The 288358-nt window shown below is 42.4% G+C and overlaps 2 protein-coding genes across 12 annotated transcripts; both read left to right on the forward strand.

Annotated features, from left to right (window-relative positions):
• The first annotated feature begins 68352 nt into the window (after window positions 1-68352).
• On the forward strand, window positions 68353-235391 carry LOC132407657 (tenascin-like). Of its 11 annotated transcripts, none has more exons than XM_059994459.1 (25): window positions 68353-68757; window positions 106293-106865; window positions 107485-108894; window positions 119113-119376; window positions 122675-122790; window positions 125855-126008; window positions 141817-142080; window positions 148051-148236; window positions 150199-150288; window positions 154290-154553; window positions 159225-159491; window positions 161718-162086; window positions 175006-175269; window positions 194912-195184; window positions 197892-198014; window positions 198150-198293; window positions 199778-199897; window positions 202535-202678; window positions 204300-204430; window positions 219564-219699; window positions 220250-220401; window positions 222011-222107; window positions 232064-232225; window positions 232346-232509; window positions 234207-235391. In XM_059994459.1, the coding sequence occupies exons 2-25, from the start codon at window positions 106397-106399 to the stop codon at window positions 234324-234326; spliced, it is 5883 nt and encodes a 1960-aa protein (XP_059850442.1). In that variant the 5' UTR covers window positions 68353-68757; window positions 106293-106396; the 3' UTR covers window positions 234327-235391. The 11 variants fall into 11 exon arrangements, with proteins under 11 accessions (XP_059850442.1, XP_059850453.1, XP_059850441.1 ...); XM_059994458.1 differs by lacking the exon at window positions 68353-68757 and adding an exon at window positions 68840-69226; XM_059994460.1 differs by lacking the exon at window positions 68353-68757 and adding an exon at window positions 68840-69226 and having other exon boundaries at window positions 175102-175269.
• On the forward strand, window positions 175302-193361 carry LOC132407659 (tenascin-like). The gene is made up of 4 exons (XM_059994471.1): window positions 175302-179434; window positions 183825-184097; window positions 189068-189340; window positions 192851-193361. Exons 1-4 carry the CDS (start codon window positions 179191-179193, stop codon window positions 193222-193224), a joined length of 1164 nt encoding a protein of 387 aa, XP_059850454.1. The 5' UTR covers window positions 175302-179190; the 3' UTR covers window positions 193225-193361.
• Window positions 235392-288358: the final 52967 nt, after the last annotated feature.

Consider the following 288358-nt stretch of genomic DNA (forward strand, 5'->3'; position numbering starts at 1 on the left):
CTTGTAATATATGTAATGGTTATAACTTTAAATTATTGGTGCTTTTTTTAGCATGGTAAGATCATACCCTTTATCAGCAAATTGTAGAATATTGTGCCATGAGTCAAATGTCTACTGATTACTGCCCCTGTAAAGAATAATTATGTTATGTCATGATGTCTTAGTACAAAACAGTTATCAGGTTGCACATAAATGCAATTTTTTCTGAGAGAAAATATGAATGTAATCATAGTTAAAATGACCCAATTTGGCACAGTGATGTATCCATTCTAAATGTTTTTTTTCTTAAATTGCCATTTTGAAGTAGATTGCTCCATCTGATGTTAAATGTCACCAGATGCTGAACAGAATTGCCCTTTCTGGTTCTTCCTGACTTTGTATGCCTCGGGTCTGGGATGAGATAGCTGCATTAACAGAATGTAAATTATATTCCTAGCAACAGTCTCCATGTGACCGCATAATCTGCCTTTTTCCTATATACCAGCATTCAAATGTGATTTTATTTCTTCAGTGGATCCATTCATCATAGTTAATTGGAGTAGTCCAACTCAAAGGTGGTGATGAATCAGCATATAGAAGGGAATCTGAAAATCTGGCTGAGTGGTACCATAACAACCACTTCCTCAATTTCAACAAGAACAAGCAGCTGATTATTGACTTCAGGAGGAGGAAACTAGAGGTCCATGAGCCAGTCCTCATTGGAGGATCAGAAGTGGAGAGGGTCAGCACCTTTAAACTCCTCGGTGTTGTCATTTTGGAGGAGCTGTCCTGAACTCAGTGCAATTATGAAGAAAGCCTGGAAGTTCCTTAGGAGATTGTGAAGATTCAGCATGGCATCTAAAATTTTGTTGACAAAACTTCTATAGATGTTTGGTGGAGACTATACTGATTGGTTGCATCACAGCCTGGTATGGGAACACCAAATCCCTTGAACGTAAAATCCTACAAAATGTAGTGGATACAGCCCAGTGAATCACAAGTAAAGCTCTCCCCATCATGGAGCACATCTACATGGTGCGTTATCAAAGAAAAGCAGCATCCATCGGGGACCTCCACCACCCAGCCCTGCTCTCTTCTTACTGCTGCCATCAGTAGAGAGGTACAGGAGCCTCAAGTCTCACACCACCAGGTTCAGGAACAGTTATTGCCCCTCAACCAACAGGCTCTTGAACCAGACAGGATAGTTTCACTCAACTTCACTTGCCCTATCACTGAAATGTTCCCACAACCTATGGACTCAATTTCAATGACTCCATCTCATGTTCTCGATATTTATTGCTTATTTATTTATTATTATTGTTTCTTTCTTTTTGTATTTGCACAGTTTGTTATCTTTTGCACGCTGGTTGAATGCCCAAGTTGGTGCCATCTTTCATTGATTCGATTATGGTTATTATTAGGTGTGTTCAGGAAGGTTTCTTGACACAGTATGTAGATAAGCTCACAAGAGGAGAGACTGTGCTTGATTTGGTATTAGGAAATGAACCTGGTCAGGTGTCAGATCTCTCAATGGGAGAGCATTTTGGAGATAGTGATCATAATTCTATCTTCTTTACAATAGCATTGGAGAGAGATAGGAACAGACAAGTTAGAGAAGTGTTTAATTGCAGTAAGGGGATCTATGAGGCTCTCAGGCAGGAACTTGGAAACTTAAATTGGGAACAGAGGTTCTCAGGGAAACATACGGAAGAAATGTGGCAAATATTTAGGGGATATTTGTGTGGAGTTCTGTATAGGTACGTTCCAATGAGACAGGGAAGTTATGTAGAGTACAGGAACCATGGTGTACAAAGGCTGTATTAAATCTAATCAAGAAGTAAAAAAAAGCTTACAACAAGTTCAGAAAGCTAGGTAAAGTTAGAGATCTAGAAGATTATAGGGCTAATAGGAAGGAGCTAAAGAAGGAAATTAGCAGAGCCAGAAGGCGCCCTGAGAAGACCTTGGTGGGCAGGATTAAGGAAATCCCCAAGGCATTCTACAAGTATGTGAAGAGCAAGAGGATAAGACGTGAAAGAATAGGACCAATCAAGTGTGACAGTGGGAAAATGTGTATGGAACAGTAAGAAATAGCAGAGGTACTTGATGAATACTTCGCTTCAGTATTCACTACGGAAAAGGATCTTGGTGATTGTAGTGGTGATCTGCAGTGGACTGAAAAGCTGGAGCACATAGATATAAAGAACGAGGATGTGCTGGAGCTTTTGGAAAGCATCAAGTTAGATAAGTCGCCAGGACCGAAATAGATGTACCCCAGGCTACTGTGGGAGACAAGTGAGGAGATTACCGAGCCTCTGGCGATGATCTTTGCATCTTTAATGGGGACAGGAGAGGTTCCGGAAGATTGGAGGGTTGCGGATGTTGTTCTCTTATTCAAGAAAGGGAGTAGAGATAGCCCAGGAAATTATAGACCAGTGAGTCTTACCTCAGTGGTTGGTAAGTTGGTGGAGAAGATCCCAAGAGGCAGGATTTATGAACATTTGGAGGTATAATATGATTAGGAGTAGTCAGCATGGCTTTGTCAAGGGCATGTTGTGCCTTATGCGCCTGATTGAATTTTTTGAGGATGTGACTAAACAAATTGATGATGGAAGAGCAGTAGATGTAGTGTATATGGATTTCAGCAAGGCATTTGATAAGGTATCCCATGCAAGGTTTATTGAGAAAGTAAGGAGGCATGGGATCCACAGGGACATTGTTTTTGGATCTAGAATTGGCTTGCCCACAGAAGGCAAAGAGTGGTTGTAGACAAGTCATATTCTGCATGGAGGTCAGTGACCAGTGGAGTGCCTCAGGATCTGTTCTGGGACCCTTACTCTTCGTGATTTTTATAAATGACCTGGATGAGAATGTGAAGGGATGGGTTAGTAAACTTTCTGATAACACAAAGGTTGAAGGTGTTGTGGATAGTGTGGAGGGCTGTCAGAGGTCACAGCGGAACATTGATAGCATGCAAAACTGGGCTGAGAAGTGGCAGATGGTGTTCAACCCAGAAAAGTGTGAGGTTGTTCATTTTGGTAAGTCAAATATGATGGCAAAATATAGTATTAATGGTAAGACTCTTGGCAGTGCGGAGGATCAGGGAGATCTTGGGGTCCAAGTCCATAGGACACTCAAAGCAGCTGCGCAGGTTGACTCTGTGGTGAAGAAGGCGTACGGTGTTTTGGCCTTCATCAATCATGGAATTGAATTTAAGAGCCAAGAGGTAATGTTGCAGCTATATAGGACCCTGGTTAGACCCCACTTGGAGTACTGTGTTCATTTCTGATCGCCTCACTACAGGAAGGATGTGGAAACCATAAAAAGGGTGCAGAGGAGATTTACAAGGATGTTGCCTGGATTGGGGAGCATGCCTTATGAGAATAGGTTGAGTGAACTTGGCCTTTTCTCCTTGGCGTGAAGGAGGATGAGAGGTGACCTGACAGAGGTGTATAAAATGATGAGAGGCATTGATCATGTGGATAATCAAAGGCTTTTTCCCAGGTCTAAAATGGCTGCCAAAAGAGGACACAGGTTTAAGGTGCTTGGGAGCGGGTACAGAGGAGATATCAGGGGTAAGTTTTTATGCAGAGAGTGGTGAGTGCGTGGAATGGGCTGCCGGCAATGGTGGTGGAGGCGGATACGATAGGGTCTTTTAAGAGACTTTTAGATAGGTACATGGAGCTTAGAAAAATAGAGGGCTATAGGTAACCCTAGTAATTTCTAAGGTAGGGACATGTTCGGCACAACTTTGTAGGCCAAAGGGCCTGTATTGTGCTGTAGGCTTTCTATGTTTCCATGTTTTGTTTCTATTATCTTATTATGAATTTATTAAATATGCTTGCAAGAAAATGAACCTCAGGGTTATATATGCTGACATACATGTACTTTGATAATAGATTTACTTTGAACTTTGAGTAGAAGAAGAAACTCTGAATCAATATTAATTTCTTTTTTCCCGCGTTGTTTTAGCATGCTTCAAATTACCGTTCTGAACTTTGCCTGAAATATGCATGTAAGACCATAAAACCATAAGACGTAAGACCACTTCGCCCATCAACCCTGCTCCACCATTCTACCATAGCTGATTTATTATCCCTCTCAATCCCACCCCACTGTCTTCTCCCCATAACCCTTGACACCTTGAATGAGAATGAGACAAGTCCGGACACATCAGAATCAACTTGAACATAAAGGCAAGGATGCAGTGCTGAGGTTTTTTAAGGCATTGGTCAGACTGCATTTGGAAAGTGTGAGCAATCTCGCACCCTCTATCAAAGAGAAGAGGCATAAATGTCTTAATGTATGAGGAACTCAGTGAGTCAGGCAGCAACTATGGAAAGGAATAAACGGTCAATGTTTCAGGCCAAAATCCTTCATCAGGACTCATGAAGGATCCTGATGAATTGTTTTAGCCAAAACATCAGCTTTTTCTTTATTTCCGTAGATGCTGCCTGACTTGCTGAGTTCCTCCAGCATCTTGTGTGTGTTACTCTGGAATTCCAGCATCTGCAGAATATCTTGTGTTAAGGAGTATTTATTTTCTTTGGGCCTGTACTCAATGGAGTTCAGAAGCATGAGGAGAATCTCCTTGAAACCTAGGGGATACTGAAAAGCCTGAATAGAGTGAATGTAAAGAGGATGTTTCCATCAATAGGAAAGTCTAGCATCTGAGGGAATGACCTCCAAATAAAAAGACTCCCCTTTAGAGCAGAGATGTGGAGGGAGTTCTTCAGTCAGAGGGTGGTAAATCTGTGGAATTCGTTGCCAAAGAGGCCAAATCATTGGATGTATTAAAGGCGGAGGTAAACAGGTTCTTGATTGGGAAGTAGGTTAAGGGTTACAGGAAGAAGGTGGGAGAATGGTGTGGAAAATAAAATCAGCCATGATTGAATGGTGGATGGGGCAAATGGCCTAATTCTGCTGTGATATTTTATGGTCTTAAGGTCTAAGTGAACAGCACAATAAAGAATATCAAGTGGATAAATAATCACAAACACAATAAAACATGCAATATTGACCAACCAATAGATGTGAAAAGTAACTTTAAGCAATTTATCATTAAAAAAAATCAAATGAACGTTACCTCACAAGCAACACACAAGATGTTAGAGGAATTTAGAAGATTAATTAAAATCTGTTGAGGGAAGTGGACGTTTGACATTTTTGGTCAAGATCCTTCATTCATCTTCCAGTATAGTTGAAAGGTCCAGACCAGGGACGGCCAACCTATGACGTGTACGCCAAAAGTGGCGCATCGGATGATTAGAAGAGGCGCATTGCACCCCAGTGATAATAATAAAAATGTAAGCCTGCTCATGCAAAAAGTATTAACCAAAAACCAAATTGTAGAAAAAAGATCTATAACAGGAATTCAAGTAGCTTAGAGCTACAAATGGGTTTTACTGAGAATAAATCTAAAACTTATCAATTATTTTTAGCAATTTTATTCTTTCGTGCAAATATTTTGGTGAATATTATCTTCTTTTACGTTAATCTGTTCTCAATTAAAAAAATATTCAATGAGTCAAACTAGGAAAGAAGGACTTTTGTTCTGCAGTCGTTCCATAACTGTTCAATACACGTTTGATACTTGTTTGATCCTGAGGCATCAGGCGTCTGCACCAGCAGTGCATCACAGGTTTTTGCCAGTCAGTTTACAACTGACACTCATGCACCGAGTTGTGCTTTGTTCGTCCCTTGTGAACATTTGCAGTTTGGTACTTTTTCGAAAATTAAGCCTTGTTTTTACATTCAGTTACCCATCACAGTGCAAAAGAAAATGAGCAAAAGAAAAGCAGAAAGTAATAGTAAGCATGAATTCAGTGGGAAAATTAGTTCTTATTTATAGCGGGTCCATCTGGAAAACCGTTGTGTATTGTTTGTGAAAACACTTACTCACATAATAGAAGACATAATCTTAATAGACACTATAAAACACAACATCAGACTGAAATAGAAGGAAAACTGAAGCTAGTGCTTGGTTTTGAATTATGGAAAGAATATGTGATTAAGAAAAAAGAAGTCAAAAGAAAACAAAATATATTTGTTAAAAGAAGCTGTGAAAGTTTGGCAATGACAGAAGCGTCCTACGAAATTGCTTTAGCATTGGCCAAAAAACTGAAGTCTTTCTCTGATGGAGAAGAAGTTGTTAAGCCTTGTCTCCAAGTATTTGCAAGATGTCTTGGTGATAAAAATATCAAAAGAAAAGTAGACGAAAAGGAAACAGTCACAAGACACACCGAAGAACTCTGTCATGATGTAACTGAGCAACTGAAAGACCTTGTCCATGCTTGTACTTCCTTTTCTTTAGCTTTGGACGAATCTGCTGACATACGTGATGTAGCCGAGTTAAGCATTTTTGTAAGAGGAATTGATGATAATTTTAGCGTCTTTGAAGAACTTATCGGTTTTGAGTCGCTTCACGGAAAAACAAGAGGATCAGACATATTTGACAAAGTAAAATCATGCCTAGAAGATCTACAACTAGATTCTAGTAAACACATCGGAGTTTGTACTGACGGAGTGCCGTCAATGATAGGTAAAGCCGCTGGGACTACAACTTTGCTTGAAAACTTTTTAGGTTGTCCTCTATTAAAATATCACTGCATTATACACCAAGAGCCACTGTGTGGGAAAACTTAAAATTTGCAGCATGTTATGTTACTGGTTGTGAAATGCGTGAATAAAACTAGAGCAAGAGGATTAAACAGACAAGAATTCAGAGAACATTGTGAAATGTTAAATTTGGAATATGGCGATCTCATCCTTCATTGTGAGGTGTGCTGGCTTTCCAGAGGGTGGGTTCTGAGTAGATTTTGAAAACTCAGCATTACAGTTCATAATTTTCTAGAAGAGAAAAATGAGCTGCCTGAGGAAAGAGCCCCTTTAAGTAATAACAATTCGCTATTTCATTTGGCATTTTTAGTTGATGTTACCAACCATCTCAATGATCTAATTTTGAAACTCCAGGACAAGAACAAATTGTTTCCTAGATTAGTAAATGATATTTTTTGAGGGTGTAACAAGGATGTTAGACGAGGATAAGCCAGTAGATGTTGTGTACCTAAATTTTCAGAAGGCATTCGATAAGGTGCCACATAGGAGATTGGTGAGTAAAATCAGAGCTCATGGCATTGGGGGCAGGGTTTCAACATGGATAGAAAACTGGTTGGCAGATAGAAAGCAAAGGGTAGCAGTGAATGGGTGTTTCTCAGACTGGCTGGAGGTGACTAGTGGGGTTCCACAGGGCTCTGTATTGGGACCACAGCTCTTTACGATTTATGTCAATGATTTAGATGAGGGCATTGAAAACTATATCAGCAAGTTTGCTGACGATACTAAACTGGGTGGCAGTGTGACATGCGAAGAGGACGTTAGGAGAATACAGGGAGACTTGGATAGGCTGAGTGAGTGGGCAGATACTTGGCAGATGTCATTCAATGTGAATAAATGTGAAGTTATCCACTTTGGAAGCTGGAACAAGAGGGCAGAGTATTGTCTGAACGGTGTCGAGTTAGGTAAGGGAGAAATGCAAAGAGACCTAGGAGTCCTAGTTCACCAGTCAATGAAGGTGAATGAGCAAGTGCAACAGGCAGTGAAGAGGGCAAGTGGAATGTTGGCCTTTGTTACAAGGGGAATTGAATACAAGAGCAAGGATGTTCTTTTGCATTTGTACAGGGCCCTGGTGAGACCACACCTGGAATATTGTGTACAGTTTTGGTCTCCAGGTTTAAGGAAGGACATTCTGGCAATTGAGGAAGTGCAGCGTAGATTCACTAGGTTGATTCCTGGGATGGCAGGGCTGTCTTACGCAGAGAGATTGGAGAGATTGGGCTTGTACACGCTGGAATTGAGGAGATTGAGAGGGGATCTGATTGAAATGTTTAAGATAATTAAAGGATTTGATAGGATTGAGGCAGGAAATATGTTCCAGATGTTGGGAGAGTCCAGTACCAGAGGGCATGGATTGAGAATAAGAGGTCAGTTATTTAAAACAGAGTTGAGGAAGAGCTTCTGCTCCCAGAGAGTTGTGGAGGTGTGGAATGCACTGCCTCGGAAGACGGTGGAGGCCAATTCTCTGGATGCTTTCAAGAAGGAGCTGGATAGATATCTGATGGATAGGGGAATCAAGGGATATGGGGACAAGGCAGGGACTGGGTATTGATAGTGAATGATCAGCCATGATCTCAGAATGGCGGTGCAGACTCGAGGGGCCGAATGGTCTACTTCTGCACCTATTGTCTATTGTCTATTGTCTATTGATATCAATGTATTCAAGATGAAGTTAAAACTGTTCACCTCTCAGTTAGAAAGTGAGGATTTGAGCCAGTTTCCGCACTTAAAAGAGCAGAGTGAATGTGCTGAATAGCAGCTTTACAAAATATATTCAAAAAATCAAATTATTGCAAGAGTCATTTGAAAGGCATTTTCAAGATTTTGCTAGAGAAGACTGCATACTTGCATTTATAAACCCATTTTCACTTAGTGAACAAAAAGTCATGAAGATGCCTAGTAACATACAAATGGAACTTATTGACTTGAAAACAAATTCATTATTGAACATGAAATTTGATGAGCTTCCCTCAGTCCCAAATGCTTCTGACATGATTAATTTCTGGTGATCATTACCCTGTGAATATTTTCCAGAACTAAGAAAATTTGCCCGGAGTTATATCTGTCTTTTCAGAATGACGTACAGATGTGAACAAGCATTTTCAGCCATAAAATTTATTAAAAACAAAATGAGGTCGCGATTAACTGACTCAATTTTGAAGAATTCTCTGCTGCTCTCAGTAACTAATTTAACCCCAAACATTAAAAGCTTGGTGAAATCAAAACAGACTCATAAGTCTCATTAACGTAAGTAATAATTATCTTGCTTTTATATTAAATCAGTATATCATGTAAAAATGCTAAATATGTCTATATTAACATATTTTTACAAGAATTGAATGGGGGGGTGCAGGAGTTGTATGGCACATCTGAACTCGTGCGTGAAAAAATTGACGCATGGAATGTAAAAGGTTGGCCACCCCTGACTCTAGACCGAAAAGATTGACTGTCCATTTGCCCTCCACCGATGCTGCCTGACCTTCTGATCTCCAGCATCTTGCGTGTTGCCCTGATTCCAACATCTACAGTCCTTTACAGCTCTATAACCTCAAGATTTCCCCAGAAGTCCAGGTGCAGAGATTGATTTAAGAACTGCAAGCTTGTTTCTTAGTGGGCTATTCTTAGACCAGGTGAAGACCTTTGACAACAAAATGAGATTTTATGATCTAATTCTACTTCAATGATTTCACAGGCAGGGGAATCATTTTGAGGATTATTTTTGAGAGAAAGAATTGGGAACGTTTCAAGGATAAACTGACCTAATATGAGATCAGTTAACTTAGAATAATAAATGATGTACTTTAACCATTATCACATAAATATAAATTTAATCTGCTATACGGCAATTTGAAAAGGCTGCCAATAATCTCACAGTCACGAAAGGATGCAGAATTTGATATTTCAGCATTTTGGTTCATTGGCCACTATATACTCAAGTAGCTAAGTGAGTTGAAGACAAATGAAGTTCTCAGAAAATGCCTTCCATGGATATCAGCAGGTCATCCTCGTGATCATCATCATCAGATCCAATCTGCACTGCTGTGCCTGATCTCCCTCTCCATCAGTTTCGAATGACTCCTCAGTGTTGCAGACATGCTAATGTACTACAAATCTTAATCTCTTCTCCACCATGCATTACAGAGCTTCACTGAGAATGCCGCTTCGTTTCTTCAAGGGCGTACTTCGGTTACTTTGCTCTTCCCGGTGCCTTCACTGACCTTCCATCTCCTGCGCCTCCATTGCCGATGTCCTTTCTCACACTGAAGCTTTTGTTTCGGAAAGAAGCTTAAAAGCCCCACTCTCCTGAACTTACCCTGAGAGGCTGTTGTTGGAACTCTAACAATTGCCTGCAAGTTGGAAACAGATGTGCAAATGCCAAGTTTGCCAACAAAAATATGGGAAGCACTGAGAACATGATTATGATTAAAACTGTTGTATATTGTGACATCAGGGGAAATTATGTCCTATTTACTCACTAATTGAATTGGATTGTTGGTGCGCTCTGAGAGCTTATGTGTACTCAGTGGGCTAAATGGTCTCCGACATCATACAATATGGAGTATTTTCTAGATTTAGAGTATATTGTAGGTACTTTGTTGTTCCTTTTGTGCAACATTCTCTGCCACTACTTTATTTAGTTATTGAAGATTTACAAGGAAAAGGAGAGATCAATGTTCCAGAGTTCAAACCAGCAGTTAGGGCAGGTCACTGGGCTAAATTGTGTTGCTTCTGATAACCTCATACTCAAAAATCAACTTTCAATTCAGTTGATTTAGGTGAGTATAAATAAATGATGTCGGAAGGGAGCTTGGCAACATAAAACTGACTGCCCAGTTCCCTTTAATTTCCTCTTTGCTTTTCTTCCCTCTGGGAGTGGACAGCATGCCAAGGCTGACCTGTCGGGTTTCTCCCCTGCTCTGCATTTTGCAATTCCTCCAGTTCTCTGTCCATGTGCTCCCATTCACTCATTGACCAGGTAACTTTATTTACAGTTCCTGCACATGTCCAACCCAGTTTTAGCTTCTCAGAGACATCCACCCCCCACCCTTCTTGCCACTTCTTTTGTCTCCTTTCAATTTGTGATGAAGGGTCTACAATGCAAAATGTAACTCTGTTTCCCTCTCCACAGATGCTGCCTGCCCTGCTAAGAACTCCCAGCATTTTCAGTTTTTATTTTAGATTTTTGTCATCTATCACGTTTTTAAACATTTTAGTTGATTTCATTCCCATGGAATTTCTGATAAAACTAAAGCTGTTGCTTCTTTTAAAATTGGTGCCATGTTCCTCTTAATCTCCATATGTAGGGAGAAACAGATACGCAATCAAACGGTTAGAAATAGGGATAATCACTGGGTTACTCTCTGAGAATGTCCTGAGAGGGGTGACGGTGGACCACTGGAAAGATCTCCACACTGCAGCAAGCTTGACATGAAGAATGAATCTTGGAACATTCAAGTGGATTGTGAGAACATTCTTTCAAAATCATATTCTTTATCTGAATAAAATGGAACAGCATTTTTCCAAAATGATTAAATAGAGCAGTGGGAATCAGTCTAAGTTTAGAAAGGCACAGGATAATCAAAGTGGTAAGACTAGAACTTTGTTTCAGCAGATGCACATAATGGCCAAGTGTTGCAGAGAGAGGGTGTTGAAGCAGGGGTGAGAAACAAGTACTGAAGCAGAGGGCCATGGAAGAAGCGAGAGAGAGACCATAAAGATGGAGAATTAAGGACAGTAATCCTGTGTAGAAAATTTCACAGTAGTTCCTATGACTTTCAGGCTGCCAGAATCTCTGAGGATCTGATGTAAGCTTTTGGCTTCATCCAGTTATAAAATTCTCTAAGGATTTTGTTCTATTTCAGGATAAAAAGACCAGAGATTGAAAACAGAGTCGAGGTGGAAATATGGTGTCAGGAATTATGTGAGTGTAAGTGCATACTGAAATTCTGGAAAAATTAATAATTATTGAGACTACAGAATACAAAGAAAAAGTAACTGACTTGGATAGAATTTAATTTTTGTTAACTTCAGGAAACAGAACAATGTAAATATTAATCACAAGGAAAGTAGAGGAACAAGAGGTTAATATCAGAATAAGATCTATAGCCACTGACTTAGATGACAGGAATTGGATTGTTTTATAGCAGCAGTACAGTGAAAGGACATGAAATTACTACAAAATAAATAAACAGTGCAAACAAAAACGGATAATAAGGTAATAGGGTAATGAAATTAGCCGAGAGGAAGAAGATGTTGCTGAATTGTTGAATGCAGGTCTTTCGGCTGCTGTATCTCCTCCTAGATCGGGGGTCGGCAACCTGCGGCTCCCGAGCCATTTGTGGCTCTTTCACCTCTGTGCTGCGGCTCCCTGTGGCTTTGGGAAATAATTGGTCAGTATTTAATTAAAATGTATTTTATGTTAGTTTGTTAGCTTTTGAAATGTAATTCTAAATTTGAAGATTATGGTGATCTTGTACGATCTAAGTGTGGCGACACATTTCCTCACAATTAGCCAGCATTCCGGCTAAGGGAGATAGCCTACGGGGGTTTGTGAGTACGCGTCTTTTGCAGCATCTGCGTCCATGGGGGCTGGGTTGAGGGAGGCTTAAAAGCAAGGCTGTTTAGTTCGAATAAAGATACCTTTGACTGCAGTCTTTATTTTAGCGCTGCGTGTAGCGCTACACCGCTACAACGTGTTTTTTATCGCTATTAATATACATCACCACTGCCAATGCCTGACACCCGCCAGTGCGCGCTTTCTTTTAATTCTTCGATCCAAGGTAGGCTACCTATGTAGTAACCTTCAACCCAACGTCTTTTTTTCGGAGTTCAAAATGTTTTTGTTGCATGCAGAAATGTAATTTCGTTTTCTCTGCAGGAGTTCATCAATTTCAAAAATGCAACACATTATAGTTTGTTTATACATAGCATAAAGGCAAAAAAAACCCGTTGTATGCAGTGTTATTTCATTTTGTGGCTCCCAGTGTTTTCTTTTCTGTGGGAAATGGGTCCATATTGGCTCTTTTAGTGGTAAACGTTGCCGACCCCTGTCCTAGATGATAGAAATGAACACGTCTCGGATGGTGAGGTGATGGATGCTCCTACTTGGGGCATCACCTCTTGAAGATGTCCTCAAAGGCCGGGAGGCTTGTGCCCGTGACGGAGCTGGCTAAGCCTGTCCTTTGGAGATTCCACACTGGGCCATAATGTAACCGATCAGAATACTCTCTATTGTACATCTACAGAGTCCTCGGTGACATGCCTAATTTCCTAAAATTCCAAATGAGGTAGAGCTGCAGGCCTTCGTTGAGATGACATCATTGTGTTGAGCCCAGGATAGATTCTTTGAGATGTTGATGCCCCAGAACTTGAAGCTGCTGGCATTTCCACCACTAACCGTTGAATAAGTGTGTTCTCCTCTTCCTGAAGTCTACAGTCATACACTGTGAGGCTAGTACAACAACAGTCAACGAGCTGATCTATTTTGCTCCTGGATGTCACCATCTACTAACCACAGCAGTGACACTGGTGTTGGAGCAGTGCTTGGCCACACGGTGTTGAGAGCAGCAGGTGGGCTGCAGATTGTCGGTGAGGACCTGCACGAGCAGTGGTCTCCTACTAGGGAAGAAGAGGATCCAGTTGCAGAGGGAGGTACAGAGACCAAGGTTTTAAGTTTGCTGATTAGCCCTGAGAGGAGAATAGTGTTAAACGTTGAGCTGTAATTGATAAAGGGCGGACTGACAGGTGGTTTGCTGTTGTCTAGGTGCTCCAAAGCTGAGTGGAGAGTCAGTGAGAGTGTACCCGTCGTAGAGGTGTTGCAGTAGCTACAGCAGGTACAGGTCTTTAGTCAGGCAGGAGTTAATACTAGTCATGACCAACCTTTCAAAGCACTGATGTGAGAGCTACTGTGCAATTGTCATTGAGGCAACTCACCCAGCTCTTCTTGGGCACCGGTGTGACCAATGACCTTTTGGATCAGGTGGGAACTTTTCACTGCAGCATAGATAATTGACGATACACATGAGCACTCCAGCCAGTTGGTCAGCATAGGCATTCAGTATCCTGCCGGGCACACCAGTGGGGCCTGACACCTTACATGGGTTCACACTCTTGAAGGAGGTTTTGCCATCGGCCTCTGAGACAGGTGTCACCAGGTGCTGTGGGGATCTTCACAGGTGTCGTTTTACTCTCCCTCTCAAGGTGTGCATAAAGAGCGTTGAACTTGGCGGGGACTGAACCGTCACTGCTGGTTATGCCGTTGGGTTTCACTTTATAGGAAGTAGTGGCATGCAAACCCTGCCACAGCTGCGATGCATCCAATTGTGTCTCTAGCTTTACTCAAAACTGCCTTTTGCTCTCAGTATGGCCTTCTGTCGATCATACCTGGACTTTCTGTAGGGTTCCTTATTGCCTTTCTTGAACACCACAGGTCTAGTCCTCAGCAGACTGTGAATCATCTGGCCTAACCAGGGCTTTTGGTCTGGGAAAACTCAGTATGGTCTTGGAGGCGCATTCTCATCCACAAAGTTCTCGATGAAGTCAATGAGGGCCTTGGCAAATTCAGTCAGATCTGAAAATGGATCCCTGAAGTAGCTGTGTACCTCCGTCTTCCTTAACCTTACCTTCACAGTCCTCACCACTGCTTTGCGGTCCTCAGTCTCTACCATAATTCATCTGGAATATGTTGATGTAGAGGCTAGGCTGGAAATCTACTATTGGTTAAATATTGATCAGTAGTTATGGACAGCATAGATGTCCTTATGTTTATTTCAACCAGACTTCAAAGCTCAAAATTCATGTTCAAAGTTCAAAATAAACTTACTATCAGAATATGTATATGTCACTATATACTACCCTGAGATTCACATTCTTGCAGGCATTTATGGGCAAAAACAATAGAATTTTACATTAAATTATACAAATACAAAAAAATTATACACAAAGACTGACAGCCAATGTGCAAAAGAAGACAAACTGTGAAAATAAAAATAGTACTGAGAACATGAATTGTAAAGAATCCATTAAAGTGGGTTCAGTGTAGTGCTGAATGAGTTATTCATGCCGTTTCAGGAGCTTGATGGTTGTAGGACAATAATTGTTCCTGAACCTGCCGGTCTGGGTCCTGAGGCTTCTATATTTCCTGCCCCATTGCAGCAGCGAGAAGAGGGCATGGCATGGATAGTGAGAGTCCGTGATGATGTTTGCTGCTTTCATGTGGCAGCACTCCATGTTGATGTAGTCGTTGGTGGGGAGGGTCTTTCCTGTCATGAACCAGATTGTATCCACTACTTTCTGTAGACGTTTCCATCCCTGGCCGTTGGTGTTTTCATACCAGACTGTGATGCAACCAGTTAGGGTACTCTCCACTATGCATCCTTAGAAGTTTGGCGATGTTATAATAAGATACAAAAGCAAAATGGATCAGTCAGCCATTCAGCCCATCGAAGTTGCTCCACAGTTGGCTGATCTTTTGTATCAATTCCATTTTCTTGCCCTGTCAAGAAATCTACTGAGCTCCATTTCTAATGTAAACTACAACAGATCCTCTAAAATCCTACAAGAGAGGAGTTTCAAAGATTCACCTTTGTGTGAGTGAGAAATTTCTCCTGCTCCTCCTGGTTTTAAACTCCTCAGCTAGTGAAAACACTTTCCCTGTATCTACACATTCAAGCCTTCTGAGAATTCTGTGTACTTTAATCAAATCTCTTCTCGCCTTCCTAACTCTAAAGAACAGAGATCAAGCCTGCTTATTTTCTCCTGGAACAAGTCTGAGGTGAACCTCTGTTGCACTACCTCTGTCTACCTTTTAGCAGCTCTTCCCCTGGGAAATGTGGATGGCAATCCAATAACCAGCTTCTGTGGATTTTTGTCCCTGCCTCTGCGTTCATCATTCAGCAAGGCAAGTTCTTCCCATGTCAGCACATGCTCGGCAGTCACTTTTTCAGAATGTTCTGAATGAAACTCCCACATGGTCACATTGGTAAAATCTGATTCCCTCACCCACGCCTCGTGAACATAATGGACTACATCTTTAGAGTGCTGGGACACTCTCGGGAGGTCCTGGGGCTATTGACAGCTCTAAAACAAACCAGATAGCACATCAACTTTATTCTATTTATTTTTATGCTTTTGTATGAACTCTGTAATGGAATTGTCTCTATTTTATTAGCTCACAAAGACTTCTGTGTTTGTCTGTCTCCCTCCTAAGGGTCTATGACTCACATTTGTGCCTTATAGTGTTGCAAAGAGATTGAGCAATAGGCCCTTCAGTCTATTGACTCCATGTTAACCATCAACTACTGTTTCTACCCCTAACCCATTTTATTCTCACTAAATTCCATCAAACTCCAGCACCGACACCAGCATCACATCCTTTCACTCACCAATCCAGTCAGTGCAGTTGACAGCTGCCAATTAACCTGCATGTCCTTGAGATGTAGGAGGAAACCAGAGCACCCGGGGAAAAAAGCTAAGCGTACAGGCTCCTCACGGAAAGCATCCAAGGTCAGGATTGAACCTGGTTCGGTGGCGCTGTGCGGCACCAGCTCTGCTGGCTGCACCACCAAGCTATTTCGTAAGAACAGACAAAGAAATAATGAGAGTGTTTGAAACTATACCGCACTTTGCTCACTTGACAGTCACATTATATCTTTTTAGCTAACAGCTAACAGCTTAAACAACACACACAAAATGCTGGTGGAACACAGCAGGCCAGGCAGCATCTATAAGGAGAAGCACCGTCTCCCATCCCATGATCCTTTCCCATCTCCAGCTCTGTATCACTTTCGCCAATCACCTTTCCAGCTCTTAGCTTCATCCCACCCCCTCCGGTCTTCTCCTATCATTTTGCATTTCCCCCTCCCCCCACTACTTTCAAATCTCTTACTGTCTTCGCTTTCAGTTAGTCCTGACGAAGGGTCTCAGCCCGAAACGTCGACAGTGCTTCTCCTTATAGATGCTGCCTGGCCTGCTGTGTTCCACCAGCATGTTGTGTGTGTTGTTTGAATTTCCAGCATCTGCAGATTTCCTCGTGTTTGCTAGTTAACAGCTTAAATTTCTTTTGCAAATCCTACATTCCTTCATCCATGTTCTGTTCTCTATATTCTCAGTCTATTTGCTCCCATTCACCCATTGACCAGATTACCTTATTTGCAATTTATCGCCATGTCTTTTTGGATTTTCCCTGTCAGAGACATAACTCACAGCATCATCTCCAAAACTATCCCTATGAACCCAAAAATCAAAAAACTCTGAGCCGTGACCTTGACAGATTTTGCAGATCAGCTGTGATTCCCTGATTTTCCACCCACCACCCACCCCTGGAGCAATTGCACCTGCCTGTCGACACTTTTATAAAACGCTGGAGGGAACTGGGACGCCTCTGAATCTGCAGACGCAGGGAAAAAGAAATGTTCAAAAATAAGCTTGACTCATTAAAAATATATGCAAGTACAGAAAGTACAGTGCAGGGCTCCCCTGTCGGTGCAGTATCGTTCAGCGAGCAGGGCGACAGTGTTCAAATATTTTGTGTGCAGACCACGTTTGCCTCTCTCGTGGCCTCCTGGATGCTACAGACTTTGAGTGTTTGAGACACTTATCCCTCAGTGGTTCGTGGCTAAAGGACCCAAGACTGTGGTCCCTTTTGTTGGCCTTTACATGGAGCTTCAGTTCATCCCTCAGCATGTGCTCCCACAGGCTGGAATGTGCCGGTCAGTAGTATGATCCTCTCACTGTGCTGGAAAACCAGCGCGTTTCAGACAAGTCGGAGAGCGGATGATCTTCCAGCAGTATTTGACGTCCGTTTTGGTGTATGTCCCTGGAGTCAGAGAATCCTCCAATACACAGCTGCTTGGGGCTGATCATGACAATCCATCCTTCTCCAAACAACAGCAGGAGAATGTGCTGGAGAAATGGCTGAAGAAGGAGGAAGCTGATAGGAGAGGACAGTGAACCTAACAGATCTAACTAGTTTTCCTCTACAACCACTCTCCTCCATCTGACAGAACTGGCTCTCACCTTCAATATCTTCTCTTTCAGCTCATTCCAACTTTCTCCAGACCCAAGCAGTAGCCATGGGCAATGCATGGACCCAGTATGGCTGCCTTTTTGCTAGCTCGTGGAACAGTCCATGTTCCAAGCATACATTGGTAATGCTCCACAATTTCCTCTGCTTCATAAAGTGGATGGCAATCTGGAAGCTAATCTAGTGGGTCTCCCTGATTCCAAAACCAGGCCGTGATCCCGAGGCGGTTTCATCATATCGCCCCCTTTCGCTGCTGCCCATTGAAACCAGAATTCTTGGGAAAGTCCTGGCCAATAGGTTAAAAGAAAACATTTGTTCTATCATTCATCCAGACCAAACTGGCTTTATGCCAGGTAGACATACACTGTATGTACTTAAATCTGTGCCGTCTCTTCAATATTTTATATAAAAAGTATACAGAAGAGGCTGTAGTCATCTCATTAAGTGCGCAACGTGCGATTGACCAAGTGGAATGACCATATATGATGTTTGCACTTGAGAAATTTGGATTTGGACCATCCTTTATTAAATGGATTGAGATAATTTATTCACACCCATCTGCTTCAATTATCACTAATCAGAATATTTCCTCCCCTTTTGCAATTCAACATGGAACTCGTCAAGGCCGCCCCCTTTCTCTGTTTTTGTTTGCAGTTTTCAGTGAACCGTTGGCTGTAAGCATCAGACAGGAGCCTTTGATATCTCCCATTGATATGCATGGACATAAACATCACCTTTTGTTATATTCTGACGACGTCCTTTTATATATCTCCAGCCCACAAATATCAATACCCATCTTTCTGACTTTAATTAATAATTTTGGTAGTTTCTCAGGTTTCTCTATTAATTGGGATAAGAGTGAACTAATGCCGGTCACTGCCGTGGTTAATACAGCGTATGTACAGTCCATTCCCTTTAAAGTAACTTATGATAATTTTTCCCATCTTGGTGTGACTATTATAAAATACCCAGGTGATATTTTGCAAGTGAACTGGCAAAACAAAGTTGAGCAAGTTAAACACAATATTGACTTTTGGAAAACCCTTCCTATTTCTTCGGTGGGAAGGATTAACGCAATCAAGATGATTGTACTGCCACCATTTCTTCATCTTTTCCAGTCAATTCCATGTTTTATTCTGCAGTTATATTGTAAGCAATTGGATGCAATTGTTATACCCTTCATTTGGAATTATAAAGCCATTAGAATTGCTAAAGAACACCTGTCAAAGCCTAACGAAGCAGGTGGTCTTGCTCCACCAGACGTTAAAATGTATTACTGGGCTGCCCACCTATCCACTCTTGCATGGTGGAAAGAAGGCCCACCCTCTACCTCAGAGTCGTGCCCAGCATGGTTACTCATAGAGCGAGTGCTTTGTAAGAAGACGTCCTTGCCGGCTCTTCTTAATAGCCCCACGGCAGTTAATAAGTCACATTTTAGTAACAGCTTCGTGGTCGGCAGCAATATAAGAATTTGGAAGCAGATTCAACTACACATTAAGGCTCCAAATACTTATACTGACACTCCGATCTGTGGCAATCATTCCTTTGTGCCTGGCCTGAATGATACAGTTTTTTCCACCTGGAAACAAAGAGGCATCTGTGGTATAGGTGATCTATATATTAATGGAAACTTTGCCTCATCTGTGCAGTTACAAACAGTTTGCAATATCCCTGCATCTAGTTTTTTTAGATATTTACAAATTCAAGATTATGTTGGGAAATATATACTTAACTTCGAGGTTTTAGACAAACATGAGTCCCTGGAGGCAATAAATAAATTTGATCCAGTTACTCATAGTGCAATATCCTATTTTTATTAGATCCTACATAATGGAGCTCGGGTGAATACTGCAGGTCTTAAACAGGCATGGGTGGATGAATTGGGTATAGAACTGACAGAGGAGGTCTGGGATGAGTGTTTAAAGAGTATACATGATTGTTCTGTCAACGTTAGACACGGACTCATACAGTATAAAACATTACATAGACTCCATTATTCTAAAGAAAAGTTGCACAGCTTCTACCCTGATGTTTCACCAGTTTGTAACTGAGAACTGAGAACCTGAGAACAGTAACTTGTCACGTTCATTCTGGCCATCTTGTAAGCTTTATGCCTACTGGAAAAGTATTTTTCACTGTTTCTCTGAGGCTTATGGGAAGTGGTGGGAACCGGACCCACTCATTGCCATCCTTGGAGCAACAAGCTCCCTATCTTCAGCCAATATGTATGAAAAAGTGGCTGTATTGTTTGGAATGATGATTGCAAAGGTAAAGTTTTAGGTGACATGCTGAATCTATGCAAACTTCTGAGAAAGTGGAGGTGATGTGCTGTGTGATGTTACTTACGTGCTGGCCTCAGGGCAGACTCTTTGAAACGATACTGCCAAGGAACTTAAAGTTACTGACCCTCTCCACTTCCAACCACTAAAGAGGACTGGCTCATAGACCCCCAGTTTCCTCCTGTAGTCAATAACCAGCTCTTTGGCTTTGCAACATTCAACCAGATTTCCATCTCCCTCCTATATGACGAATCGTTGTCACCTTCGTCTTGGCCAACAACGCTTGTGTTGTCAGCAACCTTAAATATGGCATTGGAACTAACTGTACTGAACCACTCAGTCATAAGTGTAAAGGGAGTAGAGCGGGGGCGTAGCACCCCGCCCTGTGGTGCACCTGTGCTGATGGTGATTGTGGAGGGAGCAGTTGTCTTCTTTCCTGTCGTTCCAATCTGGCCTGAATTCTCCTGTGTCACCCTCACTTTCGCTTTCTGTTGGGGCATCTGCCACTTCCAGGTGGTGTGCCTGCATTCCTAAGAGTTGAGTTCACCGAGCGCTTCAGCCTCACCAGGAAATCGTGAGATCGTTAGTGCACTTTGATGATTCAAAAGTGTATTTAAAGTGACATTACGGGCAGCAATTACAGCAGCAACAGTTCAGAAGATAGATGTATATCTATCTATCTGTATAACATAACTGTGTGTCGTCAGCATCTTCTTCAAATAATGTTATTTCTCTTCCACTACCATCCATACCTACACCTACATATTCTTTATTTCCTGCATATCTGCTCTCACCCCATCTTCCTGCCACCAAAACAGGGTCAGAGTTCCCCTTGTTCTTATCTACAAGCCCAAAAGCTTCTATATCTGGTGCATTATTCATAATTTTTCCATCTTCACCAGAGTCCTACCTCTAAGCACATCTTTCTGTCACTCCCACATCCCCCCCACCACTTCCTGCTTTCCATAGGGATCACTCCCTACATGACTCCCTTGTCTCCACTGATTTCACTCCTGACAACTATCCTACAGGCAGGACAAAGGCCACACCTGCCCCTACCCCTCCCGTGCCATCACTTAGGGCTTCATTCAGTCCTTCCACGTGAGGTGACACTTAGCCTGTGAGTCTGTCAGGGTTATCTACTGTATCCAGTGCTCTTTGGTGATGCCAGCTGTAAATTGAGGGATCTGCTTTGTTGAGCACTTTCACTCTGTCCACCAAAAGAGGCTGGGTTACTCGGTGCCACCCATTTCAATTCTCGTTCCCAATCCCATTCCAGCATGTCCATCCATGGCCACCTCTTCTGTCTCGATTGAAGCCACTCTCGGGTTGGAGGAGCAACGCCTCATATTCTGTCTGGATGGCCTCCAGTCTGATCACAGAGACATTGATTTTTCTAACTTCGAGTAACTTCTGTCCTCTCCCACTTCTCTCTTTTTCCATTGCCCGCTCTGGCCTCTACTCCTCTCCTTACCTGCTTATCATCTCCTTCTGGTGCTCCTCCTCCTTCTTTTTCTCCCATGATCCACTGCTCTCTCTTCTCAGATTCCTTCTTCTTTACCCCTTCACCTCTTCCAACTGTCACCTCCCAGCTTCTTCCTCATCACCCACCCACCTCCCCTCTTACCCAGTTTCACCTATCATCTGCCATCTTGCACTCCTCCACCCACACCACCCCCCCAACCCTACCACCACCACCACTTTTTATTCTGGCTTCTTCCCTCTTTCTTTCAGGTGCTGATGGAGGGACTTGTCCCAAAACATCAACTATTTATTCTTCTCTGTCGATGCTGCCTGATCTGCTGAGCTCCTCCAGCATTTTGTGTTTATTGCATTCAATTCAGTTTGCCTTGTTATAGGAAGGATATGATGGCTATGGAGAGAGTGCAGAGGAGTTTAACGAAATGCTGCCAAGTCTATCGGGAGAGCTTTGATAAGCTGGCCCTGTTTTCCATAGAGTGATAGAGGCTGAAGGGATATCTGATAGAAATTTTTAAAATACTGCAAGCACGCAGAGGTAGACAGCCAGTATCTTTATCCCGGGATTGAAGGGTTTGTTGCACGGAGCGAACGAGGAGAACCCAAGTGCAGGACACTGGCACGAAGATTGAGTTGGGGATGCTGGTGCAGATGTGAACGTTGAACAGCAAACCAGAGGAATCTTGACACGGAGCTCTAATATGGAGCCTTGACACGAAGATGGAGTTTTCATGGAATATCTTGAGACTGGAGCTGAACTTGGAACCAACGGTTCTAAGCAGTCAAGAAACCAAGTTATCACATGGAAATAGACCAACAAGCTGGCAACCTGTGATAGTGACGCTATCATATTTATTCCACAGTCTCTGATGGAAACCAGGTGTACTGTAATTGAGTAAACTAGCAGCAATTGGAGATCTAATGACTGAAATTAGGGCATAAATTAGAGCGTTAAAGGGGAACAGTCAACCAGAACCATGACAGGGTTAGTACTCAAGGAGATGTATGTTAGGTGTAAAGGGGGAAAATAGAAAGGAGTACAAAATACAAAATCTTACAAAGGTAAGACTTTGTTCATAGAGTGTAGGGTGTGAGGGATGGTGTAAGCAGATAACATAGGAGTGTTTAGATATATGACTACGAAGAGAAGGAAGGGATTATGGTGAATGTGCAGGGAAAAGGGATTAAATTAATTCGGAGTCGGTGGTTTCATTAGTTTGCATCACATAGAGGGCTGAAGGGCCTGTCCTGTCCTATGCTCTGTGTTCTAAAGCAATAGATTTTAACAAGCATGCTAAAAGTGGAGATAATGATGGGAGAGGGAGCATGGATTCTGGTGAAGATCTCAGAATGTGTTGCCTTGATAGTTGAAGCTCAGGCTGCCAATATTGAAGTGATTAAAGAGTAGGAAGCCAGAGTTAGATGAGTGCAAAGACCCCGAGGGGTTGAGGACTGCACCCTTAATTAGAGCAGAAGAAGTGATGGGATTCACAAAGAGGTATAAGAACTGGCAATTTAAATATCACGCCTTTTATCATTCTCACATAGATAAACTCCAAGGGGATTTGGACTACCTTCCAGAGGGCAAAATTCCATCAAGTTGAGATCAGTTGCCACAAAGGTAAAACTGATTTAATTATTTTTCCAGTTGCTATTTTGTGCTTTGCTAATTGCTCACAACTTACCATCTGTCTTGTTTACATCTTGCCTCCAGCAGATTGGGCTTTTGTTCCATCTGATCAACCTGGATGTTACTGCTGGGGGTGGGGAGGAGTGTGACTATCTCAGGTCCGTCAACCTCTCCTCAGAACCAGAAGAGAAAATAATAAGAAAGCGAGAGGTTTGCTTTAAGTTGCAGAGAGGTGGCCGGGTAAACATAACAGAGCGAATGTCCGGGAGAGGGTGGAAGCCTAGGATGACCAGTTGACCCACACTCAGTGCCAACCATGGGAGGGAAGGGAATGCTTTGAGAGCACTAGATGTTAAGTGTCTAACATTATCTCTGGTTCAACAAACAGTCTGCTGGGGGAACTCAATGTGTCGACAGTATCTGTGGAGGGGAAAGAAACTATCGACGTTTCGAGTCCAAACCTTGTATCAGGGCTGGTGTTCCTTGACCCACTGTTCGTTGCTGCAGATTCAGTCTCTTGTGGTATCTCTGTTTCTATGCACAGTAGCTACCTGACCTGCTGAGTATCTCCATTACATCACAGCTTCTAGCTATTCACATGAATAGTTGCAGAAGTGATGTGGCGGGAGAGGGCGGTGGCCTGTGCGCCCTCATTCACGATATTCCACCCCGTTATCGGCGTGCAAGGGTTATTTTCTGCTGGAAGCTTGATTGCAGGGACACGAACCCTGTGGTGAAGGACGGAGAAGATAGCCTGGTGCGGCAACTGCTGGCTTCCGAATCGAAACCAAGGCAGAACTGGCCGCCCACAAACCTGCCTCAGCCCCTGCAAACTCTGCCTAGCAGAAGAGAATTCCAAGCCATGGCTGCAAGAGACGTGAAACAAAACGCTGTTGAGGTTTTCTGAAAGCTCGGTGCGTTGCCCGTTTTCACATTTCATTTTCTAATACCGGAGAGGTAATGGCGGGGTGGGATGGGGAAGTGAATAATGTGATGAAACCAATGAGAAACTGTACAGAGTAGGTAACTGCAGCACTCTGAGAGTGGTGAGTGTGTGGAGCAACTGCTCCATGTTGATGTTAGTACACGAGGGGAGGAAGGAGCAGAAAGATATCCTCGGATGAAAAGATCCTGTCCCATATGGATCACTTAGGCTAAATGGCCTACTTCTGTACTGAAATCTCTATTACCTAGAGATTCATCCTGGGCCAAGTGACTGTAGGCACTGACATTATATAGGAAAAACCTATATATAATATAATCTCTATAGGAAGCCCTCCCCATTATTGAGCACATCTACACAAAAGTGTTGCTGCAGGAAAGCAGCGTTCATCATCAGGGACCCCCTGCTACTTAGGTCAAACTCTCTTCTCACTGCTGCCATCAGGAAGGAGGTACTGAAGCCTCAGAACCCACAGCACCAGGTTCAGGAACAGTTATTACTCCTCAACCATCGTGGTTTTGAACCTTTAGAATGATTCTTCATCTCATGTTCCCAATATTTATTGCCTATTTATTTATTATTATTATTCCATCCTTGTTTTTGTATTTTCACAGTTTGTTATCTTTTACACAAGTTGGTGTGGTCTTTCATTGATTCTATTATGGTTATTATTCTTCTATGGATTTATTGAGTGCGCTCGCAAGAAAATGAATCTCAGGGTTGCAAATCATGACATAGATATACTTTGATAATAAATTTAGTTGGAACTTTATATTGGTATTGCTATTGGTTTATTATTGTCATATGTACCAAGGTTCAGTGGAAAGTTTGTCTTAACTTGTGAATGATAAAGTGTAACATCATAATGAGCTAGATTGTGAAGCCAGGAGTCAATGCTGTTGCATGAGTCAGGTAACAGAAGCTGCCCTTGAGCCTGGTGGTACGTGCTTTCAGACTTCTGTGTCATCTGCCCAACGGGAGAGGGGAGAAGAAAGAATGGCAGAGATGATGGGATCTTTGGTTATGCTGGCCGCTTTACTGAGGCAGCAGGAAGTGTAGACCGAGTCGCTAGAGGGGAGGCTGTTTTCCGTGAAGCGATATGCTGAGCTGTGCCCATCGCTCTCTGCGGTGTCTTGGGGCCACGTGCAGAGAGGTTGCCGTATCTAGCCAAGCCACAAGAGACCGCAGATGCTGGAACCTGCAGCATCAAATAAACTGTGGGAAGAGCTCAATGAGTTGAGCAGCATCTGTGGAAGCAAAATGATTGTTGACAATTTGGGTCATGCCCTTGCATTGGTCCTAATGCAGAGTCTCAGCCTGAGTTGCTGACCATCCTTTTGCCATCACAGAAGCTGACTGACCTGCTAAGTCCTTGTTGTTTGCTCTTCCCGCACAATCCTAGTGAACCTATTCTCAATGGTCCAATGTCATTGGGAAATAAGTTGTAAAGCCCCTCGTTGCTGTGTATATGGCAGGCAGAGGCAGTAAATGGTGGCAAAATATTCCTGCGTTCAAGTATAAACTCCTTCTCTGCGTATGTCCACAGCCAGAGAGACAAAGTCTTCATCTGAGTCTTAGCAATAGGTTACCCACCAACAGCACATCGAGAGAGTCCTCTTTTCATCTGCTGAATCACCTTCTTTGACCTTGTCTTCCACCTCCTTCTCCTCTGCATTCCATCTCTTTTTCAAAGCTAATCCATTTGGTCAGATTTATGGTTTCGTCAATAGTACCTGATTGAAGTTGGTGCCATAAGCTGTCCCTGTGAAACAGCTTGGGGCATGTAACTACTTCTCAAGTCCCTACAAGATATTACTTGCAGCTTGCTATTCCTGGGAGCAGAGCCAATAACATATTGCCTCATAGTCAAGCTCAACAATCACTCTGCACGTATTTATAATGAATACACATTTCCATCAAAAGAAATAGTCGATTCTGTCACTGAAATAGTGATTTTTTTTTTAAGCAGCACATTAATAGGTTGGGTAGGCTAAACTTTTATTGCTTGGATGGCCAGAGAATGAGGGGTGATCTTATAGAGGTGTATAAAATCATGGGGAAGATTTCATAGCAAGCTAAAGGGACAATTTTTTCACACAGAAGGTAGTGGGTGTACAGAGTGAGCTGCCAGAGGAACTGGTTAAGGTGAGTACAATAGCAACTTTTAAAAGATATTTGGGTAACAAAGGTTCAGAAAGACGTGGCCCAAAACCAGAAAATAGACTAGATTAGATGAACATCTTGATCAGACAAGAACACTTGGGCTGAAGGGCATCTATCTGTGCTATATGACCCTATGACCCTAGAAGATGGGTAGGTTGTCAAATCCCAACTTTTGGCTTGAACATTCAGAACGCATGCCCTCAGTGGGAGCCCAGGATTGTTGTCAGCTCTGGGTGATTTAGAAAGTAACTGGCAATCTCCCAGCGCCTGGTGGGAGTTGTGAGGCACCCTGACAAATTGAGAGCCGAAACATTCCCAAAACGCAGCACCCTGCCATCCAACCAACAGCTTTGTTGTAGACCGATCCTGAGATGAAGGCTGCCTCCGTTTAGAGGCAACAATTATGAGCCAGCTGGTACAGGTTCCCAGATCATACCTGCCCCATTTGCACTCGATGTTGTCCCCAGCGCTGGGATATGGCCCCTAATTCATATTTATCATGCATTACACCCACGGATTGAGTGATCTGAAGATCACATGAGGCAGACACAGACCTGTCCTTCCTTGCCATCGTCAGTTCCTGGACCTCTTGCAACATACGATGATTGGCAGCTGAAATCACCCCTACTGCATTGCATAAAAGCTGATTGGTTCTTTAGCTCTGGGCCAACTATAGCGTCTCCAGGGTAACAAGGGGATGTGCAAACATTTTGAAGTTAATTGTGGTTGATTCCCTTATTAAAATAAATCTAACAATGAACTCACTGTGTGATATCATTTGCTACGCATACATCATGACTTCTGAGAAACCACTGTGGTTTCAAATGTATACTATTAATGTGTCTGGTAACATGCCCAGTATTTGATTGTACAATGACCAAGACACTTCCTGCTCTGAAGAGACCTCTGTCTCTTTCAAACAGGATAGAATCTGAAAGGAAGAGTCATATAAAAGAGGAGGAAGGAACCCATGAAAGGCTGCGACTGTGAAATGTTAGGAAATGCCATTTCAATATAGATTGTTCAGCTGAAAGGTTGAGTATTTAGTAAGCCAATCTTTACCATTTAGCAAACTAGCCTTTTACTCCATCTCAGAATGGCATTGCCAAAGGTTTTGTGTTGTTACATTTAGTAGCCGAAATGGTAAACAGTTACTTGCTTTCCTCTCCTATATCAATTTGCCCATTAGAGTAGGAAATTATTATACTGGAAAGTGAATTAGTTGTTAAATTTGTATTCAATAACACCCCACCGATCTCCTTCATCAATACCTCTGCCAAGATCCATTTCATTTCTAAATCCAGAGAAGTATTTTCACTGTTTTGTACACTACACTTACTTGATCCATGACCGTGTCAATAACACATTTCAGATAGATCTACAAAATATTCAGAATATTTGCTTGTATCTATGTTCAACTTACACACATAATGCTTCCAATCAGCTGAGAAACTCTAATACTGAATTTTCCATTATTGGATAATATAGTTATCTACTGTAAAAATAATGCAAGCTTAAATTGAACTGAAGTTGTATCCAGACATTTTAGTCCAAACTTTGTAAACTTACTAAAGTGTGACCAAAAGCATCCACTGTCCTGATCACTATTATAGAAAACAATCATATTTCTACATACTTAAGAAATTCCTCATTTTATGCAAAATTATATCCCAAACTTTGGCAGGAAACCTGAGACCGTCAAACCTATTTCTCATCCTTTGCTGGGATGGGGACTCATCTAAGCCATAAAACTGGAAGAATGCTGGAGATATCATAAGACCATAAGATATAGTAGCAGAATTAAGTCATTTGGCCCATCGAATCTGCTCCGCCATTCAATCATGGCTGATCCTTTTGTCCCCTCCTCAGTCGCATGCCCTGGCCTTCTCCCTGTAACCTTCTTTTCCTTGGCCAATCAAGAACTTATCAATCTCCGCCTTAAATACCCAGCAACCAGGCCTCCACAGCTGGTTGTGGTAACAAATTCCACAATTCACCACCCTCTGGCTAAAGAATTTTCTCAGTATCTCTGTTTTAAATAGACAGCCCTCTGTCATGAGGTTGTGCCCTCTTGTCTTAGACTCCCCACTATAGGAAGCATACTTGCCATATCTACTCTGTCTAGGCCTTTCAACATTCGAAAGGTTTCAATGAGATTCCCCAACTCATCCTTCTAAATTCCAGTGAGCACAGGCCCAGAGCCATCAAACATTCCTCATATGATAACCTTTTCATTCCCGAAATCATCCTTCTGAACCTCCTTTGAACCAAAAGACCAAAAGACAAAGGAGTAGAAGTCGGCCATTTGGCCCATCGAGTCTGCTCCGCCATCTTATCATGAGCTGATCCATTCTCCCATTTAGTCCCACTCCCCCGGCTTCTCACCATAACCTTTGATGCCCTGGCTACTCAGATATCTATCAATCTCTGCCTTAAATACACCCAATAAATGACTTGGCCTTCACTGCCTCCCGTGGCAACAAATTCCACAGATTCACCATCTTCTGGCTAAAAAATTTTCTTCACATCTCTGTTCTGAATTGCTGCCCTTCAAACCTTAAGTCGTGCCCTCTCGTACTAGACTCCCCCACCACGGAAAACAACTTTGCCACATCCACTCTGTCCATGCCTTTCAACATTCAAAATATTTCTATGAGGTCCCCCCTCATTCTTCTAAACTCCAAGGAGTACAGTCCAAGAGCGGTCAAACGTTCCTCATATGTTAACCCTCTCATTCCTGGAATCATTCTAGTGAATCTTCTCTGAACCCTCTCCAATCCCAACACATCTTAAATAAAGAGCCCAAAACTGTTCACAATACTCAAGATGAGGCCTCACCAGTGCCTTAGAAAGCCTCGGCATCACATCCCTGCTCTTATATTCTAGAACCCTTGAAATGAATGCTAACATTGCATTTGCCTTCCTCGCCACTGACTCATCCTGCAACTTAACCTTTAGGGTGTTCTGCACAAGGACTCCCAAGTCCTTTTGCAACTCAGATTTTTGGATTTTCTCCCCATTTAGAAAATAGTCTGCAGATTTATTTCTACTACCAAAGTGCATGACCATGTATTTTCCAACATCGTATTTCATTTGCCACTTTCTTGATCATTCTCCTAATCTGTCTAAGTCCTTCTGCAACCTTCATGCTTCCTCAACACTACCTGCCCCATCCACCAATCTTTGTATCATCTACAACTGGCAACAAAGCCATCTATTCCAACATCTAAATCATTGATATACAGCATAAAAAGGAGTGGCTCCATCACCGACCCTTGTGGAACACCACTAGTCACTGGAAGTCAACCAGAAAAGGATCCTTTTATTCCCACTCACTGTCTCCTACCAATTGGCCAATTCTCTAACCATGCTAGTAAGTTTCCTGTAATACCATGGCTCTTAACTTGTTAAGCAGCCTCATGTGTGGAACCTTGTCAAGGGCCTTCTGAAAATCCAAATATACAATATACACTACATCTCCTTTATCTATCCCTACTTGTAATCTCCTCGAAGAATTCCAGCAGGTTCATCAGGCAAGATTTTCCCTTAAGGAAACCATACTGACTTTGTCCGATCTTGTCCTGTGTCACCAAGTACTTTATCCTTAACAATTGACTCCAACGTCTTCTCAACCACTGAGGTCAGGCTAACTGGTCTATAATTTCCTTTCTGCTGCTGCCCTCCTTTCTTAAGGTGTGAAGTGACATTGGCAATTTTCCAGTTCTTTGGAACCATGCCAGGGTCCAATGATTCTTGAAAGATCATTACTAATACCTCCAAGATCTCTACTGCTACCTCTTTCAGAACCCTAGGGTGCAGTTCATCTGGCCTAGATGACTTAAGCACCTTTAGGTCTTTCAGCTCTCCCTTCAATAGTAACTGCGCCCACTTCTCTTCCCTCATACCTCTCAACACCTGGCATCCTACTAGTATCTTCCACAGTGAAGACTGATACAAAATACTCATTTAGTTCATCTGCCATTTCCTTGTCTCCCATTATTATTTCCTCGGCTTCATTTTTTAGCAATCCTATATCCAGTCTCAACGCTTTTTTTATTTTTTAATACCCTTGAAAAACTTTTTCAATCCACCTTGACATTGTTTTCTAGCTTGCTTTCATATTTCATCTCTTCCCTCCTAATGATTCTTTTAGTTGCTTTCTGTAGGTTTTCAAAAGCTTCTGAATCCTTTATCTTCCTGCCAATTTTTGCTTTGTTATATGCCCTCTCTTTTGCTTTTAGATTAGCTTTGACTTCGCTTGTCAGGCACAGTTGTACTATTTTGCCATTCAAGTATTCCTTCGTTTTTGGAATACTTCTATCCTGCAACTTCCTCATTTTCCCCAGAAACTCATGCCAGTACTGCTCTGCTGTCATCTGTGCAGCACCTCCTTCCAATTTACTTTGGCCAGCTCCTTTCTCATACCACTGTAATTTCCTTTACTCCACTGAAATACTGCTATTTTACTTCCTACTTATCAAATTTCAGGTTAAAGTCAATCGTACTGTGATCACCGGCTCCCCAGGGTTCCTTTATCTTAAGCTCCCTAATCACCTCTGGTTCATTACGTAACTCCCAATCCAATACAGCTGATCCCCTAGAAGGGTCAATGACAAACTGCTCAAAAAAGCCATCTCATTGACATTCAACAAATTCACTCTCTTGAGATCCATTACCAACCCGATTTTCCCAATCTACCTGCTTGTTAAAATCTCCAATGACTATCATAACATTCCCCTTTTGACATGCCTTTTCAACTTCCTGCTGTAATCTGTAGTCCACATCCCAGCTACTGTTTACAGGCCAGTATATAACTGCCATCAGGGTCCTTTTACCTTTGCAGTTTAGGTCACATTAGGTCATGCAACATCTGTGGATAATGAAAGAGTGATGGAGAGAGAGAGAGAGAGAGCGAGACAGTTGGGTGAGAGCTAGAATAAATTTGACAGGCTAAATGGCCTTCCTCATTTAAGAAAATAGGGAACTTACAAAAAAAAATTCTGTCTGTTTCACATTCCTTTTGGAATTGGTAATTTGTTTTATTATTGTTATATGGTCCAAGATGCAGTGGACAAACTTAGATTAGCATGCCATCCGGACAGATCATTCCAATCATAAGTGTTTCGAGGACACACAATAGGGGAAAAAACACAAAATGCAGAATATATTGTGATATTTATAGAGAAAGTACAGTGCAGGTGGACAATAAGATGCAAGGCCATGGCAAGGTAAACTGAAAGATTGGGTTGATCTTTATCATTCAAGAGGTTTGTTCAAATGTCTTCTGAGAGAGAGAGAGAGAAAGAGAGAGAGAGAAGCTGTCCTTCAACCTGGTGGAGTGTGCTTTCACACTGTTATATTCTGTCCAGTGGAGGCGGTGGGGGGGGAATGCCCAGGGTGGAAAGAGACTTTTTATTGCAAGGAACGGGCGAACCCAAACGCAGGACACTGGCACAGAGATAGAGTTACGATGCAGACCAGGGCGTGAGCGTGGCTGGAGCTGAACGGCAAACGGGAGACAGGCAGCAGGCAACACTTATCCTGACACAGGGCGTTGCTGGAGCTAAACGACAAGCAGGAAAGGCAACCGGCAGGCGATATTTATCTTGGCACGGAGAGACAGAGTTACACAGGTAAACCTCGATACTGAAGTAAAATTTAGAATACACGATCCTAAGCGGCCGGGAACTTGAATTACCACACTGGCTAAATCAACAATCTGGCGATGACTGGATGCAAAGCCGGGATATTTAAGCTGCAGGTCTAGGTGAGAATCAGGTGTGCCGCAGTCAAAGGGAATTAGGGGAATATGGGGAATTAACGGTCAGGACCGTGACAATAACCCCCAGCTACGGGAGTCTCCAGGTGAACCACCAGGCTTACCCGGATTGTCGCAGTGGAAATCTCGGATGAGGGAAGGGTCTCAGATGAAGGAGTGGGGGGATCCAGGTGCACTCCTCAGGACCGTATCCCTCCCAATCAACCAGGTACTGCAGACCCCTACCTTGGTGGTGCACATGCAGCATTTGCCAGACGGTGTAAGCTGGGTAATCGTCGATGACCCAGGCGGGTGGAGGAGGTTCAGCAGGAGGGCACAAGGGGCTGACAGACACAGGTTTCATTAGGGAGTCATGGAACGTGGGATGGCTCTGGGTAGTTTGAGTTTGACCACCGAAGGGTTGACGATGCTCTCGATTTCGAATGGTCCGATGTAATGAGGGGTGAGTTTCTTGGACTCGGTTTTGAGGGGGATGTCTCTTGAAGAGAGCCAAACCAGGCTGATAGTTGGGAGCTGGAATCCCGTGGTGATCGGTGATACTCCGGTTGCGGTTGGCGGAGCGGAGCAGGGCCGAATGTGCATCCCTCCAGACCCTGTGGCACTGGCGGAGGTTGGGCCTGAACTGAAGGCACAGCAATGTCATCTTTGTGGGCAGAAAACGGAGGGGTTGATATCCCAGGGAGCTTTTGAAAGGCGACATTCCGGTGGTGGTGCTGACCCGGGAGTTGTGGGCACACTCAACCCAAGTGAGATGGGTGCTCCAGGATGACGGGTTACGGGCGGAAATGCAGCGCAGTGCTGCTTCCAAATCCTGATTGGCTCGCTCCGTCTGACCGTTACTCTGTGGATGGATACCGGAAGACAAGACTCACTGAAGCTCTGAGGGTTTGACAGAGGATTTCCAGACTTGGGAGATGAATTGGAGGCCCCGGTCAGAAACAATGTCAGAGGGAATTCCATGAAGGCCGAAGACGTGTTGGACAAGGAGGTTGGTTTTCTCACAGACTGTAGGGAGTTTGGGAAGGGCTATGAAGAGCACGGCTTTGGATAAACGGTCCACCACGGTGAGTACAGCTGTGTTCCCATGTGAAGGGGGTAGTCCAGTGACAAAATCCAGAGCAATGTGGGACCAAGGGCGGCCAGGCACAGGTAGGGGGATGAAGCACCCAGCAGGTGACTGATGGGAGGCTTTTCTAAGGACACACACAGTACAGGCAGAGACGAAGGAGCAAGAGTCAGCATCCATGGTGGGCCACCAGAAATGTTGCTTCAAAAGGGACAGAGTTCGACCGATTCCAGGATGGCAGGCGAACCCGGAAGTAGGCCTCAACTGGAGAACCTGAGAACGGACAGAGTCAGGCACAAAGGGGTGATTGGGGGGTTCCATCGCCTGGGTCAGACTGAGTCCATTGGGCCTCTTTAATTACGGACTCAATCTCCCAGGTGAGGGCAGCCATGACACAGGATGGCGGCAGGATGGTATCAGGATTGGAAAGGTCCTCCTTGGAGACGTATTGACGGCAGAGAGCATCTGGCTTCACGTTCTTGGAACCAGAATGGAAGGTGAGGGTGAAATTGAAGCGGCCAAAAAAACAGTGTCCAACGGGCTTGGCGGAGTTAAGGCGTTTAGCTGTCTGGATGTATGCCAGGTTCTTATGGTCTGTCCAGACGATGAATGGGTGTTTTGCTTCCTCCAGCCAGTGCCTCCACTCCTCCAAAGCGAGTTTGACAGCCAGCAACTCACAGTTCCCAACGTCGAAGTTCCATTCGGTGGGGGATAGACGGCGAGAGAAGGTGCAGGGATGGAGATTTTGGTCTGGGACGGAGCGTTGAGAGAGGACTGCCCCCACCCCAGAGTCAGAGGTGTCGACTTCCACAATGAACTGGCGTGATGGGTCAGGCTTGACCAGGATGGGAGCGGAGGTGAAACGCCTCTTCAGTTCCGAGAAGGCTGAGTCCGCCTCGAGGGTCCGGTGGAAGGGGGTCGCAAGAGAGGTGAGCTGGGTGAGGGGCTGGAGTCCCTGATGAAGCGACGGTAGAAATTGGCGAATCCCAGAAATCGCTGAAGCTGTTTAAGCGTCGTGGGTTTGGGCCACTCTGCCCGGATCGTTTCGGGATCCGTCCTCACTTGCCCACTCTCAGTGATGTACCCCAGGAAACTGACCGAGCGGGCATGGAACTCACACTTCTCTGCCTTAACAAACAGCTTGTTCTCCAAAAGCCTCTGAAGAACCTGGCGGACATGGTGGGTGTGCTGCTGGAGATTACGGGAGAAGATTAGGATGTCGTCCAGATAAACAAAAACAAAATGGCTAATAAAGTCGCTAAGGATATCATTGACCAGAGCCTGGAACACCGCAGGAGCATTGGTCAGGCCGAAAGGCATTACCAGGTATTCAAAATGACCGAGGGGTTTGTTAAAAGCTGTCTTCCATTCATCTCCCTTCTTTACCTTGACCAGGTGATAGTCATTCCGCAAGTCCAATTTAGAGAAAACTGTGGCTCCGTGAAGGGGCTTGAATGCTGAGTTGATCAGGGGCAGGGGATACTTATTCTTTATGGTAATGTTGTTCAGGCCACGATAGTCGATGCACGGACGTAGTGAGCCGTCTTTCTTCCTCACAAAAAAGAAACCAGCGCCTACAGGGCAAGGTGAGGGTTGGATAATGCCAGCCGCGAGGGAGTCATTTACCTACGTCTCCATAGCTTCTCTTTCTGGGTGGGACAGGTTGTACAGCCGTCTGGTGGGTAACGAGGCTCCGGGGAGTTCAATTGCACAATCGTAAGGGCAACGTGGAGGCAGAGAAAGGGCCCGTTGTTTGCTAAACACTTCTCCCAGATTGTGATATTCTACGGGAACCGTGGACAGGTCAGAGTGCTCAGAGGTGGACAAGGTCACAGTGACCTCCACTGGGGGAAGGGCTGACTGCAGGCAAGAGGAATGGCGGAACGAGCTCCAGATGACTATCCTCCTGGTGGGACAGTCGATGTGGGGGTCACGAAGGCTTAGCCAAGGGTGGCCGAGAACTAAAGGGGCTTAGGAGGGGAAATTAAATTGAATCGTACCTGTTCCCGATGGTTCCGTGCAGTGTGTGACTCGGGCCAGGAGTCTACCGTCCAGTGCCCGGGTGTCCAGGGGGTACACAAAGGCTCACGAGGAATTCCAGCTTGGAAGGCAGAGTTTTCATCCAGGAAGTTTCCCTCTGCACCAGAGTCCACTAGTGCTAACAGAGGCAAGGATTGTTGCTTGTGACACAGAGAGGCTTGGAGCTGCATCTGGGGTTGGAGGACGAAAGGGAAGGTTGTCTGGCTCTCCAGGATCCCCACAGCTACTGGTGAGCCCTCCCCTTTTTTGGCCAAAGGGTGCAGGTGACAAGGAAGTGGCTGGACTGGCTGCAATATAGACACTCACCCGCTCTCATTCTCCAGAGTCGTACAGCGGGAGAAAGGCGGTTCCGTCCCCGGGGCGGTGGAAGTGGGGCACGGAATGAGGAGAGGGGCTTGTTCTGGCAGGAGGCAGTAATGACTGCCAAGAAGTGGCCAAAGGTGGTGGACGACCAGTTCATTCTCGATGGCGTTCTCGGAGACGATTGTCCAACCTGGTGACTAGGGAGATCAGGGAACCCAGGCTGTTGGTGTCGTCTCTTGCCGCCAACTCCTCCTTCAACAGGTCGCTGAGTCCATTCCGAAACAGCCCCCCCCCCCCGGAGTGACTCATCGTTCCACCCTGAGTCGGCCGCTAATGTCTGGAACTCCACTGAATATTCAGCAACACTGCGGGAGTGATGCACCATCAATAACTTTCCGAGACGTGAGGCGAGATATCGGCTTTTATTGGCTGGAAGAAAGAACAAGCAGCAATTGACCACCATACTACATCCTGGAGACTGAGGGCAGGGCTCAGGCTCCAATCACCTTTATACCGGGGTCAGTGGGAGGAGCCACAGGAGCAGTCAGCGGGGGCGGGGGGGGGGGCGTGTCCAGACAGGTATATATAGTTCACCACATTCACCTCCCCTTTGTTTTAAAAGAGAATCCCCATGGGGCGAAGTTTCTTACAAGTATATTTACAGGTTAAGTCTATCAGGCGGTTGAATCTGTCGCTGCGATCTACGTAGCACCGGTTGTGATTGCACAGGTGCCGGTGGTGATTGCAGCGGAGACGGTGGTTGTGCAGGTTCTGGCCTAACTGGAGGTGTCAGCCCACTAGACGTCAGTGATCCCTCATGCGTGTGCGAGGCGCCTGGTTTATGCGCGTGCGAGACACCCAGTGTAGGAGTGTCGTGTGGAGTCTGTGTAGGGCTTGGTGTGCGCAGTGTCACCTCAGGTACAGGGTTCATAGTTACCGTGGAGTGTTCAGGTTAGTGGTCTGCCGCCCCTGCGGGCGCCAGGTCGCAGACGGAGACCGTGTCCTCCCGCCCATCAGGTAAGACCACGTAGGCATACTGGGGGTTCGCATGTAGAAGGTGGGAAAAGAGAATAGGCGCTCGTGAGGGGTGGCATTGGTGGACATACATAACAGAGAGCAGATAGAGTGGAGTGCCTCGGGGAGGACCTCCTGCCATCGAGAGACCGGCAACCCTTTTGACTTAAGGGCTAAAAGTGTGGCCTTCCACACTGTGGCATTCTCCCTCTCCACCTGTCCATTTCCCCGGGGATTATAACTCATGGTCTGACTAGTAGCAATGCCCCTAGCCAGCAGGTACCGGCGCAGCTCCTCACTCATAAAGGAGGACCCTCTATCACTGTGGATACAGCAGGGATATCTGAACAGAGTGAAGAGCTGGCGCAGGGCTTTTATGACAGACGTGGCAGTGGTGTCGGGGCAGGGGATGGCAAAGGGGAACAGCGAGTACTCGTCGATAATGTTAAGGAAATAGACATTGCGATCAGTGGAGGGAAGGGGGCCCTTAAAGTCAACACTCAGTCGCTCAAAAGACGGGTGGCCTTGATAAGTTGCGCTTTTTCAGGATGGTAGAAGTGCGGTTTGCACTCAGCGCAGACTTGGCAGTCCCTGGTCATCATCCTGATGTCCTCAAGGGAGTACGGCAGGTTCCGGGCTTTCACGAAATGGTAAAATCGGGTGACCTCCGGGTGGCAAAGTTGTACATGGAGGGCGTATAGCTGGTCGAGCTGTGCGCTGGCACACGCTCCCTGGGATAGGGCAACAGGGGGCTCATTGAGTCTGCCAGGCCGGTACAGGATATCATAGTTGTAGGTGGAGTGTTCTATTCACCACCGCAAAATTGTATCATTTTTGATTTTGCCCTGCTGTTGGTTGCTGAACATGAACGCAACTGAGTGCTGGTCGGTCAGCAAGGTGAACCTTTTGCCGGCGAGATAGTGCCTCCAGTGCCTAATAGCTTCCACTATGGCCTGGGCTTCTTTCTCCACCGCGGAGTGCCGAATTTCAGAGCCTTGAAGGGTACGAGAGAAGAATGCTACTGGCCTGCCTGCCTGATTGAGGGTAGCAGCCAGCGTGAAATCAGAGGCGTCACTCTCTACTTGGAAGGGAATGGTCTCGTCCACCGCATGCATCGTTGCTTTGGCAATGCCCCCTTTAATGCGGCTGAAGGCCGCGCGGGCCTCGGCTGAAAGGGGAAATGTGGTAGACTTGACCAGGGGGCGGGCCTTGTCTGTGTAATAGGGGACACATTGGGTGTAATAGGAAAAGAAGCCCAGGCACCGTCTGAGGGCTCTGAGGAAGGTGGGAAGAGGGAGTTCTAACGGGGGGGCACATACGGTCGGGATCAGGGCCAATGACCCCATTCTCCACAACATACCCAAGGATAGCGAGTCGGTTGGTTCTGAACACACACTTGTCCCTGTTATAAGTAAGGTTCAGGGCTTTGGCCACTTTGAAAAATCTTTGGAGGTTGGTGTTGTGATCCGGCCAGTCGTGACCACAGATGATGATATTATCCAGTTAGGGAAACATGGCCTTCAGTTGGCACTGGTCCACCATCCGGTCCATTTCCCTCTGGAAGACAGAGACACCATCTGTGACACCGAAGGGGACGCGCAGGAAGTGATAGAGCCTGCCGCCCGCCTCGAAGGCGGTGTAGGGGCGGTCCTCCAGGTGGATGGGGAGCTGGTGATAAGCGGATTTCAAATCTATTGTCGAGTACACCTTGTACTGAGCTATCTGGTTGACCATATCCGCGATGCAGGGTAGGGGGTGCGCGTCAAGCTGCGTGAACCTATTGATGGTCTGGCTGTAGTCCACGACCATCCTGTTTTTCTGCCCGGTCCGAACAACAACCACCTGGGCCCTCCAAGGGCTTGTGCTTGGCTCAATGATCCCCTCCTTGAGCAGCCGCTGCACCTCCGACTGAATGAAGGCCCTGTCCCCCGCACTGTACCTCCTGCTTTTAGTTGCCACAGGTTTACAGTTGGGGGTCAGGTTGGCGAACAGCGATGGGGGAGGGGTCTTGAGGGTGGAGAGGCTGCAAGTGGTGTCAGTAGCGCAGCTGTCGGCATGGTGCTGGGTGGGATGTGTGGGTCGGTGAGCGTGTGCCACAGGGAGCCCTGCTGGAGAATGAGTAGATGTTTGGCAGCATCTTTACCACAGATGGGGTGGTCAAAGATCTTTCTCGCGATAAAAGTGGCGAAAGAAGAGCAGATATCCGGTTGGTTGTCCCAAACTGCTGCGGCCCACACAAATGCATTTCCCTGCAGCAACCCCGCGATATAAGCAATCCTTGACTTATCTGTGGAACAAGTTAACGACTGCTGTTCAAACACCGGGGAGCGCTGAAGGAGGAAGACCTGGCACTTCCCCAGGTCTCCAGCGTAGTGCTCTGGCTGAGATACGTGAGACTCTCTGGGCAGGGGTGTTTGTTGCCGCTACAGGCTGTCTGGGCTGGCTAAGCTGGGTTCCAAGAATGGGTTGGATGATATAAGTGGAGACCCGGTCCTCCTGGTCACCGATCTGTGTGACGTGAGCAGACAGGGAACGGAGGTTCTCCATGACCTCCCGGAGGAGTTGGCCGTGCTGTCCCGGTAGGGTACCCTGGCTGGCGAGGGCTTGTTGAAGGGTGTTTTTGTCCGCTGGGTCCATGGTGGCCAGATCATTCTGTTGCAAGGAACGGGCGAACCCAAACGCAGGACACTGGCACGGAGGTAGAGTTACGATGCAGACGAGGGCGTGAGCGTGGCTGGAGCTGAACGGCAAACGGGAGACAGGCAGCAGGCAACACTTACCTTGACACGGCGCGTTGCTGGAGCTAAACGGCAAACGGAAAGGCAACCGGCAGGCGATACTTACCTTGACACGGAGAGTCAGAGTTACACAGGTAAACCTCGGTATTGACATTAAAATTTAGAATACACGATCCTAAGCGGCCGGGAACTTGAATTACCACACTGGCTAAATCAACAATCTGGCGATGACTGGATGCAAAGGTGGGGTATTTATGCTGCAGGTCTAGGTGAGAATCAGGTGTGCCGCAGTCAAAGGGAATTAGGGGAATATGGGGAATTAACGGTCAGGGCCGTGACACTTTCATTATGTTTGCAGCCTTCCCAAAGCAGCAGGAAGGGTAAAGAATCATCATCCAGTGATTGTCCTATCATTCCGTGCAATGGCAGAACCAACAACATTCACCGTGGGGGAGACAATCAGTGATTCAGGTCAACAGCCATGCTACCTGTCTGCTTCTCTCTCCCCTGGCTTGCTCGACATTGCTGTATTGTCTGCTTTTATTTCAGTTTTCCAGCATCTGCAGCACTTTGCCTTTATCCTTTGTTCTCATTTTGTTTAAGAGGTTTCTGTGACTCTGCAGTTTTCTGGGGGTCTCCTTGTCTGATGCCAGGCTTTGATCCCAGGTGCAGTCATCACTTGCTTTTGTCTTAATCCGACCATTTTACCTCACAACTGTCAGTGGATATTTCATGACAATTTTGAACTGGTTGATGTGTTAACCCTATCTGCTTTTAAGATTTTATCCCAAATTCAGTCAAGGTATCAGACAATCTGGAGGTTGTGATAATGCCTCCCTTCTGCAAGTAGAATCAATTAACACTTTGGTCACAGTTACTTAATCTGTGGCAGCAGTTTTTTTTTACAAAGATATTCAAAATCTTTCAAATCTCATCCCTCGGTAATTTCAAATTGGGTGATATTTCCCTGCTGATCCTAGCCGGCTGTTTCGGGAGATAGTGTTCCTTTCCCTGTCTCCTGACTACGGTTATTTCTTCCCCCCAGCTGTGGATCAGCCAGCGGTACTCACAGGCCTGTTTCAGAAGGAAGTAGTTTCAAGTCTGGTATCAGAGAACTGAGCACCTACCTTTTCTTGTCTCTCACTGACCCCAAGAATATGTTTTTGCAAAGAACTGTATGGTCTGGCCAATGATTTATGCTCGTTAAAATCAATCATTCACTCATGACCTATCGGCGTTTCCGGGGACTTTTCTAAAATTGGCTGTCCTGCCCCATTCTAGCTTTGTCTGCATTTCAGTGTGTTTGGGGGCATCCCGAGAACAAGGCAAAAGCTGGTGTCTTGCTCCCGCTAAGAATAGAAGCAATTGAAGAAAGACGGCGACCCTGGAGGAGCCAGTACTCTGATAACTTGTCCCATGACATCCATGTGTTGACATCCCTTTGTGCAGAATGCTCACTGTTGCCCAGGATTAGCTCTTTGGGTTTTACACACATCTCTTGGGCATTGATCTGGCTTGGCTCTCCAACTTCTGCCATCAGCAAGCTCCCGCATGAATTTCCTCAAACTTAAAAGCTTCAGCCAAATTCTTCAGGGAGATAAAAAGTTCTTCTTGTGTCTGAGCCAAGTTGGAAGTACAGCAGCATGAATAAGAACGCTCACTCAGTTTCTTTGTCCCGTTCTTTTATTGAATCTTCTATCTACCGTAAATGCTTAGAGTGAAATAGGACAATGTTAAAATGAACCAGTAAATGTGGGCTGCCAGTGTAAACAAGGAGGTGTTGGTGCTAAAATAATTGTGAAGCACTTACCACTTCATGCCAAGCATCCTGTGCCACAGCAGGGCTTCGCTTCCAGATGAGCTCAATTCCTTCTATTCCCCCTTCGGCCACCCGAACACCGACATCTCCCAATGATCCTATGCTTTCAATCTCTGAAGCCGGCGTGCGAGCAGCCTTCGGCGGGTGAACCTACAAAAAGCATCCAGCCTAGATGGGGTACCTGGCCACATACTAAAGACATGTGTTGATCAACTGGCTAGAATGTTTGCTGAGATCTTTAACCTCTCACTTCAGCAGTATGTGGTACCCACCTGCTTCAAGCAGGCTTTAATTATACCGGTGCTCAAGAAGAGAGTGCTAATCTGCCTGATTGAATATTGCCCAGTAGCACATACATCCACAGTGATGAAGTGTTTTGAGAGGTTGATGATGAAATATATCGAACTCCTGCCTAAGAAGCAGCTTGGATCTGCTCCAATTTGCCTACTGGAGCAACATGCCCACAGCAGATGCCATCTCATTGGCTCTACACTGAACCCTATAACACCTGAACAGCTAAGGTGCATGCATCACGATGTTCTTGATCAATATCATCTCAGCTTCAGCATTCAATACCATCATCCCTTCAAAACTAATCAATAAGCTCCAAGACCTTGGCCTCAATAGCTCCTTGTGCAATTGGCTCCTGGATTTCCTCACTTACAGACCCCAGTCAGTTCAGATTAGCAACAACATTTCCTCCACAAGCTCCGTCAGCACAGGTGCATCCACAAGGCTGTGTGCATAGCCCCCCCCCCCACTTGATTTACACCTATAAATGTGCTAAGCACAGATCCAATGCCATATTTAAGTTTGTTGATGATACCACTGTTGCAGGCCGAATCAAGAGTGATGATGAATCCACATATAGGAAGGAGATTGAAAATCTGAATGAGTGGTGTCATAACAACAACCTCTCACTCAATGTCGACAAGACCAAGGAGCTGATTATAGACTTCAGGGGAAGGAAATCAGAGGTCCATGAGTCCGTCTCCATCAGAGCATCAGAGGTACAGAGGGTCAGCAATTTTATATTCCTAGGTGTTATAACTTCAGAAGACTTGTCCTCTTCTGAAGAGGACACGTAGCACGTAGCACAATTATGAAAAACACACAACAGCGCCTCTACTTCCTGAGGAGTTTGTGGAGATTCACCATGACATCTCAAACTTCTATGGATGTGTAGTGAAAAGTATATTGAATGGATGCATCACAGCCTGGCGTAGAAATACCAATGTCCTTGGATGGAAAATCCTACAAGAAGTGTCGGATACAGCCCAGTAAAGGATTGGTAAAGCCCTCCCCATCATTGAGCACATCTACATGGAGTGTTGTCACAAGAAAGCAGCATCCATCATCAGGGACCCCCACCATCCATGTCATGCTTCCCTCTAGTTGCTGACCTCAAGAAGAAGGTACAGGAACCTTAGGACTCTCACCACCAAGTTCAGGAACAGATATTATGCCTCAACAATCAGGCTCCTGAACCAGAGGGGATAAGCACTCAACTTTGAGCTGCGCTCATTCGGAGAGATCAGAAGCCTGAAGAAGATGTAGTTCCTTCAGGTCCAATGATTGAGTAGAAAAGGCAATGACTCAAAGCAGTCTGGGTCTTTGATCAGCACACAATTGGGGTGATCAGAAGTCTGAAGAAGATGTAGTTCATTCAGGTTCAATGATTGAGTAGAAAAGGCAGCAACTCGAAGTAGATTGGAGTTTTTGAGCAGCAGCCAATCAGCATTCGGGATTGATGGCAAGAACAAATTAAAATAAGGTAGGGGCAAACAGAGTGGCTGTTCTTAGAGAGGACAGAGTTAGAGTGGGGTCTTTGAGGCTTTAGCTCTTCAAGACTTCAGCGAGGAGAGGCTTCAGTTAGAGAAGGCAAAATAGTTGTAGGTAAAGTTTATTGTTCTTCCTTCTTAAAATTTGCTCAGTTAGAACAGGAAAGCTGCCAGGCTGGATAGCAGAATGCTCCTCTTGTGGGATGTGGGAAGGCAGGGAGACCACCAGTATCCCTGACGACTACACCTTCAGGAAGTGCATCACCTGCAGCTTCCAACACTCTGTGTTAAGGAGTTGGAGCTGGAACTAGATGAATTATTATTCAAAAGGCTGCGAAGGTGATAGTTAGGACATGTAGAGAGGTATTTACACCCACAGTTCAGGACACAGGAAACTGGGTGACAGTCAAGAAGGAGAAAGGGGTTAAGCAACCAGTGCAGAGTACCCTTGTGGCCATCCCCCTCAACAACAGGTTTACCACTTTGGATACTACTGGGGGGTTGGGTGTGGGTGACTTAGCAGATGAAAGTCATAGTAGTTGAGTCTGTGGCACTGAGTCCACCTGAGTCAGTAACTCAGAAGGGAAGTGGGGAGATGAGGCAAGCTGTGGTGATAGGGGATTTGTTAGTTAGGGGAACAGAAAGGAGGTTCTGTGGATGAAAGCAAAATTTCTGGATTGTATGTTGCCTCCCAGGTGCCAGGTTCCTGGACATCTTGGATCGAGTCCTCAGCATTCTTAATTGGGAGAGTGAATACCCAAAGATTGATCCATGGTACAATCATTGGTACCTACATGGACCATAGTCTCTCAAAGAGTGACAAGGTTCTGCATAGGGAATTCAGGGAACTAGGTGCTAAATTAAAGGGCAAGACTTCTAGGGTTGTGATCTTGTGATTGCTGCTTGTGCCACATGCTAGTGAGGCTAGAACTAGGACAATTATACAGTTTAACATGTGTCTAAGGAGTTGGTGTAGGAAGGAGGGCATTAGTTTTCTGTATCATTAGGCTCTCTTCTAGGGAAGGTGGAACCCATACAGAAGGACGGTTTGCACCTGAACTGGAGGGACTAATATCCTAGCGGGCAGTTTTGTTAATGCTACCCTGTAGGGTTTAAACTGGAGTTGCAGGGAAATGGGAACCAGAGTGCCAGAATAGTTATTGGAAAGATTGTGGAGACAGATGTTGTCAAGACCTCTGACAAAGTCAGGAAACAAAAGGTTGAGCATGGGGCGATTAATTTCCTGAGCTGCATATATTTCAATGTTTGCAGTATCGTAAGAAAGGCAGATGAGCTCAGGGCATGGATCAAACTTGGAATTATGATAGTGTAGCCATGAGTGAGTCTTGGTTGCAGGAGGGTACTCAATATTCCAGGGCACTATTGTTTTAGACGTGACAGAGTAGGAGGGGTGGTGTTACTAGTCAGGGAAAATGTCATGGCAGTGCTCCGTCGGGACAGACTGGAGAACTCATCTAGTGAGATGTTATGGGTGGAAGTGAGAAATAAGAAAGATATGACCACGTTAATGGGGTTATATTATAGACCATCGAGCAGTCTGCAGGATTTAAGGAACAAATTTGCAGAGATTGCAGACTGTTGCAAGGAACATAAGGTTGTTATTGTAGGTGATTTTAACGTCCCACATTTTGTCTAGGACTTCTATACTGTAATATGAGTAGATGGGATAGAGTTTGTCAAATGTGTTCAGGAAAGTTTCCTTAATCAGTACATAGAAATCCCACAAGAGAGTGTGCAGTGCTTGATTTGCTATTAAGGAATGAGACAGAGCAGGTTTCAGAAGTTTGAGTAGGGAAACACTTTGCGTTCGATGATCACAAAGCCATTAGTTTCAAAGTAAATATGCAAAAATACAGGTCTGGCCTATAGGTTGAGATTCTAAATTGGAGAAAGGCCAATCTTGACGGTATCAGAAAGGATCTGGCAAGTGTGGCTTTTTTTCTGGCAAAAGTGTACTTGGTAAGTGGGAGGCCTTCAAAAGTGAAATTTTGATAATACAGAGCTTGTATGTGCCTGCGGGAATTAAAGGTAAAACTAACAGGCGTAGGATACCTTGGCTTTCAAGAGATATTGAGGCCCTGTTTAAGAAAAAAAAAGGGGGTGCATAGCAGGAATTGGGTAGGAACAAATGTGGTGCTTAAGGGGTATAAGAAATGCAAGAGAACACTTCAGAAAGAAGCCTGGAGGGCTAAAAGAAAGCATGAAGCTGTTCAAGTGGACAAGGTAATAGAGAATGCTAAGGGATTGTACAGATATTTTAAGAGCAAAAGATTACAAGGGAAAAAATTGGTCCTCTGAAGATCAGAATGGTAATCCATGAGCGGAGCCAATAGAGATGGGGAGATTTAAATACAATTTTTTTGCACCCGTATTTACTCAGTAGTTGGACGCAGAGTCTATAGAAGCGGCATCAACTTCATGGACACTATACAAATTACAGAGGAGGAGGTGTTTGCTGTCCTGAGGCAAATTAAGATGGATAAATCCCCAGGGCCAAAAAAGATGTTCCCTCAGACCTTGTGGGAGGCAAGTGCAGAAATTGCAGGGGCCCTAGACATTTAACTCATCCTTAGTGACAGGTGAGGTACCAGAGGATTGAAGGATAGCCAATGTTGTTCCACTGTTCAAGAAAGGCTTAAAAATAAACCGGGAAATTTATAGGCCAATGAGTCTGACATCAGCAATGGGAAAGATATTGGAAGGTATTCTGAGGGACTGTGTATGTGAGTATTTGGATAGACATGGACAGATTGAGGACTGTCAGCATGGCTTCATGCTCAATAAGTCATGTCTAACCAACTATATGGAGATTTTCAAGGAAGTTACCAGGAAAGTTGATGAAAGCAAATCAGTGGATGATGTCCACATGGATTTTGTAAGGTATTTGATAAAGGCCCACATGGGAGGTTGGTCAAGAAGTTTCAGTCGCTCAGCATTCAACATGAAGTAGTTAATTTTGTAGAAGGCAGAGAATGGTAGTAGATGATTGCCTCTCTGACTGGTGACTGGTGAAGTGCTGCAGGGATCAGTGCTGGGTCCATTGTTGTTTGTCATCTATATCAACGATCTTGATGATAATGTGGTTAACTGGATCAGCAGATTTGCAGATGGCACCAAGAATGGGATTTAGACCTGCTGGAAAAATGATCTGAAAAATGGCAGATATAACTTAGTGCTGACTTGTGTGAGGAGATGCACTTTGTTAGTACAAACTAGTGTAGGTCTCACACAGTGAACAGTAGGTAGGGCACTGAGGAGTATAGTAGAACAAAGGCACCTGGGAATACAAGTCCATAATCCATTGAAAGTGATGTCACAGGTAGATAGGGTTGTAAAGAGAACTTTTTGAACATTGGCCTTCATAAATTCAAGTAATGAGTACAAGAAATGGGATGTTATGTTGAAGTTGTATAAGACATTGGTGAGGCATAATTTGGAGTACTGTGTGCAGTTTTGGTCACCCACTTACAGAAAAGATGCAACTAAGGTTGAAAGAGCGCTGAGAAAATTTACAAGGATGTTGCCATGTCTGGAGGACCTGAGTTGAATATTTTAGGACATTATTCGTTGCAACGTAGCAGACTCAGAGGAGATTTGATAGAGGTATACAAAATTATGAGGGGTATAGATAGGGTAAATGCAAGCTAGTATTTTACACTGAGGTTGGGTGGGACTACAACTAGAAGTCATAAGTTAAGGTTGAAAGGTGAAAAGTTTTAAGGGGAATATGAGGGGAATTGTCTTCACTCAGAGGGTCATTACAGTGTGGAATGAGCTGCCAGCACAAATGACGCATGGGAGCTTAATTAAGAGAAGTTTGGATAGGTACATGAATAATAGAGATATGGAGGCCTATAGTCCCGGTGCAGGTCAATGTGAGTAGGTAAATTAAATGGTTTTGGCATGGGATAGATGGGCTGAATGACCTGTTTTTGTGCTGTATTTCTCCATAACTCTATGGTTATTGGATTTATTGAGTATACTGGGAAGAAAATGTATATTGTGACAACATGTACTTTAACATAAATTTACTTTGAACTTTGAAGCAGTTAATAAAAAAAATCCTAAATCTACTGTCCTGAAAACTAGAATCAGGAACACTAGAGGGAAATTAGAGTAATATCCATCAGGACTGCAACTAGGACACATCTCAAACGCAGATGTTGATAGGATGTGGACCTCTCTGAAAATGGTAATAATGGCTTCATCAGTGATGGGTTGTGAACCAGAGATTGAATGGTGCAGGCCAAAACTATAAAGGGTATGGGGCAAAGGGAGACAAAGGGCAGGTAGACAAAAGATCAGCCATTGAATGGTGGAACAAGTGACTGTTCTTAAATGACACTATTTGCGATTTTAAGAAAATAATGGAACTGTGATCAATATTCTACAAACAGAAATAAAGGAGGGTCACAATTACCCTAATCCCTTTCTCCTTCTTCCCAAGCCAGCAGCCAGTTCACCATCCAACTCTCCACTCACCACCCTTCCTAAACAGTCCAGCCCATCACAGCCAGGATTTAACTTCCCATTGTCTGTTAGGACAGAAACTTTAATTCTGTTCCAGCAGGAATCCAACCTTCAACAAATGGTTCTTTGGCCAACTAAGTTCTCATCCAGAAATGGCTCTTTGTTCCTCTACCTCTCAGGAGCACCTTCCAAAACTGCTGGTGTAAAATACAAAAAACATTACACTAGAAAGCTGTCAGTAAATGTCCAAAACTTCCTTCAGTTTCATTTACGTTGGCCTCATTTCCTTTCTCTTTTCCATGGAAGTCAATGCAATCCTGTCCTTTCTTTTAATCCGTCTGTTTTCATCATTAGGCTCTGTCTCTTGATGATCTCCTCAAAACCACATTTCTGGCCAATCACTGCATACTTTGCCATAGATGTTGAGTAACTTTTTCCAGTTCAATATGCAATGGCTGGGTTGGTCTGATGCTCCTGGGATCAATCAACAAAAAAGGTTACTGGCAGAAGACAATTAGACCAGTGCATTTTTATAAGTATACTTCACAGATGCTTGAGCCAGCCTCAGAAAAAAAGTGAATCCTTAGAATTATTTCATAACAATGCATAATTATAGCTCCAAATTTTCCATATGAAGATTTCACTAAAAGCTGTGATAAACATTTCTTTTCGCTGGATGCCAGTGATCACTGGCACAAGCATCTATACAACAAAGGTGTGACTCTTTTTGGCTACTTTCTGTACACCATTTCATAAGAGTGAATAATTGAGACTTACGTTTTCTGATAAGCGACTTAGTTTCAGTGGAATCACATTTATGTACAACAATTAAGATAGAAGGATCTTACTATGAGGTTGCGGATGGGAAAGATGGAAGTAAAACAACTGCCCTTGCAAGCAATTAAGAATCAGTGTTTTCTTTACATTTCTTTGCCAATGTGTCCACAGGTATTTATTATAAGGCATCATAAAGAGCTTGCAAAAGGGAAATGGTACAATTCAAAGAAACAATGTCTGCTGAACTTTGTGCAAAATATTAGGTCCAATATATAATAATAAATAATCACCTGATATAAATAGGATAACCAAAGGCAGATGAGTTGAACAACAATTACATTCTCAACACAAATAATTTGCAATTGCCAGAGGCTTATTTTTCCACTGACTACTCCAAAACCTCACTTGTTAAAAAAAGCTGGTACCCTGAAGACCCACTGCAATTCTTCCTTCTGGTGTCACTACTAAGGACATACGTCCCTGTTTCTGTGTAGGTCATGCCTGGTTAAGCACAGAAGTGTTGTGTTCAATAGAGTTGAAGTCACCTCAGCTGTAGATAGAAAGATTCAGCAATGTTTTTCAATGTCATCATTCAATGCAACATTAGCGTTATTCAGTGTTCAGTCTCAGTTAAGGTTTATCCCCAATACTGTAAATCCAAACAAAAACACGTATTTCTTGGGTTCACGTTGAGAGTTCAGGAGGCTGCTCGTCTTGGAATCTGTGTGGTTGTGATCAGAATCAGGATTATTATCTCTGACGTATATTGTTTTACGGAAGCAGCACAGTGCAATACATAAAAATGACTATAAATTACAATTATAATATACTGTATGTATTATACATAATATAGAATTATACTGCTTATATGCTATAGAAAAAATATATATAGGTTCATGGACCTTTGAAAAATCTGATAGTAGAGGTAAAGGAGCTGTTCCTAAAATGTTGAGTATGGGTTTTTAGGCTCCATTTACTCTTCACTGATGATAGTAATGAGAAGAGGGTATGTCCTAGTTGATGAGGGTGCTTATTGATGGATGTCACCTTTTTAAGACATCAGCTTTTGAAGATGTTCTTCATGGTGGGGAGGATAGTGCCCATGATGGAGCTGGCTGAGTTTGCAACCCTTTGCATCTTTTTGCACCTCCATACCAGACAGTGATGCAGCCAGTCAGACTGCTTTCCACTGTAGAAATTTATCAGTCTTGGTGAGACACTAAATCTTTCTAAGCTCCTAATGAAATATAGCTGCTGATGCGCTTTCTTCATAATTGCATCAATATGATGGGCCTTGATAGATCTTTAGAGATGTTGAGACCACTGCAGACCTCTCAATGATGACTGGTATGTGTTCCCTTGACTTCCCCTTCCTGAAGTCCACAATCAATTCATTGGCCTTGCTGACATTGAGTACAAGGTTGCTGTTGCGACATTGCTCAGCCGGTTGATCTATCTCACTCTTTTACACTTTCTCCACACCATTTGAGATTCTGCCAACAACAGTGTGTGGCATTTGAGCTGTGCCATGCAACACAGTCATGAGTGTCTTCTGAGTAGAGTGATGGACTAAACACGCATCCTTGAGGTCTATTCGTGTTGATTATCAGCTAGGAGAAGATATTATTTCCAGTCTACACTGATGGCGGTGTCCTGACGAAGAAGTCAAGGATCCAGTTGCAGAGGGAGATTCAGAGGCCTAGATTTTGAAGCCATTTGATTAGTACTGAATGGATGATGGAGTTGAAAGCAGTGTTGTGCAACAGCAGCCTAACGTAGGTATTGCTGTTGTCCAGTGGAGAGCCAATGAGATTGCATCTGTGGTAGACTTGTCATGGTATTAGGCAGATTGAGGTGGATCCAGATCAGGCTCAGGCTGCAGCTGCCCTTAAAACACTTCATCACAGTAGATACAGTCATAGAGTCACAGAACACTACAACACAGAAACAGGCCTTCCAGCCCATCTAGTCCATGCCAAGCAAAATTTGCCTAGTTCCATCAACCCGCACCTAGGCCCAGATGTGAGCACTGCCTAGCAATAGTCATTGAGGAAGCTCAGCGTGCTCTTCTTGGAAAATATATGATTGATGCCCTTTTGAAGCAGATAGAAACCTCCAGCTGTGGTAGTGGTCGATTAAAAATGTCATTGAACACTCCAGGCAGTAAGTTGGCACAGGTTTTCAGTGCCTGCCAGGAACACCATCATTGCCTGATGCCTGGTGAGGGTTCAGCCTCTTGAATGATGTTCCAACATAGACCTTTGATGCAGACACCCCAGGGTCACCAAATACTGCAGGTATTTACAGAGGTATAATTTTATTCTCCCTTTCAAAATGTATTGGTAACATGGGTTCTCCCATTTCTCTGGGCTGAGTGGCCAAATCTGTTTCCATTTCTTTTTGTATATCTTATAACATTGATCTTAAAGACATTGCCAAACTTCTATAGATGCGCAGTGGAGAATATCCTAGCTTGTTGTATGATGACCTGGTATGGAAACACCAATACACAAAATGCCGTCTACAGAAAGTGCCATTACAGCTCAGTCCATCACAAGAAAGACCATCCCAGTACATATATGGGTAATGCCACAAGAAAGCAGCATCCATCATCAAGGACCCAAGGCAATTTTGCTTCTCCTTTCTCCTCACTACTACGATGGGGAAGGAGGTACAGGAGTATTAAGCACTACACCACCAGGTTCAGAAAGTGTTACTAACTTCCAACCAACAGGCTCCTGAATTGGCATGAATAACTTCAGCCACCGCAACTCTGTGTTGATTCTACAACCTCCAGACTCACTTTCAAGGACTTGACAACTCGAGTTCTTTGTATTTCTTTTACCAGCACAGTGTTTTGTTTTGTAGATTGGTTGCTTGTCAGTCTTTTGTTTATGTATAGATTTTCATAAATTCTCTTGTATTTCTTTATTTTTCTGTAAAAGCCTGCGAGAAGAAAATGAATCTCAAAGTAGTAAAGGGTAACACATACGTATTTTGATGTAAGTTTTGCCTTGCCTTTGACCTTGAGGTGGCCTAACACTTCCTTCCCCCATGCCGTCTGTAGAGCTGACCTCTAGAAGCATTTCTATGAACATACAAGCAAAATAAATTCCAGAGAACTCAAAACCAAGAGGACCACAACTTTGTTGTGGTTTGGAGGCTTGCATGCTTCAATGACCCAGAGAGATATGTTGGCTGGAGTTAGGGCTTTATGTTTTGGCTCTTAGTGGAGTCAACCACGCCAAACAAGTCGAAGGGCAGAGATCAGACTAAGAGTGGTCCACTGGTCCTCCAGCTTCGGGGTTTCAACTCAGGCTAACAACCCTTACTGAGAAAATAAAAGTGTTACAGAAACAGCAGTGAAGAATCCTTCTACACGTGTGTGACAGTACTCCTGAGTCTCCACCCAGAACTTATATGACTAACAGTAGTGAAAACTGAGCTGCTGACACAATGAAGGAAGCCCTGACTGCAGCCAGAAGTGGAGGACCTTCATTGCTTTCCTAAATGCCAGCAGCATAACAGGCAGTAGAGATACTATCACTAAAGGCCAATTGCATTTTAAGTTCCTCCAATCATTTTGTTTTCTTTTGAGTGCAACTGTGCAGGCGAATTATTATCCAAATCACTTGCAGTACATTAGAACAGTAAAAGGTTTTTGACAATGACAGGCCATTTGGCCCAATGAAGCTTGCCAAATTCCTAATCACATAGCGTAATTCCTATCTAGGAACTCCTACAACTCCTATAAGCAACAAGCCACAAGGCCCGCTAGTCTCTAAAGTTATTTGATGAGCAACAGCCATCCCTGTCATGACAGAATAACTGCTTGCCTTCGCTACATGTTCTCACAATCTTGGGCTAAAATGAGGAGTGACAGGAGTTTAGATTTCACATTGGGAGCTTTGTAAGAGATCATTCCCTCCTATTTTGCTTTGAGACACCTTGGTGTTATTCTCTGTACACCTCCCTCACCCAAAAGTGCTCAAGTCTGTATATTATTTGCTTTGGCCCTACAACACAAATCACAGCAAAGTTCAGTCCCTTATGACACTGTCAAAGATATTACTGAACCAAATTTGCTCTTACCAGGCCCTTAGGGAAAGAAAAGTGTTTACTGCTTAGATTTATGGGGTTCAAATTAAACTTTGGAAAATAATTAAAACCTTTTTTCTTCTCTTTCTTTTGCTTTCCCATTCCACAATCTCACTTCAGGCTTTTCCCCAGACAAAACGCGAAGGAAAAATGAAGCACTCTCCCCAAACTTATCCACGGGTGCTGCTCTGGACCTAGGTACTATGAGGCTTCTGAGAATTAGCTCAAAGTTAGCGGGAGGTAGTCCAATATCAGTAAATAGCCAATGTATTTTCCAATCCTAAATGATCCGATCACAACCCAAACTTTTGATTTGAGTCTCAGCAATGTCAGTTTTGCAAGGGCCCTCATTCAAACTTTCCATGTAGTTTCTGACAGAGTGTATTATTCCAAAATATATTTATAATGTGATACCTTCACCCCAAGCAGCTACTCTTTGGTCAACAGCTGGTTTGTATTAATTGCCCATGCATGAGAAATGATAGGCAGGGGAGGTTTATTCTGACTGGTGGACTTGCCATTCATCTGACTTCTGGGCCAGATGACAAATTGGATAAACCCACCAGTGGGAGGTCAGTAGTCAGCAGAATCTGTAAATGTCCCCTCCAAATCCCAATTGAGTAAAGAGATATTTTTATTGCTCTGGTATTCTGGGAGTTAAATTTTCCCCACCATCTCTTAAATCCATAAAGCGACTGAATCAGTGGCTTTGTTCTTGGGTCACAGTCTCTAATCTGGCACAGTTATGAATTAGATTTGCAAGCCTATTATTTACAGCTATGAATATATTTGCTGCATTTTCTTTTTTTCCTCTCTGTTTTTTACAAAGTGTGCCAATCTATTTAACACATGGCCTGTGCTTTCCAAGCAGGTCCTGCAAGAGTAATGGATAAATGCTTCTATTGTTGAGGTAGGACAAGGACCGACTTTTTCATATGCTATCTGTTCAATCCTTTCAATCATTGTGTGTGGTCTGTCTCATCAATCACTGCGTAATGTAGCCATATAGTTAAAGTATTTAGTCTGTCTTCAGGGATCTTTGCGGCATTTTGTTGTCAATATAACATTGTGCTATTGATGCAAAAGCCTGTATTGATTTGTGGTTTTGCGCTGACCTCTTTTAATCCAGATTATTGATTTACTATTCATGTTTGGGAAAGCGCCAACCTGTAACTTTCTTAATGCCGATTAATAGTGTATTAGTAGAAACTGAGGCTGAGGAGAGAGTCAGAAACAGATTGTGGTCTATTCATTTCGGAATCACATATAGGAGGAAAGAGCACCATAGTTAATCTGATTTCTTGTTTCCCACTTATACCTATTCAATTGTAGTGAAAGCACTCAAAAGCTGCAATTTCCATTTCCACAGTCTCTGAGAGTTGGCAGAAGTGGCACCACAAATACAAGTCATTTCCGGCATCTCTTTTAAATCTGCCCAGGAAAACGAGCACAGTCTTTTTAAGTAGGACTTCTAAAATGTGTCTTTTTTTTTAGGGAGGGTGTCCACATCGAGGGTTTTCTTTTTAAAATTGAGAACAGAATGTATTTCACTTTTAGGCATCAGTAAAAAAGCTACTGTTTTTGTATTCATTCCAAAGAAATGCCAACACATCCCAGCTACCTCATGTTCTGTACATCAATGCTACTGCAGTTAAAAATGGCCCTGCAAGTTTGTTTTATTGTATGGCTACTCTTGCTCAGCACTGTATACTTACATCCACAACTGGTCAAAGTTTCTGTTTGAGGATTGTGGGTTTGTCCTTTGACCCTCAAGACCCTGCGGGAGGATTTCTGTGCAAAAATTAAACAACTAATTGAAGGCTTCTACAATGAATTCACTTGGGAAATGCTCCGTGGTGAAGTCATCACATGAATGCTGCCCCAGCCATGCAAAATACAGCTTTGAAAAGTATACATTACATGCGAACCTTATGAGTAAATTAAAAGCAGGAAAGGTCTGTAAACTCTGTGAAAATTTAGATTTGGCTCAGACGTCGCTCCCGATCTCTTGATCTCACAGTCTACCTTGCTGTGACTTTTGCACTTTCTGTCTTCATCCTGGCTTCCCTCCTCCTCCTCTTCCTCCCATGCCCCGTTCTCCTCCCCCCTCAGATTCCTTCTCCTCCAGCCCTTTGCCTTTTCCACCTATCACCTCTCAGCTTCTTACTATGTCCCCCCCGCTTCACCTTTCACCTTCTAGCTTGCAACACACACAAAATACTGGAGGAACCCAGCGGGTCAGGCAGCATCAATGGAAATGAATGAACAGTCAATGTTTTGGGCCGAGACCCTTCCTCAGGACCTTCTAGCTCATCCTCCTCATCCCTCCACCTTCTTATTTTGGCATCATTTCCCTTCTTTTCAAGTCCTGTTGAAGGGTCTCGGCCTGAAGCATTGGCTGTTTATCGTTTCCACAGACGCTGCCTGGCCTGCTGAGTTCCTCCAGCATTTTGTGTGTGTTGCTCTGGATTCTGCATTCTGTTTTCCTTTTTCTACCTCTGTGTAACTATGGGTGACATGATCTGTCTCGGTAGCTTGCAAACAAAATCATTTTGCTGTGTCTCTGTACATCAAAGTTCAAAGTAAATTCATTATCAAAGTACCTATATGTCACCGTGTACTCTCCCGAGATTCTTCTTCTTGTGGGCATTCACAGTAGATCAAAGGAATACAATAGAATCAATGAAACACTACACAAAGATAGATAAGCAACCTGTATGCAAAAGAAGGGAAACTGTGCAAATGCCAGAAAAAAAAGATAAATAGAAAGATAAATAGTCAGATAGGTAACTGAATAATTAACTAACAAAAAAAAGATGAGGACAGTCTCTGAAAGTGAGTCCAGAGGAGGAATGGCATGGTAGTGTAGTGGTTAGCACAATGCTTTACAGTACCTACGACCCAGGTTCAATTCCTGCCACTGCCTAGAAGCAGATTTTACGTGCTCCCTGTGACCCCGTGGGTTTCCTCCAGGTGCTCCAGTTTCCTCCTACTGTCCAAAAGTTGGTAGGTTAATTGATCATTGTAAATTGTCCTGTGATTAGGCTAAGGTTAAGTTGGGAGTTACTGGGCATTGGAACTCAAAGGGCAGAAGGGCCTATTCCACGTTTGGTGGTGAGGTGAGTGAAGTTATCCACTCTGGTTCAGGAGCCCGATGGTTGATGGGTAATAAACTGATCCTGAAGCAGGTGGTGTTGAACCTAAAGCTTCTGTACCTCCTACCCAATGACAGCAATGAGAAGACAACAAGGTAAGGGTTTTTGTTGATGGATGCTGTTATCTTGTGACAAAAAATGTCGCAAGTAATGTGTGTCAATAGTAAACCATCTACCAATTTCAGTTCATGGTGTACTGAAATGGAGGGCCAGTTAACAGGTTTAAACACATAAACTAGGTCAGGGGTATTGTATGTACTGGGGCAGCAATTAATACATCGTCACTTGTGTTAAACGCGTAATTTATTGAGAGCTATGGACATCTCTCTAGTTCTGAAGTTTAAGGTCGATTAATGCCATGTAACAGATCAGACAGCCAGCTTGCCCACAACAAGGTCCCACAAACAACACTGGAAAATACCACAGTGTGCCCTCGCAAGTCCTCTCCAAGTGCAGTCTAACCGATAACTTATAGAGTCCCCGAGGCTTTATAAGGCAGTGGTCAGACTACACTTGGAGTACTGTGAGCAGTTCTGGGTTCATTATCTAAGAAAAGATGTGCTGGCATTGAATGGGGTCCAGAAGAGGTTTACAAGAATGATCCCAGCAATGACAGGGTTAATACATGAGGAGCATTTGATGGTTCTGGGCTTGTACCCGGTGGGGTTTGAAGAATGAGGGGGATCTCATTGAAATCTGACGAATACTGAAAGGCCCAGATAGAGTGGATAAGGAGAGGATGTTTCCTATAGTGAGGGAGTCAGATACAAGGACTTCCCTTTAGAACAGAGATAAGAAGTTCATTTAGCCAGAGTATGGTGGTCAGTGAAATTTGTTGCCATAGGCTGTGGAGGCCAAGTCATTGGACATATTTAAAGGTGAAGTTGTTAGGCTATTGATTAGTTATGTCATCAAAGGTTATGGGGATAATAGGGATTGAGAGGGATAATAAATCAGCCATGAGGGAATGGCAGAGCAGACTCAATGAGCCAAATGGCCTAATTCTGCTCCTATGCCTTATGGAATTCTACTGGGAAGACAAGAGAAGCAGTAACAGTATCTTCTCCCAGTCCAACGTTCCCAGCATTGAAGCCTTGGATACACACAGTTAATTGCATTAGGCAGACCACATCAAGTAATAAGCTTGGCACTGGTCTCTCAAAACAGTTATCTATTACAGGCTGTGTCATGGGGAGAGAGGAAATAGTGAAGGATGTCTACAAAGTGTCCCTGAGGAAATGTGCGGCCCACACTAACTCTTGGAATGCTTTCACTCTGGAGAAGCACTGGGAAAAATGTCGGGAAGTTGCATCAGGAGCAGACAGAAGCCCTGGGTAGGCAGCCAAAGGAAACCACTGACAGTAGAACACCTGTCCCCCAGTCACCTTCCCTCACCCCATCAGATACTACCGGCCCTCATTAGGCACCACGTAACTTTACCAGGTACCATCTTTCCGTTCAGATACCTTCCAACCCATTACTCACTTCAACAGACACCATCTGCTCCATCAGATTCCGCCTGTCCCCTTCAGATCCCATCCATTCTAACAGATACCACCTGTTCCATCAGAAACCACTCATGCCATCTGATTACATCTGCCCCATCAGGTGCCACCTGCCCTCTCAGGTCAGTACCGCCTGTCCCATCAGAGACCATCCACCCCATCAGATAATACCTTTCACTGCCCTCCATCTACGGGAAAGTCTGCAGTTCCCATACTGGCCTCATTACCCACCACAAAACCTCAGAACCCACAAAAACCAGAGACAATATTGATCAGTTGGACTCTGGAGGTGTAATCTGAGATATTTATCAGGCAAGGAGAGTCCGGCTTCACATTTCATCTGAAAGTCAAGAAATTTGACAGTACAGATTTTCTTGGTTCTTTACTGGACGGTCAAGCTTATATCTCTGCAATCAAATCTTTGCAGTTAAAATATATATGTCAGTATCTGTTTTCCTTACAGTCTCCAGCATTACCTTCATTGCTTCATAGAAAACTCCAGTGATTACAGAATATAATGAGGACCCCTCAGACTCCACTTGTAAGAATTTGTCTGTGAGCCATTTGGTGCCTCTCCATAACAAGACGAAAGAGTCAGCTTTTATTCAATCACTACTCTATGTATTATAGCTTAGGATTTCATGTTATGTTCCCTGGAGCCTTAAGCAAGCTGAAAGAAATCTCAGAAGTCTCCAGGGGTCAAGGGGTTTCTCTCAGTACCTTATTAGATTTCTAAGCACTTCTGCATAATGCACAGACAAGGTAAAAATATAAAGGGAGCTCAAGCTCAAATAATAAAATGAAATGATGTTATATCTACCCTACAAGGCAGGAAAAAAAAATCAGTCGCCAAATCATTTTCCTATTTTACAGTACTGGGGTATTATTGTTTGTTGCAATACCTGTTTCAATTTTAGTTTATTCTGTTTGATTACCTGGTCATTAACAGACAGTTACTCAAGAGAACTTCTTTGTAGGAAGCAACTGTAGTATTTTCTTCCGTCACTTGATTTAAAAGTACATTCTGGGACATCATGAAAGCATGAAATGTGTAATATGAATGCAAGTCTGACATTTAATTTCATTCAGTAACAAATTCATTGTTTTCCCTCTCTGTAGTAGACTAATAAACTCACATGATTTATCTCTGATATGCCAAGACAAGTAGCTGAGATGAATGCGGACCCCTTCCACCCGTACAAACAAAGACCGAGCCTCACGTTTCAGAAACTTACTACTATACTAATTTGATGAATACAGAATTAGTCATTTGCAGCAAATCTGCTTTCCTCAGACACCTACAAATCAGCTGCGGGCAGCAACTCCTCACTCACTCTCAGAAGAATTGACATTTATTTGTTCAGATGGTTCAGCTTCAATCAATTACCTTCACAAAAAAAAAATACCAACAAGTTACATGATTTGACTGCCCAATATATTCATGACTGTGATAGCTTTATTACAGGAAGCCTATGTACGGTGCACCAGCAAAATTGAGAATAGGAGAGGAAAAAATATCAAAGATATATGCAAATTCTGAACACTAAAGACCATACAGTACAGAATTCTTCAGCAATACTGTGGAAGAATACATTTTGTTTTACAACACATTAGCATTTCACCTTTGTAGTCAGATGAAATTTTGTGTTAGGGAGGTTCTGCACCAGGATTTGAACACACGACTGCAGCTGATGCTCCAGTGCAGAACTGAAAGCTTGCTTCGTTATTCGCATACCATTTTTCAGATGCAATCTTAAACCAGGATTCTGTTCAGTTGGTAAGGCCGAATTTGGAGTATTATGTACAGTTCTGGTCACCAAATTATAGGAAAGATATCAACAAAATAGAGAGAGTACAGGGGAGATTTACTAGAATGTTACCTGGGTTTCAGCACCTAAGCTCCAGAGAAAGGTTGAACAAGTTAGGTCTTTATTCTTTGGAGCGTAGGAGGTTGAGGGGGGATTTGATAGAGGTATTTAAAATTATGAGGGGGATAGATAGAGCTGATGTGGATAGGCTTTTTCCATTGAGAGTAGGGGAGATTCAAATAAGAGGACATGAGTTGAGAGGGGGCAAAAGTTTAAGGGTAACATGAGAAGGAATTTCTTTACTCAGAGAGCGGTAGCTATGTGGAACGAGCTTCAAGTAGAAGTGGTAGAAGCAGGTTCGGTATTGTCACTTAAAGTAAAATTGGATAGGTATATGGACAGGAAAGGAATGGAGGGTTATGGGCTGAGTGCGGGCCAGTGAGTCTAGGTGAGAGTAAGGGTTTGGCACAGAATAGAAGGGCCAAGATGGCCTGTTTCCATGCTGTAATTGTTATATGGTTATATGGATTAATAGATATTAATAATCTGAGGTGTTGTTAGCAAAGAAGAGCTCAGTGCTCTACCTATGTCCTGTTCAGCAGTCAGCAGTGACAGAACATTGATATGTCTTGCTCTCCTTTTCTCCTGAAAACTGCAATATTTTAGACAACCACAGAATTTCTCTTTAGCTGCTTTATCATTCCTCCCAAAGTCCACCTTGCAGGGGGTGGGAGCATACACATGCCAGAGACCTTTCTGAGCTGAGGAGGTGCCTGGAAGATGTTCTCTAAAAAAACAATTAAAAATCTTGGTCTGGAGGGAATAGGTGTGGAAATCACTCTAGGCAATAGTGTTGTTGCCAGTGGGGAGACTTAGCTGTGCATCTTGCCTTGGGCATATCTGCAGTGACCTTGCCAAGCCTGTCAAGGAAAGAACAGTATTCTTTGTTCACTTGCATATATTTCTGTCATTGAGTCACAGAGCAATATGTTACAGATTAAGGCCTTTCAGCCCAACCAGTCCATGCCAGCCACAATACCCACCATCACCTGCATTACTCATCACAATAATTACCTCCACTGCTTCTACTACACTGCTCCCATCATTACTCTGTTCTTCATCCCACCTCCATCTCATTGTGCTAGTCATGGTCACAGAAAGACACACCTAAAAAGCCCTTTTGGCCCATCAACTCTGGGCTGACCATTGACCACCCATTTACACAAAGCCCAATTGTTCGTCCCACATTCTCATTATGTCCCCAGTACACTCTGCCATTCACCTAAACTCTAGCGGCAATTCACGGTGGTCAATTAACCTATCAATGTTAATGGAGACTGCTGCGCATGGGGGAAACAGTCACATTTAAAAGGCGAACTTGCAAATTCCACAGGGAGAGCACCCAAGCTCAGGTCTGAACCTAGGTTTCTGGACCAAACTGTTCAAGTTCAAGTTAATTGTCATTCAACCATGCATATGAATACAGCCAAGCGCAACACCATTACTCTGGAGCCAAGGTGCAAAACATAGCACCAACAATCATAAAGCACATATTAGATAGAAGGAAAAAAAAGACTGCAGTAAAATACAGTCACATAAAAAAATAGTCCAAGTCCCTGTGCCCATGAATATTGCAACATTCTGCAGTTGATCACAATACAGCTTGTCTTCTGCCGAGCGAACACTGGAGAGCAGCACCAACTCCAGCATGGATGCCACGCCACATCACCTCTGGAACTCTGGTGGAGCAATTCCAATGCCTCAGGTGGCTGAAAACAGGCAACACCTGCGGTTTGAGGCCTAGTCCTTGCTATAATCGAGGCCATGCAGTTCCCTGCCGTCACCTTCAGAAGCTATGGTACTATGCCACTAACAGATCTCACCACAACAACTGCTTTTCTCCTCATATCCTAGTTGCTGTTTGCAGACTTGTTGATCATGTTATACCTCTTCTCTAAATGACACAAAATTCGATGGTGTTATGAAAATGAGGAAGGTTATTTAAGTCTACAGCAAGAGATACGAATCAGATGGAAAACTGGGCAGAGCAAAGGCAGATAAACTGACATATTTTGGAATGTCAAATAGGGGTGGGACATATTCAGTAAATGGTCAGGCATTTAGAGGCTTGGGGTTGAAGCCCATAGTTTCTTGAATGTGGTACCCTAAGTCTAGAGTGATGAAGAAAGCTTTGTGCCTTTGCAAGTCAGAGCACAGAATATGAGTTGCGACGGTAAGTTATTAAGCCACACTTGAAGTTTTGTGAGCATCTCTGGTCAGCACAACATTTGAAGGGTGTGAGTGTATTGGGAGAGAGTCCAGAGGTGCTTCATTAGGATGCTGCCTGGATTGGAGGACTCTAGTCCTAGGAAGCAAAGAAGGATGAGGGGTCAACTGATCTTGTTACGATCTTTCACTACCTGCTCTGCACTTCTCCGATACTTTTTAACATTGTTGTTGTTTTAACTTAGTCCAGCTCAATGCATTTTGTCGTGTTTTGATCTATATGAATGAACGGTAGGCAAGACCACCTTTTCACTGTATCTTGGTACATGTAATAAACTAATCGCAATTCCAGTACCAATTGCTACACCAACATCAATACCATCTCTGACTCTATGCCCTCAGAAGTAGGTCACTGTCACTCTTCACTGCAGAAGATCAGCCACCATCTGCCATTGTGACCTTTGCACCTTCTCCATTCGAGAAGATTATGTCCTGGTTATTAGTGAGAGGGAAGGCTATTAAAAGTCAAGGCCATAATGATTGTTAAATGTAACAACGTTCATGATGGATAATTAGATACCTATTTTGCCCTTATAAAACAAACAAGGACCAAGAAATTTCCAAACCAGTGTTGCAAAAGCAATTCATTTTACATGGAGTGCTCTGAACTTTGAGAGTTTATATGAAACAACTAATTAAAAATACAAGTTCTACATGTAATTACAGGAAACAACTAACAAGATGAGGATGAATGTATTCAACTCCAAGTTTCGTTAACTTCCAATGCCTTGTTCAAAGCCTTTGCCAACTCAACCCACATGCTCTAATTAACCTAGTCAGAGCAATGCAAATTAGGGACTGGTAAAGGATGAATAGTTCCACTGATTTCAAAATATATTTATGGGAGAGTAATGTAGTAACAAAGATAAAATTCATGTTTATACCTGTTGCCTGCAGCGTCAATTATGTACCTTGCACCAACTTATGTGTTTCACCTGATGGGTTTTGCATCAAGAGAGAGCTTATTTGCCAAACTTTTATTTTGACCAAAACATATGCTTTGTTTTAAAGTAAGTTTTAAACAATTATTACTTCTTGATGCATGACTGAATCTCTGAATCACTTAGAATTCGTACATTTCCGAAACACTAAAATGCCGTTAACTGCAGTCGATAACTTCACTTCTTATTGGACATAAGGTATACTTCACAGATGTGAAATCATCGCCCCAGACTCCTACAGTTTGTCGTCTCCCCTCTGATTTCTGAGCAGCCCATGAATCCATGAATACTCTCTTTGACACTATTTATTTATTTATTTATTTATTTATTGGAACTTAGAGTTGTTATTTAATCTTGCACTGTACTGCAGTCACAAATTTCATGGCATAAGTGTATATCAGTGATCTTAAACCTGAATCTGATTTTGCTGTAGCAACCACAGCTACTCAGTCTGGATAAATGTGCCCACTTGAAGGTGCTCTGACCAGTCCATCAGAACCTCAAAATAGCAATAACTTCAGTGGAGAATTGATTAAGGACAGGTTTGCAGGCTCTGGAGAAAGGACAGGGATTTGAGGCTTGTCACTCAGAGAACTGGAGCAGGCTGGGTGAGTAGAACAGTCTTGTTCTGTGTGTTTCTACTGTGATAGTACTGAGGCTGGTTACCACGCAGTCTTGTTGAAACTCTTGACACGTGAAAGTGGAATATATGGTCTCATCGGCGAACAAACAGTTACAACTTCACTTTTACACTTGCCCACAGACTCTCTGCTTGTTGAACGCCATCTCAGCTAGGTACCCTACACACGGGATTTGGCACACCCATGTAAACAGGGCAAGGAACTGCTGAAAAATCTTCATTGAGGCACACACTGTCTGGAGCAGGATGTGTGAATTAATTCTCAGCTGAGACATATATATATAAGCCAGCAAGTAGAAAGCAAAAGAAAAATGATTGTTGATTTATTTGTTGAGATACAGAACGAAATAGGCCCCTCCAGTCCTCTGAGCCAAGCCACCCAGCGAGCATTGAATTTAACTTATGGGACAATTAACCTACTAACTGGTACATCTTTGGACTGTGGGGAGGGAACCCACGCAGTTATGGGGAGATCGTACAAACTCCTTACGGACAGTAGCGGGAATTGAACCTTAGTCCATAGTACTGTAAAGCTTTGTGCTAACCACCATGCGGCCATGTAGCCCCTAAAGAGATTGAAAGAGATGGTAAAGAATTAGAGAATTGATATTTATTTCATAATGATCTAGATCACACAGAATGCGTTTCATGGGGAGGGTTCTCTGTCCACTGTCCCCACCTTCCTGGATGTGGAGGGTTGATTGAACTGGTCCTTCAATGAGGAAGCCCTCTAGATAGAGCAGGCCTCTCCCTCAAGCAGGTCGCCCCAACTACAGGGAAGCTTGATAGTCCGCCACTGTCAAAGACCTTTAAAATTGCTCCGTTAACACGGAACAGGGACAGGCCATTCAGCCCACGCTGCCGGTACCGAACATGAGGCTAAATCAAACTAATTCTCTTCTGCTCATATATGATCCATCACCCTCCTTTGCCCGCACACTCTTGTGTCTAGCTAACAGCCTCTTAAACACCACTATCACATCCATTTCCATCACATCTCCTGGAAGCCCATTCTGGGCACCTAACATGTGCTGTGTAACAAACTTACCCCACACATCACCTTTCATTTAAAAAAAAATCCTCTAGTATTTGATATTTTGCCCTGAAAAATAGATTCTTCCTGTCTTCCCTGTCTATACCTTTCATAATCTAACTTCCGCAGATCTACACTTCGCCTCCAGTACTCCAGATAAAACAGCTCACGTTTGTCCAATCTCCCTTTATAGCTCATGCTTACTATTTCAGACAGCACAGGGGAGATTCGGCAGATAATGGACATCCAGAACAACACACACAAACTCAGCAGGCGAGGTAGCATCCATGGAAATAAATAAAGGCCAGGACCTTTCATCAGGACTGCAAAGGAAAGGGGAGGATGTCAGAATAGGAAGGCAGGGGGAGAGGAGAATGAGTACGAGCGAGCAGGTGATAGGTGAAGCCAGGTGGGTGGGGGAGTGGGGACGAAGTAACAAGCTGTGAGGTGATTGGTGGAAAAGGTAAAGAGCTGGAGAAGAAGGAATCCAATAGGAGAGGAGAGTGGATCACGTGAGAAAGGGAAGGAGGCAGGGCACCAGGGAAGTGATAGGCAGGTGAGGAGAAGGTGTAAAAAGAGGAAGAGAGTGGGGAATCGACAAAGAGGGGAGCATCCTGGTAATCGGTTCTGCACGCTCGCCAAAGCCTCCATGTTCTTCCTGTAATGGGGCGACCAAAATTACACGCAATCACCACAGTTAGCACAGCTATTGATGTGACACATTACAGCTCAGTTTGAATTCCGAGTTCAATTCGGGCATCATCAATAAGGAGACGGTATAGTCCTCCCCATAGAATGTGTGTGTTTTCCTCAGGCATTCTGGTTTCTTCCCACAGTCCAAAAACTTACCGGATAGGTGAATTAGTCGTTGTAAATTGTCCCATGATTAGGTTAGGGATAAATTGGGATTGCAGATATCAGCTCAAAGGGCTGGAAGGTCCTACTCCATTCTGTATAACTAAATAAATAAAGTAACCAATACATCAAGTGTGGATTAACTGAAGTTTTATACAGCTGCAATGTGACTTCCTTTCTCTTATGATTAATGTCCTGATGTATAAAGGCAAGCATGCCATTGGCTTTCTTTAATGTCCTGTCTATGAATATGATCACTTTTGGTGAGCTATAGACATGGATAAGATCCCTCTTTACATCAGTACTGTCAACAATCTGTCCTGTTAATCTATTAAATTCGTAAGAGGAAGCTGCAGATAGGTCAGGGTGAGTGATTTAAAAAGAAGTGTTCGCAGGCTTTCAGTGATTTCTGACAGCCCAATTGAATCAATAGACAACAGACAATAGACAATAGGTGCAGAAGTAGACCATTCGGCCCTTCGAGTCTGCACTGCCATTTTGAGATCATGGCTGATCAACTACTATCAATACCCAGTTCCTGCCTTGTCCCCATATCCCTTGATTCCTCTATCCATAAGATACATATCTAGCTCCTTCTTGAAAGCATCCAGAGAATTGGCCTCCACTGCCTTCCGAGGTAGTGCATTCCAGACCCCCATAACTCTCTGGAAGAAGAAGTTTTTCCTTAACTCTGTGCTAAATGACCTACCCCTTATTCTCAAACCATGCCCTCTGATACTGGACACTCCCAGCATCTGGAACATATTTCCTGCCTCTATCTTGTCCAATCCCTTAATAATCTTATATGTTTCAATCAGATCCCCTCTCAATCTCCTTAATTCCAGCATGTACAAGCCCGATCTCTCTAACCTCTCTGCATAAGACAGACCAGACATCGCAAGAATTAACCTTGTGAATCTACACTGCACTTCCTCTACAGCCAGGATGTCCTTCCTTAACCCTGGAGACCAAAACTGTACACAATACTCCAGGTGTGGTCTCACCAGGGCCCTGTACAAATGCAAGAGGATTTCCTTGCTCTTGTACTCAATTCCCTTTGTAATAAAGGCCAACATTCCATTAGCCTTCTTCACTGCCTGCTGCACTTGCTCATTCACCTTCAGTGACTGATGAACAAGGACTCCGAGATCTCTTTGTATTTCTCCCTTACCTAACTCTACACTGTTCAGATAATAATCTGCCTTCCTGTTCTTACTCCCAAAGTGGATAACCTCACACTTATTCACATTAAACGTCATCTGCCAAGTATCTGCCCACTCACTCAGCTTATCCAAGTCACCCTGAATTCTCCTAACATCCTCATCACATGTCACACTGCCACCCAGCTTAGTATCATCAGCAAATTTGATGAATCACAAGTCATTCGCAAGGGAATATAAAAATAAGGTTGGGATGACCAGAGTGGCCATTGCTGGAGCGAGCAGTGTTAGAGTGAGGAGGCTTTGGCTCATCAGGCTTGGGTGAGGTAAATTTCCCTTTCTGCATTCTTCGTTACTGAGTGCAGTGAGAATGGCTCCAGGGACCGCGTTGTGTTCTCTGTGAAAGATGTGGCAATTCTGGAAGACCCCTGGAATCCTGGATGACCACATCTGCCCCAGGTGCACTAAGCTGTAGTCCCTCAGAGAATGTGTTAACCATATAACCATATGCCAATTACAGCACGAAAACAGGCCATCTCGGCCCTTCTAGTCCATGCCGAACGCTTACTCTCACCTAGTCCTACCTACCTGCACTCAGCCCATAACCCTCCATTCCTTTCCTGTCCATGTACCTATCCAATTTTTTTTAAATGACAAAATGGAACCTGCCTCTACCACTTCTACCGGAAGCTCGTTCCACACAGCTACCACTCTCTGAGTAAAGAAATTCCCCCTCGTGTTACCCCTAAACTTTTGCCCTTTAACTCTCAACTCATGTCCTCTTGTCTGAATCTCCCCTACTCTCAATGGAAAAAGCCTATCCACGTCAGCTCTATCTATCCCCCTCATAATTTTAAAAACCTCTAACAAGTCCCCCCTCAACCTTCTACGTTAAGGAAGTGGGCCAGCAGATCAATAACCTTCGGCTCATATGGGAAATTGAGGAGGTGATAGATAGGAGCTGTAGGGAAGTAGTCATGCCTAAGTTGCAGGGCAGGTGCCTGGGTGACAGGAGAAAAAAAGAAAATGGGCAGCTAGTGCAGAGTACCTCTGTGGCCATTCCCCTCAATAATAGTTATATGGATACTATTGAGGGGGGATGATGTATTGGGGTGGGGGGGTGGAGCCACAGCGACCTGGTCTCTGGCACTGAGTCTGTATCTCTGGCTCAGAAGGAAGGGAGGAGAAGAGGATTGCAGTAGTGACAAGGGATTCCATTGTTAAAGGAGTAGGCATGAGATTCTGTGGCCATGAAAGAGACACCCAGATGGTACATTACAGATCAGCTTCTGGCTGTTATGCGTTTACCTTTTTTTTTGCAGAATTTGTTCTTTTTTTTTAAACACATTAGGTGTTTGGTGCTCTTTGCTGTGTGTTTTCTTTCTTTGTTTTGAGGCTGCCTGCAAGAAGACAAATCTCAAGGCTGTATATGGTTTACTACCTCAATAGGAAACATACTGTGAACGTTGAACTTTTTTAAAAACAGAAAGCACAAAAGAATATCAAAAGGTTTTCAATATCCAAAGAAATTATCTACTCATATATCTTTATTCACGGTGCAAACTTCCCGGAGGAAATCCCCCTTCTAGACTGATGACATTGATGTGCCTGCCATTGACATCATTAGGAAATTCCCCGGGATACTGTTGCCAGTTGTGTGTACTGACCAAGGGAATGCATGAATGAAGCTGATAACACACGCGCACCAATATCTCACCAAAAATGCTCAACTTCTCAGTTCAGTCTCACTATCGCGATCATGACTGTAGTCACCGGCTCGCGCAGAAACATCTGGAATGTTTGACTGTTTTTTCACATAGCAACGGTTGCAGTTGCTTAAATAAACTCCCCCAAATCGTCAACAAGCAAAACATTTTTGAAGGGGAGTATTGCACGAGCTTCGCTTAGTCGTCATTGTAAAGATGTTTGAGTAGATAAAGGCCTCAGTGCATTGGAATCTGTGGGAATCACCGCCGGGATGTTAGCTTGTTCTGAAGAAAGTTTCCACAGTGTCAAAAAAACTGAGCATTAGTTTCATTTTTATTTGCATTAGAGATCTGCCTTAAGCTCTCCTAACCTATGCAATACAAAGAATGGTGCTCCCCAGCTGCTGACTAACCGCGTGCTCAGCGCATTAGCATAGTGTGTGAGGCTGCTGCCTCGCAGCGCTGGATTTTAGCCCTGACCTCAGGTGCTGTTTGCACCTGTCCCGGCTTCCTCCCATATCACAAAGGCTTGCAATCGGCACTTTAGGTGGTCATTGCAAAACCCCCAGTGTGTAGGTGAGTGAGAGAATCGAGGAGAGCATGAGGGGGTGGGGGGAGAGCACAGAGGTGGTGGTATGCGCTCTCAGGCGGTTTTATCTTCTCTCTCATGGCACGGGGGACAAGGGTGGGTGTTATTTTTGATCATGTTCACCGCTTTACTGAGACAGTGACAACCATAGCCAGAATCTATTGAAGGGAGGCTGTTTTCCCTGATGTGCGGAGCGCTGTCCGCAACTCCACAGTTTCTTGCAGTCACAGGCAGAGAGCAATTGCCGTAACAAGCCGTGATGTACACCGATGGGATCCTTTCTACGGTGCATCGATTAAAAAAAAAACTATCGATGGTCGAAAGGGGCGCGCTGGATTTCTTTAGCCTCCCGAGGAGCAACCATTTCCAATAACCCATTCTGTGCTATTGAATGACCGCTTAGTGCAATAAGAAGGACACTTAACCTCATAATCTACTTCGTGGTGACCTTGCGCCTTGCCGTCTGCCGCTTTCTCTGTAAGCGTCACATTCTTCTGCATTCTGTCACTGTTTTCCCTTCTACTGTGTCTGCGCACTGTTCTAACGAAAAGCCGCGTCTGGATGGTACCCCAAACAAACGCTGTCGCTGTAACTTGGTGCGTGCGGTTTAAACCCATTCACCCAGGTATTCAATGGGCCGAGGAACCAGTTTCCACGCGGTCTAGCTCCCCATGGCAATAACTGGCTGTTAAAAAATACTGTTTGAACTGATTATCGAATGTAGTTCTGAATGTTTGCAGCCCCGTCACCTTTGCACGCAAGATGTGCAGTGTGAGAGCGCAGAAAGCCCCATCAGTGGTCACCAAGGTGTTAAAGCCTTTGAGTAGTCATTCGCGGGCACACTTTCCCTCTTGTCTCCTGTCTGAACACCTTGCTGACGATATAGCCAATACAGCCCGGACACAAGAAACGTGGAGTTAGCCATGTGCCGCAGGAGCCGGCTCCTATTAAAACCGTTCCTGAGCCGAGAGTCCCTTCTGTGATCAGATAGCAGACCACCGGCGAATCGATTGCTCTTGGAACTTTTACGTGGAACGAGGATTCTTCCTATGAGCTGAGTCACTGGTGGGTCGGCGGTGTGCCCGGGAAGGGGGCGGTGGGGAGGAGGCTGGGAAGAGGGGAGGGATGTAGCAGTAGGAACCTTTGTGGTTCACCATAAATGGTATGTTAAAACAATCTTCCAAAAAAACAGTGTGGCTGCAGCTTTAATTCATCACTTCTACAGTCAGCCTAAAGGCATCTTATTACTGAGAAGATGCCAAAGTTCATTGCTTTCAGAGATACTATATAAACGGAGAGGGTGCTGGCTTGGCTGACTATCCACACTCTGCAGTTTCTATATTAAAAAGGTGGGGGCTTCAGCTTTGTTGTTCAGCACCTACACACGACCTGATGGTGCAAGTTCTATCTTCAATGCAAGAACAATCCCGCAGCTCAGAGCCAGAAGGACAAGTTTTTTCAGAGGCAAAGGGATTGAATTACTTAAGTCTGCTCACTGTAGAGGCTGAATGACTTGCACCCGGCACAACTTAAGGTAAGAAAGAATTTCTCCTAAACTGCTCCGAACTTCAGTATCTGTGCTGCCTATTTAATTGTGATTTGAAATCTCTGATTTTAATCGGCGCGGCACCTTGCTTTCAGCGTGTGCAGTCAGTCCCCGGTGGGAGAACGGGAGTAACGCTGACGGTGCAGGAATTGCCGAAGAGGAGAATTTTTTTTTGTCTTTTCTCTCCCCTCGTATTGAATTGTAAGTCTCCCCTCTGGTGTGGTCATTGTGGAGATGGAGGGTGGAGTACGCAGAATTTGTGAGGGATCTTTCCATCAGTACAGAACGGGGAGAGTTTATGCAAGGCACCTGCGTATTTCGCTCGGTATAGCCTTCAGCACAGGAAGACTTGGTGGCTGCAGCCGAGCTTTCTCAAACGAGTGACTTGATCTGACAGTTCAGGGAGCTACTGTGCTAAGACAGTTGCGGCTCCCGGGCGACTCACCGTGCTGGAGTGGATTGCTTCTCTCGCCTGCTTGGCTTTCCGGCTGGCGGACAGATTTATGATACGGCAGCGAGCCCGCGTGAGGAGGGACCCGGCTTTCGGACCACTGCTGTGGAAACAGCCACAGCACCGGATCACTGGCCGGGGATGCTGAGGCAGAAACGCCAACCTGGCTGCGCTCTGTGGGGAGTCCGGCACTGAACTCTGTTCCGGCTCTTCTCACTGAAGCCTGAAGCGCTCAGGCTGACAGTTCACTAGTTTCATGACCTCCTCCCCGACCTTCTCTCTGCCGGAGGGCACACCCCGGGACTGGGGATCAATACTGTCTCTTCAGATCTCGTTCCCGTGCTCTTTCCTGAGGCCGACGTGGGCCGAAGCGGCAGGAACCCATTGGCTCTAATCCTCTCTCTCTCTCTGTCTCTCTCTCTCTCTCTCTCTCACACACACACACACACACACACTCACAGACACACTCACTCACAGACACACTCACTCACAACACACATCACCAGTTACACTCCGATAAAGACACACACACACACACACACACACTCACACACACACACACACACACTCACAGACACACACTCACACACACACACACACACACACACACACTCACAGACACACTCACACACACACACACACTCACAGACACACACTCACACACACACACACACTCTCACAGACACACTCACTCACAACACACATCACCAGTTACACTCCGATAAAGACACACACACACACACACACACTCAACACACATCACCAGTTACACTCCGATAAAGACACACACACACACACACTCACACACACACACACACACACACACACACACACACATCACCAGTTACACTCCGATAAAGACACACACACACACACACACACACACACACAATCATTCGCACTCTCACAGGTACAGTCTCACTCGCACATTCACACCCCTCTCATTCTCACACACAAACAGTCGCTCTCTTACAGTGTCTGCCTCTTTGCCCGATGAGACTGACCCGCGTGCGTTTAGCCGGGAGAGACCAAACCACCGAGCCACCAGATATCATTTCATCGCTTTATTTTACTTTAATTTGATTTGTCTCATTCTCCTGCCTGCGCCCGTCCCTCCGCAGTGATTCCTGCCCCGCTGCGGGACAGGTTTGCGCTCTCGCTTTCTGTCTCACGCCCCGGAGCCATCGGATCCCTGCCGAGCCCTTTCGCTTTTGCTAGGGTTTCCAATCTTTTTTTTAGTGCCGGGGACCGATGCCATTGAGCAAGGTGTCCGCGGAACCCCCGGCTTTGCAGAGAACCCGTGGCAGTGTCAGTCCAGTGGCACCGGCGAGAAAGCCGCAATACAAGAGGCAGGGAGGGGGCGGCTGACACCCCCATTCGTCAGGCAACACTGCTCACCTGTCTGTTTCAATGCCATAGAGGTGATGAACCCAGCCGAGAAAGGGTAAAAAAAAGACTACACCAATATTCTCTGTCCGAAACGTCGACTCTTTATTTATTTCCATAGCCTGACCTGCCGGAGCTCCTCCAGCATTCAGTGTGCGTAAGCCTTCTACAGAGTCTGCTGCTTTTAACGTACATCCTTCCCGGCGCATTAAATTGCGCGGATCTTTACTTAAATCGTGAACTTTCGCATTAGAAGCGAGCCTTCTTTTAGAATTAGTAGTGTGAGGAGCCTGCCTCGCAACCAGATTTTAAAGGACCTATTGAGAGGGTAACAGATGTCAGAATCCAGCCCTCCGCGCAGATACCCCGCAACTGTTCCCCGCCAGGCTTTGTTTGATTTGCATCCTCTTGCGCTGTTTCTGGTGTTAGCACGCCGGTGGGAGAATGAACCGCTTGCTCCCTGGTGTGATCTCATTTTAAAGCCCGATACTTTGGGTGATCTTGATTTAAAAAAAAACACCCTGAAAAACCGAAGGTTTATCATAGCACAACTTTTTCAAATTGACTGATAATGTTTCCCAGATAAATTATCCCGCGAGAGGAGCGCTGAAGAGCAGATGCTGCCCTGACATACGACATTCCTGATTTCCACCTGGGTGCCAACGCGACTGGGTAGACTGGATTGCTCTAATCTCCCCTTGTCCGGTCCATTCGATTGTATAGTTGGAGTGGAAATGAACCACTTGCTGTGTGACTGGTGTTCGGATTATAGCTTGGCAACGCGGCGCCTTGTCTGCATCCTCTATCAGCATGGCAGGCACGTGTATTGGATGTGCGGTGGGCAATTTAGAATCGGTGCCTGCCGCTATGCCTGCAGCCTCCAGCGACCTGTTCATCTCTGGCCAGTCCGCTTGCATTTGTTCACCCATTCTAACCTTCCTCACCGTGGTTGAATATTAGTAAAAATTTCCTCCACCAGCACCGCCCCCCCCCCCCATCCCCGTTTCCAGAAGGAGTGAGCTCATTCTGAGTAGAATTAAATACAGGCTTCGTCCCCCACATAAAAAGCTGCAGATGCTGGAAACCTGAAATAAAAATTGAAAGTACTGGGAATACTCAGCGGAGCAGGCAGTGTCTGAGGGGGTAACAGCATGAATATTTCAGGGTCATCACCCCTCAGAACAGGAAGGAGGGACGCTTTCTTTGCAGGTAGGAGGGGTGAACAGAACAGAGGGAATGCCTGTGAGAGAGTGGAGACCAATAGTGACCAGCTGACCAACTCTCACTGACTGACAAGAGAAGAGCTGCAGATGCTCGAACTCGAAGCAGCACACACACAAAATGCCGGAGGAACTCAGCAGGCCAAGCAGCATCTATGGAAAAGAGTGAAGTTGACGTTTCAGGCTGAGAACCTTCATCGGTCGGCATTTTGTGTGTCTGTCCTGGTGAAGGGTCTCAGCCCCGAAATGCCGACTGTACTCTTTTCCATAGATGGGACTTGGCCTGCTGAGTATCTCCAGCATTTTGTCTGTGATGCTGAGCAATGCTCACTGCCAGCTAAGGGAGGGAAGAGGATCCTTGGGGTAAATAGACATTAAATATTATCTCTGTTTCAACAAACGGTGTGCTGGAGCAACTCAGTGACCTGAAAAGCATCTGTGGAGGGGCAAGGAACTGGCAGTGTTTGAAGTCCAAGCCCTGCATCAGGACTGATATGACCCACAGTACTCCTCCCTCTAAATGCTTGTCGCTGGAGATTCAGTATCTGCAGTTCTTTGTGTTGTCTCTGTTTCTACGCACAGCAGCTACCTGACCTGCTGAGAATCTCCATTGTTTCACAGCTTCTAGTTATTCACATGAATAGTTGCAGAAGTGATGTGGCGGGAGAGGGCGGTGGTCTGTGCGCCCTCATTCACGATATTCCATCCCGTTATCGGCGTGCAAGGGTTTTCACATGACCCCTGTGGTGAAGGAGGGAGAAATGAGCCTGGTGTGGCAACTGCTGGGAAAATGGATTTACTTCAACCAAACCAACTTGCATTTAATGTAATGAGTTGTTCCAATTCCACCTGTGAGCACTGTCTCACCATTACCATTTTGTACTCAATGCTCATTTTATGTCTTTGCACAGTTTTGCTTCCGCAAAGCAACAAATTTCATGTCTTTGTTATATCAGTGATGATAAACTGGATTCTGATTCTGAGAAACTTTTCAAATAGATCTCCATTAAGAAAGAAAAAGACTTGTGAGACTTAGGGCAAAAGTTCCAGATCCTCAGGTCTTGGCAGATGAAAGTACCGTCAATGGCAGAGGTTCTGAGGGGTGCCAAAGCTGGAGGAGCATTAAGTTCTTGCACAGTTGTATAGCAGAAGCGGGTTACAGAGATGGGAAGGGGCAGTAACCAGGAAGAAATTAAATCTAACAGCATATCAGCTGATAAAAGCAATGATCACAACCAAAGACTCAATGGCAGTATTTGGTCACACCCCTCATCCTTCTAGTTTACTGCTGGTGAGAACCATTGGCTTAGGAAACAGAGGAAATGTGGTCTTGGCATGAGCATTGCAGGATTATTGAGTCAAGCCATAAAGGATACCAAACATAAGGGGCAGTAAGTGAAAATGGAGGCAAATGCTGTATAGAGTTATCTCAACACAGATGTCAAACTTTTGGTATCTACTGTATCCAGTTAGTAATTACTTTTCAGGATCTGACAAAAGTATTGAAGTTTCTGTCTGTCCCAGAGAAGGTGGTTTTGAGAAGGGTCTGCACACTGAACAAGTCCTTTTTTGTGAAGGTACACCCACAGTAATTTTGTCAGATGTTCCAAGGTTTAGACCCAGTTATGATGAAGAACTGGTGAGGCATTTCCAGATCTGGACAGTTTGCCAGATCTAGGGGACCATGCAAGATGTGGACTTCCTGGTCATCATTTGTCTGGGTAGAAGAGGGAGTGTTTTTCCAGATGCTTTCCTCCACAGACTGTCAGCAAGATCAGCATTAGGATTCATGAATGCGATTCATAACACCAGTCCTGATGAATGTTATATCTATGCTGCCAGCTGTATTAGCTTTAGAACTTGTTCGATTAATGTAGCGTGAGCTCATCAGGAAACAAATAATTGATGGGAGATGTAAACTTGCAATTGTCATAAATTAACATTAATGTGTAATAATCAGAGGGAACATGAAAAACCAAAGGACTTAATTGCAACAATAAAAGAGGGGCCATTTTAAGTAAAGCATTATAAAAGAACTGGCTGCATTCATTGCATACAGTACCAAGGACAGAGAGATTGCTTGTTCCACAGTTGTAGGAAAGTATGAGTCCAAGCCAGAACTCTGAGTAAATCTTACTTGGCAGCTTTGACTGGGAGCCTGATTTAATTCAAGATCTGATGCATGCCTTTAATCCCCTGTTCCAAATTGGTCAGAATTCCATTTTTATTTCCATTTGTCTGGAAGTCTACTGTCCACAGCCAGGAAATGGTGAAATATTAATATATCAATTTCATTCTTGGAGCACTTTATTCCTATTTCGATGTCTGCAAGTATGCATTGTGAGGGTTTGTCACCTGAAAGGAAACTCACCTTTTCCTTTGCAGGGTTTTTAAAAGGCTGATGCATGCCCTCTCACACTTTGTGATCCCATCTGATTCAGACGCGTTTCAAAGTCTGTATTACAAAAGGCTGGAATCTTAGGATGAAGTGTTCATGGGAGGACTAGTTTGAGAATGGAAAGGACATGATAATACATGAAAAGCTTTGAATGAAGCAGCCTGTCTTAGCATTAGACCAAATCAATTAAATAGAGCTACCTTGTGAGAGCAGAACATACAAGAGATCAACCACTTATGCTAGATAAGTTGAGTGCTCTTTCTGAAGCTACACTGCATTCATATTTCCTAGCATATGCTTCCTGACTCTTTTCTATACCTGTACACCTGTTCCTTTGGCAAGGAAGACACTTAATCTTCCTACTTACCGTTGTTTGCACCTACCACTAACGATTCTGTGTAACTGAGAAAATAGAAATTCATGACTGTTACCAGTCCAACTCTCCAATGTGGTCCACTCAGGTGAAGACAGAGAAGGAAAACAACAGTTTTTCTTGGCCACCACCCAAAAGCCTCCGTCAACGGTGGTCTCTCATCAACGCAGTGGCATGGAATGAGCATCAACCTTATTTCTCACCTAAGAAGTGGACTTCCCACAATAAACCTTCTGATGTTCTGGAATCTTTGAAGAATAGGGGGAACATGGTGGTCAAATAACCAGGTATTTCATCTCCAGCATTTTGGTCCTTGCTCACATTTTGTTTCCTTCAATTGCTAAGAGGAAATGTTGCTGAATTAAAACAGTACTCAGTGGGCCACAAGCACAGATTTTTTTTCTGACAAAAGTTAGGTTATACAGAAATTAAATTAAAATGGGAAGAAAAGCAGCAGAAGAAATCACATTAATGGAAGCAAAGAGCTGGATCAACCAGGGGAATTCCTGTTTTCCAATATTAGATTTTTTTGCTGACTTTCTGTATCAGTGAGTGAAATGAACTTTCACACTGACCCCAAGAGTTGTTCTGTGATAATGATAGCACAAGGAGAGGCTAATCAGTGGAATCAGGCTTTCAACAGCTCACACTAAAAGTAATTTGCCTCTCAGCCCCTTGTCCCCCCCCCCCCCCCGCCACACACAAGACAGGTACAACGATCCCATATTTTCCTTATGGTCCAGTAAATTGAATGCAGATTCAGCTGTTTTCAAGATCTAGTGAATAGCTCAGACTCGTACCAAAGACTTTGTGGAATTTCTGATTTGGAATAAAATCTGTTCTGTGAGTCTGTCTGCAAAAGAAATCTGGTTTCTAATTACTCTCTCGACGGCAAACTGCGTGTCCTACCCATCACCTTTGACCTAGTAAGGTTCTGTAATAGATAGTGGTCTAATGAAGGGTGGACTCCCTCCCCGATGAGTGAGCAGTGATCCCTTCACAGCCACGTCTGTATATTTGTGTCATTTATACCACCCACTACGACGGAATCAACCGATTAATTGCAAAGCAAATGGAAATATGAAGCTTTAGTCCATTTACTGCTTTTGTGTGGAAGTATGAAACAGGGTGCAGCTTATCTTATGCCAAACAAATCCTAGACTATTTTAGAAACTGTAAGAAAGAATTGATTATTTTTTTGATATATCACGCAAGTAATTGTTAAGAACAAAGCAGAAAGATTAAACAATACCGATCGGATATTAGAGGTCAGGCTCACATTAAGAGGAGGAAGTCCATCAAGGACCATTGAGCTGGCACCTTTATTGCAGCCAAACAGATGCCGGACTTTGATGCCATTGTTACTTGCACCTGATCCTTGGCAGTCAACAGATTAGAATAGTAACTCTGATTTATGTGACTTTTGTAAGGAGTGTGCAGTACAGTTCTGTTCCCTCCCTCCTTTATATTTGGGACCTGGGATGGAAAGCACTATGGTGCAACAGATTATTCAATCAGTTAATGGACTTCCCAACCGTCTATTGTTTGTGTAGCTGGGAGGAGACGGTGTACCCTGTTTAGATGGAGTGTCAGAGGTTGCAGCCTTTATCCGTGTATCCGAAGGCTCCCCAGTTCTGGCTGCATTTCCGCAAGTTCCTAAACCTTGCTCATCAATTGTGAGGGGGCAGCGGTGAATCTCCGGTCTGGCTTGTTCCTGGGCCTGACCAAGGTGCCCATTCATCGATCCAGGCAGCGGGCAGTCAAGAGTTCTGCTCAAGCCAGTTGCCAGACTCTCTTCTGGAGTTACGCCCATGCCCATGTGTCCCTGGAGAAGGAGCACATGATATCCATGATTACAGTGAGGGATTTCTGTGACCATGGCTTGAATGCATTCTGGAGAGAGGTGATCATGTCATCATTTGAAACCATAAACAGTGTGTTTTATGGAATACTCTTTTCCTGCAACACTGTAAATCACTGAATAAACCATCTCTGGTGATGGAAAAAAACGGTTCAGTTCTGTCATACATTACTTTTAGTTTCAGCCTCTTCAAACCCATTGAACTCCCACTGAAGAATCAGTGCAGCTATTGTAGCAACGAAGAATTTATTCCAAGATCTGTATGAAAGGAAATTTAATCCTGGATTCCCATTAAATATTTAAAATGTAGCCATAGGAGAAAGTCCTTTTTGCCATCTGCTTGTATTTAATACCTGCAACGTCCAACTAAACAGCGGCTGACGTGGTTGTGCACTTAGCTGCTGTTCTTTTCCCACTTCGGTCAGATTTCTAACAGAACAAAGTCATGGGTTCTCGGGTCGTTCAGCAGATTTAACCAATAAACAGCTGAGCCACAAAACCTTGCAGCTCCCAGTGTCGCTCCTTTGTCTCTGCTTCTGATGAAGCAAAATCATACAATTTGCCGCTGACCCTGAATGTGTGGATTTCGTTCACAAGCAAAAAAAAAAAGCAGATGGCAACAAGAACTTTGGAATGGGCAAGAGATGAAAAGTGAAGTTCAATATGGATGAAGGCAAAGAAATAAATCACAAAGTTGGTGTGAGTTGTTACAGTTTGGGAGAACAAACCAGGGTGGGGCTTCCACAGTGAACAATAGGGCGATGAGGAGTGTGCTAGAACAGAGCAATCTGGGAATACAGATCCATAATTCCTTGAAAGTGGTGTCACAGGTAGATAGGATCATAAAGACGGCATTGGCACATTGGCCTTCACAAATCAAAGTACTGAGTAGAGGAGTTGGAATGCTATTTTGAAGTTGTGTAAGACATTGGTAAGGACTAATTTGGATTATGGAGTGCAGTTCTGGTCACCTACCTACAGGAAAGATATCAACATAATTGAAAGTGTGCAGAGAAAATTTACAAGGACTTGAGGTCATGGGTTATGGGGAAAGGCTGAACAGCCCTTTATTTCCTGGAATACAGGAGAATTAAGTGAAATTTTATAGAGGCATACAGATTAAGAGGGGTACAGATATGGTGAATGTGTGCAGACTAGAACTAGAGGCCATGTGTAGTGTAGGCCTCCGTTAGTCTCGATAGACCATGGATTTGCGTCTTAGAAAGTTTCCAGGGCGCAAGCCTGGGCAAGGTTGTATGGAAGACCAACAGTTGCCCAAGCTGCAAGTCTCCCCTCTCCACACCACCGATGTTGTCCAAGGGAAGGGCATTAGGACCCATACAGCTTGGCACCGGTGTCGTCGCAGAGCAATGTGTGGTTAAGTGCCTTGCTCAAGGACACACACGCAAGCCTCAGCCGAGGCTCAAAACTAGCGACCTTCAGATCACTAGATGAACGCCTTAACCACCTGGCCACACGCCAACACTAGAGGCCATAGGTCTAGGGTGCAAGGTTAAGTATTTAAGGGGAAACTTCACTCAGAGAGTGGTGTGAGTGTGGTAACATTTAAGAAAAGTTTTGAGCAGTACATGAATAGGAGGTATATGGTCCAGGTGCAAGTAAATGGGACTAGGCAGAAGATCAGGTCAATGTGGACTGGATAGGCCGAAGGGCCTGTTTCTGTACTGTAGTACTCTACAGCTCTTTGACTTTAATAGGAAGAATAAGGTCACTTACTCCAGATGGGGCAGAGGACATAGGTGACAGGGTGGGAAATCACAAGATCACCACCAAAAGTACTGCTGGGAAAAATGGTATCATTTTACTTGGGGGATAATGTTGATAATATCAGGTTATAATACACTTTCCCTGATGTAATAAAGGCAGATGTGCACATAAGCATAACAAGCAAAGCATGTGAGCTTGTTTCCTTAAAGACATCACTACAGAACAGCGATGTTAACCTAAACTTTACAAGACCCTGGTTAGACCACTCTTTACCTCACATGCTCAAAACTGTGTTCTGAGCTTTCCAATGAAAAGGCAAAGAAGTTTTACAGATATGAAAGGAACCTCTAGAAGGGTCTGAGGGATGACCAAAAAATGTTTGATGGTGTGCTCAAGTGAGGTCAGACCTGGAGTCTTACACATACAATGATCATTAGTGAGTATGTCAGGGGATTTAGGAGAAACCACTTCATCCAGGAGATGGCTAGAATGAGGAGTTTACAAACACAGGGTAACTGAGAAAAGGTTTAGATGCTGAAAAAGGAATCTAATCAAGCTGATGAAACAAGAAGTAAGAGAAGTATAGATTTCCAGGCCAGAGCTTGTCGCCAGTGTGAACTGACTAGGATCACGTCCGGCACACACCCAAACTATTGATTTGCCATTTACACCTCTGCCAACATTGGCTTGCCATCCAGCAACATACACTAAGTATTAAAAAATAATTAAACTAGGAGAGAGGCTCAACAGACTGGGACTTTGAATGTAGGATACTGAGATTGACATTGGGTGAATGCACACAGTCTTTTCCCCATTGTTGGGGAATCAAGAAGCAAAAGGTACAGGTTCAGGGTGAGAGCAGAGAGATTTAATGGCAGCCTGAGGGGCAGCCCTTTCACTTGGGGGTGGTAAGTATGTGGAATAAAATATAAGAAGAAGTAGTTAAAGGCAGGTAGATTAACAATATTTAATAGACCCTTGGATAGGTACATGGATAGGGAAGGTTTAAAGCAAGAGTCCCCAGCCTGGGTCCATGGACCTCTTGCTTAATGGTATTGGTCTATAGCATAAAAAAGGCTGGGAATCCCTGGGTTAGAGGAATGTTGGCCAAATGTGGGCAAATTGGTCCAGCAGATGGGAGTGTTGATTGGCATGGACCAATGGACCCAAAGGACCTGTTTCTATGCTGTATGATTCTGAGTCTATAAGTCCAAGAGTTAAATATTATTAAATATTTTTAAAGTTGTTTAATGTACCTGTAAGCAATTGAAAACAAAAGCAAACTCAGTTTAATACAAAGTAACTGTAGATTACTATATATTTCTCTTCTCAATTGCAGCCAATCACTTCCAGTTAAAGAGAACGTCCCTGCAGTGGTTTAACAGGCACATTCCTCAACATAAAAACAGTGGATTAGTGGGGAGCTGCAGTAGATCTGGAGAATGCATTGCTGGAACACAGCTGAATATTGCTGTGTACAACTGGCAAGTTTTAAACTTTGGCAATTGTTCAGGAATCCCTGTCTCTTAGTGTGGGGTTAAATGCTGGCAACCCAGCACAGAACTGTCGGTGATTCCCAGCAGGTTCTGTCCCATTGTGCTTTGTTGAAGAGAGGCGGGAGAAGGCTCATCTGAAGGATTAATTCCTGCACAGACTTGTCAGGATGGATGACCTGAATCTGTGCTGTAATACTCCTCTGTTTTAGCTGATATTTGATAAGGCAGCTTTAGAGAAATGAAGAAACCAGAAAGAAGACTGACAGTGCAAAGGAAGCAGGTGCACCTCACATCACCTTCAAGCAGCACCCCAGGGCAGCTTTTACCTTCTAAAGATTTGGCTTAATAATTGGCAACTACAACATTACACTGACTTTTTAGCACCAGATGAAAGAGGGCAGTTGGCAAGAAATAAAGTCAATTAAAGTTAGCTTCAGAGAAATCAGTGGAAGCACCGTCAGACTGAATTTAAAACAGGAAGCCAATATGTCTGTAGTTAAAGCAGGAATGTGCATTGTATTCTGGTTAGATAGAGTATTAATTCATAAACAGTGTTGTGCTAAATGATGTTTCTTTATAGAAATAACAGTTTGATGGCTTGATTCAATAGTCTCGTTTTAGGTCTCAAGTAGCATTAGCAACACGATTCTCAATATATAATGCCACGTTAGCAATTAATGTCACGTCACAATAAATACCGCTGTGCTTAATTTTAAATAAAGGCTTATATCAAACTGACCCTACTGAAATATTCAGGACGTATCAAGATATTTACCACTTAATTAATATTAATAACAATAAGGAGAACTCTTCTATTCTTTACTAAATAATGTAAGAAAGAGTTTTACATCTGTCCCAGCTGTAAAAATAGGGCCCACGAGTTGAGAAGACACATTAATTGAGGAACCACTGACTTGGGGGAATAAATACACATTAAGAGCTGAAAGTAATGTTGCTCTCAAACCTTGATGCAAAGTTCCACAATAGAAAGCCCCCTTTCCAGATGCATCCTAGCTCGGTATGTAGCATCTGCTCTAGCCAAGACCAGAGAGCTGAGCGCGGCCAAGTCCATCGGGCAAGCCAGCCTCCCCTCCATTGACTGTATAAATCAATACCAATACTGTATACAATTCCAGTTGCTTAAGAACACATGCGGTTCTAATCTTTCAGTGGAAATATTGACAGGAGGTAAAAGAAGTGACCGTTAACATCTTTCCATATTTGTTCCAGCCCTGTTGGTTATTAATAAATTAAAATTTTAAGCCTATAAATTGAGAGTAACCCCTTTTCCACCAATTAACATTTGGCAGACAATAAGCTATGTCTTTTGATGTGTAATTTTTTGTATGTAGGTTAATAGTCATGCTGACACCTTGTCGAAGATTTTGTTTGGTTTTCATTAGTTGTCTACAAATGAAGAGGTGGACATCTGTTTTGGATTATTTTATGAGCCCCCATGAGTCAGTGACTGAACTGAGCTATTTGCTTGAAGCAAAGGTAACGTTTTACACACTGCAATTATCTTTAATTATATCTCTAACATGTGAAAGAATCTCTCTGCACAATACTTCGAAGGTTTTTGCAAATTCTAACTAGGATCAGAGCATTATTCAGAGACCTTGATACATTTTGTTTTGATAGTTACCCTGCAATACAGGGCAGAGTTTTCTTGCTGTTGCTGATATATCATCAGAAGTGTTCATCTTGTACAAAAGTGTTGCTGATGGGGTGTTTTAGGGAGTATTCTGTATTAAGTGAATATAGCAGATATTAATTCAAAGAAGAACCAGTCTAAAATGTTGTGACTGTAATCAAAGTCAATGAAGTGACATTGAAACTGGTGATATAGAAGTCTTTATTCATCACAACAAGCACTTGTTCTTATGGAGGTACTCTCAGCAGAGTCTCACAAACTCAACGATACATCACATTTTATACTTTTAAGATCAAAGGTAACAGCAGCTGATTCAATACAACTTCAATAGTTACAATGACATCGTTTGCTTCAATATTTTGGATTGACACCCCTGTTGGGGCAAACTAACTGACACAGGTATTCTAAAAATATTTCAAGACAAAGAGCTAGATGTCCAAGAGTATTGTCTATGCAAGGTAACTCTTTGAGTACATACTAGATCAGATATTGATTGCAGCTATACCAGTGACCATGTTTAATATGCTAAGTGATAACTTCAATCAATCTGCTAGCTTGAACTCAAGTCACAATAGTGCAAATAGCTTATCCGTGTTGTCTGGTTTGATGTAAGCCAATTAACACAACCCCGTTGTCTTAAAGTTTGGCTGATGGATATGTGAACGTCTCCTAGTTAATATTTTGCAAACTATATCTCTTAGTCCAGGAGTTCCCAAACTTCTTTTAATGTCATGGACCCCCACCACTAAGTTTTAGTCTGTGGACACACTGTGCTCCATAGAAAGTGCAAACATGTGCATTTAACTTCAATTTGCTCCTTGCAATTTACAATCCACATTCAGAACTGAAGACTGGTTCTTGTTTGAATTAATATTTGCTATTTTCACATGACTTTAGAATCCTCTCTGAAAGGACTGGTACCATTTTAAAATGAATAGTTTATGATTGAACGAACATGTGCCTGAAATCCAGTTATGAAGATAATTGGCTTAATAATTCCATTTCTGTATTGTCACATATCCTTACCCAGAAAAGGTAAAATTGAGCAGATTTAAGTTTCTGGATACATATTGAAATTAACAATGTTGGAGAAACCCTTTGGAGTTGACATAATTGATATCTCAGTGTATATTTTACAGGAATTGATTAGAAAGTGATCTACAACTAATCGAAGCACTCTGAGTAGTAGCAGCTCTCTGCCTTGATAGCTCACACTGAGATAACAATTTGTATATGTACTGAGCTGACAATTTTGTGCTTGTGAGGTAGGATGGAAAAGTCAAAGACTTCATATGTGATTTCCTAAGTAATGCAAAGTACCAGCCTGCAAAGACTTTCTGGAATTTTTATTGATTAGTTTAATGGTAAAATCAAGTCAAGAAATAAATAAAATCTTTTTTAAGATGAGGTAATTTGTATAAGTAAATATTAATTGAATTTTATAGCAAGCATGATATAGAGACACAAAGTACACTGATGCCCGACCTGCTGAGTTCCTCCAGTGTGTTGTACATGATATAGAAACAATGCCCATTCCAACAAAATGGTGGGAGGCTATTGCGTGTGATAGAGATACATTACATAACAAGGTTAAGACCCATGTAAGGCAGCAAGAGGGAAGTTCCTTAAACATCATCAGAAAGGATTGGGTTAACTAAGTAACTGTGTAAACTTCAAATCTGCATCTTGAGTTCAGTGTAACTAGTTTCACCTGAGGATAAACACCTTTTGCTCTCTACACTAGATTGGCTTCTCCGATCACCTGTAGGACACAATGGCAGGTACTTCAGTAAATTAAAGCTGATTATAAATCTCTGGCCTCACTTATCTAACAGTTTTTATGGTTAAGAAACAGAGACACAATTTATGGTAAGTTACAAATGATCTTTAATTAGTTTCATAACACTTCTACTTGAGAGCTGGGGTAGTACAAAAGCGTAGTGGTTAGCACAACACTTTACAGTACCAGTGACCAGGCTTCAATTCCTGCTGCTGCCTGTAAGGAGTTTGTACGTTCTCCCGACTGCGCGGGTTTCCTCTGGTCGGTAGGTTAGTTGGTCATTGTAAATTGTCCTGTGATCAGGCTCAGATTATATTGCGGGACTGCCAGGCAGTGCAGCTCAAAGGGCTGCAGTGGCCTATTCCATGCTGTATTTCAGTAAAATGGGGTTTGTTTTCCTTGGAGCAGAGGGACTGAGGGGGGGATGAAGGTGTACAGACTTAGGAGCAACATAGATAGAATACATACTAAGAACTTTTCCCCATGGCAGAGGTATCCAAGAACAGAAAGTTTTGGATTAAGATGAGGGTTAAAGGGTTCACAGGGGATCTGAGGAAGAAATATAATCTGGAACACACTGCCCAAGTGGGGGGTGGAGGAAGCGAGCCTCACCTGGATAATTAATTGAATTGCCAAGATATAGTAGGCTATGGACGACGTTCCGGTAAATGGGAATAGATGGGACTTGATGATCAGCATTGACACGTAGTTTGTCTCTGTGACTTCATGATCTGCTCCAACTTCTCTCTATGTGGTAGCTGAGTGATAATTCTCCTGTGAAGTACATTGGCATACTTCAAAGCTGATAATGTTAGGTTTTGCATACATCAGTGCTTTCAATATGTTGCTCTTGCCTGGCTGGATCATGTTGAATTGGAGCCTTGCCTGGTGAAACTCCTGCATGGAAATCATGGGCACACGTTTCCCTCTAAGGTCTCTGCATGGAAAGTTGAATAAATTGTGAGAAGGATCTGCTTAGTGTCCTGACTTGTATTGGGCAAATTCCTGAAACTGGGCTTGCAAACAGAACTCTAATCCTGTCTAGCTTTGTTGAACCATTGGGTTGGTTACAAACTGTCACAAAGACCAAATAAGAATGAAGAAATAAAATTTAAGGTCAAAGGGTTTTAAGAGTGTTCAGAAAACCAATGAACGTTGCCAGGGAGTCAATCACTACACCAGCAGCTCTTGAGAAACCCTAGATTGATCATTTGTAGGAAGAGAAATGAATTAAGAACACAAAACAAAAGAATGGAATCTGGCTATTCAGCCCATCAAGTCTGCTCCAACATTAGATCATGGCTGATTTATTTTCCATTTAAACCTCATTCTCCTGCCTTTCCACCATAATCTTTGACATCTGCTAACCCTGCTTCATATGATTTGTAAAAAAAAATAAAAATAAAAAAATGGTTAGCAGAGCTGGGACTTTTCTCTTTGGAGCATAGAAGAATGAGAGGGGCCTTGATAGAGGTCTACAAGATTATGAGAGGCATAGATAGGGTGGATAGTCAGTACCTGTTTTCCAGGGCACCAATAGCAAACACCAGAGGGCATATGTACAAAATTAAGGGAGGGAAGTTTAGGGGAGACATCAGGGGTAAGTTTTTTACATAGAGGGTTCTGAGTGCCTGGAATGACTTGCCAGGGATGGTGGTGGAGGCTAAAACATTAGGGGTATTTAAGAGCCTCTGGGACAGGCACAAGGATGAAAGAAAAATGGAGGGTTATGGGGTAGTGTGGTTTAGTACTTTTTTTTAAGGATTATATGGGTCGGCACAACATGGAGGGCTGAAGGGCCTGTACTGTGCTGTAGTGTTCTATGGTTCTATCATTACTAATTAAATACGTATCAACCTCCTCTTTAAATATACTCAATGACACGACCATCTGTGGCAAGGAACTCCACAGATTCACCACCCTCAGGTTAAGAATAATCCTCCTCATCTCTGTTCTAAAGAGATATCCTTCTATTCTGTGTCCTCAGGCCCTGACCCTCTACTGTTGGAAACACCCTGTGCATGTCCACTCTATCTAAAACTTTCAAGCCTTCATGTCTGAAAGTTATGAGAACATTGCCAGGACGCAGGGGCCTGTGTTCTAGGAAGAGGCTGGACTTTTTCTATTGGAGTGTAGAAGATTGAGGGGTGACCTTTTGGTCCTGCAAAAGGTGGTGATTGTATGGAATGAAGTGGTTGAGGCAGGTGCAATAACAAAATTTAAAAGAGAGCTGGGCAGGCATGTGGATAGGAAAGGTTTAGAGAGATATGGGGCCAAATGTGAGCAAATAGGAATAGAACAAAGAGACAGCTTGGTCAGAATGGACAGGATAGCTGTCTCCATGCTGTGTGACTCTTCGATTCTAAGACTTTAACTGAATGTCTTCCTCTTTGCACCAGTCCTAGATGGCCACCTCCTTACTCACAGACAATGCCTCCTTTGGTTTAGATTCCTTAGGGGAAAATGTCCTCCCTACATCCAACTTTAAGAATGTTGGGGACTGAGCAACATCTTGGGATTCTTTTCATACATCTGCTGCAAGAAGTAAAGGCTCTAACATTCAAACAGAAGGGCTTCACTGAGATCCTAGTGAAATCAAATTGTATGAAATTATTGAGAAAATGATAAAGACTGAGAATAGCTCGAATTCTTTTTTTTAGTGTTTCCCCTCCTTTAAATTATTACCACTCACAATTGTTAGCTGGCAAGTTAGTTAGCAGCAATAGTTGGGAATCTTCACACCAGACAGCAGTGTGTGCATGGAATGAGCTGTCAGGGGAGGAAGTGAAGGCAAATGCAACAGAGCCATTTAGGAGGTTCTTAAACAGCCACGCGAAGTTGCAGAGATTGGAGGGATAAGGACATTTTTTTTGGCAGAAGGAATTAGTTTAGTTGGGTGTTTAAGTACCAGTTCAATTAGGTCAGCAGAACAGTGTGGGTCAATGGACCTGGTCTTGTGCTGTACTCTTCCATGTTCGGGCTGGCCCTATCTAACGAGCAACTATGATGCATAAAAATCTGGCTGGATCTTCTGGTTCACATCTCTGTGGCTTTGGGCAAAGACTGAAGTTTAAAGAATTTGTTATCATCGACTGTGCTTCTTTCATCTCCATACTGTACAACCAGGCACAGATTGCCATTGTCTAGGAAGCAATTGCCAACCATTTGTTTGGGTTGATGGTTGATCCATAAACCAAAAATATGATGCAACTTAAAACAGAACAAACATTCTGGAGACTACCTGCTGTTTATTATGGTTAATAAAATGTCTGCTGACCATGATGAAATATTAATGTGAGCAGTAAATGGACATAGCAATCTCTGAGTTTCGGACTGCTTGCTTAAATATTGCCGCAGGGTGAAAGCTTTCTTGGAAATGTTGTGATTGCGTCTGATCTCCAATGTAAAGATGTAGTCAGCAGAGTTTGCAATACTTTCAGACATCTATCTGTTTGGAGAGGGTATTGTTTAGAAACTTTTCATTAGCTTAACTTTCTATTTGATGCACTTCCCACAAACTTTACTTCTTTATGCATCTTTTGCACTATTTACTTATTTTTGTAACTTATTGTAATTTTGCTCTGTATTGCTGCAACAAAACAAAAAACAGTTGCACTAGATGTCACTGATATTAAATCTAGTTCTGATTCTGATTCGGAATCTCCCTGTAGCCACCTGCATAGCATCTACCTCAATATCCTTCCTATGTACTGTTCATTGGATCAGGTTTAGATTAGTCCATTGTCACGTACACCAGGGTGTGATCAAATTCTTTGCTCATGTGAAGCTCACAGGGTAAACAATGTACATTGTTGTTTATTTAATGCATCAGTAATATTTAAGAAATATTGTAACTATATTGCTTTATTGAGCATTCTTTGTTGTTTATATATTTCATTAGGGGTTATATATAAATGTATGTAAATGGCATACATCATTATACCACTTAGTCATGTGCATGCCTCACTTAACATAAAAATGATGATAGATATGTAAACCTCAGCTCTGTATTTTCCTTTTGATTAGTTTTGAAGTTACAAAAACATAACAGCGGTAATGGGTAAGTTTTAAAACAAATACAAGACATACATATCTGGTGAGGTGCAGCAAGATGTTTGAGTTTTAAAAGAAAAGCACAGCACATGCTCTTTGCAAAAGGAGGGAGATGATCAATTTTTTCAAAATAAAAAGCAGAAAATAGACAGAATTCATAATTCATAAACAGTAAGTACTGGATGATGATAATAATAATAATTTAAAAAAAGCAAAAATGGATGCCTACGTCAGAAAGATAGACAAAAGATAACTGGCTAAGGTATATTGAGTGAACTGAGCAGTATTTTGAAGCTAGTGAGATGGCCAATGAGAAATGAGTGCCAGTTTTGCTGAATGCATTGGGTAGAAAAGCGTACAGTTTGCTTAGAAGTCTGCCTGCTCCAATCAAACCAGTTGAAATGAGCTTTGCTGATATCACAAGGATAAGGCAAAAACATTTAGAACCAAAACCACTGTTGACTGTAAAACACTTTAGATTGCGGAATCAAAATGAAGTCCATTTCATTCTACATGGCTGAAGTGAAGAAGTTGTCTGAGCATTGTCACTTCAGTGATGAGCTTGGTGATTCACCAAGAGATCATTTAGTTTGTACAGTCTTACAAGAAAGCATTAAAAATGGCTCCTAACTGAAGCACAGCTCACATTTAAAAGAGAAGGCAGACAGAGACACAATTAAGCTGCAGTCAGAAATGAAAGTAGGCATAAGCAGAATTGCAATGTCTAAACAGAGAGCTGTCTGGCCAAAGAAATTGTGTTACTGTTGTGGCAGGGTCTCACATATACCAGGCCAATGTAGGTTTAAAGGCGAAACTTGTGGAAAATGCAACAAATTAGGACCAGTACAAAGAGCACGCCAGGCACACAAAAATAAATGGACTGCATAGGGAAGGGAAAAAAAATTAAGGTCAAGTTTCAGTTTCCAAAACAGCACTGATCTTCAGGCTGTTGATGAAAAATATGATAATGATGAGAGTGGCACAGGACTGCGTAGCCTTGAGATTTACTATGTGAAAACTAACAATAGATAAGCAATATGGCTTACGCTAGGAGTGAAAAAGCAAATTAATTAAAGTGGAATTGGACACTGGCGTGGCTGTTTTGCTCATTGCACAAAATGAGTTTGAGTGGTATTTCAAAGATATTAAAATGAAGCCCACAGATATCCAACTAAGAACTTATATTGGAGAAAAGATAACTCCTGTGGAAATTACATTCATGACAGTGAAATATGTGGTTAAAAATAGGAGGGCCAGCATTGTGAAGAAGTGATTGGCTGAGATGAGTACACCTTGATTGGAGATCCATCCACCATTTGTACGCCACATTCCCTGTGACAGAGTCAACTGAAAGCAAATTAAGAAAGGTACTGGATGATGCCACAGCAGTGTTCAAGGATGGCATTAGAAAATTTAAACATATCATGGGTAAAATAATGTTAAATGAAACCCAAGTTTTTCAAAGCTCATCTGGTTCCTTATGCTATCCATGATAAAGTAGCCAGTGAGCTGGATTACACAGAGGCTGAAGGAATTCTTTCCAAGGTTGAGTGGAGCCCAACAACTCACCAACAATGCTGTTCCAGGATCATCCTTTACTTTCATGCTTGGATCTCTTCCAACCCAGTCTCAGAAGTAATAAGCAGGACAAACAGCTGAGACATATCGAAGGTTCCTCAAAAAAGGAAGTTCGATGTTTCACTCCTGGAGTCAACTTCTACAACCACTAAGGAGGAGACCCCTGGAACCTGAGAATGTTTCACAACCACAAGACTCACCTGACAACAGAGTGACCCTCCCCCCAGCTTGTCATGAAAGATGTTATTCCACAAGAGGAAGAAATCCTCCACAGTGATTAAGTCTTTAGGCGTGAATGGAACAATTTAAAATTTACTATGCTATGGATGTCTACATTGCAGTTGTATAGTATACTGTGTATGTGGCTAAGTCTTATGTATTTAATATGCCAGTAATACTTGAGTAATATTGTAAATGTTTGATTAAGATCTCTTTGTTCTTTACATAATTCATAACAGGTTATATGTAAAAGTACATGAATGACATACGTCATTATACCACTGTATCCTTCGAGGTAGCCTCATTAAAGTAAAAATGAAGTTAGACACATTATCCCCAGCTCCATGTTTTTCTTTTGATTAGTGTTGGAGTAAAAAAAAATTAACATACATGCAATTTAAAATACAAGAGCAAACGCAGTGCTGAGTGCAAAAGTAACAGAATGGTGCATATGGTAACAGTGAAAATTAAGTAGTTCAGAAGGAAATGCTGTAATGACGATAAAGGAGAGAAAAGATTAGGGTTCGAGAACATGGCAGTACCACAGGGAATGTGAAAAGTGCGATAGATACTTCCTTGATCCCAAAGGAAAATACTGTGTCACATTAGCAGGTTAACGGGTGTGACAAATATCATTTCCAACCTCCGATAGTTTCCAGGGAATGATTCAATGGAAATCTGTGTGATTATTCATTCCCCAACTTCCTCAGGCTAGGCCCTTCTACTCTGTCCTTCTGCACTGGGCTACTCCCCACACTGGGGCGTTTACAATTGTGATTCATTCTATCCAAGGTGTGGCTGGAGCCTCAGAGGGGCAAGCCTGTCTTGTTTTGCTCACTTCTGTGTCAAAGAAATCTTCAGCAGAAGGCGTAATGGAGCAGCAAAGAAAAGCTTCTCCAAAGGTGCAAGGTGAGTTCCCAGCAGTGTATCCTCACATATCAGTAAGCAGTCTGGCCGTAGTGCAGTGGGAAAGAAGAGCTGTCCTTGAGTGATCTGCAGATCACGCTCATGGAAAGTTGATGCACTAAATGCTGGGGGGCGGGGAAGAGTAGTGGAAAATATAATATTAAGTAAATTTAGCACTGCATGAAACCACATTAGGGTTATCCTTGGAAACAAATGCACGACAAACTGTAGGTTTTACCAACAATTTTATTCATAGACAGCAAATGACACTGCTGGAGAGTTTTCATTGAACTGTTAAACTTTTATTTTTAATTGTTTGAAATAGACACCTTTTCCTCCTGCTCCATAAACTGTGTTTATTAGATTTGGTTTTCTTGCTTCAGATGAGGAAACAATGCTTTAATAAAGCCTGATGTAGTGGATTTGAAGTGCAGTTGATGCACCACATATGCACGTCTCTGTGTCACCCCAGAGGGATAAGCTGATGAGTGGGACATTTCAACCATCTCGACTTATTGCTCTGCCAAACATTTATCACTTCAGGCATTTCTTTCCTCTTACAAATTTAATAATGTAATAATGGAAGGAGGAATGTCTGGTCTCTGTAAGAGGGAAGCTTTTTGCACAGTTAACGTGGAGTTTACAAAGTAAGTTGGAACAAAATGAAAAACTGCCCATTGTCCATGTACACAGACACCAGTGCAACACCGATGACTTGTTTATATTCTAAATTGCTTTAACAAGCAACCAGTACTCAACATCCCAGTCTAAACTTTATCTGTCAACATGATAAAGGTCTGGTACAGTATTTAAATATTTCTATAGCAAGATACATTTTCAGTCAGCACTACCAGGGATGGCAGATGTCACTGATTTCAAAGAAAACCGGCATAGTGTAGTTTTTTCCATTTGTGATATTCCAAGCCATGAGGCACTTGCCTTGGGGTTCGGGGGGGGGGGGGTGGGGGTGGGTGGGTTGAGGGTTAGTAACTGTTCTTGAACCTGGTGGTGAAAGTCCTAAGGCACCTGTACTTTCTACCTGATGGCAGCTTCAAGAAAAGAGTACAGCCTGGGTGCTGAGAGGGTTTGATGATGTATTCTGCTTTTCCATGACAACATTTCATGTAGATTTGCTCAATGGTTGGGAGGGATTTACCCATGATGTACTGGGGCAGATTCTACTACATTTTGTAGGATTTTCCACTGTGTAGACAGTCAAAACGCTTTGCAAGGTTTTTGATGACATGCGGAATCTCCGCAGACGCCTAAGGAAGTAGAGGTGTAGTTGTGCTTTCTTTGCAATTACATTTATATGATGGTCTCGGTCAAGTCCTCTGAGATAGTGAAACGCAGGAATTTGAAGTACTGACCCTCTCGGCCTCTACTCCTCTGATGAGGACTGACTCATGGACGTCTGATTTCCTCCTCCCGAAGTCTACAGTCCACATTGAAGAAGTCAAATGTACATCAAATTAGAAAACAAGCAGAATTTAATTGCTTTAACTTTTTTCAAAATTGTAAAAGCACGATTAAGAAACAGCTATGTATATGGTTATGAATAATAGTACATAAATGCTCTATAGAGAATTGTTTTCATTAGTTTTAAACTGTCAAAATCTTAATCTGATAAAATGGCAACACATATATAAAATGATTTCTTAAGAGCAGGGATATTGTTCAGCAGTAGTTATACCTCAGTACTCAAGTAAAATCAGTCAAATCTCATTCAGCAAGTGTGAATATTGCAGCATCTGCAATCTTGTTTTTTTTTTGCTGAGTGAACACTGGGGGGCAGCACAATCCCCAGTTTGGTTGCAATGCTCCACTACCCTGGTACTCCAGTGGAGTGACTCCAACGTCCTCCTCCTGTGTGGCTGTAAACAGGCAACACTGCAGCTTGGGGCCTAGTCCTCGCTAGCTCTTTCATTGGTTTAACTGATTCCATTCTGCTGATGTACTGCAGGTTTAGATGACCTGTTGGCCCTTCGTAGCCAGGTTCAAAATTTTGGACCCCATATAGTCATAACCCTGAACATAAAGAAAGTGGGATTAATCAGCAAACTATGGGGACTTGCATGTACAAAGTACCACATTTATTTAAGAGTAAAAGTAGCCTTAGAAGGGAAATGAACAAATCTACTTTGGATGACCACAGCTCCAGAATCATAATGCAACCCATAGCATTTTCTTTTAAAGAACTTTGACCATGTTGATTTTCTAACTTTCTCTGTGATTTTAAATTGTGGCAAAAATGAGGGCTTGTTTTAACATTAAGCTCTAGAATGGAACCTCCAAGAGGACCACAACCTTGTTGTGGTTTGGAGGCCTGAGTGCCTCAATGACCCGGAGAGCTATGCTAGGGTCACCCATGCCAAACAGGTCAAAGGGTAGAGGCCAGACTCCAGGTTATGGAGTTCATCTCAGGGCTAACAACACTGACTGGTCAAACAAAACTGTTACAGAAACAGCAACAGTATTGCCCTGGGTAAAGACATGTTTTATTGTATTTCTGCTGCTATGCTGTTAGCTATTTTATTTTAGCAGTGTTTTTCTGAAAACACTATGTGTTCTGTTAGTTAAGCTTCATAGACTAGTGTCTTGACTTCAGCTAAGATAAGGAGCCATTTGCTCAACTTGGGAATGTATGTCAGCCAATTGGGTTTGTTTTGGTAACGTTCTGTCCAACGGGATGTCATGCAACATTCGAGAGAGATGGGCGGGATCAGGTTTCTGAGGGGCAGTGCTCTGGGTTTATCTCTTTGGTTGGGGGGGAGTGAAAGAGATGGAGGTGTGGAGAAACGCCCAATGGAAGATGCTTGGAGGATCCCACCTGAAAGGGGGGGGGGGGCACTATTGCAAGGAGTGCTTTGTGCAGATGAATGAGTCTAAGGAGGACATGCCAGTAGTTCCGAGTTAGCCAGTTTGTTTGTAACATTCTTCAAGGGAAGTTCAAACTGGTGACATGGGTTCAGCACCGTGAGTAAAGCAGGTGCACATTTACAATTGTTTAACTGTAATAGGCCCCTTTCCTTTTCTTTTTCTATGAACTGTTTGTTAAAGTTGAAGTATTTGTAAATATACTCCCACTTAAATTTTATGCTGGTATAAGGTCTGTTATTTCCTGGTGAATGATAAATTTGCATTTACCATGACTCTCATTCCATCATCGGAATATTCTAACTTTCCTGTTTGGTTGAATCCAAATTATACCGATCCTAGACACATGTTGCTTATTGAAGGTGGCCTTCTCCCTGTAACCCATTCAATGCTGAGTCACGTAACCAGAGTTAGCTGACAAGCCAAGTTTTTTACAAACCTCGGTGAGAGGGTTACAGAAGTATCTGTCTACTACTGCATGCAATGGTATTCCTGAGTCTCCACCCTGGACTTGTACAGCCGACAGCAGTAAAAACTTTGAGGGAGCTTCTGGCACAATGAAGGAAGCTCTAAGCACCACCAAGACCAAGACCATGGACAGATAGAGGTGGAGGACCTGCATAGTTGTCCTAAACACTAGCAGCATAACAGGGGTAAGTAAGTAAGTCTTGAATGGGAATAATTGGATAGCTCTTTCAATAAATACTCATAGAGGACTAAGTAGACTCTTTACAACTCATGTTCTCAGTATTTTGTTTTATTTGCACAGTTTGTTTTCTTTTACACATTGGTTGTTAGTCTTCATTTATATATATATATATATATATATATATAGTTTTTATTAAATTCTATTGTATCTCTTTTCCAGTAAATGCCTGTGAGAAAATGAATCTCAAAGCAGTATATGGTAACATAAATGTATTTTGATAATAAATGTACTTTAAACTTTAAATAACTTCCTGCCCGGTAATATTTCACATGATAATTTTACTTCCAAATATTGGTATTACTTCATGGAGACTTGGAAAATCTCCTCACTCCCTCAAATGTCTTCTGGGAAGCTGAACGGTTGCTTTGCTACAAAATAAACCCCAATCTTTGTGTGATAAGGACTCATTCAGATTTGGATCCATTGGTCAACATTTTAACAAAGACTTAGCTCCTCTTTTCTAACATGTCAGAATAGGGCATTTCATTAATGTGATTTGAATTTCACTGATGTTCTAAATGCTTATAAAGTTAGCGTGCAATTTAATCCCATGAAACTCTAAGCTTTCCTCAATAGATTAATTATATATGAATGGGAATATCACAAATGAAAGATACCCGGTTGGCAATGAGCTCCTCATGGTCATGTTCCCAATAGCTTAATAATAAATGGAGGAGAATTTTATGGAGTGAAAAAAGCCTAGTTAATAATAAAGTGGATATTGGCAAAGACGTGTTTGCAATCACATTACAGTAAATGGCTACAGAATTTTGAATAGAGACACACTGATCATTCCCTGCAGTTACCATATGCTTTCTCTGCTGGAGCACATTCTGTGAGAACTGGCATGTTGTAAGGAAATCAGAATGGAGGAAGCCACTTTAGTGTCTAAGTCAGCAGTTGCTTAAGACCATAAGACATAGGAGCAGAATTAGGCCATTCAGCCTATCAAGTCTGTTGTGCCATTCAATCATGGCTGATTTATTATTCCTCTCAATCCATTCTTCTGCATTCTCCGCATAACATTTGAAGCCCTGATTAATCAAGAGCCTTTCAACCCCTACATTCTCCTCTCTTCTCAAAGGAGGATGAGAGGCAACTTGATGGATGTGTATAAGATCATAAGGGACATAGATAGAGAGGACAGCCAGCACCTTTTTTTCCCAGGTTGTTCATGACTAATATGCAAGCCCATAACTTTAAGGTGATTGAAGGAAAGTATAGGGCGGTGGAAATGTCAGAGATAGGTATTGGATGCAGAGAATGGTAAGACCATAAGACCATAGGACATGGGAGTAGAATTAGGCCATTTGGCTCATTGAGTCTGCTCTACAATTCAATCATGGCTGATTTGCTTTCCCTCTCAACTACATTCTCCTGCCTTCTCCCCATACCCTTTGATACCCTTACTAATCAAGAAACTGTCAAACTCTGCTTTAAGTATATCCAATGACTTGGCCTCCACCGCTGCCTGTGGCAATGGATTCCACAGATTCACCACTCTCTGGATAAAGAAATTCTTCCTCATTGATGAAATGTTACTCATACACAGCTAATAAATAGCAAAAGTGAATACTTGAAGTAAAGTACGGGAGATTGAAAATAAGAGATGTTACTAATCAGAAAATGTCAGAACAGTCAATGAGCAGTGACAATTTCATTATGGCTACATGACAACAATAACTGTAATATAATACATTCTTTCTTCAAAGAATGAATTATATTTGAATGGCATATCTTCTCTTGGCTGCATTGCCACCTCTATCATTGTAGTTGTCCCAGTTTCCTTTCGAACTGTAGGACATTCACCCAGCAACCGTGCTGTAACTAGCCATGGAAAAGAAGCTCTCTTCTAAGCTCAAACTGAAGTCATGGGGAGAGCAGGTGGGGTGAGATGAGAACTTTGCATGACTTCCATGAAGAAATGGGGAACAGACTGACAAGCAAGAGAAGGGCAGTAAATCAGCTCTGGCAACAGGAGATATCTGGCCATAGGCTCTAACACCTGCATGTGTTAGGACAAGTTGAAATGAGAATGCTCCAAGTGAAAAAACTTTCATATATCAACTGCCTGGTTGATGTAATGTTTTATCTGTCCTGAATAAACTGTCTAATTGCTAAATTACTCCTTGATCTGCTTAATTCAAAACAGCAAAGGCAATTGTCAACGTCTTTGAAGTAAGTCACTGTTGGCTTTGCCCGAGGACCCATTGACATTAATTAGTAGGCTTCAAAGGTGGCTTTTACAATTTCTGACTTTGAGCTTCTATTTATAATTAAAGGGAGTTACAATTCATCATTTTCCTCTTCTCCTCTGTAATTTTACTCACATAACTAATGCACTAATGTTCAGGGACCCAAGCTTCTTTTGCCCTTGACCATAAATCCAAGCTCATATCTTTAATAAATCTTATAACATCCCATTATTCATTATTCAGTCCTCATAACTGAAAAATAAAACATTTATATACTTTCTGCTAATCATTCTGAATAGCAATATTGTTTGTTTAAAGAGTTAATTTGATATCACTCTGATGGGTCAACAAATTGAAAGCTATGTAAATGGTATTTCTCTTCTCTATGTTCTCATTCAATTTTCTACAACAGTTCAAAAGGAAACTGGGACAACTATAATGATAGAGGTGGCAATGCAGCCAGGAAAAGATATGCCATTCAAATATAATTCATTCTTTGAAGAAAGAATGTATTATATTACAGTTATTGTTGTCATGTATCCATAATGAAATTGTCACTGCCCTTTGACTGTTCTGACATTTTCTGATCAGTAACATCTCTTATTTTCAATCTCCCGTACTTTACTTCAAGTATACACTTTTGCTATTTATTAGCTGTGTATAAGTATTAGTGCATTTCAACATTTCATCAATGAGGAGGAATTTCTTTGTCCAGAGGGTGGTGAACAATCTGAAGAGTCCATGCCTAAAACGTAACTTTGTGAGATGCAACTAGCATGTTTTAAACTTCAGCATTTGAGGACGTGAGTTATAGGGGAAAGGTTGAATAGGTTCAGACTTTATTCCCTGGAATGCAGAAGGTGTAGGGGAGATTTGATAGAGGTATACAAAATTAAGAGGTGTTTAGATAGGGTAAAGGTGTTCAGGCTTGTTCCACTGGGGTTGGGTGAAACTACAACAGGAGGTCGTGTGTTAAGGGTGAACAGTGAAATGTTAAGGGGAACATGAGCCGGAACTTCTTCAGTCAGAGTGTGGAACAAGCTGGTGAATGTGGGGTTGATTTCAACATTTGGATAGGTACATGGATGGAAAGGGTATGGAGGCCCACGTTCTGGGTGCTGGTTGATGGGACTAGGCAGATTAATGGTTCAACACAGACTAAATGGGCCGGATGGCTTGTTTCTGTGCTGTAGTGTTCTATGACTCTATGCCTCTCCGTAAGTTGTATTGTTGGCACAGAGGCTGCATAGGTCCCACCACATCGAAAAATTGGAAGAAGAGCAGTTCCAATCAATACTGCATTATTTTCAAAACAGATCAAGTCCATCCTAATTTAATTCTAAATATTAATATAAGCAATAGGCTGCAAAAGGCTGTAGGTTCAGCCAGTTTCATCATGGATGCAACCCTCCCTGCCATTGAGAACATCTTCAAGAAGTGGTGCCTCAAGAAGGTGATGTCCATCACTAAGGATCTCATTACTACAATTGGGGAGAAGGTACAGGAGCCTGAAGACTACACTTAATGTTTCAGCAACAACCTTTGCCTCTCCACCATCAGATTTCTGAACAGTCTACGAACCCATGAACACTACCTCATTATTCATCCCTTGCACTATTTATTTAATTTGTAACTTATTTATTTTGTAAATTTAATGTCTGGAACTTGTGCCAGAAAACAACAAATTTCACAACATATGCCCGTGGTAATAAATCTGATTCTGACTTAATCAAATAAAAGTGAATAAGGAGTTATAAGCTTGATATGAACAAAAATCCTCAGCTCGTTGAGCAGAAGTCAGCTCAGAGCTCTAGATTTTGAACATGTTCAATCAATTTCCGCTTTAGCTGTTCTTATGTAACAATCTACTAGCTGAGAGTGATAATCAGTTCCAACCGAGCAGACAAGTGGATGTTTACTCCTGAGTAAAATCATGATCCACTCAATACAGATACAGCGTTCCCACAATGCAGTATCCAAACCATGTGATGGAAACCCTGGAATTATGACACTTATGTGCAGATCAGGTGCGAAACTAGCAGAAAACCTTGCAGATGCTTGAAATCTGAAATAAAAACTGGAAATGCTGGTAACACACAGTAGGTTAGACAGCACACATGGAAAGGGAAATAGAGTTATTGTTTCAGCTCAATGAGTATTGAAGAATTGTTATCATCCTAAAATGTTATCTTAGTTATCTAGCCAGTTATGGTAGTTAAGTGCTTAGAGAAAGAACAAATGATCTAGTCAGCTAGACTTTATTCAGTTGTGGCAAACTATCAGATCTGTATGAAGAACTCACTGTTTTTTGAGCATTATATAACTTCAGCACCTCACTCTTTGATGCAGGTGAGGAGCCAGAAAACATCAGATTCATTCTCTTTAAGACATATGCTCCATTGACCCAGTACGTAAACTGGCCACGGCAAACTTCAGATTGCCTATTATCAGAGAAAGGCAGTTAAATGGCTTGAGCCAGCACTCCCGAAACAGAAAAGTCTTTTAGCTGGTGGCTTTCACGACAGGAGGGCCTCGCATGGGGCTTTGCAGCAGGTTATTTTGTTTAGGGTTAATGCAGAACATGCCCTTATAACAGCACCAGCCGGCAAGCCCTGATTTAACCCTAGCCTAATCAGAGGAAAATTTACAATGACGAATCCACCTCCTATCCAGTAGGGTTTTGGACTGTGGGAGGAAACTGGAACTCCTGGAGAAAATCCACAGGGAGGACATAAAAAAACCTTCAGGAGAATGCTGGGATTGAACTTCAAACTCTAACAACCCAAGCTGTAATAGCATTGTGCTAACCGTGGTGCTTAAAGTGTGCCAACGTTTTAGAAAATGTAAAACACCAGGGATTCTATAGATGGTAGAGGTCTTGAGCAACAAATATGTAATGCTTTTGGAATTTAGCATGCCAGGCAGCATCAATGGAGGAAATGAACAAGAGACCCAATTAGAAAGAAACTATGCATAGCAATGACCTACAGATATCCAGGAATTAATGACTGGATTGTTGACAGATTACTATTGACAGAGGTATCATGAAAACTTCTCTGCTGTTTGAGATTGTTTCCTCTATAAAGTCGGTATAATTTCACCTTAACACCTCACCAATAAGATGCAACCTTCAATAACACAGCACTCGAGCAACGCCTTGTCGTACAGTCTTAACCTGGAAAATGTGCTCGTGTCTCTATACGTTTGAGTGAAAGATGAAATTCATCCAAATGAATTCGGAAGGAGTCTGGGCTAAGAAAAGATAATCAGAACATGTAACTGTAGGTGTTCTAAATCCAACGAAATGCTGCATAACTCAACCAGTGAAAACAGAGCAAAGTGTGGGGTGTGATGGGGATGGGAACAGTAGTTAAAACAAAGACCAACAATGGTATGACTGTGGTAAACTATGTATACCTGTCTGGACACGCCCCTCTGCTGACTGCTCCTGTGGCTCCTCCCACAGACCCCTGTATAAAGGCGATTGGAGGCACTGCTTCCCCCCTCAGTCTCCAAGATGCTGTGCTCCATTTTGCTGCTAATAAAAACCTATCGTTCGTCTCCCATCTCCGAGAGTTATTGATGGTGCATCAATGACAGAAATGTATTACTGTATATTGTAGCACTGTAAAGATCTGGATCTGTAATTGGATGACGACTCCAATGCAGCCTTTTGGTATTTGATTTTCTTGCTTGTATTTAAATAAAAGGACAAAGCTGGCAGGAAGTCCAGCCATCTTGTCTCCTGAAAAAAATCACCAACCTTTTTAAAAATAACAGAAACCAACAAATAAGCTAAATTTAAAAAAGTAAGGGGATTAAGTCTTTACCTTGGGTTAGGGACTACTGCAGATTGAGGAAAGATGTACATATTTTCATTTGCACAGACAATTTTTAATGTCCATATGCAAATGACTGATAGCTTTCGCTTAATAAAATTGAGTTTGTGCCTCATTCCTCACCACTCCTTGTGCCTGGTTCTAAGCAGGTTCTTCACCACCAGAGATTGTGTCTGACTCTACACTATCACTTGTGTCAGACTCCACAGCAACACTTATGTCTGGGGAACTTACTGTGTTGTGGTTGTAGGGTTAAAATAGATAATGTGGACATATACTCTATGTCACCATAAAACAGCAGACAAGTTCACACTATTTCTTTACAATTCAAACCTTGTTCACTGTGCAAAACTATGCTTAAAGGAATGAATTTCACTTCACTCTTGCATCACTTCAAGTACAATATTAGCTTGGGCAATGAGTAATTCTGTTTCCAATTAAAATTCTTCTGTCTTTTGCACATGTGTAAAATTCAGCCATCTGCTGCCAAATTTGCAGACAGAAGTACATACCCAGAATCGTTTACTGCACATTAATAATTAAACCACTGTGAAAAGGTGACATTGTGGAAGAAGGAACTTCAAGGTCCAACTGTTCAGACTTTTATGACAAGTTTACTGACGTTTCGTGTTTTAGGAAGATTTAATCTTAGTATTTGCATTTGGAATTTTCCCATAAAATTCCCTCATAAATTTTGTCAAGGTTATTTCAGGAATGGCCATTGATGCACCCATTTTAAGATTGCTGCCAGTTTATGTGCCTGTTAAGTGTGTCTTGGAAACAGGGCTGAAAGTCTATGCAATGGTTCATTGAATCAAAATCTGCATGAAAGTTTGCAGGTGAGAAAGCAGCAGTGTGTTATAACCAATTCAATGCAATCGGAAAATTATTAATTGGCAAGCAATGTATTTAAATTGTTCAGTTAAATGTAATGACCATTCTTTATTGTATATAGTACTTTAATGGGTTGTTATTTTAAAGGGCTCTCTATTCTATGGGATTATACCACTTTTTTTGGAATAAGACCATTCAGAGAAACATACAAACTCAGAGTAGGAGGAGCTATCTCGAAACCATACCACCATAAGATCACAGCTGACTGTAAGCTCCACGCTATATTTATAACTAACCCTGGTAACCTCTGACCCCTTGCTAGCCAAGGATCATTCCAACTCTGTGGCAACCTGCCTCAATGACTATTGTCCGGTAGCACTCACATCCATTGCGGTGAAGGCTTTTGAGAGGCTGGTCATGAAGCATATCTTCTCCTGCCTGGGGAGTGACTTGGATCCTCTTCAATTTGCCTGCCTTCACAACAGGTCAACAGCAGATGCTATTTCATTGGCTCTTGACTCAGCTCTGGGTCATCTGGACCATGATCTGGACACTCTTTATTGACTACAGCTCAGCATTCAACACTATCATCCCCTCAAAACTAATCAAAGAACTCCACACAACCTAGGCCTTGTTACCTCCTTGTGCAACTGGATCCTCAATTTTCCCACTTGCAGACCCCAATCAATCTCCTCCACGTTCACCCTCAGCACAGGAGCATCACATGGCTGTGTGCTTAGCCCTTGCTCTGCTTGTTTTAAAGTTACTTATGACTGTGTAGCTAAGTACAGCTCCAATATCAAATTTCAATTTGCTGATAATACCACTGTTGTTGGCTGAATCAAAAGTAGTAGCAAATTGGCACGTTGGAGGGTGATTGAAAATCGAGTTGAGTGGTACCTTAGCAACAACCTTTCACTCATTGTCAGCAAAACCAAGCAGCTGATTACTGACTACAGGAGAAGTAAAGAGGAGCTTCATGGAACAGTCCTCATTAGGCGACAGGAGATGGAAAGGGTCAGTAACATTAAATTCCTTGGTGTTCATCATATTAGAGGATGTGTCCAGGGGTCAGCAAGTATGTGAGTACAAAGGGCCTCTGCCTTCATAGAAATCAGCGCAGCTGCAGCATGTCACCTAAAGCTTTGACGAACTTCTATAGATGGACAGCACAGTGACTGGTTGCATCACAACCTGGTATGGAAACACCGGTGCCCAAGAACGGAAAGTTCTGCAAAAAGTCATGGACGCATCACCGGTTGCCACAAGAAAATAGCACCCACACCCCAACCATCCAGGCCGTGCTCTCTTCAGCCATTGAAAGGAAGAACAGGAGCCTCAGGTCCCACACTACCAGGTTCAGGAACAGTTATTACCCTTTAACCAACAGGCTCCTGGGCAAACGTGAATAGCTTCACTCACCTCAACTCTGAACTGATTCTACAACCTAAAGACTCACTATCAAGGACTCAACAACTCATGCTTTCTGTATTATTTATTTATTTGTTTGTTTGTCTTCTGTTCCACATTGGTTTTTGACAGTCTTTGCGACAGTTTTTCATTGATTCTGTTGTATTTCTCTGTTCTCCTGTGAATGCCCGCAAGAAAATAAATCTCAAGGTAGTATATAGCAAATAAGTTTACTTTGAACCTCCAGATAGATAGATGCCATGTTATATACCTTTAAATATATTCATAAAACATTTTGAGGAAAAGACTTACAAGGCTCAAGTCATCTGAAAGGAATCATTTCACCTCATCTTTGTCTTTATCATGTGATCCTTTATTCTTAAGCAACGGCCCTTGATCATTCTCCAGAAGTCCTCACCAGTTCTACAACTGGCTTATGTCTATATTCCTCAGTAATATTTTCCGGTCAAGCCAAGTGACCATAGAAATTATATTTGATTTTAATCGAGGGTGGAACTGAGGTTCTGCACAGGGCTGCAGCCTTTTGGATGAAATACTCAGACTATGGACTCCACTTTCTGAGTATCTAATGAAGAAGATTCCAAGAGATGGGCTCAAGGTACAGGTGAGATATTCCAGTGTACATGTAGCTCCCTCAGTCAACACCACTAATACAGTTTGGGGATAACCTTCCTCTAGGATCTGCCTAGATCTGTCAGCAGTTGAGGCCATTTCGGAGGTAAGTGTACACACTGTCTAGGTGTAATCATGCTCAGTATAACTGTCTGGTTGTGGGTGTAGTGATCTATTGAGGTTTAGTGATACTGCGTTTAGTGATAGTGACTTTGAGTAAGATGGCGCCAACAATCGATGTGACTAACGGCGACGCCCTGAAGACAGTCCACGAAACCGCTTCTTCTTTTCAGTAATACTCCGACTACTAATCTGCATGCGATTGGAGCCTGTAATTTACATTTTGATCACATGTCTTTGGGCCCACTGGTGGTTTTGCCGTCTCCAAGAGCATTCAGTGCGGTTGAGAGCAAGGTTGGGAATGAAGTGCATGTCGTGCTAGATCACATTCAGCTCCAATTCTCCACCAACGTGCAGATTAATACATCAAGGAAGATTGAAATCAACAAGGCCGAGATCAGAAGGCAAGTAAGCGTTCAGTGCTGTCTGCCTGCGGTAGACTGGTCTCCCTACCCCTCTTGTTGACTGTGGTCTGAGGAAGGTGCAGGAGTCTTCATTCGTAATCAATGTTTGATTGGCACAGTTTGTGTTTCTGGGTTACTGCTTATGTGATTTGAACAAGGAGGACTGCTCTGCGGCCTGCAGTCAACAAATGACACAGTGCTATATTGAATTAAACTGGACGTTCCTCAGCTGTTTCAAGGACTCTACAGTTCGATGCTTAAAATTCTGTGTATTATTAACTCATTTTTTGTTCTTTGCCCAATTTGTTCTTTTTTTGCACGTTGGGTGAGATGTTTTTCTTTGAACAGGTTCCATGGTTTTCTTTGTTTCATGACCGTCTGTGGGAAGACAAATCTGAGGACTGTATACTGCATACATACTTTGACAATAAAAGTACCTTAAACTTTGAATCCTTGAATCTTTGGGACACACAATGTCCAGGTGTAGTGACACTGGGACACACCCGGTCCAGGTGTAGAGTTACTAGGATACAACCGGTCCAGATATAGTGATATGGAGATAAACACTCCAGGTGGAGTGTTACTGGGACACACCCTGTCCAGGTGTAGTGACACTGGGATAGACACTGTCCAGGTGTAGTGACACTGGAATACACAATGTCCAGGTGTAGTGACACTGGGACACACACAGTCCAGGTGTAGTGACACTGGGGCACACACTGCCCAGATGTAGTGACACTGGGGTACACACTGTCCAGGTGTAGTGACACTGGGATACACACTGTCCAGGTGTAGTGACACTGGGGCACATAATGTCTAGGTGTAGTGACACTGGAATACACAATGTCCAGGTGTAGTGACACTGGGATACACACTGTCTAGGTGTAATGACACTGGGATACACAATGTCCAGGTGTAGTGATACTGGGGCACACATTGTCCAGGTGTAGTGACACTGGAATACACAATGTCCAGGTGTAGTGACACTGGGATACACAATGTCCAGGTGTAGTGACACTGGGACACACACTGTCTAGGTGTAGTGACACTGGGATACACATTGTCCAGGTGTAGTGACACTGGGGCACATACTGTCTAGGTGTAGTGACACTGGGACACACACTGTCCAGGTGTAGTGACACTGGGATACACACTGTCCAGGTGTAGTGACACTGGGACACACCCTATCCAGGTGTAGTGACACTGGGACACACTCAAATTGCTTCAAATCGTTCTTTAATATGCATGTGTTTTTGTTGGATAAAGGTCATTTCCGTTTTTATTACAGTGTGCACAGGTGTGTATTGGTTCTAAAGAACGTTCTCAGAGACACGTTCAGTGTGAGAGCTTCATCAGCCTGTGTAGCTGAGGACCAGGCACATCGACACCACTGGTCTCCCGCACCCCTTGCTCTGGCTGTGCTTTCCATCCAAACAGGATCACTTTGCCACTTGTGGGGAGCTGGCTGAGTGGAAATTGGCTTCGAGGTGTTTCTACCTCAGTAGCACCCTCCAAGACTGCACACGGACATGAGGAAGTAGGAACCAGAGTGACTCTGGCTGACTCCACAGCTGGTCTATACTGGCCCTGACTTCTCTTCTGTACCTATTTCTCAGAGCCTTCAGTGATTCAGCCTCACAATACTGATCTTCATCTGCCTTAAACACTCGCGCTTACCCCTAGTGTCTGGTGAGTGGTAGAATGTGGGGGAGCGGATGGGAGTGTAGGGGGAACAGAAGTGGGATTAATACGGAATTAGTATAAATAGGTGGTTGATGGTCTGTGCTGACGAGTCTGCTTCATGCCCTATCATTGCATGACTCTGGATGAGCTGATAACACGTCACTAATGCCTACGGATCCAAGCAAGAGGATGAAAAGGTTCACGGTGACGCTATGGGTTGCATCTGTACTTCAGAACATGTGAAGCCACAGCAGCGTGGGATGGCGGGGGGGAATCTCACACCAGTTCCTTTATCTCAATGCGCCTCTAGGTTCTAATGGAGATCAAAGTTAACTTCTGCATGTTGTTACGATTTATTAAATGCGCAATAAACATCGAAGCCCTATCTTAAAAACACACTGGCCGGGAGCAGGGGAGAGTTATTCAGTTGCTGAAACCTCCTCTGCCATTCGGTGAAGATCACAATTGATCTCCAATTTCAACTTCCCTGTCCTTTGATCAAAATTGCATCAATCTGCACCTTTGTCATCATCAGTGACTGAGCTCTGAGTGTCCTCAGCTGACTCGGGGTCTGGGGGAGACAACTTCTTGCATTCACAATCCCCAGAACAAGTTATTCTTAACTTAGTCCCAAATGACTAACCACTTCTCCTGTGATTATGTCCTCAAGTGTTAATTTATGTAACAACATATAAAACAATACAGCACTAACTTACTGGCAATTTAAGATAAATCTTCCTCAGACCTCCAAGTTGGCAAATTACATTGTTTGGTTACTAATAAAACCATATCAGATGCTCTTTCAATTTGTAACCCATTCATCATGCCAACCAGATTAAGGGCTGAGAGGAGAGAGTGATTTCTCAATGCTTGTCACATTATTTATTTTCGCTCTGCTTTGCTGTGACACATTAATGCATCTCTGTCACACCTGTGGTTTCTGTATTTGCAATTAATTTGAGACTGGAAATCCATAACATTGAGGTCATAGAAAGTTTTAGTCACGGGGAGATTGGGACTGTCATTGCTGTAGCTTCATCAATACTTGAGATCAATTTCCCTCCCAGTTAGCATCATTTAAATGGAGACTTGTTTGACCTTTATTGAAAGGATTTCTTTGCTTCATTTCAATGCCTCGGAAAGGTTGAAAATATAATCATGTATTAAAAACTTTCTCAGATGTGTCAAGGAAAAGTTGCATTTGGCTGGAACGTCCTTTCACTCTTGTCTATCTGATGTTTTTGCAGGCAAATTGCATCAGGCAGGAACTGAAGCTTACATATTTTATCGCTGTGTTTAATATTGGAGAACAAACAGACTGTGCACAAAAAGAAAACTCCTAACCACCAAAATGGGGCTTCGGTGGCATGCTTTAGTTTGCGTCATAACAACTATTTTGCTGGAACAAACCCATGGTGGACTTATTAAGAAAATAATTAGGCAGAAGAGAGACATTCCACCACCAAAAGAAGAGAATGCCTCATTACCATTTGGAACACAGCCCATTAACTTCAACCACGTCTACAACATCAACGTCCCCCTCGGCTCTCTTTGTTCAGTGGACCTGGAGTCCCCGGATGGCATTGCCAGGCCCAAAGCCGACTCCAGCGAACAACACATAGAGCACACGGCTGATGGCGAAAACCAGATCGTCTTCACTCACCGGATCAACATCCCACGGCAGGCCTGTGGCTGTGCAGCAGGGCCGGATATCCGCGACCTGCTCAATAGGCTGGAGGCATTGGAAGGTCATGTGTCGTCACTGCGGCAACAATGTGTGAATGGAGGTTGCTGTGAGAATGGCGCACAGCAAGGAAAGGGTAAGAGAATGGCAAGTGTTACCATTGAATAATTACAATGCATATATATCTGCGAACAATGCTTAAAACTACTAGAGTTGTAAACATATTATAGTTTAGATAGTAGGCAATGTAGCTTTTTATAAATACAGCTCAGTGGCGATGTAGTTCTGATTAACTTTTTTATCTATTGTAAGGCTGGCTTGGAGTTGGGTAGTGGGAGGGCGGGGTGGTAACTAACTTTACGTGATTCTACTATGGGTACTTTCCTTAATTGTTATGATTTGTACTTTGATATGTTTGTTTTGCACTGTATAAACTTTTTTATTGTTTTTTTTTGTTTTGTTGCATTGTAAAAACTCATAAAAAACTACTATAGTATATTTAATTTCACAAATACTAAAATGCATATGTGCTAAGAACTACTCATGTATATTAAATTTCACAAATGCTAAAATACATATGCAACTGTGTATGTGCTGAAACGTAGATATTTAATTTCAGCCTCTACTAATTTGTTATTAATTGTATATTTTATTCATTAAGTAGCTCAGATCATTAATTAAATGGTAAAAGTTCTTTAATTGCAACTTCAAACTTGATGAAAATCATGTCACACCATGCTCTTTTCTTCGTTTAGGCCGTGTCGATGTAAAGCCTTTCTGTGGGGCACACGGGAACTACAGTACACACAGCTGTGGCTGTTTATGTAACCCAGGCTGGAAGGGAGAGAACTGCAGTGAACCTGAGTGCCCAGAAAACTGCAATGACAGAGGCACGTGCATTGATGGCAAGTGTGTGTGTGATGCCGGCTTCACCGGGGACGACTGTGGCATTGACGGTTCTTGCCCTAACGACTGCAGTGATCAAGGACGATGCATAAACGGAGTGTGTTCCTGCTTTGAAGGTTATGCTGGAGAAGACTGTAGCCAGGAGTTGTGCCTGAACAACTGCAGCGGTCAAGGAATGTGCATTGATGGGAGGTGTGTTTGTGATGAAGGTTTAACAGGAGAAGACTGCAAGGATCTGGCCTGTCTCAATAACTGCTATAACCGCGGCCGCTGCGTGGACGGTGAGTGCATCTGCGATGAAGGCTTTGCTGATGCAGACTGCTCAGAAATTATTTGCCCCAAAGACTGTTACGACCGCGGACGATGCATCGAAGGTGTATGTTACTGTGATGAGGGATTTACGGGTGAAGATTGTGGAGAAGTTGCCTGCCTGAACAACTGTAGCGACAGTGGCCTTTGTGTCAACGGTCAATGTGTGTGCCTCGAGGGCTACACGGGAGAGGACTGCAGCCAGCTGGCCTGTCTGAACAACTGTAACGATCACGGCATCTGTGTTGACGGAGAGTGCATCTGCCACGAAGGCTTCACCGGTGAAGACTGCGGGGAACTGGCTTGTCCAAACAGTTGCCACGACCGCGGCCGATGTGTCAACGGCCGCTGCATCTGTGACGAAGGTTTCGCCGGCGAAGACTGTGGGCAACTGTCCTGTCCAAATGACTGTAGTGACCGTGGCATCTGCTTCAATGGTCAGTGTGTCTGTGATCACGGCTTCACCGGTGAGGACTGTGGCGAACTGTCCTGTCCTAACAACTGCAACAACCGTGGCCGCTGTGTCAGTGGCCAGTGTATCTGCGAGGAGGGCTATAAAGGAGAAGACTGTACTGAGCTGACTTGTCCCAATGACTGCTACGATCGCGGGCGATGTGTCAACGGCCGCTGCATCTGTGACGAAGGTTTCGCCGGCGAAGACTGTGGGCAACTGTCCTGTCCAAATGACTGTAGTGACCATGGCCGTTGCATCAATGGGCAGTGTGTCTGTGATCAGGACTTCACCGGTGAGGACTGTAGCGAACTGTCCTGTCCTAACAACTGCAACAATCGCGGCCGTTGTGTCAATGGGCAGTGTGTCTGCGATTCTGATTACAGAGGAATAGACTGCGGAGAACTGGCGTGTCCCAATAACTGCAATGAAAGAGGTCGCTGTGTTGATGGTCAATGCATCTGTAACGAAGGTTACACCAGTGAAGATTGCTCTGCTGGTAAGGATTGGTATTGGTGAATTATTGACACATGTACCAAGATACAGTAAAAAGATGGTCTTGCATACTGTTCATTCAGAACAAATCATCACACAGTGCACTGGGCCAGAACAAGATAAAGCAGAATAAAGTGTGACAGCTACAGAGAAAGTGCAGTGCAGGTAGACAATATGGTGCAAGATCACAATGAGGTAGATTGTGAAGAGTCCATTTTATAGTAACAAGGTAGACTGTGAAATCAAGAGTATACCTCATTGTACGAGAGGTCCATTCAAGAGTCTATCCTTGAGCCTGATGTACATTAGATCTATTAGGAAATGAGTTAGGACAAGTGACGGAAATGTGTATAGGGGAACACTTTGGGTCTAGTGATCATAACACCATCAACTTGGTCATGCATAAAGATAGATCTGGTCCTCGGGTTGAGGCACTAAACTGGAAAAAGGCTAAATTTGAAGAAATGAGAAAGGATCTAAAAAGCGTCGAATGAGACAGATGTCCCATGTCCTCTGGCAAGGATGTCGTTGGTAATTGGGAGGCCTCTAAAGGAGAAATTTTGAGAGTGCTGAGTTTGTATGTTCCTGTCAGGATTAAACACAAAGTGAATAAGGAACCTTGGTTTTCGAGGGATATTGGAAATCTGATATAGAAGAAGAGTGAGATGTATGACAGGTATAGGCAACAAGGAGCAAATAAGGTGCTTGAGGAGTATAAAAAGTGCAAGAAAATACTTAAGAAAGAAATCAGGAGGGCTAAAAGAAGACATGAGGTTGCTTTGGCAGTCAGGGTGAAGGATAATCCTAAGAGCTTCTACAGGTATGTTAAGAGCAAAAGGATAGTAAGGGATAAAATTGGTCCTCTTGAAGATCAAGTGGCTATGTATGGAACCAAAAGTAATGGAGGAATCTTAAAATGGTTTTTTTGCATCTGTATTTACTAAAGAAGCTGGCATGGAGTCAATGGAAATAAGGCAAACAAGCAGTGTGGTCATGGAACCTATACAGATTAAAGAGGAGGAGGTGCTTGCTATCTTGAGGCAAATCAGAGTAGATAAATCCCCAGGACATGACAGAGTATTCCCTCGGACCTTGAAGGAAACTAGTGTTGAAATTGCAGGGACCCTGGCAGATATATTTAAAATGTCGGTATCTATGGGTGAGGTGCCAAAGGATTGGACAATAGCTTATGTTGTTCCGTTATTTAAAAAAGGCTCTAAAAGTAATCCGGGAAATTATAGGCTGCTAAATTTGACGTCGCCGGTAGGTAAATTATTGGAAGGAGTTCAATAGAGTTCAAAGAGATAGGATCTACAAATATTTAGATAGACAGGGACTTATTAGGGAGAGTCAACATGGCTTTGTGTGTGGTAGGCCATGTTTAACAAATCTATTAGAGTTTTTCGAAGAGGTTACAAGGAAAATGGATGAAAAGAAGGCAGTGGATGTTGTCTACATGGACTTCAGTAAGGCCTTTAACAAGGTCCCGCATGGGAGGTTAGTTAGGAAGATTCAGTCACTAGGTATATGTGGTGAGGTAGTAAATTGGATTAGACTTTGGCTCAAAGGGAGAAGTCAGAGAGTGGTAGTGGAGGATTGCTACTCTGAGTGGAGGCCTGTGAATAGTGGTGTGCCACAGGGATCAGTAGAGTTTAATACAGACAAGTGTGAGGTATTGCACTTTGGAAGGACAAACCAAGGTGGAGCATACAAGATAAATGGTTGAGCACTGAGGAGTGCAGTAGAACAAAGGGATCTGGGAGTACAGATACAAAATTCCCGAAAAGTGGTGTTACAGATAGGGTAGTAAAGAGAGCTTTTGGTACATTGGCCTTTATTAGTCAAAGTACTGAGTATAAGAGTTGGAATGTATAAGGCATTGGTGAGGCTGAATTTGGAATATTGTGTGCAGTTTTGGTCACCTAATTACAGGAAGAATATTAATAAGGTTGAAAGAGTGCAGAGAAGGTTGACAAGAATGTTACCAGGACTTGAAAAACTGAGTTACAGAGAAAGGTTGAATAGGTTAGGACTTTATTCCCTGGAGCGTAGAAGAATGAGGGGAGATTTGATAGAGGTGTATAAAATTATGATGGGTATAGATAGAGTGAATGCAAGCAGTCTTTTTCCAGAGAAAAAAAACCAGAGGACAGGGGTTAAGGGTGAAAAGGGAAAAGTTTAAAGGGAACATTATGGGGAAACTTCTTCACATAGAGAGTAGTGGGAGTGTGGAATGAGCTGCCAGATGAAGTGGTAAATGCAGGCTCACTTTTAACATTTAAGAAAATCTTGGACAGGTACGTGGATGAGAGGGATATGGTCCAGGTGCAGGTCAGTGGGACTAGGCAGAAAAATGGTTCGGCACAGCCAAGAAGGGCCAAAAGGCCTGTTTCTGAGCTGTGATGCTTCTATGGTTCTTTATGGTTTCAAGCTTTTGTATGTCCTGGCTGATGGGAGAGGGGTGATAGAGATTTTGATTATGCCGGCTGTTTTACTAAGACGGCAAGAAGTTTAGACAGAGGTCATGAAGTGGAGGGAGGTTTCTGTGATGTACTGAGCTGTGTGCACAACTCTCCATAGTTTCTTGCATTCACAGCCAGAGCAGTTGCCATACCTAGCCAACATGCATCCAGAAAGATTTGGTTCCACAAGATGGACTCTTTGGACAAATACCTATTTCCTTCAAGATCAATTTTCCTTATTACCTTTAATTGCCTTGCACAAATAAGAGATTTGTTGGAGAGCGACATAGTGCCTTCTACTATGTAACTACAGTATATGTTACACTGTGGTTGTAGGGTAAAACTGCTGTGGGTTGTCTATAATTTGCTTCTTAACATCTGAAACACCCTTGCTGCCTTGGTCTTATACATCTCATTCCATTTGAACTAAGACTTTTCAGTGCTCAAAATGCAGGAAGTACATATATTTAAACAAAAGAGAAAAAAATATTTAGGGGAGCCATTGGATTGGTCACTGTCTGTTTTAGAAATGTGCAGGAAAAAAACTTTCATGTACATCCAAGAAGCTTTTCCTTCTGTATAGACGACCATGCCAAAATCTCTGCACTTCATAAATACAACTTATACACAATTGAATGAAACTCAAGGCCAATCCTGCTTTGCTATCTTCCAATAATTTTCCAAAATAGCCAACAATGACAAAATGGTGGTACTCTTTGTTCTATTCTGCCTCTTTGTTTCTGCATCTCCTGTGGTTCTGGATTTAAAATAAGCAAAACATGATGATTTTGTGTTTCCTTCCTGAAGACTTGATCATAGTTTGTATCCTGGGTGCTGTAATCCTTGCCTTAACCAAACTCCTATTAGGTTTGTTTGGAACAAATTAGTTGATGTGGATCTTACTCTGAATCTGTTGCACACATTTATCATGGTGGGAAAATTAACTTTCCTGATGTCTATTCAAATTATTTTCTCTATCTTTGCAAAACCTTCCCTATACGCTCTTCCCTTCCCAGTCCCTCCCACTCTCAGCTATATATTTGCATTCCAATTTAAGAAGGATACCCACAAACAAAAGGCATTGCCTGGGTACGGACTTTACTGGACGGTCTAGATATTGAGAGCATGGATTCATGACCACTGGCTGACCTCTGATATCTGGGGTGTGACAAAATGTCTTTTACAGAGCTTTGTGAATCTGAAACTTTCTGTCCAAGAGGACTGTGGACGGTCAGTCATTGAGTGAATTCAAGGCTGATGACCACAGGCCTTCGGATATTAAATAATTGTGGAAAACAGGAATCTACCGGTAATGTGCATGATCATATTTAGTATGACATATTAGAGTATGAGACCATAAGGCTAGTGGTAGAATTAGGCCATTTAGTCTACTCCACCATTCCACCATGGCAGAGTTTTATTATCCCTCTCAATTCTATGCTCCCTCCTTCGCCCTGTAACCTTTGATGCCCCGAATAAACACGAACTCATCAACCTCCACATTAAATATGCTCAATGACTTGACCTTCACAGTAGTCCGTGGCAAAGAACTCCACAGATTTGCCCCACTCTGGCTAAAGCAACTTCTTCTTCATCTCAGTTCTAAAGGAATGTCCTATTCTGAGGTGTGCCCTCTGGTTCTAGACCCACACACTGTAGGAAACATCCTCTCTACACCTACTCTATTCAGGCCTTTCAATATTCAATAGGTTTCAATGCAACCCCCTGTTATAAATGGACTCTTATAGACAGACTCATGTGTGGTACCTTGTCAAAGGTTCTCTGAAAATCCAAGTAAATTTCATCCACTGGCTCTCTTCTGTCCATCCAGCCTGTTACTTCCTTAAAGAATTCCAACAGATTTGTTGAGATAGACTTCCCATGAAGTAAGCCATTCTGGCTTTGGCCTACTTTACCATGTGCCTCCAAGTACCTCAAAACCTCATTCTTAATAATGGACTCCAACATCTTCCCGACCACTGGGGTCAGCATAACTAGCCTTTAATTTCCTTTCTTCTGCCTCCCTCCCTTCTTAAAGAGTAGAGTGACATCTGTAATTTTCCAGTTCTTCGGAACCATTCTAGAATTTAGTGATTCTTGAAAGATCATTACTAATGCCTCCACAATCTCTTCAGCTATTTCAGAAAATGGGGTGTATTCCATCTGGCCCAGGTGACATTCCTGCCTTCAGCCCTTTCAGCTTCCCAAGCACCTTCTTCTTAGTAATAGCAATGACACTCACTCTGCCCCCTAACACTCTCAAGTTTCTGGCATACTGCTAGTGTCTTCCATAGTGAAGATTGACACAAAATACTTCTTAAGTTCATCCACCATTTCTCTGTCCCCCTTTCCGGCGTCATGTTCCAGTGGTTCGATATCCACTCTTGCCTCTCTTTTACTTCTGATATATCTGAAAAATCCTCTAACTTCCCACTATTTTTTGCTATATTGTATGCTCTCTCTTTTGCTTTTAGTCTGCTTTTGTCTTTCATGTCACCATTGTTGCCTTATCCATCCTTAAGAATATTTCATCATCTTTGGGATGTATCTATCCATATATAAGCATCCATTAGTCTCGTGAGACCATGGATTTGCACCTTGGAAGGTTTCTGGGGTGCAGGTCAGGACAGAGTTGTATGGGAGACCGGCAGTTGCCCAAGCTGCAAGCCTTCCCCTCTCCACGCCACCGATGTTGTCCAAGGGAAGGGCACTAGGACCCAAGCAGCTTGGCACAGGTGTTGTCGCAGAGCAACGTGTTATTGTGCCTTACTCAAGGACACAACACGTTGCCTCAGCTGAGGCTCGGACCAGTGACCTTCAGATCACTGGACCGATGGCTTATCCACTTGGCCACGCGCCAACACAATCTATCCTGTGCCTTGCAAACTGCCTCCAGAAACTCAAGCCATTGCTGTTCTTCCATCATCCTTGACAGTCTCACCTTCCAATCAACTTTAGCCAGCTCCTCTCTCAAGCCTCTGTAATTTGCTTTACTTCACTGTAATGTTGGTACATTTGACTATATCCTCTCCCTCTCAAACTGCAAGGGTGATTTTCCCTATCTACCTGCATATTGAAACCGCCCCCCATGACTATTGTAACAATGCCTTTATTACATGCCTTTTCTATCTCCTGTTGTAATTTATATCCCACAACCTGACTACTGTTCGGATGTCTTCATGTAGCTCCCATCATGGTCTTTTTACCCTTGCAGTTTCTTACCTCTATCCACAATGATTCTGCATCTTCCAATCCTATTTCTAAAAGTTTAATTTGATTTGATTATAATTTTTTTACCAACAAAGCCACCCCAACCCCTCTGCCGAGCTGCCTTCCTTTCAATACAATGTTCATCCTTGGATGATAAGCTCCCAGCTGTAATCCACCACTCAGTGATGCCCATAACATCATACCTGCTGATCTCTAACTGACGACAAGGTCATCTGCTTTATTCCTATACTGTGTGCAGACAGACATAACACCTTTAGTCCTGTATTCTTCACCCTTTTCAACTTTGCCCTATTGATACACTGCAACTCATCCTACTGACTGTAATTTTGCCCTGTCGTCTGCCTGTCCTTCCTCACAGTCTCACTCACTGCATCAACTTGCAGACCCACTGCCCCTTACTCAGCACTATCACCAGTTCCCACCCCCCTTCCAAATGAGCTTAAAACCTCCCCAACAGCTCTAGCAAACCTGTCCACATGTATATTGCACCCCACCCCCCTCAGGTTCAGGTGTAACCCATCCTTTTTGTACAGGTCGTACCTTCCCCAGAAGAGATCCCAATGATCCAGAAATCTGAAACTCCGCCCCCTGCACCAGTTCCTCAACCACACAGTCATCTATACTGTCAACCTATTCCTGCCCTGACCAGCACTGGGAGTCATTTTAAAATTATAATCTTGGAGGTCTTGTTCTTCAGTCTCTTCCCTATCTCACTATACTCACTGCATAGGGCCTCTTCCCCTTTCTACCTATGTAATTTGTGTCAATGTGCACCGTGACCTCTAGCTACTTACCCTCCCTCTACAGAATCTTCTGCAGCTGCTCTGAGGTGTCCTGGACCCTAGCTCCTGGGAGGCAACACACCATCCTGATTTCTCCTTCGTGGCCACAGAATCTGCTGTCCATCCCCCTAACTATTGAGTCTCCAATCATTATCTCTCTACCTGACTGTACCCTGCCCTGTTGAGACTCAGAGGTGGTCACAACGCCACTGACCCTGGCCGCATAGGTTATCCCTCAGCAGAATCCAAAGGGGTATTCGTGTTTTTGAGGGGAACGGCCACAGGGGATCTCTGCATTGGCTTCCTACTCCCCTTACGTTCCCTGGTGATCAGTCCTCTACCATCTGAAGCCTGCACTCTGGGTGTGACCATCACAGTAAAAGCCTCATTTCTGAGGTTTTCAGCCTCTGGGTTATCCTGTGTACATCCAGCTCTAGCTCCAGTTCCTTGACCTTTTCAGTCAGGAGCTGCTTTTGGATACATTTCCTGCAGCGGTAGTCATCAGCAAGACTGCCAGATACCCTAAAATCCCTCCTCTCACAAGAGCATCCCCCTGACTGAACTCCCAGCCTGCCCACCCTTGTTATGCTTCTAACATCTAACCTTGTTGGAGCTTGTGCCTGTTCTCGTCCAAGCCTGTTGAGCCAAAGCCTGACCACTCTAACACTGGTCCGCTCCAACAATGGCCAGTCCCGCAGTGGCTGCTCCACTCACAGCTCACTTCTTTATATTGGTCAAGCAATAACCCAATAATGCAAGCACTTTCTGCTCCACAGACAATTCCTGACAGGCCCCAGTTGTTTTTATAAACCTGGCGCGTAAAGTCCACAAAGACTGATTCCAACACACTCTGTGATCTCCCCTCCCCTCTGCTGCAGATCATCTATTACTGCTTCTATTTCTCACATTCTTCTGTTCCGTAAAGTTTATACCTTTCTATCCACATCTGGATTGTTTCTTCTACCTTAAATTATTTGTGCAGAGGAAAGAGGGCCTCTGGTATGAGAAGCACTCAAGTGCTTCATTAAGACTGCCTAATCTGTTAATTCACATCGTCTGAGGTCAAAGAGCCTCTTCATTATGAGAGGCTCTTTGTCCGTTATAAGAGGCTCTTCATTTACATTTCCACCAGTACGTTTTAGCTACATAGATTAAGTCACTTTGGTTTGTAAAGCATTGGCTGGTCGAACAGTGGAAGCAACTTCAACAGTGGATGTTTCTTAAAACAGAGCTCAGCTTTATTTTGCTTAGCCTAAAGCGACCAAATCGACAATGAAGCACACAGCTCCACAAATAGTTTGATAAATAGTAACTTTATTTGAGTCTTAACTAAAATAACAAAGAAATTAGTAATATGAATAATTTGTTTAACTCTTTAACTACAGATCTAATTCAATTTTTAACTACAGCTACAAATCTAGTCTAATTCCACAAAAAGAGCAAACCTCGGGATTTCTCGATTTGATTCTCCAGTAATAAACCAAGCTCAACGTTGCGTGCAATTCATTGTAATGTGTATTAGCAATTAACAATAAGCAGCTCTGCTTGTGTGTTCCGCACTAACCCCAAAATTCTGAAGCGACACGAAGAGGTTTCGAGGTCACCAGGGACAGGTCATGACCCAGCCATGGAGGAGCTCTAGAAATCACTTGTAAAAACCTTACTACTGCACCTGCTTAGGGTCTGCCTTATCTCCCCTACCAGTGATTAACAACTCCATATAACATAAGACCCCTCATGTGCGATTCATTAGAGACTGCCACGTGATTTCCAGTAAATCCCTTTAGACAGGCCTACCCGAGGATAAAACAAAACTTAAGTTTGACATCTAGTCAACAAGCTCAACCAATCGATAGCTATTGCGACAGGGAAATAGCTAATCCTGTTTCATCTTGCCACAGACAGGGAGTTGGATTAGCACTTGAAAGAACAGGAGAGCAGGGAGCCAGAATTGCTCCTTCAGAGTGCTGGAAGGGGTATGATAGGCCAAGGAGTCACCTGAGCTGTGACTTTGTGATTACAGCCTTACTGATAACCGATATGAGGTGTTAATTTATTGTACACATTTCATCAGAGGCTCCTTTAGGAAACCAGGCTAGTTAAACTACAATGGAGAATGCTGCTTCAAGACAACCTGGGTAACAAATCTTTAAATGAAGTATTAAACAAATTTGAAACCCACATTTACTTTTGTATCCATTTTATTCATTCTGTAACAGCAACTGAAATACGACAATGTACTTAACAGTCAAACCTGCTCCCTAAGTGCTCAAAGTTTGAAGAAAATCACAAGTGAAGTTTTATTTATCTATAAATAAATCTGGTTGCGGACGATCTGAAGTAAGGAAGAAGTTACCACAATAAAGATGATAATAGAAGAATTACTAGCAATCCATGGCAGGGATTTCAGTGCACTGCCTCATATTTGTAACTGTTCTTGTCTTTACAAAAAGATATAACTGACCTCATCTTGTATTGTCCTGTCGTTTCCAGATCCAGCTTCTGTCTGGGATATCTAAGCTTTACTTAAATAGTTCACTGCAGAATTTTAAAACCATGAATGGCATCATCTGTGTTTCTTACTGCTTAGTAATATCACCTGAGAAAAGTAACTAGAAAACACATGACTTATCATGTATAAAGTTTTGCACTTCTGGGAAATCCTTTAAACATAAGGAGAACTGTCCCATCAATCCATCATTGACTGAGCATAATCTAATTAAAAGTGGAAAAAAAAATTCTGATTGAGGCAAGAGATAGAATCAGATGCACGTTAGCCTTGGCAGGGTTTGCAGACCATTACTTCCTACAAAGCGAAACAGAACATCACAAATGGCCGTGATGCTTCACTCCCAGATGAGCTCAACGCTTTTTATACACACTTTGAAAGGGGGAATAAAACTTCCTGCAGCATCGGGTGACCCTGTGATCTCCGTCTCGGAGGCCAATATCAGAACACGTTGCAAGTGGGTGAACCTTTGGAAGGCGCCAGGCCCTGACAAGTGTACCTGGTGGGGCTCAGAAGGCCAGAGCCAATCAGCCGGAAGTTTTCAATCTCTCACTGCTGCAGTTGGAGATTCCTACCTGCTTCAAAATGGCAGCAATCATACCAGTTCCCAAGAAGAGCAGGGTGAGCTGCCTCAATGGCGACTGCTCAGTGGCGCTCACATCTACTGTGATGAAGTGCTTTGAGAGGCTGAGCATGGCCAGAATTAACTCCTGTCTCTGCAAGGACCTGGGCCAGCTGCAATTTGCTTATCATCATAAGTCTACAGCGCATTCAATCTCACTGGCTCTCCCACTCGGCCTTGAGTCACCTGGACAATAGTAATACTTACATCAGGCTGCTGTTTATTGACTATAGCTTAGCATTCAACACAATCAACCCCTCAGCACTAATCAAAAAGCTGCAAAAACCTGGGCCAGAGACCACATTCGGAAATACCATCTCCTCCTCACTGACAATCAACGCTGACGCACCTCAAGGATGCGTGCTTAGCTGTTGATATTACTGAGTTAGGTTGCACAGATCATTCCATAATTCATGGTTTTCTCCTTACTCTGCCTAACGTATAATCATCATTTCCATCATGTCTTACCCACCCTGTTCAGCAACAACATTAGATAACGTGCTGGTCTTTTGTGTGAATCTCTAAGTTTAGAAAGCATACATAAAGTTATGTCAGATTTTCACATCAGAACTTGTTGCATTGATAATATTACCATGCATTTTCTTTCTTTCCGCAGTTTCGCCCCCCAAAAACCTGAAGGTAACTGATGTGACTTCCCAGACAGTGGATGTGGAGTGGCAGAATGAGGTTAGAGTCAACGAGTACCTCATCACCTATATCCCCACATCCCCTGGGGGTCTGCAGCTGGAACTCCGAGTGCCTGGTGACCAGCAGTCATCCACCATACGGGAATTAGAGCCGGGAATTGAATACCTAATCAACGTTTATGCTATCCTTAATAATGAGAGAAGCATTCCCGTCAGCGCCAGGGTCGCAACATGTGAGTGCCACCACTTATCTGGACTATGAATTTTCAAGCTCTGACTTGCTAACAGCCTCGGTACAAAAGAGAAGTTCTATAAGCCTCATTTAACATGAGAACAATGACCATGTCAAGTTGTTCATTGAGAGAAGCAAATTTACTTCCTTGGACAGATGTCTATTTAAAGTAATTGCTCTGACTGGGAGCTACAGATCGGAAGACAATATTTTTCCAGTTGAAATATTATAACCTCCTGACAGCAGTGGAGTGCAGAGAGGACATGGGTTGAAATTGGAGATATGCAAAAATTAGGACCAGATTGTTATTTTTAGCCATAATAATAGTTTTAAAAGTTAATCCAAGTTTAGCTGACAAACTGCTTTGACTGCAAAATTATGGACAATTTAAGTATAGACAGGAAAATGTTACTAGGGCTTATTGCCTCAAGTAGCCTAATGCTACTAATTGGAAAAATTAATACTAAAAGCTATTAGTGGCAATGTTACGATGCAAGCAGTTAGGTATGCATTAAATTCTTGACTCCGCAACTTTAAAAAAGCTTTAGCTTACTTCTGATGAACATTACCAAAGCTCAGTTTCAGCAAGGAGATGATTTGCATCTCTGTAATTATTTTTAGTGTATCAAATGCTACTCATTCCTGACACTTACCTCTAGGCTTTAACATTTCCAGTTGAGCTTATTTTATTTAATGCAATAATTTAACATATTGATTAATTATAGACTTTAAGCCATTTAAAATTGTCAATTAATATCAACAGATGGTATACCACTGACGAAATACAAAGCAAAACAATGCATTAGACATGGAATGTGCAGACTGATTCAATCTGATCACAAATATAGAAGATTTGTTACAGAAGAGTAAAGTGCAAAGCATTTCTGCCATGTTGTGCACTTACCTAAATAACATAATATGGTGATCAGAAAAATTATGCTCTAATGACTCTTTTAATCAGAGAGGTGACAGGCAGGACAGCTTCAAAAACTGATGTTTGCTGAGAATCTGAAAACAACCCAGAATAGCCTTCTGCTGCCAAATTATTAAGTTATTTATTACACTGACAGATTATTTTTTTGAAGATTTTGAATTATGTTTATCATCAATTGGCAATACTGAAGACTTGTATCTGAATATAAAAAAGTATGACCTAAAAATGGGCACAAATTATCATGTAAGTGCATTGGAAAGGAGGGAGAGTAATGTAAAAAAAAAATCCTAAGACTCAGGTTCATACAAATTATCCTCGAGTTTCTACTCAAGAATGCCATTTTGTTTTGGTTTGCAGTTTAATGTAAACCATTGTGGAATTCTGTGCATAATCAGTTTTTCAACACAGCCTGAGTTTCCATGATCTAATGATGTAAATGTCACAATAGATGCAGACGGAAATCAAAAACAAAAACTGCAGATGACAGAAATCTAAAATAAAAACAGAAAATTCTGGAAACACTCGGAAACCCCGTTTTATATCACACATTTACACAGGCCCTGATCTCTCATTGCTCTTGATCCTAGTGTGAATTATCACCATTGAGAATTTCTTCTAACCGTTCTCTTATCAGGAGATGTCAAAAACTGAGCTGGTTCCTTTGAGTGTGAGAACACAAAATATATTCTAAATGTAAAGTTGGTTTTAGTTTGCAAAGAAATGGATAGTATACATCAGGTTAATTAAAAATTATGTTAAACATTTTTAAAAAGGGAATTTAATTTACTTAAGATCAGATTTCTTATGGTGAAAGATGCCACTATAAATGGAGAAGATTATAGTTTGTTGTATATCAATATTTTTTCTGTCTTGATCAAATTATTTTCAGATGTTTGAAGGATTTATTACAGCAGAACTCTCTTAAAAACAATTTTTCTTAAAGCACTGCTGATTGCATTGGCTCATGTCAGGTTTTGCATCCAAAGATATGGAGATTAGTTTCTGTGGAAATTCAGGGGGAAAGTACGTCTCAAAATATTCCTGCGTGTAGGAGTGATTTTACAGAAAGTTGGCATTTGTGAGAAAAGTGGGCAGCTTACTTCGTGATCAGCCCACTTCTTGGAGACAACATCGTTTTCTTGTTTTTCACTTGTAGTTCACACCAATATATTACGGTGGCACCAGCATAATCTTTTTAATTTTCAATTTTGTTCTTACTTTATATGCTATTAAATGAGAATGAGTTCAACTCTGTCGGAGCTATATGGATGGTCTCAGATACCAACCTCACAGGTAATAGGTTAGTAGAAGTGTCTCTGATGTAAAACTCATCATCCCCTCCTCTCATATTCTCTAACTAGTTCTGTTCCATCAGTCAATCAAACACCTTGACATGCCACAAAGGACACAGCACAAAAAAATTCCTATCTTTTTTATTAAATTAGTTTAAGTATATCTGAGTTTTACAATAAGAAATCTGATCAACAACTCTACCAAAGGTGCATCGTGACTGAAGAGAATTATAATGACTTTAAATTTTTCATTGAAAACATTTGAAGCCAATATACGAGCCTTGGTTGATTTTTTTCTACTGATCTCCCTTACTACAGCCTGTTTATAAATCACATGAAATGCTTTGCCTTGAGTTCTTTTCTAAATAAACTCTACTGTGATTTCAGGCAGTAAAAGTAACCTAAGCTGTAATATAGAAACATTACTTTTGAAAATAATTGACATAATTGCTGAGTGATCCAAGTCAAACACAATTGCAACAAGTCAACAATTTGCAGTAAATATTTCAAGTGAGGTATGATTTTTAAGCTCCAGTTGTTTAAATACCGCCATTCTCATACTTCTTCAAATATTTGATGCAAAAAAAATCGGTCACTGCAAATCAAAGCAAAACCAAATAGCGCCAGAAAGTGCTCAACAGGTCAAACCGCGTCCATGGAGAGGAAATTATTGACTGTAATTCTCTCTCTGCAACGTTGTCGGAGGTACTTGGTGCTTCTGACATTTTCTGTATTTGTTTCTTCATGTATTTACATCTGTGGTTTAATATTAGCTGTACTTATCTCTAACTGGATTCCTTAACAAGGTTTATATTTGAAGGAATTCATAAAATATTCTGCATATACTGCTGCAATTTGTATCAGTTTAATTACTGATGAATGAGTTGATCATCATCTGCATTAATTTCCTTGGAGAAGCCACATCACTGACTTCACGGAATGCATCAAGAAAACTTCAGCACCTCTTCATAACTTGTGTGGCAACTTCACATTTGTTGCTGTTAACTCTCTCAATGTATAATTTTTCTAACGGACAGTGTTTTATGTAAAATTTCTATATTTCCTGCCTGCAGATCTACCCACACCAGATGGATTGAAGTTCAAGTCCATTCGCGAGACCTCTGTCGAGGTGGAGTGGGACCCTATAGAAATTGGGTTTGATGGCTGGGAGATCCTTTTCAAGGCCCCTGTAAGTCAAATGTTAAAATACCATGCTCACAAAATATATCGAGTTATTTTATTGTCATGTTCTGATCACCTGCTGATAACTATGTTTTTGAATTCCAAATCTTTTATTTATTCCACATGAGAAAAGTCATCCTTACTATAAGCAGTAAATATGTATAATACTATGCATACTATGCTGTGCATTGTCAGAGCTTCAGAAGTGGAGTATAATGAAATCCCAGTCTACTCCACATTTAGCGCAGTGCCCGAAGATAAATTGTCAGGAGTTGTAAACCACATATTGCTCCCTCAGTAAAGAAGAGGAATCAAAAAAGTTAGTTTCCTTGTAATATTGACTTCAAAAGCAAAGGATATTATGAGGTACATGTTATTCATCAATAGCTTTAATGTATAGTGTTGTGTTTGTAGATCCCGCGCTTACTCCTGAACTGCTCCCCACTCTTTAATGACACGGACCAGCACACAGCTGCGTCTGCTAAAGCTTTATATAATGGTGCATTTTCTCTTAGAATGGAGAGCAGTGCAGCACAGGAACAGGCCTTGCAGCCTGCCATGTCTGTGCTGACCATGCTGTCAATCTAACTAATCCCATCTGCGTTTAAATGCCCCTTAAAGGTTGCTGCCATATTCAGCTTTCACCATCCCCTTTGGCAGCACATTACAGACCACCCAGATGTAATAAAACTTGCCTTGTACAGACCCTTCAAATTTTCCCCCTCAGCTCAAAGCTACACCCTCTACTAATCTGCATTTACACCCTGGGTAAGAGATGCTCACTGCCTCCCCTATCTATGCCTCTTACAACTTCCTGGACTTCTACAATGCTGCCCCTTGGCCTCCGATGCCCCAGAGAAGATGTCTCATTTTCCCTGCGACTAAACAGGAGCTCATTTAGCCTACTAAGTCTCCGTCGGCAGTCAGACTTCCCAGCACGTACCCTAAGCAGTGAGTCAACGCAAACATCTTCCCTCCCCGGCCACCCAGCCTCCCTTAAGAACACGTAACACGATATCATTTTCTTTCACAAAACTCCCGCAAGACCCTATCATATGTATTTAGTCAGATGGAACACAGGCAGCTGTAAGATATTTGTACCAAAGAATGCATGACCGAAAATCTCATTTCCTAGTGTTACATATTGCAACAAATGAATGGCACCAGTCCAATGAGCCTCGGCTAACTCGATAACTTGCCCGAAAATAGAACGTGATATTCAGGTGCAATAAGAGAAACCAGCTGAAACGTCATGCTGGAGGCCCCAGTGTAAAGTGGTTGGCATGTCGACTGGAGATGACATGTAGAGCTGGAGCCAGCATAACAAATGGTTGGGCACTACCCAAATAGGCAGACAGAGGACTTTCTGAGTGACGGTCTGCTCCCAGGGGCGCACGCCAAGCATTGCTGGAAGGGCAGCAACTTAGTGGAAGGAGGGCTTTGGTTTGCCGGACACTTGTTGGTTTCCAGTGCAGGGAGTGCTGTCATCTGGCCCACCCCAGGCTGCAGCCCGGTGGGGCAAATGCAAAGGCTCTGTGGGGAAGGACCACAGGGCAAGGCCCTTCAGCTGCTGCATGTGGGGGTGGGGCTGCTGGGGAAATCCCTCAAGCACTGAAATGGTGCATCACCCCAGGGGAGGGTCTGAGTGACACAAGAGTGGCAATGGTGAGATAGTTTAAAAAGTAAGCTAACATTACTGAAAATAATGACCATGGATGTAGAAAGTTTTACACTGTTTCTTCCTTTGTATCTTTTATACAAGGAATAAAGTTTATTCTTGTAAAAAAAATGAAAATGTTTTGAAGGGTAAACATTTGAAGAGGAAAAAAATTGCTGGAATCAGAATCAGATTTATGATCACATGGCTTATGTCATAACATTAGTTTTGTGGCAGTAACACAGTGCAAAGACATAAAAGCTTCTATAAATGACAATAATTAAATAAATGGTACAAAAGAGGCATGGCGAGGTAGGGTTCATGGACTGCTGAGAAACCTGAAGAAGAAATGGATCGTTGATTATAGGTTTTCAAGTTTCTGCACCTCCTCCCCAATCGTAGTAATGATAATTGGGCATGCCCCAGAGGGTGAGGGTCCTTAATGACAGATGCTGCCTTCTTGAGACATCGCCTTTGAAGATGACGTGATGGTGGGGAGTGTTGTGCCCAAGGTGGAGCTGGCTGAGTCTATAGCCCTCTACAGACCCTTCTGGTCCAACCCGAGGACAATACGGAGAAATGGATTGTGCAGTGTTGCAGCATTTAAGACTGCTGGTGCACAGCTCCAGGTTCGACCTTAACCTCCGGTGCAGTTTGCACGGAACTTGCACATTCTCTCTGCCGTTGGCTTTCCCTGGATATTTTAGTTGCACCCCACCCCCCACACACACCAACCACATGCTGATAGGATAACTGGCTGCTGTGAGTCACCCTGAGTGTAGTAGGTGGCGGCAGGGGAGTCGAGGGAAAGTAGGTGGGCTGTCACCCCGTGTAGTGGGTGGCAGGAGAGTCAGAGGGAAAGTAGGTGGGCTGTCACCCAGTGTAGTGGGTGGCAGGAGAGTCAGAGGGAAAGTAGGTGGGCTGTCACCCAGTGTAGTGGGTGGCAGGAGAGTCAGAGGGAAAGTAGGTGGGCTGTCACCCCAAGTGTAGTGGGTGGCGGGAGAGTCAGAGGGGAGGAAGGCAGGCCTGAGATAGAGAAGAGGTTAAAGGAAAAGACAGAAAGTATGGGAGAGAGCCAGCATACACGATGGACTGAATGGCCTCATTTATCATAGATTATATTAAAACATGAATGGTGTTTAAAAGACATAAATCAGAATACTCAGCTTTGCTTTTGCACTGTAAAATTCTCGGATCTAATTAACTGTCAGCCCTATTGAAAGAGACATAACTTCGCTATCAACATTTTGCAGGCGTCTTGTTGCAACATCAAACTCACCTGCTTTATAGAAGCCCACGATCACAATTGCCAAATCCCGCTACAATGAAAGAGCTCAGCTAAGCGTTTCTCAACGACTGCTTCTGACACCTTGTTGGCACTTTTCAGATTCAATAAATGTTCTCTTGGTTACAGAAGGAAGATAACGGTGAGATTCTGAACAGTCTGAAGCGGTCAGAAGTCTCATTTCTGCAAACTGGCCTGGCTCCAGGGCAGGAGTACGAAGTCAGCCTTCATGTAGTGAAAAATAATACCCGTGGGCCAGCAGCTAAACGGAAACTGACCACAAGTGAGTAAAGCTTCGCCCTCCACCTGATTACCCTCACACCTGCTCAGCTGTCTGTCTGGATCAGTGTAAGAATAAAGTACCTTCTATTCCCAGAGGTGATTAAAGTGGGATGACTCTGAATTATAGTTCAAAAGACCTTTCCCATAGTTTATCACAGTGCACCATTAGAAACCTCGGAGCACGTCTCTCCTGTTGTTATGGAAACAAGCCCATCAGTGTTGTAAGGTGTGCTGTACTGCAGATTTCTCCAGGAAATCTCTGAAAGTGTTATCTTTTAATGGTAGGCTGAGCTTTAATTCCTGGTGAGCAGAACCTCCAGTCCCGAAACCATTACCTTTCCATTCATGGATTGTGTTTCTCTGAGCAGAAGAAATAGCTTAAAAACTGTTAGCTCTGTATTTTTTAGAAATGTTATGAGATTTCAGTTTTTGCTTTAGTGTGGATGTTTTAAACTCAGCACTCTGTTAAGTGCCTGAACTCTTAGATCTAAATTGCACTTCAGCTTTCCTTCAACCATGTCTAGTGAATACTTATTATTGATTGAGAAGAAGCTTCTTAAAACTGTTGATAAAAGATCTTGATTTTCACAATTCTAGTGCAATAATCCTTAACAGCCTGAGAGATAAAGAGAGAATTGTCTGCCTCAGTTGAGGGTCAAAGATCACATGCTGCTCTACAGCTTTAACATTGCCTTTCATTGAAATGTTGCACTGAAACTCCCTAACTAGTTCATCACTCTGTAGACATCAATCAATGTCTCCTTCCTCAAGTTCTCCTACTTCCCGCTGTCTGTCACGGTGAATTTAAATCATGGCTTTGTTGGATATTCCTGTTCTGTTCCCGCTCCTCAACGTTACCTTCACTAATGCAAGTTACTCAGTGTATTCAGGTACATTCAGTGTATCCACTTTGTGAATAGTATTTTTGATTGCAGTGTCAATGAAGCATTCCCATGCTCTGGCCGGCTACAATGAGTTCTGGGGCTGTCAGCACTGGGGAAATGCAAACTGGAACAACTGCACTATCGACTGACAAAGCACGCTCAGTTGAATGGGCAAAGTCTGCAACCGAGCAAGCAACCTAGATCCAAGCGCCACTAAGTATCTTGGAAAGAGACCCTACAGGCGAGGAAGCATTAAATCAGGCCACGTTCATAGATTCATGGAGTTAGGCAGCTGAGAGCAGACCCTTCAGCCCAACATGCCAATGCTATCCAAGATGCCTTCCTACCCTAATCGCGTTTGCCCGCCTTAGGCCCATTTCCCTCTGAACCTTTCCTGTCCAAGTACCTGTCCAAATGTCTTTTAAACATTATACCTGGCTCTACCATTTTCTTTCACAGCTCATTCCAAATATCCTCTAGCTGCTGCATTTAAAGAAAAGACTGTCTCTCAAATCTTTCCCCTCTCATTTTAAACCCAGGGTAGAGGAGTCTGCAACTAGAGGACATTGGTAAAGGAAAAAAGCTTTTCAGGTGATCTGAGAAAGCAGTGAGTACATGGAATGACTAACCAGAGAAATTGGTAAAGCCAGGTAAAATTTGAGACATTTGGGCAGGTATATGAACTGGAAGGGTTTAGAGGGATCTGGGCTAATTGTAGGGAAATTCACTAGCTTAGGAAGGCACCTTGTCAGCATGGAGTTGGGTCAAATGGCTTGTTTCTCTGCTGCATTACTCTATCAATCTATGAGCACTTTAACTTGCGGACCAGTTTATACGGCACAGAGTCAGGTCCCCAATCCGAGTGCAGTTGGTGGAGAATGTGTCACAGGAGGCTGATGGCTTTAACAAAATGTTAATCTAGAAACTTTTCCTGTGCTCCCAGTGAGGATACAGCTTCACCCATGAGCACAGAGGATTCACATTGAAGAAGTCAGGTGCCAAGGTTTGACCCCCAAAACATGCTAATGAGCCAGAGTCCAGGTGGGGGTGGTGGGATGTTCACAAATAATAAGTCACCCCTAAGAAAGCCTATGATCAGCATTATCTGGTTTAAAACTCTACTGCTGACAGAAATATTATTGAAAATCTTGCAAGCAACTGGCTGAGGATAATAAATTTAGTTTTGCATCGAGCCATAAATGAAAGTCCAATTAATGCAGTTATGATCAGCCAGTGTATTAGCCTGGAGCCATTTCAGATGAGCAAATCTATAATTTCATACCTCATAAAGTCCTGGCTGCAGAAATAGTGGATCTTGATGATTCAGGTAAATTTCTAATATGTTTAATATATTTGCAGCAGAAACTAAACACCAGGCATAGCTGACAAGATTGGATCTGGGAAATGTCCAGGGATGGATATTTAATTCCCTTCTGGGATGTCCCAACACTGAACTCCGTATTTTGCCTGAACTAGGACTCTCTCAACGTGACTACATTCACAGGATCGCTGAAATGCGATCCGTTTCAGAACAATAAATCTCAAGCACAGGCTAAACCACACCAAGTGCATCCTCCCTGTGCTGTGTAGAAATGGTGCAGAATATTAGATCTAACTGAGAAAGAGTGAGTGATTGACCATCAATAAACTGGTGATAATGGGTGAAGGTTCAAGTGGTCTCTATCGTATCTGCCAAGCCTAGTGTTTCAACTCAATATTTGGATTGGAACAACTTAAAGTATTAAGGCTTCAGACTGCAAAACCACTTCAAGAGCATACCAGATTCTAATGCTGTAGCTAATGTGTCCTATTCTCACAAAGATCCACATTTAGCTCTCTCTTATTTCTTACCAGCACATTGCACTTCAGCCATAAGCACAGTGACACTTCTACATGAGCCCATTTCACATGCCTAGACTATCTGACCACCTCCTTTCCAAACCTCTCACCTGGACTTGCCTGTAACTTGCCCACTCTTGCTCCTCCCCTCCCCCTAGTGTTTATTCTGAACTCTGCCCTCTTACTTCCCAGTCCAGGTATAGGGTCTCAAATCAGAATATCAGCTGTCCGTTTGCCTCCGTAGATGCTGCCTGACCTGCTGAGTTCCTCCAACATTTTGTGTGTGTTGCTGCAGCTTTACAGTAACTGCAGTCTCTCTTGTGCTTTTGAACCTATGTTCAAGGTCTGATTCTGATGTGTCACATTATGAAGACTCTCTCCTTCTCTCTAGAGCACTGTCTGAACCTTTCCCTCGGTCAGTTATTGAGCACAGAAACCGTCTTCCAGCCGACTCTACCTTCCATAATTAATCCGAAGTTCTGGCACCGCTGCCTGACCCACAAACAGCCCAGTTCACCCCTCACCCCTACACTTACTGATCTACGTATTCGATCGCTTTCCAACTCTTCCCTTTCTCGCCATGACTATCTATGATCGTATGCATGGCGTCACGAATACAATAAAGCCCTGATAATTCCGCGTCGGTCTGCTTGCAATTCCGACGGTTCAGATGGTGTTTGTCTGGAGTGTGAGACGGAGTTCCGGAGTGTGACTGGGAAGATGCCAGGAACTTGGTCTAGAATGCCGAGGCAAGCTAAACTTCACTGGGTTTTATTCCCGTTCCCTTTAAACCCAAAATGTTCACTGGGAAACTGGTCACACGATTTATTTACTTGGTCTAACTTTTATTTACATGTTAAAGTGAAGTTAAAGTGTGTTGGCAGGTTAGTGGAAGTAGCATCCGACAGTCTGGAAATGTACCAGCTTGGCGTCAACAAGGTCCCAGGGTGCTGTATAATCACAGTTACCCTCAATAATCTTATTATTTCCATCAAGTAGAGACAAATTTAAAATATTTATATCAATTTTATACTAACATTTAGGATACAGAAACAGAATTCAACAGCAAATAATCAATCTAAAAAAACTAAAACAAATCTTCACAAAAATTAACACCGGCCCTTTCTTATAAATGTATATCATTACCTTAGAACCATAAAACTTACAGCACAGAAACAGGCCTTTTGACCTTCTTGGCTGTGCCGAACCATTTTTCTGCCTAGTTCCACTGACCTGCACCTGGACCGTATCCCTCCATATCCCTCTCATCCATGTACCTGTCCAAGTTTTTCTTCAATGTTAAAAGTGAGCCTGCATTCACCACTTCATCTGGCAGCTCATTCCACACTCCCACCACTCTCTGTGTGAAGAAACACCCCCCCCCATGTTCCCTTTAAACTTTTCCCCCTTCACCCTTAAACTATGCCCTCTGTTTTTTACTCCCCTAGCCTCAGTGGAAAAAGACTGCTTGCATTCACTCCATCTATACCCATCATAATTTTATACGCCTCTATCAAATCTTCCCTCATTCTTCTACGCTCCAGGGAATAAAGTCCTAATGTATTCGACCTTTCTCTGTAACTCAGTTTCTCAAGTCCCGGCAACATCCTTGTAAACCTTCTCTGCACTCTTTCAACCTTATTAATATCCTTCCTGTAATTAGGTGACCAAAACTGCACACAATACTCCAAATTCAGCCTCACCAATGCCTTATACATTCCAACTCTTAGATTCAATACTTTGATTTATAAAGGCCAATGTACCAAAAGCTCTCTTTACTACCCTATCTGTAACACTACTTTTCGGGAATTTTGTATCTGTACTCCCAGATCCCTTTGTTCTACTGCACTCCTCAGTGCTCAACCATTTATCTTGTATGTTCCACCTTGGTTTGTCCTTCCAAAGTGCAATACCTCACACTTGTCTGTATTAAACTCCATTGATCCCTGTGGCACACCACTAGTCACAGGCCTCCACTCAGAGAAGCAATCCTCCACTACCACTCTCTGACTTCTCCCTTTGAGCCAATGTCTAATCCAATTTACTACCTCACCACGTATACCTAGTGACTGAATCTTCCTAACTAACCTCCCATGCGGGACCTTGTTAAAGGCCTTACTGAAGTCCATGTGGACAACATCCACTGCCTTCTCTTTATCCATTTTCCTTATAACCTCTTCGAAAAACTCTAATAGATTTGTTAAACATGACCTACCACACACAAAGCTGTGTTGACTCTCCCTAATAAGTCCCTGTCTGTCTAAATACTTGTAGATCCTATCTCTTTGAACTCTATTGAACTCCTTCCAATAATTTACCTACCGCTGACGTCAAATTTAGCAGCCTATAATTTCCCGGATTACTTTTAGAGCCTTTTTTAAACAACGGAACAACATAAGCTATTGTCCAATCCTCTGGCACCTCACCCATAGATACCGACATTTTAAATATATCTGCCAGGGTCCCTGCAATTTCAACACTAGTTTCCTTCAAGGTCCGAGGGAATACTCTGTCATGTCCTGGGGATTTATCTACTCTGATTTGCCTCAAGATAGCAAGCACCCCCTCCACTTCAATCTGTACAGGTTCCATTACCTCACTACTTGTTTGCCTTATTTCCATTGCCTCCATGCCCGTTTTCTTATTCAATACAGATGCAAAAAAAAACCCATTTAGGATCTCCTCCCATTTCTTATGGTCCATGCATAGCTGACCACTCTGGTCTTCAAGAGGACCAATTTTATCACTTACTATCCTTTTGCTCTTACTATACTTGTAGAAGCTCTTAGGATTATCCTTCACCCTGACTACCAAAGCAACCTCATGTCTTCTTTAAGCCTTCCTGATTTCATTCTTAAGGTTTTTTTTGCACTTTTTATACTCCTCAAGCATCTTATTTGCTCCCTGTTTCCTATACATGTCATACATCTCTCTCTTCTTCTTGATCAGAGTTCCAATATCCCTAGAGAACCAAGGTTCCTTATTCTTATTCACTTTGCATTTAATCCTGACAGGAACATACAAACTCTGCACTCTCAAAATTTCTCCTTTGAAGGCCTCCCACTTACCAACGACATCCTTGCCAGAGAACAACCTGTCGCAATCCATGCTTTTTAGATCCTTTCTCATTTCTTCAAATTTGGCCTTTTTCCAGTTTAGAACCAGTTTAGAATTATGAAAAACGAAATCATGTAAATATTGTTTCTCCTTTTCTGACTGTCAGACTGATGCTAGTTGTTTCATGAGGATGAGAAGTCAGTGAGCCACAACTGGAGAGATTAATTGGGAGCTGAGATTGTTGATGTAAATTGAACTTGTATACAACATGCGCTCAACTCCTTGTCCAAAATAGTGTCCACTGACATCAATGGAGCCTGTAGTTTAAAATGTAGTGTAAGGTGCATGTGACATGTTTAACACAGATGTCTTGTTTTGTTGCTGCTCGGTCTGCTTTCGTGGTGAAAAGACAAGGAGATCTGGGAAATAAACGAGTCATGGATGGTGGGCTGTTCTGGAGAAGGGGACAGAAAGACTCCTATGAATTAGGGAGGAACATATATGGAGGAAACGGGACTGGTAGAGACAGCATTGGAGCAACTATTAGGACTGAAAGGTAAATCCCTTTTGAACTGATAAACATCAGAGACGGTGACCACAACTCCCTAACGTTTAGCATAGCCTTGACGGTATGGGACAATATTTAATAGGGGGAGGGCTAATGATGATGTCACTGAGCAGGACATTGGGAGCTTAGATTGGGAACAGATGTTCTCAGGGGTATGTACAATGAAACTGTGGAAGTTGTTTAGAGAGCATTTGCATGAAGTTCTGGAAAGGCTGGTCCCGTTACGGCAAGGAAAGGATGGTAAGGTGAAGGACCATGTTTGACAAGACTAGTGGAATATTTAGTCAAGCAGAGATATCCAGATTTCAGGTTTAGGAAGCAAAGATCAGACAAAGCTTTAGAAAGTTACAAGTTTGCCGGGAAGAAGGTTAAGAAGGGATTGAAGAAAGTTGAAGGGGTCATGAGAAGGCCTTGCCCAGTGGGACCCCAAAGTGTTCTACACACATGTGAAGAACGGGAGTATAACTAGAGCGAGGGCAGGAGCGATCGGGGTGGAAGAGGAAATGTGCCTGGAGCTGGAGGAGGAAGGGGAGGTCCTTAATGAATATTTTACTTCAGTATTTGACAGTCAGAGGGACTTTGACAAATGTGAGATCAGCGTAGAACAGGCTGATGTGCTGGAACATATCAACACTGATAAAGAGGATGTACTGAAACTTTTGATAAACTTTAGGATATAAAAGTCCCTGGTGACAGATGGAATATACCCCAGCTACTATGGGAAGTGAGGGAAGTGATTGCTGCAACTTTGCCACAGGAGTAGTGCCAGAAAATTGGAGGATGGCAAATGTTATTCTTTTGTTCAAGAAAGGTAATGGGAAAACCCTGGGAATTAGAAGCCAGTGACTCTTACATCAGTGACAAGCAGACTATAGGGGAGGATACTTAGAGGCAGGACTTCTGAACATTATAACCTGATTAAGAATAGTGGGCATAGATTTGAGAGGGGCTGGACAAGCCTTATGACCCTGATTCACTTCTTGAAGAAAGTGACAAAACAAATTGATGAAGGTAGTGTGGTGGATGTGGTGTATATGGATTTTAGAAAGGGAATTGACTAGGTTCCTCATGGTAGGCATGGTAGCAAGTCAGGAGGCCTGGAAACAAGGGAGATTAGGCTGCATTTGGAATTTGCTTGCCCACAGAAGACAGATGGTGGTAGGAGATGGAATATATTCTACCTGGAGGTCTCTGACTAGTAGTGTTTTGCAGGGATCTGTTCTGGGAACCCCTGCTCTTTGTGATATTTATAAATGACTTAGTGAAAGGAGGATTAGTAAATTTGAAGATAGCATGAAGGATGATGACTGTTGTGAACAGTGTAGAAGGTTGCTGTAGATTACAATGGAACATAGACAGGCTGCAGAGCTGCACTGAAAATGGCAGATGGAATTCAATCCAGGAAAGTGTGAAGTGATACACTTTATGGGGTCAAATTTGGATGTAGAGTACAAAGTGCAGGAACAGATGGATTTGGGATCCATGTCTATTGATCCCTCAAAGGTGATGCACAAGCTGAGCAGGTAATTAGAAGGCATTTGGTGTGTTGGTCTTCATTGGTCAGGGGAGTCCGTTCAAGAGCCATGAGCTATCATTGCAGCTCTATAAAACACTGGGTAGACCACATTTGGAGTATTGTGTTCAGTTCTGGTCACCTCGTTATAGGAAGAATGTGAAAGCTTTAGTGAAGGGGCAGAGGAAACTTACCAGGCTGCTGCCTGGATTAAAGAACATGGCTTATGAGGAAAAGTTGTGAGAGCTAGGGTTTTTCTCTTGGGAGCAAAGGAAGATGAGAGGCAACTTGATGGAGGTGTAAATATCATAAGGGGCATAAATAGAGAGGACAGCCGGCACCTTTTTCTCCCAGGTCGTTAATGACTAACATGAAAGCCCATAATTTTAAGGTGATTGAAGGAAAGTATAGGGTGGTGGAAATGTTAGAGGTAGGTATTAGATGCAGAGAGTGGTAAGACCATAAGGCCAAAAGAGATAGGAGCAGAATTAGGCCATTTGGCCCACTGAGTGTGCTCTGTAATCATAGCTGATTTACTTTCCTTCTCAACTGCATTCTTCTGCCTTCTTCCTGTAACCTTTGACACCCTTACTAATCAAGAAGCTGTCAAACTCTGCTTTAAATATACACAAAGACTTGGCCTCCACAGCTACCTGGGGCAATAAATTCTACAGATTCACCACTCACTGGCTAAAGAAATTCCTCCTCATCTCTGTTCTAAAGGAATGCCCTTTTATTCTGAAGCTGTTCTATGTTTCAAGAAAATCTCCCCGTTTAAAAAATAGTCTATGCCTTTATTCTTTCTTCCAAAGTGCATCACCATACACTTCTCTACACTGTATTCCAACTGCCACTTCTAAACTCATTCTCCAAATCTGCCCAAGTCCATCTGCAGACTTCCTGCTTCCTCATCACTAACTGCTCCTCCACCTATCTTTGCAAACTTGGCCACAAAGCCATCGGTTCTGTAATCCACCCCACTGCCAGTTAACGTGAAAAGAAGCTATCTCCTATCCATGCCAGAATCTGTCCCTGGGCTTTTATTTTGTTTAGCAGGCTCATGTGCGGCACCTTGTCAAGGGTCTTCTGAAAATCCAAGAGGATCCACAGCATCCACTGACTCTCCTTTGTCTTTCCTGCCTGTTATTTTCTCAAAGAATTCTAACAGATTTGTCAGACAAGAGTTTCCCTTAAGAAGCCATGCTGACCACAGCCTATTTTATCATGTGCCTATAAGTACCCCAAAACCTCATTCTTAATGATGAACTTTAACAGCATCCCAACCACTAAAGTCAGGGTAACCGGCCTGTAACTTTCTGTCTTTTTCCTCCCTCCCTTCTTAAAGAGTGGAGTGACATTTGTAATTTTCAAGTACTCCAGAACCATTCCAGAATCTAGTGATTCTTGAAAGATCATGAATAGTGCCTCCACAATCTCTTTCAGAACCCTGGGGCGTAGTCCATCTAGTCCAAGTGACTTACCTGCCTTCAAACCTTTCAGCTTTCCAAGCATCTTCTTCTTAGACTACACTCACCCGAATTTCTGGCATGCTGTTGTTGTTTTCCACAGTGAAGACTGATGCAAAATATTTATTGAGTTCATCCACCATTTCTTTGTCCCCCATTACTACCTCTCCAGTACCATCTTCCGGCGGTCCAATATCCATTCTCACTTCTCTTTTACTCTTAGTATATCTGAAAAATCTTTTGCCAATCTCTTTTATACTATTGACTAGCTTACCTTCATATTTCATCTTTATTTTTTCTCCTTATTGTTTTTTATTTGTCTTCTGTTGGTTTCAAAAACATCTCAATTCTCCAGCTTCTCACTAATTTGTGCTATATTGTATGATGTCTCTTTTGCTTTTCTGCTGTCTTTGATGGCTCTAGATAGCTGCAGTTACCTCGTCCTCCCTTTAGAATATAAATGCATGGAATGCTTGTAGGGGCATTGGGGACATTGAAGAGACTCTTAGATAGGCACATGGATGAAAGAAAAATGGTTTATAAGAGAGAAGGGTTAAGTTGATCTTAGAATAGGTTAAAAGGTGAGCACAACATCCTATGCCAAAGGGCCTGTACTGGACTGTACTGTTCTATGTTCTATGAAACCTGTATCCTTGGGGTTTGAAGGCAGTGGCCACAGTGACAATGGACACTCTGGCTGTCACCTTTCAAAGGTTCGTTGATTTAAGCCTGGTTTCCTCAGAGTAAAAAGTGACATAAGCGAGAGAGAGAAAAGAAAAAACTGGGAATATTAACAACCTGCACAAAATGCTGGAGGAACTCAGCAGGTCAGATAGCATCAATGCAAATGAATAAACAGTCGACTTTTTGAGTCAAGACCCTTCATGAGGGTGCAAAGGATGGAGAAAGAAGCCAGAAGGTAGGGGTGAGGGGAAGGAGCGCAGGTTAGCAGGTGACAGGTGAAACCAGGTGAGGGGGAGGGGTGGGGCACCAGACAGAGGTGAAGGGAAGATAAGGAGAAAATAAGGGGTAAGAGGGGGAGCCAGAATGGGGAATGAAAAAAGAGAGAAGTGAGGAGAAATTACTAGAAGTTAGAGAAATTGATGTTCATGTTTGAGGTGACCCAGATGAAAAATGAGGTGTTGCTCCTCCAACTAGAGAGTGGTCTCATCAGGGCTGAAGAGGAGGCCATGGACTGATATGTCGGAATGGGAATGGGAAGTAGAATTAAAATGGGTGGCCACCAGGAAAACCTGCCTCCCAGCTTCGCAATTCATCCCTTCTTATTCCAGCTTCTTCCGTCTACCTGATATGAGGCTCTCAGCCCGAAATGTCAAAGTTCCTCCAACACTGCATGTGCTTTTTCTCTCCTGCATCTGCAGAATCTCTTGTGTTTATGACTAAAAATAATAAACCAGTTAACCTGGCACAACTGTTGTGGAAATGTTGGAATCTATAGTTGAGGAAGTAGGAACAAAAAACATGGAAAATAATTACAGAATTGAGCAGTCAGCCTGGATCTATGAAAGAAAAATCATGTTCGGCAATTCACTGAAACGTGAAATTGTTGGAGTAAACAAGGATAAATCGATTGTGGAATATTTGGACTTTCAGGATGAGAACAAAAGAAACTAGGAGCTCATGTAGACCACCAGGCGCTCTAAGCCTGCCCAGGTGTTCACTGTGACCATGGCTGATCTATGCTGGCCTCAGTTCCTCTCTTATTCCCATTCCCCATACCTTCAATTAGATAACAACTGGTGTTGAAATGCTGGCATGATGCTTATTAATGGAAAGAACACAGAGAGTAGAAATAAACCACGTGGGAGTTGGGACAAGTAGAGTGGTATAGGGGTTTGTGTCAAGGTGGTAGCTATTGACAATCTCTTTCGCTGGTTTCTTTCGCTGGTTTAGAGGAGTGGACAAAGTGCAGTATGTTTCACCCTGGGTTGTTTCTCATGACAGTGAGCTCTGTGAGAGACTTCAGATGGCTGTGGATAGGCAAAATGTGGATGAAATTACCCCCCCAAAAAAAATTACCATTTATGTGGAAAAACTTATATGGTCCACCTTGGTAGAGAAAAAGAATAATTTTTAAATGGAAAATGTGCAAAATTTGTTCCCATTGAGGAAAATAAAACACCTTTGCCATTGGGGAAAAAAACCTGAGTTTCCTTGTGTACAAATAACTAATTTTTACTATACAGCAGGGGTTCCCAATCTGGGGTCTGTGGACACTTTGCCTAATGGTATTGGTCCATGACATAAAAAAAGGCTGGGAATTTCTGGGAATAGCTTCAACATTCAATTAGAAATGCAAACTGTATTGCAGGATGAGTTGAGATATCGTGCTCCATATATTTAGATCACTTGTAAGACCCTTCCTGAAATATTAGGTATAGAAGAGATTTTGCAGATGCTGGAAACCCCCAAAGCATCAAATGTCCATAGTTGCAGCCTAACCTACTGAGGTAGGTAGGTAGGGGTGTGTGTGTGTGTGTGTGTGTGTGTGTGTGTGTGTGTGTGTGTGTGTGTGTGTGTGTGTGTGTGTGTGTGTGTGTGTGTGTGTGTGTGTGTGTGTGTGTGTGCGTGTGTGTGTGCGTGTGCGTGTGCGTGAGAGAGAGAGAAATATTAGGTAGCTGGGTATAGAGTGCGATAGAGAGATCATCACAACGTTTCACCAGACTGATGGCTAGGATTGTGAGTTTGTTGTATGACCAGGGATGAAGTCGAGCAGGCCTCTGCTCTCTCAATCTGAGAAGGATGAGAGCCAACCTCTGAATCTTTAGAATTCTTGACTGCAGAGGATTGTGCAGGCTCATTCACTAAATGTATTCAAGACTGAGAATAACAGTTTTTTTAGATATTGGGGGTGGTAGGGGATTTGAGAAAGTGATGCTTTGTTTAAAGAGTCTTATTGCACAGCAGAGCAATTACACAGGGGCTGGTTGGGTCCTTTCTGCTAATATTTCTAATGTCCAATGTTTATGGTAAGGATAGTTAAAGTTCACTCTTGGTTACATTTGTAGCATATAGCAAGGGGTAAGGGTAAAAAGTACATTTGGTACTCACACTGTGAGTCCTTCAAGCAAAGAGGGATCACCCAGCAGAAGAAATTACAAAGCTCTAAAATGATCCAAGTAACTGGTCCTTACGATGCCTCACTCTGATGACCGAATGGCCGTCCACCCTGTGATTATCTTCTGCCTTTGCAAATAAAATTGAAAAGAAACAGGCAACGTGTGTCTGTCAGTGAAAATTAACCTATAGATTCACTCATTCACGATTATTAACATAGCAACTTTAGCTTGTGAAGCATCTTTCCTGGATCAGTATGCTTGCCAGGTGGTAATTAAACGAAGGAAGTCCTCATGAATATTTAAACTGTTTTCTACGGCAGAAAATAGCAAAAGCATATTTCAAACATACGTACCTTTTATGAAATCAAGTAACACTGAAGTGCAGATGTGATGGCTCTGGGCCTTAAATGTGCACACACACACTACAGTTCAAAGTTCAAATTAAATTTTTTATAAAAATATGCACGTCACCACATACTACCCTGAGACTAACTTTCTTGAAAGCATTCACAGTAGTACAAAGAAATTCAATAGAATCAATGAAAAACTACAAAGACTGACAAGCAACCGACTTGCATAAAGAAGGCAAACAGAGCAAATATAAATATAGATTAATAAATTAATCAATAAATAAATGGGTTAATAAATAGATCACTCAACCATTTTGAGGACGTGAGTTGTAGACTTTTTGAAAATGAGACTATAGGTTGTGGAATTAGTTCAGTGTTGAGGTGAGTGAAGTTATCCACACTGGTTCAGAGCTTGATGGTTGAAGGGTGGTAAGATCTAAGTCTCCTGCACCTCCTTCCTGATGGCAGCAGCAAAAAGAGAGCATTGAAATTGACAAGGCCGAGAGCAGAAGATGAGCGGGTGTTCAGCACCGTCTGCCGGACTTGACCATACTGCCTCGCACTGCTGCCGGAGGAAGGTGAAGGGGTCTTGGCTCCCATGCTGTAAGCTTTGATCGCATCGGCAGCATGACTCGTGCCTGAGGAACTCTGCAGTTTGATGTTTAACTTCCTCAATGCCGAACGCACTCAGCAGATGTGGCTCATGCTCCACGCGTTTGGGTTTAATTTTTTTTTACCATTTGCGCGACTTGATCAAGGTGCTCCGGTGCAGGACTGTCCCTGCAGCTGTGGAATGCAGCCATCAACACAGCGCTATACTGAACTAACTCCGTGGCTGTGACTCCTGGCCCGTTATGGGAACTCTACGGTTTGATGTTTAATATTCTGTGTGTTATTTCCTCATGTTCTGCTGATTGCGCGATTTGTGCCTTTTTCGCATGTTGGGCACTGGGTGTTTTCTTTAAATGGGTTCCATGGTTTCTCTTTGTTTCGTGGCTGCCCGCCGGAGGAGAAATCTCAGGGTTACTAGTCCAGTAACTTTATTATTCATTTTCCACTAATAAGGTAATAATTCCCCAAAATTAGGACTTCTGAATATTGCCATAGAAATGATTATATTCCAGGAAAGTCTTCTGGTTTGCAATTTGAAACTGCTCACTGAATTCTATCTGAGTACATAAGATACTCATTCAAAGCTGAATTTTAAGGTGGAAGAAAATGTACAGAATATAAGAAATATGAATGACAGGGGAATGAGGGACAAATATTTTATTTTGAATCTACCATTCAGGTTGTTGTCAATTTTAAACTCTTTGGGGGATGATTTAAAATTGCCCTGTGATCATTGTAGAAGTAAACCTTACCCCAATTCTAAAGGGGTTAAAATGTAGCAAACACCGGTAATTTACATATGTATAAATGCAACGCATGGCATTCACGTACACACAGAAAGTACACAATTTATGAAAAGACAATGAGTAAGTCAGCAGAGGAACACAATGAGCTGTAATTTTACAACGTGGGACTGAATTACAAGCTAAATGTCAAGTTCAGGACATTAAATGAGATGCCATGAGTCTAACCTTCACAAATATTTGTCACTCTATTGTACACTTTGAAGAACTTGCACGTAAGATGGTCATCAAACTTGCAACAAAAACTGAAGTCCTGTAACTATTGGTTGCAAGTGCCCTCTTAACAATGTGCTCATTGATAATAACTGGGAATTTTCCCTAGATTATGGAATTTATACTTGGAGAAATGCTGTTGGAGAATCTTTAAAAAAGAACAATTGTTGAATTTTGAAAACCTTGGCACTGAATTAATGCACACTAACTCACCTTCTTCCTCAGTTCCTCCCCCATTTATTGGTGTCCAAGGTCCCAGGCTCCTCAGTACCTCTGCTCCAAATTCAGCTCAATGCTATTGGGTGGAGGGGTGTAGAGGCAGAAGGATCTGAACTGAGTGAATCAGGCTGGGGAGACAGACCAATAAGGTACTGTACCCTGACACTGCCCATTGGTAGTGCTTTTCTGCAGCCTGACCCAGGCAATCAATCCTGGAGGCTGGAGTCATCAGCAGAGGGTAGATTTAGTTTGGAGGCAAAGGCAGGCTTGTGGCACTAAAATCATGGGTAGATCCCTCAAGCTCTAGAGCATACTAATGTGGTGCCTGTTAGAAAACAGCCAGAGCCTCCTGACTGGCTGCATCACTGCCTGGTATGGGAACTGTAATTCCCTCAATCAATCGCAGGACTCGACAGAGAGTGGTGCGGACAGCCCAGCACATCTGTAGATGTGAACTTCCCAATATTCAGGACAATTACAAAGACAGGTGTGTAAAAAGGGCCCAAAGGATCATCGGGGGTTCAAGTCACCCCAACCACAAATTGTTCCAGCTACTACCATCCGGGAAACTGTACTGCAGCAAAAAAGCCAGGACCAACAGTCTCCTGGACAGCTTCTTCCACCAGGCCATCAGACTGCTTAATTCATACTAACACAACTGTATTTCTAGGTTATATTGACTGTCCTGTTATACATACTATTTATTGTAAATTACTATAAATTGCACATTGCACATTTAGACAGAGACATAATGTAAAGATTTTACTCCTCATGTATATGAAGGATGTAATAAAATCAATTCAATTCAATTCAATGCTTTTTTGAACAGTATCTATTAGCTGTTTTAAGGAGTCCTGATTATGAAGTTCAACATCTGAAAGGATCATGGTATTCCATAATCCAAGCAAGCCAATAAAACCAGGACTCAAGTGTGAAAGGAGTGTAGAACTTTTGTTTTCACTATTTCCAACAAATCAATACAAGTTAAGGCAATAGCCCTCTTGATGATAATCTGGTTCTATGTTTAAATTAAGTAATAAGTGAAATGTTATTGCGATTACATTGGTTTTTGCCTCTAAAATGGGTCCAATATTATTGCATTTGGACCCTAATGTGAAGCAAGAGACACTGGTTTGTGAAAAGCCTGGTGATGATGCTCCGTGCCTAACATGGTAAGTGATCCGTTTTACACGTTAACTCCACAGTGATTGATGCACCAAGCCAAGTGGAAGTGAACAAGGTCACAGACTCCACTGCTCACATCACCTGGCGCAACCCAGCGGCACACATTGAGGGAATCAGCCTGTTCTACGGGACCATAGGCGGCGAGAAGGCAGAGGTCAACCTTCCTGACGTGGAGACAACCTATTCCATTGCCAAGCTTCAACCAGATACTAAATACGAAGTGTCACTGGTTTCCAAACGTGGGGATATGAGGAGTGTTCCAGCCACCAACACATTCACAACAGGCAAGACCATATTTTCAAAATAATGAGGTTATTTGTTGGAATTGTTCATAGCATTTTTTCTAGAAAGTAGTCATAATTCTGGAAGTTTCAAAGTTAAAATAGAAAGGAATAAAGTAGGCTCTGAAGTCCTAAATTCTGGGAAGGCTAAGTTCAAAAGCATGAGAGAGGACCTGGTGGAAGTAGATTGGGAGAAGATGTACATGGTAAAATCAACATCTGACAAAACTTTCTCTTTTAAAAGAAAGTTGTAAGTTGTGGTGAACTACATAGACCTGTCTGGACATGCCCCCTGCTGACTGCTCCTGTGGCTCCTCCCACAGACCCCTGTATAAAGGCGATTGAGGCCTGAGCCCGGCCTCTCAGTCTCCAGGATGTAGTATGGTGGTCAACCACTGCTTGTTCCTTCTACCAGTCAATAAAAGCCGATATCTCGCCTTTACGTCTCAGAGAGAGTTATTGATGGTGCAACAAAAGTAAATGGGTAGTATTTCCCAGTCAGGGTGAAAAGCAAAGATGGCAAGATGAGGCAGCCTTAGATGACAAATATTATTGAATGTTTGATCAAAAAAAGAGAGAAAAAATATGACATGTACAGGCAGTGGGAATATAGAGGGGAAAGGAGAGAACTTAAGAAAGAGATTAGGAAGTCAAGAAGGAGCCATAGCAAGTCAGATTAAGGCATTCTCTAAGTATATCAGGCAGAATAAGGCTGCCAGGGAAAGAGTTGCCTTAGGGCCCAAAGGAGTAATCTGCATGCAAAGCCAGGGAGTGTGGGTGAGGACATAATGAATACTGTATTCACCAAAGAAAAGGATGTGGAAGATTATGAGTTCAAAGAGAGGTGCATCACGTCAATATGAAGAGGGTAAAGATGTTAGATATTTTGGAACGCAGAGTAAATAAATCTTAGGACTGGATGAGATCTATCCCAGGGTACTATGGGAAGCAAATGAGGAGATTACTGAGACCCTAAAGGAAAATATGCACTTTTGTTATCCATTGAGGCTGGAGGATACTGAACATCATTCTTTTGTTTAAGCAGGGACCAGGGTAAACTAGTTAACTACAGCCGGTGAGCCTCATGACAGTAGTTACCAGGCTGGGTCTGAAATGGGATTGTCATGGTAACGTTAAGTACCTTTAACCAGTGGATTACCAGGAGAGACTTGGACCTGGTGGACCCAAGTGCAAAGGAGACCAGGGACGGGGATGGAATCTTTTACTAGTGGATTGGTTAGTAGAGAATACAGGCTAGGCCTCAAGAATCACTGTACACAGAGTAGGTAGGCTCAAGGCTGAGTGAAGATGAACAGAACAGCGGGAACTTAAGTAGACAAACAAAACTCGGCACAGCCGCACCAATAACTAAAACAAGACATTGGAGTAAATCACCAACTAATAATCGGGGACAAGAAGCATCAGAGCCTAGAAGATTCTGGTGCCCCCAGGTGACCGAGGTGAAGGCGGCATATGGCATGCTTGCCTTCATTGGCCATGGCAGAGAATATAAATGTTGTGACGTTTCTGGTGCAACTTTAAAAAACATTGGTCAACGAGCCTTTTGGGTGTAGTATTGGGAGTACTGCTGATCACCACATTAGAGGAAGGATCCGATTATGCCAGAAGGGCTGCAGAGCAGCATCACCAGGATTGGATTAGATACAACTTTATGGTCATTGTGCCGAGTAAGATGTTGCCTAGATTGGAGGACTTCAGTTGTGGATAGGCTAGGCTTGTTCTTCCTGGAGTGAATGAGGTTGAGGGGTGACTGGGTAGAGGTATATAACATTTATATGAGCCATAGATAGGGCAGATATCAGAATCTCATTCCCATGATAAGGACGTCAACAACTAGAAGGTATAGGTTTAAGGTAAGAGTGAGGAGTTTTAAAAGGGATTGTTTGCTGCCCAGAGAGGGGTTGATATCTGTAATGTGCTGCCAAAGGAGATGTTGGCATCAAATACATCACGGGCATTTAGACAGGCAGTGAAAGGCAAGGTGTAGAAGGTCTTCATTCAGGCAAATGGAATTGGTGTTGATAGGTAGAGAGGTCTGCTGATAGTATGCTGATAGTGGGCCGAAAGGCCTGCTGCTGCACTGTATGTCTCTTTGAGTCTGACATACACCCTTAAATTCAGGGTTATTTTCCACGTACCTCCTGATTTTATTTTGCATGCGGTCTAGGGCATTTTTTTCACCTGAGAAAGCGTCTGTGCATTTCTTTGTTAATCCCAAGGTAAAGGAAGCAAGATCACCTGGTCATTTGAATTGTGGACATGTGTTCTGGAATGGTTTACAGATGTCCGTACCTATACACTTGGAGATCTGAGAGCTGACACACTGGTGTAATTCCGATTCAATTCCCAATCCCTCCTTCAGTGCTTGCCGGCATGCTGTAACTCATTTAAATGGGATGAGACTCCCTCATGCAGGAGGTCAAGCTAAATTCCATTTCCATCAGGCGCCATCTGTTGAGTTTTGTCCTCAGAAACAGCTTAACTCATCTGCAGGGCAGTCTTAACTAGCATGCTGCTGACAACGTTGTTGGGAGTTCAATAAATTTAACATTTAACACACGCACACACAATCGCAGGAGGATCTCAGCAGGCCAAGCAGCATCCATGGAAAGGGACAAAGAGTGGACGTTTTGGCCTGAGACCCTTCACCAGGACCAGAAAGGAAGGGGGACAAAGCCAGAATAAGAAGGTGGGGGGAGGGGGGAGAGAAGTGTACAAGCTCAAAGGTGACGGGTGAATCCAGGTGAGGCCGAATGTCTCTAACATTTGCAGAACCGTGACCAAACCTTAGGCACAGACATTTTACTCGCACAGCATGTATGTATTGCACTGTACCGCTGCTGCAATAAAAAAACAAATTTCATGATGGGAGAGGGGAGGCAGTGGAGGGCACCAGAGAGACGTTCTATAATAATCAATAAGCCAATTGTTTTGAATCAAATGACCTTTCTTGGTGTCTCAGGGCTGGGTGTGTCTGCCCCCACCCCCGGCACTCCTTCTCTACCACCCTCACCTTTCCCAACATCCTTTGCTCCCATCAAATTTACAAACTCACTCTCTGCTCCACATTGACAAGTAAGACCATAAGATATAGGAGCAGAATTCGGCCATTTGGCCCAGTGAATCTGCTCTGCCCTTCCTTCATGGCTGATCCAATTTCCCTCTCAGCCCCAAACTGCTGCCTTCTCCCCATATCCCTTCATGCCCTGACCAATCAAGAATCTATCAAGCTCTGCTTTAAATACACATAGAGACAGCCTCCACAGCTGCCTGTGACCAAAAATTCCAGATTCACCACTCACTGGCCAAAGAAATTCCTCCTCATCTCTGTTCTAAAAAGGATGCCACTCTATTCTGAGGCTAAGGTCCTCTGGTCTTAGACTCTCACACCAGAGGAAACATCCTTCCACATCTGCTCTATCAAGACCTTTCACCATTTGATAGATTTCAGTGAGGTAACCCCTCACTCTTCATATGACAAGCCAGGAATCATTTTGTGAAACTCCTCTGAACCCTCTCCAGTTTCAGCCCATCTTTTCTATGATAAGCAGCCCAAAACTGCTCACAATACTCCAGGTGAGGACTCACCAGTGCTTTATAAAGACTCAACATTACCTCCTTGCTTTTATATTCTAGTCCTCTTGAAATAAATGCTAACATTACATTTGTCTTCCTCACCACAGACTCAACCTGCAAATTAGGGAATCCTGCACAAAAAGTCCCAAATCCCTTTGCACCTCAGTTTTTTGAATTTTCTCTCCATTTAGAAAATAGTCAACCCTTTTATTTCTTCTACCAAAATGCATGACTATACACTTTCGGACACTGTATTTGAGCTACCATTTCTTTACCCATTCTCCTAATATGTCTGTCCTTTTGTAGCCTTTCTCTTCCTCAAAGCTACCTGCCCCTTAACCTATCTTCATATCATCTGCAAACTTTGCAACAAAGCCATCAGTTCCATCAATCAAATCATTGACATACAATGTGCAAAACAATCACTTCCAACACAGTCACTGGCAACCACCCAGAAAAGGCTCACTTTATTTCCACTCTTTGCCTCCTGCCAATCAGCCACTGCTTTAGCCATGCTGGAATCTTTCCTGTAATACCATGGGCTCAAATCTTGTTAAGATTTGAGCCTCATGTGTAGCACCTTGTCAGTGGCCTTCTGAAAGTCCAAGTACACAACATCAACCAATTCTCCTTTGTCTATCCTGCTTGTTACTTCTTCAAAGAATTCCAACAGATTTGTCAGGCAAGATTTTCCCTTGTGGGAACCAGGTTATCTACAGCCTATTTTATCAAGTGCCTCTAAGTACCCTGAAACCACATCCTTAACAATCAACTCCAACATCTTCGCAACCACTAGCCTATAGTTTCCTTTCTTCTGCCTCTCTCCCTTCTTAAAAAGTGGAGTAACATTTGCAATTTTCCAGTCTTCCAGAACCATTCCAGAATCTAGTGATTCCTGGAAGATCATTCCTAATGCCTCCACAGTCTCCGCAGCCATCTCTTTGAGAACCCTGGGGTGTACACCATCTGGTCCAGGTGACCTATCTACCATCAGACTTTTTAGTTTCATAAGAACTTTCTCTCTAATAATGGTAACTTCACACACTCCATGTCCCCTGACACCTGGAAGTTCCACCATACTGCTAGTGTCTGTCACAATAAATACTGATGCAAAATACTTACTCAGTTCATCTGCCATTTCCTTGTCCCACACTACTACCTCTCCAGCATTGTTTTCCAACAGCCTGATATCCATTCTTACCTCTCTTTTACACTTCATGTATCTGAAGAAACTTTTGGTGTCCTCTTTATTATTGACTAGCTTACTTTCATATTCTATCTTTACCTTCTTAATTACATTGTAGTTGCCTTCTGTTTGATTTTCAAAGCTTCCCAGTCTTCTAAGTTCCCAGTAATTTTTGCTCTATGGCTTTTATGTTGTCTTTGACTTCCCTTGTTAGCCACAGTTGTGTCATCTTGCATTTAGAATACTTTTTCCTCTTTGGGATGTATACATCCTGTGCCTTCCGAATTGCTTCCAGAAATTCCAGCCTGCTCTGCCGTCATCCCTGCCAGTGTTCTTTTCCAATCAATCCTGGCCAACTCCTCTCTCTTGCCTCTGTAATTCCCTTTACTCCACTGTAATACTGATACATCTGACTTTAGCTTCTCCTCAAATTTCTGGGTGAATTTGATCAGATTATGATTACTTTCCCCTAAGGGTTCTTTTACCTTAAGCTCTCTAATCAATTCTGGGTTTGTTACTGAACACCCAATCCAGAATAACTGATCCTCTAGTGGGCTCAACCATGATCTGCTCCAAAAAACCATCTTGTAGCCATTCTAGAAAATCTACCCTTGGAATCCAGTACCAATCTATTATTTCTATTCTGCCTGCATATTGAAATCTTCCATGACTATTGTAATATTGCCCTTTTAGCATGCATTATCCTGTTGTAATTTGTAGAGCACATCCTTACTACTGTTTGGTGGGGGGGGGGGGGAATCTATATACAACTCCCATCAAAGTCTTTTTACCTTTGCAGTTTCTTAGCTCTATCCACAACAATTCAACACCTCCCGACCTTATGTCACCTCTTTATAATGATTTGATTTAATTTTTTACCAAGAGAGCAATGCTGCCCCCCCATTCCTTCCTGCCTGTCCTTATGATACACCCCATGGGTAGCACACCCACGCTGAGATGTCATGGCAGTGTATGATACTCCACATCCAAAATCTGGTTCTATTAGGGACAGTGCAGTTGAACGGTAGCAGCAGAGTCGAATGTGTTGCCACTAATTCCCACAGTGCTTAGTTCAACCAACTATGACTAGATCGCTGGAGAAGAGCACATGAGTAAAGACATTAAGTGTATCTTAGCTTCCTTAAGAACGCCTTCAAATCTTCTTCCTTCCCCGTCCTTTTTACATCTAGACCTCGACCCTCCAAGGAACCTCCGAAACGTGTCTCAGACAGAGGACAGCATCACCTTGCAGTGGAAGAATAGCAGAGCGGGAGCCACAGAGTACAAAGTGAAGTATTCTCCACTGGCAGGAGGAGAACATATGGAAACTACTGTCCAGAGAAGTACTCAACAAGCCACCACCATTAAGATTTCCGGTAATAATATTCTTCGCACTATATAAAATTCAGCACTTTAATATTTGCTAGCTTGCATTAAACAGAAACACCATGGTTAGCCTTCCCAGAGGTAAAATCCATTCAGTTGCACCAGGGAAATAAACTCACAATCCAGCCTTCATTTAACCTTTTCTTTCAGAAAAACAATTGTATTGCTTGTTTGGTATTTGTCTTCCATCTTTACAGGGCCGGTGGTTTGGAATAAGTTGTTTCTAGAATACTTTGGGATAAAATAAGCTTTTCCCTGTATCACAATGTGAACTGAAGGCAGATCTACTTTGAAACTGATTTTTATTTCCATTCTGTTGGGCAAGTTCCTCCTACTAATTCTTTGTCAGACCATAAGATATAGGAGAAGAATTAGGCTGTTGAGCCTATCCAGTGTGGCTTGCCACTTCATTACGGCTGACCCATTTTCCCTCTCAGCCCCATTCCTCTGCCTTCTCCCCATATTCCTTCAGATCCTGGATAATCAAGGATCTATCAACCTCTACCTTAAATATACTCAAAGACTTGGCCTCCACAGCCACCTGTGGAAATGAATTCCACAGGTTCACCATTCTCCGGCTAGGAAAATTCCTCTCATCTCCGTTCTAAAAGGAAGTCCCTCTATTCTGAGGCTGTGTCCTCTGTTCTTAAACTCCCCCCAACATAGGAAACATCCTCTCCACATCCAGGCCTTTCGACGTTTGATAGGTTTCAATATGGTCACCCTTCTTTCTTCTGAATTTCAGTGAGACCAGGCCCAGAGCCATCAAATGTTTCTCGTATGATAGGCCTTTCAATCCTGGAATCATTCTTGTGAACTCCTTTGAACCTTCTCCAATGTTAGCATATCATTTCTTAGATTAGGGGCCCAAAACTGCTCACAATACTCCGTGAGGCCTTACCAGTGGCTTATAAAGCCTCAACATCACATCCTTACTTTTATATTCTTGTCCTCTCAAAATGAATGCTAACATCACCGTTACTTTGCTCAACACCAACTCAACTTGCGAGTAACCTTTATGAAACCCTGTATGAGGACTACCACTTCAGAGTTTAGAATTTTCTCTCCAGTTAGAAAATGATGTACGCTTTTATGTCTTCCACGAATCTGAAACCTTTCCCCCGTAGTAGTTCCTCAGCCATGAATTCTTCTGACAGATCAACCCATTCTTGCCCTCACTGGTGCGTGGATGTTCTTAAAATTTAATCAACTGAATCGGTTTGCATCAGCCGCTTGAGGGCTTCCCGGATGTTTCTGCAAGCTCAGCATGTGCCTCTCGCACTCAGGAAAACAGGCCACGCAGCAACGCAGAAGGACATGTGACTTACAGAGGAGCCTAAGCGGAGCAGTGTTCCCAAGCTTTATCTTAAATTCAGCGGGAGGAGCTGCTGCCTCTCATCCCCAGTAACCTGGGTTCAATCCCGCTGCCTGCGTGGAGGATGCATGTTCTCCCTGCGACAAATTAGCTTTCTCCAAGTCCTCTGGTCTCCTCCCATGTCGCTAAGACACGCAGGTTGGTAGGCTCTTTGGTTTCTGAAAGTTGCCTCTGGTGTCAGTGGAGTCGGGCGCAATTTATTGGGCATGGGAGAGAGAACAAGTTAGAAAGAAGTCATGAGAACTGGATTGCTCTGGGAAATGGCAGACCGAATAGACTTCTTCCAATGTGATAATGAAAAACGTAAAGCAGAGGAACATGCCGCATGCCCTTAACCACTGTTGTATTGATGATTTTATCCTGAACCTATCAAAATTAAAATAAAGTTTAGCAGAAACTAAAACAAGAATAGAAATACAAAAAGTGCTGAAACATTCATTCCGGTTTGAGCATCCCAGGACTCCTCGCCATTTGAATTCTGTTGTATTTCATCATCAGAACTTGAACAAGAGCAGTCTTCTCCAATGTTATTGTTATGCATAATGACTGATTAAATGCAAACCATTTTATCATTCAGATCTTCTGCCGGGTACAGAATACGGCTTCGGAGTTAGTGCCATTAAGAACAACAGAGAGAGTGCCCCTGCTACTATCAATGTGGCAACCGGTAAGACTTTGGTCTCCAATACAGTAAACTGAGCTGACTGAACAGTAACACAGATTATGTGGTTGGAGTGGGTAATCTGGGCAAACACTGACACTGGCAAGTTTTATAAACTTGTCCCACGCATTAGGGTTCCTGAAACTCATTTCAGGTTGCTGACATCATCTCAATACAAGAGGCGCTCATCAGGATCAAACCTTGTAAGGAGGGAACTTCAACAGACGTTAGCCCTGCACATTTATCATTAGAGGCTCTGAGCAGACAGATTGTGTGTTAGCTTTCCGCTTGCTAAACTTTGTAGCTGAAATGTAAGCACAGCACAGTTCAAACAGAAAACAATAGACAGAAAGGCAGGTAAAATCATTTCTTTTTATCAATCTCAATGTCCTGCAAAGTGCAGACTTTTAAATATGACAGTAAGCTCCCTCGTATCTTTATTAATCCCCTTCAAATAGGTTATATTACTTACTGCTTCTATTAAAACTTTTAAATAAATGATCCCAATCTCTTTAATTTCCTTTCTCAATGTAGATCCTCAAGGCTCCCAAATCACTTTTGTACCTTCTGGTGGTTATGACATCCTTCATAGTCATTACCAAATCTTATCCTCATCTTCCTCAAGGGAATCTGGCTACAACAGACATAAATCACTGCACAAAGCAGGATCAGAACCAAGGGTCATGAGACCATCTCCTCCGGGCGCTAGCTGCTGCAAACTGTTGATAGACATGACTTAAATAATGGGGTTCAATGTGGAAAAGTGGGAACTGATTCACTTTGGAAGGTCAAATCTGAAGGCAGAATACAAGGTTAATGGTAGGATTCTTAGCAGTGTGGGATCCACATCCATAAATCCCTCAAAGTTGTCATGCAACTTGATAGTGTTATTAAGAAGGTGCATGGTGTATTGTCCTTTACCAGTTGGGGGATTGAGTTCAAAAGCTGTGAGGTAATGCTGCAGCTCGATTAAGCTTTGGTTAAACCACTCCTGGAATATTGTGTTTATTTCTAGCCCCCCAAGGTTGCAGAAGATATTTACCAGTGTGGTGCCTGGATTGATGATCGTGCCTTATGAAGATAGGTTGAGTGAAGTAGGGCTTTCCTCTTTGGAGCAAAGGAGGATGAGAGGTGACCTGATAGAGGTTTACAAGATAATAAGAGGTATAGATTGAGTGGACATCGAGAGACTTTTTCTCAGGGCAGAAATGGCTAATACAAGGAGGCATAATTTTGAGGTGATTGGAGGAAGGTATAGGGGGGATTTCAGAAGAAAACCTTTTACACAGAGAATGCTGAGTGTGTGGAACTTACTGTAAGGGTTGGAAGTAGAGGCAGATACATTGGGAATATTTAGCAAACTCTTAGATAGACAAATGGATAACAGAAAAGTGGAGGGCTGTGTAGGAGAGAAGGGTTAGATCGGAAAGATTGGCACAACATTATCGGCTGAAGGACCCGTACCGTGCTGTAACTTTTCAAGGTTCTTCTTTCTGTCTGAGCTTTCAGAATTGCTCCCAGGGAGGAACGTAAAAGTCTATAAACTTGTGAGAGGCATAGGGAGGGCAGATACTCAGAGTCTGTTGCCCACTAACATGCAGGCAGGTGAGGTGGTGGAAGCAGATACAATAACAAAGGCATTTACACAGGTACATGAACAGACAGGGAACAAGGGGACATGGAAAACATGCAGGCAGCTGGGATTAGTGAGTTTAGCACAACGGTCAGCACAAACGTGATGGGATGATGGGCCTGATCCTATGCTATTCTTTGATGTCAATGGAAACTACCAAATGGAACCTCTATTTTCTACTGACTTAAAGAGCAAAAAAAAATGGGTTGAATAGTTTCAAAAGAGGAAACAGATGTTTAACACTTTTATGAGTATAAGGCATTGCAAAGCAACTTTGGAAAGAATCTAATTCCACTTGGGAGGAAGATCCCTATCAAGGTTTCTACTCTTGTCACTTGAGATTTATTGTGTCTGAGGGAGGAATGGGTACATTTCCCTTTTGCAGTGAACTATGTTCAGTGTATTAAATACCATAAAGGAATTCCCAGCCTGGAAGTTCAATTGGATCTATTCGCTTTCACAAAGTGGTATTACAGCTGAGCATTGATGCACAGCAATTATCCGTCTTCTTACCACCCCAGTTCTAGGCCAGGTTGCAGTGGCCGGACGGAGGGCAGCTGCAAGCCTATCGCTTTAGGTCGGGATGTTGTGGGGAGGAAATTGGTCAGTTCAGACCAGGATCTGGGATCACAAGCTTTGTCAGAGGTGGGAGAGGCGAGAAAGGGTTGGGATCAGCAGCTTGAACTGAAGCAGTGTGGGGCAGAGATCATAGGGAAGTGGGTGGGGTGATAGTGAAGAAAATGAGGGACCCAGTCTTGAGTTAGGGGACAGGGGGTTTACTAAGGGTGGGGGGAAGAGGTGGTTGGCCCAAAATCACACTGCATTTAGGACCAGCAATTAAATAAGTGACGGGGAGTTGGCATGGTGGCAGGTGAATGGGGTAAATGAATGGAGTCATGTATGGCTCCTAACAGATCCAAAAAGGAGGAGTCAGAAGAGGATCTGAGAACTGAAGGAATGCATCAGCAGGTACAGGAGGGTGGAGTTGGAATAGCCTGAAAGGCCACAAAGGGTTTTTACACAACAGGAAGTTGTCTTGGGATGCTCATTCACAAGGGCTTTTGGCTCAGAAGGACACAAGGTCATACATGCCTGAAACCACAGTTCAGCTTTCTGAACTGATGCAAAATAACGTGTAAATCGCTACATTTTATTCCAGAAAGTTTAAAGAAAATCTATTTTCATTGTATAACGTCAAAATAATTTTGTGACTGATTTCAGAATGAAACCCTGCAATGCCGAGAGGTTATTTTAGTATGAGAAGCCAGTTATTCAAAAGTTTTGTAGCAGTTGGTTGGTAAGGGGAGAAAGTGGGAAAAAGTCAGATTTGATGGGCCAAATTGCCTTATTCTGCTCCTATATCTCATTGCCTTGTGGTTTTGTTTGTTTAAGGGTCATTAATGCTAGTTAGTTCACAGGAGTCTCGTCTCATTCATAGGACTTCAGGGGAGTGTTACAGGTTAGTGAGTCTTAAGCCTTCCAAGGACAAGCACCAATCTTGTATATCTCTCTTTATTATTCAGAGTTACCATAGCCAACTCCAAGTTTCTTTCCATTCACTGATATGATCCTTTTTGCCCCAGTCCGAACTGCAGTGGAGAAACTGGGGGAAAGCTTCCGTCCTGAGTTGCTGCAGTTTACAAGACAGTGTAGCGTTTCCCTTCGGCAGTCGTTGACCCAGCAGGGTCACAGTGTATGTCCCGACCAGGACGGTGTAGCGTTTCCCTTCGGCAGTCGTTGACCCAGCAGGGTCACAGTGTATGTCCCGACCAGGACGGTGTAGCGTTTCCTTTCGGCAGTCGTTGACCCAGCAGGGTCACAGTGTATTTCCCGACCAGGACGGTGTAGCGTTTCCCTTCGGCAGTCGTTGACCCAGCAGGGTCACAGTGTATTTCCCGACCAGGACGGTGTAGCGTTTCCTTTCGGCAGTCGTTGACCCAGCAGGGTCACAGTGTATGTCCCGACCAGGACGGTGTAGCGTTTCCTTTCGGCAGTCGTTGACCCAGCAGGGTCACAGTGTATTTCCCGACCAGGACGGTGTAGCGTTTCCTTTCGGCAGTCGTTGACCCAGCAGGGTCACAGTGTATTTCCCGACCAGGACAGTGTAGCGTTGCCCTTGGGTCAAGTGCTCCCAGATTTGGCCCAGCAGAGCTGGGGCGTATTTCCTGGCCAGGACGGCATCAGCTAGAACAGAATTTGCATTTTGCGGTGTTACCATGGTCCTTCAGCAGGATCCACTATTCCCACACAGAAACATGGAGCTGGTGTGAACTTCTGGCCCATGTGGCCCACTTCCATATTGGGTGGTAAATCCCGCCCCCCAGGATTAAGGAAAGGAGGGCACTCACATAGTTCTTAACTCCTGTCACTGCAGACATAGATAGTCCAAAAGACCTGAGAGTGACCAAGACGACAGAGACCACCATTACTGTGGAATGGAGACGGCCACTGGCAGTAATCGACCACTACTACATCATCTATATCTCATCGTCTGGCGAGAGGAAAGAAGAAATGGTGCCTGCCAATGCTGTGTCCTACATCCTGTCTGGGCTCCAGCCGGCCGCTGAGTACACCATTATACTGATCGCACAGAGGGGTAAACTGAAGAGCAGTGCCTCCACCACCAGCGCCTCCACCGGTAAGAAAACACACTCCGGCAGTGGTTAGGTTTGTTTGTTAATTGCCCAGTGTCATTACCATATTAACTGCCTAATTTCTGTCACCTGCTCCTGAGCCAAATACTTCATCAATGTGTTATCTCTACAGAGCCTCCGTCACCAAGACTGTTCACTCCTAGACTGAGAAATTAGGGTGGGAGCTACTGACCATTGAAAGCAATGGAGACTAATACTAGGCGGGATCTTATCTTCAAACAGGTCATCTCCTTCCTGACGAGCTGTCCAATGATGCTCCAACTATTTACTCTGAAAGAGTTCAAGTTTAACTCACATTAGCTTATCTTTTCTGGGTGGAGTAGGTCACGATTAGTTCTCCTACAATGTGATGGGTATCCATGGTTTACAAGGCCAGTCCTTGAAAACTGGCAGCAAGTCATTCAGCTGACTAAACTCTTGTCAGGAGAGAGTGCGCTTCAGATAATTGCAGACTTGCCACTGCAAGTAATCCTGCCAATAGCTTGCCTTTGTACAATTAACTCACTAAGTATTTGGAAATATATTGGATACAGACTTACTCATTTTCACTTTGAATCCTGAAATTTAGGCAGTGCTAAATCTAATATCTGATAATGCATAGGAGGCACCATTGGGTTTGATATTGGAACCAAATGATAGGTTAGCTTGCAATGCCATCAAGCACAAACAGTTCGTACAACATTCAGCAACTCTTCATCATGTAGATATGGACATTCTAGGTATCCACACTCAAGTTTTATTTTAATGTTTAGCTAAGATTGTGGTCAAAAATGATTCATGGACGGTCGGCTCTATTGTTAAATGAGAGGAGCAGAAATAAACTAGAATAGCCACTACACTGTGTTATTGGCGCTCTATAAATTAGCAGAAAGCCGAAGATTTATTTGTTACATGTGCCAAATCTACCACATGATGTGTGAGCCTCAGCTGACATGCCAAGCAAAATAGCCAGACTTGTGTATTTGTTCATGTCTGTGTGGCAGGGAGCAAATTCAATGTTTACTTAAGGATAAGAGCAGCTCCCTTATTCCACTCATCTCGAACTTTTAAGGTTGTTGAATATGGCAGAAAGTGGAAGATGGAAATTATTTAAAATATTAAGAGATTATTATTCCTAGCTGGAAAACTTTGGAGTGCCAGACGTTTGGTCTGCAACTGTTTCCCTTTAGAGAAAGTTCACAGAAAGCTTCCACTGACAGAGTTTAAACAGCATCAGCTCTCTCATTGGAAGCAATGCTTTCGTGACCTTTGAGTTCATTCATTACACATTATTGAAAGATCTGGCGAATGGAGTAGAATGGGGTAGCTGCTGTTGGAGGGGATTGGAGCATGAAGGGATTTCTGATATGTGTGAAAGTGGATGGGACTTTGTTTTCTGAACATTGTCTTCCATCCTTCCACATAAGGCATAGGTGCAGAATTAGGCCATTTGGCCTTTCAAGTCTGCCCCACTGTCCCATCATGACTGATTTCTTATCCTTCTCTACTCCTTCTCCTACCTTCTCTCTGTAACCTTTGATGCCATGACTAATCAAGAACCTATCAAACTCCAGCTTAAACGTACTCAACGACTTCACCTCCGCAGCTGTCCATGGCAATCAAGTCCACAGAGCCACCACCATCTTGCTGATGAGATTCCTTCTCATCTCTGTTCTAAATGGACATCCCTCTATTTTGAGACTGTACCCTCTGGGCCTAGACTCACCCGCTATAGGAAACATCCTCTCCACATCCGCACAATCGAGGCCTTTCAGTATTTGATAAGTTTCCAATGAGTTCCCCCCCTCATTATTCTGAACTCCAGTGGGTACAGGCCCAGAGCCATCAAATGCTCCTCCTACATTAACCCCTTCATTCCCAGAGCCTTTCTCATGAACCTCCTCTGGATCGTCTCCAATGTCAGCACAACCTCTCTTAGATAGGTAGCCCAAAACTGCTCATAATACTGCAAGTGCATTCTGATCAATGCCTTAACAAGCCTCAGCATAACAGTCTTGCTATTATATTTTAGTCCTCTTTAAATGAATGCTAACATTGCATTTGCCTTCCTTACCACAGACTCAACCTGCAAGTTAAATAGTAGGGATTCTCAAGTCCCTTTGCAAGTCTGACTTATGAATTTCATAGACAATAGTTTATTCCTTCTATCAAAATGCATGACTGTACATTTCCCTACTCTGTATTCCTTCTGCCACTTCTTTACCCTTCTTTGCTCATTTTCCCGATCTCCCTAAGTCCTTCTGCAGACACCCTACTTCCTCCACACTACTTGCCCCACCACCTATTTTTGTAAAGTTTACAAACTTGGCCACAAAGCAGTCATCCAAGTCATTGACATATAATGTGAAAAAAGCGGTCCCAACAGCAACCCCTATGGAACGCCACTAATCACCAGCAGCCTACCAGAAAAGGCTCCCTTTATTCCCACTCTTTGCATCTTGCCGATCTTCTATCCATGCTAGTTTCTTTCCTGTAATACCATGGGCTCTTGTTAAGCAGTCTCATGTGGCAACTTATCAAAGGCCTCCTGAAAATTCAAGTACACAACATCCACCAATTCTACTTTATTTATCCTCCCTGTTATTTTTCTCAAAGAATTCCAACGGATTTGTCAGGCAAGATTTTACCTTAAGGAAACCACACTCACTTTGGCCTACTTTATCATGTGCCTCCAAGCACCCCAAAGCTCACTCTTAATAATTGAGTCTAACAAATTCCCAACCACTCAAGTCAGGCTAACTGGCGTATAATTTCCTGTCTTCGGCCTCTGTGTCTTCTTGAAGAATGGAGTGATATTTGCAATTTTCCAGTTCACTAGAAACATTCCAGAATCTTGAAAGATTACTAATGAGTCCACAATTGCTTTAGCTACAACTTTCGCAACCCTTGGGTGCAACCCATCTGGTCCAAGCTATCCATCTTCAGACCTCTCCGTTTCCCAAGCACCTTCTCCTTAGTATTAGCAATTGCAGCCACTCCTGCCCCGAGACACTCTTGAATTTCTGGCATGCTGCTGGTGTCTTTCACAGTGAAGACTGACAGAAAATACTTATTAAGTTTGTCCATTATTTCTTTGACCCCATTACTACCTCCTCAATGTCATCCAATATCAATTCCCACCTCTTTTTTACATCTTTATACATCTGAAAAAAAGTCTTTTGGTGACCTCTTTTATATTATTGGCTAGCTTACATTCCTATTTCATCTCTCCTCTCTTTTAGTTGCCTTCTGTTGGTTTTTAAAATCTTCCCAGTCTTCTAACTTCCCACTAGTTTTTACTACACTACATGCCTTCTCTTTTGTTATTATGCTTTCTTTGACTCCCCCTGCCATCCACAGTGGCTTCATCCTCCCTTTAGAATACTGCTTCATTTTTAGGATGTATCTATTCTGCGCCCTCTAAATTGTCCCCTAAGTTGACTCTATGTGATGTTGTGAAGTCTCCAGCACTCCTCCTCTAGACTGAAATTTCTCCTTCCTTTTCTTCTGGACACCAGTCACCGTCCCTAGCTATGCTGAACACACCCAATGCTCTGAGCGTTCCAGGTATTTAACTGAAGCTTTGTTATCAACATCACCAGGCCTACTGAATGCTATGGTCATAACTCGATAGACCATCGTCCCAACAGAAATTCACCACAGGTTAAGTTATACACCCAAATATGATCTTCAGGGTGAGGCAGTAAAAGATAAATATCATAAATAAATATGTTTCTCCAATGTTGGTAAAATTGAGGGTAGATGTGATCCCACATAGAGCTGGCATGCAATAAAATGTCAGAAACACAATGATTCCTGTCGTATATGGAAAGACCTAAGTTGAATTGATGTTCAGATGGCAGCCTCTTTAGGAAATAAAATAACACGGAAAGATTTTCTCTGAAACTGTAAATCTACATTTTTTCTGTTTACCAATATAGTGAACTCCTACTTGGAGAAACATCTATTTTACTTGTGAAGCCAGACCCCATCCAAATTCCTAGAAAGATGCCTTCAGTTATAAACCAAATGGAAATGCTTCTTCAGTGTTAACTACGCAGTCACTTTTAGGCAAGGTCCTATGAAGTATCTTTATAGAAAAAAAACATTCAATCCAAGATAGAATCACACCAAAGAATTATGTAAGAATTTGAAAATAAATATTGTCTTATTTTAGACCACAACCACTTGGCACGATTTTAAAATCCTAAACACAAACTAATTACCTTAAAAGTTCTTTTTTATTTTCCTATAACATAATTGATGTTCTAAAATCTGCGAAAGATGTTTTACAATAACATTTCATGGGGGCTCCCTGCAAGTTGAGAGGCAAAATAATCTCCTCCTCAAGTTTCCTCTGGAGTTTCTGACTCATTGCTGATCACTGTTGATTTGATTTTGAGAATTACATCGACGGTGACCATCAGTGAATCTGAAACGAAGCCCACTTTGAGATAATGTGTTTCTAAAGTATGTTAAACTGCTCACAGGTGTACCTCACAGGGAATGGAAAATAAAGGTTAACTGTTTATCAAGATAATGCGGGGTGAATTAAGAAACTACCTTTATGGTGTATATTTTTAGTTTATGCTCCTCTGTCTGAAAAGTATATAACATGGAAGTGTTATAAAATGGATGGATTCACATGCAATTCTTTTGAAAAATGAATTCCACAGGCCTTGAACCACTGCGAGGTCTTAAATTTTCTGAGGTAACTCCCAGAAGTGCCTCGGTGACTTGGGAAGCTCCCTTAGCTCCTGTTGACATGTTTGTTGTGAATTATAATCCTAAAACGCACGGAGAAACGCAGCAGGTCATTGTGAGGGGAGATCAGAATGCAGTCACGCTCGCTGATCTGAAGCCCGGCACTGAGTATGTGGTGACGCTCATGGCTCTTCGAGGCTCGGCGAGAACGGAGCCCTTGGTGGGATCTGTCACGACAGGTACTCGCCAGATACCGTAGCTACATCTTACCATTCTTCACTGATAGTCCAGTCATCTGCTTGCTGCTGTCAGTCATGGAAAGGCAGGTCGTGTGCTACAGCATATTTCAGGAATCCTTGAGAGACCTGGGATTCACTAAAATATGTGAGCTTTCCTGCAGTTAGCTCCTTCCATCTGCTCCTGCTGGGTATAGCTGTTAGAATACTAACGTTCCTCACTCATCCCGGTTGTTCATGGTTAACACCCGAAAATATTTCAGCTGGAACCTCACTCACCAAACAGAAGTGCAACAGTGAGTGATCATTGCTCTTAATCTGTTTACAGGTCTTGGATGCTGCTGCTTGCACTCCAGATATACCTCTTTAAACACTTGAATTCCAAACGCTGTTTAGCATATGATGTCATGTGCAAAAAGATTGTTGCTTTATCCAGCATAAATATTGGCCTTGTAGGAACATTAAAGTCCTACCATCATGGAAAGTTCTGCTAGCATTATTTTATATCAGCACGTTACCCATCTCTACTAACTAACTAATGCTGTGTATCGATAACTGTTTCTGCGTCCATGCACGTACGTAGCAGCGAAACAAACTGTGGATTGTAAAGTGTTTATGGAATTTTATTTAATAATGTATTTATTGCCAGCAAAGCGAATTCTGAATGATACTGAAATTTTCACAAGTCTGTGATTTTGCAAACCTGACACACAAAGCTTTCGGGTAAAAACTTCACGTGACTCACAGAAACTGACTTCATTTCAGGTTGGTATGGTAACAAAACATGTAAGAGCACTGGAGCAGGAGGGCGTCGCTCTGCCCTTTGAACCTGCCCCAGTATCCAATATGACTGATCTACCCCAGGGTTTCCTCTTCTGTGCAAGCTCCCCGTCTTTCTGAATTCTCCAATCTTCCTCTTATTCCTCTTTAAATAACTTCCAAGGTCCTCCAGGCCAGAGAATTCCAGAGATTTGCCACCCCCTGTGAGATGCTCCATTTTTAATGACCACCCACTTTTATGTAACTATATTAGAAATAAGAAATATATTTGTTGGATACCTTTGATATTAAACGTCAGCAGAGTAATTCTCCTAAAAGATGCAATATTTAACATTCATCTTCCCCATGCCCATTAAAAAATAAGTGAGTCAAGAATGAAAAATATTGGAAGGAAGTTCCAAAATAGTTTTATTACAGGTAACAATCTTCCCATGATTTTACACTAATCCCCATGTTGTCTGACAATACTTTGTTCTTCCAAATTCATTCCAAGCAATATACCCATGTTTAATGGTTGCTGTCAATGAATCATAAAAAATAATTAATCATAAAAATTAATCTTAATAATTAAGAGCAACTGCTCAAAAGGGAAATCGATTTTCAAGAAAATCTTTGAGGCAAGATAACCAGTACGATTATCGTACCTAATGTCACTAACTCAGGAGATTGCAACCTGTGGTCAACAACATTCCCAATAAAACATAGGACGGTTTACCTCACCTACCTCCTCTCATCCAGTGCTTTGCACTTGAGATGAATTTGACCTTTTAAATATTGATGTGGGTTGGGGGAGCCAGATAGAATTACCCCCTCCTTTGCAAGGGTCTAGCCTTGATAGAAAAGGCAGAGCAGGTTTTCAACTGCACACTGAACCTCCAAACACTTGAGCTTCAGCAAGAAACCTCCATTTTAATCCTGCCCATCTAGATTTTACAATTAATCTTCAAACTTTAAAGGAAATCTGACTTTCTGAGCCACCACCATCAGTTCGGGGTCCTGAGCTCGTTAGGGGCTCATGTTTGAGACAGCGTGGGCTGGACCTCAGGGTTGATTAATGAGTCAAAAGATGGTCATCTCACCCCTCTGTTTAAGATGGTTCCATCAGAGTCACATTCACTGCATGCCCATCAACCTCCCAGACACGTTCACCTTTAGAGTGCATTTCCAGACTGTTACAAAAGGAAAGAAAAGCGATTGTTTCTAACATTATTTTCTCTCTCTTATTTCTATCTAATCAGGTCACTTGCAGGAAACAGCATGAAAGCTAATTCATTCAATGGCATCTTTTTCAGGCAATTCAATTCTTTTAAGAACTGCGATATAACAGATTTTAGATCCGGCCGCTCACAGACTATTTTGAATCATTCATTCACAGCTTTAGCAGTCTTTCCTCCAGCAGTGCTCTGCACAGAGTTATACTAAATAAATGTTTGAACTGCCTTTTTGTAGTGATGTCAGAGGAGGCTCTCACTCCTTCTCCGTATGGAAGCAGCACAGTCCCAGTCTCTGTGATATTTGAAGCCTCTGAGCCCGACTTTTCTGGGACTGATGACGGTCAAATCAGTAACCTAACCGTTTCTAAAGTGACCTCGGATGGTATCCACCTTTCCTGGATGACAGAAACAGGATCCTATGACAATTTTATCATAAAGTATAGGAGTGCATTTGGAGCCAGTGATGTGACAGAGATCTCCACTCCTGGTGATGTGCTAACTTTCGAACTAAAAGGCCTAATGCCTTCCACTCCTTATAAAATAACTCTTTACGGGATTGCCGGTGGTCAACGCTCAGAGCCGCTGAATATTTTAGCCACCACAGGTATTTAGACTTTTGATTTTTTTTTCTGCCTCCAGCCTGGCTTGCGTTTTGCTGTGTTGCTAAAGCTCTACCAAAGCTCGTGGTGTGTAGAGAATCCCGGCTATCGTTGCGCTCTTGCCCGCATGACTGAGCAGTAACGTGCTCGCCAGTTCCGCCGGGAGGTTCTCCCTGCGACCTGGCTCCAGCTTGAGGTTTGAAAAAGCATGCTCCATGTGGATAGAAGTTCCGAGCCTGCATGGCTTGTTAATTGTCGTGAGACCTGTCCTGTGGGCAGTTTTTGCCCCATGTTGCAGCCCTATTTAGTGCACTGAATGGTCAAAAATGTTTCGGGTTTCGTCCGCAGAGTGTACAATGTAAGTTAATGGACTAAAAACCGCATGCAATTGAAGGGATGATATTCCTTTGTCCTGCTTGTGCTTACTTGTAGGAGCCCTGACTGCCGTCTGGTCTTTTGACTTAGAAGAATTATTTGAGGTTGGAAGCAGACAAATGCATGCTGTTTTGAGACGTAACCATGTTATTAATATTGTGTTGGTTTTGTAAATTTGGTCTGGTCCTAAACAGTGAAGATTTTGAACCTGATTGATTAATCATCTCTTCCGATTCTAATTTCTCCCAGTATCATTTGTCTTAATAGTGAGCTGTGTGCTGACATTTATAACAGGTGCCTGTTCCTGGAGTCATGAGCTGCTGTGCTTGACGGTTGCGTGTTGTAGTTACAGCTTTATCTTAAAGCAGATTGTTTCCAGTTACAATGAACTGATCGTGGCTTATTTGCAACATTAGTGACCATTCATTTACATACATCAAACACAGTTGCTAAAGTGAACTGGTCAGGTAAATTATATCTTTTAACCTAACGATAAATTACCAAATAAGCCGCTGGCGAGCACTGACATTGGTGCGTGTAACTGGAAGCATGTCGATTGTTGTTGCTCTCGTCCTGGCACTGTATTTTGAAACATTATTCCTTCCAAATTGTTTTTAGCTGACTTAATCAACACAGTTGATGGCCAAATAAATCAGACAACAGTCCACACTTCTCGGCTACACAAAGACGGAGGCCTAAACCCTGAGCCCTCTGTTGGTTCAGTGAAAGGGCTGTTGCACAGTAGACTGGGAAGCCTTACTGTGATAAACACTACCTCCGAAAGTATTAAGCTTTCGTGGACTTTGCAAAATGGATCTTTTGATGCCTTTTTGATAGTGGCCACAGATTACACTGGGTTGCACGGACCACTGGAAATGTCCCTTTATGGTGATGTACGTAGCACCGAGGTAACTGGTCTCTTGGATAGTACACAGTATAAAGTATATTTATACGGATTTGTGGGAAATTGGCGTTCAGATCCTTTGAATGCAGAAGCCACAACAGGTATTGGTTTTATTCGCAATACTTCCCTCTTTTTTTTTCCTTCTTCCTCTCATTCTGAATGTGTATGAAACTCCCTTTTTTAACAACGCCGTTACCCAAAGCATGCCCTTACTTATCGATGGTAAACTGAATCGTAATTTTAGACCGGAGGTTTGCGAGTAAAGAGGGAGAGCAGAGGGGGTAGAAATTCCTCCCCGGTATTGTGTGGTATAGCGGCTATATGTACGGAACTGCTTCTGAAGTGTGAATCCCCTGCTTTGTACGTGGGTGAAGCCAACTCTTGTGAAGGTAATCTGGGAAGGCACGAAGTCACGGGCAAACATTAGTACCCCAGCACCTGGAACCGCAACAGCCTCACAAAGTGTAATCATTGATACTGACTTTAAGGACCAATGGCCAGGAAATATGTTACATGACATACCAAATAGAAATGTAGAGAAATTACATCTCCACTGGAGATTGATCTTATTCCAATACTCAGGCTAAAGATAGATTCAAATCAACATGAATATTGAAGTGGCATTTTTGGCATCCCTGGATATTTTCAGTTATCCGGCCAGATTCCAGCAACTAGTTGAGTCTGACAATTGGGAAGGTCTCACCTTTGACTTCCAGGCCTTGCTCCATTGGTTGCTGTGTCTGGAGTGCACTGGCCAAGTTCCTAATAGCTCAAAGTATCAGAATCAGGTTTATTATCACCGGCATTCCTAGTGAAATTTGTTAACTTAGCGGCAGCAGTTGAATGCAGTACATAATAACATAGAAAGAAAAAAGTAGAAATGTAAATCAATTACAGTGTATATGTGTGTGTGTGTGTGTGTGTATTAAATAGTTAGATTAAAAATTGTACAAAACAGAAATAATATAAATATAAAAAGGTGAGTTAGTTTACATAGGTTCAATGTCTATTTAGGAATCAGATGGCAGAGGGAAAGTTGGTCCTGAATTGCTGAGTGTGTGCCTTCAGGCTTCTGTACCTCCTTCCTGATGGTAACAATGAGAAGAGGGCATGTGGTGGTTGGTGGGGATCCTTAATAATGGACCCCATCTTTCTGAGGCACCACTCCTTGAAGATGTCTTGAGGCTAGTACTCAAGATGGAGCTGACTAATCTTACAACTTTATGAAGCTTCTTTCAGTCCTGTGCAGTAGCCCCCCCCCACCCCCCCCCCCCCGGCTCCTCCCCAATATCTGACAGTAATGCAGCCTGTCCGAATGCTGTCCATGGTACAACTATAGAAGTTTTCAAATGTTTTAGGTGACAAACCAAATCTCTTCAAACTCTTAATGAAATATAGCCACTGTCTTGCCTTCTTTAAAGCTGCATTGATATGCTGGGACCAGGTTAGGTCCTCAGAGATCTTGACACCCAGGAACTTGAAATTGCTCACTCTCTCTACTTCTGATCCCTCTTTAAGGATGGGTTTGTGTTCCCTCATCTTACTCTTCCTGAAGTCCATAATCAGTTATTTCATCTTATTGACATTGAGTGCAAGGTTGTTGCTATGACACCACTCAGCTAGCTAGTATACCTCACTCCTGTACACCCTCTCATCTCCATCTGAGATTCTACCAACAATGGTTGTATCCGCAGCAGATTTATAGATGACACTTGAGCTATAACTAGCCAGACATTCATGGGTGTAGAGAGAGTAGAGCAGTGGGCTAAGCACACTCCCCTGAGGTGCTCCAGTGTTGATTGTCAGGCAGGAGGAGATATGTCATCACCAATCCGCACAGATTGTGGTCTTCTAGTTAGGAAGCTGACCATCCAATTGCAGAGGGAGGCAAAGAGGCCCAGGTTCTGCAGCTTATCGATCAGCACTGTAGGAATGATGGTGTTAAAACACTGAGGTTTAGCCAACGAATAGCACCCTGATATTGTATTGTCCAGGTGATCTAACACCACATGAAGAGCCACTGAGATTGTGTCTGCTGTAGACCTATTGTGGCGATAGGCAAATTACTGTGGGTCCAGGGTCTTTGCTGAGACAGGAGTTCATTCTACCATGACCAATCTCTCAAAGCATTTCATCACCATAGATGTGAGCACTACTGGTTGATAGTCTTTAAAGCAGCTCACGCTGTTCTTCTTGGGCACTGGTATAAATGTTGCCTTTATGAAGCAGGTGGGAACTTCTGACTGCAGAAGTGAGGGAGTGCAGGCATGGTCAAGGGGTTCAGTTGATGTTCAGACCATACATCAGAATGGAGATAAAATGTGACCTAATAGACTTTGACCATGGAATGATTGTTGGTGCCAGACGAGGTGGTTTGGGTATCTCAGAAACTGCTGATCTCCTGGGACTTTCACACACTGCAGTCTATAGAGCTAATAGAGAATGGTGTGAGAAGCAAAAAGATCCAGTGAGCAGCGGTGAAACAGTTTGTTAATGAGAGATCAGAGGAGAATAGCCAGACTGGCTCAAGCTGACAGGAAGGCGACAGTAACTCAGATAACCACACATTGCAAAAGGGCATCTCTGAATTCACAACACGTTGAACCTTGAATTGGATGGGCTACAGCGGCAGAAGACCATGAACATATTCTCATTGTCCACTTTTTTAGGTACAGGAGGCACCTCACAAAGTGGCCACTGGGCGTGTGTGCTGAATTCATGCAAGCATTCATGACACAGAGGAGATCAGCCCAAAGCTTTCTAATTGGCATAGTTTAGTAATTTACCAAAGTGCTCCCCAGTGCATTTGGGAAAGACCAGCTACTGTACTTACAGATTTAACATCTGGGCATGCAACTTTACCCTGCAACTTCTAAATCTAAAAAACAAAGTTTAGCTTTCACTCAAAAATGTGCCATTCCTTTAACATTTTACGAAGGCGCCCAAATGTTTTGGCAAGCAGTATTTATTTGCAGACATTTATTCATCAAAACATCTTGAGGCAGTTCATGCAAATTACTTTTTATTGTATTGTGATGGTGTTCTGCAGGGGAAATATGATAGCCAGTTCATGTCCCACAAATAGCCATTTGGAAAGAAATCCACACACTTTCCGTTAGATGATCCTGCTTAAGGGAGGAAGATCAATAACTAAGAAATGTTGACTGGACCAAACTGAATTAGTAACAGGTTTTTTAAGGAAGGCAAGTTAAGCTAAGAGACTCTTCCAAAACATTTTATTTCTTTGTGGATAAAGTTTGGTTGGTTGCCAATGAACCAATATTCCAAAACTCCAGGGAGAAACGATGACTTAATTTAATCCATTGATATCATTCTTACTGCATGCAATATACTTCCAACCCAGTACCTCAGTCATTCAATAAAGTTTTTGTTGCTGAAGCACAACACAAAATTTTACGGTGCAATTCTACCTTCCACTTTGGCAATTCCATTATAAAGTCACAATTATTTCTGCTCTCATTATCTATTTAAGTACTTTACCATAGCTCCAGTAAAAGGAGGAACTGGCAGTGAACTTTGGCAAATGTGAATGTCAGTCAGTTTCTGAATGGAGAGAGTTCTTGTAGATGGCAGAGGCTCTTTGTGTAGGAGATTCTCAACCAAGTTACGGAATGTTGCACAGCATATTTGCAGGATTGCATTCTTGTCATGCTGCTTAAGCAGTCAGCATCCAAAGCAACACTTAGTATATATTGAGGTTGATGTTAGTAAAAAAGCAAATTCACGAAAACTACTTGATGGACTTCAAAATGTTGTTTGAAATGACATTGCTGCAGAATTCATATATGAGGCATATATATATAAAGTGCTACACAACAGTCATTGGAGGGTAAAGGCGCTGAACTGGTTCTTAGTGCTAATTGGAATGTTAATCATTAAATGTTAAAACATTTAATATTACTTCCTTTTATTCAAGGATTAAAGCTTCATACTTTTACAAATTGCCTTCTTATTGCTATGAATTCAAAAGTGGAGACTTTAACTATGAAGGGAAAATGACAGTCCATACTAATAAAAATACATTAAAATAAAATCCATCACCTGGCATTCATTGCACATAATAGCTATAAGGCAATGAGTTTTGACAGTAATCATTCCTAGTCTTCAGATGATCAGTACCAAATATATTACTTTTAATGTTATATTTCAAGTTGTGGCTCTCAATAGTTTAAAATGCATTACTTTTGGCCAAATCCCACACAAGAAGTTATTAGCAACAAAGAAAGTCTGTGTATCTATGAAATGGTTTGGGAAGTAGGGAAGAAATGATTGGACAACGTTTAAGTGGCAGAATATGACAAGTAGTGACCCCCTGTGGAGCTCTGTTAGGGTCTCAGATTTTTACTCTGCATTTCTGGGAGGAGAGTTTTATTTATCCAGATTTATAGACGACAAGTTGGTAAATGCAGCTAGCTGCATTGTAGGGTAAAGAAGATTCCAAAGGGATACAGTTGGATTTATTGAGTTAGTGCGTGTTGGTGTCTAGCTGACAGCTTGGAAAAGCAGCAGCTGGTGACACTGTAATGGGTGCCCCTGTGTCCGCACCATCTCCACCCATGGACGCGGTGCTGTGTCTGGGCCAATCAGAATTTGGGTCACAATCACCTGACCTGTGTTGTTAAATTTGTTGTTTCGCAGCAGCAGTAAATGCAAGGCATAAAAAAAAAACATTGCCATAAGTTACAGAAGTAAATAAATATTGCAAAAGAGTAACCGTGAGGTGGTGTTCATGGGTTCTTGGACCATTCAGAAATCTGTTGATGGAGCAGAAGAAGCTGGTCAGACATTGAGTGTGGGGAGTGATGCTCCTGTACCTCCTCCCTGACGGTGATAATGCAAAGACAACATGTCCCAGATGGTGATAATGCTGGATAATAATTATCTGTAACGGAATGAGCTAAAGGGATGGATATTCTTCATATCTCGCCCCTCAGCTTCATAAAGCTGAAAACCATCACTCGGGGTGGGGTGGGGGGGCTTCCAGCTGGGTACAGTTATCAATTATAATCAACATTTTGATGCCAGACTCTGTCACCTTCAACAGGGATGATGCATCGAAACGTCGGTTATAATCAATACCCCAGAAGAGTTAATTCATCATATACACCAGGAAAGCACTAGATCTTTTTCCACCTCACTCAAGAGATTAGTGTTTGTTCTGTTTTGCCTCAATGTTAATATGTTGATTCATTAATATAAACCTCTTTCAAACAGATTTTTTTAACCTTTAAATTTGCAATCAATATTTCTTTAATTGTTAGATGTTGTGTTTGACTAGCCCTAAATGCCTCTGATGGTCAGTGATAGTTAAGGAGGAGCTTTTGAGTACAGTCACCTCACCAATCAGGGCCTGCGTTTTGGTCGCCAGTCCTGGCTCACTGATCACTCCACGTCACTGGGTGGATGCAGGACTGGAGCCAGCAATGGGCAACGAGCCAGCAAGAGCAGGGGTAGGGAGGGGCTGTGGACAGAAATGGGTCTGGTCCATCCTGATTCAGCCCAATAGCTAATGCCAGGATGAACGTGAGATTATATGCGTCAGATCTAAGAGAGGCAAAAGTACTTCATTTAGTGAAAAGAGGGCAAAGCTGTACTACCTTGCCCTTGACTTAAGGACACTGAAAGTTCATTCACAATGCTGTGGATTGTAGTCACAGATAGCAAGACTGGGTTAGGACAGGGGATTATGTTCCTTTAAAGAGATTCAGAGAACAAGCAGAATTTTTATGATAACCTGGTCCTTTCATCGTTTGCAGTCTATTTAATCCATGTTACTCTGCTACTGTAATGTGAACATTAGCCTTTCAAGGCAGAAAGTATCAGGCCATGCACTTAGAGAAGAGGAAGCTAAAGGCAAACCGTTATCAGAATGGGGAAAGATGGTGAGGGACAGAGGGACACAAGTGTTGTTGTGCACCAAATGCTTAGGAAAGGAAACGGTACATTGACCTTCATTGCAAGAGGGCTGGAGTTTAGAAATGAGAAAGTTTTGTTCCAGTTCTGCGGGCTGTTAGTGAGGCCACAGCTGGAGCACATCTTTGGTCCCACTATTTAAGAAAGGAAATGGTGACACTAGAAGTGGTCAGAAAGACGCTTGGCTAATTCCTGGATTTAAAAGGTTGTCCCAACATCTACAGAAGCTCAGGCTATATTCTTTGGAGATTAGAAGAATGAGAGGCGACCTTATCCTTATTGAAACATAAATGATTCTGAGGGTACACAAGATATTCTTCAGGTGCTGGGCACAAATAAAAAATACTGGAGGAACTCAACAGGTCAGGCAGTATCTATGGAGGGAAATGAGCTGTCAAAGTTCTAAGCAGAGACCTTTCTGAAACGTCAGCAGTTCGTCCCCCTTCATAGATGCCTGCCTGCAAAGTTCCTCCAGCATTTTGGGTGTATTCTGAAGGGACGTTACAGGGTAAGCGTTGAGATATTTTCACCAGTGGGAGAATCTCAAGCAAGGGACAGTTACAAGATTAGGGAGTTGTTATTGACAACTGAGGAGTGTAGGAACTACTACTCAAGAGGGTGGTGTATCTTTGGAGTTCCCACTCATGGAGGATTGCAGAGATAGATCACAGGGGGGTGGTGTTGATAAATTTTGAAATGACTGGAGAACTGAGGGCAAAGAGGGACTGTCACAGAGGAGGAGTTGGGGCCATGATCAGATAGACTGGTGCAGCAAGCTTGAGAGGCTGAGTGTCCCAGCCTTTTCCTACTTTTTTATATTCTTGTATGGACAAATCTCTGCACACACACTGCTCCTTAACACGTATGCATAACTACGCGCACTGATTTAGAAGTCTAATGAAGTGCTGGTCTTGATCTCAAGGGGTTAGAATAAGCCAGGAAGAGGTAGTGTTGCAACTGTACAAAGCCTTGGCCACTTGCCATCTGGAGTACTATGCTCACTGAAGCTCAGGCAAGCTCAGGCTTTGGAGGAGATTCAATGCTGCTGTGCCAGAATGATGTCAGGGTTTAAATGGTGAAAAGATGCATAAAGTCAGCTTTTATTTCACTGACCGAAGGGTGATCTTATCAATGGCTTGGAGCTCTTTGGGTAAAGAGAAAATATTTCATCTGGTAAGAAGAGCTGCATTGTCAGTATTATCATAAAACTTTGGTCTAAAAGTGCGACAATATCAATCTATCGCAGAAGTCAGTTAACATCTCCTTTAACAACGGCATTGTGTACTATTTGGCACCTTTGCTGGGAGTGCGAATGAACAAGCTTTTAACACCTAGGCTACCACAAAGGCAGACCAGGTGATCAAGGCTTTTAAGGAGACAAGGAGACAGGGAAGTTCAGAGAGTGAACAAGTGAGAGCTGAACGGCAAGGCAGCTGAAGATGGATTGAAATTTTTGACCTTAATTGAATAGTTGTTAAACAAAAGTATCAGGAGAACAAGCAATAAGTTAATTAATACAATAGGACTGAGGGATTTGATGTTGCATTATAGAATCTATGCAGCCAGGTGGGATTCATTAGAATTAGCACCGTGGCCAGCACAGATATCGTGGGCAGAAGGGCCTGTTCCTCTCCTGTAGAGTTCTATGGTTAATTTGTACTCTGTCTTTTCAGTTGATGAACACGTTAATTATCGGCCAGCAGTTTCAATGTACTGGTTGTTTATGACCATACAATGTCTTGGTTAAGCCCAAGGTTTACTACCCAGAGAAAGCCAGTTCAGTTTGTATCTGGTTACATCACAATCTGGGTGACAGGCAAATGCTGTAACTGGCTACAGTGGTGTGATATTGAGGGGGACAGGACGCCAGCAAGGCTTCCCACGTTTAATTGTTCTCCAGTGAAGTCCAGCAGAAAGATTGACTGGGTCGCATCACTTCAAGTAGTGACGTGCTTCTGTGGTCAGACTGCAGGCCAGCAGGACTTGGCCGCAGTCTGACACACAGAAAAGTAAACAACAGAGATTTCTTTGTGGAGGTGTATTCAGGGGTGGCTGGAGAGTTGGGAGGCGGTGGAGGGGAGTGGCCTTAAAAGAATTAAGAAATCCTTGTGCAGGAGAGTGGAATCAGCAGGGCCATCCAAGACCAACCCAGAACTGAGGGCCTAATAGGGTCTGCCAGAGTGCTGATCATCATTGTTACAATGGCATGGAGTAACAAAGAATTTGGTGGATTTCTTTCCTTGAAGGATATTAGTGTCCCAGACAAAATTTAAACAATGAAAGCAGCGCTTCACAGCTGTATTCCATTACTTTAGCTGCTCTGGTGGGATTTGAACTCAAATCTCCAGATCTCTAGTCCAGGTATTGAAGTAATCACTCAGAAACATAACCACAGTCCTACTGTGCTTTCTTAGTGAGTTTGTATTAAATCTGGGTATTAAGTATAAAGATATGTTCCCTCAGAAAAGTCAACGTATTAATGAATGCTGTTGACCAGGAGTTCCCAACCTAGGGTTCACAGACCCCTCAGTTAACGGTGGAGGTCCATGACATAAAAAAGATTGGGAACCCATGATTTAGAGAGTGATTTTAGAAAAAAATGTGTTCCTAGATTCCAAAGACATAAGATGGAAATACAATATTATAATTTTCAGAGGCAGAAGTGGATGAGATTAACACATTAAGTGAAAAGATATATTCCTTCAGAAAAGTCAACACATTAGTTAATTTTGTAGAGGGTTATTTAATCCAAAATATGTCCCTAGGCTCCAAAAACATAAGATTAAAAAATCAGTAAAACAATATTGCAACCTGAATGTGACTTTGTTGTGTGAGGTTGTTGGTGAGGATGTGTGGTCAGAAGCAGTTCAAAAGAAGTAATTCCCCATGCATGTACCAGCACATGATAACCCTGGGTGGACGATGTACTGACATCCTGAAGTCATCTTGTGGAGGAAGTTATCCTGCCCAATTAACTACTTGATTCTAATCCAAAGACATCTATTACAGAACCCTTCAACAACAGCACTGCACATTCTCCAAGCACAGACATCGCCAAACCAGAAAACCTTGTGGTCACAAATGTGACGTCCTCCAGCTTCCAGCTATCCTGGACCGCCCATGCTGGAGCCTTTGATAGTTTTCTATTGACAGTAGAGGATATTAAAGGATCGGGCAGGCCCTTGAGGATTTCCCAACTACCTGGTCAAAATACAGCTGATATCCAAGGGCTGGTACCTGGTACCTATTACAAGATTGATCTATATGGAGTTGTTCAAGGTCATCTGTCACACCCACTGACTGAGATTGCAAGAACAGGTATTCCTCACAACTCTTCAATGTTTTCCATGCTGCCTTGTGACACAAATGAAGAATTGCCCCCTGTGTGCCCCACCTTGCCCATGACTGCCTTCAGCAAACTTAACAATCACGTATTAGATTAGTCATTCCCTAACACGGAGCAGTATCATGTCCTGTCATTGAAGAAAAGAAACTGCAAGTAACAAGGACACATTTCCAACCATCCCAATGTATCAGTCATTGGTTGATGCATGTCGTCTGAATGAATAGCATAGATTCCTTTGTTTCAAGCAGGGTATGATGTTTGATCTCTTCACAAGAGACATCCATAGAATACCCAATGTAGTGTTAGTTCCAATAGCAACATTATTTAGAATGTAGTTCTAGGATCAAACTTGAGTTCAAGGTTCGAAGGAAATTTATTATCGTAACAAGTGTCCTGAATGTCACTATCCTGAGATTGAGTTTCTTGTGAGCATTCACAGAATAAAGAAATACAATAGAACCAATGAAAAGCTGCACACAAACTGAGACGGACAGACAACCTATGTGCACAAGACAACAAACTGTGCAATTACTACAAAACAATAAATAAATAATACTGAGAACATGAGTTGCAGAGTCCTTGAAAGTCGAGTCCATGGTTGTAGAATAGCTCGGTGTTGAGGTGAGTGAAGTTAACCACAGCGGTTCAATGGAAATTTGTGCAGTTGTCTAAACTTTGTTCATTTAGACATAACGAAAAACCTCCCAGTATTATTTGATTGCTGACAAGATAAATATGAAAAACTGCACTTTTACCATATCCCTTCATGAAACTGGAAACACTAGCAGACCAAGGAGAGCTGGTCTGTGACTAGATAGATAGATAGATAGATACTTTATTCATCCCCAAGGGGAAATTCAACATTTTTCCAGTGTCCCATACACTTATTGTAGCAAAACTAAATTACATACAGTATTTAACTCAGTATAAATATGATATGCATCTAAAATCACCCTCCCAAAAGCATTAATAAATAGCTTTTAAAAAGTTTAACAAGGCATGGGAGAGGGCTTCACTAAAAGCACCCGTCCTGTCTTCATCCCATGGAAAATGGTCTTAATGCTTTACACGATAAAGCTAAGAGACGACCGTTGTGTCACTCACTGTGCAAAGTGAGTTTTCCCTCCTGCTCCCTCCCATTCTGAAAGCAGAAACTGGTCTGATTGCAGTGGTAACACTGACCTCCAGTGGGGGAATCTGCTCTGCCAGAAACTTGCGTGCATGCTTCCAAATTCAAGGTCATGTCACCAGGCAGTTCGATAGCATTCCATCCAAGTCAATTACTTGGATAATTATCCCTCTTTGCCCATCCTAGGAGAGCTGAGGTCGAATTCTCTGCAAAGCTGATATCATGGTCACTTCTGAGTCAAGTTCAGTCAGTTCATTGTTGTGTGTACAATCAGTGGTAAGGTGTAGACAAAACAGTAGCGCAGGTACAGACACACTCAGAATATAATTTATACATAATTTATACAAGATCCAGAAGAGAGACAAAAAGGAAAGACCGTGAAAACAAGACAGCGCAAAGAAGAAGACACAATCAGAGACAAGTCCACGAGTGGTCAGTAGCGAACACACCCTGTGTATGAAGGAAGCTGAGCAGCAGAGTTTCTTTCCACTCTAGTCCTCGCTAGTACGTCAGTGCATTCTGATCTCCCAGGGACACTCACGCAATCACTTCAATTCATTTCTACTCCAGAAGCTGACCCACCAGAACCTTGTCCCCATCTGCTTTTCTATGAAGCTCTCCTTTACATTAATATTCATACACTCTGGGTCAATTTAGTCTGGGAACATTTGAGAAATGCGATATAAAGTTATGGTTTAGAATAAAGGTACAACATCAACAAATTGTCTCAAATAGATGGAGTCCGTTGCAAACACAGAATAACAAATCACTTCCTTGTTGCATGCTGATTTTGGATATTTCTAATGACAGTAGTACTACTACTTTGTGGAGAAGGGCATAGTTAGTATGAGTGTGTAATAATATCAAATGTACAGAAACTTATTAATATTTATTAATTTACAGATGAATTCTAATTTTCTATTTCTGATCACAGTGATACTGAATGGAATCTGCTGCCTTCTCACACATCGTTCTATGTTATACTAACCCACTGTTACAGATCTACCTCATTATTTGGACAATTTTCAGATTAATTCTATTGTCTGCTTCTTATGATTTATAAATATGTAACTTCAATTATAAGTTACTGTCTTATTTTTTCCTTCACTGACACTGACATTCCATCCATCTCTCATTATTCCCCAGGGATATGTTAATGATTGGAATCTTGCTTCACTTGGTATTTTTTTCTTTTAATATAATAATAATATTTTATATAATTCATTACTTTGCCAGACTCTGAACTTGACAACTTAACAGTGTCAGATGTTACCTCTGGCAGCTTCAGACTCTCCTGGACAGCTGATGGCCCTTATGATAACTTTGTTGTAGAAATTAAAGACTCTGATGGGTTGCTCCAACCTCAAGAATACACGCTGCCAGGTGATCAGCATTCCCTGGATATCCCAGATCTGTCTGCTGCTACTGACTATGAGATTTCTGTTCGTGCTACAATCCATGGTCAGCCAACAAAGCCACTTTACACTGAAGCTCACACAGGTACTTTGATATTTATTCCTGAATTCTTATTCTTTACACAAAAGTGAAGCAGTGGTTCTGTTAACTTTCCGTTTCATTTCAGCCTTTCTGGGTTTATTTTCATTGCAGGTTCTGAATGTCGCTCGCCTCCCTTCAAATCATTCCCTAATTTCATAAGGATTTTTAGAAACTAGTCTGTGCTGAGTGGCTGCTCAAGTGTTGGAATGCATCTCAACCATCCTAAAACTGCATGATTTTAAGTGTTGTTTTGCCCTTCTATTTCTGTACAACAGGAGCTGCATCAGAAACTCTGCATCGGTGGCAACACCGTGCCATACTAACAACGTTGACTTTTCTCCCCCTAAAGGTTTGGCACCTAGACAGATTTTTTAGTGTGCCCCTCTGCCTGTATTAAAGTGGCAAAACTGTTTTATTTCTAGGACATGACTAGTTTGCCACTGTTTTCCCCTTCCGTCCCGTGGGCACTCACAACCTCTGTCAGTTGTAGGACTGCCACTTTTTGCTGAGTGGAATTTGACTCTGCTTCCTGCTATTCCTTCGTCAGAAAAACACTGAAAATCCAATTGATTTACAAAGTGCAAAAGTGGACTTATTTTCAAATTCACACGCTCGTCCTGCTATTACGCAGTCAAGGTTTTGGAGAAGCTCAGTCAATAAACTAGAACGGTGGCAAACCTACTGGTGATGAAGATCATAATAACTACTTAACCATCAATGTTCTTCTAATGATTAGCATATCAATGTTAGTATTGTGGTTGTGACTCTCAGTTCCTTGGATACCTACTAACTGTTCATTGTGGAACAAGAGCTTTTGGCATTGTCCAAAACACTAATTCTCTTATTTATAATTTCCTATATTATGGAAACAAAATATATGTACAGAAATAAGAAGTGAGTCAGTTTGCAAGCCTGTGAAGCAAACTGCAAAGCTGCATGGTTGCATGGGATATGCGGAACCATTGCTGCAATGGAGTCATGTGTTGTAATATCTGCTTTAATGTGTGTGCGTTATCAATTAACATCAAAAGTGTCTTATGCTCCGATATAATTGCATTCAATCCTCATCAAGTGAGTATCACCTAAATATGTTAACAGTTTTGTGTTTCAAACAAGGATTAAACAAAGTAGTTACATTTATAAATGATACTTCACAAACGTTATGTTGGCACAATGTTAGGTAAAACGGCTTTTATATAAAAAAAAAGTAATTTGACTGAATAATATTGACTGCAGTGACAAAAAAAGCACAATGTTAGGTTTCAGATTTGTTTGATTCCTCATCTAAAACACTTAATTGTGCTGGCATTACCCATTTGAAACCCTTAATGACTATATCAGTAGCCATTTCAAACTACCAGCTGATAGGTTCTGCTTCGGAGTTTTCTTCTCCCTGCCACTTTTAGTGTAGTACTGACATCACAGAGTCATACAGAATTGAAGCTGACCCTTTGACCCATCATGTCTATGCTAGTATCACATATCAATCTATGCTGCTGCCGTGTACCAGCATTCAACCCCATCGCTCACCTTACCTTCGCAATTTAAGTGTTTGTTCAGATACCACTTAGACATGGAGTGTCTACCAGAGTTACCCCCTCAGGCACTGGATTCCAGATTCCAACCACCCTCCACAAGAAAACATTACCTGAGGTCCTCTCTAAATGTCTTACTCCTCACTTTAAACCTATGTCATCCGGCCTTCTTCCAGGGCATAAAGTCTCCACTTTCTACCTAACTAATTCAAGGAGATAATGCACAGACCAACCAGTTATTTGGTCATAACTAACACATTCCAAACCAGGAACCAATCTGGTGAATCTCTTCAGTACTCGTACCTTTCCTTTCTATTCAAATCTTTTTTTATTGTTACTATTATCCAAACTACAAGAATACATTGAAGTAAGTAACACTTACAATGTCTCAAAAGAGAAAAAAATAATATTGAAAAATACGGTGACACAAAAAAAAGAAGAAAAGGATAATACCCTACTAAAGCAAGAAAAAAGTGAGAAAAGAAAGAACCCATTAGGTGCTCAACCCCGGAGCCTTGTGTCATACAAAAAGCTTCTAAAGATAAACATCAAACTGCCAGCAAAAAAAAAAAATTATACCAAAATTTACAATTAGATCGTGGAGAAAACCTATCAATTAGCTCAAATGGTAGTAACGAGCAAATGAACCCCATCTTTTCTCAAAATCAAACATAGGTTTGAAGGTTTTCTCTAAACTAAGACATAGCATCACTTGAGAGAACCATTGTGACAGAGTGGGAGCTGACATATCCTTCCACTTCAACAGAATGGCCCTCCTCGCTATCAATGTAACAAACACAATAACATACCTTTCCTATAGTGTGATAGCCAAAACTGAACACAGTGCTTCGTCTGTGGCCTAACTAATGTACTATAATGTTGTGCCAGGGCCCTCTGGAACTTGGTACATGAGGGAACATGATAATGAAAGTAAGCATCTTATTTGCCTTTGTCACTGTCTGCCACAACCTTCAAAGCCCTTTGGACAAGCCTGTTTATTCTTCAATCCTCCCTAGGGACCCTACACTCATGGTTATGTCCTACCCCTATCACACCCCCCCAAATGTGTTACCTGACACTTAGCAGGTTTAAAGTTCTTCTGCCATTGTCCACTAAGTTATAGTTTCACAGATTTCAGCCACCCTGTAGTTCCTCATCGTGACACTCTGAAGATGTCTATAGGCTGTTGTGTCACTGAGACGTCACAGCCAAGCACGTGAAGCTGCCCTGCTGCTGCTGTTCCAGGGTGGGTCACTGGCTCAGCAAGGGAGAATGGGAATCATAATCCAGTGTGCTCCAAGACTCAAGCTGCGGGGTGCTCTTTGCTTGACTCCCGGTGAAATCAACTCAACCCAAATCAGTGATCAGGACCAAACCCCAGATGCTCCTTGATCTCCATGACTGAGCTGCTCACTGCCAGAGCCGACAGAACCCACGCAGACCTAACAACACGTAGGACCAGGAGTGAGTCATACATGTAGTTTAGACATAACCGCAGTGTATCAGATAGAACATAGAAATCTACAGCACACTACAGGCTCTTCAGCCATAGTGTTGTGCTGACCATGAAACCTACTCTAGAAACTGCCTAGAATTTCCCTCTATTTTGCTAAGTTCCATGTACCTATCTAAGAGTCTCTTAAAAGAGCCTATTGTATCCCACCACCTTCCCCAGCAGCCCATCCCACACACCCACCACTCTCTGTGTGAAAAACTTACCCCTGACATCCCCCCCCCTGTACCTGCTTCCAAGCACCTTAAAACTGTGCCCCCTCATGTTAGCCATTTCAGCCCTGGGAAAAAGCCTCCGGCTACCCACATGATCAAATGCTGAAGTTCAGAACATATTATACCGGTTATGCTTGCAGCATAAATCTTTTTTAAAAGGCCACAATTATTTTGACTTTATAAATAACAAAATCCTTTCTGAATTAATCTTCTTTTTATATATGATTCACCTTTTAAAATGCAGAAAGAAGAACATAAGCTTTTATATATATATATATTAAATTGTTTATTTTTTCATTTACGGGATGTGGGCATTTCCAGCTAAGCCAGCATTTATTGCCCATCACTAGTTGCCCTTGAGAAGGTGATAATGAACTGATATGTATAAATATATCAAATGTTGCAAAAATCATATACTCATCAACACAATGGAACCACTTTCAATGAACTCATTTCTATTCTGCTTGTATTTAACAATGAGGGTTAATTTTAGTTCAGATTTTACAGATCTTGATTATTTGGTGATTTAGCCTCAGATGAAGAAGTTAGTTACACAGTCTTGCATGTTGGGAAGAGTTATTATTTGCTTGTGTACTGATTAATTTTTTTTCCAATCAATTATTTCCTTTCCTCAGCAAGTAAACCCGAAATTAGCAGCTTAATGATTACCAATCTTACCTCAGATGGTTTCACTGTCTCTTGGACAGCAAATGGCGCCTTTGAAAGCTTTGTAGTTGACGTCACGGATCCTAACAGGATCTTTGAGACCTCGGAGCATAATGTTTCAGGGAACCTGCGCTCTATTGACATCACAAAGCTCTCAGCCGGCACTGACTATGTCATTTACCTCACTGGCCTTTATCAAGGACAGCACATGCACACGTTTAGTGCAGTTGCCACAACAGGTATTTATGTTGCCGCTGGAGATTTCTGGCTGTCATTTCGTTCTACATTGCTAATTTTCTTCAAGTAGCCAATTTTTAATAGCATATATGCTTATTTAACCATATTGAAGTTAGTAAGTATTTAAGCTGTAACCTGGACTTATTCCTATTAACCTCAGCAGTGATTCAAGGTCGTCAGTTGTTCTTCCTTGTGTTCTAAATATCATGGGTGACTTCTCAATGTTTTACACTCAACCTTCCATTTTGGAAGAATTACTCAAAGGCTTTGGTGTTCCAATTTAACAAACTAAGAGAACAGTGTGCTATAAATAATTTATGCATACATTTACTCCAGATTGTAGCTGTTAGGTGAACGTGTATCATATATTCAGTGTTTGTTAAAGGTTCATATGTACATTTTCAACAAACATGTTATTTACAAATCCTGTTGCCCTTTTCAATTAGACTCAATCACACTTTCTTAGAAACATAGAAAACCTACAGCACAATACAAGCCCTTTGTCCCACAAAGCTGTGCAGAACATGTCCTTACCTTAGAAATTACCAGGGTTACCCATAGCCCTCTATTTTTCTAAGCTCCGTGTACCTGTCCAGGAGTCTCTTAAAAGACCCTATCATATCCATCCCCACCAACGTTGCTGGCAGCCCATTCCATGCACTCACCACTCTCTGTGTAAAAAACTTACCTCTGACATCTCCTCTGTACCTACCTCCAAGCACCTTAAAACTAAAATCCATATACACTACATCTACGGCACTACCTCCATCAATGTGTTTAGTCACATCCTCAAAAAATTCAGTTAGGCTCATAAGGCACGACCTGCCTTTCACAAAGCCATGCTGACTATTCCTAATCATATTATGCCTGTCCAAATGTTCATAAATCCTGCCTCATTCGTAAGGCCAGTGATGTTGTGGGGGTGGAACTGGACTCTCTGACGGTGGTGTCTGAAAAGAGGATGCTGTCCAAGTTGCATGCCATCTTGGACAATGACTCCCATCCACTCCATAATGTACTGGTTAGGCACAGGAGTACATTCAGCCAGAGACTCATTCCACCAAGATGCAACACTGAGCGTCATAGGAAGTCATTCCTACCTGTGGCCATCAAACTTTACAACTCCTCCCTCGGAGTGTCAGACACCCTGAGCCAATAGGCTGGTCCTGGACTTATTTCCACTTGGCATGATTAACACTATTATTTAATTATTTATGGTTTTATATTGCTATATTTCTTCACTATTCTTGGTTGGTGCAGCTGTAAGAAAACCCAATTTCCTTCAGGATCAATAAAGTATGTCTGTCTGTCTCTCAGAATCTTCTCCATCAACTTACCAATCACTGGAATAAGATTCACTGGTCTATAATTTCCTGGGCTATCTCTACTCCCTTACTTGAATAAAGGAACAACATCTGCAACCCTCCAATCCTCCGGAACCTCTCCTGTCCCCATTGATGATGCAAAGATCATCACCAGAGGCTCAGCAATCTCCTCCCTCGCTTCCCACAGTAGCCTGGGGTACATCTTTTCCGATCCTGGTGACTTATCCAACTTGATGCTTTCCAAAAGCTCCAGCACATCCTCTTTCTTAGTATCTACATGCTCAAGCTTTTCAGTCTGCTGTAAGTCATTCCTACAATTGCCAAGATCCTTTCTCGTAGTGAATACTGAAGCAAAGTACTCATTAAGTACCTCTGCTATCTCCTTTGTTTCCATACACACTTTTCCACTGTCACACCTGATTGCTCCTATTCTCACACATTTTATCCTCTTGCTCTTCACAGACTTGTAGAATGCCTTAGGGTTTTCCTTTGTCCCACTCGCCAAGGCCTTCTCATGGCCCTTACTGGCTGTCCTAATTTCATTATTAAGCTCCTTCCTGTTAGCCTTGTAATCCTCTAGATCTCTATCATTACCAAATTTTTTGAACCTTTCTTAAGCTTTTCTTTTCTTCTTGACTAGATTTACACCAGTCTTTGTACGCCACGGTTCCTGTACCCTACCATCCATTCCCTGTCTCACTGGAATGTACCTGGACAGAACTCCATACAAGTATCCCCTGAACATTTGCCATATTTCTGCCTTACGTTTCCCTGAAAACATCCGTTCCCAATTTATGCTTGCAAATTCCTGCCTGATAGCCTTACTCCAATTAAGTGCTTCCCTAACTTGTCTGTTCCTATCCCTCTCTCAATGTAAAAGAGATAGAATTGTGATCACAATCTCCAAACTGCTCTCCCACTGAGAGATCTGACACCTGACCAGGTTCATTTACCAATACCAGATCAAATACAGCCTCTCCTCTTGTAGGCTTATATAAATATAAACCTTCTTGAACACACCTAACGAACTCCACCCCATTCTAAACCCCTCGCACAAGGGACATGCCAATCAATATTTGGGAAAGTAAAATCTCCCACCACAACAACCCTGTTATTATTACACCTTTCCAGAATCTGTCTCCTTATCTGCTCCTCGATGTCCCTGTTACTATTGGATGGTCTATAAAAAACACCCAGTTGAGTTATTGACCTATTCCTGTTTTTAACTTCCACCCACAGAGACTCCATAGACAATCCCTCCATGTCTTCCTCCTTTTCTGCAGCCCTGACACTATCTCTGATCAACAGTGCCATGCCCCCCACCTCTTTTGCCTCCCTTCTGGTCCTTTCTGAAACATCTAAAGCCCGGCATTCGAAGTAACCATTCCTGCCCCTGAGCCATCCAAGTCTCTGTAATGGCCACCACATCATAGCTCCATAACAAATAGAACATAGACTATACAATAGTACAGCTCAGTGTGAGCCGTTCAGCCCACAATGTTGTGCTGACCAATATAAACATACTCCATGATCAAACCAACCCCTCTCTCCTACACAGCCCTTAACCCTCCATTTTTGTTTCACTCATCCGCCTATCTAGGAGTCTTTTGAATGCCCTCAGTGTATCAGCCTCAACCACCAGGCCCAGCACTGCCTTGCAGACAATAACCACTTTCCATGTAAATATCCTGTCCCTGGCATCTCCTCTAAACCTTCCTGCACTCTCCTTGAAAGGATGTCCCCTGGTATTAGCAATTGCCACCCTGTCAAGCTGCCTCTCATCCTCCTTCGCTCCAAAGCAAAAAGCTCGAGCTCATTCAACCTTTCCACACAAGAGATGGTCAGTAGCCCATGCAGCATCCTCTCCAAAGCTTCCACATCCTTCTTATAATGGTACTCAGAGTGTGGTCTGATTAGAGTTGCAACATTACCTTGTGGCTCTTGAAGACAATCCGCAGATTAATGAAGGCCAACACGCCATGCACCTTCTTAAACATCTATCAACCTGCATGACAACTGAAAGACTCCAGTTCTGTCGGCTGCGTAAGTTTAGGGAAGACAGTCTCCAGCCCCACCAAACGTGTGAGATTGAGGCATGAGCCCACCCCAAAACCCCCTGTTTGTGTGACTCGTTACCGTCACAAGTCAGTACCACAAAATAACAGCCAGTACTCCCCGTACAATCAAACAAAATAGCTTTATAATTCTTAATTTGACTAAAGGGTTAGTAAAGAAAAGGCAAAAGAAAGAAAAGGACCCATTTTAATGGAACAGTCAAACGTGCACAAGTTGGAGCTCACAGTTTCCCCTTCGGCGATCCTCCTTCAATCTCACCCCGGGCTTTGTCGAATCACTGCCCGGTTCCAGTTCGAATCCTACGCCCTCTTCTCTCTTCACCTCCTTAACAAAAGCCTCCCCTTAATCGGGCCATCCTAATTGGATGGCACACAATTCTCCTATCTCCTATCTTCAACAGTAACCCAAACAAGCGGCTTACAGAGAACGACACAAAAATCAAATGCAGAACAGCATAACAGTAAAAAAATACGAACCAGGGCATTACACTACTTTGAGGGATGTACGTGGACTTCAAGATCCCTCTCTTCCTCTACAGGTCCAATCAGCAGCAACAAAGGTGCTGAAATGGGTTTTGCATGCACCATATCAAATCAGTGTAGCCCTAAATTTGTAAACAAGAAATCACAGCTAATACTTTGCTTAATATTACAACTTACAGAAATAATGCAACAAGGGGAATCTTGATACATTAAAGTAATGCATTAAAGGCATTTCAGGATCATAAAATTAATCAGGTGCAACTCTACAAAAATGTTGGTTAATTTGAACATCCTGATCAATAATAGCGGCTAAACTGAAATTCCACAAAGATCACAGGTTCTAGCGTCTCACCAGACAATAGCAGAATAATCTAGAATTATCTGTTCGTAATTGTATTAAGCATCAACTTGAATGTTAGACTGTGTTATTTGATATTAAGCTAATCTGTATTCTTTTGTTATATTGCTTTAAAAGTGCTGAAGTTTTATTTCCAAAACAATCCCTATAGAAGCAGAACCTGAAGTGAGCAACCTAGTGGTTTCAGACATTGCTACAAACAGCTTCAGCCTCTCTTGGACGGGAAAGGATGAGGCATTTGAAAGCTTTGTTATAGAACTTATAGATTCTGACCGATTCTCAGATCCACTGGAGTACACGGTGCCAGGAAGCGTGAGAAACACTGAGCTCTCCAATCTCATTGCTGGTACTAATTATGTGGTTTATTTATATGGCATTGCCAATGGCCGACGCATAAACCCTGTGACCGCTGTTGCATTGACAGGTATCAATACTTCATCACAAATTCATTTTTACTCTCTCTCTCTCTCTCTCTCTCTCTCTCTCTCTCTCTCTCTCCCTCTGTTTTCACTAAATATCATCAAGCAAGTGTTTCCACAGAACCTGGCCCCCTTTATTGTATGGGATTTCTTTCCTTCTACTGCAGCGCTCTTTTTGACTCTAACAAAGGCAGTCTCTTAACGTGTTTGTGCTCGACGTCAGTAACAGCTTAACATTTTAGATTCTTTTTCTGGTGATTTGTGTCTTGATATAATGGCTCAGAACGTGCTGGGTGCTCCATTTCGTAGGCTCTTCCCTCATCCTCACTACTACCCCCAATTACCACCACCCTTCAATTGAAAAATAATTCTCCTGCAAATTTCTGATAATTATGTTGTTCCCCAAGTTAATTAATCCATGCATTGCGGCGACCAGGGGAATATCGGCTTAACCAAAGACCGACGGACAAATGTGATCATCAGAGTAGAAAATAGAAAGAATTAGGGAAGAGAATAGGAAATAAATGGAAGGGAAGATTGAATTGATCAAGAGAACATAAGGCAGGCCCAAGGAAAAGATGAATGAAATAATTACACGTCATGTAGTCCTGGTGTCAGCAAATTGATTTATTATTGGGGTTGGTTTACTATTGTCGCATTAATCTGTACCACAGAGGGTAATTTCAAAAGGGCAAAGAATGCAGGACTGAAGGTGCTGTATTTAAATGCGTGTAGCGTTTGGAATATAAGGTGGACGTACTCTTGGCTCAGTTAAAGATTGGTCGGTATGACGTAGTGGGCATCACTGAGTCGTGAGTGAAAGAAGGTCATAGTTGGGAGCTTAACATCAAAGGATATACTTAGTCTCAAAAGGACAGGCAGGAGGGCACAGGTAGTGGTGTGGCTCTGTTGGTAAGAGGTGTAATTACATCTGTAGAAAGAGGTGACATAGGGTCAGAGAATGTTGAATCTTTCTGGGTAGAGTTAAGAAACTGCAAGAGTGAAAAAAACCATTATGAGACTCATATATAGGTCTCCAAATAGTAGCCAAGATGTGGGGTTCAGATTGCAAAAGAAGTTGGAAAGGGCATGTAATAAGTGTAATGTCACCCTAGAAATGGAGGACTTCAAAATGCAAGGGGATTTGGAAAATCAGGTTGGTGTAAGATCGCAAGAGAGGGAATTTGTTGAATGCCTACAAGATGGCTTTTTAGAGCAGCTTGTGAACTTTTAGAACTATGGTGGAGGCCAAGTCTGTGGGTATAGTTAAGGTGGAAGTTGATCGTTTCCTGATCGGTCAGGGCATCAAAGGATATGGCGAGTAGGCAGGTGTACGAGGTTGAGTGGGATCCGGGATTGGCCATTTTGGAAAGGTGGAACAGACTCAATGGGCTGAATGGCCTAATTCTGCTCCTATGTCTTATGGTTTATGTTCTTACGCACCGAGATAATAGTGAAAAGCTTGTCTGGCAAACTGTTCATAAAGATCAAATCATTACACTGTGTATTGAGGTCGGAAAGATAAAGTCAAATCAATGCAGAATAAAATCTAATAGCTACCAAGAAAATGTAGAGCAAGTCAACAGTAAGATGCAAGATCATAATAATGTAGATTGTGAGATCAGAAGTCCAGCTCGTAATGCTAGGGACCTAATTAATAGTCCTAGCAACAGGTTAGAGTCTGTCTTTGACCCTGGCGCTACATGCTTTCAGGTCTTTGTGTGATACAGCGAGAATGGGTAACGTGGTAGGGCAGCGGTTAGCACAGCCTGGGGCACGGCGGAGTCGAGAGCTCAATTCCAGAGCCATCTGTAAGGAGTTTGTATTGTTCGCCCCGTGAACCGTGTGGGTTTTTTCCTAGGGCTCCAGATCCCTCCCGACAGTCCCCGGTTATGAGGTAAATTGGTCATTGTAAATTGGACTAGGGTTAAACTGGTGGGTTGCTAGGCAGTGTGGATTGTTGGGCTGGAAAGGCCTATTCCAAGCTGCGTATCTAAATAAATAAATATCGTGTAGACAGAGTCCTTAGAGGGGAAGATGAAGCAGCCAGCATAATCAAAACTGCACCTATCCCAGACATTCTCTCTTCTCCCTTCTTCCATCAGTACCAATCAGTATTGATAGAGGGGCAGCACTATCCCTTGACGCCCTTGAGCCTAACAATTTGTAGTCCTTCACTCCTTGTGGGGGTACAACTTCCCCAGCACAATTTGTTGAATAACTTATGGTCTACCATCAGCAAAAGTATTTAAGTCACTACAATCCTCCCAGCAAATTCTGGTCCATTATCTTCAGCCTTGCCACAACACCTATCGGGGTTTTGTCGCTGGAGTCCTGTTTTACCTTTGAGGCAGTGCACGTTTTGCAGAACATTTGAAACTCAGATTAGAGGCCCTTTCTCTTAAATGGAGCATGTATCAGTTATAGAGTGTTCAGGTACTTCACAGGCTGACAAGGCACTCCCTGTGAGTGACTGACTCTGACTGGCCAACACTATTGTCTCACAGCAACTCTCCAGCTCAAAGTGATGATGGAAGTTACACAGAAGTGAAAACAAATCCCAAGCAACATGGGCTAAAACTAACAGAGAAACTGCTTCTTAATAAATCCTATAAGCAAGTAGACATTGGGAAATCAAATTAAGCAGCAATTTCTCAGAACCTCATTGCTTCCAGATTACAGTTACTTTAGATTCCAATTGTCACCAAATTTGCGGCAGTTTCTGAAGCTGAATGATTTAATAGTGTTGGCATTAAACAGGTAGAAAATCGAATTTGCTCAAAGCATGCATGCGATCCAAATGAAGACTCATCCAACAAAAGGATGCCAATTCCATCTGGCAGCACAGAATCTGTGAATGTTGCTTCCACACAGCGATGAGCAGCTGTGATTCATGGGCAGAGATTTAGAATGTCATGCATCTTGAAGGAGAGTTGGGATGTTGCTTCCAACATGATTCTACTGGCAGAAATGTCTGTGTTTTACTGCACACTATGCTTTATCTAAATGTGATGCATATGCTGAGGGTAACACATTGTAATTAGCTTTGTAACAACTACTGTCACGGCTCGTTGCCAAAATCTATTTTTAATTAAACCTTCTGGCCCTTTGTCGATCTGAATGAAGCAAATTCAACTCTTAGGAAAATGAAAAGCAAAACAACAAACAGCAGAAATCGGGAGAACAAATAGATGCAAACCAGACAAGTGGGCCGGCACCTGACAGCGAAAGCTGGCTTAATGTTTCAAGCCTCATTCTCCACCAGACTCTGCCGCTGTGTCAGGCGAGGCACGAGGTTGCAGCAGGTAGTGCCATTTCCGCACTGCTTGAGCCACCCTGAGGCATCCGGGTTTCCTTCCGCATCTCTAAGGTTACCTGCCCACTGTAGATTGCCGGTTAGTCCAGGTAAGGAGAAGGAGAAGACGGTGAGAATGAATCAAGGAGCTAAAACAAGGGGAATGATACTGATGGGACTACTCTGCTGCAGGGAAGGCTGAATCACTGTCTATTGCGCTGTAATAAACGTGCTAATGACCCTGAACCAACGGCAGCATTTTCCAATCAGTTGTGCCCAGATGAGAGAAGGATAATTTACAATTCTGACTGTATGAGCCCATTTACACCTCATTAGTAAATGAAGCAGAACTGGTTCATGCTTGAGATACAAATGTACTTAAAACCAAGCTGCAGAAATCTAGCCTATGTACTTAAACTTCCAATTATGGCAAAGTTTATTGAAGCTGCATTTTGTATTCTTTTGGACACAGTAGAGTTTATATTAGAACCTAAGATATATTTATTTCAGTATGCAATTTGAAGAATTATTCTTCCCCAGTAACATGGGTCAGCTCAACACCTTACAAAGCAGGTGACTGCGGCCTGTAAGGGGTTCATACATTTTCCCCGTGACCCTGTGAGTTTCCTGCGGGTACTCCAGTTTCCAAAAACATTCCGGTTGGTAGGTTAATTGGTCATTGTAAATCGACTCATGATTAGGTCAGGATTAAATCGGGGGATGCCAGGCAGCAAGGATCGAAGAGCCAAAAGGGCCTATTCCACTCTGTATCTCAATAATTAGAAATACAAATAAAAACATTGACCTTTTGAACTGGATTTCAGAACTGACGTTGATGTGACTGAAATAGAAAATAATTGGGAATTAAGAGTCAAAATCTTGTTCCAGGATTTATTTTTAAACCACCGTGGAGAATTTACAGTCGTGAAATATTAAGCCATCTTTCCGTTAGTTGTGAAACATGGAAGCAAGTTAACTGTGTCTGGTAAAAATGACAGATCTGTCATCTAATGAGAGTTTCCCACCTTCTGCCAAACAACTAATTCAATATTATTGCCTTCGCAAGCCAAGCATCGTTGTTACAGAACATGACTCATGGACAAGCTCACTCATTCTTTTCAAACTTGCACTTGCAATTTTCATTTCCTTCTGCTTGTGGCTAAAATCATGTGTCTAGAAATTAACCCAGAGTCGGCAGTTCAGCACTCATTATGTAGAGCTGGCTGGCAGTTCTTCCCTACTCCCAAAGTATGGTTCCAAAAGTTTGAGAAGCAGACCAGAGCATGCATCCACCATTATATTCTGTGTTGAGTGCTGCTAACCAAGGCCAAATTTCTAAACAGCAAAGAGAGAACTTGTCTTTGTTACTGTCATTCAGTTTAGCATCTATATAGGCCAGAACAAATGGTTTACAAATATTGTGTCTTAAAGTTTTATTTTATTCATGTTCCCTGACCGGTGAGAGTTGCAGATGTTTTGTGGGAGGGGCAAGCTTAAGTCCTGGTTTTTTTTTCCACACGGCTGTTACTATCTCTTGTTGGTTTGTGTGTATGAGTTTTGTGCTAAGCTATCACAGTCTTCATTTTGAAATTAGAATTCAGGAACGTTTGCTCTCAAATGGTATTTTGCATCAAAGAGTGTGGCTAAAATAAATATTTCCATAAATCTTCCTTTCCTCAGAAGAAGAACCTGAACTTGACAGCCTAGTTGTTTCAGATATTACCTCAGAAGGATTCACGCTCTCTTGGACAGCAGAAGACGGGGCATTTGAATATTTTATCATAGATGTTAAAGATTCTGAAAGCTCGCTTGACCCAATACAGCATGTTTTATCAGGGAAAACACAAACTACTGACATCTCAGGCCTAGTAGAAGGCACTGGATACCAGATTAATATTACTGGTGTAACTAAAGGCTGGCACACGCAACCACTTACTGCGGTCACTGCTACAGGTACATCATCAGGTGCATCGCAGCCTCCCAGTTTCGTGGTTTATTTAGACTCGCTGTAAGAATAATTCTCCCTTTTTGAAACGTAACTGTTGCTTGTTGCATTACTGCACTAACAGCTCCAAATACACCTGGAAAAATCTCACACGCCTACCTTTGCATGCCTTCCTTATTTCTATTCGTGTTTCCCCCCATCCTCAGGTGTTCTGACTAACATACTGAAACCATCTTCAGCTCAAAGATGGGATAGATTGCGCTTAATACAATTATGGGACACAAGGAGCATGTAACATACAGAGACAATAAACATATTCAGATAAGCCAAATATGTCAGGGTGAAATATATTCTCGGAAGCAGGTTTCAGATTGGTAGAAGTAATGCCAATTTGTATTTATATATGTGTACAAGCATTTTCGAATGAAGGTCAGAAGATCTTCCCACCTACTGCATTAATAATATAATAGGTTTATTACTGTCAGTATTAAGGCAAACTCTGTCCAGGTGTTTATGCCCGGATTAAAGCAAAGTTCTCACTGATTATATCGGCAAAAGATGGTGACTTTCCTCCCAGTGGATCAGCTATTGCTATTTTTGAAGGCACCACCAAATTCCTCCTCATCTCTGTTCTAGAGGATATTATTGTATTCTATGGATGTGCCCTCTGGCCTTAGACTCCCTGCTATAGGAAACATTTTCTACATATTCACTCTATCTAGACCTTACAGTAGGTTCCAATGGGATCCACTCTCATTCTTTGAAACACCAGCAAGTACATTCCCAGAGTCATCAAATGCATCTCATATATTAACCCTTTCGTTCCTGTGATCACTGTTGTGAACCTCCTGTCAACAGTGGCACATGCTTTCTCGGATTTAGGGCTCAAAACTGCTCACAGTACTTCAGATGTAGTCTGTCCAATGCCTTATAAAGTCTCAGCAATACATCCCTGCTTTCTCTTTCTAGTCCACCTGAAATGAACGCTAACATTGCATTTGCCTCAACTCAACTTGCAAGTTAGCCTTTAGGGAATCCTGCACCCGGACTCCAAACTTCCTTTTTAACTCCAGTTTCTGAATTTGCTCCCCATTTAGGAAATAGTCGGTTCTTTCATTTCTCCTGAATTCCATCGGCAACGTTTTTGCCCATTCTCTTTACCCATCCAAGTCCTTCTGCTGACTCCATGTTTCCCCTCCACCTATCAGTCATTCAACTGCAGACTGGCCACAAAGCCATCAATCCTGTCATCCAGATCGTTGACATATAACATGAGAGTCGTGGTCCCAACACCAATCCCTGAGGAACATCACTAGTCACCGGCAGCCAACCAGAAATGGCTACCTTTATACCCACACTTTGCCTCCCGCCAATCTTATCCATGCTCATACCTCTCCTGTAATACCATGGTCTCTTATCTTGTTTAGTAGCCTTGTTAGTGGCACCTTGTCGAAGACCATCTGAAAATCCAAGGAAGCAACATTCATTAACTCTCCTTTGTCTGTCCTGCCTGTTACTTCCTCAAAGATTTCCAACAGAATTGTTAGGCAAGATTTCCCCTTAAGGAGACCATGCTAACTACAACCTATTTCATTATATGTCTCCAAATATCCTGAAAAATCATCCTTGATAATGGACTCGAACATCTTCCCAACCACTGACATCAGGCTAACTGGCTGATAATTCCCTGTATTTTGTCTCCATCCCTTCTGACAGAGTGGAATGACATTTGGATTTTCCAGTCCTCCAGACTCTAGTAGTGATCCTTGAATGATACAAAATTCAAAACTCTGCTCTTGTGGCCTTCCATACTCGTACTTCCATTCTGCTAAATTCAATCAATTATATTTGAACTTGAGCATGAAAGGTGATTTATTGCAACAGGTTTTGTTCATAAATGAATATTACTGAGCACTCCAGATTTCTTTCTCAGTTATCCCTGCAGACTAAACAAAATGTTTTGCTTGTCACAGGACAGACCATTTAATTTATTTTTTGCTGTTCAGACATGAGGTGCCGAATTGACTAATTCTGCTCCTCGGTCTTATAAGACCATAAGGTACAGGAGCAGAATTGAAATATTTGGCCCACCAAGTCTGCTCCACCATTTGTCTGCACAGAAGGAAAATAAATTATGGACTTTAAAAACTTATTTCTAAATAGATTTGGATACTTTAAATATGCTACATATACTGATGGAAGCTGACTCTGAACGGTGAAATGACATGTACTGATTTAAGCTGCCTTCGCTCTTTTGGCCAATAAGTTCATTATGCATAATAAGTTCAAATTTATTGATGTTCCCAAGTGCAGTCATGGACAAATAAGTTATCTGTTATCTAATCTTACAGCAACGGCAGCCTAATTAGACTTTGCATTGCAAAGACCTGTAAGAAGCCATATAGGGAAGGGGGATAAAAGACATGCTGAACTTCTTTTAGACATCTCCTTAGATACCTGTAACAGAGGAAACAAAAAGCATGCAATACTTACTGTTCTGATGCGATTTTGCATGCTGATGAAGTTACACAAGCTGTTTTATGCCTCCCACCTTATGTGTGTCTTCAATAACATTGTAACTACGTCTTGCATGGATTGTTCAATGATGGCCTTCTATTGGCAGTGATAATCAAGTGGATTTGCTTTGTGTTCATGTTCAAGCTAATCCTCCTGTTGATATCTTGAGGTTAATTGGTGTACGGAATTGTATGCTCGTCCGTCAGACCGTACCGCCAGTTTTCAACAGTTTGCTTTTTCTAAATTCGGGTTTAACTTGTCACAACGGCATGCCGGCATCATGAGATTGTCACCAGCTTTGTACAACTCTCGGGCTGCGTCTATCAGTAAGCCATCATACATCTGGTACTTTCAGTGGGCTTGTTTCCTAGACATTTGGATGCCATCTCTTGCACGGTCAAGAGCTTTTACCTTTATTTATGCTTCTCAACCTCACCTCTCCTAAATTAAGTGACGTGTGTTGGCATGTGGTCCCTTGGGTCTTTGAACATGGCCATTCCTCAGGCATGCACCCAAGTGCTGCTGGCTCGTTAGCCATGGAAGCCAACACACATGTTTGACGTTTCCTGAAATTCACACAAGTTCACATGCTTTGGATATAAACTGAAAGCTCCAGATGTTTATTTTGATTTTTCTCCTGCTTTCTGAAGATTGAGATCAGTTGTATTATTCACTGGTTGGCCTGGCTGAATTCAGCCTTCTCATGGCCTCAGGAATCTGTACGCCTCAGTTTTGCTCCAAATGTTCACAGTTCATGCAACTAACTCGATCCTTTCTTAAAAATTTGCTGCAAAAATGTTCTCCCTGCTAATACAACTTTAGATTCCAGACTTCGCGCTTAATTACTTCCTGTTTAGTACATAGACACAGATTTGAATTTTTAATTTGCAAATGGCGAATGACGGCAATAGTTGTGAAACGATGTTTTGATTAAAAAAGAAAACTATGATTGTGACATTTAAAATTAATGCTCTTCCTAAAATAATTCCCTGTTTCTCCAGAGGAAAAACCAAAAATGGAAAACCTAGTGGTTTCAAACATAAACTCTTATGGATTCAAAGTCTCTTGGAATGCCACGGACGGGGCCTATGAAAGTTTTATAATAGTGGTTAGAGATTCTGGCAGGTTATTGGAGCCAATGGAACACAAAGTGTCAGGCAATCAACATTCCATTACCATCACTGGCCTGATCACCGGAATTGGTTATGATATTAATATATATGGTGTAGCCAAGGGGCAGCAATCTAAGCCTCTCTTTACTAGGACTGCAACAGGTATTTTTTTATATATCACTCAGGGCTCTGTCACTTGTTTATGTATGCCTCTGTTCTCAAGGTTTTTGTATCCTTCATTATATAACACAGTAACACTCTGAAAACTTTAATCAGGTTGAGAACGACAAGCAATGTCTTCACATTAATGATTGTGCTGTGTTTTTTCCAGAAATAAAGAATTTAAATTAATCTTAAGGAAAGGGGCCCATGGATGAAAGTCGTTTTGGATTATGTCAATTAACAAGTAAAATGACATTGGAATTTAATTTAAAAGCATGATGTAAAATATTTTAGAAGTTGGCTTTATAAAATCTTTGTTCTTCAAACTGTATTTGAGGTAGATTTCAATTCATATTGCTTCAATCAAATTCTACTTAAACATCACTTTGTTCATTCCACTGGGGCAGGAGCACAATTCCATACGTAAAGTACAATTGACATGTGAAAGTTGGGATTATCAATCCAATTGTTATATTGACCATCCCTAAGCATGCATATGTGTGGCTTTAGGATAGCAACGTAGAAGTAACACATTTACATTCTGCAAATAAGAGTGGCTCGGAGCACAATTGGAGTAGTACTCAGCCTTTCAGAATTTTATCTGTCTGAGCATGTTTGAAGCTAATAAGGACAATGATATAAAAATGCTTAATTCCCAGGGGTACTTTGCTTGATAAGAAAAACTACTTGCCAATAAGATCTCCTGTAATAGACAAAAGTTACATTCAGGGATAGCTTGGTATCTGGATGAGGGAACTTGTCAAAGAACCAGATTGAATTCCTGTCAAAAATGCAGTGTCCTGTTGTATCTGTGCATGGCTGTTGTGAATTTCTTGACACTAGCTTCAGTGTTCTCCTGAAAAACTGTGTTAAGTAAGAACGATGATTTTAACTGTTGTCAGATTATGTCTAACCTGTTCACCAGTCTTCTCAGAATGTATTGATCGTAGATCCCCATAACACAGAACTCACACTGAAAGTGTTAACTGCTGTTTGTGTTTAATGTGCTGTGTTTCAATTTTTTAGTCAATGAAACCTGATCTAATCATTGATATGCTAATTGTTATGACTTCTGATCTTCATGTTTGTATTGTAACTGTTCATGATTACACTCTGATATCCCTTTACAATTCCTTTTGTTGTTAACAATCAAAACATTGCTTTTGTGTGTCTGAAGTACAACTTGAATCTTCCTTCGGGCTTGATGTTGGCTGCATTTACCAAACCTGCAATGGTGTTCGAACTGTGTTTTTACAAGATCAGATTAATATCCGTGCCTTTTGTCATTCCTAATTGTTTTGTCTATTTCTCATTGCTCTGCCCTGTCGTTTGGATTGATTCGTTTTCTACACGTAACTACTTAAACCCTCCACAGGGAAGTGATCTGAGATGGTTTGTGTGGAGCCAGAACAAAGCCAAATCAATGCAGGTCCATTCTCAGTGAGGAAATGGAATAGGGAGTTCATATTTTCTAAATTTCTTGAGGTCATAGAGACACCCTTCTGCTGCATGAACAATTGCTAACTGATTTCCCTTTTAGGTTTATGGCTGTTTTCCTTTATTTCAAATTGTTTACCAAGTCACCAGATATTCCCATTTATTCATAGAAACTAACCTAATACTTCTCTTTGTTATTCACATTGGAAAACTTCATCCTTAGATGTCCAATTAGCCTTATTCTCTTTTACTAAAGCAACCTTGACTTCTTTAGCAATGAACCATTAACAAGAATTATTATTTAGACCTAAAATAAAGGACAAGAACTTACAAAATTTATTTCTCTCTCAGAGGCCGAACCTGAAGTGGATCACCTAATTGTTTCTGAAGTTACCTCAAATGGCTTCAAACTTTCTTGGACAACAGATGACAATCCCTTTGATTACTTTAATATTAGAGTCAGGGATTCCAAAAATGAATCTTATTCTCTGGACCACAGAGTATCAGGTGATCTACGAAGCACTAACATCCAAGGACTGCAAGATGGTACTGAATATGATATTTCCTTAGTTGGTGTTACAGATGGACGACGATCACAGCCAATAAATATCATTGCAATTACAGGTATTGCTGTTTTCTTGAGAATCTCTGCCTTTATTTTCTCTTTTGCACCTGATTCACCAATGATTTTTCTTCCCCCAGGATGAGACAAATTTCTTTCTGAAGGCAATAAATTAACGCAGACCACATCCTGCCTCCTGTTAACTATTTTCAAAACTTTGCATACGAACATTCCCACTTCTGTTCTCAACCCTTTCGGATCGGTTTCGCTCTCAACCTGGGAGAAAGCAGATGAAGCAGTGTCTCTCTGAAACAGAAGCACCTTGTGGCAGGGATGTTTCTGCTGTGCATGGCAGAGGGGTGAGCAGTTATGGTGGACATACACACAGACTCTGTCTGCAGCAGGAAATGCAGATAATGAGAGGAAGGATATTGAATGCTATCCAGTAATTCTATGGTGAAGGGGATTTGGATCGGAGCTGTTGATGTTAACCAATGATCAGCTTAGACTTTCCTCACCCTGCTGCCTCTGGAACAGCCACAAACATGAGTGTATTTATGTTGTAGTGTGTCTAGGACTAGAAGAAACAAATTATGTTGCAAAGCTCCTCAGTTAGCATTTCAACTCTTTGGGCTCTGTGGTATGAAGCCAATTCTTGAAGTAGCAATGTCAGTATTAAACTTTGCTTTAGATGTTCAGATCCACTGAAGTGAACTGTATCAAACAAAGAACACCTAATGAATTTCTACCCTTTCTCTTTAATTAAAGACGGGTAATCATTGGAATGTAGGATTGGCAGTTTGAAACCGACATTCATTTGTTGGTTGGGAGAAACTGAAGATAGAAGCGATGACGTGGTAAGGGAATAGCAAGCTCTGCTTGAGTGCAAGTACAGGTCAGACAAACACGCTGGAATGTTCTGTCTAGTCTCAAGCTCCAAGAATCGTGGCGGCTCTCCTCGGGTCCTCAGTACAGCACCAAATTTAGAATGGACTTCACAATATCTGACCTGCTGGCTTTCAGTCAAAATCCTCTGCAATTCCCTCATTTACTGTCGTTAGTTTTTGGCAACTGACTACAAACGTTCTGATAATTACCCCTGCCCTCTACTAAGTAGGAGATTGCTGGTTTGTTAGTCTTGTTTAGTATGGCGTTTAAGCAGACTCTGCTGGATGGATTTACGAAGGGGATGGTCTTGTTGACATGCCATTCTCATTTCATCCCTTGGTGCTATGACTTGTCTGAGTTTTCAGAGGAACTGCAGTGGTGTCCGTAAGTGTAGGAGGACCAATGGTAAGGCTGCCAGGTAGAGTCCAATTTGACAAGTGGCTCCATATTTTTTTTCTAGTTTTAGAACGTTTTGCCAATTAAAGCAGAAAGTGCTGCAAATGATCAGAAGGCCAGGCAGCATCCAGGTAGTGGGAAACAGTTAATGTTTCTGATCAATGGCCTTTAATCAGAAAACATCTCCCATCTTGTTTCATTTAGAAAAGCATTGTCATATACTTCAGCTCTGCACCGAGCCTCTATCAGTGATATCTTTGTATAGTGAAACATTGGGAAATTAAACATACACATGGCATCCAAGAATGAGATTGTGCATCTCTGAGCAACAACGAAGCTGAGCAGCAAAGACAAACTAAAAATAATGGAAATAGAAATTCATTCCAGGGCAAGTACTCAAAGCATCAGTGCACTGCACTCTTAAGTAAATATGACTATATAGCATATCTACAGCAGCAACTTTCCAGCAAAGTTACTTCAAGATAATCACTTGCAAGCTGACTGCTGGTAAACATTTTTGATCTGCGCAGTAGTGGACAGCTGAGTGATACACATCATATTCTCACAGTGCTAACAAACAGAATTGCATTTTAACGTTTCATGTTCGGACAAAAAATGTTAGCCAGCATTTCCATATAAGCGAAGAGATGATTTTAAGAATAAAACAAAATGGTTCTGAAGCAAGGCTAAAGCAATTGACAATGATGTCTGTCTGTTGTCATTCTACCTCAATTGACAATGTTGTCTGTCTGTCATCAGTCTATCTCAATTGACAATGCCGTCTGTATGTTGTCAGCCTACCTCAATTGACAATTATCTCTGTCTGTTGTCAGTCTACCTCAACTGACATTATTGTCTGTCTGTTGTCAGTCTACCTCAACTGACATTACTGTCTGTCTGTTGTCAGTCTACCTCAACTGACATTATTGTCTGTCTGTTGTCAGTCTACCTCAACTGACATTACTGTCTGTCTGTTGTCAGTCTACCTCAACTGACATTACTGTCTGTCTGTTGTCAGTCTACCTCAACTGACATTATTGTCTGTCTGTTGTCAGTCTACCTCAACTGGTGTGCATGATTTATTTTCAGGAACTGTTCGAAGAATTTTGTTGCCCACGTATCGACTCCATATCTGTTTTTTTTAACTCATCCAATGTTACAGCTGAAAATCAGTTTTCTGAATTGACATGAAAGTAAAATGCTGCAGACAGTGCATTCCTGACATCTTAAAAAAACAGAAAACGGTTGATTTACTCAAAAGGCCCAGACAGCAGCTGTGAAGGAATTTAGTGTATCAGCCAGTCATCATTCTGATAAAAGGTTGTATCACAGGATTATTGCCTTGAATTTGAACCTCATGCACACTCTCTTAGTGTCTCTCTTCAACACGTACTGAGAGTGTGGCGGCCGTTCCCCTACACTTGCTGATCCATCCCTAAAGAATGGAATTAAAACATGTCTGCCTTTTCCAACTTGCTCACACAGGGTTGAGATCTCCTAAACAACTAGAGTTTTTAGACATCACTGACACCACGGTGCTAGTCAGGTGGGACCTCCACAGCGCACACGTCGACAATTTCAAGGTCATTTATGAGCCGACTGATGGAGGTAAGCTGACAACTGGGCCTCTTTCTCACTTTCCGTCAAGAGCAGCGTGCGCACGTCCAATCATTTTGCAATGTTACCTCCTTTAATGTTAGCTCCACGCTGAGTAATTTTCGCCTTCCGGGCTGATTTTCACAGGTGAAAGCACCACTGTGACTGTTGAAGGCAGCAGGTCTCAAACTGTACTGCGCAACCTGACTCCGGCCACTCAGTATAACATCAGAGTCGTCTCTGTGAAGGGGTTTGAGGAGAGCGAACCAACTTCAGGCAGAGTGAAGACAGGTAAACCAGACAATGCAGCACTGTCAAACAGACAGTATGTTTTCACAATATTTATGGATTAGAAAGAGTCTCTCATACTGTGTCTTGTGCTTGTATAGTGTTTTCTGCTCGACAGCTTTATAGATTGATGTGCGTAAAACAAGTGGAGGTATCTGAACGCTTGACCAAAAAAAAGCAGTTTCCTTAGTTTTATACCCATCTGAAAAAAGTGACAAGAAACCTGTGGCCCACCAGACAGAGAATCTGTGACAGTGTATTTTAAGTCCAGAATCCAATGAGTCCCCTGTACTTTCTGGTTGTGTTGTGTCAATGATCTTCAAAATACTTTTTATACCACAACAATACTGGGAATTGAAATTACTTTCTATTACTATTGGCTGTACTACTAGTTGTAGAACATACTATCATAGGCTCATGAAGCTGTTGGCCCTTGGTAGGTACGGGGAGACAGTTTTGATGCCTGAATGTGGAAAAAAATCAGGCTGGTTTATTTCCCTCAACGATCTTCAAAGGAGCAGGCAGTGAAGACTAGCTCCCTGTTGAATATCAAAGTGAGAGCCGTGAAAGAAGGTATCCTTGTTCATCAAAATTTAGAAACGATCAAACAATGGCATCCTTGTTGCCATAATAACATCCTGGATTCAAAATATGCTGGTAATTGAGGTTCTCAACCGGAGTGGAGACAGTGAGCTGAGGTTCTCTGAATTGACATGAGGTCAAGTGTCCTGGCTTGTACCTTTAAAATCGTAAATTGATGGATGACAGCCCAGCGGTGAAGAGTGGGTGTGCGACAACTGGTGAGACTGACTTTCCACTATAGAATAAGAATCCATCATCATGCTCTACCTAAATATTTTTGGGTGAAAAAATCCTGATCATCTGGAAAAGAATGCAATATAAACATTTTTTTTTAGTTCTGGAGTATAAAGTGTAGCCTCTGTCAGTTGTGGTTGACGGTGGGTACTGCGCCTCTGGTAGTCACTGGGAATGGCTTCTCCAGGGCGCAAGCCAGGTCAGAGTTGATATGGAGATCCGTCTGTTGCCCATGCAGTGGGACCCCCCTCTCCATGCTGATGACAGGTCCAAAGGAATGACGGAAGTTGATACTTCCGTATCGATGGTGCAGGTAGCATTGGAGGAGTTGGCGTGCTCATGCTGGGTACAGCAGTCAGCCTCCCTCGGGACTCCGACTCCAGATTTTTCCTTGGGGTTTACCCCCAAACCCTTTCCCGTAAGCGGGTATAGCCGTAAGGCAGTAGAGGTTTGAAATCGGGGTATAAGGTGATGAAATATTATTTAAAAGACTTGAGAAAAGTTGGTAGGGCATGCAGCAAATTTGGGTTGCAGGTGTTTACAAAGATTATGATTAAAGTTAAAACAGATCTTAAAGGCAGGAGTGAGAGCCAGGTTTGCTTTCAGAACTGTAGATAAGATGGGTTTGAAAGTAATATCTTGTGATATTGGTCATGATTTTCCCCTAACAGCCTTGGACAGTCCATCTGACTTGAGAGTTCTGAATGCAACAGAGTCTGGAGCCCTGCTGGCGTGGAAGCCCAGTATTGTAGCAGTTGATGAATATGTCATCACCTACAATGCTGAAGATGGTAAGTGCAAATCTCTCGCTTGTTGTAGAGGAACAATGTGATTAAACATCAATCAAATCATAGAACAGGTAATTAAGAAGTAATATTAGTTCATGTTTATCTGTATGTTATCTTTAGGATGGGTTTTTACAAATTGGTGTGTGAAATTGATACTGGAAATCTGGAACAGAAGCAGAGCACACTGGAAAGACAGAGCAAGTCAAGCATCGGTTGATAGAGAAACCAAATTATTGCTTCAGGTTGATGGTGAACAGTCTTTGACCTGAAGTATTCATTCTGGTTTTCGTTCCACAGATGCTGCCTGACCTGCACTTTCTGCCTCTGGTGCTCCTGGCATGGAGGCTGATGGAGTGATAACTTACAAGGAAAAATGCAGATATTCCTGACAATGGTTCATGGAATGAATCCCCTAAAATAGTCTGTGGTATTATCCAAGTTGCCTTCCTGAAGATTTCTCCAACAAATTATCCATGATTTCAAGGGGTGTTTGTTTATTAAGATACAGTATGGAGTAGGCCCTTCCAGCAACCCCAATTTAACCCTAGCTTAAACACGGGAGAATTTACAATGACTGGTTAACCTACCAGCCGGTGTGTCTTTGGACTGTGGGAGGAGACTGGAGCACCCAAAGGAAACACATGCAGTCACGCAGAGAATGTCCTTAAAGCAGCGACAGGAATTGAACTCAAGTCATTGGTACTGTAAAGCGTTATGCTAACCACTATGCTACCATGCTGCTGGATATGCCAACCGGTGGCTACCTTCTGCAGGAATCACCCAACAGTGGCGTGCATTCTCTCAATGGAGTTTGCTCTTTAATCTGATTTCCTGGCTCCCTCATTGAAAATGGACTGAAGGACTTGTATTTATGTAGCACCTATCTTAGCCTCAAGCCACCTGATAGCGTTTCACAGCCTACTAAGTACTTTCATCATGAACGTTTGCAAACCGTTCCAGCTTTGTAGAATACCTGGCATGAATATTGTTTAAAAGTTTTGAAGCAGAAGTAAAAAGTAGAAAAATGCATAAGGTCAGTCAGCGCTCATAAGGATAAAAGGTAGAAGCTGTACTCCTGGCCAAAGTTTTAATTTAGCAAGGATGGAAAAAGACTAAAAAAGAATGATGAAGAATTGTGGGAGACAATTAACACGTCCCATGGTCTGTATTTCTCCATAAAACAGCTGTTTTTTAATATAGTGATCGGTGAGGTGGTGAAGGGAGGGTTAAAAGATGTAGACACGATCGAGTCAAAGTCAATATCAAGATCAAAGCTGAATTTATTGTCATTTGCATTTGTACGTGTGTGCAGTGAGGCAAGGAAAAAGTCACTTGCAGCCCCATTACAGACATGTAAAATCAGGTTCACAAGGAAATTATAAATTAAACATAAATGATACAAAATTAAAAAAGAAAGAGCACAATTAGAATGAGACAAAGCGAAGCATATTCTAGAGCAGAATGATTGGGGTTGTGCAGGTTGGTTCAAGGGCAGCACGGCATAGTGGTCAGCACAAGGTTTTACATACCGGTGACCTGGGTTCAATTCCCACCGCTGCCTGTAAGGAGTTTGTACGTTCTCCCTGTGACTGTGTGGGATTCCTCCGGGTGGTTCGGATGTGATCATGTACCTGTTGGAAGGTTAATTGGGTGTCCTAAATAGTCTTGTGATTAGGTTAGAGTTAGGGTTGGCTTGAAGGGCCCGTAAGGCCTGTTCCATGCTGTATCTTCATAAACAAAAATAATACATAAACAAAATGTTTAAAGGGAAGTAACTGTTTTGAACCGGCTGACGTGGGACTTCAAGCTTCTGTGATAGTATCGCTGACATGGTATGACCTGGCTGACGGGGATCTGAGATGTTGGACGTTAGCTTCTTGAGACAGTGCCTCATGTAGGTGATGCACCGTCAATAACTCTCGGAGATGTGAGGCGAGATAAAGGCTTTTATTGACTGGAAGAAAGAACAAGCAGCAATTGACCACCACACTGCATCCTGGAGACTGAGTCCGGGGCTGTGTCTCCAATCGCCTTTATACCGGGGTCAGTGGGAGGAGCCACAGGAGCAGTCAGCGGGGGGGGGGGGGGGGGCGTGTCCAGACAGGTGTATGTAGTTCACCACATTAGGTGAGGAGGGAGGGGGGTGATGTAGCACGAGGTACAGGAATGAGTCCGCAGCTCGCCAAAGCTTCTTACATTCCTGTACATTTGAACTGCTAAACTAAACTGCCTTGCAACCAGCCACGCCACTTCCAACGGTACATCTGTAAAAGTTTGTGGAGTGTTCAGTGACAATCAACGCAGCAAGAAGTTTGTAAGAATGGTGGAGCGATCAGGTTATTTGCTATTGCTGTTCGGTCTGATGGAGGGATCAAACCAGGGCAACCTTCTGCAAATTCCCATTTAGACAGTGCAACCAATGAAAATGTGGCATTCCTTATCCTGACAAATCTTCATTAATATCTTATTCCAGCTTGTAGCAGGGTGAGACAAAGCAAATTAATATGCGGCATGTGCATTAAATTTAATTATTATTACACAAATATAAAGAATTGATTAAACAATTTGTTTAGAAATTGGCCATGGATTCTGCTTTGAATCAATCGCACCTGAAGCAGCATTTTCATCCTTTCTCATCAGGGTCAACAATAACGAAGAAGGTTTCAGGAAATTTCATCCAGTCAGAGCTCAGCTATCTGTTGCCGGGGACCCACTACAGGGTGTTGATCTATGCCGTGAAAGACTCTCTCAGAAGTTCTACCTCTGAAACCTCCTTCACCACCGGTAGGTCCGTCACCGTCTCTCCAAAGCCAACATCTTCACGTGGTGCCCATGTAACTATACGTGAACTGGCCAACGGCGACACAGAGAACCACTCACAGCTGGAATGACCGAGCATCCTCACTGCTGCACGAGGAAAAGTTACCAGTCTGCTGCGTGTCATCCCTTCTTTCCATTTGCCCCTTTGTTGAGAGAAGCTCTGGGCTGTCTCTGGGAGGCATGGGGAGGGGTGTGCTTTAACTGGTGAAGAGTGCACTGTGAGGTCTTTATTTGGTGTAGGGAGTTCCGGAAAGTTTACATTTGGTGGGGGAATAATAGAGTGGTCTGGATTTGGCGGGGAAGAGTCTTAAAGTGGTCTGTATTTGGTAAGGGAGACACAGGGCAGTCTGTATTTGGTGGGGGGGGGGGAAGACTGGGACGTTTCTGTTTAGTGAGGGAGAGACTGGGAGGTTTGCATTTGGTGAGAGTGTTACACGAGCATGGCGGTGGACAAACCCAAGTGCAGAACAAGGGTGTGGAGGCAGTTGGGAGGCGTTATTAACGTAGCGAGCATGGAGTCGGTATCCAGAAGCGAACCTAGACTTAGAACCGGTAATCCTAAGAACCTTGAAATGAGGTGCTCACACCAGAGTCGACCATCAAACTGGCAGCTCCTTGTCGTGATCCTAGGGTCTTTATCTTGCATTTGCTGTTGGAAAGCAGGCGTTTGTAGCTAGCGGAACCTGGGAATGATTGGAACCAAACGAAGGGATTGAGGCCCAATTCCTGAGGTAAATAGCCTGGTGGGTGATTGCCAGAAGGGACCATGACAAATCGAAGCACGGGGTGGTCTGTGTTTGGTGAGCACCGGCAAATTTGCATTTGGGGTCCAACTCAAGTTCTCCTGAATGCACTCATTGAGAGTCAGAATATAATTAAGTACAAAAATCAGGTGCCAGCCAGACCAGGAGCAGGAGAAACTTCCATTCCCTGAAGGACTTCAGTGAACTGGCTGGGCTGTAGAGTACATCTCTCATTGACCTTGTTCTGCCACAGATACTTCCATTCGCCTTGCTCATCAGATAGTTGACAATAGACAATAAACAGTAGGTGCAGAAGTAGACCATTCGGCCCTTTGAGCCTGCACCGCCATTCTGAGATCATGGCTGATCATCTACTATCAATACCCGGTTCCTGCCTTGTCCCCATATCCCTTGATTCCCCTATCCATAGTTGGCACCAGCTTCCTTCACCATTTTTTTCATTCACTGTTATGAAATTCAGTCCTTACACAGTACTCTGCAGAGCATTTCTCAACAAACAGAAAAGTTGTCTGGAGTGTGTGCAGGAGACTCAAAATGAAATTACATCCAAGAACACCAGAAAGTTATGACAAATAAGATTCCTAATAAATCTTACTGGAGGAAACACACCAAAGACATGGATGACTACTTAGGGAAACTTTGATGTCAGTAGTTTAAACAATGTTAAACAGTGTACTAAAAGCTTTCTTGGATATAAAAGATTTCAATTTCTTAGACATTATTTCATTGTTATTTTAAAAGGATCGTTTTCCGTTAAAAAGGATTTAAATGCAATCAACTGTTCTCATTAATGGTCATCTGTTTTCATTCTTTCCCTGAAGCCATTGATTCACCCAGCGATTTAAGAGTGAATGACATTACAATGAATGATGCCCTCATTTCATGGAAGCCTCCCGGAGCTCATATCAGTGGCTACATTCTGACGATCGAAGACGAAGATGGCAAAACACAGGTAAGTCCCTTGTAGCGAGAAACAACCAAGTGGAATACTAGCAGTGACATTCCCATCCTTCAGAACTCTTGATTGCGTGCAGATATGAACTGAGCCTAACTGAACTCTGATAGGAAAAGGGCTGGCTTTTGAACATGGAACAACACAGCTCAGGAACAGGCACTCTGACCCATCATATCTGCACTGACTATGTTGCCAATCTAACTGATCCCATTTGCCTACATAGCCTCTATTCCCTGCTTGTTCATGTGTTTGTATAAATCCCTGTTCAATGTTGCTACCACCTCTCTTAGCAGCACATTCCAGGTACCTACCAATCACATGTATAAATCTTTTAAATAAATCTCTTTTAAACTCTCCCTTTCTCATTAAACCTATGCCCTCTAGTATTTGACATTTCTACCCGAGGATAAAGGCTTTGACTCTCATTCTCTCAGATTTCCCCTCAGCCCCTGATACTCCAGAGAAAACTATTCTCATTTGTCCAACCTCTCCTTGTAGCTAACTCTCTCCAGTGTAGGCAACATCTTGGTTAACCTCTTCTGCACTCTCTCCAAAGCCTCCACATCCTTTCTATAACGGGGCAACTAAAACTGTACTCAATACTGCAAATGTGGCCAAAACAAAGTTTAATAGAGCTGCCACGTGACATCCCAATATTCAGTGTCCCAACTGATGAAAGCGGGCAGGCCATATGCTTTCCATACCATCCTATCTACTTCTGTGGCCACTGTAAGGGAGCTATGGATTTGCACTCCAAGATCCCTCTATACATCAATGCTACTAAAGATCCTGCCATTTACTGTGGAAGGGTCTCGGCCCGAAACGTCGACAGCGCTTCTCCCTGCAGATGCTGCCTGGCCTGCTGCGTTCCAACAGCATTTTGTGTGTATTTACTGTAAACTTTCCTTTGATAACTTAACTTCCCACAAAATGCTTAACTACACGCTTGTCTGTGTTAAAATCTATCCCCTTTATTTCTAAATGTTGTATTCCCTGCTGCATTTTTTGACAACCTCAAAGTCCAGGGTTCAAAGTAAATTTATCAAAAAATATATATGTCACTATATGCAATCTTGAGATTCATTTTCCAGTGGGAATTCACAGTAAAATACAAGAAACATAATAGACTCAATGAAGGCAACACCCAATAGGATGCATGAACAACCAATATGCAAAGACAACAAACTGTATGAGTATAACAAGAAAGAAAATAATAATAATAAATTAATAAGCAATAAATATCGAGAACACAAGATGAAGTGTCCTTGAAAGTGAGTCCATAGGATGTGGGAAATGGTCTGTCATTGTGTGAGTGAAGTTATCCCCTTTGGTTCAAGGGCCTGATGGTTGAGGGGTAATAACTGTTCCTGAACATGGTGGCGTAGGTCCTGAGGCTCCAGTACCTTCTTCCTGATGGTAGTTGTGAGAAGCGAGCCTGCCTGGGTGGAGAGAGCACTTGATAACGAATGCTCCCTTCTGTCAGCATGCGGCATGTGGATGTGTTCAATTGTGGGGTGCTCTTTTCTCGTGATAGACTGGGCCATATCTACTACTTTTTGTAGGCTTTTCCATTCAAAGGCATCGGTGTTTCTGCACCAGGCTGTGATGCAACCAGTCAATATACTTTCCACCACGTATCTCTAGAAGTTTGTCAAAGCTTTAGATGACGTGCTGAATCTCCACAAGCTTCTATAAAAGTACAGGTGCTGTTGTACTTTCTTTGCAATGACATTTACGTGCTGGGCCCAGGACAGATCCTCTGAAAATGATAATATTGTGGAATTTAAAGTCACTGACCCTCTCCACCTCTAATCCCGCAGTGAGGACTGGCTCACGAGTCTCCAGATACCTGCTCCCGAAGTCAATAATCAGCTTAATAATTAGGCCACTCAGCCCATCAAGTCTGCTATTTTATTATTCCTCAACCACATTCTCCTGCCTTCTCCCCATAACCTTTGATGCTCTGACTAATCAAGAACCTATCAACCTCTGAGTTAAATATAATGACTTCGTCTCCATAGCCATCCATAGCAATGAATTCCACAGACTCCTCACCCTCTGGCTAAAAAAATTCCTTCTCATCTCTGTTTTATTCGACGCTCCTCTATTCTGAAGCTGTACCCTTTGGTCCTAGACTTTCCCACCACAAGAAACACTCTCTCCAAATCCACTTTGCCTAGACCTTTCAAAATTTGATATATTTCAATGAGATCCCCCCCCACCCCTTTTGCCAATTGAAGATTTTTAAAAAATCAGAATTTCAGGGCATTTTCCTGAGTTTCATCTACGGCCTATCAGTGAACAGGAGCCTGAGAAGAGGTGACATCACACAGATTTAAAAAAGCAATGCTTTGCAGCAGTTTTTGGAGATTGAACTGTGGCCAATCAGTGAATGATTCATTAGCAAGGGTGAATAAAAATAAGACAGGACAAGCAGAGCAGCTATTGAGTGAGTGGGCCAGTGTTAGAGTGGGGGAGACTTTGACTTTGACTTTCTTGGGCAAGCTAAGTATCTGATGTTTCTTTTTCATTCCTCATCTGTTTGAGTGTAGTGAGAGCAGAGAGAATAACTCCTGGGGCAGTTAAGTTTTTTGTGTAAGATGTGGGAACTCTGTAAGACTTACTGTACACCCTCCCAGGTAACCATACCAGCACAGTGCACAGAGCTGCAGCTTCTCCAAGAGCGTTAAAGAACTGGAGCTGCAGCTCGATGACCTTCAGCTTGTACAGGAGATTGAGGAAATGATAGACAGGAGGTGCAGTGACTGGGTCTCTGGCGCTGTGGGTCAGAAGAAAAGAGAGGTGAAGGGTACTGCAGAGTGATAGATGATTCCATAGTTAAAGAAATTGAGATGAGATTCTGCGGACGTGACGCAAACACCCGGGTGGTATTTTGCTTCTTGGCCGCCAAGGTTAGGGACATCCATTTTTAAGGGGACTACATTTTTAAGGGGGAGGGTGAGCAGCCAGAGAGGTCTTGATAAATATTGGTACCAATGACATAGGTCGGAGAGGCAAGGAGATGCTAAAGGGAGCTTTAGGGAGCTAGGTAGAAAGTTGAAAAGCAGAATCACTGGGGTAATTATCTCTGGATTGTTGCCTGTGCCACATGCCAGTGGGGGTAAGTGCAAGAGCATTTGACAGATAATGGTGAGGCTCAGGAACTGGTGCAGGGGGGCAGGGGTTGGGATTTCTGGATACCGGGATCCCTTCTGGGGAAGGTACAACCTGTACAAAAGGGATGGGTTACACGCCAACTCAAGGAGGACCGAACTCCTTAAGGCAGGTTTTCCAGAGCTGTTTGAAAGGGTTTAAACTAATATGACAGGGGATGGGAACCGGATTTGAATTGAATTGACTTTGTTTCCTACACCCTGCTCAATAGTAAAAATCTTTATGTTACATCACCATCTAAATGTGCGATGTGAAATTTATGGTAATCTGTAATAAATAGTATGTACAACAGGATAGTCAATATACCATAGAAATACAATTGTGTCAGCAAGAACTAATTAAGCTGATAGTCTGGTGGAAGAAGCTGTCCCGGAGCCTGTTGGTCCTGACTTTTATGCTGCGGTACCGTTTCCTGGATGGTAACAGCTGGAATAGTTTGTGGTTGGGATGACTCGGGTCTCCAGTGATCCTTCAGACTCTCTTTATCCACCTGTCTGTGTAAATATCTTGAATGTTGGGAAGTTAACATCTACAGATGCGCTGGGCTGTCCGCACCATTCTCTGCAGAGTCCTGCGATTGAGGGAAGTACAGTTTCCATATCAGGCAGTGATGCAGCCAGTCAGGATGCTCTCAATTGTGCCCCTGTAGAAAGTTCTTAGGGTTTGGGGTCTCATGCCAAACATCTGCAACCATCTGAGGTGAAAGAAGCAATGTTGTGCTCTTTTCACCACATAGCTGGTATATATAGACCACATGAGATCCTCGGTGACATGTAACCATATAACAATTACAGCACGGAAACAGGCCTTCTAGTCCGTGCCGAGCGCTTACTCTCACCTAGTCCCACTGGCCCGCACTCAGCCCATAACCCTCCATTCCTTTCCTGTCCATATACCTTATCCAATTTTACCTTAAATGACAATATCGAACCTGCCTCTACCACTTCTACCGGAAGCTCATTCCACACAGCTACCAGTCTCTGAGTAAAGAAGTTCCCCCTCGTGTTACCCCTAAACTTCTGCCCCTTAACTCTCAACTCATGTCTTCTTGTTTGAATCTCCCCTACTCTCAATGGAAAAAGCCTATCCACGTCAGCTCTATCTATCCCCCTCATAATTTTAAATACCTCTATCAAGTCCCCCCTCAACCTTCTACGCTCCAAAGAATAAAGACCTAACTTGTTCAACCTTTCTCTGTAACTTAGGTGCTGAAACCCAGGTAACATTCTAGTAAATCTCCTCTGTACTTTGTCTATTTTGTTGACATCTTTTCTATAATTCCTGACATCATCCTAAATGTACGTGGAGGAACTTAAAGGACTGAGGATGGAGTAGTTAGTTTACAGATGGAGGCTAGGAGTAGTGAGACGGCTAGCAAGGACAGGCTGATGATAGAGCAAATTGCAGTCAATGGGATGAGTTGCAATGTAAAAGGGGGACAAAATAGAAAAGGTTGGTGAAGGACTGAAGGTGTTACAGTTGAATGCACTCAGTACACAGAGTAACTTGTAGCACAATTAATGATTGCCAGGGATGATGTTGTGGGCATCACTAAGTCCTAGCTGATAGAAGTTTATAGCTGGGAGTTTAACGTCCTAAGATATAGATTGTATCAAAATGACAGGCAGGAAGGCAGAAGGGGTGGGATGACTCTGTTGGTAAAAAATGAAATCAAATCATTAGAAAGAGGTGACATAGGGTCAGAAGGTGTTGAGTATTTGTGGGTAGAGGTAAGAAACTGCGTGGGTAAAACAACCCCAATGGGAGTTGTATTCAGGCCTCCAAAGTGTAGCCAGGATGTGGGGTGCAAATTACAACAGCAGATAGAAAAGGCATGCCAGAAGAGCATGTTATGATAGTCATGGGGAATTCAATATGCAGGTAGAGAGGGGAAAATCAGGTTGATGCTAGATTCCAAGAGAGGGAACTTGTAGAATGCCTACAAGTTGGTTTTACAGAGCAGCTCATGGTTGAGCCCACCAGGAGATCAGCTATTCTGGATTATGTGTTGTGAAAAGAACCAGAATTGATTAGAGAGCTGAAGGTATAGGAACCTTTAGGGAACAGTGATCATGATATGATACTTGCAATTTGAGAGGGAGAAAGTCAGCTGTATCAGTATTACAGTGGAGTAAAGGGAATTACAGAGACATGAAAGAGGAGCTGGCCAAAGGGGATTGGAAAGCGACAGTATCAGGATTGATGACAGAACAGCAATGATTGGAATTTCTGGAAGCAATTCGGAAGGTGCAGGATAGATACATCCAAAAGATGTATTCTAAAGGCAGGATGATGCAATCATGGCTGACAAGGGAAGTCAAAGCCAGCGTAAAGGCCAGAGAGAGGGCACATAATAAAACATTAATTAGTGGGAAGTTAGAGAATTGGGAAGCTTTTAAAAACCAACAGAAGGCAACTAAGAAAGTAATATGAAGGAAAAGATGGAATTCAAAGGTAAGCTATCAAATAACATTAGATAATAACAAAAGTTTATTCAGATATTTAAAGAGTAAATGAGGTGAGAGTGGATATCAGACCACTGGTAAATGATGCTGGAGAGGTAGTAATGGAGGAGGGGAGGACAGGGAAATGGCAGATGAACTGAATAAGTATTTTGCATCACTGTGGAAGTCACTAGCAGTGTGCCAGAAGTTCGAGAGTGTCGGGGAACAGATGTGACTGAAGTTGCCATTACCAGAGAGAAAGTGCTTAGGAAACTGAAAGATCTGAAGGTGCATAGATGCAGTAAATCGCATGGACCAGATGGCCTACAGCCCAGGGTTCTGAAAGGGATGGCTGAAGAGATTGTGGAGGCATTAGTAATGATCTTTCAAGAATCACTAGAATCAGGGAGGGTCCTAGAAGGCTGGAAAATTGCAAACACCATTCCACTTTTCAAGAAGGGAGAGAAGCAGAAGAAAGGAAGTTATAGGCCAGCTAGTCTAACCTCAGTGGCTGGGAAGGTGTTGGAGTTGATTTATTATGGATGTGATTTCGGGGAAATTGGAGGCACATGGTCATAGTCTGCATGGTTTTCTTAAGGAAAATCTTGCCTGACAAATCTGTTGGAATTCTTTCAAGAAATAACAAACAGGATAGACAAAGGAGAATCGGTGGATGCTGTGTACTTGGCTTTTCAGAAGATTTTTTTTTGCAGTTGAAGGAAAAACCTTATTCGAAATCCTTTCTTTCTTTTCCAATCTTTTTATTGAATTTCATATATAAAGAGAAACATAACATAATATAAATAGGTTATAAGTGCACTAGATTTGAAGGTAAATTTATAATAGGATAACAATATCTTATTAAATATCAGCCAAAAAAAACTTACAATAAACAATCAAACCTATTTTGATTGAACATGAAAAGGAATAAAAATAGTCATCAAAAGAAAAAAAAATGTAAAAATGCACGAAAAAATGTAAATTAAAAAAAAATAAACCTAAACTAACATGGGCAATAATACCAGTTTATATGAGTATGATAGTGTCAAAAACTCCGGAACTCCATACCAGAACAAGAATAAAAAGAGAAAAGGTCCGGAAGAGGCCAAATTAATTCATATGAAAGTGTCGAATGAACGGTCCCCAAGTTTCTTCAAATTTAATTGATGAATCGAAAATAGTAATTCTATTTTTTTCTAAACTCAAAGAGATAGTTTGAGAAAACCACTGAAATGTGGTAGGAGGGTTTACTTCTTTCCATTTTTGTAATATAGACCTTCTGGCCATTAATGTTACAAAGGCGATCATTCGTCTAATTGAAGGGGAAAGTCGACTACCATCCTCATTTGGTATACCAAAAATTGCAGTAATAAAATGAGGTTCTAAATCAATATTCCAAATTGAGGAAATGGTAGCAAATATGTCCTTCCAATAGTTATGTAAAGTGGGACATGACCAAAACATGCGGGTCAATGAGGCCACATCTGAATGACACCTGTCACATTGAGGGTTAATATGAGAATAAAATCGAGCAAGTTTATCTTTAGACAGATGAGCTCTATGTACGACCTTAAATTGTATTAAAGCATGTTTAGCACATATAGAAGAAGAATTAACCATTTGTAAAATTTTTTCCCATTTTTCTGTTGATATATAATATTGAAGTTCTTTTTCCCACTCTTGTTTCATTCTACCTGATATTTCTGGTTGTATCTTCATAACCCTATTAAAAATAAGAACCACTAATCCTTTCTGACAAGGATTCAGGGTAAAAATCATGTCTGAAAAATCTGTCAAAGTTGAATTGGGAAAGGATGGTAAAACTTTATATAAAAAATTTCTAATTTGTAAATATCTGAAAAAATTAGATTTAGGTAAATTAAATTTGTTGGACAGTTGGTCAAAAGACATCAAACTACCTTCAAAAAAGAGATCACAAAAACATATTATACCTTTCCTTTTCCATATGCTAAAAGCTTGATCTGTTAAAGAAGGTTTAAAAAAGAAGTTAAGTAAGATAGGGCTAATGAACAAAGTTTTTCAGAGTAAAAAACTTACGAAACTGAAACCAAGTTCGTATTGTATGTTTGACAATAGGATTGGATATCTGTTTATTGAGCTTAACTAAATCAACAGGAAGAGAAGAACCAAAAACAGAGAATAAAGAATATCCTTGTGCAACATTACATTCTAAATTTACCCACTGTGGGCACAATGGTGAATCCAAATCTAGTTTCCAATATATTAAGTTTTGAATATTATTCGCCCAATAATAAAATCTAAAGTTAGGTAAAGCTAAACCACCATCTTTTTTAGATTTCTGTAACTGTCTTTTACTTAACCTGGGATTTTTATTTTGCCACACAAATGAGGAAATTTTTGAATCAATGTTATCGAAGAAAGATTTAGGAATAAAAGTTGGTAAGGCTTGAAATAAATATAAAAATTTCAGTAAAATCATCATTTTAATAACATTAATCCAACCAACTAATGATAAAGATAAAGGAGACCATCTACTAGTAAGTTGTTGAATTTGATGAAGCATGGGTAAAAAATTCAATCTGAATAAATCTTTATACTTCTTAGTAATTTTTATACCTAAGTAAATAAAGTTATCAGTAACAACTTTAAATGATATCCTGTCATTCAATAAAGTTTGCGCATTTAAAGGAAATATTTCACTCTTATCCAAATTTAGTTTATAACCAGATAAACTACCAAATTGAACCAACAAGGATAGAATAGCAGGAATAGACCTATCAGGATCAGAAATATATAACAACAAGTCATCAGCATAAAGTGATAACTTGTATAACTTCTCATTACGGGTAATACCAAAAATATTAGGAGATTCACGAATAGCAATGGCTAAAGGTTCTAATGCGATATTAAGTAATAAAGGACTTAAGGGACAACCTTGTCTCATACCACGAGTTAATTGAAAAAAAGAGGATCTATAATTATTTGTAAGAACAGAAGCAACAGGTTTATAATATATTAATTTAATCCATGATATAAAATTAGAACTAAAATTAAAATTTTTCAAGGCATTAAGTAAGTATGTCCATTCAACTCTATCAAAAGCTTTTTCAGCATCTAATGAGATAACACATTCTGAGGTTGTGGGTGAAGAAGTATAAATTATATTAATCAATTTTCTAACATTAAAAAAGGAATACCAATTCCTAATAAAACCGGTTTGGTCTTCTGAAATAATCTGTGATAATACTTTTTCTAACCTAATAGCTAAAATTTTTGTAAGAATCTTAGAGTCTACATTTAATAGCGATATAGGGTGATAAGATGCACATAAAGTAGGATCTTTATCTTTTTTAAGAATTAGAGAGATAGTAGCTTCATAAAAAGACTGGGGTAATCTCTTCTTAGTAAATGCATCATTAAAGATTTCACATAACCAAGGGGAAAGCAAAGAAGAAAAAGTTTTTAAAAATTCTATAATATAACCATCAGGACCAGGAGCTTTCCCTGAATTCATTGATGAGATAGCCTCTCCTACTTTGGCCATAGAAATAGGAGCATCAAACACACTTTGATCTTCATCTGTCAGTTTGGGAATATTTAAATTGTTAAAAAAATTATCCATCATGGACAGATCACCATCAAATTCTGATTGATATAAAGATTTATAAAAATCTTGAAAAGTATTATTAATTTCTTTATGATCAGTAGTCAGATTACCATCTTGTTTATGAATTTTAATAATTTGTCGCCTAGTCGAAACAGCTTTTAATTGGTTAGCTAACAATTTACCAGTTCGATCACTATGAATATAAAATTGAGCCCTGGTCTTAATTAATTGATTCTCAATTGATAATAATAAGCTATGTTCCATTTGAAGCTCAGCTCTCTTCTTATAAAGTTCTTTGGTAGGAGTAACAGAATAAATCTTATCAATTTCTTTAATTTTATCCACCAATAAAGCTATATCTAAATATCTTTGTTTTCTTTTACCAACGGAGTATGAGATAATGTGTCCACGGATAAAGGCCTTGAAGGAGTCCCAAAGTATTCCTCTGTCAATCTCTTCGGTATAGTTTGTTGAAAAAAATAAGTCAATTTGTTGTTTTATGAAGGTAATAAATTCTGGATCTTGAAGCAAAGTAGTGTTGAGTCTCCAAGATCTAGTATTAATGGAAGAGTCTGAAATCTTGATAGATAACTTCAAAGGTGCATGATCCGAAATGGCAATAGAATCATATTTACAATCAGTAACATCTGTTAATAAATGATGATCAATAAGGAAATAATCAATTCTAGAATAACTATGATATACATGTGAAAAAAATGAAAATTCTTTATCTTTAGGGTTCAAAAACCGCCATATTTCAGTAATTCCCGAATCAACCATAAAAGAATTAATAAGTAAGGCTGATCTATTCGGAAGAGTTCGAATAGGTTTAGATCTATCCATCAAAGGATTCAAACAACAATTAAAATCTCCACCCATTATCAACATATATTCATTTAGATTAGGAAGGGAAGTAAATAAACGTTTAAAAAATTCAGGGCAGTCAAAGTTTGGAGCATAAATATTAACTAGAACCACTTTTCAATTAAAAAGTGAACCAGTAATCAACAAAAATCTGCCCTGTGGGTCAGAAATAATTTCATGATGTGTAAACGAAATTGAGGGGTCTATAAAAATAGACACACCCCTAATTTTGGCGGTACAATTCGAGTGAAATTGTTGAGCCTTCCAGAACCTAAAAAAGCATTAATTATCCTCCCTCCTAATATGGGTCTCCTGTGCAAAGATAATATTAGCATTCAGTCTATGGAATACTTTAAATATTTTTTTACGTTTAATCGGATGATTTAAACCATTAGTATTCCAAGAGATAAAATTAATAGACTTATCCATCATGCCAATATTGATTGTGTATATCATAAAAGGTTAAAAAGACACATAACCCATAATTCAGGAAGAAGAAAAAATGATTCAGGAGCAACCGGAGAACATGACACCTCAACAATATTAATAATTTAAAGTTGGCCCATAAACTAAAAGCAAAAAAATAAAAAGCAAAATCGTGAAAAAAGATCCCTACCCCCTCCCCCAACCCCTAAAAAAAAAGCCAAGCGGCAGGCGCACAAACTAATACTAATATTACCCCCATTTCAAGATGGCAACTCCATGAAAAGATAAAAAGAGATTATAAACCACCCAGATTTAAGTACAGGGTTGCAAAGAAAAAGAATATATATCAATCAAAATGAAAAAAAAAGTAATATAATAAAGTAAAAGATCATTAATTAAAAAAGGATAAACATTAAAGTTTGAAACAGTGTAATATGCCTTTAAAAAAATCCATATTCAAATACAAAAAACTGACGTTTCAAAAGCAAAGACTTATGGGAAAAAGAAACGACATTTTGAAAAAGCCATATTACAAAATATAAATGTAAATTCACCAATCTATTAAAAAAAGTTTAAAAAAAAGGTTATCAAAATAGAATTAAAAAAGGATTCAATAATCACTACAATATAAAAAAAGGGTCCAAAAATCCAAAACATTCGTCCCATTCTCAAATACAAGAAAACAAATGAATGCTTACGGAAAGCAAAGTCTTATGGGAAGAAGAAACGACATCTTAAAAAAAGAAATCATTATTACAAAATATAAACATGTATATCCAATTCAGAAAAAACTTAATTAAGAAAAAAGACATTATAGTAAAATTAAAAGAGCATCTATAAACCATGATAATAAAAAAAAACCGGGTCTACAGACCAAAGTAAAAAGCTATAACACAGCTTCATAAGTTAAGGCCCAAAACAAAATGGCATCTTCTCTCCAAAAATTCTTCAACATAACACATAGTTCAGCTTATGCTGGAAGATCGATGTTCTTCGACAAATTTCTTCGCATCTTCCAGAGTAATAAAAAAGCGCTGAGTGTCGTCACTCAACGTAACTCTGAGATTCGCTGGGTTTCTTAAAGCTTGTTTAAATCCAATCGAATGAATCCCTGCCATCACTGGTTTAAAAGCGATTCTTGCTTTCATTACTTCAAATGAATAATCTTCAACAATACGAAACGTGTTGCTTCTGTAAGAAATCATACCTTTCTGACGAGCTAGTCGGATTAAAAGTTCTTTCTCCCGAGGATAATGGAGGCGAACAATCACAGCTCGTGGCTTGTCTCTCGAGATCGAAAATCTCGAAACTCTGTGGGCACGATCAATAGTAGGTTTAGCTTTCAAAACATCAGCGCCAAAAACTTCCCATAATAGGTTAGAGAAAAATTCAGTTAAGTTACCAGATTCAACATTTTCGGGAAGCCGGATGATTCGCAAATTCTGTCTGCGAGATCGGTTTTCAAGATCGGTGATTTTAAACTTATAATGCTCTACTGTTTTAGCAGTCGACAGTACCTTCTTCTCCAGTGTTTCGATTGTACGTATTTTTTCACAAGTTAACTTATCAAGAGCTGCGAACTTTTCTTCATGTTGTTCAATATCTGCTGCCTGCGATTGTAACTTGGTATCAAACGATCTAACGGCTTCTTTGAGCCCAGACTTTTTCGCAGTAAGCTTATTTTCCCGACTTGTCATTTTACTTTCCAAACTTGCAAGTTTAGTATCCAGTTTAGTATCCAGAAGATTAGAAATTGCCTCAATAGATAGAGGCTCTTTAGACGATTTCTTAGGTGCAGACATTTTAAGTTTGGAAAGATTAAATCAAGTATTATTTTAGAAAAGAAATAAATCGTAAGTATCAACCCATGTAATAAAGATGAAAAGATTTGATTAAAGGGTGATTATAGTTTAAAAAATGAAGAGCGCCTAAAAGGCAGGTGTTTACGTCGCCATCTTGAAACTCCTCAGAAGATCTTTGACAAGATCTGCTTAACAAGTTAAGAGCCCATGGCATTACAGGAAAGATACCAGCTTGGATAGAGCATTGTCTGATCAGCTGGAGGAAAAGAATGGGAATAAAGGAAGCCTTTTCTGGTAGGCTGCTGGTGCAGACTCATGGTGTTCCATAGGGTTCTTTGTTGGGACCACTTCTTTTTATGTTATGTCAATGATTTGGATGTTGGAATTGATTACTTTGTGGCCAAGTTTGCAGATGATATGAAGATCGTTGGAGGTGCAAGTAGTTTTGAGGAAGCAAGGAGGCTATGAGTTAGGAGAATGGGAAAAGTATTAGCAGATGGAATACAGTGTCAGGAAGTGTATGGTCATGCACTTTGGTAGAAGAAATAAAACTGTAGACTATTTCCGAAATGGAGAAAAAAATTCAAAACTCCAAGGTGCAATGGGACTTGGGAATATTTGTGCAGAATTCCTCTAAAAGGTTAATTTGCAGGTTGAGTCAATGGTGAGGCAGGCAAATGCAATGTTATCATTCATTTTGAGAGGACTAAAATATAAAAGCAAGGATTCAATGCTGAGGCTTTATGAAGCACTAGTAAGGCCTCACTTGGAGTATTGTGAGCAGTTTTGAGCTCCCTTATCTAAGAAAGGGTGTGCTGACATTGGAAAGGTTTTGGAGGAGGTTCATAGGAATGATTCTGAGAATGATTGATGGCTCTGTGCATTTACTCACAGGAATTCATAAGATTGAGGGAGTTACCTTCTCGACTCCAGCAAGTACAGTCCCAGACCATCAAATGCTCCTCATACATTCCTGCTATCATTCTCCTGAACCTCCTCTTGAATGCCAGCACATCTTTTCTCAGATAAGGGGCTCAAATCTCCTCACAAAACTCTGGGTGAGGCCTTACCAGGGCCTTAGCAACGCAACTCGCAAGGTAACCTTTAGGGAATCTGCACAAGGGCTCCCAAGTCCCTTTGCATCTCAGATTTCTGCATTTTTCCACATTTAGAAAATAGTCTATGCTTTTATTTCTTTTACCAAAGTGCATGAGCGCACACTTCCTTACACTGTATTCCATCTGCCAGTTGTTCACGCAGTCTCGTAATCTATCTAAGACCTTCAGCAGACCCCTTACTTCCCCAACACTACATGTCCCTCCATCCATCATTGAATCATCTGCAAACTTACCCACAAAGTATTAACTCCATCATCCAAATTTTGACTTATAACGTGTAACGAAGTGGTCCCAATACTGACCCCTGCAGGCCATCACTAGTCACCGGCAGCCTACTTTATCATGCATCTCCAAGTACACTGAAACCTCATCCTTAGTATTGGATTCCATCATCTTCCCAACCGCTGGAGTCAGGCTTACTGGCTTACAATCTCCTTTCTTCTGCCTCCCTCCCTTCTTAAAGAGTGGAGTGACATTTGCAAATTTCCAGTCCTCTGGAACCAGTCCAGAATCTAGTAAATGATCATTGCTAATGCCTCCACAATCTCTTCAGCCACTTCTTTCAGAACCCTGGGCTGTAATCAATTTGGTCCAGCTAACTTACCTACCTTCAGACCTTTCAGCATGATTTTCCTCTGAGTGTTCTGGTTTCCTCTCACAGTCCAAAGATATACTGGTTGGTACGTTACTTGCTCATTGTAAATTGCCCAGTGATCAGGGGATTTCTGGGCAGCATGGCTCAAAGAGCTGGTAGGGTCCATTTCCTTCCATTTCCGCTTTGTTTCTCAATAAAACAAAAGTCTCTTGTCATGCTCCATTGCTCCAAAGAAAAGTCCTAGCTCACTCAACCTTTCACAAGCTGTCAAAATGCACAACATTTCAGTTGGACCAGTGAAGCTATTAAGCAGAATTCTCATCATCAGGATCTTAGTCTCCAATATAAAATTAAAAAAATAAAAATTCTGAAATAAACCACCTTCCCACCCTGGCTATGTTAACACTTCACATGGGCTGAGTCTTGATCCAAATTACCCCAGTTATTCCTTTTCTGTCATTCTAGTTCTTAACTGTTAAATTTGACTTCACAGCAATAAAATTAATGCTGACCTTCATCACTTTGAATCGTCTTTATACTAACATAAATGGTCCTTCCAAGTTTTCCTTTACATGATTTTGTTCTTGTGCCAATTTTGTTTATTTAGTCATTAGTTTCTGGGAATTGCTCGTTACTGGTTCAGCCAGTGTTAATGGCCCATCCCTAATGTCTTTGAGAAGGGACTGCTTGTAGTTATTCTGATGATGGTGTTCCAGGATCTCAACCCAGTGATGATGAGGAACTGACATTGTATTTCCAAAGGAGGTTGCTTGAGTGACTTGGAGAGGGTCTGCCAGTGGAGGCATTTGTGTCCTTACAGCTGATTGAGGATTCAGCCGTGGAAGGTGGTCCCATGCAGTCTAGTGGGACAACTACCAGAGCGAAAGAGTGGACATGATTTCAGTCTGTGATCACCAGGAAACTGAGGGCCTGTGAGGCTTTGGTTTAACAGACTGGGCCTTCAGAGGTTCCAGCTATCCTCCCTTTAGAACTGATGGCAAATGTGAGGGTTTGTTGGATCCATTATTGTTACACCTCACCTAAGTTATAAATGTCACACAATTCTCCTCTGCACTTACAAGAATTCCTTGCTTTCACTAAGCTTTTTACTTCAACAGAAAGTGGAGTATTTTGGAGCTACACAAAGGTCATACAGCCTGATTCAACTGGAGCCATCGACAAGATACAGTGTGAAGCTACAAGCCTACAAAAGCTCAGAAAGGAGCAGCATCATAGAGACGAGCTTCACAACCGGTAAGAGGAGGAGGACATGATCAAGCACTCCAGTTAATGACTGGATATTTACCATAGGAGGTAGAGGCAAATGACCTTTCTCATTTTAGTTCAAACTCTCCGATCTATTTCACAATAAAATGTCTACATATCATGGTCTTTGGGGGCTTGATGGCGGGGGGGGGGGCGCTGATGATTTTGGGGGAACAAGTTGGGGGAGGAGGAGGGCGAAGGGTTAATGCTTCTTGTGAGTGGGAGGGGAGGGGATCTTTGGGGTTCTAACGTTTTTCTGCCGTTCATCCAGTGGGGTTTTTTCTCTCTGTTTCGTGGATGTCTGTGGAGAGTAAGGATTTCAGGATGTATACTATATACTTTCTCTGACATTAAATCATACCATTGAACTTTAACAACAACGTGTACTCAAACACACACAGCTACAGATGCACAATAATTAATTGAAATACCTATATGCTGTAACTATATCCTGACCTTGTTGTATGACTTCTATTTCCTATTTAGTAGTACTCCGGGATTACTGACACTACCCTCTGCCTCCCCCTTCTTTTTGTAGTTGGCTTACTGTACCCATTCCCCAAGGATTGTTCTCAGACCTTGCTGAACGAAGAGACCAGCTCAGGGCTCCAGACCATTTTCATGAACGGCAACCGCTCTCAGCCGCTTCAGGTGTTCTGCGACATGACCACAGATGGAGGCGGCTGGATGGTGAGTACTGCCTCAGAAGACCCTGGAAGCAAAACGTCAGCCGGAGAGATCATCCTTGTTCCACCAGAGTCCTCCCCCACTGTCGAGACTAATCTGCTCAACTCTCTTTATTGGATCTGAAAGAGCAGCTGTCTCTCCTTCCGCAGAAACAGACCCTGCAGGCCACTGAGTCTGCACAGACCGTGTAGACCAGCCAGTCTATACTCCCGACAGCGCCTTTACACAGGGGGTAGTGAGTACTTGGCCTGGGCTGCCAGAGGAAGTGGCTGGGACGGGCACAGTTGCAACATTTAAGAAGTTGAGGAGGGGAGGGGCTTTAAAGGCTATGGACCAGATGTAGGAAACTGGGACTCGGCGTGCAGATGCCGTTGTCAACACAGACCAGTTGGGCTGAAGGGCCTGTTTCCATTCTGTATTCCTCAATGAGTCTGCAACTACTGCACCCTCCACTACTCCCCTACGCACTAGGGACAATTTACAGAGGCCAATTAACCTACCCTTTAGGTATAAATGTGTCAAAGTAATTCAAAGTAAATTTTACTATCAAAGCATATATATGTCACCATGTACAATCCTGAGATCCATTTTCTTGTGGGTCATCACAGCAAATTTATAGAGTAGTCGCTATAACAGGATCAATGAAAGATCAACCAGAGTGCAGAAGACAACAAACTGTGTAAAGGCAAATATAAATAAATAGCAATAAATAACAAGCACATGAGATAGTGAGATGAAGAGTCCTTAAAGTGAGATCGTTGGTTGTGAAAGTGATTGAAGCTCACTACAGCCTATGCAGCCATTAAACTTGTCTCAAAGCCTCCTCCTGCGCGGCATTTGGATCTCAGGTACTGTCACTGCTCAGGCCACAAAATGGGTCTGCCCGCCTGCACCAAGACAAGCGGGTAGGATGGGCGTGGAGGATGAGCAGGATAGGCAGCAGATGATGATTCTGGAATATGGGTGGAAGGGATGGAGGACTGGTGCAGGAGGGGAGAGCACAGAGAGCATGAGGGTGATGCAGGTCGCAGAGATGTGCCCCAGTGGAATGGACAACATGCATTCTGATAGTGAAGTCATATGACATTAGCATCCCAAATGTTCCAAACCTCGCACTTTGACCTGGAATTTGGAAGGGTTAACATAACCCTCCCCACCACTGAGGACATCTTCAGGACGTGATTTCTTAAGAAAGTGACATCCATTGCTAAAGACCCTCACTATCTACACTTTCATATGCTCTCTTCTCGTTATTACCATCGGGGAGGAGGTACAAGAGCAGAACAGCTTCTTCCCTTCAGCCATCAGATTTATGAACTCATGAAAACTATCCCATTATTCCCTTCTTTTCTGTACTACCTATTTATTTTGTATATTGTAATTATTTTATGTCTTTCCACTGATGCCTCAACAAATTTCACATCATATGTGATGGAGATAATAAACCTGATTCTGATTCAGTTCTGACTTACAAACAATGAACATGTATTGCATATACCGACAGCCTTTCTGTAACATTACCAACACAGCGCATCTCTGTTTTACAGCTTTCAAAGTAATAATTATTAATTGATCAAAAACTGAGACTGACTGAGTAATAAATTAATTCCAGGTGTTTCAGAGGCGTGAGAATGGTGAGGTGGATTTCTTCAGGAAGTGGAAGGAATATGCTGCTGGATTTGGTAATCCTTCAGGCGAGTTCTGGTTGGGTAAGTGTGCATAAATTATCAGATTGTTTTAAAGGGGACAAGTTACTGATGCTACTTTCTTCACCAACGGCAGAAGGTAGTATATTTTATGTCAAAACTACAGAATAAGCCTGCTTTCTTAGGAAGGAGACAGAAGGCCTAGTGACACGGTGTCATAACAACAACCTTTTCCTCAAGATCAACAAAACAAAAGCACTGGCCTTTAAAATCAGAGAGGGTGCAGTGCACACACACTCACAGTGCTGAGGTCAACAGGGCTCAGAGTTTCAAGTTTCTTGGAGAGAACATCACCAAAAGCCTGTCCTGGTCCAACGATGCCCATGAAAGCTCACCAGTGCTTCTACTTCCTCAGAAGGAGGAAGAAATATAGCACGTTCCCTCACTGATTTTTAGAAGGGCAGTTTCTATCCACCGTTATGAGGCATTTGAATGATCAGAGCCAAAGGACACTACAGCAGGGAAACAGGCCCTTCTGCCCTTCCAATCCTCACCAAACTATTGATCTGCCTCGTCCCATCAACCTGCACCTGGACCACAGCCCTCCATACCCCTCTCATTCATGTACCTATCCGACTTTCTCTTAAATCTTGAAATAGAACCTGCATCCACCATTTGCACAGGCAGCTCGTTCCACACTCTTATCACACTCCAAGTGCAGAAGTTCCCCCTCATGTTCCCCTTAAACCCTTAACCCATGACCTCCAGATCCAATCTCACCCAACCTCAGTGGAAAAAGCCTGCCTGCATTCACCCTCTCTGTACTACCTTCTACATTCTACAGAAAATAGTCTTAACCTCTTCAACCTTTCCCTATTACTCAAGTCATCAGGTCCTGGCAGCGTCCTAGTAAATTTGCTCTGCACTCTTTCAATCTTATTGACATCCTTCCCTTCAGAAGGTGACCAAAGCTGCACACAGTACTCCTGTACTCAGTACTTCGACTCATGAAGGCCAAAGGTTTGCTTACAACCCTATGATACCACTTTAAAAGAAATATGGATCTGTATTCCCATAGCTGATGGACTCTGACCTCTAGTATGATGAGATGAACTCATGACCTCCCACTCATGACCTCATGACCTCATTATGACCTTGTACCTTTTTGCCTTCTTGTCCTGCATTTTCTCTGTAACTGTCACACTTCCTTCTGCATTCTTTTATTGTTTTCCCTTGTACAATCAAAGCAATGATGTGATGAAATTATCTGCATAGGAGGTATGGAAAACATACCTCAGGTACATGTAGGTACCTGAAGGTACCTCAGTACATGTGATAACATTAAACCAATCTATTTCCCATTAAATAACCCGTCATACATCTTCACGTCAATACATCACACTCTTCATTGTTCTGAAAACTCGGGAGGTGAGTGGCCAGCCTGACTTCAGTGAGACTGCGAGGTCACTTCATACAAATAGGAAAGCCTGTTGTCAACCCATTAATCCCCTAAAAGTTAAATGATTCCAATGTTGTGAGCCAGCTGATGATAACCCAGTCCCAAAGTTTGTGTTGTTTTTAAACCAGCTGCTGGGCAGGGAACCAAAAGTTCATCAAACAGAGCACCGGATCACATGTTTTCTTTAATAAAGTAATAACAGGAATATGTGGGGAAACCTTCTGCAGTCTCCAAACCCCTTGGCAAAACATGCCTGGATAAATTCACTAGCATGAACGGGGGGATGGTGAATGGTGAATGGGGGGCTGCTGGGAAATTCAGTGAGACCAGAGGTTAAAGGATTTGGGAGCATCTGATTGGGCTTTCCACATGGGTAAAACCCATTGCCGCCCCACCCTCTGAACTATTGCTCCACGCACCAAATGAAAACTGCACGTCCAGTACAGATCTTGTCTGTTATCAGCAGGAGATGCCTAAGGACTGGATCAGGTCTGGGAAGAGAAAGGGAAGGGTAAGAAAGGGCTGTATTGGGGCATAGTGGGGCTGATGCTGGGAGGCCTTTTGCCTGATTATTGTGACCTTCCAGAAGTGAAGTTATCAGTGAGGCTGGCGTTGAAAAGACCAGGAGAAGTAAATTAGATGCAGGAGACCTAACAGAGGTGTGCTTCGAGATGGTACTATCTGGAATCTGCTGTAGGATACCCTCTTTTGCGTGCATAGCTTCTGAGAAAACAGAAAAGCCGTGTGTTCTGAAGGGGACTTTGCAGCCACCTGGATGGAATTCCCCATCTGTGATGTCTTTATATGCACAATAAGCATGCTCTGCCGAATTTCCTGGATGGCTTCATTCAACGTGGGAATCATTGCTATTGTATTCCCCTTTGGGAAAAAGTTAATACCATGTGCAGATCACTGAACAACTTAGACTTCCAGCTCATACTGTTCAGACTGTTGATGGGATATGGGTACCACTAAAGGTTACTGGAGGAGAATTCTGTACTTGCTTGTTGATGCCAAGTGGGAGAGAACCAACTGACTGCTGTTATGTACAGCCTCCGACCACTGGGTTCCGTATTAGCATATGGTAATATATTCCATATTCGCATATGGTAATTTGGTTCCATATTAGCATAGGCTAACAGCAACCAAAGACTCCTCCTCAATGTGTCTGATTATTCTCTTGTTGGCAGATAACAAAAAATAAATAACCAGGAAAGGACAGGATGACATGAAATAGAACAACATGATAAAAATGCATCTACTGGCATTTATGGAGGTTTATGTAGAGAAGAATAAGAAACCTTCTTAAAGCATAAAGGAGGGATATGGGCCAAATGTATGCATTAGCATAGATAGGCTCCTTGGATGGCATGGGAAGCTGGGCAGAAGGGCCTGTTTCATTGCTGTATAACTCCATGATTCAGTGATTCTGAGGGGGTTCACAAGGCAGATGCCATAGGAAGGTTTCTCCTGATTGGCAAGTCTAGAGTTAGGGGACTTACTTTCAGAATAACATATCACTTAAATAAGAGGCCAATGAGGAAGAACTTTTTTTCTCCAGGGGATCGGGAGCCATTTGTACTCTCTGTCGTAAGAGGTTGAGAGATTAAGTCATTAATATGTTCAAGCATGAGATGGAACAGTTTTGAACTCCAAGGGAATAAATCTAGGAAATAATCCTAGACAAACATCAGAATAGTCATGATCTTACTAAATGGAAAACCACTCCGTAACCAACCCCGCGATCTGTCAGAAAAATGACCGGCAGCTATCCTTTTGGGCATTTGGGTTCTCTCTTTCTTCCCAGCCGCCAGTGTTTCTGTTGTGATGGATGTCAGACTGTTCACACGCTTTACCTCCAGAGGTTAGACCCACCTCCTGGGCAGCATGCTTGCACAGATGCATGTGTTGCCAATCACAGCACCAGTAGCCCAGGTCCCTTTTGACCTTGGATCCTGTGTTGCATGGAATTTGTATCTTCTCCCCTGCGACAGTATGGACATCCTCCGGTCCATCTGGATTGCTCCCACTTCCCAAAGATATTGAGGATGGTAGATTAACTGGCCAATATAAATTGAGCCCAGTGCATGGAAGGCAGGGTCTGAGTAGGTACATTGTATGAAAAAAGAGGATGTAACAAAATACTGTGATTAATAGGATTAGTGGGTTTTTTCTGAGAGCTGGAACAGACTTAGTGGGCTGAATAGCCTCCTTCTGAATATTAAACCCTTTTGTAAATGGTTTGAATTCTAACCAATGCATCGTTCACATCTGGCCACAAAACAGAGAACATCCCACACATGACTCCTGTGATCAAACAGTGGGTCATGACAAGGGAAGTAAAGCAGACAATTATCAGGTGTTATAGTTCTGATAAATTAGAGAAATTCATTTCTTTCTTTCTTTCTAAATCTTTTTATTAATATTAGTAATATGGACAGAATACAAATGATATATTGATAAAGAAATTACCAACATACACATTCCATTACATATGAAAAAAAAACATACATAATAGTTACAATATAAATGAGTTTACCAAGACATAAGCCATAAGATATATGTATGGACATAGTAAATCTAAATATTTCATAATGTATAATATAAAAAAACAGAAAAAAGAAAGAAAAAAAAACAAAAAAAAATTTATATAATGCAAAACTAACTAATCTAATCTAATAACTATAACTAATAAGTAATATAAAAGAAAGAAAAACAAACAAAAGAGAAGGAGAAAAAAAAAGTGGGCTGTTTATAATATCTCACAAAAATAAGTATTCATCAATGCCGTCACTTCCGGTCCTCTCAAAATACATAAGCTAAAAGCTAGGAAATCAAATGTACTTGGCACAGGGTCATATTACATCATATGAAAATGTTGAATAAATGGTCTCCATAACTTTTCAAATTTAATAGAAGTCTCAAAAGTACCACTTCTAATTTTTTCTAAATTTAAACATAACATAATTTGAGAGAACCAATTAAATACAGTGGGAGGATCAATTTCTTTCCAATTCAACAATATAGATCTTCTAGCCATCAGCGTTAGAAATGCAATCATTCGACGGGCTGAAGAAGATAAATGCTGTGAATCTAACATTGGTAAACCAAAAATTGCGGTAATAGGATGAGGTTGTAAATCAATATTCAAAACCGCAGAAATAATATCAAAAATATCTTTCCAATATTTCTCCAAAAATGAACATGACCAAAACATGTGAGTTAAAGACACAACTTCAGAATGACATCTATCACAAATAGGACTTATATGAGAGTAAAAATGAGCTAATTTATCCTTGGACATATGGGCCCTATGTACAACCTTAAATTGTATTAGTGAATGTTTGGCACATAACGATGATGTATTAACTAATTGAAGAATTCTATCCCAATTCTCACTAGAAATACTAAAACTAAGCTCTCTTTCCCAATCCTGTTTAGTCTTATAAAGGGGCTCTGAACGTATCTTCATAATTATATTATAAAGTTTTGAAATAAGCCCTTTTTGAAAAGGGTCTAATTCAAATAAACTCTCCAAAGCATCTGAAGGCACAAAATTTGGAAACGTAGAGAGTACAGAACTTAAAAAATGTCTAATCTGTAAATATCTAAAAAAATGAAATCTCGGCAAGTTATATCTGTTGGATAATTGTTCAAAAGACATGAAACAATTATCTAAAAATAAATCAGAAAATCTTAGTAATCCCTTAGTTTTCCAAGCTGAATAAGCTTGATCTATAATGGAAGGGTGAAAAAAACAATTAGATACAATAGGACTATTTAAAACGAATTGAGTCAACCCAAAAAATCTCCGAAATTGAAACCATATACGCAATGTATGTTTAACTATCAGGTTGTCAATTCGTTTCGGCAATTTAGAAAGAGCAAAAGGGAGAGAAGTCCCTAAAATAGAACCCAAAGCATAAGCTGATACCGATTTAGTTTCTAAACTCACCCAACAAGGGCCAAAAGATCCACCCCCATCTTTCAACCAGCATAACAAATATCTAATATTAGCTGCCCAATAGTAAAATCTGAAATTAGGTAATGCTAACCCGCCTTCCTTTTTTGTCTTCTGTAAATATGTTTTACCTAACCTGGGATTTTTATACTGCCATATATATGAAGAAATTTTAGAGTCAACATTAGTAAAAAAAGATTTCGGGATAAAAATTGGTATCGCTTGAAAAATATATAAAAACTTAGGTAAAATAACCATCTTAATAGCATTAATCCTGCCTATTAGAGATAGAGACAAAGGTGACCACTTAGTAAACAAACCTTTAATCTGATCAATTAAGGGTAAAAAATTAAATCCAAACAAATCTTTATGGTTCTTTGTGATTTTGATCCCTAAATAAGTAAAAGAGTCAGTAACTAATTTAAAGGGTAAATTTCCATAAATTGGGACCCGTTTATTTAATGGAAACAATTCACTTTTATTAAGATTTAACTTATACCCAGAAAACTCACTAAATTGAGCCAATAATGATAAAACTGCTGGAATGGATTTCTCCGGGTTAGAAATGAATAGTAATAAATCATCTGCATACAAAGATAACTTATGAATATCTGTCCCACGATTAATACCCAAAATATCCTGTGATTGTCTGATGGCAATTGCCAAAGGTTCTAAGGCAATGTTAAATAGTAATGGACTAAGAGGACATCCCTGTCTAGTGCCCCGAAATAGGCGAAAAAAGGGAGATCTTTGATTATTGGTAACCACTGAGGCTACTGGAGTATGATAAATCAATTTAATCCATGATATAAATATCGGACTAAAATTAAACTTCTCCAACACATTAAATAAGTAAGGCCATTCAACTCTGTCAAATGCTTTCTCCGCATCTAATGAAATCACGCATTCTGAAGTATCATGTGAGGGAGTATAAACAATATTCAACAATCTCCTAATGTTAAAAAAAGAATAACGATTTTTAATAAAGCCAGTTTGATCATCTGAAATAATTTTGGGTAATGCCTTCTCCAATCTAGATGCCAGTAACTTAGAAAAAATCTTGGAGTCTACATTCAATAAAGATATAGGTCTATAAGAAGCACAATTAGTAGGGTCTTTATCTTTCTTCAATATTAGAGAAATGGAAGCTCTATAAAAAGATTGTGGCAAATTCCCTAATCTAATGGCCTCCTCAAAAACCTTACCTAACCAAGGGGAAAGAGTAGCGGAAAAATTTTTAAAAAATTCAACTGTATAACCATCTGGACCCGGTGCTTTCCCAGAATTCATTGAGGAAATAGCCCCTTTAATTTCTACATCCGTAATAGGAGTATCCAATATCAAAAGATCATCAGATGATAACCTTGGAAAATTTAATTTCCCCAGAAAATCAGACATGGTATTATAATCTTGAGGAAATTCAGATTGATACAGGGAGGTATAGAAATCTTGAAATGCCTTATTTATCTCATCATGATTAACTGTCAGATTCCCATTCTGCTGACCAATCTTAGTGATTTGACGTTTAACCAGAGCATTCTTCAATTGACTAGCTAACAGTTTACCAGATTTATCACTATGTATATAAAAATCAGATTTAGTTTTCATTAATTGATTTTCAATCGAGTATGTAAGTAATAAACTATGTTCCATTTGAAGTTCAACCCTTTGTTTGTAAAGCTCCTTACTAGGAGCAATCGAATATTTCTTATCAATCTCTTTAATTTTATCAACCAATAAAAGAGTTTCCATCTTGATACATTTCCTCAAACCAACAGAATAAGAAATAATCTGTCCACGTATATAAGCTTTAAAAGTGTCCCAAAGTGTTCCATAGGAAATATCATCTGTAGAATTAGTTGAGAAGAAGAAGTCGATCTGCTCCTCCATAAATTTAATAAAGTCATAGTCTTGCAACAAGGTAGAGTCAAATCTCCATTGTCTAGCATTAAAAGCTGTATCCGTAAATTTCATAGAAAGTAATAACGGAGCATGATCAGAGATAGCTATAATATCATAGTTACAACCGATTACCAATGGAATAAAACAAGAGTCTACAAAAAAATAATCAATTCTTGAATAAGAGTGATGAACATGTGAGAAAAAAGAAAACTCTTTGTCATTAGAATGCCGAAATCTCCAAACATCAAAAACTCCATTGTCAGTCAAAAAGGAGTTAATACAAGTGGCCGACTTATTAGGTAAAGTCTGAATAGATAAAGATTTATCCATCAGAGGATTTAAACAACAATTAAAGTCACCACCCATTATTAACATATTCGTTTAGATTGGGTAAAGAAGTAAATAAAGACTTAAAAAAGTCAGGACAATCCACATTTGGAGCATAAACATTAACCAAAGCAACCTTTTTATTACAAAGTAAACCCGTAATTAACAAAAATCTGCCATTCAGATCCGAAAAAAATATCATGTTGAACAAATGAAATAGAGGAGTCAATAAAAATTGAAACTCCTTTTACTTTAGCATTCGAATTTGCATGATACTGTTGACCCCGCCAAAATCTAAAAAAACAAAATTTGTCCTCCCTCCTCACATGAGTTTCTTGTACAAAAATGATATGAGCATTAAGTCTTTGGAATACTTTGAAAATCTTCTTTCGTTTAATTGGGTGATTTAAACCATTAGTATTCCAAGACACAAAATTAATGGTCTGAGCCATAATTCTATAATCAACCCTTTGGTATAGAAAGGGTTAACCAACTTATAAACTCATGCACCCGGAAGAGGAACAAAAGTAGTGAGAAGACCCGGAAGTGACGACAACACAGACATATTTGAAGTTCAAAAACAGCCCGAATAAAAAAACTAACACAAACTGGTACAAAAAAAATAGAATTAGAAAACAGACCATTCCCCCACCCCCCGAGAAAAAGAGAAAAAGCCAAAATATGACTTAAAAAGAGAAAAAGTAAGACTAATCCTACCCCCATGTCAGCTGAAGAACACTCCATATAAAAAGGATATATATAAAAGAATCACCCCGACTTTAAAAATAAAATCGCTATAATAAAAACCATATTTCTAAGTATAGTTAGTTGTAAAAAGAATAAAGATATAATCACTAAAAACAATTATAACTCGGGCTCTGGCCCAGACAAAACAAAAAATATTTAAGCTGAGATAAGTGATGCCTTGTCTGGGAGAAACACGAAAAATATAAACATAATGCCATCTTAAGCAAAACCAAAAATCTTTTCCAAAAAACCACCATCTTAATCAAGGAAAAATTTACCTTCAAAGAATTAAAAATATACCTTCAAAGGAACAAAGTTAATAGACAAGTATGTAGTTAAATGATTAAAGTGTATAAGGCAAAACAATTAACATGACGCAAACACACTTTAACTTGAGTATAAAGTGTAGGATGAACCTACACCAATAACCAGATTATAATTCTGGTTTAAGAGATCGAGAACCATCTTATACGATCAGAATCATTCATTTATTAAAGACTGGTGTCTGTAGCAGTAGGGAAGTTCTCCTCCAGATATATTCTCACTTCTGAAGTTGAAAGGAAAACTTGTCGTGGAGCATTCGACGGAGAAATTCGAAGCTTCGCAGGGTATAGAAGCGCAGGTTTCAGATTTTTCTCATAACATTCAGCCATCAACGGTTTAAAAAGAAGCCTTCTTTTTAAAAGATCTGAACTAAAATCTTCGATCAGGCGGAAGGAAAAATCTTTGATTTTAATCATTCCTAGTCGACGAGCTGCTCTTATAACTTGTTCTTTGTCATGTACATAATGGAACCGGACAATTATCACCGAAGGTTTGTCTGTAACACTCAGTGATCGACGCCGAATTCTATGTGCCCAATCCAATAAAGGGGGGTTATTCGGGAAAATTGTCGGAAACGCTTCTTTTAAAAGTTGAGCAAAATATTTCGAAGGGTCATCTTTTTCTATGCCGTCTGGAAGACCAAGTATACGTACGTTCTGTCTTCTGGAGCGATTCTCAAAATCGTCACTCTTGGCTTTAAGGGCTTCCATCAGCTTAATGGTCGAAATTAAATCCTGTTGCAGTTTTCCAATAGTCAAATCTCGCTTCCGAGCTTCTTCTTGCAGAGACGTAATAAGAGCTTGTTGCTGTTTAATTACTAAATCCGTCTTAACCATGTACTCTTGAAAAGCCTTTATATCTTCTTTAAAAAATTGTTGTAGTTCAGCAAATTTTTGATTCAAAACCTCCATAAACAATTCAAAAGTTAATGGTATTTGTTGTGTCGGAGCCTGCTTTTTTCTGTTACCGTTCGGATTACGTCCGGGATCCCGTCCCTTAGACCTGAGAGACATTTCTGTTTGCATATCATCAAAAGTTCACAACAAACGCTTGGCAGTAAATCCAAAAAAAAAGAATAAAGAAACTTTCGGTATAGGTAAAAATAAGCTGAATAAGGGTGATCAAAGGTTAAAAAAAGTAAAAGTTATGGAGCGAATCCAAAACGGTACTCACTCCATGAGCGTCTCCAGCTGACTCCCCAGAGAAATTCATTGACACACATCCCATTAGCTCTTGGTGGACAGAGAGATGGAAGTTATCTTGGTTAAATATATAATAAATGTAATTTCTGTTCCCTAGGCCTTGAGAACCTTCACAAGATTACATCAGAAGGAAATTATGAGCTCCGGGTAGATCTCCGGGATCAAGGGGACACTGCTTATGCAATCTATGACAAATTCTCTATATCAGACGCTAGAAGTCGATACAAATTGCATATTGGAGAATACAGAGGAACAGCAGGTAAACTTTAAAGGTGGCAAGAAAGATAGATATTGAACTAAATGAGTATCAGTGCTCATTTTGGTCAAGAACAAGTAATCCATAACTATTCAATGACTGTTTCTCTATTTTGCTGCTCAGGTGACTCTCTGACCTACCATCAAGGTCGGCCATTCTCTACGAGGGACAGAGACAATGATGTAGCAGTGACCAACTGTGCTCTGTCATACAAAGGAGCCTGGTGGTACAAGAACTGCCACAGGGTAAACCTGAATGGGAAATATGGAGCTACAAGCCACAGCCAGGTACATATGAGTTAATTAGGGGCAAATGGGTGTGCATGGCCTGATGCTGTCATTCCCAGAGTTATTATGGAACCTAGTAACGGGGCACTGCTAACTGTGAAATCAAGGGTAACAACAATTTGATTCAGCTCCCTACCAGGTCAAAGTCAAAGTAGATGTGAAATACAGAGCAAAGCTAGAACACTGAACTGTTTGGACACCTCTCTTCCACTTTTTGACACCAAAGCCTAAAAATTTGCTAATGCAGAAAGAAATGTTTTCCATCAGTTTTTTTTTGTATATAGACCTTCCAAAAATCAACCTGAATATGATTTTAAGGACCTGCCTCCTGCTGCTGAATTGAATCAGGAGCTTCCTGTTGCACTTCAGCCTGGAGGCATCCACTCGCCCTCCTACTCTGCATGAGTGAGGCACCACCACCACCACTACCCATTGGTAACACTCCGTGTAGGTCTCCACGATCGAGGGGACACTGCTTATGCAATCTATGACAGATTCTCTATATCGGATGCTTAATATTGCATATTAGAGCATACAGAGGAATAGCAGGTAAACTTTATAGATGGTGACTAAGACATATGTTTTCTGGTAGCACTAACTTCAATGGAATGGATTTCAGAGGAAAAGTAAAACCACAGGAGATGACTTTCTTGGCTGCAGTTCCCAAAGCTCTCACAAGCCAAGTCCAATTGTAATCTAATTGGTTGGTGTCATCAGTCTGCAACACAACTATCATTTTACTTATAATAAACATGCCAACATCTGCAGGTACTGGAAATCCAAAGCTGAAGGAGCTCAGCATGTCAGGCTGTATCTATAGAGATGAATAGATAGTCAACGTTTTGGGCTGAGACCCTTCTTTAGTACTTCATAAGAACATAAACAATAGGAGCAGGAGTAGGCCATCTGGCCTGTTGAGCCTGCTCTGCTATTCAATAAGATCATGGCTTACCTGATGGACTCATCTCCATCTACCTGCCTTTTCCCCATAACCCTTAATTCCCCTACTGTGCAAAAATCTATCCAACCTTGTCTTAAATATATTTACTGAGGTAGCCTCCACTGCCTCATTGGCAGAGAAATCCACAGATTCACCAAACTCTGGGAAAAGCACTTCCTCCTCATCTCCATCCTAAATCTACTCCCCCGAATCTTGAGGCTATGTCCCCTAGTTCTAGTCCCACCTACCTTATCTTATTTATCCTGCCTGTGTCTTATCTGTCCCTTTCATAATTTTATATGTTTCTATAAGATCTCCTCTCACCCTTCTGAATTCCAGCAAGTGCAGTTCCAGGTGACTCAAACTCTCCTCAATGTCTAACCCCCTCCCCCCACCATCTCTGGAATCAACCTGGTGAACCTCCTGTGCACCACCTCCAAAGCCAGTATATCCTTCCTCAAGTATGGAGACCAGAACTGCCCACAGTTCTCCAGGTGTAGCCTCACCGGAATCCTGTACAGTTGCCGCATAGCCTCCCTGTTCTTAAGTTCAATCCCTCTAGCAATGAAGGCTAACATTCCACTTGCCTTCTTCATGGCCACCAATATAATAAAAGGAGTCTATAAAAATTGAATCTAGACCTAACTTCGTCAATATTTCCTATCCTAATTGTGGAATTTTTGCCTACATGTTGGATTGATTGTTATATTAAAGATGTGTTATTCTGGCTCTAAATTTCATATTCGTTTTTCAACAGGGCATCAACTGGTTCCACTGGAAGGGACACGAGCACTCGATTGAATTTGTTGAAATGAAACTGAGACCACATACCTTCAGAGGCCTTCAGAGAAAGAAGAGAGCACAGCAACAACACTAAATAACCAAACTAGCCGAAAACATTAAAGGTTCATAGTGTACAGAAACACCAGTAATTTAGCTCGCATTCGAGTTAATGGGCTGTATGAGCCTCGCTAGAAAAGCTCTCTCACCTTACATGGGTTTAGCTCCTCTCAGTTTAAACACCAAAGATAATTTTGACAATAATTAACATAGGTTGCTATTGCTTTTAGGGTCATAGCTTTATATATATTGCTCAGAGGGCAGGGGTGGCCTTGTATGTACATCATTACACCTGCACAGTCATCAGAGTGTATTGTCTATATTCCGTTCATCATGTTGGGGATGTGTTGCCATGGCAGTGAACGGACCAGTTGTCCTTAAAGGTTTAATGTACAGAAGCTTCGTGTTTAACTATCAGATGTATAAGCTGAATGTCTCGATGTGAATGTGGAAGTTTTACTTTGGGAACATGGAGCTTGACGTTTGTGACCTTTTACAGAAAGGGAGGTGTAATTTGAGAAAGCATTTATTGTTTTTTTTGCCATTGATTAGCAATTTCAGGGTGTTGTATTTTAAAAATCAACCACATGTTGGTTCTGTTTAGAATAGAACACAGTCATGTAAATACAAAGGAAAGCTAGGAGCCCTTCCTCTTATAAATTGTCCTTTTTGAATAGAAACAAATCTCAGCAAATTGCCTGTGAATCACACAAAGAATTAAACACAACTTTTGTAAGTTATCTCCTCAAAGATTACATTTGGATTGTTTAATTAATCATCTTCCATTTATTTAAATACCATGGCTACTGTGCTGAAAGGAAAAGAGAAAATAGTGACATACTTTTCAGGAATTCTATTTTCAAAACAAATGTAAAATGTGATATTTTTACTCTTTCAAGAATTCACAACCAAAACAATGCATTTCCTTTTCTCCTGATTAAAGGCAGTCCTAACTGTGGAAAGACATGATCACTAAACCCAAGTTACACATTACATGACCATGGTATACATTTGTAAAATAACAATTGTTTTTCACAGGGATAATTGCAATGTCTGTTTTTGTGTACCCCTAATTAAAATAAAGTAATGGTGTTTTAATGAATGATACTTGTACTTCAGTACCTTTAAGGGAAAGAGAGCGACAAATACCAAATAGACTGTCATCACTTGCAATTTCCTGAGAGAAATTATGCCACTATTCTCAATTCTCAATTCTTCGGGTTTTTACCTTTGCTAAGATCAGACCAGCTCTGATCTTACTCATTGGAAAAACATGTCAAGCCGATAGTTGGCCAACTTCAGCAGCTGTTTCTCATGTTTTTGTGTTCGAGTTAATTAGCAACACGCAATACGACTTCTTGGCCTAAGAAAATAGGTGAGATATGGGAGCACATCATCCATTCAGTAAGTCAGCATGGGCAATATGCCAAATGGACTCCTGTATTAAAAGGAAATGTGGATTTCCATCACTGAGAGCTAGTACATCATTTTAACTGTGGAGATTCTTCACAGGCCAATTCATCAATGAATACTCTCCATCTATCAAGGATTATTTACAAGGCAAGGCAATGGAAAATAATATTATCATATTATGTGTCCAAGTCAGGGCAACCTAGGGAGAATAAAATGTACCTCCAAATCAGCTCTGTCCACAGTTTCCTCAGGAAGATCCCATTTGAATGCTGGAAATGTTTCACAACCCCACCAAGCAACATGAAGAATGACACCACAAATTAGACCAATGATTACACCGATCAATTTTAAACTCTTGTTGAAGTGGGAAGTGTAATTTTGCCCATGGTAAATCAGTCACTGACTGGCCGTGTGAAAACGGCAACTAACATTGGTAGTTGACAATTAGTCTGTTATTGTCACATGGACCAAGGTACAATGTAAAAATGTTGTTCTACATGCCTTCCATACAAATCATTTCATTTCATCAGTGCTTTGAGGTAGTACAAGGGAAAAACAATAACAGAATTCAAAATAAAGTGTTATACATAGTTAAAGAAAAGTTCAGTGCAGGCATAAGACCATGACTATCTAGATTGTGAGGTCAAGATTCTATGGTATTGATCAAGAGTCTTTTCACACTTCTTCTTGTCGGGCCCTTAGCTCCCAGTGGTCCATAGGCCATCGACGACCTCCCATTTCCTTTGTCGCCTGCTCTGCCAAAGTTGATGGTACGGTTGGAGTTCATCAATGATTCTGTAATCCATTGTATCCACTGTACAGGGGATTGGCCTACACGGCTTCACCAGAGCCCTGTTGGCCGGCCTTACCCATTTCCACCTCTCACAATGGGGATGTTGGGTTGTACTTTAAGAGGCAGTTGGTCACACTGTATGTATGTCATCTGTTAGTCTCATGAAACCATGGAACTGTGCTTGTAAAGTCTTCTCCAGGGTGCAGGCCTGGGCAAGGCTGTATGGAAGACTGGCTGTTGCCCATGTAGCAAGTCTCCCCTCTCCATGCCACTGATGTTGTCCAAGGGAAGGGCAAGGGCCGATACAGCTTGGCACCAGTGACGACGCAGGAGTTGCCAGAGCAAGGTTGAAGGTCGGACTGCCTTAGGGACTCCAGCTCCGGATTTGTCCTCAGGGTTTACTCCCAAAGCCTTTCCCATGAGTGGGTATGGCCGCAAGGCAGCAGAGGTTTGAAATCAGAGTTTTCCCTCTCTTAGATGGACTGCCTTCCCGGGCTGACGAGCTCCATCTACCTGAAATTGGTCACACTAATAGCCTTAATATTACACTTTTGAGATACTATTTATCATCGCTGGTAGGCTGATATTTGTAGAGTACATCAGGCTACCAACTTCTGCATTACATAAATGAAAATATGCTTTGGGTGGAGTGAACTACACCACTCAGTAAACTGGGAGGTCTGTGCTGAGCATATTGATATGCTAGGGCACTTCAACGTAAAGGAGAAGGTAGTGCTGGGCCTCTTAAAGAGCACTGGGATGGATAAGTCCCCAGGGCCTGATGGGATATACCTCAGGTTACTGAGAGAGGCAAAAGAAGAGGTTGCTGGGGCCTTGACCAATATCTTTACGTCCTCTCTAGCCACAGGTGAGGTCCAAAGGACTGGTAAGTAGCTAATTTGTTCCATTATTCGAAAAAGGAACCAGGGATAATCCTGGAAACTATAGAATGGTAAGTATGTCAGAGGTAGCTAAGTCACTGGGGTGGGTTCTTAGGAATGTGATTTATGAGCATTTGGAAAACTATGGCCTACTTAGGGAGAGCCAGCATAACTTTGTGCTGGGCAAGCTGTGTCCTTCTAACTTGATTGAGTTTGTTCAAGTGGTGACGAGGGTGATTGATGAAGTGAGAACTGTGGATGTTGTTACATTGATTTTAGTGAGGTGTTTGACAAGGTCCCTCGTGAGAGGCTCATCCAGAAAATTAAGATGCATGGGATCCATGATGAATTGGCCGTTTGAATTCAGAACAGGCTTGCCCACAGAAGACTGGGGGGGGGTGGGGGTAATCGAAGGGGCATTTTCTACCAGGAGGTCTGTAATTAGTGGTGTTCCGTAGGGATCTGCACTGGGACCTCTGCAGTTTGTAATGTATATTACAACCAAGACCCGGATGTAAATGTAGATGGGTGAGTTACTATGTTTGCAGATGATACGAAGATTAGCGGTGTTGTGGATAGCTTAGAAGACTGGCAAAGAATACAACTGGATATAGATCAATTGCAGATATGAGTGGAGAAATGGCAAATGGAATTTAACCTGACCAAATGATGAGAGGAGACATGATAGAGGTGTACAAGATATTAAGAGGAATAGACAGAGTGGACAGCCAGCGCCTCTTCCCCAGGGCACCACTGCTCAGTACAAGAGGACATGGCTTTAAGGTAAGGGGAGGGAAGTTCAAGGGGGATATTAGAGGAAGGTTTTTCACTCAGAGAGTGGTTGGTGTGTGGAATGCACTGCCTGAGTCAGTGGTGAAGGCAGATACACTAGTGAAGTTTAAGAGACTACTAGACAGGTATATGGAGGAATTTAAGATGGGGGGGTTATATGGGAGGCTGGGTTTGAGGGTCAGCACAACATTGTGGGCCAAAGGGCCTGTAATGTGCTGTACTGATCTATGTTCTATGTTAAGTGAAGTGTTGCACCTTAATAGATCAAATGCAAAGAGACAGTGCACTGTTAAATGCAAAATCCTTAACCATGTTGGGGAGCAGAGGTATCTTGGGGTCCAAGTTCATAGCTCCTTGGAAGTGGCTACACGAGTTGATAGGATGGTTAAGAATCCATGCCTGCCTTTATTAGTCGAGGCACTGAGTTCAGAAGTCAGTAAGTTACGTTGCAGCTTTATAAAACTGTTAGGCTGCATTTGGAGTATTACATACAGTACTGGTCGCCCCATCATAGGGAGGATGTCGAAGCATTGGAGAGGGTGAAGAAGAGGTTTGCCAGGATGTTGCTTGGATTAGGGGGCAGGTGCTGTAACGAGAGACGGGGCAAACTTGGTTTGTTTTCTGTGGAGCGGTGGAGGCTGAGGTGAGATCTAATGGAGGCATATAAGGTTATGAGGGGCATAGATAGACAATATCTTTCTCCAAGGGTTGAAATCTCTAATACCAAAGGCCGTGTGTTTAAGGTGAGAAGGGGTATTTTTAATGGAGGTGTGAGGGGCAAGTTTTTTTTTACGCAGAGAGTGTTGGATGTCCGGAACATGCTGCTTGGGGTGGTGGTAGAGGCAGATACATTGGAGACCCTTAAGAGACATTACATAAACACATGAAAGTGAGGGAAATGGAAGGATATGGACAAGGTGTGGGCAAAGGGGATTAGTTTAGAAGGCTATTTGATTACTAACTTAATTGCTTTGGTACAGCATTGTGGGCCAAAGGGCCTGTTACTGTGCTGTTCTGTTCTATGTAACACTGGGGTGGAGAGAAATAGAGGTGATGCCTTGGCTCAAAGATCCTACATCAGTACTGGAATAGCAAGGAAACAGAGATATTGCAGTGATGAGGTCTGGGAGTGGGAGGATTGGAGAGAACATATTACAAGCCCAAATTTATCGCCAAACATACAATGTTATATGAAACCCCTTTGTACTGGGCATCTCTGGAAATGCAGCTCGTTAGCCTCTCGCTGGACTCCACAGCGAGAAACCCACCTTTCTCAGGCTCCGTATGTCTAGAGCATACACAACTTTGGTCCCGCCAAACCCATGAGGTTGGGATGTTTTGCCCACCCAAACCCCATCTGTGTGAATGCGGTGTGATTTACTGCCCCCCTGAAATCATCTGGTGGTAAGAAATAAAAGATCCTTCACTGCATATGGTTATAAAGAAAGTATATTTATGAATGTTAGCTAAACCAAAGAGTTAATAAAGAAAAGACAGACAAAACAAAAAGGGCCCATTATAATTAAACTATCAAACATGCACACAAGATGGAGCTCATCTTGAAGTTGTCTTTAATTCATGCACTAAACCCACGGTCTGCGTGAAAGCACACAGTGTGAAAGAACTTTGCTCAAAATCCATCTGGAACAAACGGGCTCCCCCACGGGAGTATTGGTCCTTTCTCCTTGAAGCCATTTTTCTGCTCAAAGCACCTTGTGCAACAGGGATGGGGTTCTCAGCCATTTTCCCTCCTGTCTTCTCCCAGCTCCCGCCTAAAAGACCTCAACACACACCAGTGTCCTTCACGAGAACCTCTACGCCCAGCGTTCTCTAGAACCTTCTCCCAGTTCCACCAACCTGACTGACACCACATTCTAAAGTTGAACAACAAAGCCCCTTATCTCAGCTCAAATCCAAACAGGCTGAAGGCAGCACAGACGGCTCTAACAAAACTACTAAAATGAAATACCTACAGCATAGCGGTAAAAATCCTTTTTTTATATAAATTTCTACAATGCAACAAAAAAAACAGTAAGAAAAGAGGATCATACAGTGCAAACCAAACGTATCAAATGTACAGTTCTTAATTATTAAGGAAAAGCGCCCATCGTAGAATCGTATAAAGATGGTTACCACCCTTCCCTCCCACTACCCAACTCCAAGCCAATCATATGAAATATAGAAAAGTTAATCATAACTTTTATCACCACAGACCTGCATTTATAAAAAGAAGGTATATTACCTACTACCTGAGCTATAATATATTTGCACATCAAAAAAAAGTAAATCTTAACTGAAAGAAGCTGGAAGTAAGGGATTTAAATGCAAAAGAAAAAAGGAGGGATGAACCCTTAATCTAAATGGGAATTGTGAAAATATTCAAGAAAAGGTCCCCACACCTTTTGGAAATTTACATGGTATTCCACTTTCTGCATTACCGCTTTATGTATTCATAGTGGTAAAAATCTTAACCAGGGCATTACACATCTAAGCCCAGGAGCAACAACAAACATATTCACAGCAGCTTCTCAGGGACATGGCATCATAAAAGCAGCTTTCACAAAATAAACATGAACTAAACATAAACTATATGCTTTTTTTAAACAAGAAAACACAATTACAACAAAAAAGGACAATGTCCATTTTAGTGTTAAGTGGTCAAGTCAGTTGAATATTGAAGTGGTTATGGTTTTGCCAAGTGTTTCAAGAACTGACTGGTTGAATGGAGTAGCTGGTGTGAATCAGTTGTGGTGAAACTTTCTGCTCCTGCCCAATGGCAGCAGTGAGAAGATGCTTTGGCCCAGATGGTGGGGATCTTTGATGATTATTTGATTGGAAGGGACACTAGCAGGGATGATGGCTAATGTTCCTGGGAGAAATTTGGAAGGTGCAGGATAAATACATCCCAAAGATGAAGAAGTATTCTGTCAGGAGGATGAGGCAACTGTGGCTGACAAGAGAAGTCAAAGACAGCATAAAAGCAAAAGAGAGGGCATATAATAAAATACAAACTGGTGGGAAGGAGAGGATTGGGAAGCTTTTAAAAGCAAACAGAAGGCAATGAAAAAGCCATGAAGAGAGAAAAGATGAAATATGAAGGTAAGCTAGACAATATATAAAAGAAGATATACCAAATGTTTTTTTTCCAGATATTTAAAGAGTAAAGGAGAGATAAGAGTGGATATTGGACTGCTGGAAAATGATGCTGGAGAGGAAGTAATGAGGAGCAAAAAAATGTGGATGAACTTAATAAGTATTTTGTGTCAGTCTTCATTGTGGAAGGCTCTAACAATATGACAGAAATGCAAGAATGTCAGAAGGCAGAAGTGAGGGAAGTTGCTATTGCAAAGAAGGTACTTGGGAAATGGAAAGGTCTGAAGGTAGCTAAGTTACCTGGAACATAAGACCGTGAGACCATATGACAGTAGAGCAGAATTAGGCCATTCAGCCCATCAAGTCTGCTCCATAGACATCATAGCTGATCCCGGATCCCACTCAACCCCATACACCTGCCTTCTCGCTGTATTCCTTGATGCCCTGACTGATCAGGAAACAATCAATTTCCACCTTAAATATACGCACAGACTTGGCCTCCACCGCACTCTGTAGCAGAGCATTCCACAGATTCACTACTCTCTCTTTACCACTCTAGACCAGATGGTCTAAACTCCAGGGTTCTGAAAGAGGCGGCTGAAGAGATTGTGGAGGCATTAGTAATGATCTTTCAAGAATCACTAGAGCCTAGAGTGATTCCTGAGGATTGGAAAATTGCAAATGTCACTCCACTCTTTAAGATAGGCGGGAGGCAGAAGAAAGGAAATTATAGGCCAATTAGTTTGACTTCAGCAGTTGGAAAGATGTTGGAGTCTGTTATGAAGAATGAGGTTTTGAGGTGCATGGAGGCTCATGATAAGTTAGACCAAAGTCAGCATGGATTTCTAAAGGGAGAATCTTCCCTGACAAATCTGTTGGAATTCTTTGAAGAAAAAACAAGTAGAATAGACAAAGGAGAGTCAGTGAATGTTGCTTATTTGGAATTTCAGGCCTTTGACAAGACGCTACGCACGAGGCTGCTTACCAAGATAAGAGCCCATGGTATTACAGGAAAGATACTAGCATGGACAGAAAATTGGCTGACTAGAAAGAGGCAAAGAGTGACTAGTGGTGTGCCATGGGGATTAGTGTTCACACCGCTTAATTAGATCAACAAAGATTAAGGAGAGAAAGCCAAAGAACAGGGTAATAAATCAGGCATAGTGGAGTGGTGCAGATGACTCAAAGGGCCAAATGGCCTAATTCTGCTCCGATGTCTTTTGATCTTATAAATATTACCCTCCTCAGGCAGATTTAACACCTGTGTAGTGCTGATCTGATCTTGTGTGACTGGTTGTCGCACTCTTTATGAGAAAATCAAATTACATAGTACAACACTAGGTGTTAGTGGGCCACCAAAAGCTCTAGGTATCAGAAGGAGGCAGTGAATAGAAAACATACATTTCTCAAGGTGTTTTGCTTATAGGACAAGAGAAAGTGGAAATATGAACTGAACATTTACATGAGTAAGGACGATTCAAAATTCAACATTCTGCTATGTTTCCAAATTTCAGATATCAAAACAAAATGAAATTCCTTTTTAGTTAGAATCAGTGAGATTTATTAGAATTACTTTTATTATTCTAATTTCTTTAACTTATTAGATCTAGTTTTATTCCCTATTTTAAGTTTTATAGTTTAACATTAGCCTTTTAATTCATCCCTATTTAGTAAGAAAGTTAATTGTATTCCTCTTTTTTATTGAATTGAATTAAATTGAATTGAATTGAATTTCGATTTACTGTCATTTAGAAACTACAACTGCAACGCTGTTAAAAAATGAAACAATGTTCCTCCAGAATGATATCACAAAAGCACACGACAAAACAGACTACACCAGAGAATCCACATAACGTTTGGTAATCCCCAAATCCAGAGTCCGGAGAGGCTGCTGTGTATTAATATCGCGCTACCATCTTAGCGCGTTCCCCAGAAAGGAGCTCCAAATCCATCAGACAAAACAAGACTACCCAGACACACCAAGTCAGGAGACCAACTCTACCACCCAACAAACCAAAAACTAAAGCTACAAGACCTACACAAAACCACATAGTTACATATAGTTATAGTTAACATATAGTTACAACAGTGCAGACAATACCATAATTGATAAAAAAAAACAGACCATGGGCACAGTAAAAATAGTCCAAAGATGTTAAAGGACTATGAGTTCAAAATAAACCACCGCAGTTTCCACAAGTCCTCAGGGTACCGATAGACTCATCATCCCATGCAGGTGGCAGAAGGGAATACCCCTGCTATGGATTTCCACGGCGCTGCCCGACCCAGCCTCGCAGACGCAGCGCACAGTGAAATCGCCCTGACCGCAGCGGACTCCGAGTCCGTCAAACCTCCGAGCCTCCAACCATTCCCTCCAGCACAACCTCTCCAAGCACCATCCTCTGCTGAGCGCACCTCGATACCCCCGCCATCGGCCACCAGCAACGCGACCCCGAGAAATGGGGCCTGTTATTCCCAGCAGAGATCCAGACCTCACAACAGCAGCAGCAATGAAGAAGACCTTCCTGGAGATTTCCAGATGTTCCTCCGTGCTCTCACATCCATTTTTCATCAGATTAGGATTGCGCACAGCACCCCACTTAACTAATAACAGATATCAACTCCGTAGAGGCCGCTGCAAACTGCGTAACGCCGCCATCTTGAATTCTCTTCTAAGTAGTAAGTCTAATTATGATGGTTAATTCCTATTTTTAAGTATTTTGGTGAACATCAGTTTCTGTTTACTTAACCTCAGTTAAGTAAGTCCACAAGTTCAAATACAACCCACACCCAAAAAAAAACAGCCTAACTTCTTCCACAAGTTCTCCAACATCACACTTTTAAACATAGGAAATCTTGTTCAGTCACTTGTCAGAGTCCTTGCAAAAATAATCAGTTCTTCCAGATATTTGAATACAAATAAGAAATAAAATTAAACATCCAAGCATGTTAAATCCTCCATGGTGTGAGACATCGGCTCCCATGCTGGTTCTTTCATCTTGGATGACTCACCATCTTGTTTCTTGGTTCGTTGAATGAAATGGTGGGCCATCTATGGAAAGTCAATTCAAATAATGCATACACGAAAAGAACTGACCAAGTCCCTCGGTAATATTAAACGAAACTGATTTGTGGTTACACGGTAGAGGTCTTGGACTTCCATCTCTGCCAATACTGTTTCATTATAACTGGTGATAAATCCATAGCTTCAATAACTCTTTTATCAATATAGTTTCTCTTCTTGGGTTTCACCCCAAGGATTTCCGGCAAGTAGAGCAAGCATACCAACTACTAATTGCATCTTTAACAGTTTATATCTTTTACTAGTTCTATAGTCTGCTGTGTTTTTTGACAAATTTTATGACCTCTCTGGCATTACGTCTCATTCTCACAATTCTTTTTTTGAAATTCTTTAGGTCTTGTTTTCATCCCTCCACTAGGTGGAGCTCTCTAATATTATATCTTTGTGTTTAATTAGTCATTTTACATCTGCAGTGCTATTCTCACTACCTTATCGGTTATCATGTGACTGCATTATTAGAAAACTTTACTTTTGCATCATCAAGGTATATTTTATTCTCATTGAAGTTTAATTTCTCTTTTATAGGGTACTGGGTTGTCTGCCTGGATTACCCAGGTCTTCCTGGGGGTGCCTGTGAAGTATTGGGCAGAGTCCACTGCTTTCTGCAGCTTCTTACATCACTGTACAATCGAGTTCCCACACCAGACCACAATGCAAAGGGTATTTCCACAGTGTGCGATAGGGCACACACTCAACCTGCTCAATGGTGCTTTTACCCTTACGGAAACCTGCTTGTTCCTTGGCAACGATGTCTTCTGCCTGAGGTCAGTCTGTTCAAGATGATTCTGAGCGGGCTGATCAGATTGATGGTACGGTAATTCCGGCAAAGCTGGAGATTGCCTTTCTCGGGAAGCACAATGATCAGCGACTGAGTCCAAGGTGTCAGCTATTCACCTGTCTGCCAGATCTTATTGCGGATGGTGGTAAGCATGTCTATCGTGGCCTCTCCTCCATGCTTCAGCAGTTCAGCAGGGATGTTGTCAACTCCTGCTGACTTCCTGCACTTCAGTGATCATATGCGGTTTCTACTTCTTCACGCCTGATTGGATAGTCATCCTCATTGGAAGATTCCTGTACATTCGGCACGCTTGAATCCCCTTTGCTCTGGTAGTTGTACAGTTCCGAACCACCTTTCCATTATTTCCTTTTCTTCTGTGAGACTTTTGCCGTTCTTTGTCTTGGATGGTGTTTACTTTGGTTTGTTTTCCTTTGGTAAAATCTTTCACCAGTTGGAATGCCTTCTTTGTGTTGTTGTTGAAGAGGCTGTCTTCAACATCCACCGATTGTTCGGCTATCCATCTTTGCTTTGCTTCCTTCATTTCCCTCCTGATTTCCTTGTTGACCTTCCTGTATTCTGTCAGCACCAGTCACCGCCTGAAACACAAGCTGGAAAAATCCCTTGACTGCTGACATGAAAGGGCCTATTGCTGTAAACATGCAAAATTTCACCGCTCTATAAATCTTATTTCATTCTTTGATGTCCCCAATGCAGACAATGGCTGCACTATCCAAGCTCAGGACAATATGGAGGGACAGCAACATCACCATGAAGTACAAGATCAGACTCCTGCGTGCATTGGTATTCTCCATCTTCCTGTACGCATGCGAGACATGGACCTTCACGGCAGAGCTACAGAGGAAGGCACAGGCATTGGAAATGAGATGCTATTGCAACATCTTGGGCATCTCATACTTGGACCACATCACAAACGAGCAGGTCCACAAGACCATCCATCACCACGTTAGCCCTCATGAAGACTTTCTCACAACAGTGAAGAAACGAAAGCTGAGATGGTACGGCCACATAACAAGATCCAGTGGCCTTGCAAAGACTGTTCTACAAGGAACTGTGGAGGGGGAAAGCAGACGGAGGAAAAAATGGATGACAACATTAAAGAATGGACAGGGAAAACATCTGTGGTGACCCAAGCTCTGGCACACAACCGCGACAGATGGAACAGACTGGTGCAAAGCTTGTCATGACGGTGCCCCGACGACTCCACCAGGAGTTAAGGGCGCAAGACAAGGCAAGGCGCACACTAAAGTTGTCCAGGTAACAGGTAATTTTAAAAGCAGCAGATAGAGATAGAAAACAAAACAACAACATACTCCTCATTAATAAAGGTTCAGAGACTTGCAACATCGAGACTCAGTAACTGCAGATGCAGGAATATAGTCAATAAACTAATTGCTGGAGGAGCTCAGCAGGTCAAGCAGCATCTGTGGAAGGAATTGTCGATATCTTGGGTCGCAAACACTCCCCAATGTTTATATTTTCTATCACACACACACACACACACACACACACACACACACACACACACACACACACACACACACACACACACTCACACACACTCACACACACACACACACACACACACACACACACACACACACACACACACACACAAACCTCATCTCGCTGAGTCCTTCCATTCTTCCAGTAGATAGTTTGTTAACCTGGAACATTGGCCCTCGTTCTCTCCCCACAGAGGTGACTGGACCTGCTGAGTGCTTCCAGGATATACTGAGCAGCTCTTGGAGATACCAGACAAGCTGAGGCAAATCCTCAGCAAGCATTCAGGTGGGACGACAACTTCTCAGCATCCAAAGAGCGAAGCCTCAACCATCCAGGCTTTCAATGCTCATAGGCACACCCACTCCTGCAAACAAGTGTCACAAACATTTGTTGAAAGAAACACTTCTTGGAAAAGACTCTGAAATGGTATCCATGCCTGGACCGCCTGAAACACAAGCTGGAAAAATCCCTTGACTGCTGACATGAGAGGGCCTATTGCTGTAAACATGCAATTTTTCATATTCACTCTATAAATTTTATTTCATTTTTTGATGACCCAATAAGACGCCCAAATAAACAAAGAAATTGAAGGCCATAAGCAGAAGATTCTGTAGAAGCTAGAAATCTTGGGTAACACTGTGGTGAACTACATATACCTGTGTCTGGACACGCACCCCCCCCCCCCCCCTGACTGCTCCTGTGGCTCCTCACACTGACCGTGGCTCCTGCCACAGACCCCGGTATAAAGGCAATTGAGGCCTGATCCCAGCCCTCAGTCTCCAGGATGTAGCATGGTGGTCAATTGCTGCTTGTTCTTTCTTCCATTCAATAAAAGCCTTTATCTCGCCTCACGTCTCAGAGAGTTATTGATGGTGCATCAAGCACATATAAAATACTACACACACAAACTTACCTCCGGTTTAAGATGACGCTACTGAATGCATGTGATAGCTCACTGGTTGTTCAAAAGGAAGGAATTCAAAACATTACTAATAGCACCTTTGCTGAAGTAAATTATAGTAAATTATCTCCAGAAACAATGAGGAGGCGAGTGAAGGTGAAGCAAATTCAAGTGATGAATCATGCTGGTATGTTGCAGGATCCAGACGTCTCACCTACCCCCGAAGTTCCTGGAGTCTCACGCATATTGATAGCGGCTCCCAGACGCCCGCAAATTATATACGATATCACGGAAATCAATTTTTTGAGAGGGAGAGTGAGAGCGAGAGGGAGCATCGTGATTGGTCTTGCTTCGTGCTAAGTAGACCTATCAGTTTTCTCTGTGGGCGGGCTTTACAGTCGACCTCTCTCTCTCTCTTTCATTGTCTATCAATTCAGTTCAGTGTCCTGCAGCACCATGGCAGAGAGTTCCAAAAAAGGAAAATAAGAAATAAAAGAAAAATAGAATCTGAAATTAGGTAAAGCTAGACCACCATCTTTATTTTTCCTTTGAAGAAAGACTTTGTTCAGCTGGGGCTGTTTATTATTCCATATGTAAGAAGAGAGAATTGAGTCCAAAGAGTCGAAAAAACTCTGCGGAATAAAAATAGGCAATGCTTGGAAAAGATATAAGAATTTTGGTAACACATTCATTTTAATAGAATTAATACCGCCTAACAAGGATAAAGAAAAAGGAGACCATTTACTAAATAGCCTTTTAAGGTAACGCAGTAATGGAATAAAATTAGCTTTATACAAATGTTTAAAATTTTTAGTATTAGTTATTCCAAGATAAGTAAACTAATTAGTCATAATTTTAAACAGAAGATTGGTGTTTATTGGTATCAGGTTGTTTAAAGGAAGTAATTCGCTTTTATATAAATTCAACTTATAACCTGAGAATCAAATAAATTGAGAGAATAAAGCAAGAGTGGAAGCTTAGAAATAAAAAGTAAAATATCATCTGCATATAAAGAAATTTTATGAATAGTATTACCTCGGGTGATATCTGTAATATCCTTGGAATTACGAAGTGCTACACTGGAGGTTCTAGAGCCAAAGCAAACAACAGAGGACTAAGGGGACAGCCTTGTCTAGTACCTCGATATAGGTTAAATGGTTTAGGGAGTTGAGAATTAGTAAGAACCTGAGCTGTAGGTGAGAGATATAATAGTTTAACCCAATGAATAAAATTAGGTCCAAATTTAAATATTTCTAAAGTCTTGAATAGATAATTCCATGATCAGACAATGTGATCTCTTTATATTCACAGGATTTAACTGAAGACATCATGTGTCTATCAACAAAAAAGTGATCAATTCTAGAGTATGTATGATGGACGTGCGAGAAGAACGAGTATTCCTTTCTCTGTGGGTAAAGAAAACACCAAACGTCCACAATATCACACTCTTTCAAAAAAGAATTAAAAAGTGAAACTGATTTACTAAGAGTAAAGTTTTTATGGTGAGAACAGTCTAATAGTGAATCTAAACAAAATTTTAAATCTCCCACCATAATTAAGGAATAACAATTTAAATCAGGCAGAAGGGAGATAAAATATTGGAAAAAAATAGGATCGTCTATATTAGGGGCATATAAATTGGCAAATGCAATTGGTTTATTCTCTAGACTTCCTGAGAGTATAACAAAGCAACCATTTTTATCAGAAATTACGTCATGTACAGCAAAAGGGATCTTATCATCTATAAAAATAGAGACCCTTCTTGATTTAACTTGAAATGAGGAATGAAATTGCATTCCTTCCATTTAGTAAAGAAGCGTAAAGTGTCTTCATGTTGAAGATGAGTTTCTTGGAGGAAGAAAATTCGAGCTTTAAGTATTTTATATAGGCAAAGATCTTGTTACGTTTCAAATGATTATTAAGACCTTTTACATTAAAACTAAGAATTTCAAAAGTGAAATCCATCATATAACATAAAAATAATCATACAAGAGGGTAATAACAAACATCTCTCGAGACAAATCAGCAACATACACATAGTAGACCCAGATAGCTTCGAAAAAAGGCCCCAAACCCCTTCCCTTCACCCAGAGATGGAAAAGCAGCCAAGCGAGACCGCCTACTAACACTATATAATATTGGAGGAATTCAACTGGTCAGGCAGCATCTGTGGAGGGGAATAAACAGTCAACAATTCAAGCCGAGACGGAATCCTACAGCTCAGTACAGGCTGTTCAGCCCATGATGTTGTGCTGACCTCTTAACCTTCTCTAAAATCAACCTTTCATTCCACATAGACCTCCACTTTTTGTATCATCTATGTACCTATTTAAGAGTCTCATAAATGTCTTTACCGTATTTGCCTCTACCACCAACCACCCCTGGCAGGACGCTCCGAACACTCACCATTTCCTGTGAAAAAATTAGTTACCTCTGACAGACCCCTATCCTCTCCCCCAACCACCTTAAAATTATGCCCTCTCATTCTAACCATTTCTATCCTGAGAAATAATCTGGCTGTCCACTCTACCTATGCCCCTTATCATCTTGTACACCTCTATCAAGTCACCTCTCAGCCTCCTTCACTCTAAAGAGAAAAGCACTAGTTGTATCTCTCTCTCTCTCTCTCTCTCTCTCTCTCTCTCTCTCTCTCTCTCTCTCTCTCTCTCTCTCTCTCTCTCTCTCTCTCTCTCTCTCTCTCTCTCTCTCTCTCTCTCTCTCTCTTTCTCTCTGTAAGACATGCTCTGTAACCCAGACAGCATCCTGGTGAATCTCCTCTGCACCTTCTCTAAATCTTCCACGTCCTTCCTATAATGAAGCAACAAGAACTGAACACAGTACCCTAAGTGTGATCTGAACAGGTTTTTATAAAGCTGCAACATTACCTCATGGCTCTTGAACTTCATCCCCTGACTAACGAAGGTCAGCACACCATACACATTACTAACCACTCTATCAACTTGTGCCGCACTTTTGCGGGATCGCTCTGTTCCTCCACACTGCTAATAATCATGTCACTAACCCTGTATTCTTCCTTCAAATTTGACCTTCCAAAGTGAATCCTGTCACACTTCTCCAGGTTGAACTCCCTCTGTCATAAAATAATATAAATCAATAATCCATAATGAAAAACAAAATCTTGCCGGATGCATGAATTTTCTTCTGATGAAGGCTAACTTTAATTATTTTTAATAAAGAGTTTCTCCTTTAATATAGTGGACATCATTGGGAGGTCAATGGCAGTATTTGGGGTGGGGGTATGTCTGAGACAAAACAAAACCAAAGACAAACTCTGTTCCTATCATTGTGTTAGAGTGTGATTGTGAAATCTTCATTTACCTACTTGTACAAGTGCCCTGCTTACATTTTCCTTAAAGCCACTTCAATACAATCACTAGTAAAGTAATTAAACAAAAATAATCCCAATCTCACTCACCAATGTGATGAGATGAATACTGCAGAGCTAAACCTTCGACCTGAGCTGACTCAGTGGATGTCTGTTTCTTTTTACAATATTTTTATTCAGAAGAAAAAAAGATTTACAGAGTGCAACACATAGATACATCTCAACATAACTTGTGTACATTCATATATAGTGATAAAATTGATCAAAATGTTATAGAATATCACATAAAGGTATATCACTCTGTAATCAAAAATTTAAAGATAGGTCATACATCTTAAAAAAATTATATAAAAAAGTCAACCCCCTACCTAGCAAAGAAAAAAGCTGATGGATGAGATAGATAGATAGATAGATAGATAGATAGATAGATAGATAGATAGATAGATAGATAGATAGATAGATAGATAGATAGATAGATAGATAGATAGATAGATAGATAGATAGATAGATAGATAGATAGATACTTTATTCATCCCCAAGGGGAAATACAACATTTTTCCAGTGTCCCATACACTTATTGCAGCAAAACTAATTACTTAAGTATTTAACTCAATATAAATATGATATGCATCTAAAATCACCCTCCCAAAAAGCTTTAATAAATAGCTTTTAAAAAGTTCTTAAATAGTTACTAAAGTGCATTGAGTGGTAACTTAAGCTCAGTCCTAACCCCGGCACTTTAACATGTCTTGCCCCTGGTGGTTGAATTGTAGAGCCGAATGGCGTTGGGAAGTAATGATCTCTTCATCCTGTCCGAGGAGCATTGCATTGACAGCAACCTGCCACTGAAGCTGCTTCTCTGTCTCTGGATGGTGCTGTGCAGAGGATGTTCAGGGTTTTCCATGATTGACCGTAGCCTACTCAGCGCCCTCCGCTCTGCCACCGATGTCATACTCTCCAGTTCTGATGATAATAGATAATTAGAAAAGAAAACATATTTGCTTAAGAAAAGAAGATAAAAATATACATAAAAGTCTGTTCACTATTAAACTTCATAAATTGGAAAAGTAATTTAGGAAAGGTCCCCAAATATCATAAAAAGATTGTTTCTAATTTAAGACTGGGCAGTGGATCTTTTCTAAATTTAAATAGGACATAATATCACGTAGCCATTGATGATGTGTAGGAGGGGTAGACTCCTTCCATTTAAGCAAGATTGCTCTCCTTGCTAAAAGAGAGGTAAAAACTAAAACCTGTAGGTTAGAAGTATTTAAAGTTATATCTTCATCTGCAATAATACCAAACAAGGCAGTAAGGGGATTTGGGTCAAATTGGACCTTAAAAAGTTGTGAGAAGGTATGGAATACATCCAGCAAAACTTTTCAATTTTAGGGCAAAACCAAAACTTATGAATTAAAGAGGCATCAGCAGAGTTACATTTATTCCAAAGTGGAGAAACATTCAGATAAAAACTGTGGATGTCTGTTAATGGTTCAGCTAAACTTGATAGGTCTGTTGGGAAATCCAACCCAGCTGTAGATCTTACAACACAGAGGAATGCTGCTGAAAAGGGTCTCTTGACTAGAGAGGTGGCAGGTATTTTCTGTTACAAATGTGGAGAAGGTGGACATTTCAAGTGAGACTGTGAGGGGCAGGAAAATCCTCAAAAAGTCAGTCAGCAGTTAATCAAACAGAAGAAAAGGAGGGAGGGAGGGAGGGAGAAAACAGAGAACTATCGACCTGTCAGCCTGACATCGGTGGTGGGAAAGATACTAGAGTCCATTATTAAGGATGAAATAGTGGCATATTTAGATAGCAGTGATAGGATTGGGCCGAGCCAGCATGGATTTACCAAGGGTAAATCATGCTTGACTAATCTGTTAGAGTTTTTCGAGGATGTAACCAGGAAGTTAGACGGGGGAGATCCAGTGGATGTAGTGTACTTCGAGTTTCAGAAGGCATTTGATAAGGACCCACATAGAAGATTGGTGGGTAAAATCAAAGCTCAGGGCATCGGGGGGAAGGCATTGACTTGGATAGAAAACTGGTTGGCAGATAGAAAGCAAAGGGTAGCCGTGAATGTGTGTTTCTTGGAATGGCAGGTGGTGGCTGGTGGGGTGCCACAGGGGTCGGTATTGGGACCACAGCTGTTTACCATTTATGTCAATGATTTGGATGAAGGCATTGAAAATAACATCAGCAAATTTGCTGATGATACTAAGCTGGGTGGCAGTGTGATATGTGATGAGGATGTTAGGAGAATTCAGGGTGACTTGGATAGGCTGGGTGAGTGGGCAGATACTTGGCAGATGGCGTTTAATGTGAATAAGTGTGAGGTTATCCACTTTGGGAGTAAGAACAGGAAGGCAGATTATTATTTGAATGGTGTAGAGTTGGGTAAGGGAGAAATACAAAGAGATCTCGGAGTCCTTGTTCATCAGTCACTGAAGGTGAATGAGCAAGTGCAGCAGGCAGTGAAGAAGGCTAATGGAATGTTGGCCTTTATTACAAAGGGAATTGAGTACAAGAGCAAGGAAATCCTCTTGCATTTGTACAGAGCCCTGGTGAGACCACACCTGGAGTATTGTGTACAGTTTTGGTCTCCAGGGTTAAGGAAGGACATCCTGGCTGTAGAGGAAGTGCAGCGTAGATTCACGAGGTTAATTCCTGGGATGTCTGGACTGTCTTACGCAGAGAGGTTAGAGAGACTGGGCTTGTACACTCTGGAATTAAGGAGATTGAGAGGGGATCTGATTGAAACATATAAGATTATTAAGGGATTGGACAAGATAGAAGCAGGAAATATGTTCCAGATGCTGGGAGAGTCCAGTACCAGAGAGCATGGTTTGAGAATAAGGGGTAGGTCATTTAGGACAGAGTTAAGGAAAAACTTCTTCTCCCAGAGAGTTGTGGGGTCTGGAATGCACTGCCTCAGAAGGTAGTGGAGGCCAATTCTCTGGATGCTTTCAAGAAGGAGCTAGATAGGTATCTTATGGATAGAGGAATCAAGGGATATGGGGACAAGGCAGGAACCGGGTATTGATAGTAATTAATCAGCCATGATCTCAAAATGGCGGTGCAGGCTCAAAGGGCTGAATGGTCTACTTCTGCACCTATTGTCTATTGTCTAAAAGACCAAAACTATAGAGGGACCCAGTAAAGGAACGGGCTGGCATCTTGGAGAGGATACGCTCCAGTCAGTGTATCAAGGGAAATACTAAAGTGCAAAACACTATTCCTGAAAGTTTAGTGGGACCGAGCAATGATTTTTAATAAATCCTGTCTGGTCATGTGATATAATAGATGGTAAAATATTTTCAAGTCTTCGAGCTAAGATTTTGGATAAAATTTTTGCATCAACATTTAATTAAAAAATTGGTCTGTATGAAGAACATTCAGCTGGATTTTTATTTTTTTAAGAATAAGAGAAATAAAAGCCTCATAAAAAGATTGAGGAAGTTTACCTGATTTAAAGGACTCTGATAAAATAGAGGATAAATAAGGTGTAAGTAACGTAGTGAAAGTTTTATAAAACTCCCCAGGAGAGCCATCAGGTCCTGGGGTCTTACCAGAATGTAAAGCTCGTACAGCCTCAGCCACTTCTTCATTGGAAATAGGCTGATCTAACTGTGTTAGACTATCAGCAGACAATGTAGGAATGTTGATATTACTGAAAAAAGCATTCATATAGGTATCATCTGAAGAAGAGTCAGACTGATACAACATAAGGTAAAAGTCTTTAAATACATTGTTAACTTCAGAATGGTCGGATATCTTAGTACCATTATCTTTAAATATTTCTGTGATTTGACGATTAACTGTAAATGATTTTAAGCAATTGGCTAATAAACTACCTGTTCTATCTTCATGAATGTAAAATTGAGTTTTATCTCTCAACAACTGTCGTTCAATTGGGTAAGTCAGCAGAAGATTATACTTGGATTGGATTTCAATCCGCTTATTATATATACTTGGATCTAGAGATAGGGCATACTTTCAATCAAGATCTTTTAATATTGCTGCTAGGTCAGACCTTTCTTTGTCGGCTTTTTTCTTTATATAGGTAGAATAAGAGATAATTTCTCCATGGATATATGCTTTAAAAGTATCCCAGACTATAGTACCAGCAGTATCTCCTTTAAAATTTTCTTTAAAGAAAAAAAATAATATGTGTAACACTTAACCAACAGACTGGTATATGTCTAGGGGAAAAGGAGATCCAGCCACATACCAATCCCACCTCCCGTACACGCAGGTGCTGTGAGAATCAAGTTTATGCCTCGCGCCCGCACACAGTATCAAATTCACACCAGATACCTTTATGAAATACACTTTAAAGAGTTTACTAAAACTAAAAGAGTGCTAGGCAATACAATAAATATGAAAGAAAAGAAAAAGCAAAAAGTGCCAACTTATCAAAGTTCAGTCAGTTTAGTGCACATCGTTGGAGCTCAACCATCGAACCATTCGACCCCTCGTCGCTTGCCTCCGACCTCCACGTCTTCAAACCCAGGACCAGCCCCGGTGGTCAACCAAGCAGTGCAGCGCACATCCACCTTCCTCAGCGTCTTCCTCCCGACTCTCTCGAAAACCCACGAAACCTCCCACCCACCCCCCAAGCTCCCAGCCTCACAAGACAAAATAACATTCCCCATTGGTTAACAAATGAATACAATCCCCATATCAGCAAATCTAAAGCTAAACAACTGCGAGAGAAACACCTATCAGACAAAGAAGCATTCCTACTCTTAACAAACCAAAGAAGCCATTTTGAGTCACATACACAAGACATTGTACATATGGTTTTCCAAAAACTTCAGAAAATTTTTATCAGATAACAATGATAAGTTAAAACACCAACTTCTATTCGGTACAGAGTAAACAGGTAATCTTAAAGCCAAAAACACAGGTCCATGATCAGACAACGCAATCTCCTTATAATCACAGGATCGTACCAGTGGAAGCAAGTTTCTATCTATAAAAAAGTAGTCAATCCGATAGTACATATGATGAACCTGAGAGAAATATGAATATTCCTTTTCTTGAGGGTGCAAAAAAATGCCACATGTCGAGAAGAACGAATGGGAGAACCCAGGGAGAACGAATACTTCCATTGTGAGAAAACTTGTGAAAGCGTGCAAGGAGAGAAGTGGAGAGAACTTTTTGAAAACTTTGTCCATTCGCTTGTGTTCAGAGCTGCCTTTGAGGAGGTACAGGTTCCGCCTAAGCAGAAACGAGGGACCGTGTAGCACACCCAGTTTAAGCCTGTCATGTTACATCCTGGAGGAATAGATAGAGTGACAGGAGCCCCTAAATTTGCTGGAATTCCCAATGCCTTGGCCAGGTGGATGTTCCTGATGATTAGGAAGAAGAGTCATGCTTACCTGCTGGAGTTCTGGTGAACTGCAGAAATCTTCAGCTGTCTACACAAACAAGATGGTAGTGATTATCAGGAACACCTCAAGAAGAGATGTTACCCTCAGACGTGGAAAGCTGTTTACCCATCTTTTTCCTGTGACAGTAGCGTCTAATTTTCCAGAGTAAACAGAAGTGAAACAGTCTCCTGGTTTGAGGAAGTTGACATTGAAGTCATTCAACTTTGGTGACACACTGATACCCAAGGAATGGAAAAGGTGACTAACTAAGAAGATGTTGGAATGTGGATGGAGGTGGCTCCAAGAGTACCTGCCACACTATTGGTGTACAAAGGACACATCTTTCGGAGAGGCCTTGCCAGTTAGCACTGGCAGAGTTTGAAGATGTTCAACAGCACCCGCTAATACTGAAGAAGGCTAAGTTTAGTCATGGGGTCCTGAGCCACCAGGAGGTACGAGTGACAGACAGAGGAGGCATCCTCTAGTAAACAAGAAGAGTCACGAGATAAGTCTGAGGCTGAAGAAGCTGATGATGAGATATGGTCTCAGAGAGTCAAGAAACCCCTAGATAGGCTGGCGTACGATGTACTGGGGAAACAGAGTGCTGTGTCCATCCCAATAGTGAGATACGTTATCGTCATTTACAGATGGATTGGGGGACCTGAAATCACAAGATTCATTTGAATACTGTATCATTAATAATGGTTTAGTAAGTTAAATTTAATAATGGTTTAATAAGTTCCAAAGTCATTAGGACAAGACCATCCCAACAGCCTGCCCCAATCCACACTTACCAGATCCTTTCTGATACAATAAAAATTGGCCTTTCTCCAATTTAGAACCTCAACCCAAGGACCAGATTTATCCTTTTTCATAATTACATTGAAACTAATGTATTGTGGTCACTAGATGCAAAATGTTCTCCTACTCAAATGTTTGTCACCTATCCTGTCACATTCCTTAAAAGGAGATTTCGTGTCACATTCTCTCATTGGGACTCCTATGGACTGATTAAGGAAACACTCCTGTACACATTTGACAAACTCTTTCCTATTCAACTCTTCTACAGTGTAAGAGTCCCAGTCGATATGTGGAAAGTTAAAACCACCTACTATATGTCTGCGATCTCTCTACAACTTTGCTCCTTTAAATCCAATGGACTGTTGGCCAGTCTGTAATATAATCCCAATAACAAGGTCATACCTTTCTTATTCCTCAGTTCTACTCATAAAGCCTCACTGGACAAACTCTCCTCTCTGTCCTGACTGAGCACTGCCCATAATATTTTCCTTAACTAGTAATGCCACACCCCCCCCCCTTTAATCTCTACTACTTTATCACATCTAAAACAATGGAACCCTGGAACACTAAGCTGCCAGTCCTGTCCCTTCTGCAATGAAGTCTCACCCGTGGCTACAATTCCACATTCTGATCCATGCTCTGACCTCATCCACCTTTACTACAATGCTCCTGGCATTGAGATATATGCAGCTCAGAATGTTAGTCCTACTGTTTTCGACCTTTCGATTCCTGACTTTGCACTTAGCCTTAATAAAATCTGTCTCCAGAGCCTTTACACTATCTGCTCTGGCACTCTGGTCCCCATCCCTCTGCAACTTGTGTTGAAACCACCCTCCACCAACATCAGCAAAGCACTCACCAATGTGACGAAGCTTCCCACTAGGAGAAGGTTTGCTCCTTTGCATAAAGGGACAGCATGCTTAAGCAGGCACAGGGGATATATTGATGGGGGAACAAAGGTCAGTATAACCATGCTGGGCCGAATGACCTGTTTCCGTACTCTGTAACTCTGTGACTCTGATATAGATGTAGCCTGGAGAAAAATACACCAGTAGGACAACAAATACCTTTTCACGTCTTTAATTCCTTTATCTGTTTTAGATGTTTTAATGGTGAAAGAGGGCATTAAAATAAAAATGAATTTAAAAAATACAGTTCCTGCAGTTACAATCTCAGCTTAATTTCAGTCCACACCCTTGTTACATATGCAATATGAAAATAAATAAAACAAAATATATAAAATCAATAAGGTAGTGGCAATTCTAGAAAAAATAATAGAAACAATATTAGAATCACATAAAAATATGAATAAATACATCTCAACTTTTGACACACACATGCTTAACTTTCAAACACATACAGGCTAGACCCTGAATCGAGCTCTCCTCGCTCAGTCTACATAGAGATTAACACATTCAGATTACTTTGTCACATTCACATTAGGCCATGAAACAATAAAGAAAGACAGAAATAAACTTTTACAATATATTGCCTTGGAGTTTAAATTACTGAAAAGACTAACCTAATAGGCCGATAAAGAACTTGGCACAACCTGGCTATCCAGCACCAATACCTTACTTGCAAAAATCTAAAGCAGCCACGTGTAAAACATGTCAAATTATCGATTCTAGATTTACAAACAAGGATAAACAAATTTACATGATTATTAACAAATACTTTTTTTCACCATAGGAGTAGCATTCAACATCCTTTCTAGAACCTTGTCACTCTTCTTTCGACTCCGCACGTGCACAATGTTGTCACCGTTTTCTCTTAAAGGCACAGGCAGCTATTTTAGCATTACCAGGGTGAATACATAAGTGCACTTTAACAATAAAAAATGATATTCAATGGTCACCTGGTTTCATAGACATAGCAAGCAAGACAACCTTTGGCTGCTCATCCTCGACAGGCTCTGCGAAGCTGATCGTAGGTTATCTTCTGGCCAGATGCAGGAGATGTGGTGAAGTAACTACCACAGTGCTGCTCGGATAGGAGGTTGCCTGGCAACAATTGAGTCTCAGTTGGGATAGTTCCTGATCTGAGGAGGAACCTGCAGGTTTGGTTCCCAGTCAAACCTCCAGGAGTTAGACATTCTGGCTTTGGCTGGTCACTTATCAGAGTGCATTTTGCAAATGGAAAACCCTGCGACCATGTCGCACAAGTGATGGAGTGAGGGGAGACTCGAAATGGAGAGGCTGACTTACTCCAGACTGAGATCATTGACGCCCGGCGGCAATATGGGGCAGTAGGCAGGGGGAAGCTTTGAGAAAGTCTTATATAATGGTGCTTGATGCTTTCCAAATCCCTGACTTACGTGCCATGGTTTATTATGATGCTGCATTGATAAATAACCATGTAAGGGGAAGAATCTGAGAAGAAACTGCAAGGCTTTGGAACGAGTGCCCACGAATTTTTGAAAGTAGACGAACAGGCCTTTAATGTGATTGCAAAAGCATTTGGAATATCTTCCTATTTTTGGAGAGAAACGGAATGTAAAGCAAAAAAAATAATTTATTATTGTCACTTGCACTGAGGCACAGAGAAAAAGGTTATTTTGCAATTTGTCCATACATGTCACTTCTTCCATCAATGCCCTGAGGTAGTGCAAGGTAAAACAATAACAGAGTGCAGAATAAAATATTGCGATTACAGAGAAAGTGCCCCACAAGTAGACAGTAAAGTGTGAGGTCAAATCAATATATGCAGAATGTTGGCGGAAACCAGCAGTTCAGGTAACACCAGGGTCTTGGCCTGAAACGTTCCTCTCCATAGGTGCTGCCTGACCTACTAAGCTCCCCCAGCACTTTGTGAGCATTACTCTAGAATTGCAGCATCTGCAGAACCTCTCGTGCTTAGGCCAAAACAAGGTAGATTGTGAGGTCAAGAGTCCATTTTGGCTTAAAATGGTGGTACAGAAGCTATCCTTGGGCCTGGTGCTTTCAGACCTTTTTATCTTCTGCCCAGTGGTAGGGGATAGAAGAGAGAATGGGCTTAGATCTATGATTACATTGTCTCCTTTACCAAGTGCAGACAGAGTCCTGGTCATTCGCTCTCCACCAGCACCACCCTTCCATCAGGCAGAAGATGGAAAAGCATGAAAGCTTGTAGCAACAGGCTGAAGGACAGCTGCTACCCCGCTGTAGGACTAGAGTAGTTCCTTAATATGATAAATTGAACTCCTGACCTCACAATCTACCTACGTCATTACACCTTATTGTCTACCTGCCCAGCCCCTTCTCTGTAGCTGTGGTAATTTACTCTGCATTGTTATTATTTTACCTTGTACTGCCTCAATCCACTGTGTAATAATCTGATCTGTATGAATGGTATGCAATCAATCCTCTCCCTGTACATGCCATAGTAATAAATCAATTTCAATTCCAACAGTAATGCAGATCTGCAGAGAATAAAATGGGACGAGTGTAAATGGGTGGTTGAAGGTAATTGCAGCCTTGTTGTGCAGAAGGACCTGTTTCCCCCTTAGGAACTAAGCAGATGTTTACAACTTCAGCTCATGTTCTGCCCAGGTTCTACACGTCCCATCTTGAAGGGAAAGTTTAATCTTTGCACTGCAATTTTTTAAACTAGTGACATCCATTGATTTTGCCCGGGTGAGGCAACAAAGTGTAGTCGACAATGAATGGGCTTTGACAGAATGAACCAAAGTATTCAGAATGAAGATTAATTGACAGTCTATAATAGCAGGTTTAAGTTCTCACGAGTGCTTAAAATGAGAACAAGTAATCACTACAACCACTCCCTGGAAAGAAATGACTGTTTTCCAAACGCAGTGGGATTATCAATGTGAAGGCTGTTGCCTGGAGATTTGTGTATTAACCAAAACATTAAAACAAATGAGAAGAAATTGATTCCATGCTCACAATTTCTCAGCAAGACAAGAGTGATTCCATCTAAGACTCTACTAGAACTATGCAATGGCCAACTTGACCCTTTCAACAGATCCCTCTAGATTTATGGCATATCTTTAGCACCTAGTCAGACATAAAAGTGGAATAAGCATAGAATTGAAATGGATCTTTGTGAACTGCAAGGAAACCCCTATACGTATATGAAACACTGCTAGTTTGGATAATGGGCAGCCATAATTTATTTCACAGCCAATTCATATATTTATAGTCTATAACAGATTCAAGCTTACTAATTTCTCTGCATCCAATGAGCCAGCAGAGAAACCTGTACAAATACTTAAAGACTCTTCAAAGACACAAATGTTCCAATATTACTCCAGCTTCACAAAGAATCAAGGTTTGGCTAACTTCTTGTTTAAGTGACATTTAGACAACTCCGTAAATGGTGGAGATGATATTTTTGCAGGAAGTTTGGTGCTGGCAAACCAGAGAGGAGGCAGCATTTGAGGACAAAAAAAGTGATTCAGTTGAGTGAACAAGAAAAGTAGTATTGTAAATCTGTAATCCAAAGAGTTATCTAGAGTTTGCTTCAAAAACTATGCCAGAAGTTTCAATGTAAATCAGATAATCAATAAACATGTTGAGTAATAGAGTAACAGAATTGTAGATTTATACAGAATACAAACAGGACTTTCAGCCCCAACTCACCCATGCACCTACTTGAGCTAGACACCACTTTGCCCACATTTGGTCTATACCCCTATGAACCTTTCTTATCCGTTCACTTGTCTAAATATCTTTTAAACTTTGTAACTGTAGTGCCAGACAGGATGCCATTCTAAATGACCTCAACTGCCAGCACATGGCCTGCATCCCTCTATTCCCTGCATGTTCACGTGCTATCTGAAAGCCCCCACAACCTGCATCACCAGACGTGCACTAAAAGGCTGTGTGCTTCTCCCCTGCCCTGCTCACTTCATACCTGTGACTGTCTGGCTAATTACAGCTCCAGTGCCACACTTAAGCATGCTGATGACACCACCGTTGTTGGCTGCATCAGAGACGGTGACAAATTGAATAGTGCCACGGCGACAGCCTCTCACTCAGAAAGCAAAACCGAAGAATTGGTTATGGACTACAAGAGGAAGAATCTGGAGGTCCGTGAGCCAGTCCTCATCAGGGCATAGGAGCTGGAGAGGGTCAGTAACTTTAAATTCCATGGCGTTATCATTTCTGAGGATCCGTTCTGGGACCAGCAAGCAAGCACCATAATAAAGAAGGCATGGCAATGCATCTACATTCTTCGAAGTTCGTGCAGATTCAGCACATCAACTAAAACCTGACAAACTTCTATAGGTGCACTGTGGAGAGAATCCTATCTGGTTGCATCATGGCCTGGTATGGAAACACCAATGCCCAGGAATGGAAAGGGCTACAAAAAGTGATGGAATCAGGCCAGTCCGTCACTGGCAAGCTCCTCCCCAACATTTAGCACATCTACAAGGAACACCGCCGCAAGAAAGCAGGTTCAGGAACAGTTATTACCTTTCAACCATTGGGCTTCAGAACCAGCGAGGATAACTTCACTCTCCTCAACTCTGAACTACTGACTTACTTAAAGTGGACTTATGGACTTACTCCAAATCATGGTCTTAGTATTATTTATTTACTGTTATGATTATTATTTGCTGAGTTTGTCTTCCTTTACACATTGGTTGTTTGTCCATCTTTGTATGTAGTTTTATATTAATTCTATTCTGTTTCTTTGTTCTACTGTGAATGCCCACAAGAAAGGAATCTCATCATGATGTATGGTGACCTACGTGTACCTTGGACTTTAATCGTTGCTATTGTGTTGACTTCCATCAGCTCACCTGGCAGCAGGTTTCTCACGCATACACATACCGCTCTGTTTATCAACCTGGGAAGCAGACCTTTACTGTCTAAACCATCTACACCTCTTGAAGTTTTTAAGTACATTTGCAACTATCCAATATATCAAATTTAACAGCGCATGACAAGTAGTCCACAATTCTTATTTAATACAAAAGTTTTCCATGCATGGTGATCTTGCTTACTATGACACAGAAGGAGGCCATTCAACCCAATACTAGCTTTTAGTAGAGAAACCCAAAGAGTAACATTCTCCTCTCATTTCCTGCAGTTTTATCCCCACACACGTGCCCATCAACTTCCCATCAATTCTTGTGCCCTAAGCGCTAATTAAGAGTCACCGGTCAACCAGAACGTCTGTGGGCTGAGGCAGGAAATCAGGGCATCTGGTAGAAACTCATGAGGTGACAGGGAGAATGTGGAAACTCCACACAGACAACAGCTGAGGTCAGGACAGAGCCTAGCTCCCAAGGCCATCTGTGACACCACACCTCAATTCATCATGTAAGCAAGACCTAAGTAATACAGAAGTAAGAAGTCTTGGCTCAAGTAAATTCAAGTGGTAAATCAGTTTTATTATTGTCACACGTATTGAGGTACAGCTAAGAAACAGTACAAGGAAAACAAGAACAGTGTGCAGAATAAAACCTTAACAGTACAGAGAGAGTGCACTTCAGTTAGATGTATGGTACAAGATCGCAACGAGATCTAGTCCATCTTATCATACAAGGGAACTATTCAGAAGTCTTATAACAGTGGGGTAGAAGCTGTCCTTGAACCTAGGGATGTGTGCTTTCAGACTTTTGTGTCTTCTGAGAGTGGAGGCAATCAAATGTCCAGGGTGGGTGGGGTCTTTAATTATACTGCAAAAGCAAAGAGGAGTGTAGAGAGAATCCTTGGAGGGGAGTGGGATGTGCTGGGCTCTCTGCAGGTTCTTGCTTCCTTACCAACATCTAACTGTGATGCATCTTGAATAGGCTGCCGTCTATTGTGCATCAATAAAAATGTCCACTTCTTTCATTGATCTCTCTCTATGGAACTGCATCGTCAAAGCTATTCGCTAAGCAGCGGCGGGATCTTCACCACATGTTTATTTTCAGCAAGATCGGGTTGCCATGGTAACGTAGCTGTTAGCACGGCCCTACTGCAGCTCAGGGCATTGGAGTTCAGAGTTCAATTTTAGTGCCACCTGTAAAAAGTTTGCACGTTCTCCCTGTGAACGCATGGGTTTCCTCTGGGTGCTACCGGTTGGGAAATAATTTGTCAATGTAGATTGTCCTGTGAATAGGCTAGCCAAAGGTTAAACAGAAGGGTTGCTGGGTGATCCAGAAGGTCCTGCTCTAAATAAAATAAAGATTCCTGCTATCTCCCAAGGCTTAAGTCTTGAGTAATTCATGAATTTTAATACTTACATTTTATGTTAACATTTTTTCCACAATAATTCAGTTAATTGGGGCCACACACTATGAGCTTCATCATTATTAAATCTAAAATTTAACATAATTGTTCACTTGTTCGATTGAGGGCAAGCAAAGCTAGAACCTGTGGCGACCCATTTCCTGGCACATCCAAACCGGCTCACAATTAGCCAGCGTTCCAGCTAATGGAGATAGCCTACGGGGGTTTGTGAGTACATGTCTTTTGGACCATCCACGCCCATGGAGGGCGGGTTGAGGGAGGCTTAAAAGCATGGCTGTTTAGTTCGAATAAAGTTATCTTTGACTGCAGTTTACCGACTCCGTGTCATTATTTTAGCGCTGCGTGTAGCACACCGCTACAATTGGTGACCCCGACGGTCCAAACGATTTTTGGACCAGAGGTGACTGATGCCGCCTCTGTTCATGCGATTTCATTGAAACTGCCTGGTTTCTGGACGCCACAACCTCACCTATGGTTCCAGCAAGCAGAAGCCCAATTCCACGTTCGCCAGATCACCTCAGAAGACACCCGCTACTACTACATGGTGAGCTCCCTCGACCCGGACACGGCGGCCCAGGTTGCGGAGTTCGTACAGTCGCCCCCGGCAGACGGCAAGTACACAGAATTCAAAGCCCTGCTCCTCAGGACTTTCGGACTCTCACGGCGTGAGCGAGGTGCACCTGGATGGCTTGGGAGACAGACCTCCATCGGCTTTAATGAATGTTCCTGGAGCAGCTGCCCGAGGACATACGCCTGCTGCTGTCCAACGCGGATTTCAGCGACCCCCGGAAGGTGGCAGCTCAGGCGGACTTGCTGTGGAACGCCAAGAAGGCAAGTGGGGCATCCATCGCACGGATCTCCCAGCCACGCTCCCGGCAGCAAACCAGACCAGGCCCAGCCGCACAGCCCGCTAACCCCAGAGGCAGGGGTGGGGAGCCCAACGAACAATAGTGTTTCTACCACCAGCAGTGGGGTGCAGAAGCCCGCCATTGTCGCCCGCCCTGCAAGTCCCCGGGAAACGCCAGGGCCAGCCGCCGCTGATGGCTACGGCGGCTGGCCATCGGGATAGCCTCCTGTATGTGTGGGATAGAAGGTCGGGACGCCGCTTTTTGGTCGACACTGGTGCCGAGATCAGCGTCTTACCTCCGACAAGTTACGATACCCGCAACAGAGCACCGGGTCCCACCCTGAGGGCCGTGAATGGCAGCACCGTAAGGACCTATGGCACCCGTCAGGTGCAGCTACAGTTCGGCTCCAGCCAGTTCACGTGGGACTTCACACTGGCCGCCGTAGCCCAACCGCTCCTGGGCGCGGATTTTTTGCGGGCTCACAGCCTACTGGTCGACCTGCCAAGGAAGAGACTGGTCCACGCCGAGACCTTTCAAATGTTCTCCCTGGGTGAAGCCCAGTTGCCGGCCCCACACCTAGGCTCCATCACGCTGTCCGATGACGACTTCACCAGGGTCCTGGCGGATTTCCCATCAGTTCTGGCACCGCAGTTCACAGCGGCCATGCCCCGACACGGTGTACAGCACCATATCCCGACCCAGGGACCACCCCTCCACGCCCGCGCTCGGCGGCTTCCCCCGGACAAGCTCCGACTGGCGAAGGAGGAGTTCCAGAGGATGGAGGAATTGGGGATCATCCGGCGGTCCGACAGCCCATGGGCCTCCCCCCTGCACATGGTGCCCAAAGCGATGGGGGGCTGGAGACCGTGCGGCGACTACCGCAGGCTGAACGAGGCTACCACACCGGACCGCTACCCTGTGCTGCACATTCAGGACTTTGCAGCAAATCTGCACGGTGCACGGATCTTCTCCAAGGTAGACCTCGTCCGAGGGTACCATCAAATCCCGATGCATCCGGACGACGTCCCCAAAACGGCTCTCATCACCCCGTTTGGCCTTCTCGAGTTCCTGCGCATGCCGTTTGGCCTAAAGAATGCCGCGCAGACGTTCCAGCGGTTAATGGACGCGGTGGGACGGGACCTGGACTTCGCGTTCACCTATTTGGATGACATCCTCATAGCCAGCAGCAGTCGTCAGGAGAATCTGTCCCACCTCCGGCAACTCTATGCCCGGCTGAATGACTACGGTCTAACAATCAACCCGGTCAAATGCCAGTTCAGGCTCGACACCATTGACTTCCTGGCCCACAGGATTACTAAAGACGGGGCAACCCCTCTGCCCGCTAAGGTAGATGCGGTCCGCCATTTCCCCCGACCCACCACGATCAAAGGCCTTCAGGAATTCGTAGGTATGGTCAATTTCTACCACCGTTTCCTCCCTTCAGCTGCCCGGATCATGCGCCCCCTGTTCGCCCTGCTGTCCGGTCCGGGCAAGGACATTACCTGGGATGAGGAGTCCGCCGCCGCTTTCGTTTAAACGAAGGAAGCCTTGGCAAACGCCGCAATGCTAGTGCACCCCAGAATGGACGCCCCTACCGCCCTCACAGTGGACGCATCAAACACAGCAGTCGGTGGGGTGCTGGAGCAACTCATCGCAGGTCGCTGGCAACCCCTGGCGTTTTTCAGCAAACACCTGCGGCCACCCGAGCTCAAGTACAGTGCTTTCGACCGGGAACTGTTGGCGCTCTACCTGGCAATCCGGCATTTCAGGTACTTCCTAGAAGGTCGGCCCTTCACCGCGTTCACGGACCACAAACCGCTTACCTTTGCGTTTACGAAAGCATCCGACCCCTGGTCATCCCGTCAGCAGCGCCATCTGTCCTACATCTCTGAATACACGATGGACGTCCGGCACATCTCGGGTAAGGACAATGTCGTGGCGGATGCGCTCTCTCGCCCTACCGTTCATGCCCTTTCCCAAGGGGTAGACTTTGAGGCACTGGCAGAGGCACAGCAGGCGGATGAGGAGATTCCGAGTTACAGAACAGCAGTCTCCGGTTTGCAGCTCCAGGACCTCCCCGCAGGCCCAGGTGAGAGGACCCTACTCTGTGACGTCGCCACCGGCCAGCCCCGTCCCATTGTCCCGGCAAACTGGCGGCGCCGTGTTTTCGACTCCATTCATAACTTGGCGCACCCCTCCATCAGGACAACTGTCTGGATGGTCTCCAGCAGGTTCATTTGGCACGGTCTCCGCAAGCAGGTCAATGAATGGGCCAAAACGTGCATGCACTGCCAGACGGCCAAGGTGCAGCAGCACACCAAAGCTCTGCTGCAGCAGTTCCACCCCACCCACTGGCGTTTCAACCACATTCATGTGGATATCGTGGGCCCCCTGACAGTGTTGCGCGGAGCACGGCACCTCCTCACTATCGTGGACCGGTTCACAAGATGGCCGGAGGCGATCCCGCTCACCGACACCACCTCCGAATCTTGCGCCTGGGCACTGATCGCCACCTGGGTATCCCACTTTGGTGTACCGGCAGAGGCGCCCAGTTCACATCCAGCCTGTGGTCTGCTATGGCCAGCCTTTTGGGGACTCAGCTGCACCACACCACTGCCTACCACCCACAGTCGAACGGACTGGTGGAGCGTTTCCACTGTCACCTGAAGTCGGCTCTCATGGCCCCCCTGCGAGGAGCTAACTGGACGGTCGAGCTTCCCTGGGTCCTACTCGGCATCCACACGGCGCCCAAAGATGATCTGCACGCCTCGTCAGCCGAGTTGGTGTACGGCGCACCCCTGGTCGTTCCCGGGGAGTTCATACCAGCCCCAAGGGGCAAGAGGAGGAACCCGCAGCAGTCCTGGGCCGACTACGCGAGAGGCTCGGCCACCTGGCCCCCGTACCCACTTCGCAGCATGGGCAGAACCTGATCTGTGTACCCAAAGACCTGCAGAACTGTAAGTTTGTGTTTGTACGAAGGGATGGGCATCGGCCACCGCTGCAACGGCCTTACAAGGGGCCGTTTACGGTGCTCCGGAACAACGGGTCCACTTTCGTGCTGGACGTTGGGGGGAGAGAGGAGGTTTTCACGGTGGACCGACTCAAACCAGCCCATGTGGACTTGGCGCAACCAGTCGAGTTTCCGGCACCGCGGCGCAGAGGCCGACCTCCCAAACAGGGTCCGGCCCAAACTGTGGACATTGGGGGGTGTATCGCCAGTTCTGGGGGGGGGGAGTGTTATGTGGCGACCCATTTCCTGGCACATCCGAACCGGCTCACAATTAGCCACCGTTCCGGCTAAGGGAGATAGCCTACGGGGGTTTGTGAGTACGTGTCTTTTGGAGCATCCACGCCCACGGGGGGGCGGGTTGAGGGAGGCTTAAAAGCAAGGCTGTTTAGTTCGAATAAAGTTATCTTTGACTGCAGTTTACCGACTCCGTGTCGTTATTTTAGCGCTGCGTGTAGCACACTGCTACAAACCTATGCAGATAAAGGAGACTGCAAATGTATGTTGCTGAAGACAAAACCAGTGGTTGACACCAGAGGGAGCTGAGAACCTTGGGATTAGCCTCAGTGATATACATGAACATCACTCAGTGATCTTATCAAGAAACCATAACACATAGGAGCAGAAGTAGGCCAATCAGCCCATCAAATCTGCTCCAGCATTCCATCATAGTTGATTTATTATCCCTCTCAACCCCATTCTCCTGCTAACTCCATTTAACCTTTGAGCAACACATACAAAATGCTGGTGGAACACAACAGGCCATGCAGCATCTATAGGAGGAAGCACTGTTGACGTTTCGGGCCGAGACGTCAACAGTGTTTCTTCCTATAGATGCTGCCTGGCCTGCCGCGTTCCACCAGCATTTTGTATGTGTTGCTTGAATTTCCAGTATCTGCAGATTTCCTCGTGTCCCCTATAACCTTTGATGCCCCGATTAACAAGAATCTACCAAAATCCACCTTAAATATACCCAAATTAACATGCACAGCTGTCTGTGGCAATGAATTCCACAGATTCCCTACCCTCTGGCTAAGAAATTTGGGGATTCCAATATGCAAGAAGATTGGGAAAATCAAGTTGATGCTGGATCCCAAGTGAGAAAATTTGTGGAATGACTCTGAGTTGGCTTTATAGTGCAGGTTGTGGTTGAGCCCACCAGGGGATCAGCAATAAAGGCAGAAATGAGTGCAGCTGCTTCTACTAGGGAGATGGTGCTTGAGAAATTGAAAGGTCTGAATGTGGGTAAGTCACCTGGACCTGATAGAATACTCCCCAGAGTTCTGAAAGAGGTGGCTGAAGAGATTGTGGAGCCATTAGTGATGATCATTCAAGAATCAACAGTCTTGCGTAGTTCCAGAGGACTGGAAAATAGCAAATTTCACTCCACTCTTTGAGAAGGGAGGGAGGCAAGAAGAAAATAAATTATAAGCCAATTCGTCTGACCTCAGCGTTGGGAAGATGTTGGAGTCGATTGTTAAGGATATGATTTCGGGGTACTGGGAGGCACATGATGAAATGGGCCAAAGTCAGCATGGTATTACAAGAAAGATACTAGCATGGAGAGAGCATTGGCTGATTGGCAGGAGGCAAAGAGTGGGATTAAAGGAATCCTTTTTGGATTGGTTGCCAGTGACTAGTGGTGCTCCACAAGGGCCTGTGTTGGGACCGATTCTTTTTACATTATATGTCAATGATTTGGATGATGAAATTGATGGCTTTGTGGCCAAGTTCGCAAATGCTATGAAGAACGGTGAAGGGGCAGGTAGTGTTAAGGAAGTAGAGAGGCTACAGAAAGACTTGGAGAATGGACAAAGAAGTGGCAAATGGAGTGGCAAGGGAAGTGTACGGGCATGCGCTTTGGTAGAAGGAACAAAAGCCTTTTTTTCTAAATGGGGAGAAAATTCAAAAATTTTAGGTGAAAAGTGATTGAGGAATTAATAAAGATTCATTGGCAGGTTGAATTGGTGGTGAAGGACACAAATGTAACATTAGCATTCATTTCTAGAGGACCACAATATAAAAGTAAGAATGTGATGCTGAGACTGTATAAGGCACTGGTGAGGCCTCACTTGGAGTATTGTGAGTAGTTTTGGGCCCCATATCTAGGAAAGAATGAGGTGACATTGGTGAAGTTGCAGAACAGGCTCACAAGGCCTAGATAGAGTAGATGTGAAGAGGATGTTTCCTTCGATGGGGGAGCCTTCAAAATAGAGGGGCGTTCATTTAGGACAGGGATGAGGAGGAATTTCTTTAGTCAGAGGGTGGTAAATCTGGACATTTGTTGCCACTGGTGGCTATGAAAGCCTATCACTGGGTATGTTTAAGGCAGAAGTTGATAAGTTCCTGATTAGTGAGCACGTGAAAGGTTATGGGGAGAAGGCAGAAGAATACAGAGACAGTATTTGCTTATTTATTTAGTAATTGAGATACAGCATTGAATAGGCCTTTCTGGTCTTCCAAGCCATACCGCCCAGCAATCTCCGATTTTAATCTGAACCTAATCATGGAACAATTTACAATGACCAATTAACCTACCTATCGGTACATCTTTGGACAGTGGGAGGAAACTAGAACACCCGAGGAAACCCCCGCGGCCATGGGGAGAACATACAAACTCCCCACAGGCAGCGGTGGGAATTGAACCTGGGCTGTCAGTACTGTAAAGTGTTGTGATAATAACTACACTATCATGCCACCCCAAGTGGTTGAAAGGGAAATGGATCAATCATGATGAAATGGCAGACAGACTCAATGATCTGAATGACTTAATTCTGCTCTTGTGACTTGTTGTCTTATCTGCCACTTCTTTGCCCATTCCCTCAATCTGTCTCAATCCTTCTACAGACACCCTGTTCTCTTGACACTACCTGCCCTTCCATCTATCTTTGTGTTGTCTGCACACTTGGCCATAAAGCCATCAATTTCTTCATCCAAATCATTGACATATAATGTGAAAAGAAGCGGTCCCAATACTGACCCCTGCAGGTCGCCACTAGTCACTGGCAGCCAACCACAGAAGGCCTCCTTTATTCCCACTCTTTGCTTCTTGCCAGGTCAGCCAATCTTATATCTATGCCTTATATGTCAAACTCAAGGCCCACAGGCCAAATCTGGCCCACAGTGGAATTATCTTTGGCCCGCGAGATAATATCTAATTACTATTAAAGCTGGCCCCAGTAATCGAAGCGCCTATGGCGTATGATATGGCTAATGCTGAGTTTATTCAGGTACCAGGTTTTCAGGGTTTTTAGTGTTTATTTGGTTTCCCTGGTTTATTTCCTGAATATCATTAATGAATAATTTTTTTCTCTATTAGAGCTGGCCCGCCGGTATATTGCATGCACCACTAATACTACAAATCCCACAATGCACTGCCAGTGCATTGCTCGCGCTTGTCTTACGTCTACATTTGTATTTGCTAATGCTTGATTTCAAACGGTTTATTAATGGAAAAGGTATGGCTCCCAAAACAATCTTAGCTGAAATAGCATCATTTCTTTCTCGTTGCCTACTCTCTTGTAATCTACGTCTGTAAGTTAATACCAATCATAAAAAGATTGCTTGCTAGGCAATCTGCTTCATAAAAAACGAAATTCGTAAAGTGAAACAATTTTAGATATAGCAGAGACTGAGACACATGAGAGCAGGTTGAAAAAATGAAGGCAACGAAAGCTGTGGGAGCGCGCGCGTGTGCATTCGCGCATGAACAACTGATCCGGCCCACGTGAAGTCGCATTTTACTCAATCCGGCCCGTGACCTAAAATGAGTTTGACACCCCTGATCTATGCTAATACCTTTCCTTTAATACTGTGGGCTTTTATCTTGTTTAGCAGCATCATGGGCGCCACTTTTTCAAAAGCCTTCTGAAAATCCAAATAAACATCTACTGACTCTCCTTTATCTATCCTGCCTGTTATTTCCTCAACAAATTCTAGCAGTTTTGTCAGGCAAGATCTTTCCATTAGCAAACATGCTGACTTTGGCCTATTTTATCAGGTGACTTCAAGTACCCCAAAATGTTATCCTTAATAATAAACTCCAACATTTTCCCAACCCTGAAGTCAGGATAACTGGCCTATAATTTCCTTTCTTCATCCTGCCTCCCTTCCTTCTTAACAAATGGAGTGATAATTTGCAATTTTCCAGTTCTCCAGAACCACTCCATAATCAATTGATTCTTGAAAGGTCATTACTAATGCCGCCACAATCTCTTAAGTTGTATCTTTCATAACCCTGGGGTATAGCCTATCTGGTCCAGATGACTTATCTACCTCTAGTCTTTACAGCTTCCCAAGCATGTTTTCCTTAATAATAACACTTCTGCCCTCTGACACTCTCACATTTCTGGCATTCTGCTAGTGTCTCCCACAGTGAAGACTGACATAAAATACTTATTAAGTTTGTTCTTTGTTCCCTATTACACCTCTCTGATGTCATTTTCCAGTGGTCCGATATCTACTCTCATCTCTCTTTCACTTTACGTAACTTCATATTTTGTCTTTTCTCTCTTTATGGCTTTTTTTTGCCTTCAGTTTGTTCTTAAAAGCTTCTCAATCCTCTAATTTCCCACTAGTTTTTCTAAACCACATACCCTCTCTTTTGCTTTTATGCTGTCTTTAACGTTTCTTGTCAGCCACAGTTGTCTCATCCTCCCTTTAGCATATTTCTTTATCTTTGGAATGTATCTTTCCCACACTTTCCAAATTTCCCCCAGAAGCACCAGCCATTGTTGTTCTGTCGTCAGCACTGAGAGTTTCCTTTTCTAATGAACTTTGCCCAGCTCCTCTATTATCCCTCTGTAATTCCCTTTACTCCATCAGATTTTAGCTTCTCCCTCTCAAACTGCAGGGTGAATTTTATCATATGGGTTCCTTTACCTTAAGCTCCCTAATCAGATCTGGGTCATTACATACTACCCAGTGCAGAATTGCTGTTCCCCTAGTGGGCTTAACCACAAGCTGCTCTAAAAAGCCATCTCCTAGGCATTCTACCAATTCCCTCTCTTGAGATCTAGAACCAGCCTGATTTTCCCAGTTTACCTGCATATTGAAATCCTCCATGATTCCCACAACATTCCCCTTTCTCTATGGTTTTTCTATCTGCCATTGTAATTTTTAGCCCTCATCCCAGCTACTGTTCAGAGTCTTGTATGCAACTCACATCAGGATCTTTTTACCCTTGTAGTTTCTTAACTCTACCCACAAGGAATCTTGCAACTCTATGTCACCTCTTTCAAAGAATTTGATTTCATTTTTACTAACAGAGCCACCACATCCCCTTTGCCTAACAACGCTGTCCTTGCGTATCCTTGGTTATTAAGCTCAGTCTTGATATGGTCACTCACAATGGGTGAGTAATAAAGTTAGCAATTTCTATTGGTCGAAACTCTGTAAATTCCAATAATATGAATGTTCAAGCACAAATTTCCACGGAGCCCAGAGAGAATATTAAGAAAGAAGTAAGAGAAGGGTCAAAAGCTTGAGACCCTAGAGGCAGAAGACATTGCACTTGATAATAAAGCAACTGGGAAACACCAACGTCCGAGAAAGGCAGGGAGTTCACAAGTGGTAAAAAATTAGGGGTAGAGAGAGCGAGATCATGGAGGGAACTGATGGTGGGTTGAAAATACTCAGTTGGCAAAGTGGTAGGCTGTAGTTGAGATGGATACTTTTGAAATTGACACCGGAATTAATTTATTACTGTCACAGGTACCAGGAAGAGGTGAAAAACTTATTTTTGCATGGCATCCATGCAGATTATTTTACAACATTGTTACATTGTGGAAATATAAGGCAAAAGTAATAACTGAATGCAGAATATCATAAACACAAGGAATTCTGCAGATGCTGGAAATCCAGAGCAAAACACACAAAATGTTGGAGGAGCTCAGCAGGTCAGGCAGCATCTATGAAAGAGAGTAAACTGTCGACATTTCTGGCCAAGACCCTTGTCTCCAGAGAGAGCAACCCTCGTTGCACAAATATGTGCATGTAACAATAAGACAACCTTCAGGTTGAGGTAGGCTGGCTGGGAACTTGGTGATAAAGGCAAGGCTTTCAGATGCATATTGGTGGAAGAACTGACCTTGGAGATGGGGTAAGTATTGACCTTTGTCTTGGCCAGAAACACAGAACATTTGTACTTTTCCATAGATGCTGCAGACCTGCTGAGTTCCTCCAGCATTTTGTGCATGTTGCCTTGCAGAATATAGTGTTACAGTGAGAGAGGAAATGAATTCCTGCATTTATAGTGTGAGAACATTGAACAGAACCACATAGGAACAGGCCCATCAGCCCTTGATGTAGTGCTACACTAATTCAGATAATGACCTCCTTTACTCCCTGAGTACACTTGACTGGGTTGCCATCCACAGCTCTAATCTGCGACTTAAATTTGCTGACGACACTACATTGATTGGCCTGATCAGAAGCAATAATAAGGTGACCTACAGGGAAGAAGTCATCTCTCTGACACACTGGTGTCAAGAAAACAACCTCTACCTCAATGTCGCAAAAACAAAGGAGATGGTTGTGGATTACAGAAGCAATAACCCCTATTGACATCAATTGGTCTGGGGTTGACAGGGTAAACAGTTCCTCAGCATTTCACATCACTGCGGACCTCACGTGATCTGTCACACCAGCTGTGTGGTAAAAAAGGCACTACAACGCCTCTTTTACCTCAGACGGTTGAGGAAGCTTGCTATGCGCCCACCAAATCCTAAGAACTTTCTGCAGGGGCACAGTTGAGAGAATCCTGACTCACTGCATCACTGCCCGGTATGGGAACTGTACCTCCCTCAGTCGCAGGACTCAGCAGAGAGTGGTGCGGACAGCCCAGCGCATCTGTAGTTGTGAAGTTCCATGATTCAGGACATTTATGAAAACAGTGTGTGAAAAAGAGGCTCGAAGGATCTTTGGGGACCCGAGTCACCCCAACCACAATCGATTCCAGCGGCTACCGTCTGGGAAACGGTACCGCAGCATAAAAACCAGGACCAACAGGCTCCGGGACAGCTTCTTCCATCAGGCCATCAGGCCGATTAACTCACATTGATTTGTGTGTATTTCTATATTACACCGACTGTTCTATTTATTATAAATTATTATAAAATACTAAGATTGCACATTGCACACTTAGACGGAGACATAACATAAAGATTTTTACTCCTCATATATGCCAAGGATGTAAGAAATAAAGTCAATTCAATTCAATAATCCCTTCTGCCTACACAATGTCCCTATCCCTCCATTCTCTGCACATTCATGTGTCTAAGAGCTCTTAAACACCTGTATAATATCTGCCTCCTCCTACTGCCCCAGTAACATATTCGAGGCACTCACTACTCGCTATGTAAAACCTGTACCCCACACACCTCCTCTGAATTTAAACACTCTCACGTTAAAAGCATGCCCTCTAGCAATACACCATTCAACCCTTGGAAAAAGATATAGGCTGCTTACTCTATCTGAAGTTCAAAGTAAATTGTTATCAAAGTACATAACCCCCTCACCGGGCTCATATGCAAACTTGGCCCGTTAGCTGGCTCTGCTACCAGCCATGGGACTCCGCAGTGGGAAGGGACCTTTCATAAGCAATATATATCTAAGGTCAGTATGATTTGGGGTTCAACAAACAAAATTGGTCTGAAGCTCCAATTAAAGAAACCTCAATTTGAACGAACGCTGTGTAAATTCTGCCCATAAGTTGTCCTTTGGCAAGAAATCGTACACCAAACAAAATTATAAAGAAAGCATATTTGCAAATTTCAGCTTTATCAAACAGTTAATAGGAAAGAGAAAAGAGAAATAAAATAAAAGGACCCATGACAGTTAGACCAGTCCAATGTGCACATAATGTTGGAGGTTACCCTGGCATCGTCTTTATTCACACACTGGACGCACATCACATTCTGAACTTTGCTCAGATTCCATCTTGAACAAACGGGCTCTCTCTCAGTTGTATTGACCCTTCCTCCTTAGAGCCCTTCATTTGTACGAAGCGCTTCATGCAATGGGGACTTGCCTTCCAACTGCCTTCACTGGCATCTTCCCTTCTCCAGAGCTCCCACCAAAAGCCTCAAGCCCAACTCTGTCCATCACAAATCTCTCTCCGCCCTGCTCTCTCTAGAACGCTCTCCTGATTCCACCATCCTGATTGGCTGACACAACATTCCTAAGCTGAGCAGCAGGGCTTCTTACCTTCAGCCAAAACCAAAACATTCTACCAGCAGGACACACTGCTTTTGCAGAAACTGTTAAAATGAAATACCTAGAGCATAGCAGTGCAAATCTTATCCAGGACATTACACTATGTACTGTATATGTCACCACATACCACCCTAAGATTCATTTGCTTACGGAATTCACAGTAGAACACTTTCAATGCCTCCCATAATTTATAAACTTCTATCAGGTATTCACTCCAAATAAAACAACACTTGTTGTACAAGTATGTGCATATAACTATAAACTCAATATTAAGACAGCCTCTAGGTTGTGATAGGCCGTCAGGAAACTTGGTGATACAGGGCATGGGTGAGGCTTTCAGATGCATATTGGTGGAAGAACTGACCTTGTTGATGGGGTAAAGTATTGAGTCAAAAGCCAAGTTTAAAGTCAAATACTGCATCAAGACATACTAATAATAATTTAACTCTGGACTCCTGAGAGAGCCCAGGCCAGAGACAAACTTACTTTGCAATATTCTCAACAAGCAGTAAGGAAACATCAAATCCCTCAGCGAGAGTGAGGCTGGGAACCTGCGAAGTCAGTGATTGCTTTTTCTGAGGATTTAGATAAAGTAATGTCAACATCACCACAGGGAACTGACGCAAAGACCAAACTGTGCTGATGTGGTTTGATGGGAGCTAAGAGAGGTGTAGTTAACTTCTGCAAGAACCGATCTTTCCTTTCAGCACAGCATGTGGTTATTAATAACTTGGATTGGTTCCAGTTGGTGTCAATTCAACCAGCTTCAAATAAGTGCTGACTACCTGAGGTGATAACATCAAAATTAATTGTAGGACACAGCATATCACTGCTCACAGAGCTGTTCTTGTAATAACACAAGGTAAGAGGCCTTCAAAAACACATATCTACAGAAGAACATCTGTATTTTCAGACCAATTCACAATCTGCTCCTGGTTGTTTTTCTTAGATATTTGAATACACTTTGAATATCTCTAGCTATCAAAGTAGCTTAAAAGTGTGCAGACAGATGGAATATCATCAGAGTATCATGTTGAACTGCCCAGACAGAGAACACAAAGCCTTTTCCAAGGAGACCAGAGCAGGAAGAAGTGAAGGGATACCCATATATATATATATAACCATATAACAATTACAGCACGGAAACAGGCCAAATCGGCCCTTCTAGTCTGTGCCAAACGCTTACTCTCACCTAATCCCACCGAACTGCACTCAGCCCATAATCCTCCATTCCTCCAGGATGTTGTGTGATGGTCTCTTGCTGTTGACAGTGCTTTCTTCCAGCTAATAAAAGCCTATATCTAGCCTCACTTCTCCGAGAGTTATTGATGGCGCCTCACATATACCTATCCAACTTTACTTCAAATGACAATATTGAACCTGCCTCTACCACTTCTACTGGAAGCTCATTCCACAAAGCTACCACTCTCTGAGTAAAGAAGTTCCCCCCTTGTGTTACCCCTAAACTTCTGCCCCTTAACTCTCAACTCATGTCCTCTTGTTTAAATCTCCCCTACTCTCAATGGAAAAAGCCTATCCACGTCAACTCTATCTATCCCCCTCATAATTTTAAATTCCTCTATCAAGTCCCCCCTCAACCTTCTACGCTCCAAAGAATAAACACCTAACTTGTTCAACCTATCTCTGTAACTTAGGTGCTGAAACCCAGGTAACGTTCTAGTAAATCTCCTCTTTCAAGTCCACACTGATTAACCCTACATTAATCTCATTTTTAATTCTCATTGATTACAATCAATGTTCTCATTCTACCACTCACCTACACACTAGAATCTGAATCAGAATCTGGTTTAATATCACCAGGCAGATGTTGTGAAACTTGGTGTCATGCAGCAGCAGGACATTGCAATACATAATAATAAAAACAGAATTGCAGTAAGTATATATATAAAATAGTCAAATAAGTAGTATAAAGAAAAGTAGTGAGGTAGTGTTCATGTGTTTAACGTCCATTCACAGATCTGATGGCAGAGGGGAAGAAGCTGTTCCTGAATCGCTGAGTGTGTGTCTTCAGGCTCCTGTACCTCCTCCCTGATGGCAGAGGGAAAGAAGCTGTTCCTGAATCGCTGAGTGTGTGCCTTCAGGCTCCTGTACCTCCTCCCTGATGGCAGAGGGGAAGAAGCTGTTCCTGAATCGCTGAGTGTGTGTCTTCAGGCTCCTGTACCTCCTCCCTGATGGCAGAGGGGAAGAAGCTGTTCCTGAATCGCTGAGTGTGTGTCTTCAGGCTCCTGTACCCCCTCCCTGATGGTGGCAGTGAGAAAAGGGCAGGTTCTGGGTGATGGGAGTTCTTAATGATGGCTGCTCCTTGAAGATGACCTGAGTGCTAGGTGGTGGAGCTGACTGAGTTCACAGCTTTCTGCAGCTTATTCCAATCCTGTGCGGAGACTCCCCCGCCCCCCCCCCCCCCCCCACCATATCAGACAGTGATACAACCATTTTGAGTGCTCTCCACAATACATCTGTAGAAATCTGTGAGTGTCTTTGGTGACATACCAAATCTCCTCAGGCGCCTAATGAAACGTAGCTGGGTCCTGTTGGGCCCAGGACTGATCCTCAGATACAGTATATTGACAACCAGGAATTGGATTTTGTTCACCCTTTTCACTTTTGAATTATTTATGAGGACTGGTGTGTGTTCCCTCATTTTACCATTTCTGAAGTCTACAATTAGTTCTTTGGTCTTACTGACATTGAGTGCAAGGTTGTTACTGCAACACCACTCAAACAGCTGGTCTACCTCAGTCCTTTACACCGTCTCATCACCATCTGAAATTCTACCAACAATAGTTGTGCCAACAGCATTTGAACTGTCGCTAGCTACACAGTCGTGGGTGTAGAGAGAGTGGAGGAGTGGGCTAAGCACTCGTCCTTGAGGTGTGCCTGTGTTGATTACCAGCAAAGCAGAGATGTTATTTCCAATCTGCATCGACTGTGGTCTTATGGTGAGAAAGCCAAGGATCCAGTTGCAGAGGGAGGTACAGAGGCCCAGGTTCTGAAGCTTTTTGATCAGACCTGTCGGAATGAGTGTGTTAAACACTGAGCTGTAGTCAATAGACACCAGCCTGACATAGCTATTAGTATTCTCCAGGGGTCCAAGGCCACATGAAGAGCCAATGAGATCGCATCTGCTGTAGACCTATTGTGATGATAGGGGAGCTGCAGTGGGTCCAGGTCCTTGCTGAGTCAGACATTGATTTTAGCCATGACCAACTTCTCAAAGCATTTCATCACCATACATATGAGTGCTACTGGGTGATAGTCATTAAGGCAACTCACCCTGCTCTTCTTGGGCACTGGTATGACTGTGTGCGGCTTGGGGAGCAACATCACGTGGTGGTCTTCAATGCTTTTCCTCGTCTTTCTAGCTGGGAGATGTGGTGGGTTTGGAAGGTGCTGTCTGAGGAGGCTTGGTGAGATCCTGCCGTCCGTTCTGTAGACAGTACAAACTGCTGCTGCTGTGTGTCAGTGTATGGTTGTGGGAAGGGTGACTAGAAGGTGGGTTGCTATGTTCAGGATAACGCTGAGCTTCTTACACATTGTTGAAGCTGCAGCGTTTGCCATCCAGGCAAGCAGAGAGGACCCCACCGCACTCCTGACTGGAGCTGTACAGGTGGCAAACAGGCCTTGGGGAATTAGGAGGTGGGTTACCCACACGGAATTCATACTGACTATCTCTTGTGGTGGGTCAGACTCAAAATTAGGTTTATATTACTGACATATGTCATGAAATCTGTCCTTTTGCAGCAGCAATTGAGAGCAAGATGAAAACATAAGTGACAAAATTTTAAAAATGCAGAAAATAAATAATGAGGTATTGTTCATGGGGCCATGAACCATTCAGAAATCTGATGACAGAAGGGAAGGAACTGTTCCTGAAGCATTCACAATGGGATCGTGGGGTTCCTGTACTTCCTCCCCAGTTGCAGTAACATAAAGAGGGCATGACCCGATGGTGAAGGTCCTTAATAAAAGATGCCACCTTCTTGAGGTGCCACCTCTTGAAGATGTCCTTGATGACAGGGAAGCCTGTGTCCACATTGGAGTTGGCCCAGTCTACAACCCTCTGCAGCCTTATGCGTTCCTGTGCACTGGGGGCTCCATACCCACTTGCGATGCAACCAGTCAGAAGGCTCTGCACCACATATCTAAAAATTTAGTGACATACCCAATCTCCTCAGACTCCTACAGAAGTAAAGCTGCTGGCACGCCTTCTTAGTGATTGCATCAATGTGTTGGGCCCAGGATAGATCCTCTGAGATGCTGATAGCCAGAAACTTAAAGCTGCTCATCCTTTCCGTCACTGACCACCCCTCACCCAATGAGGACTTTGCGTTCTCCTGCCTTCCCCTCCCTGAAGTCCACAATCAGTTCCTTGGTCTTGCTGACATTGATGGCAAGGTTGTTATTGCAGCACCACTCCAGCAGCCGATCTGCTGCATTTCACTCCTGTGTGCCCCCTCATCGCCAACTGGTATTCTACCAACAGTGGCGCCATCGGTGAATTTATAGATGGTGTTTGAAGGGTGCTTGGTCACGCAGTCATGAGTAGAGATATAGAGTTGGTCTTGAGGTGCACTAGTGCTGATACTCAGCGAGGATAAGCTATTATTTTCAATTCATGCTCAGTGCGGTCTCCGGACAAGGAAGTCAAGGATCTAGTGGCAGAGGGGGATACGGAGGTCCAGCTTTTGGAACTTGCTGATTATTACTGAGGGAATGACGGTGTTGAATGCGAAGCAGTAATAGATAAAGAGCAACCTGATGTATACTTTGCTGTTGTCTCCGTGCTCCAGAGCAGAGTGGAGACCCAATTAGATCACAGACCTGTTGCAGTATTAACATATCATTGACATTTTGGATGTTCTGTCCTGGGCCCAGTGCATAGACACAATTTATGCTTATCCGATGTTTTTCTTGTGAATGCTGGTTATACATTGCGATGTGTCTATGATGCTGCTGTATATACAGGAAGTTTTTCATTGCTCCTCCACATACATGTACTTTTACAGATGACAACAAACTCGACTTTGATTTTGTGATCAAGACATAGATGGCAAATACTGGAACTGGAACCTGTTCATTATTGTCAGCCGTACCAAGGTGCAGTGAAAAGCTTGCCCTGCACACTGTTAATGCGCATCAAATCATTACACAGTGCACTGAGGTAGAACAGTAACAGATGCAAAATAAAGTGCAGCAGATTCTATGAAAGCACTGTACAGGCAGACAACAAGGTTCAAGATCACAACGAGGTACACAGTGATGTCGAGAATCCATCTTATCATACTAGGGAACAACTCAATTGTCTTATGTGGTAGAAGCTGTCATCAGTCCTGCCAATGCATGCTTTCAGACATTTGTATCTTCTGCCCAGTGGGAGGTGGGAGAAGAGAGAATGCCTGGGGTCAGTAGGGTTTTGACATTGATTATGCAGTAGAATTGCAGAGCTGTACAGCTCAGAAACAGGCCAGCATGTCCGTTCAAACGTGTACTAATCCTTTTTACCAAGGGTCTTGTCTTGTCCATACTGCACCAGCCGCCACCACTGGGTTATAAACGTGCAGGAGCAATGTGTGGTTAAGTGCCTTGCTCAAGGACACACACACTGCCTCGGCTGAGGCTCGAACTAACGACCTTCAGATCACCAGCCCAAAGCCTTAACCACTTGGCCACATGCCATTGATCTACATCGTCCATTGCCTTCCCTGTCAGTGTCATAGGTATAGTGATTGTGACCGACTTCAGCAGCCATATTCCTCCCTCATCTCTTTATCAACAACCTTGCAACTTTTAGGAAACTACAGCATATATTTTTTCCCCAGTTTAAGGCGGCACTGTTGAAGGAAGGCAACAGCTTACTGATGGTTAACAAAACAAGAACTACAACTACATGCTTCAGTAATAACACTTTTTTTGTGAAAAATTATGGTAAATGATCACGGCAAACAATGAAGAAGTGAGTGAAGGCGAGGCTGAGTTGAGGGTTGGTGCGTGCAGGTACGAGGCGTAGTCAGGGCGAGTGGAGCAAAGTGGGAGCAGAGGAGAGGACGTTCTGTGGCCTGTCCACCTAAAGCAAGAGCAAAGCTTGATCATCCTAAGTGCCAGGCCAATTCGGAAAGGCCAGGTACGGGTGGAAATATGGCAGTGGGGTCCACGCCCAGAGTGACAGGGCTGGGCCCTAGAGCGAGGAACAACCTGATGTTAGGATGACTTAAATGCCGGGCCAACTGGATTGAAAAGGCAAGGTGTTGGGCCAGTTCTGCTCACTGCCCCGCACTGAGGGTGTGGCTGTGTCCTTCTCCGAGCTTCATGTCTACAGACTCACTGTCGTTCTAAACGCTTATCGTTATTGTTTGCACATTTTGTTTTTTATTTCTCTCTCTCTCTCTCTCTGGTCATCATTGGGTGTTCGTCCACCCTTTTTTTCACGGGTTCTTTTAGGTTTCTTGTTCTATAGCTGCCTGCAAGGAGGTAAGTCTCAAGGTTGTATAATGTATATATACTTTGATGATAAATGTAGTCTTTGACCTTTGAACTATAGACTTAAAGTCCAAGGGCTCTCTGTTCGTCACATTCCTTAGTGACCTACCATTTACTGTAAATGCCCTATCACTATTTGCCTCCAAAATGCACTACCTTGTACTTGTAGGAATTAATGTCCAACCAAATTTCCATCTGATCGATACGCTGCTGCAGCCTTAAGTGACCTTCCTCTCTCTCTCTCTACAACACAAGCAGTTTCTGATGCATCTGCAAACCTATAATTTATCTTACGTTCACATCCAAGTCATTAACAAATAGCAAATGACCCCGCACCAGTCCCTGTGGTACATCACTGGTCACAGACTTCTAATCAGAAAGGCTTTCATCATCCATTACACTCTGCCTCCTGTCACCAAGTCAATTTTGGATCTAATTAGCCAGCTTGCCTTGAATCCCATGTGCCTTAACCTCCTGGGTCAGCCTAACATGTGGGACCTTGTCAATTTTCTTACTCAAGTCTGTAAACAACCTCTACCAACCTGCCTTCATCAATCTTTATAGCTGTCTCCTCAAGTGAAAAAAAAGATCAAGGAAATTAATGAGGCAGGACTACCGCTGCATGAAAGCATGCTGATTACCCCTGATCAGTCTCTGCTTTTCCAAATATACAGAAATCCAAAACCTAAGGATTAGGATTTTCTTCACTCATTCCCCTACTAATAACACAACACACACTGGCCTGTAGTTATCGTTGCATCTCCTCTGAAATAAAGGAATAACACCAGCTATCTCTCAGCCTTCTGGTACCTCCCCTGTGACAAAGGAAGATACAAAACTCCCCCTCAGAACTCCAGCTATTTCCTCCTTGCTTTCCTCGGGACAGATCTCATATGGTCCTGGGATTTATCAACCCTTACACATCCCCTGACATCTAACACACGTTTCTTCTTAGTACTGATAATCCATGTTTCCTTCGCTTAACTCTGTATCTTTGGTCAAGGCAAAGGTATCTGTATCAGGCACCAGCCTGCAAAACTCGCTCAATCAACTTCTTCAGATAGTTCACAAAAATAGCCTTTTCACTTCTTTTACATCTGTTTCTCACCTTAAGTCCCTGGACTGGTTGTATGAACATTGAATTCTCCAATTTCCAGTAATTCCCTCCCCCTCCCCCTATCCTAGGTCCCTCTCTGCCTCTCTACCCTTTCAATTTTCTGCTTCTTTATCTCTACAGTTCTTTCATGCTTATCCCCTCCCCCTCCCCCCTTTATCTTTCCTCGGATTGGTTTTCCACCTGGCGCTTCTAGGCCCTCCCTCCTCCCCTATCTCTATTACTGGGCTTCAGCCCTCTCTTCCCCCCCCCCCATTCCTGATGAAGGGTCTCGGCCCAAAATGTTGGCTACTCTTTTCTCATGGATGCTGCCTGACCTGCTGAGTTCTTCCAGTGTTGTGTACGTATCCTTTGATCCACAGCATCTGCAGTTGTATTTTTGTGTCCCTGGACTCTTAGAGCCTGCGATTTACAGATTGGAGATTGTTTGAGTGATCCAGCGCTTTGCTGGCTCCGAGAAAATTTTGGGGAGCGAGTGTGTACTCAGACTGCCTTGATGTGAAGGAACTTCGAGCCAATCTTCGACTCTTAAAGAGCCCATTAATCACTGATTAAAGCGTCGAGGAAGATTGAGACATCAAGGTGAATGCAGAAGGCTGACTGCCTTCCTTTTGTTGACTGCTGGAGAAGGATTCTGAGAGCGGCCTATTGCTGTGTGGCTCACTGTGGCAGGTGGGTAGGCCTCTGTGCCTCATATACTTCCCCTCTCTTTCGATGAACTAAGGAGAGGAGCTTAGGAGGAGACAACGGTTCCTAACTGCGACTCCTTTGCTTGCACCTTTGGAAACAGCTCTATTTCCATCTTTAATATCTCTATTTTTCCTTTTCAGGATTCTTTTGAAGACCCTGACCTGGAGATACACACTGACTTCGGTTCTTAGCCGGAATGGGAACCACCCTCAGTGTTTCACAACTGGTCTTTATTCAATATGCCAAGGGCGCAGCCTAAAAGCTTTGCTCGCCTTCGGAAGTCTGAGATTTCATGGCTCTGGAGTCAGGCGATTTGACGGTCGGTGTCCTGGCCGGAGATCGGTGTGTCATGGGAGTCAGAAGACCCACGCCTGTGTGCCCAGAGACCTGAGATCTTTTGGGCACAGAGCTCGGAAAAGACGACACAATGGACTTTTAACACCATAAACCAGTGAGTTGTTTGTTATTTCTCCCCTCTCGCTGTGAAACAGAGACACCTCTTTCTCCCTTATTTGGGAGAGAGAGAGCCTGTGGTATGTCGAATACCGGGTGAACGAGTAATCTTCGGAGTACTGCAAGTCTGTGTCTTTGCTGTTGCTTTGCTGCACACTTGAGTGCTTGTTGGTGGGGGGAGCACTTTTTTGCTGGTGGGGGGAGGGAGGATCGTTGCTTCCTGCCACTTATGCGCGGGAGGGGGAGCTGTTTGGGGGGACTTTGTGGTTCTAACATTTAGCTGTCATTCATTCTTTGGGGGCACTCCTCTGTTTTCATGGATGGTTGCATCTCAGGATGTATATTGTATACATTTCTCTGACATTAAACGTACCTTTGAAACCTTTGATATCGTGGGATGGTATTGCAGTTCTACTTTTATAGATTGGACTATTGTGTTTATAGACTGTGGACTTTTTCAGACTTATGGTTTTTATACTCTGTTCCTTTTTATCACCTGTTCCTTTTCCATTTTGTTGTTAGAGCGGAGGCATTGATGTTCTGTTAGTTTTTTGTGCAGGGTGGGGGTTGCTCTTTGGGGGTCAATGTTCCTGTTCCATGCTGTGCGTGGAAAGAGGGGTTGATGATCAGGATACCATTCTTTTCGGTACGGGTTAGGGTTTGATGTTTCTCTCTGAATGACTTTCATGTTCTTTTCTTGTTTCGTGGCTATCTGGAGAAGACGAATTTCAGAGGTGTGTGTGGATACGTGCTTTGATAATAAATGAAACTTTGAACCTTTGATCTTCCATGTCTTTCTCCTTGGTGAGCACAGATGAGGACTGATCATATAGAACCTCATCCACATCACTTGCCTGTGCACATAGATTAACCCTTTGATCCCTAGTGGAATCTACTCATTCTCAAGACACTCTCTTGCCCCAATATATATTAAATATTTTGGGATTAACCTTAAAAACAGTAAGGAAGAAATGGCAGTAAATATTAAGTGGAAGTTCATAGTTCTTGATCAGGTTACTGGGATAAAGCAGGCAAATGGGGCCGAGAAGGAAAATAAATCAGCCATGGTTGAATGGCAGAGCGGACTTGATGGGCTGAATGGCCTAATTCTGCTCTTATGTCTTACAGTCTTATGGTCTTATGGTCTAATCTTACTGTCAAGGATATTTCATGGCCTCTTCTGCCTTCCTAAAGTCTGTGGAGGAACCATAGAACCATAGAACATTACAGCACAGAAACAGGCCCTTCGGCCCTTCTTTGCTGTGCCAAACCATTTTTCTGCCAAGTCCCACTGACCTCCACCTGGACCATATCCCTCCATACACCTCTCATCCATGTACCTGTCCAAGTTTTTCTTAAATGTCAAAAGTCAGCCTGCACTTACCACTTCATCTGGCAGCTCATTCCACACTCCCACCACTCTCTGTGTGAAGAAACACCCCCCCAAAGTTCCCTTTAAACTTTTCCCCTTTCACCCTTAACCCATGCCCTCTATCTTTTTCTCCCCTAGCCTCAGTGGAAAAAGCCTGCTTGCATTCACTCTATCTGTACCCATCATAATTTTATACACCTCTATCAAATCTCCTCTCATTCTTCTACGCTCCAGGGAATAAAGTCCTAACGTATTCGACCCTTCTCTGCAACTCAGTTTCTCAAGTCCCAGCAACATCCTTGTAAAGCTTCTCTGCAAACTTTCAACCTTATTAATATCCTTTCTGTAATTGGAGATGAAGGAAGGGATGATATTTCAGATTCATAATCTCAACACTGGTATTGACTTTTCTGCAACTGGAAAAAAATACTTTAAAAATGTAAATGATTCCCACTTATTCATTGTTTAGGGCAAGATGGTCACCCCGGGAGAGGTCGATGCACTGTTGCTATGGGTGCACCAGAATTCAGTGGCAGTTCTGCTGCAAAGACCTTTTACATCTACCTTTCCTCGCTGTGCCGTGCTGAGCTCAGACAGAGGAGTCGTAGCTAAGTCCAAGTTTGTTCCACAAGGGAGCAGATGAGACAAGCTGTGGATCCAGTGTTGGATGTCCAATCAAGTCGGAGATGGATAGGTCAGACCAAACCATGGCACGCAATGTAGAAGACCAGTCATAAGTTTATCTAGGGTGGAACAGGAGCATAGCATTTTCACATAACACTTTACAGCCCCAGCGATCAATTCAGGCTTCAATTGCCACCACTGCCTGTAAAGACTTTGAACATTTTCCCTGTGACTGCTTGGTTTCCTTCAGGAGCTCCAGTTCCCTCCCAGTTGTGGACTTAACATTTCAGTAATATTGTAAATACATTCTTTGATTAAGTATTCTTTGCTTGTTTACTTAATTCATTACTAATTATATGTAAGTGGTACATGAACGGCATACGTCATTACACCACCATGTCATAGGTGTGCACCGTACTAAAGTAAAATGAAATAGACACACTTTAATCCTGAACTCCCATGTACTTTCTTTCAATTAGTTTCTGGAATTCCAAAGCATAACACTCCCCCATTCTGACAATGAGTAGTAAGTTGTGGGCATGCTATGTTGATGCCAGAAGCACGGTGCTGCTTGCGGGCTGCCCCCAGCACACGATGTTGGTCGTTGACACAAACGACGCATTTCACTGCATGCTTCGCTGTACACGCAGCAAATAGAGACAATCTTTGCCGGTGATCGGTGGTGGGGATTGTAGCCAGGTCTCGCCATCTTTCACGTGGGGGCCTGGGGGAAGGCTGCGGGATCCAACAGGAACATGGAACAGTTCAGCACAGGATCAGGCCTTTTGGCTCACCATGCCTATGCCAGCCATGATACAAATCTAAACCAAACCCGTCTGCCAGCACATGGCCGATGCCCTACCATCCCTTGCCTGTTCACGTGCCTGTCTATGTGCCACATAAAGATTGCTAGCATAACTGCTTCAACCACCACTCTTGGCAGCTAGTTCCAGGCACTGTCATTCTCCATGCAAAGTGTAAAAGTGTCTCATAGATCTCCTTTAAACTTTCTGCATCTCACTTCATGCAACTAAGCTGAAAGTTGAGTTTCCAGCACTGAGCTGACCATCTCCCTGGCCCCCAGGCCACTGGGATCAGAAATCTGTGCAAGTCCAGATATCAAGGCCCGAGATGCTCTGTACTGGTAGGTCAACGATTCCGGTGGTCAGCTTGGTCAAGATCTGAAGTTAAAACCCATGGCGAGTCCTTGGGTCCAGAGCCAAAGGTAAAGCCTGTGATTGGTGAGTTCTGGGGTTGATACTCAGAGATCGGTGAAGTCCAGAGGG

Source organism: Hypanus sabinus, chromosome 18 (genome assembly GCF_030144855.1).
Source record: "Hypanus sabinus isolate sHypSab1 chromosome 18, sHypSab1.hap1, whole genome shotgun sequence".
NCBI lineage: Eukaryota > Metazoa > Chordata > Chondrichthyes > Myliobatiformes > Dasyatidae > Hypanus > Hypanus sabinus.

Coding starts and splice junctions, on each gene's coding strand:
- LOC132407657 (XM_059994459.1), top strand. CDS start 106,397: ATGGGGCTTCGGTGGCATGCTTTAGTTTGCGTCATAACAACTATTTTG. Junction 148,237..150,198: donor CACCACCATTAAGATTTCCG/GTAATAATATTC, acceptor TTTATCATTCAG/ATCTTCTGCCGGGTACAGAA. Junction 162,087..175,005: donor GAATATTTTAGCCACCACAG/GTATTTAGACTT, acceptor TTACTTTGCCAG/ACTCTGAACTTGACAACTTA.
- LOC132407659 (XM_059994471.1), top strand. CDS start 179,191: ATGATTACCAATCTTACCTCAGATGGTTTCACTGTCTCTTGGACAGCA. Junction 179,435..183,824: donor TAGTGCAGTTGCCACAACAG/GTATTTATGTTG, acceptor CAATCCCTATAG/AAGCAGAACCTGAAGTGAGC. Junction 184,098..189,067: donor GACCGCTGTTGCATTGACAG/GTATCAATACTT, acceptor TCCTTTCCTCAG/AAGAAGAACCTGAACTTGAC.